The sequence below is a fragment of the Aristolochia californica genome, unplaced genomic scaffold (genome assembly GCF_029961685.1).
Source record: "Aristolochia californica isolate CCGP_79_NKW_82.1479 unplaced genomic scaffold, dmAriCali1.0.hap1 SCAF_11, whole genome shotgun sequence".
Taxonomy (NCBI): domain Eukaryota; kingdom Viridiplantae; phylum Streptophyta; class Magnoliopsida; order Piperales; family Aristolochiaceae; genus Aristolochia; species Aristolochia californica.
The window spans coordinates 1,679,889-1,957,705 of record NW_027181782.1 but is presented as its reverse complement, the minus strand read 5'-3'; the positions used below and the strand labels follow the sequence as shown (position 1 = coordinate 1,957,705).

The 277,817-nt window shown below is 36.8% G+C and overlaps 30 protein-coding genes, 2 long non-coding RNA genes, 1 other non-coding gene and 1 pseudogene across 48 annotated transcripts; 18 read left to right on the top strand and 16 right to left on the bottom strand.

Annotated features, from left to right (window-relative positions):
- The first annotated feature begins 3,538 nt into the window (after positions 1-3,538).
- On the top strand, positions 3,539-5,482 carry LOC137944280 (BTB/POZ domain-containing protein At5g41330-like). Its single transcript, XM_068789917.1, has one exon. The coding sequence runs from the start codon at positions 3,934-3,936 to the stop codon at positions 5,332-5,334; it is 1,401 nt and encodes a 466-aa protein (XP_068646018.1). The 5' UTR covers positions 3,539-3,933; the 3' UTR covers positions 5,335-5,482.
- Positions 5,483-12,037: 6,555 nt separating this feature from the next.
- On the top strand, positions 12,038-14,773 carry LOC137944553 (aspartic proteinase Asp1-like). 2 transcript variants are annotated; one of them, XM_068790236.1, is made up of 8 exons: positions 12,038-12,320; positions 12,445-12,562; positions 12,646-12,878; positions 12,970-13,200; positions 13,291-13,423; positions 13,511-13,696; positions 14,287-14,359; positions 14,434-14,773. In XM_068790236.1, the coding sequence occupies exons 1-8, from the start codon at positions 12,160-12,162 to the stop codon at positions 14,559-14,561; spliced, it is 1,263 nt and encodes a 420-aa protein (XP_068646337.1). In that variant the 5' UTR covers positions 12,038-12,159; the 3' UTR covers positions 14,562-14,773. The 2 variants fall into 2 exon arrangements, with proteins under 2 accessions (XP_068646337.1, XP_068646336.1); XM_068790235.1 differs by having other exon boundaries at positions 12,039-12,320; positions 13,285-13,423.
- Positions 14,774-18,699: 3,926 nt separating this feature from the next.
- On the bottom strand, positions 18,700-21,064 carry LOC137944189 (uncharacterized). The gene is made up of 2 exons (XM_068789764.1): positions 20,672-21,064; positions 18,700-20,244 (listed from the first exon to the last, which is right to left on the bottom strand). Exons 1-2 carry the CDS (start codon positions 20,762-20,764, stop codon positions 19,006-19,008), a joined length of 1,332 nt encoding a protein of 443 aa, XP_068645865.1. The 5' UTR covers positions 20,765-21,064; the 3' UTR covers positions 18,700-19,005.
- Positions 21,065-26,345: 5,281 nt separating this feature from the next.
- Positions 26,346-33,857, top strand: LOC137944588 (sec-independent protein translocase protein TATB, chloroplastic-like). Of its 3 annotated transcripts, none has more exons than XM_068790275.1 (7): positions 26,346-26,606; positions 27,057-27,178; positions 29,594-29,653; positions 30,553-30,694; positions 32,520-32,738; positions 33,369-33,449; positions 33,665-33,857. In XM_068790275.1, exons 1-6 carry the CDS (start codon positions 26,396-26,398, stop codon positions 33,425-33,427), a joined length of 813 nt encoding a protein of 270 aa, XP_068646376.1. In that variant the 5' UTR covers positions 26,346-26,395; the 3' UTR covers positions 33,428-33,449; positions 33,665-33,857. The 3 variants fall into 3 exon arrangements, with proteins under 3 accessions (XP_068646376.1, XP_068646375.1, XP_068646374.1); XM_068790274.1 differs by having other exon boundaries at positions 33,658-33,857; XM_068790273.1 differs by lacking the exon at positions 33,665-33,857 and having other exon boundaries at positions 33,369-33,651.
- Positions 33,858-34,205: 348 nt separating this feature from the next.
- On the bottom strand, positions 34,206-39,983 carry LOC137944194 (N6-adenosine-methyltransferase non-catalytic subunit MTB-like). Its single transcript, XM_068789769.1, has 7 exons — positions 39,838-39,983; positions 36,040-38,794; positions 35,875-35,958; positions 35,617-35,727; positions 35,406-35,514; positions 35,031-35,182; positions 34,206-34,754 (listed from the first exon to the last, which is right to left on the bottom strand). The coding sequence occupies exons 2-7, from the start codon at positions 38,782-38,784 to the stop codon at positions 34,302-34,304; spliced, it is 3,654 nt and encodes a 1,217-aa protein (XP_068645870.1). The 5' UTR covers positions 38,785-38,794; positions 39,838-39,983; the 3' UTR covers positions 34,206-34,301.
- A 1,132-nt stretch (positions 39,984-41,115) lies between these two features.
- LOC137944297 (ATG8-interacting protein 1-like) lies at positions 41,116-44,631 on the bottom strand. Its single transcript, XM_068789940.1, has 3 exons — positions 44,471-44,631; positions 42,008-42,852; positions 41,116-41,457 (listed from the first exon to the last, which is right to left on the bottom strand). Exons 2-3 carry the CDS (start codon positions 42,830-42,832, stop codon positions 41,353-41,355), a joined length of 930 nt encoding a protein of 309 aa, XP_068646041.1. The 5' UTR covers positions 42,833-42,852; positions 44,471-44,631; the 3' UTR covers positions 41,116-41,352.
- Positions 44,632-45,485: 854 nt separating this feature from the next.
- LOC137944538 (SKP1-like protein 11) lies at positions 45,486-46,000 on the bottom strand. The gene is made up of 2 exons (XM_068790221.1): positions 45,817-46,000; positions 45,486-45,724 (listed from the first exon to the last, which is right to left on the bottom strand). The coding sequence occupies exons 1-2, from the start codon at positions 45,998-46,000 to the stop codon at positions 45,486-45,488; spliced, it is 423 nt and encodes a 140-aa protein (XP_068646322.1).
- A 7,872-nt stretch (positions 46,001-53,872) lies between these two features.
- On the bottom strand, positions 53,873-54,928 carry LOC137943876 (SKP1-like protein 11). Its single transcript, XM_068789300.1, has 2 exons — positions 54,849-54,928; positions 53,873-54,480 (listed from the first exon to the last, which is right to left on the bottom strand). Exon 2 carries the CDS (start codon positions 54,472-54,474, stop codon positions 53,962-53,964), a length of 513 nt encoding a protein of 170 aa, XP_068645401.1. The 5' UTR covers positions 54,475-54,480; positions 54,849-54,928; the 3' UTR covers positions 53,873-53,961.
- Positions 54,929-77,923: 22,995 nt separating this feature from the next.
- On the top strand, positions 77,924-84,421 carry LOC137944059 (SKP1-like protein 21). Of its 3 annotated transcripts, none has more exons than XM_068789566.1 (10): positions 77,924-78,037; positions 78,969-79,294; positions 80,449-80,673; positions 81,655-81,846; positions 81,933-82,043; positions 82,177-82,255; positions 82,819-82,922; positions 83,033-83,181; positions 83,255-83,322; positions 84,017-84,421. In XM_068789566.1, exons 2-10 carry the CDS (start codon positions 79,259-79,261, stop codon positions 84,031-84,033), a joined length of 981 nt encoding a protein of 326 aa, XP_068645667.1. In that variant the 5' UTR covers positions 77,924-78,037; positions 78,969-79,258; the 3' UTR covers positions 84,034-84,421. The 3 variants fall into 3 exon arrangements, with proteins under 3 accessions (XP_068645667.1, XP_068645666.1, XP_068645665.1); XM_068789565.1 differs by having other exon boundaries at positions 83,255-83,385; positions 84,017-84,419; XM_068789564.1 differs by lacking the exon at positions 84,017-84,421 and having other exon boundaries at positions 78,969-79,089; positions 79,184-79,294; positions 83,255-83,591.
- Positions 84,422-84,503: 82 nt separating this feature from the next.
- On the bottom strand, positions 84,504-93,524 carry LOC137944060 (signal peptide peptidase-like 4). The gene is made up of 15 exons (XM_068789567.1): positions 93,304-93,524; positions 92,037-92,195; positions 91,816-91,927; positions 90,945-91,064; positions 90,413-90,564; positions 90,110-90,292; positions 89,981-90,015; positions 88,433-88,589; positions 86,878-86,931; positions 86,244-86,336; positions 85,962-86,102; positions 85,769-85,841; positions 85,311-85,394; positions 85,110-85,214; positions 84,504-84,964 (listed from the first exon to the last, which is right to left on the bottom strand). The coding sequence occupies exons 1-15, from the start codon at positions 93,436-93,438 to the stop codon at positions 84,900-84,902; spliced, it is 1,668 nt and encodes a 555-aa protein (XP_068645668.1). The 5' UTR covers positions 93,439-93,524; the 3' UTR covers positions 84,504-84,899.
- A 4,380-nt stretch (positions 93,525-97,904) lies between these two features.
- Positions 97,905-99,292, top strand: LOC137944057 (uncharacterized). The gene has a single exon (XM_068789562.1). It carries the CDS (start codon positions 98,315-98,317, stop codon positions 99,020-99,022), a length of 708 nt encoding a protein of 235 aa, XP_068645663.1. The 5' UTR covers positions 97,905-98,314; the 3' UTR covers positions 99,023-99,292.
- Positions 99,293-99,353: 61 nt separating this feature from the next.
- On the bottom strand, positions 99,354-111,975 carry LOC137944056 (vicilin-like seed storage protein At2g18540). Its single transcript, XM_068789561.1, has 12 exons — positions 111,624-111,975; positions 111,215-111,362; positions 110,497-110,592; positions 110,139-110,215; positions 108,733-108,812; positions 107,415-107,475; positions 101,113-101,180; positions 100,915-100,996; positions 100,268-100,351; positions 100,088-100,165; positions 99,881-100,000; positions 99,354-99,695 (listed from the first exon to the last, which is right to left on the bottom strand). The coding sequence occupies exons 1-12, from the start codon at positions 111,789-111,791 to the stop codon at positions 99,519-99,521; spliced, it is 1,239 nt and encodes a 412-aa protein (XP_068645662.1). The 5' UTR covers positions 111,792-111,975; the 3' UTR covers positions 99,354-99,518.
- Positions 111,976-114,123: 2,148 nt separating this feature from the next.
- On the bottom strand, positions 114,124-118,755 carry LOC137943887 (pectin acetylesterase 9-like; annotated as a pseudogene).
- A 2,697-nt stretch (positions 118,756-121,452) lies between these two features.
- Positions 121,453-126,030, bottom strand: LOC137943877 (pectin acetylesterase 9-like). The gene is made up of 11 exons (XM_068789302.1): positions 125,913-126,030; positions 124,682-124,761; positions 124,312-124,398; positions 123,900-124,024; positions 123,572-123,632; positions 123,391-123,447; positions 123,234-123,311; positions 123,035-123,140; positions 122,326-122,471; positions 122,078-122,188; positions 121,453-121,744 (listed from the first exon to the last, which is right to left on the bottom strand). The coding sequence occupies exons 1-10, from the start codon at positions 125,968-125,970 to the stop codon at positions 122,084-122,086; spliced, it is 903 nt and encodes a 300-aa protein (XP_068645403.1). The 5' UTR covers positions 125,971-126,030; the 3' UTR covers positions 121,453-121,744; positions 122,078-122,083.
- Positions 126,031-129,175: 3,145 nt separating this feature from the next.
- LOC137943948 (uncharacterized) lies at positions 129,176-137,729 on the bottom strand. Of its 6 annotated transcripts, none has more exons than XM_068789395.1 (10): positions 137,541-137,729; positions 133,612-134,067; positions 133,357-133,493; positions 132,727-132,771; positions 132,587-132,640; positions 132,347-132,451; positions 132,034-132,240; positions 131,646-131,731; positions 130,374-131,284; positions 129,176-129,806 (listed from the first exon to the last, which is right to left on the bottom strand). In XM_068789395.1, exons 2-10 carry the CDS (start codon positions 134,057-134,059, stop codon positions 129,517-129,519), a joined length of 2,283 nt encoding a protein of 760 aa, XP_068645496.1. In that variant the 5' UTR covers positions 134,060-134,067; positions 137,541-137,729; the 3' UTR covers positions 129,176-129,516. The 6 variants fall into 6 exon arrangements, with proteins under 6 accessions (XP_068645496.1, XP_068645495.1, XP_068645497.1 ...); XM_068789394.1 differs by having other exon boundaries at positions 133,612-134,059; XM_068789396.1 differs by having other exon boundaries at positions 133,612-134,052.
- Positions 137,730-138,925: 1,196 nt separating this feature from the next.
- On the bottom strand, positions 138,926-144,128 carry LOC137943920 (UDP-N-acetylmuramoyl-L-alanyl-D-glutamate--2,6-diaminopimelate ligase MurE homolog, chloroplastic). Its single transcript, XM_068789362.1, has 5 exons — positions 142,165-144,128; positions 141,415-141,531; positions 141,094-141,269; positions 140,001-140,146; positions 138,926-139,548 (listed from the first exon to the last, which is right to left on the bottom strand). The coding sequence occupies exons 1-5, from the start codon at positions 144,035-144,037 to the stop codon at positions 139,530-139,532; spliced, it is 2,331 nt and encodes a 776-aa protein (XP_068645463.1). The 5' UTR covers positions 144,038-144,128; the 3' UTR covers positions 138,926-139,529.
- Positions 144,129-147,905: 3,777 nt separating this feature from the next.
- On the top strand, positions 147,906-151,411 carry LOC137944773 (uncharacterized protein At3g49055-like). The gene is made up of 5 exons (XM_068790518.1): positions 147,906-148,970; positions 149,483-149,559; positions 149,678-149,789; positions 149,881-149,997; positions 150,803-151,411. Exons 1-5 carry the CDS (start codon positions 148,017-148,019, stop codon positions 151,151-151,153), a joined length of 1,611 nt encoding a protein of 536 aa, XP_068646619.1. The 5' UTR covers positions 147,906-148,016; the 3' UTR covers positions 151,154-151,411.
- A 311-nt stretch (positions 151,412-151,722) lies between these two features.
- On the top strand, positions 151,723-151,793 carry TRNAG-CCC (transfer RNA glycine (anticodon CCC)). Its single transcript has one exon. It is a non-coding gene; the product is annotated as a tRNA-Gly (tRNA).
- Positions 151,794-152,128: 335 nt separating this feature from the next.
- Positions 152,129-158,492, top strand: LOC137945062 (putative recombination initiation defects 3). The gene is made up of 11 exons (XM_068790933.1): positions 152,129-152,193; positions 152,284-152,440; positions 153,636-153,789; positions 154,105-154,239; positions 155,231-155,283; positions 155,367-155,558; positions 155,744-155,809; positions 155,898-155,953; positions 157,045-157,186; positions 157,863-157,944; positions 158,205-158,492. Exons 1-11 carry the CDS (start codon positions 152,129-152,131, stop codon positions 158,315-158,317), a joined length of 1,215 nt encoding a protein of 404 aa, XP_068647034.1. The 3' UTR covers positions 158,318-158,492.
- Positions 158,493-164,448: 5,956 nt separating this feature from the next.
- Positions 164,449-170,942, top strand: LOC137944161 (uncharacterized). Of its 2 annotated transcripts, none has more exons than XM_068789720.1 (8): positions 164,449-165,565; positions 166,472-166,670; positions 167,519-167,607; positions 167,684-169,112; positions 169,202-169,341; positions 169,557-169,746; positions 169,845-170,511; positions 170,652-170,942. In XM_068789720.1, the coding sequence occupies exons 2-7, from the start codon at positions 166,517-166,519 to the stop codon at positions 170,426-170,428; spliced, it is 2,586 nt and encodes an 861-aa protein (XP_068645821.1). In that variant the 5' UTR covers positions 164,449-165,565; positions 166,472-166,516; the 3' UTR covers positions 170,429-170,511; positions 170,652-170,942. The 2 variants fall into 2 exon arrangements, with proteins under 2 accessions (XP_068645821.1, XP_068645820.1); XM_068789719.1 differs by having other exon boundaries at positions 167,516-167,607.
- Positions 170,943-171,211: 269 nt separating this feature from the next.
- Positions 171,212-172,883, bottom strand: LOC137944162 (uncharacterized). 2 transcript variants are annotated; one of them, XR_011110793.1, is made up of 4 exons: positions 172,786-172,883; positions 172,435-172,514; positions 172,137-172,356; positions 171,212-171,510 (listed from the first exon to the last, which is right to left on the bottom strand). It is a non-coding gene; the product is annotated as an uncharacterized lncRNA (long non-coding RNA). The 2 variants fall into 2 exon arrangements; XR_011110792.1 differs by having other exon boundaries at positions 172,137-172,514.
- Positions 172,884-175,860: 2,977 nt separating this feature from the next.
- On the top strand, positions 175,861-194,799 carry LOC137944052 (mediator of RNA polymerase II transcription subunit 12-like). 3 transcript variants are annotated; one of them, XM_068789555.1, is made up of 14 exons: positions 175,861-175,955; positions 176,884-176,985; positions 177,169-177,337; positions 178,796-178,855; positions 179,092-179,197; positions 179,701-179,769; positions 182,918-182,971; positions 183,108-183,215; positions 183,400-183,549; positions 183,701-184,048; positions 184,899-187,204; positions 189,272-191,884; positions 191,964-192,312; positions 193,414-194,799. In XM_068789555.1, the coding sequence occupies exons 3-14, from the start codon at positions 177,210-177,212 to the stop codon at positions 193,870-193,872; spliced, it is 6,750 nt and encodes a 2,249-aa protein (XP_068645656.1). In that variant the 5' UTR covers positions 175,861-175,955; positions 176,884-176,985; positions 177,169-177,209; the 3' UTR covers positions 193,873-194,799. The 3 variants fall into 3 exon arrangements, with proteins under 3 accessions (XP_068645656.1, XP_068645655.1, XP_068645657.1); XM_068789554.1 differs by having other exon boundaries at positions 177,109-177,337; XM_068789556.1 differs by lacking the exons at positions 175,861-175,955; positions 176,884-176,985; positions 177,169-177,337; ... (5 more) ...; positions 183,400-183,549; positions 183,701-184,048 and adding an exon at positions 184,073-184,454.
- A 1,185-nt stretch (positions 194,800-195,984) lies between these two features.
- Positions 195,985-208,214, top strand: LOC137944053 (callose synthase 5). The gene is made up of 42 exons (XM_068789557.1): positions 195,985-196,168; positions 196,438-196,538; positions 196,651-196,772; positions 196,862-196,958; positions 197,052-197,162; positions 197,253-197,381; positions 197,498-197,590; positions 198,409-198,500; positions 198,588-198,714; positions 198,796-198,933; positions 199,006-199,082; positions 199,246-199,324; positions 199,423-199,551; positions 199,971-200,085; positions 200,283-200,617; positions 200,900-200,952; positions 201,048-201,108; positions 201,209-201,290; positions 201,379-201,428; positions 201,518-201,604; positions 201,841-201,960; positions 202,050-202,141; positions 202,233-202,320; positions 202,400-202,560; positions 202,649-202,772; positions 202,936-203,030; positions 203,127-203,250; positions 203,396-203,547; positions 203,904-204,013; positions 204,189-204,320; positions 204,400-204,468; positions 204,558-204,747; positions 204,899-205,010; positions 205,097-205,216; positions 205,300-205,415; positions 205,497-205,580; positions 205,874-205,986; positions 206,119-206,348; positions 206,426-207,223; positions 207,321-207,371; positions 207,631-207,816; positions 207,984-208,214. The coding sequence occupies exons 1-42, from the start codon at positions 195,985-195,987 to the stop codon at positions 208,212-208,214; spliced, it is 5,760 nt and encodes a 1,919-aa protein (XP_068645658.1).
- A 1,253-nt stretch (positions 208,215-209,467) lies between these two features.
- On the top strand, positions 209,468-213,151 carry LOC137944122 (rop guanine nucleotide exchange factor 3-like). Its single transcript, XM_068789655.1, has 8 exons — positions 209,468-209,761; positions 210,133-210,474; positions 210,569-210,685; positions 210,823-210,977; positions 211,062-211,136; positions 211,260-211,556; positions 211,831-212,166; positions 212,698-213,151. Exons 2-8 carry the CDS (start codon positions 210,168-210,170, stop codon positions 212,830-212,832), a joined length of 1,422 nt encoding a protein of 473 aa, XP_068645756.1. The 5' UTR covers positions 209,468-209,761; positions 210,133-210,167; the 3' UTR covers positions 212,833-213,151.
- A 2,514-nt stretch (positions 213,152-215,665) lies between these two features.
- On the top strand, positions 215,666-216,509 carry LOC137944537 (protein neprosin-like). Its single transcript, XM_068790220.1, has 2 exons — positions 215,666-215,800; positions 216,105-216,509. The coding sequence occupies exons 1-2, from the start codon at positions 215,666-215,668 to the stop codon at positions 216,507-216,509; spliced, it is 540 nt and encodes a 179-aa protein (XP_068646321.1).
- A 1,954-nt stretch (positions 216,510-218,463) lies between these two features.
- LOC137944822 (protein neprosin-like) lies at positions 218,464-221,045 on the top strand. The gene is made up of 7 exons (XM_068790583.1): positions 218,464-218,657; positions 218,790-218,876; positions 218,955-219,164; positions 219,528-219,677; positions 220,276-220,329; positions 220,416-220,562; positions 220,626-221,045. Exons 1-7 carry the CDS (start codon positions 218,502-218,504, stop codon positions 220,995-220,997), a joined length of 1,176 nt encoding a protein of 391 aa, XP_068646684.1. The 5' UTR covers positions 218,464-218,501; the 3' UTR covers positions 220,998-221,045.
- Positions 221,046-228,129: 7,084 nt separating this feature from the next.
- Positions 228,130-229,842, top strand: LOC137944535 (protein neprosin-like). Its single transcript, XM_068790219.1, has 5 exons — positions 228,130-228,276; positions 228,390-228,539; positions 229,108-229,161; positions 229,248-229,394; positions 229,465-229,842. The coding sequence occupies exons 1-5, from the start codon at positions 228,130-228,132 to the stop codon at positions 229,834-229,836; spliced, it is 870 nt and encodes a 289-aa protein (XP_068646320.1). The 3' UTR covers positions 229,837-229,842.
- Positions 229,843-230,778: 936 nt separating this feature from the next.
- LOC137944338 (protein neprosin-like) lies at positions 230,779-233,487 on the bottom strand. The gene is made up of 7 exons (XM_068789997.1): positions 233,215-233,487; positions 232,944-233,030; positions 232,641-232,850; positions 232,151-232,300; positions 232,000-232,053; positions 231,772-231,918; positions 230,779-231,146 (listed from the first exon to the last, which is right to left on the bottom strand). Exons 1-7 carry the CDS (start codon positions 233,368-233,370, stop codon positions 230,784-230,786), a joined length of 1,167 nt encoding a protein of 388 aa, XP_068646098.1. The 5' UTR covers positions 233,371-233,487; the 3' UTR covers positions 230,779-230,783.
- A 474-nt stretch (positions 233,488-233,961) lies between these two features.
- LOC137944340 (uncharacterized) lies at positions 233,962-238,409 on the bottom strand. The gene is made up of 6 exons (XM_068789999.1): positions 238,314-238,409; positions 237,502-237,690; positions 237,325-237,422; positions 236,665-236,764; positions 234,515-234,697; positions 233,962-234,315 (listed from the first exon to the last, which is right to left on the bottom strand). Exons 2-6 carry the CDS (start codon positions 237,556-237,558, stop codon positions 234,193-234,195), a joined length of 561 nt encoding a protein of 186 aa, XP_068646100.1. The 5' UTR covers positions 237,559-237,690; positions 238,314-238,409; the 3' UTR covers positions 233,962-234,192.
- An 834-nt stretch (positions 238,410-239,243) lies between these two features.
- Positions 239,244-241,553, top strand: LOC137944339 (protein neprosin-like). The gene is made up of 7 exons (XM_068789998.1): positions 239,244-239,410; positions 239,497-239,580; positions 239,687-239,878; positions 240,081-240,230; positions 240,402-240,455; positions 240,711-240,854; positions 241,014-241,553. The coding sequence occupies exons 1-7, from the start codon at positions 239,273-239,275 to the stop codon at positions 241,383-241,385; spliced, it is 1,134 nt and encodes a 377-aa protein (XP_068646099.1). The 5' UTR covers positions 239,244-239,272; the 3' UTR covers positions 241,386-241,553.
- Positions 241,554-244,421: 2,868 nt separating this feature from the next.
- LOC137944075 (signal peptide peptidase-like 1) lies at positions 244,422-248,399 on the top strand. Its single transcript, XM_068789588.1, has 5 exons — positions 244,422-244,728; positions 245,104-245,169; positions 245,312-246,108; positions 246,986-247,195; positions 247,958-248,399. The coding sequence occupies exons 3-5, from the start codon at positions 245,314-245,316 to the stop codon at positions 248,297-248,299; spliced, it is 1,347 nt and encodes a 448-aa protein (XP_068645689.1). The 5' UTR covers positions 244,422-244,728; positions 245,104-245,169; positions 245,312-245,313; the 3' UTR covers positions 248,300-248,399.
- Positions 248,400-249,127: 728 nt separating this feature from the next.
- LOC137944708 (uncharacterized) lies at positions 249,128-252,820 on the top strand. The gene is made up of 3 exons (XR_011110840.1): positions 249,128-249,244; positions 251,717-251,764; positions 252,789-252,820. It is a non-coding gene; the product is annotated as an uncharacterized lncRNA (long non-coding RNA).
- A 1,009-nt stretch (positions 252,821-253,829) lies between these two features.
- On the bottom strand, positions 253,830-265,771 carry LOC137944599 (serine/threonine-protein kinase 12-like). The gene is made up of 12 exons (XM_068790288.1): positions 265,295-265,771; positions 264,294-264,530; positions 262,541-262,615; positions 261,905-261,985; positions 261,543-261,637; positions 260,952-261,072; positions 260,778-260,857; positions 260,420-260,482; positions 259,987-260,099; positions 258,792-258,877; positions 258,237-258,355; positions 253,830-254,026 (listed from the first exon to the last, which is right to left on the bottom strand). The coding sequence occupies exons 1-12, from the start codon at positions 265,334-265,336 to the stop codon at positions 253,888-253,890; spliced, it is 1,251 nt and encodes a 416-aa protein (XP_068646389.1). The 5' UTR covers positions 265,337-265,771; the 3' UTR covers positions 253,830-253,887.
- Positions 265,772-270,611: 4,840 nt separating this feature from the next.
- On the bottom strand, positions 270,612-272,815 carry LOC137944605 (F-box protein At2g26160-like). Of its 2 annotated transcripts, none has more exons than XM_068790293.1 (2): positions 272,616-272,815; positions 270,612-271,976 (listed from the first exon to the last, which is right to left on the bottom strand). In XM_068790293.1, exon 2 carries the CDS (start codon positions 271,962-271,964, stop codon positions 270,774-270,776), a length of 1,191 nt encoding a protein of 396 aa, XP_068646394.1. In that variant the 5' UTR covers positions 271,965-271,976; positions 272,616-272,815; the 3' UTR covers positions 270,612-270,773. The 2 variants fall into 2 exon arrangements, with proteins under 2 accessions (XP_068646394.1, XP_068646395.1); XM_068790294.1 differs by having other exon boundaries at positions 270,612-271,973.
- Between the last annotated feature and the right edge of the window lie 5,002 nt (positions 272,816-277,817).

The following is a 277,817-nucleotide window of genomic DNA, read 5'->3' as shown; positions in this document are numbered from 1 at the left end:
AGTTATTGATTCTTATTTAATTTTTCAGTGCATGAAAACGTTCATTTGTTATAATGCAGTTTCTCCATTACCGCCCTGTCGTCGGAGAAAGTTTTTTGGGTCGTCTGGTTTTTGAGTTCTTTCTGTTGTTCGATTAGTTTGATGTGGATTATTCAATTTTCTTCCCTTGTTCTTCGTTTGGGCTTATAATGAGTGGGCACCTCATTAGTTGGAAATGTTTTTTGAAACTTTGGCGGTCTACATATCCATGTCTGAGATTTCTTTTCCAAGTGTGGTCGATGCATGCGGAATGATCTATTGAATACCGGAAAGAGTTTTTGGGTCGTTTGGTTTCTGAGTTCTTTCTGTTGTTCGATTTGTTTGATGTGGATCATTCAGTTTTCTTTCCTTGTTCTTCATTTGATGCATGCAGAATGATCGACTGAATAACCTTTTTGTTTTGGCTGTGTTCTTAGTCTCTGTTCTATTCACTTCCACGCACTGTATCTTTGAGTTGTTTTGTTTCTTGGGGCTCCATGATCGTTTAGCTGGATTTCAACGCGAGCAAAATGCCATTCTACCAGTTTTTGAACCAAGCTCTGCGTAAATTTCCTCTGAGCTTCTCCCTGTCTTTCCCCACTTGACATAACTAAACATGGCCATGGTTAAATGCTAACATTCAAGAGCAGAGGTGACAAAGACTTACTCTGTCAGATATGTTTGATTTAGGCCATATCAAGTGCCCTTATTTACCAATGATAATACCTAGAATTTATTTGGATTTGACAATTTATGGTGGATGACCTAAAAGGTATTATTATACATGAGTCGAACTCATGTGTTAGCTGAAACTTGGTGGTCAGTTCGTAATTATGTACAAGTGTGTAAACATATTCTATCGTGGTGACACCTTGAAGCAATATTTCACGCCTAAGGTTGTCATTGAGGCCCTTTCGAAATCGACTCTAAGTGATGACTTCATCCTTGAAGATAGAACAATGTATCTAACTCATCAAATTGAGTGATGTACTTAGCGACTGACTTATTCCCCTGCCTAAGATTATGCCATTAATCTAAAAGAGTGCTTCTAATAGAAGGAAATGTATTTTGTTTGTGATTTGAGTTTCTTTTCCTCCCAATAGTAGGGAGATATCTTTCTCCATTCCGGTGTCTCTTACTCCATGTGCACTTCCTATTTCATTTTTCGTCTCTTCCTCCGTCACCAAGCCCTTCCTCTGGGGTGAGTCGTCATCTCTTCCTCCGTCGCCAAGCCCTTCCTCTGGGGTGAGTCGTCGTCCCGGTCCTCTCGGGCGAGTTTGCTACTTTCTCAACCCTTTCTTCGTCTTGAATGAGAGGGAAAGAGGGGGAATCTGCCTTCACCGTTGATCAAAATTGAATAGTCAAGGTTCCTATTTCGTATTTTTCATACGAAAATGGGTTTTGTATCCCTATATATATGTGTGTGTGAAAAATCAATACCATGTTACAAGGAATTTTAAGATAACCACCACCACAAGAAAAAAAAGCTTCCCCATGACCCATCTCATGCCAATTATTTCAAAGTCATTGATTGAAGATATGTTTGTGGAAGGGATTTTTCAAATCACATAAGCAATCACCTAGAAAGTCGACATGAAAAGTGGATGAGAAACATTTAAGTTTCCGGTCCAGCCCATTTGACATTTCTTTTGATTCACACGGAACTGGAATTTATATTAAAATAATAATTATCTGTTTACTTTCCAATTTGAGCTGAAATTTTCTTTGATTTTACTCATTTGCTTTATAATTCTTAAATGATATATTTTGTGTAATTTTTAAATTTTTCCTCAAAATTTCATGTAAAAACTTTTGGGTCTTACCCAAACTTTTTATATAAATTTTTAATTTTAAAATTAATTTAGATTTTTCTTTGATTTTTATTTATTAAGCGCACAATTCATGTAAACTTTAATTTTTCTTTTCAATATGTCGTGTTTGGAACCCTTAGAAAAGAAAATTTTTAAAAATGAGAATTTTATTATTATTATTTTAAAAAATAGTTAGTGAAAATAAGATAATGACCAAATTTTCTTATTCATAAACTATTTTTTAGAATAATAATGGTCAAATTCTTATTTTCCATGGGGTTTAAACATATCCTTATAGCTTATAAAGCCTACTTTTAGAAAATAAATTAAATAAATTAGTATTTTTATTTTAATGATTTCTATAATTCAATAAGACTCTCAATCCATAATACTTCTATTTTCAAAAAAAAAATACTTGTAAAATTTATTAAATAATTAAAAGGATTTTAAAAGCTAGTGAAAAAAAACATTTTACTTGATTAAGCACAACTTTAGATTGCATTTTTTCTATAAAAAAAATCTAGAAAATTAGTGGGGCCTACATGACATGCATGTGACATAAACATTTGGTGTTACTTTGGTCTCTAAAAATTACTAATTTTAATCAAATGAATCATGATTACTCCACATCAAAAGTCCAAGTTGGCTCCCCAATGGTGGAAACCACTATTCTTGTCTCCCAAAATGGAGCCCACTAGCCCACCCACAACAAAGCACAAGGTCACATCGTTATGGATAGGGCTTAAAGGAGTAGTTATGATCTATTTTGGTCCCACAAGTGTCTTTTTTGGTGGACCTAAATAGTGGTTTTAGTGAAAGTGGTAGTTCTTGTCAATTGCACCTAATAAGCACTTTCAAATTTGAGTCATCTTTTGGATCATTCAAGATTCATTTCTTTTCACCCAAGCAAAATAAATAAATAAATAAATAAAATAATAAAAATATACAAGAACAATATTTTTTAAATAAAAATATATTTTTACTATTTTCCCTCGTGTAAACTTACATTAAATTTCTTAGTCGCACAATTTTTCTTTTTTACTTTTCCTCCTTCATCGAGCATGTCTTCTCGTTGTCCTAGTCTGACCTTTAATCCTTCCTATGTCTCTTCCTCTCGAAATTATTTTTTTTCATATTAAAGTAAAAGTAATTTTAATTTTAAAATTTGGTAATTATTATAAATATTTAATAAAAATCTCTTTCAACCCATAAATTAATTTCTGAAATTAAAAAATTTAAATTAGAAGAGATGTTTTTTTTGAGAGAGAGCCCTTTCCTTTTTGCAGAGGCATTAGAGGGGAGAATGCTCCCATGAAATTGGTTTAAAAAATTATATCGCAATTTAACATGTTTTTCTTAATAAACATAAAATAACATTCCGATCCACTGGTCTTTTACAAAAAAAAATTATATTTTCGCATGTTCCAACACTTTAGCTATCCTTATATCCAACAATGAGCATCTGGTCATGGTCATCTGGTGTTCTCCTGCCCCACGGGAGTTCTCCTTTGGCGTCTCTGTAATTTCCGCGATGCTTTACATTTTATTTTTTTTAATTGGGGTGGAGAGATGCAGAGTGCAACAATGAATTCATTGTTGTTGGTTTCCATTTACATTTCATCCTCGCCTGGTTGACCATGACTTTTGACCCTCTAGAAGGCTTGAAACGGCTGCCTTTGCCTTAAATAGTCATTCAGACGTTGCAGTGATTCGTCCTTGTTCATCTCCTCAACCACTGCCTACTTGGCAGGCAGCGGCTCTCCTGCCTGTTCTAGGGTTTGCAAAGCCATCGAATCTGCAGCAATAAAGGGTCGTTTGCTGCTGAACGGGATATTGGGTGCTTTGTTTTTTCTTTCGGTCATGCTTTCAAGGATACTGTTTTGAGATTTGAAGTGGGTTTTTTTCTCTGAAACTCTTTTGTGAAGGGGAAGAGAGCAGTTTTTTTTTTTTTTTTTGGTTGTTTGGAGCCGTTGGGTGTGTCGGTTTGATTTCTTCGAAGGGAGGTTAGGGATTTCAAGGGAAAAATCGGGAGAGGATTGAAGGGTTGTGTTTTTGGTGAGTTAGAGTTTCTATCGGCAATTAGGTGTACCATTTTCCCCTGGATATGCCTCCTTTTGCTGAAGTTGGTGCTGTCACACAGGGCATTTCCAAGAAGAAATCCCAGACGAACGTCGTCTCTCTCAATGTTGGAGGCCTGATCTTTCAAACAAGCCCGCAAACCCTCAGCTTAGCTGGTCCGAGTTCTCTCCTTTCCTCGTTTTCGAACGTCTCTTCGGTCCTGTCTGATGACCATTTCATAGACAGGGACCCTGATCTCTTTGCCGTTCTTTTGTCCCTGCTTCGAACCGGGAATCTTCCATCCAAAGCCAAATCTTTTGATATACAAGACCTAATCTCTGAAGCTGATTTCTACGGTCTCCAATCTCATCTCGTTTCATCTTTATCAAACCCCTCTCAGTTCGATGCGTTCAGCCTCGAAAAATCTCTGATTTTGCCAACAAATGGCCGGGATTCGCCTTCTGCCATATCCTCCACGCCTTACGGGTCTATCCATGTTGCCCATGGTAGCAAAATTACTTCCTTCGATTGGTCGTTGCATAAGAAATCAACAGTTTTAACCCAGTTTTCTGCTGTGGACTCCCTTCTGTCCATTTCTCCTTCTATTGCTGCCGCCGGCGCCACAGACTTCTCTGGTCTCCAAATTCTGGACCTAGAAGAAGGGTGTGTAAGGGAAACCATATATTGGGAGAATGAAACCAAGTCCAGTTCAACAGTCCAAGCTATTGGTTCCTCACCCGAGTACCTATTCACCAGCTTTGAATCAGGTCGACGGAATTCGAATTCCATCATGGTTTATGATCTCTCTGGGAGCTTCCGACCCGTCATGGAGATTGCCCGGCAGGAAATTTATGGTGCAGAGATTGATTCCGCCCTCCCTGCCACAAAATTGGAGTGGATATCGAGTTATAATCTGCTCTTAGCATCTGGTACACACGGAGGACCATTTGGGTTGTTGGGCAACATCAAATTGTGGGACTTGAGGTCTTCCACTCCATCTTTTGAGTTGAAAGAAAAGGTAGACTGCTTCTCTGATGTTACTGTATCCAATAGCCTCTCTGCTATCTTTAAGGTTGGAGTGAACTCTGGAGAAGTTTTCATGGCTGATCTGAGGAAGCTCAGCCTAGATGATCCGTGGGTATGTCTCGGCGAAGGAAGGAGGGTCAATGCGAAGAAAGAGGGAGCTGGCTGCAAAATTCAAAGCCATGGGAATCAAATCTTTTGCAGCAAGGGTGGGGATGTTGAATTGTGGTCAGAAGTGTTGATGGGTTCTTCCAAAAGTAACGAAGATGGATTGAGAGACAGGGTATTCAGGAAGAATTCAATGGGTAGAGCAAAGGATATGGGTGGATGTAGGATTACAAACATGTGCTTTGGTGGGAACAAGATGTTCTTGACAAGGAAGGATCAACAATCTATTGAAGTGTGGCAGTGTCCTAGATTATGATGACTAAGATAATTTGTGTAAATTATTTCTTTCTTTGATTCTTTTTGTAAACGGGTCATTCTTGTAAATGGGTGCTTTCTGTTCATCCAAAAACTAGAAAAAAAACGACTCATGTAAGAAAACAAATTGATGTAATTCCTGTATCAGATACTCTAATCTTCTGTCTATGACTTTGCTATCAACTCATTTGTTATTCTCTTTTGAAATCTTTAGAACTCACCAGCACTAAATCAGTTTGGGCAAAATTGTTTGCACTTGGGAGAACAATTAAGAACCGCTTCAGATGAGCATGGAACATCCAATTTGTTGTTTCAGATAACAGTGAGAAAGCTTAGCTCTTACAAGAGGTTAACTTCATGTTAATTGTTGATCTCTTTTTACAGAGCTTATTATAGTATGAGTTGGACTGAATAGAAATTAAACAACTGAGATCTAGGAATATTTGTTTGATCTCAGAAGTAAAAGTTAACCCATTTGGACTGAATGAGGAATTCAGGGCTTCCTTCCTGATGGCTGATGCTTGGTCGGGCTTTTTCTGATCTTTGACAAGCTTGTTTCAGAATCTTTTGGTGAAGAAACGTACCAACTTAAATGAGTGATCGAGTAATGATCTCTGCACATGCTGTTTCTGGTACTCCTTGATATCCGCCGAAGGATCAACTGGCCAGGCGATTTCTCTCAGATGCCAATAAGGAACAAGCTGGCTTCTGGCAATTATCAATTCATATTCGTTGGAGGGAGCAGGTGGTGGACAACTTCATGGTTTCCAGAAAAAGAAAAAACCAAACAATTATTGACATGAATCGTGACCTGCAGCCACAAGATCTTTTTGTATTGTTTCTTTTTGGCATTCTCAACCTGAAGTTCTTAGGTCACATAAAATCTGGAAAATTGGCCACGGATATCAGAAGGTAAGAAATCTCTTGCAGTGACTGAGCTAAACAAAAACTAGTTCTTCCTTTACTGAATTTTAACAATGGAGTTAAATATGTTCTGGTTTTGCAGGTAGGGGAAGAAACCGTCCACTTAATTGCGTTTTATGATATTGCCATTTTCAGTAGATGAGAGTGTCCTACTTCTTGTTAAAAGAATAACCGCTCAATGCTTCTTCAATCAATGTTATGCGTTCAATCAATTTTTGTAAGTGGGCAAAAGGTATGAACAACCTAACTGGAATTGGTTTAAAGTCATCGTCTGAAACTGATATCTGGTTCTTGAGTTAATGGGCTTAGGAATCGTTTTTATGAGCTCGTGCTTTGTCTGTGCTCTTTCTACTCTCGTTGGAATCTTGGGTCGTCTGGTAGTTTCTGAAACTAAGAGAGATGGCGGTCGTGCACAGTTGCAGGCATATTTCCTTCCTGCAAGCTTCCCACAGAGGTTCATGATGGAAAAACACAGGCTCGACGTCTGGTTCTCACTGTAGCTTTTCCATAAAAATCATCACAATCTATGAAATCTGATTGCAAGTTTACAAAAAATTTCATGAATTTTAAAGTAAAGTAAAAATTAGCTTCTTCTCTTTCCCACCTCTTCCGTTCCTAATTTTTTCTCTCTCACGTCATGACTCTTGTCACCTCATCTCCTTCCTCTTGGGTTTTGGTAACTTCAATAACAGCTCTCATCTCTGTTCAGCTTTAAAAAGGTCAAATGAAAAAATAGTAGGAGAAAGAAATATGAGGAAAAGGAAAACATAAATTAATTTATAAAATATTTAAAAAATAAAATAACATTTTAATTAATAAGGTTATTTTTAATTTTAGTGTATAAAATTTTAATTTAAATATTAAATCTAAATTATAAATCTTAAGTAAAGAAATATATCTACCGTAGAGACTATTTATTTTTCTCATTATTAATTTCATATCAAATAAGTAATTTATTTTGAAAATAAATTTTATACAAATAAAATTGAACAAGTTTAAGTAAATAAAATGAATTATTCAATTTAATAATGTACACAATCTTATATGTTTGTGATATATTTTCTTAATTATATACATCGACTAATTGTTAAATGAATAACTTAATTTATTCTTCCTAGTTTTCTTATTATCCATCTAAGAGCAATTACTTTATATTAATTTATATTTTCTAATCATAATTCCCCTTTTTAATTTCATGTAAAAAATTAGATCCTAAAATTAAATTATGATTAAGCATTATATCAGTTATAAACATTATTAAAGTTAAATATTATAAATAATATAAAAGACAAATATCTAATAATATGAAATCTAAACATGAATTAGACACTGAAACTAAATTATGATTATGCATTTCATAAGTTAGTTAAGAATTATAAATAAATATAAACACATAAATCTCGAATTAATTATGTTCACTTCATAATTTCATTTTGGTAACTTTGCTAGTAATATTCTTGATATAAAATCAATGTGTATCTTAGTTATTAATTTAATTTATTATTTTTATTTTTAGTCAAATATAACAAATTAATTAATTTTATCAAACTGATTATTATGCAAATATAATTAATTTAATTTAATATTTAAAATATCTCATTAAATTTATTTACATTAATAGATTTTACTTTTTTAAACCAAGGAAATTTTGTTATAAATTTATTTTAAATTAACACTTTTTGTAGTGAATTTCTTAATTCATTGGTAAGAAGTACCTTTATCCCATCAATTTAAACATTTCCTAGAAAAAGTATTTTAGAATATTTTTTAATCGATTGATTTGTGGCACCGAATTTTTTATTCACTAGGGAAGGTATTATTTTTCCCAGTGAATTCAGAAATTTCTTGGGATAATTATTTCCACCACCGAATTATTTATTTACAAAAATCGATTTTCTTGTAGTGCTTGGTCCTATCCCATTCCCCATAAATACACGAGTTATATATTATGGAGTATTCATCTTTCGATATATAATTATTAAATAACATGCATTCAATATCATTAAATTTTTCCTTATATTTTTTTTTTTTTTTATCATGCATCACATAGTAGATATAAAAAGTGAAGAGAGTTTTAACTACACCGAGTCAATAAAAGGTGGTCATTGTTCAAACTCTTTTGAAAAGGGAAACTAAAGGCTTTAACCCCTTGTCTTCTACCTTCCTTGGCAAGTAAAGTTCTTCAATTTGAGGTTCTTCATAACTTTTGATCCCATCAATAGCATTATCAAAGTGGTACAATAAAACATCTAAGTGTCCAAAAGCTTCATGATAAAATTGATGAATGTTTTTCTTATCATTTATTTTTCCACTAGTGGTGAGTGTATCAACATTACGTTTTAAGTACGATATATACTCTGATTCGTCTTGAAATTAAGGCGTAAAATTACGTTACCCGTTTAAACTTAATCACCTATAAGGGTTTTTTTTCTTATGTTTTTTAAGATAGAGATAATTCATAACGTAAAATTACGTTACCTCATTTTAGACTTAAAATAGTGTAATAATTTTGATTCTTTTCAATGAGATTTTCCTTAAGATAAAATAATTTTAATAAGTCAAGTTAGAGAGTATTTGTGCCTATTGAGCTAAGAGTTATTTTTATACTTCAAAAAAAATTTCCAATTTGAAAATTTCAATGTTCTTGATTAACTTCACAAAATCTTTTAAGGTATAAAATGCAAGAAAAAAAATCATGAGTCATTGCTATTGGTTGTTAACCAATGAAGATATAATACTTTTAGACCCAAAATCCTCCTTCTCATGTTTTTTCCTTAAATATATCTCATAGAAGATCATAAACACTCTCCATGTTTTTATTTAGATAGAGGTCACAATGGCAAAACCACTATAAATTTCTTTTAAGTGTTTGTATTTTATAGGTTTAATTGTTCGATAGGAAACTCATTTTCCTATTTTCATTTACATTTTGTATGACAAGCAAACTTACAGTAAAAAAAAAATTATCCACTAAAACTTACTTAAACACCTAAAAATTTGGTTTTTCATCTATTATAATCAACTCATTTAAGAAGTTATAAAAAGGTAGGCAACAATTATTTAAACCACTTTCAAAAAGAAAAAGATAGACTTGAGATAGTCTTTAACCACTTCATCCTTTATTTCTTGCCAAACAAGTAAGTTTGTTCGACCAAGTTACAAATCTAGGGTTTGTTGTTCCAAACAAAGTACCGGGTTGTACTTTTATTGATTAAATAAGATAGAATATGAATAAGACTTATTCACGTGCAAAATATTAGTTCTATTCACCTTTAATTAGGGTTGTCGAGTCTCATCTCAGTTTGAGATAGATTTTTGTATAACATATCAATTTCAATATGAGATGGAATGTTTATTCATGTGGATTGCACACAAATAAAGGAAGTTAGTTTACAATCCCATGTTAAGCCAAATCTCAAGAAACTTTGTAGTTCTACCCTCTTCTTTGATACAAGAATTATTAGAAATTTTTTATCAACTAAAACTAACTTAAACACCTAAAAATTTGATCAACTAATTTTTTTATTTTTTAGTTTTACATGTTTTCTATGGATACACAGGCACAAGTGCACCATAATGCTTTCATCTACTATAATCCATTCATTTAAGAATTTATAAAAAGCTAGGCGACAATATTTAAACCACTTTTAAAAAGAAAAAGATAGACCAGAGATGGTCTTTAACCACTTGGTCCTTTATTTCTTGCCAAACAAGTAAGTTTGTTCGACCAAAGTTGGGGTTTGTTGTTCCAAACAAAGTACCAGGTTGTACTGTTACCGATTAAATAAGATAGAACATGAATAAGACTTATTCATGTGCAAAATATTGGTTCTACTCACCTTTAATTAGGGGTTTTGAGTTTCATCTCAATCTTAGATAAATGTTTGTATAACATATCAATTTCAATATGAGGTAGAATGTTTATTCATGTTGATTTCTCACAAATAAAGGAAGTTAGTTTACAATCCCATGCTAAGACAAATCTCAAGAAAGTTTATAGTTCTACCCTCTACTTTGATTTAAGAATTATTAGAAATTTTTTATCCAATAAAACTGACTTAAACACCTAAAAATTTGATCAATTTTTTTTTTTTTTTTTTACATTTTTCTAGGGATTCATAGTGGCACAAGTGCACCCTACTATAATGCTTTCATCTATTATAATCTACTCATTTAAGAAGTTATAAACATCTAGGCAACAATTATTTAAACCACTTTCAAAAAGAAAAAGATAGACTGGAGATAGTCTTTAACGACTTCATCCTTTATTTCTTGCCAAACAAGTAAGTTTGTTCGACCAAGTTACAAAGCTAGGATTTGTTGTCCCAAACAAACTACCAGATCGTACTTTTATCGATTAAATAAGATAGAATATGAATAAGACTTATTCACGTGCAAAATATTAGTTCTATTCACCTTTAATTAGGGTTGTCGAGTCTCATCTCAGTCTAAGATAGATTTTTGTATAACATATCAATTTCAATATAAGATGGAATGTTTATTCATGTGGATTGCACATAAATAAAGGAAGTTAGTTTACAATCCCATGTTAAGCCAAATCTCAAGAAACTTTATAGTTCTACCCGCTATGTTTATACAAGAATTATTAGAATTTTTTTATCCACTAAAACTAACTTAAACACCTAAAAATTTGATCAACTAATTTTTTTATTTTTTATTTTTACATGTTTTCTATGGATGCACAGTGGCACAAGTGCACCCTACTATAATGCTTTCATCTGTTATAATCCATTCATTTAAGAATTTATAAAAAGCTAGGCGACAATATTTAAACCACTTTTAAAAAGAAAAAGATAGACCGGAGATAGTCTTTAACTACTTCGTCCTTTATTTCTTGCCAAACAAGTAAGTTTGTTCGACCAAAGTTGGGGTTTGTTGTTCCAAACAAAGTACCAGGTTGTACTTTTACCGATTAAATAAGATAGAACATGAATAAGACTTATTCACGTGCAAAATATTGGTTCTACTCACTTTTAATTAGGGGTTTTGAGTCTCATCTCAATCTTAGATAAGTGTTTGTATAACATATCAATTTCAATATGAGGTGGAATGTTTGTTCATGTTGATTTCTCACAAATAAAGGAAGTTAGTTTACAATCCCATGCTAAGACAAATCTCAAGAAACTTTATAGTTCTACCCTCTGCTTTGATTCAAGAATTATTAGAAATTTTTTATCCAATAAAACTGACTTAAACACCTAAAAATTTGATCAACTTTTTTTTTTTTTTTTCATTTTTCTAGGGATTCATAGTGGCACAAGTGCACCCTACTATAATGCTTTCATCTATTATAATCTACTCATTTAAGAAGTTATCAAAAAGCTAGGCAATAATTATTTAAACCACTTTCAAAAAGAAAAAGAGAGACCAGAGATAGTCTTTAACCACTTCATCCTTTCTTTCTTGCCAAACAAGTAAGTTTGTTCTACAAGTTAAGAAGCTGGGATTTGCTATTCCAAACAAAGTATCAAGTTGTACTCTTATCGATTCAATAAGATAGAATATGAATAAGACTTATTCACGTGCAAAATAATAGTTTTACTCACCTGTATAAGAGGGAACAATTGAAAACCATTTCAAAACATAAAGAAATCTACCTCTCTCTCTCTCTCACTTTCCTGGAAATTTCTGAAACGGCAAAGGGCCAAAGCCATGTCTATTGGGGATCCTTGCTCAGAAATTTTCATCTTTCTTGCTGTTCGACGTACCTTCAGGCCAATCAAGAAAAAAGGTAGAAGATGCATAGACTTGGGTAGACCCCTTTTGAGGAACCAGATAAGACGATTCACACCGAGAGTTTCTGAGACCCTAATTCCTCCTTTCGTAGGTACATTTATACGTGAAACAAGAGAAGAAAGAAACGCCTGCGAGCAATGCGACGATGACTCTGAGTTTGGTGCTCCCCCTGGTGCTTTCCTTCTCGCTCAGTCTCGTCTTTGTTGCTTCCAGGGAGCTGCATCTGCTTGATATGAAGAGGAAGCCGTCCAACCCATGTTCTTCGACAGCCATCTTTGAACTCCACGGAAATGTGTACCCAGAAGGGTATGTTTACTTCTATTTCTCGAACCAGAATTTCAGTTGATTTCTGTTGCAATTCAAGCTCGGGTTCTTTCTTAATTTCTTCTGCAATTCAACCTATGTAATGGAGTCGATCTACGGAATGCAGATTTTACTATGTTACAGTTGAAATCGGCAATCCCCCGAAACCTTACTTCCTCGACATTGACAGTGGCAGTGATCTCACCTGGCTCCAATGCGATGCACCCTGCGTCAGCTGCTCCCCGGTCTCTTGATCTTCTTCTTCTTCTTCTTCTCCTTCTTCTTCTTTCTCTTTCTCCTCGACTCATCGTTCTAATATTTTCCACAGAACCTTCCCCATCCCCTCTACAAACCCAAGAAGCAGAACATCGTGAAGAGGGACGACGCAGACTGTCTGAACCTGCAATTCCCCCGCCGTTACAGACGCAAAAACCCAGAAGACCAGTGCGATTACCACATTGTCTACGCAGACGGGGACTCCTCCCTGGGGGTCCTTGTCCATGACTCTTTCTCTCTCTTTCTCTCCAACGGAAGCAAACTCCGACCTGATCTTGCAATCGGGTAAACAAAAGCGCTGCTTTCATTAATCGAATCGTGAATTAAACAATTACTAAATCATCTGTTCCTTGGTCCTCTCCATTTCTGTCTGCAGGTGCGGATACGACCAAAGAGGAGATTTTCTTAGTACGCTACCGAAGGGAGACGGAGTTCTCGGTATGGGTGGCGGCAAAATCAGCATTCCCTCGCAGCTCCGTAATCTGAGATTAACTACCAACCTCATAGGCCACTGCTTTGGCGGAAACGGTGGAGGATACATCTTCTTCGGAGATGAAATAATTCCCGGAGGAGTCACCTGGGCGCCATTAACACAAGCTCTTCCCTTGTAAGCGCTCTTCAGTATCTTTGAAACTAACACGACAGACCTATCTTTCTAAGTAACTGGGTTTCTCACTACTCTTTCCGTTAGCGGCAGCTACTCCCCGGGACCTGCAAATCTCACCGCCGGAAAGTCATCACCGACGGTGGACGGGCTAACCGTGGTTTTTGACAGCGGAAGCACCTACACTTACTTCAGTGGGAGAGCTTACGAGGCAGTTCTAGCAAGTGTGAGTGAATCGGATTAATGTTGAAAGTTTTCGCAGACATCTCTCACATGGCTGATCAGAACTGTGTTTTTTATCTGATTGTTTCAGGTGGAAATCGATATAACCGGAAAATTTACGCTATCCGAAGACGATGACACGCTTCCACTGTGTATGAAGGGCTCCAGACCGTTCAAAAACGTTGCTGAAGTCGAGAATTACTTCAGCTCCTTTGAGCTGAGTTTTGGGAAGGAGACGCAGCTGACAATACCCCCTGAAGGTTATCTTATCATCTCGGTATGAACAAATTTTAGGTTAACTCTCTACATAATCTTAAAATATCAAATAGACACTAAGATCCTTCCTAGTTCCCTGTTTTCTATTAATATTGATCTTTTGAGATGTCTGGTTCAAAAAAAAAAAAAAAAAAGACTAGAACTAGTAGATGACATATAAGTTTCTATGCTTCATGATGCATATGTTATATATAGAAACTTGAATATAACCGAGCGAAAAATCGCTATATAGGTGATAGTATTTGCCATGAATGAGACCACACGAGTCTTTTTCGGTCTTTTTTGTGACTTACACTCATAGGATACACATCATGTACAAAGAATGTGAGGATATCATACTATTTCATTTGGGACACATTTGCAAGTGATTGTATCATTCATTCATGCAAGAGTTTTTTTTTTTTTTAACATTTTTATGTCACAATATAGGAAATTAATGGAATCTAATAACAAGAGTTTGTGATTATTTGACTGATATTACATGGGTATTTAATTATTAATATGAAACCTAGATGTATGGGGTATTTATGTCATATTTTAATGATTTTTAGCTAAACAAGTATATTCTAATTCATGTGATTTGTTTATTAGTCACAAGGCAACGTGTGCTTGGGAGTCCTCAATGGCACTGAATTTGGGCTAACTGATCACAACATTTTTGGAGGTAAAACCTTCCCATTTTGTAATATCTATAGTTATTTTGATATGACACTCAAATAACAAATCTTACTTGTTCAGATGTATCGATGCAAAATCTGATGGTGATTTATGACAATGAAAAGCAGCGAATTGGATGGATTCCTTCAGAGTGTAACAAGATTTCAAGTCTACCATGCTCGTCTTTAGAAGTTGAGCATCTTACTTAATTAAGTCATTAATATGATCATCCTTTGAAGTTAAAACGAGGTCAATCTTCTAATGTAGTATGAAAGGGTAGATAATTGTCTGCATTAATTTCATAATATTTTGATGTTTTGAAAGCTAGATCATTTATATATGCATTATGTCCTTGTTATCAATCCCTTTGTGCTAAATGTTTGAGAGAAAATAGACTAGCATATTGACAATAGTTCAAATTTAAAGGGCAATATAGAGGGATCAACTTGGGAAATACCACATTTATAAAACTCAGCCTAATCATTGGTTAAATGCAGGTCAACTAAGTTCAATCACTGATCAAATACAATGATATCATATTACAATACTCGATAGTTATTTTTAAAAAATAATTTTTTAAAAGAAAGAAAACTAAAAACCCAACCATAGAATTATAAAAAAAAAAAGGTCAAATAAGATACTCGTCAAAACTCCCCCATAAGCTAGAGCATCGATGTCATGAGTGCCTAGAACAAATCAATTTAAAGTGGCTCCGGCCCAAAGCTTTAGTGAAGATATCTGCCAACTGATTCTGGGACTTAACATATGGAATAGATATCTCCTTACCTACAACCTTTTCTTTCACTTTGTAACAAACAAGCAACGGCCCACTTGGCCATACCAATTAAAAGCTCTGCAAGGATTTGAAAGTGTTTTTTGTTGTTTTCTGGTCTAGAGTTCTAACGAGTTTTGTAAACTTTCTATCTTTCAATCTAGTCACTAGTTGTTTTGGCAGAGTTTGATCCTCAACTAGAAATCTTCCAATAAATGTCCTCTTCCAAAAACTCCCATTTCCTGGAGTACTATCGGCCTCTATTTATAGGCAAGGGGTGGATGGTTTAGCCATCCTTGGTTTCCTCATCACTACTTTAGTCTAACTGTATGGGAGTGTACCAAGTGACATTTTCTCTTGTTTTGATGTTCATTGAAGAAATGGAAATAGAAAAAGGAGAAACGTCATCACATGCACTATTGGAGGTTATAAATTGTTGAAAAATATCATAACCTAAGTGGGTAAGAGGGAGAGGAAGAAAGAAGACGACGAAGAGGGGGACAAAGAGGGGAGCCTGATAAAAGTTTCTCTCTTCTTTATCTCTCTTTTATTTTTTCCTTGAATCCCTTGATTTTGGAAAGAAAATCCCACAACTAGGAGAGAAATGAGCTTTCTCTCCATTTTTTCTTTCTTAGAATTTTATCCTTCCAAACAATGGAAAATCCCTTTCTCCCCTTCTTTCTTTTCTCTCCCATTGATCCTATCTATCTTTGTTAATAGGAAAAGAAAACATGAAGTTCTTAAGATTACAAAGATTACAGTTAGCTTTGGATTAAATGCAACAAACTTAGATTGAGTAAATGGTTAGGAGTCCTCGTAGCAAAGCCAAAAAAAATTAGAAAGGGGGTAGACTACTCAAGGAAGGGATTACATAAATAAGAATTTTCATATATATTCTCCCATTTATATTAGGGCGATCGAGTGAAGTAAGCAATATACATCTAAGCACTAAAAGTACATTATATTATAACCATAAATAGCTTGTCTTTTTTCTCAACTACCACACTCTTGTGCATACCCCTTGATTAGTGTGAGAGCAAATTGAAATTTGATGGTTGTTTTAGTCTTGCATGGTATTTTGTAGGTTCAATGGGTACCCAGACTCCATTTCCAATGAACTTTAGTCTAGCATTATGGTTTGCACATCTACTATGATTTTCTACCCTTTTTATGGTTGAGGGTGACTCAAAATCAATTATGATAGTGAATGCATCAATATGGTGAAGCTTCCTTAGAGGCACTAGAATTTTTTTATTTTTTATTTTAGATTTGTGACTTATTTAGTTTTAGATCATGGGTCGAGTTTCCTCCATTGAGAGATGACAATCATATATAGATAGATATATTTGTTCCATATACATTGAGGACTAAATCCCATTTAACACTCTAAAGTGATTGTAGGACTAGCCATTGCAGCCATAATAAATATATTTGTTTATTAGTGTTCCAAATTCCAATTACTCCCAACCCTTATTTAACCTGTTATTGTTAGGACCCATTTGAAAAACTTGTTGATGCCTCATCAAAGCCTTGCATGAGGAAGACATAAGCCATGAATATTGACTTGAAAGCCAAAGGAAAAAGTGATGTTGCATTAGATACATTATTCTAAAATGTGGTGTTCTTGATAAAATGGTTCAAAAATGTTGGAGAACTGAAGCTCCAAAAAGACACGATCAATGATGTACTTTTGTAATTTAATTGGATTAAGATTCTATCAACAATAGAAAGCAAATTAACAAAGAACATTGGCAAACATATTTGTTTTTATGTTTAAAATTTTAGTTTGTGACTTCAAATAACATTATGTATGGAATACACCTCCTAACTTTGTATCTTTCCTCTTCATCTATGACAAAATCTTTCCTACTTTTGTCTATATGTTGTTAGGAGCCCTCCATTAGAAGCAAGGTTTAGTCGATCCTAGCTACATTACATCGTAACAACATACATCAGGGTATAACCTATGTACACAATATCTAAATCGTAGCTTCATCATCGATGTATAATATAACGGTAAATTAGTTGATTGTATCTTTAAATTCTATGATTACATCTATAATTTTTGGTTTCTAGTTATCCCCTTCCATGATATGGTAGTTGAAAGTTCATTTTTCAAGTTATTGTAATATTATATCATGAAGTACTTGAGTTTTATGGATGTCCTTACTCATGTTGTTTCTACTATAAAATATATTAAAAAATAATTTATATGTGTAAATTATCCGGTGTTGAATGACATACTTTCTAATGACAGCTAATACTAGTTAATTAATTGGTAATTAATACATTTACTATTTGAATAATTACTAATCAAGTAAGCAATGATTTATGCTAATTAACCGGCCAATTGACCTATTTAATGTAAAAAATAATCAATTATTTAACAGAACAAGTAGTAGTTACTAAATTATATAATTAATTAATTTTATTAATATGATTAATGGAGTCAGTGTAGACAACTAGAATAACATACTATTTGACTGCGACTAATACTAGTTAAATAATTGATAATTAATACATTTATTGGTTGAATAATTATTGATTAATTAAAATAATAATAAATTACAGGATGATTTATGCTTATTAGCCGATCAATTGACCTATTTAATGAAATGACTAATCAATATTTTAATTGAACATGAGTAATTACTTAATTATCTAATTACTTAGTAACATTAATTATATTTTTCCTTTTTGTTTCAAATTTTTATATTTTAATAATTAATTGTTTTATTTTCCTTTGTTTTTCTTATTTCCTTAGCAAAGAGGGAGGAGATTGGTTGTCTCCTCCCACTCTCTTTTATGAACATATAAATAATTAGATTATATTTATACAGTCGAATTTTTTATAATTATTCTGACTTTAGTCCCACATTGCTAGGGTTGTTCCTTCCTCCCACGATAACTTAGTTCTTAAGCCCTCCCGACCACCACTCGAGTGGTTTGCATCACTCCTATGTTCACCAGAATAATCTCATCATGAATCATATGACAGGTAACTTTCTCCTTAGCCCACCGATGCTCAGTTGTCAAATTTGAACTCCTTGGGAAGTTTTAATGGATTCAGGTGTTATTCAGGTGAAGAAGAGAGGTTGTGACCCCCCTCATTATTGGTGTCATCAATGGAGGAGTCCCAACCTTGTCATTGTTGATGGCAAAGAAGGTAGAGGCTCCACCCCTAGAGAATTCCTCTGTATTGACGAAAGACATGGTTGATCAGGTTTTTCAATTAGTTTACCAGCTGAATTTTAACTTACTTTTGGGTCTCATAATGTGTTAACCAAAAACGAGGACCAAGTCCAATTGATCAATTTAGGCTCGACCGACCAATCTGGTCTGGGTTTAATAGCATCATAAAGGATCTTATGAGGCACTGTATTCCACTTAGAATGTGTCGTCACCTAAGAAATAATCAAGAAAAATTCATTTTCATTACCCCCCACCCTAAAAATAAATAAAAATTCTTGACCACGGCGGACCGATCGAATACATAGATCATATTCAGCTTAATTTTCTGTTCTTAGAGAGATCTACCAACAATTGTATATATCGTCATGTACAGCCCATACAGATGTAGTAAAATTGACCGCATTACCACCCATATATGTAAAGAGAAAGAGAACAAGCATTCTTTCAAAGTAATGCTAATAGAGGGAACTGGGAGAAACACATACGGAGGCAAGAAATATTTATGCTGGCCTCATTCAAGGGAGCTTCAGGTGAGGAGGATGAGCTACAAAAACTCCACCGGTTTCTTGGCTACCTCCGAGCTGTGTTGTAGCTTGTGAGCTTCATTGGCCTGAGCTGGATTGATGTGTAGACACTGCTGATGAATTCATCTCATCATGAGTCATAGGAAGCAGGATTGCATCAACCCCTCAGCTGACACCAGGTTGAATCATTGGGAAGAAGGACCAGTTGGCCCCTTTTTCTGGTTGTGTGCTTATAACTTTCTCGTTAGCCCACCAATCTGACCCAACTGATGGCTCCACGGATGCTCCATCTGAGTTGTCAAAGTTGAACTCTTTAGAAGTTCCAAACGATGGTTGTTGGCCCCGGGCTTTTACATGTGCTGATGCTCCCTCCTCTGTTGTCTTTGAGGACCCACAAGTCTGGTCGCACTCTGTAGCATTCTTTGCATCTGTGGATGGATCATCTCCTTCTGCTTCGACATCTACAGGAACTGACTTCAGTTCAGATATGGACTCCTCTCCACTGTCTTCCTTTTTTGCTGAACAGCTAGCAATCGCATCGCCACTCAACTCGAATGAGACCCTGTGGCTTATAATGAGTTCTTCATTTTGGGCTCCATTCTCTGAATTGGCAAGAGATGCAATTGCAGATATTTGATCTTCTAAGCTCTCAGGGCCTACAGGTTTGGCATTATCTTTGTGAATGGACTTGCGCAACGAGAGTCCCTCAATGCTGAGAAGTTTGGGTGGACCACCCGAGGAGAAAGTAGGAAAAGAACAACTGCTGGACTGGAACTCGACATCAGGGAAGGGAGATGAAGTGCCTGAACCAGAAATTGCAGAGCTAGGGGAAATGAGGTGGCCAACAGGACTCCCTGGGTACAACTGGTAAGATTGGAACTCATACTGCGACGAAAGAAACTGTCTACAAACTTCACGAGACTTCTGTTTGGATTCCAGTGAGGTCAGAAGATGAGCAAAAGGAACTTCAGGGGATGAGGGAGTGGTGAGATGGACTGGCTCAGGTGGAGGAGTTAGTGGGGCTGTGGAGGGTTCAGTAGTGAAGGTTGAGAATACAGGAGGTGAGACAAGCTGAGTTTCATGGGCATAGGGACCAATAGCAAATATAGACTGAGGTCCACGGGGAGAATAGACACTGGCAGATAGAGATGTGAAAGATAGTAATCCTGCAGGGGACTGGGTGGCAGATGGAAGCTCAGATTGGAGGAAAGAAGCAGGGGAAGAAGGAGGAGCAATGAAGGGCAAGACAAGAGATGACTGGTGAGGTAAACTATCAGAAGCAGCAGGTCCTGCAGGCCCAGGTAAATTTGATTCAGGAACTAGAACAGCATGGCCAATACGCTTTGTATGCCTCTGGGATCCAAAACACCAGTATATACTCCAACAACCACCCCATCTTCTCTTCTGCAACAAATCCAAAGATTTTCAGAAACCCAGACCCAGTTGAGCAAACAATAATGAAATAATTTCCCAAAACAGGAAGATAATGGATCATCACAAAGCATAAACATTCTGTTTTACGACCATCAACAGCAAACTCTCATAAGCTCACGCAACCAGATCTCGTTTCGCCACTATCTAGCCCCAAAAATCAAAATTTCAGACAAAAACTCAACTCCAACAACTAAAATCACACCGATCTCGAACTTCCTAGCCAAACTTCAATCAATCACTCGAAAAAACATGTTAAATTCGATTCTACTGCCAAATCAAATTACCAAATTTTCCGCAAACAGAACACAAACACTAGAAAATACTGAAACGATCCCATCCAAATCTTTAAACAGAAACACCCAAAAAACGAAAAGAAAAATCCGATCTACCAACTCACCTGAGCCGTATCCGGTTGGACTCGACTCTCCGCAGTGATGATCGCAGTCGCAGCAGCATTTATCGTCTCAACACTGTTATTCACTCCCCTCATCGTTTCTCACCTCAGAAACACCCCAAAAGACTCAAGAATTCTGCTCCAGCTCCAATCAAGTTCAGGAATCCAAGCACAGGCGACAGAAACCGCAAAACGACGGCCGAATTCGAGACACAATTGCAATGAATCCGTCGTCTTGGCTGTGAAACTTCGATCGGAGAAACCGAAGAGGAAGTGAGCAGAAGAAAGAAACGACTTATAGTCCTTTTTTTCTGGTTTTTGTTGGAGAATTTTCACTTTCGGTTTCGTGAAAAGGAATCAAATGAAACGGATGAAAAATGAGAGAAGAGTTGGAGGTCAAACACGGCAATAACTTGACCTACAAAAGGGTTTGGTGCGTAGGATTAATCTCTTTCCGATGACTCTTTATGATATCCCGATATTACCCCTAAGATTAATTGTCTACGTGCGCACGTTTACGCCCTCCACTTTCCGAAGTCGGTGTCCGCCCACGGCGCATCCCCCTCGTGCGCCCTCCATGGGCCCCACCCACTTTCCCTACGCGACTCCATAAAAAACTACTTTCCCAGTCACTTTTTCCGCCGTTTTACAATCATTTCCTAATGTTTACACTAACGTCCCGAAAAGTAAATCCCTCTGGAAACCGCTTTTCACCTTTTTTAACTTTTTTTTTCCGTTCCATTGATTACATTTCACCTGGGGAATGAGTGGAAAGACTTTTCTGGAGTTTTTGTGGTTTTGCGATTTTTCCAATTTCTACCAACCGGGTCTTAGGGCGTTACGCGGCGACTTTAAGCGTGGGCCGGGGAGAGGGGGAATGGATAATGCAGGCCAACTGGGGAGGGGGTTGGACATGCAAAGGGGGCCTACATGTTGTGTGTATTTCCTAGCATCTCACATGGTTGCTAGTGGGAGTTTTGTTCTTTGTGAAAAATTTGTATATAATATTGAACTGTTCAACCTTGCTTTTAATTTCTCATTGTTTTTATATGTTTAGTACAAAAGCCCCTTATTAGGGGTGGGTGTCCTAAAAAATTGAGACACAACTCCCCTAGGTCTATCAGAAACATCTACCTTGACACACTACCAATACATGAAATGTGTTTATATGCTTAGTGAAGAAACCTCTTATTAGGGGTGGGTATCCTAAAAATTTGAGACACAACTCCCCTAGGTCTCTCTAAAACATCTACCTTGACACACAACCGATATATGAAATGTGTTTATATATGTTTGGTAAAGAAACCTCTTATTAGGGGTGGGTGTCTTAAAAAATTTAGACACGACTCCCCTAGGTCTCTTGGAAACATCTACCTTGACACACAACTGATACATGAAATGTGTTTATATGCTTAGTGAAGAAACCTCTTATTAGGGGTGGGTGTCATAAAAAATTGAGACACGACTCCCCTAGGTCTCTTTGAAACATCTACCTTGACACAACCGATACATGAAATGTTTTTATATGTTTAGTGCAGAAACCTCTTATTAGGGGTGGGTGTCTTAAAAAATTGAGACATGACTCCCCTAGGTCTCTCTGAAACATCTACCTTGACACACAATCGATACATGAAATGTGTTCATATGTCTAGTGAAGAAACTTCTTATTAGGGGTGGGTGTCTTAAAAAATTGAGACACGACTCCCCTAGCTCTCTCTGAAATATCTACCTTGACACACAACCCATACATGAAATGTGTTTATATGCTTAGTGAAGAAACTTCTTATTAGGGGTGGGTGTCCTAAAAATTTGAGACACGACTCCCCTAGGTCTCTCTGAAACATCTACCTTGACACACAACCGATACATGAAATGTTTTTATATGTTTAGTGCAGAAACTTCTTATTAGGGTGGGTGTCTTAAAAAATTGAGACATGACTCCCCTAGGTCTCTCGGAAACATCTACCTTGACACACAATTGATTCATGAAATATTTTTATATGTTTAGTGCAAAAACCTCTTATTAGGGGTGGGTGTCCTAAAATTTTGGAAAACGACTCCCCTAGGTTTCTCTAAAACATCTACTTTGACACACAATCGATACCTGAAATATTTTTATATGCTTAGTGAAGAAACCTCTTATTAGGGGTGGGTGTCTTAAAAATTTGAGACATGACTCCCTTAGGTCTCTCTAAAACATCTACTTTGACACACAATCGATACCTGAAATATTTTTATATGCTTAGTGAAGAAACCTCTTATTAGGGGTGGGTGTCTTAAAAATTTGAGACATGACTCCCTTAGGTCTCTTTGAAACATCTACTTTGACACACAATCGATACATGAAATGTTTTTATATGTTTAGTGCATAAACCTCTTATTAGGGGTGGGTGTCTTAAAAATTTGAGACACGACTCCCCTAGGTCTCTCTGAAACATCTACCTCGACACACAATCAATACATGAAATGTGTTTATATGTCTAGTGAAGAAACTTCTTATTAGGGGTGGGTGTCTTAAAAAATTGAGACACGACTCCCCTAGGTCTCTCGAAAATATCTACCTTGACACACAACCGATACATGAATGTGTTTTATGTGTTTAGTGCAGAAACCTCTTATTAAGGGTGGGTGTCTTAAAAAATTGAGACACGATTCCCCTAGGTCTCTCTGAAACATCTGACTTGACACATAACCGATACATGAAATGTGTTTATTTGTTTAGTGAAGAAACCTCTTATTAGGGGGTGAGTGTCTTAAAAAATTGAGACGCGACTCTCTTAGGTCTCTCTGAAACATCTACCTTGACACACAACCAATACGGTTACACCAAACACTAATGTGAGCCAATAGACCAGTTTTTTATTCCAAATACTTGCTTTTAATAATTTAAGTATGCGAACAAAAATATCTCTAATCTTCAATAGGTTTTAAATCATTACAATGAGGGGAATTGGGTGCATTTAAGTCTGGACCACGAGTCTAAGAACAATGTCCCCATGGTTGTCTCCTTCCACTTTGGCGTGACGCGTTACAAAATAAGACTTGCTTTTGTCACGCCTAAGGTTGATTGATGCGTGATAGATGTAGACTTCGGACTAACACGCGCACGTGTTGATGCGTCAGCTCGAGTGCGGAAACCAGATATGTTCATGTATCAAATCTGGCTCTAATTAATTATTCCTTAATCACTAGTTTAATTATTCCTTAATCACTAGTTTAAGGAGTTTAGTCATGCTTAGATTCCAAGGCTAAGATAACCATGGGCCCACAACAAACTTCAAAGGTTACTTGTCTACCTACCCTCTAAATATGGTATAATTATTGGATTTTTTTTCATATTTATTAGTAAAATATTATTTATTTTAAATAACTAAAAATTTTAAACTCCAACTAAGAAGGAATAATTCTAGTTTTAAATATAATTTTAAAAATAATATGAATAAAATCAACTATAAAATAGTTATTTATAATATTATTTACAGGAATTTAAATATCTAAAAAATATTTTTAATTATAATTAATAACTTTCAAATTTTATCGGTTTCTCTTAAATTATAATTTTGCTCTTGGGATGAGTTTTTATTTAAAATAAACTTCAAGAAAAATATTAACCAAATAAAAAATAATTTAATAATAATATTTACATACCTATGTAAATAGTTAATATCCATCAATTAAGTTTAAATTATTGCGTGAAAAAATATATAGATATTTTAAATATTTGATCCGGTATTGATCTAGGGCATGGAGGTGAAAGGTTGAACTCATCCTTACTTGATGTAGGTTGGGTCGGAAAAATTTAGGGCTTTCAGGCCATGCTTTGAAAATATATCTAACGGGTCGTTACTTGAATATTTAAAAAGAATGATCACCGATTTTCAATTTGTTCTTTACTTAACGAGGGAAATAAGAATGGCCAGCCCTTAATCAGTTTTATTTGACAGATACCATGTATAATAATTAATGCCAATATGTGACACATATCAATATGTCATGTTAGAGTTTGGTTAAGTGGGATGTCACCATTAATTTGGTAAATGGAGGTTCTACATTTGGTGAAAACTTGCTCTTAATGGCCTAAATAATGGGCTTAGAAGCCAAGGTGATATTGGCAGCTATGTGAGGGGTGCTTTCTATTATTGGTTCTAATGGGTTACATTATTGAAAAGTTAATTATTATGTGGAGGTAGCTCACTTGAATTTTTATTTAATTGGATTTAAGCTTGTCAATGAGTTGGTTGCATGAAGCAAAGAGGCTCATCTTCATAATTGATATTGAATGAATGAAAAAATAATTTTAAAAGGGTTTTTTTTTTTGTGAAATGAATGGCGGATGGAATAGTCAAAATGGGTATTGTTAAAATTTTATAAGTTGAATATTTTTATTATTTTTATTTAAATATATTTTATTATTTTTTATTATTTTCATTTGTTAATTTTATGCTAAGGAGGAACAAATATTAACTCCATATAAACTGATGAGAAAAGAAACATCTTGTGATATTTTTTAAAAGGGACTTTTACCCAAATATTAGGTTTAAATTTTTTATTTACCTAAATAACAACCTTTTAAACTTATTTCTAAAATTGCAGGACTTCAACCTTTGAATCCAAGCGCGATCGGCCAACTTCCGACATTAGCAAAGTTTGTCCACGTCGTGCTACATCACCCTGTCCATTAAGGAAACGGAAAAAAATGGGAAAAGGAAGAATTTTAGGTTTTAAGGCACAAGATTCATTAACATCCTGTGTAGTTTGGAAAATAAGTTTGAAAAGTCAAAAAAAATAAAATTTAAATCTAGTATTTGGGTAAAGTTTCTTTAAAAAAAATTAAATATATATAATATTTGTATTATCAATTAAATTATAAAATATTTATTAGATCTTCTATTTACCAATTCATTTACCTATTTATCGATTAAACCACTAGGTATATAAATGTTTCTCACTCATTTTGAAAGAAACAAGTAATAGAACAATTACCCGATATTCGAAACAAGTAATGGAACAATTACCCTTACCTTACCCTAGATTAGAAGACAGTTTAATTGCACAACAAGTTGAGTAATAAGATAAGTTGAACCAAAGAATAAAATATATTAACCTAAAGTGTATACAAATAAAAATTATAATATTTAAAATTGGAACACATTATTGCTTAGTGTAAATGGATAAGTTGGTAATTTGAACTCTTAATTCAATCTACATGAACGAGCTTTATTGATCCTAAAATTGAACTAATTACCAGATTTGAGTCTCTTACATCCCGTAACAGTTTGAGCTTGTTGGTTGTTATGTGACCTATGATGAGGGAACTTCTATCTCATCAAGTATTTGAGGAATTTGATTTTTCCGTTTCGATCAAATCCCTTCAGACTTGCCTTGAGTCTAATCACTAAACTAGCAAGTCTCGATTTGATTCGATCAATCCGACTTGATTGATCCGACTTACTCTATCTGTCCTTAATTAACAGTTCTCAAAATCAAACTGTACAAAATGGAGTCAATTCTTTGTAAGCCGCCTTTTAAATTTTCTACCGTGATAAATGGAGATTTTCTGCTTCCTCTAGCTGTAAATGAAATGGCAAAAATACCCTTAACAGTCGCCCTGCTCGAGCTGTTCCTCTCTGGTCAGTAATCGGAAGTCACTGTATTCTGCTTACATCTATTGGTCGGAAATCAAAGGCGAAGAGGAGACCACATCTCTTCACTAAGTTGGCTGAAGTCATGGCCTCTGCAACTCCCTTTCCCACCTTGACATGTTCAAATAATAGAAGAATTAGCAGTTTTGCTTTCTCTGCTACTCCTCTTTTATACCCCAAAAACGCGAAATCTCTCTTTTCCACTTCAAGTCCCAAATGGGGTTTGGCTTTGTTCTCGCCATGGAATGGGTTGAAGCATCTGGGCATCTCCGTCAGGCAGAGACCAGCTAAATATGGTACTTGTGCGATTTCCTTTGTTCTTCTGTTTGGACTATATTCTTTCCAGTGTTTGAGTCGATAGTTTTTTATTGGGCTTTGTTTTATGTAACCGATTTGGGTGCGATGGTCGCTAACTAGCTATTAGTAACGCTTGCCTGCGGCTGCTCTGTCCTTTGTATCCTTGCCCTATTTCTTTTCTCTCTGTGCATTATTTTTGTTTTTGTTTCTTCGTATTTGGGTTTCTTAGGTTCTCTTAGTTTTTAATTTATGATTCTTTTTCGACTGGCTAACTATTTGTACGCTTTATAGACAGGAGTTGGCCCTTTTTCTCCTGTTCTTTCCCAATTCTTTTTCGTGTCATTTCTTCAATATTTATTTGTGGGCAGCCTTACTATTCCCATTACTTGATTTATGTCTTTAATGCATGTAAAATACGTATTTCACTCATTCTCATTTGGTGCTTGTAGAAAAGAAGGGGAAATGCCGAGGTATGGTTGTTTATGCTTCCTTGTTTGGAGTTGGAGCTCCGGAGGCTCTTGTAATTGGAGTGGTAGCTCTGTTGGTTTTTGGTCCCAAAGGCCTTGCAGAGGTCATCTTTTCTTCAGCATTTCTCTCTCTATACTTTTTCTTTTCATTGGTTTTTATTTTCCCAAGTAATCGTGGTTTTAGCTCATGTAGCCTCATTTACATTTAAGCAACTATGATGTAGTAGTAATGGATATCTATTTTTTTGCTTATTGTAAAATATATTGTAATGTTTTTTTTTAAAAAAAAAGTTGTAATCTGCATGGCTTCTTTCTTCTAAGAACTCTGTCCTTGTGTGTCCAGTTGAGGGGGAAGAGGATTATAACGCCTTCCTAGCATGACCAACTAAGATAAGAATTACCATACCAGCTGGATTTGGTATATTTGTGAATGACACACTAGCAATATCTGCATTTATTGCTTGACTTTCAGTTTCTTACCGTAGCATTGTCTGATTTCTTGTACCCTATTCGACCCATATAACCTTGAAAATGTTGAGGTTTTTCCCAATTGAAAATTTTGATAAATAGTGAACTCCATGACAGAATTAGATTCCGAACTAGGATTTAAATCTTTCATACGTTGTATTCACCTTATATATTCTTAGATAGTTGTCTAGTTACTGTTAAACTGATTGTAGGTCAAGGCTTCATTTTGTAGAGAGTGAAATCAGGGAGGGAAAGGTTCATGAAGAAGGAGAGAATTAAGATGAGTTTCTTCTTTTTTAGGACAAGAATTAAGATGATTTCAGGAAGTTTAGAAGAAAACGATAAGTGAATTGGACCTTGGCTCAATGGCCACGTCGGGGAGTTTCTAGTATAAGATCTTGGGTTCGATACTCACCAGGTAATGGTTCCGGATTCAAAAAAATAACCATGAAAATAGAGAGAAAGAGACAAATCAAGAGCATAGAGGGAGAGGTTTCTGTCAAGCAGATTTGGTTTGAGCTGCAACAATTTTTTTTTTATGTTGTGTTATTAATATCCTGATCTCATAAATACACATTACAAGGTGAGTTCTTTTTTTTTTTTTTTGGAAATGGTAAGTGGCTTTAGTTGAAGTATCAAATCAAGTTTAGAGTACAACATATAGGACAACTTAGGATACAATCAAGACCCAATTTAACTAGAGGATTAGAGAAGGTCCAAAGCAAAGGGAAGTTTTGGCTGCACCAGATTTAGCAAAGAGATCAGCAGCTGTGTTGGCTGATCTGGTTACTTTACTCCAGGCAATATGCCATTTGGAACTGAGATTTGAGACTTCATCAAATATGTGCCTGAGATTCCACAGGGTAGATGTCTTCTTACTTGTCCAGCCAATAACCAAGGCTGAATCACATTTTACTATTAACTGCCCTTTGAAGTTCTGTTTGAATAATTTAATTCCAGCCAAAAGGACTTTTGATTCTGCCTCATTTGAACTGCAATGCCCCAGCTGGACCTGAGAAGGCAAGAAGCACCTTCCCTGCATTATTTGGAAAATCAGAGCCATATTTTGCATCTATCACCTTTCTCCATAACGAGTCTTTGTCTGAAGCATATCTCCATGCCCATTTGGTGAGGGCTGAGTTCATGTCCTTGTTTTTTCTGATTCCAAAACCTCCATCCTCCTTTGGCTTGCATACTTGACCCCACTTGACTAGGGGATACTTAGAACTGATTAGAACTACCTCACCAAAGAAATTTGTGCTTAAGGGCTTCCAATTTTGTTGCTTTACTTGCTGGACATGTCATTAAGGACAAGAAATAATTCAGAATTCCTTTTAAGGTGGCTGTAATTAGCGTGGTTACCTGCCTCAGATAGAAGTTGCCCTTTCCAAGAGTCCATCCTTCTTTGACATCTTTCTATAACCAGCTGCTGTAGGTGTTTTGTTACCCTCCCAAAAAATAGTGGTAAAACCAGGTAGGATGTTGGGAATCCTAATGACTTATAGCCAAGTATTTAAGCCCTCTAATTCTCCATGGTATCTCTTAGATTAATTCCCATCAAGCCTTGACTTGCCCCAATTGATGCTTTGGCCAGATATGATTTCATACAAATTCAGCAAAGCTTTTTAAGTTCAGGATTCCTTCATGCTGTCCTTCACATGACAGCAATGTATCATCTGCAAACTGTAAACTTGGTACCTAAAGCTGCGGGTCACTGATGCTTAGCCCTGCAATCCATCCTCTATGCTACCCAGTGTAAATTAGGTAGCATATGGTCTCATTAACTATATTAAAAATAATAAAATAAGGTAACCTTATTCTAACACAATAAGTCCTTCAAATGGTAATTCATTACAGGACATGTCCTTACACTCTGAACAATTCTTTTTTTCAAAAAAAAAAAAAATTCTGAATCCTTTCATATTTCTCTTTCATTGTTCTACTACATTCTATTTGTAACCTGGGGGATGGAATCCCCTACTTACATATTATATGTTTCATACAGTAAATGTGTTTTTCAATTATCTTAAAGTGAGAATATCTACATACAGGTTGCTAGGAATTTGGGCAAGACTTTGCGTGCTTTCAAACCTACTATTCAAGAGCTTCAGGTACATAATTTTCGAATTATTAATCATTGGGCATTGCTCATGTACCCCTTTAGAGATGGACCATGAATTTTTTTTAAGATGTTGTTACTTCATTTGAGTGTACTTTTAAGGCTTCAGTTGATTCAGCAAATAACGTTGAAGGAAGATATTGAGGAACCGGGCAAAATAAACTAGCAAGTGAGAAGATTAGAAGAAACAAAGGAAGAAGAAGTTGTGATGCTAAAATTGAGAGCTGTCAACGTTTTTTTGTTGTTTGAAAGCTCTAGTTTGTTTTTTTAAATGGAAAAGCTCTATTTTGTTATTAAGATGACTCAGGTAGTGAAACAAAAAAAAACAAAAACAAAGACCAAAAAGTGCCCATTGGGCTAATAGATACATCAAACATAAAACAAGATTTTGACAAATGCGCCTATACCAATTTGTGTAACACTTCCCATCAAGTTGCGGATAAATGTCTTGAAGGCCTAGATTTGAGATGAAAATGAATAATACCTGTCGAACTGAGTGTGCCTAAGTGCCTTGAGCTATTGAACTCATAAAACATAATTGAATGGTGAGAAAATATGCCTTTATGCTGTCAATACATGTGACAGATTTGAAACCGAACACAATCTTGCTGGTTAGAGGTTACCCTGTAGTTCGTTGTCTTTTGTTTCTTCTGTGTTGTTGATTTTCGTTGAACAACCTTTTCTTTTCTTTTACTGCAAATCCCATATTCTTCTCCTTTTAAGTACATTTATGATGATTCCAAAAGAATAAATTAAGCCAGGTATAAGAGGGATTTCTAATGTCAAAGAAATCATAGACTTGGTAAAATTCAATTGAAATCCTGATATTCTTCAAAATTGTTATCAGTTGCAAACGTTTCAAGTGCTACAGTAATATTGCCTATGCTGCAGGAAGTCTCAAGGGAATTTAAGACCACACTTGAGCGTGAAATAGGTTTGGATGAAGTTCCACCACCTATGAATAATGCCCCTGCCTCCCCTGCCTCCTCAGATTCAACTGTTAAGGAGAATCCACTAACAAGTGTTGATCCAGGCGAGTATTTTACGCTTTAACAACTTATCTAGGTGATGAAATTTTTTTTCTGTTTTTTTTCTCTTGTTCACTGTAAAATAAACATTAAACAAACAAACTTTCAAAAGAAACTTTTAAAAAAAAAATGTTCCCAGAGCTGTTCATAGCCGCTTACAGTGTACTTCCTGGATGTAGTAGGGGTTGGTGAGATTGGAGTTGTTTTAATCCTTGAAACTTTGGTTTTATTGAGCCTACTTACTTGTGGCACGAAACGGGATATGGATGAAGTAAAAGTTAAATAGTAATTGCAAATGGAAGATCTATAATTTTCTGCCATATGGACTGGAGTTTTTTTTGGTAGGATCTGAGAATGAAATGGGAAAATTACATTATTCTATAGTGCCAAAAGGAGTTTTTCTTGATCTGGTGAAGCCTTGCAACTTCTTAATTTCCAATTTTCAAGTAAAAGTGTATTTTCAAAATAATTTTCAAGTTAAATGTAATTTTCAAATAATTTCTTTTGGTTACTGTGTTAGTATGATTTTCAGAATATTTGTGTAAAAGTGGTAATAAAGTGTACTAAGCTATAATCCCGTGGCTTTCAAAAAAAGAAGAAAGAAGAAAAATGGAACAACTTTGTTCATGAATTTCTATCCATCCGTATAATCATTAAGCATTTTGTTAGTGAGACTGCTTTCAGAGCACATGAAATCGATAGCTAGCTTGTATGAACCAGAATTTAAGGTAATAGATGAGGGACACCCCCCCCTCCCCCCCCCCAAAAAAAAAAGACAAAAAGGCAGAAGCACTACCTGAATCGGATGGCTTGTTCTGCCTAGTTATTCTGCAGCAATCATTGGTTTATTTTACCAATTGAGCTTGAACTGTTCCCACTATTCATGAGGTATGAATAGTGCTCCAAATGGCTTAACTGAACACTCAACAACAATACTTCGCACAAGCCAAAGAAGAATCTGGAGCTCTAAAACTTAAAACTTCAGGGAAAGAATTACCAGTCAAGCCCTAAAGACACTCATTTGTATTCCCTATAAAAGTGTAAAATTAAGAAGAGAGAGAGAGAGAGAGAAGAAGGCACACTGGCACTCATTAGGAGGTCTGAAATCAATCTTTCTTCTATTAAATAGTTACTTAAGTGATAATAGGACAAAGGTACATAAATGCCCCTCTTCCTAAACTCTCTACAAATTGAAATAACCTAAAAAAGCCATACAGCTCCCCTAGAAAGACGACCTTAATCCTACTCCTACTCTAGAGGAACAATTTGATAAGGGTGAAAATAACCATCCCTACCCATATAGATGAGACTTCCAAAATAGTTCTAAAATGTAAATGTCAAATTAACCTGTAATGCACCACAAATATAACACAGTGCAATGTTTCAAATTAACCTATTGGTTTGAAGCTTTGGTTTGCGTTGGGATTTACTGACCCTCTGGAATTGTTTTAATTCCACCCTCTGAATTAATGTTATTGATACAAAAGTGCTTCTTTTGCTTCTTATCATGATGTAAAGACTTAAAAAGGTGTCTACTAGTTCTTTTTCTATGGTTTAGTGGTCAATCATTTTGTTTCTGCTTTTTGTGTAGTATACTTTCTTTTTGTACATCTAAGGGACTTGTGAAGTTCTAACCGGTAACTTGGACTGCTCGTGATTGGGCTTAACGTAGTGATTTAGTGATTAGGAGTATGTCTACATGCTGCCATAATGAACTAAAAAATAAAGACCTATCAATAGAGATGTTGGGGGTGCTTTTTCCATACCCAAAATGTCTCTTTGATCTCAAGGATGCTAAATAACAGGTACATATTGTCTTTCATATTGCAGATGGGAACCCAGAATCTGTACAATCTACTGATGATTTACTCAAGTTTTGGGCAGAAGCATCTGCTAAATCTAGCACAACCACCAACCAAGAAACAGAAACTTCAGAGGCCAAAGCTTATCCAAATGAACAATTAGTAAAGGTAACAGAGGAGCAGCTTGCTGCAGCTGCTGTACAACAAGAAACAGAGAAACCGGCAGCCCCTCAAGAACAATCTCAAGGTTTGTGATCTTCACCTCTTTACCACTGTTTGAGCCTGAGATAGGATTTTATGGTTACAGCTCAATTGTGTATTTGCTATGGCTAAATCTGTTGATCTTTAGGCTGCAATTAGACTGCATGAGGAATTTGTTGCCTGCCCTATTGTCAGTTGCTTTCATGTTAACATACAAAACCTTCGGAAATTCCTTAATGCAGGATTTGATTTTGGTGTGCTTTGTTGTAATCCATTAGATATTAAGCTGTCCAACTGCCAATTTTTTTATTAATTGGTGCTCCAAGAGCTATCGTGATTACTTTTTTGCTATTTCTTATGGATAATGCTATTGAGAAGCATGTAGCTCAGAAGCCATTATGGGGGGTTTCTAGTGTAAGGTCTTAGGTTTGGGGGTCACCAGGGATACGAGTTTCAATAGATAAATATTTATATACACACCAGGCAGGCTTGAATTTCTCCTTTGAGAAAGATTTGAAAACTTTGATTTGTTCAGCTAGAAGCTTATGGTGATCCAAGTCGGTGTATCTCGATTCAATAAACAAAGCTTTGAGTTTTCAAATGTTCTGATGGCTGGTTCCCTTTCTCAATCTTATATACTTCTTATTTCTCTTTTTGGAATATGTTTTCTTGATAGCTCCTCCTGAGGTTGCTGTTGGAATACCTCCATCTGAAAAGCTGGAGAGCGAGAGATGAACATCCCAGCTGGTTAGACTTGGTAATATTAGCAGGATTTTTTTTTCTTTTTTCTGGTGGTTTAAAAGAGGTCACTGAGACCTTTTGAACCTCCATAATTTGCAGCGGCCCTCTTTGTGAGATATTTTTTGTATTATAGTGCAACAATGTAAAATCTAATTTCTTACCCCGAGTAATTCCTAATGTATTCTGATACGGTTTACTTGCATGATTTTCCTATTTTGTGTTAGAGGTCAGTTCCCACAAGACGATGGAGATATTAAAGCGACATTCAAAGTATTGTACTCTCTTTGACGAAGTATCTGGCACTATTAGGATATCTTCTTGGAGATTTTGGATATTACGTTCCATTTTTCTTATATTTAGTCTCACATTTCGAGATCCAACTGGTGTATTTACCAAACAAGGAACAACTTTCCGATCCTTTGTTGTTAGGGGTTTATTCCACTGATTTTGTTCTGGTTTCATCTTTTTTGTTAATATATACATCATTTTCTAAAAAAAATAAAATTAAATCAAAATATTGGAGAATGAGTTAAAAGTATGAAAAAATGATATAAAATATTAAAATTCTTTTAGTATTTCTAAGTCATGCTTGGTACTTCTTATTTCCACTTCTCTGTTCTGAACTTCACTCAGAGAGTTGCGAATGATATGTTGTTCTTGTGGAAGTGCAGTTAGTACTACATCTTCCGCTCCCACTTTTCCTCTTTAATTTCATTTTTTTTTAACCAGAAAATTTTACAACAAACATGAGGCAATGAGGCGAAGGAAAAAAAAGATACAAATTGCCTGCTTGCATTTATAATAATAAAGAACAAGAAAAGGAAAAAGAATTACAAAAGCTCTGCCGGCGCATTGCGCTGAACATCAATCACAACAAATTAACGGAATTGCGATGAGGATCAAAATCTAGGTGATCCGTACCTGATTGACCACAAGAAGGATTGAAGCCATAACCATCAAAAAATTTATCGTCGGCACCTCCCGCGTCTAGTGCCCCACCTTTCAAACCCCCCATTGGAGAAGCCCATGGAACAGGGGTTGCAGGCGTGGAACCAGAAGCTTCTTGGTTCAAACCGAGCTGGCCAATTGAGTTAGGGTTCTGAGGCGAGTGGACAGCAGGTCTTTTGTTAGAGGAGTTGGCAGTTGTTTGAATGGATGTGGATTGCTGCTGCTGCTGACTTTTTGCTGGCGGTGATTTGGGTCTGAGACTCTCAATTTCAGGGGTAGTCAGCACGAGATGAGGTGCATCAGGTGGTGGGTTTCGCCCACCACCACCTTGCCAAACCTTTGCATCCTTGTCAGCAAAATGTCTCACATATGCCTGCAAATAAGACATTGTCAGTTGAAGACAAACTGCTCATGAGTCTCAATACACAACCAACTTTTTCTTTTCAGTTGTCCAATGAGCCGTAAGTTTGCAAATTTGGGAGGAACCAACAAGTGATCTTTTTCACTTGAAAGCATATCCAATCATCTGGATAGTCTCCCCTCCATCCATGGAAAAGAAACTGGAACTAAACCTTGACCAGTAATTAGAATTGGCATGTCAAATTTCACTCCAATAACTACAAGATGCAGAATTTGGTGGTTATCATACCTCAGCATTGAAATTTGTTGAAGATAATCCTTTCCCTACAGTTAGCCAACCTGAACGAATGTTATGATCCTCGCCAAATAATTCAAGACGCCTTCGGCCTAGAGAGAAGTGCTCGATTATCCGGTACAAGTCTTCTGGTTTATTAGTAGCACCTGGTATTAAATGATCCAGAGGATTTAGAAGCGCCTCTTGAACAGCTAGAAAGTTTTCAACAGAACTATCTAGCCTCTTGAAATGAAGAAAATGAGGTGAATAAAGCCAAAAATTTCGAATAAAACTTTTTTTATTTTTGCAGTTTTCAACCAGCTAATATAGAAAAGTGAAAACTTTTCACTCAAAGAAGAGAGAGAGAGAGAGAGAGAGAGAGAGACAAACCATTAAGAGGTTCTTCACCAATAATAATGTCTGTGTCTATGTTGGCATGAATAATGTGGCCATCAGTGCTCCGACGTACAGTTCCTTTTATCCCCATCAAGCAATGTTCCTGTTCCGTATAACCAGGACCAATATTAGGACCACGTAAACCAGGACACCAATTTTAAAGCATGAAACACAGTTGATCACATAGAGCATTTTTATGTCCAACCTTTGAATGCTGAAACAATGTATGAGAATCATGCCGTAAACCTGAAGTTGAATTGGTTTTGGTTTTATTTGTCTTTACCCAACAAATGTCCTCGCACCGCCGAAATCCCCACTAGATACCAAGTGCATAACAGCACATTGAAAACAAGAAATAAGTTCTCATAAAGATAATAACTTTTCAAATTCAGCAAGCAGATGTACAGGTTGGTTAATAGAAGTACCTTCACAGCAGGCTCAAAACCAAGTTAGTAATTCTTACCTTCTTCAAGCATGCACGTCCCTGCTCAAGTCCCAGCCCGTCACCAACCCAAAGGAAGATAAAAGAAGGTGTATCGGCAATTGCCTGAAACAACAGATATAACTATTTTAAAAACGAAAAAATGAATAAAAATCTGGAAGAGAGTAAAAGAAGTCAATTCAGTACCTCAATCTTAAGATTCAGTATTTCTTCAAATGTCCAGTAGTCCATATGATCTGCACCACCAGGACATCGATGAACATATTCCTCCCATGGGGGGTCAACAAGAATGACATCAAATTTGGTGCCAAAGAACTCGGGGGACAACACAAATTCACGCAAATCACACTTGAAATACATGGGTGGTGTTGCAGATTTAGCCACAATTTCATCTTTCTTTTGGATAAGTTCCCTAAGCTTGGGGTAATCCTCCACAGTGCTTGTGAGCTCCAGCTCCCGGATGAAATTCTGGGGCCGCATACCAGTGTCAACAAAATTCTGCGAGTAGTCATTTTGCTCCCCTCTTGAAGGAGCTTTACCGGGTGGTCCACTAGTTCTGGGTGGCACCCAACCTCCTGCAGCTTTATCATGAGGGCTTCCACGGCCCATTGGCCCCATAGTATTAAATCCAGGAGAAACTCCCCTTCCAGGGACAGGCTGATTAAAGTACATTGCAGGACTTGGCCCACTACCCATATTAGGGGGGAAACGAGGTCCTGATGATCCTGGAGAAGGAACGGGTGCTAAACCAGGAGGTGCAGACAACAAATTCATATCAACACCACGAGCTCCAGGCCACATGAGATGCCCAGGAAATGGTTGAATAAATACACCTGGGCTGATTGGTGGACCAGGAGCTGGTGACATGTTTGGACCAATTGGCTGCATATGTCCTGGGGGCAAGCCCATGGGACCAATAGGAGGTCCCATCATAGGCAAAGGGAGTCCAATCCGTTGTGGGTCTCTCCCAGTTATTCTTCCACGTCCTCCTCTAATAATCCTCCCACCAACTTTAACAGTCTGCTGCCCATTTCTATTAAAAGACCCAAATCCTTGGTTGTTCCCAAATGGAGGCTGGGAGCCACTACTTGAGGTCTGACCAGCACCGGAGCGAGTAGAACTAACAGCCCCTTTCTGTCCTCTCCCTTTCTCTCCTTGCCCGTCAAAACTGTTCCTCCCGGAACCCATTACACCCTGGTCAAGCATAACAGATTCATCATCAAGATATCTATCCTGTTTATCATCATTAGGCCCATATATATCAGACAATCTTGATCTCTCATCGCGCTTGTACCCCCATTCATCATCGCTCCCACCACCAGCAAAATCATGATGAAGCCCTGATTCAGTTCTTCTTACTACAAAAGCAGACTCATCTCTTCCATACTCGAGAGATTTTGTTCTGATCTCTATTGAATCAGAGTTCTCATTCATGTTACCAAAACTTGACATCTTTGCAGTGTCAGGTGGCCGGCTTCTTTCTCTTCGATATCCAGGCTGTCCATGAAGCTTCTCATTCTCCATCCTCTCTCGTTCACGCTTCTGTGAATCCCACTCCCTCTCATAATCAAAATCACTATACCCATCTTTTAATTCTTTATCGTGCCGGCTCTGCTGCCTTTTTTTCCACCCATCTTTAGAACTTTCCCAATCTCTACCTCTTTCAGACCACATATTGCTATCTCTACCTTTGGATCTATCATCCCTGTGGCCTTCTTTCTCCCTTTCCCTCCCCCTGTGGGTTCCACTCCTTTCATTGTCAGACTCAGAGAAGCCTCGTTCAGCATCATCTGAATCTTGCCTTCGCCTCCCAGTCCTCTCCGGACTACGAGATCTATTAGAGACTCTCCGCAGTTCCCTTCCACTTCTATCCCTCAACCTTCCACGGCCATCCTCATCAGCATAGTCAGACTTCTCCCGACTTTCTCTATCGTCACGGCTCCCATGTGTGCTGTCTCGTTGTGACCTCTGTTTCTCACTTTTCTCCTCATGAACCCTGGAGCTCAGCCTGTAGGCACTAGAGTCAACATCTTCCCAGACCCTCCTCTGCTTATCATCTTTACCACCTTGAGTTCTTTCATCACGGGTGGAAAGCCTATTATCTTCTTCATGAGCTTCAGACCTGTTTCTGCCTTTAGTGTCTCCATCAACTCTTCGTTCGTCTCTGTTGCTTGATCTGCCTCCCTTCTCAGAGTTTGAATCTAGGACCCTGTTTTTGGCTTCAGAAATTTCAATTTTTCCATCAAGGTTTCTCTCTCTAGAGGCCCCTTGCTTATGATCTGAGCCTTTTCCACTCTTTAAATCAGCTTTATCTGGATACCCACTATCTTCAAGCTTTCTGGCTGAGTCAGGCTCATCCCATCTTCTTCTTGGATTCCTGTCCTGTTCAGGCAGACCATGACCTTTCTCCCTTCCACTTTCCTTCTTCTCTAAGTATTTAGAGTCTCTATCTAGCATCTTATCAACCTCCCCATCCATTAAAGCATCTGCCTTGCTTCTAGGTCTTCCCTGGGAGTTTTCATGAGAGGAAGTTTTTGTACTTGCTTTCTTGGATGAGTTTCTATCAATTTCATCAGGTCTAGATTTTCTACTGTTATCCAACTCTCTTTCAGGACCTGTACTGCCAGATTTCTTCTCAATATGATCCTCTTGACTTCTCTTTGCAGCTTTACTTCGAGACTCCTTCCTCACATCATAATCATCATCGTCACCACTGTCTGCTCTACTCGATCCTCCACCAGTTCTCTTCCTACCTTCTCTGTCAGAACCCTTTCTTTTGCCACTACTATCTCTTTCTTCAGCCTCTTCTGTGCCGCTATACTTGCGGGACTTGCTAGATCGGTACTTCCTCTTCTCAGCATCCTCCCAATCTTCCTCATCGTCAATCTTATCACTCTTCATGTCTGAATTCTTCTCAAAATCTCGTCTCATGTAATTCCAACTGGATTCACAAGCAACATTGGAAGTAATGTTCTTCATTAGATCATTTCTCGTTTTCTTTCCGATCTTAATACAAGTTCAAAACCAGACCAAGAAGAAATATGGAGAAGGCAACAAATTGTCTAACTCCAAAAAAAAAAAACACTATAGGATGATGAAATATAAGATACCTTGATAAGGTCAACCCTCCCAAACCAAACCAAAACTACTAAAAAAAAAGGTATAACAAAAGTTAAAAGTAAAGGAGAACTAAATGAAGAGTATGCTCAACTTGACACCTATCTTAAAACATTTGACAGGATTTGTGAACCATAGTGATGAAGATAAGAGGTAACTAAATACATCTGTAAAAGTTCTGAAACAAAAAAATAACAAACAGAGGTACTTCAATTCCACCTGCAGAGCTAACTTTATCATAACCAACGGTTAGCTGTGCAATCTTTGTTATCATGCAACTCAGAAGTTGTTTCGGCACGGTGAAGAAAATGAAATAGATGTGCTATCGGGAGGTAGATTCTATAGGGAGCTCCCATCAACATCTATAACAGCAAAAAATCGCACTCTATAGTTGTTTCTTCTCTAAAAATCCAGACCTAAATTTTTTGGGCAGTCGAAACAAAACAACCACTGAACAAAAACTAACCTAAATATGCATAAATTAAAAGCTAATCATATTCTAGCAATAGTAAAATACAACACGTAGCAGAAGCAGCGTATCACAATCCAATTTTTTTTCTAGTAAAAAACTGCACAAATTCCCACAAGACTGTATCTAAGCGAGTATAACCAGAAACTCCTCACCAGAAAAAAACCCATAATCTCCCATAAAAAAATCGATTCAACTCCAACGACGCTCAAAAGCCACTCAACCACAGCCCTAACACCAAAATTACCACAACCAGTACTACCCTCTCAAACCGAAACCCTAAGCAAAGCGAAAACCCGAACTTCCGTGTGAGAAGAAACCACACAGATTCAAATCCGCCAGAGCTCAGAATAAACCCTAGAACAAGTGAAGGCAGGTGCTAATGAAGGCAGACTAACCTCAGATTGAAAACTCAGGATCGAGGAAAACCCCGACAAAACTTCACAAGCCGGACGCTGCTGTTATCGCTACGCAGTTCTGAGACGTCTGTGGGGGACGAGCGAGAGAGATGTAGAAAGAGGAGAAGAGACCCCGAAGAGAGTCCTCCCACTGTCCAGGCAGAAGAAAAATGTATGCTCTTCGGGCGAGAGAACGTAGAAATTAGAAGGGCGTCGCCCCGCTTCGGTATCGAGTGCCGGAACACGTGTGGCGTGGTGGGTCCGGGGCAACAAGGCTGGACATGCCTCTGGGCGGTTAGATTTAAGTAGGGTCCCACTGGATATTGATATAGAACTCCTGATTAAAACTATAAATATCTATATAAAAATAAATTTTTATAATTTAAAAAAAATAAAAATTTATTAAAAGTCAATAATCTAAAAAATTAAACATGATTTTAGTTCATTATATATATATATATATACACGTGGCCTAATTTTCATAGATATTTCATTAATTTCCAAATTATAAGTATCAAAACTTGTTCAATTTCCAAGCTAAGTTTTAATAGACAACAAAAAAAATTACTAAGTTTTAAGTTCTGTAAGGTCTAACTTCCAATTTGATCATTTGATTCAATCTCCATGAATTTGGTCCGAATCTTGCTTAATCCAATAGATGTACTACAACTTTATTTGGTTGACTACTCTAGATTCTTAACTAGTTTTTACTCCTTTTCTGTCCCCTATATTCTCCTTCTCCCTTTGATTATATAGACATGCAAGGATAAAAACGATATATAACAAGACTAATTTTTCTTCCCATGTGATAACTCATCTTATCCATTTTCACCTCCTTTCCTTAGGTAAAACTGTCACTTATCACTTACGTGTCCAATCGTAATTAACACCTATCTCAATCATCCAATCATGTTTAATACCAAATAATTTTTCGTATTATACCAAATAATTTTTCATATTGGATAACCCTCTTGATAAAACTTTTCGTATAATTTGTGCTACCTTCAACGTTGGTTTAAGAGAAAAAAGCACAAGATACAAGGTGTGGCATCAATTTCCAAGCTTCTCACTACGATTTTACGTACATCGTTTTATTAAAAATTTAACAATTGTAAGTAAGATCTGACCTCATTCTGAAATACGACACTACAATCCCTCCGCTCTGGGCTAACGAAACAAACATGTCAGCACCCTCTGCCCCACAATCACTGCCCCACTATCATCATCATATATTTGCGGTCATTCGGTGAATTAAGCAAGCACGGAATTGAACAATCATCAGCAAACATGAAATTCATGCTCCCTAGAATACCAGACAAGTATGAAAATGCAGGTTGTGTAGTGTTTGATAAAATGATAAAAGAACCTGTATAGTACACATTTAAGAGAAGCTTTTCTTGCTATCCTTTTGCCTCTCTCTCTCTTTCTCTGTGTCTAACCTGTAGTTTCGTCATCATCTCTATACTCGCAACGCTCACCCAGCCCACGGACCAGATGCCTTTTTAAATCATCACCTCAACGCTCAGCTGAAACACTGCCACGGGGAACTGGATTGCGCCGCTGGCCACCGACAAGAACATCCTTGAACCTTGACATAGGGCTCAGAAGTCGGTTCATTTTCTAACCATGGCAATCAATAACTTATCAATATCATTGCTACCCATTTATGTTATTGCAAACAGGAAAAGAATGAGGGAATAAAGATATAATTTTCCACTGCTAGCAACTGATGGTATCAGGTGCTAAATCAACTAGTAGTAATGCCTGCAACAGCCATTCTGGACAAAGGGAAAGAAAAAGAGAAATTCTTCCAGAAACCCTTTCTAACGATTTTAAAAGTTCAAAGACCTTTTGCATTTTCTTTTCTTACCTTCAGCTACACTCTTTTTCTTTTTTAAGTATCAATGTTAAGACTCCAACACAGCAACTCAAAATACTACCGACTCGTCCTACACAATCGTTCCAATCATGAGCTCTCGCAACACGAGACCATCAGAAAAACAGAAAAGCTGCATTAAAGCAATAGAGGGAAAAGAATATAAAAAAAGATCGAGTCCAAACTGATCCAATTTTGAGCCTACCAAACGACCACCATGAAAGGAAAAAACAAGCAGCAAAATCAATATAAAATGCTCTATAAAAAGAATATGGAGATAGTGGATGCATGTACCTCATCATGAACTTGCCAACTAAGCTGCTGAAGCTGCCATCTTTCCTGCTGCCACCTGTGTCCAAGAATTACAAGCCCCATTAAAGCAGCAGCAACGACAACAGACCAGAGTGCATTGGTCTCCTTAGCGTGAGAATACAATGTTGTAATATGCCTCTTCCACCATGCTTGACATGGGAGGTCAGGCTCTCCACCTTCATTTTCCTTTGTTGATTTGGGAGACTTTGACAACGGAGTAAGGGAATCTATATTCTGCTGAGACTGTTCATCAGGATCTGACATGACACTGCTCTCTGCTTCACCATGAAAAGGCCGGAATTGAGCCGCACTGTACATACTCCCCTCTTCAGCAACTAAACTAAGCCCTTGTAGGACCTTTCCTTCCTCAAAATCTGTGCCCTGTGTAGGTACACTCTTACACTTGTCATCAAAGAACTGAACTCCATGAACTTCACCCGTTTCTGTCAATCCCTTAATGTTCCAATCTTCATCACCTTTTGCAGGTCTACCCCCCTCCATGTGTGGCTCCACACCACAGGATTGAGTGGGGCATGTGCTTCCTTCACCAGCAGGTTCATTGTGAATCTCACCAATATCAGGTTCCATTGGTAGGTTCTCATGCTCATTAGGAGGAAATAAAAAATGTCCTGACAAGAACAAGGCACGAGCCGAATCCTCAGCTTCATTGAGCTCCTTATCAGCCGGCTCGGGTTCAATCTCCCTAGCGCCAGGAGCAGCAGCATATGTAGATGCTGTCAGTGACACAACTTCCCACTCATTTCCACGAGTAGAACTTTCCTCTCTATCCTTCTCTTCATCTGCCATTTGCACAGATCAAGTGTCGCCTATAAATGAATATGAAAAAAAAGGTCAACAACACAGTAGTAAGAAGAGTGTAAATCCATAATTGAAGATCAAACACAAGCACATCAAATGGGGAACAATGAAATACTTCATCAATGTATCCTCCTCAAACAATGAAATTTCAGGGGCTTTCAAGACATCATTAATGTCAACAGAATCACTTCTGCTACCTGACAACCACTAATTTGTTTTCATTCTCTATAATTAGCAAAATGTTATTGAAAGCAGGTAGAGACAAACAGAACAGCAAGGTCCAAATGAGAATATTTGCATTGAAAAAGGAAAAAGGAAAAAAAAGTTGAGGCACCAAAAGCACATTCTTTTGGATAAGGCCCTTAAAATTCTAATCAAAATCAGATAGAAAAAACTAATATACAAATAAAATAATAAATCTTATCTTTCAAATTCAAGAAATCGAATGTTTCTAAAGATCAGAAAAACCTAGCAGTATTATCACAGAATCAGGTGAGTCATCTTGGGTTTTGGACTGCCTTACGACAAATCCCTGCCAATGTCAGTTTAGCATATGTTTCCCATGGTAATCTAAAATTAGGGGCAATACACATGCTCTGATGCAGTACAAAAGAAGTTAACTGACTACTCCAGACACAATAGTACACGAAGACTTCAAAATTCATGGAAGAAAAAACTACTCCAGACAATAGATCACTTTAGACTGTTATTGCATGTAAAAAAACAGAGACTTTCTCTTGTTCCAATGAGTTCTCCTCACTCAATTAGAGAGAGAGAGAGAGAGAGAGAGAGAGAGAGAGAGAGAGAGAGAGAGAGAGAGAGAGAGAGAGAGAGAGAGAGAGAGAGAGAGAGACGTCAAAATTAGGAATACCAGGACATCCAGTTTTATGTGAAAGTTCAGTCAGTACAAGCAGTCTGGGCTAACACATGTGGCGTATCATTAGAATCTTCACTAAATCTGTGAAAGAATTAAATCCTTAACAAACAAAGGCAGGAAGAGGAATGTACTTCTACACGAAGCTCTGCTATCAATTCTGAAGCATTTCAAAGTTTTTGAAAAAAAAAAAAACCGCAAGCACGTAGTAATTAAGCATAAAAACCACAACACTTGATTACAAACTACTGCCACCAGAGAACTTCAAGCACTTCGATGAAAATGGAGAAAAGTCATTTAGCACAATGGAACACAGTCAAAATTCTCAAAAATTAGATACATGTGAATATGTTAATAGCATCATAACAACCAGAGCACCTGAATTTGACACCATATACCTCATAATTTCATCCACAACAACAAACAAACATCAACATGATAAAGTCATCGATTCCTTACTCACGTCGAAACTGATCATACAACAAGGAAAAAGAGAAAGCCAAGAACCAAAACCCTAAAATTCATAATAAATGCCAAACAAATCCACAATCCACCGACTCCGTGTCATCCAATACCCCGATCCCCAAACCTCTCTTACACACATGACCAATCACGAAAACCACGATCGTCCACAAATACAGCATATAATCCACAAAAATAAAGTCCGCTTGCGCAAATCCCACAGATCAATCCAATAACGTGATCCGGTGATAAAAAAGCTATATCAGCCGCGTTATCTAGAACAAAATTACCTTCAAAAGACTGCCGCAGTTATCTCCAGTGAGAGAGAAAGGCAATCAGGCAATCAGAGCTCTCCAGTGAAGTCTCCGGCGCTTCCCCGGCGAGATGGACAATAATGGGAAACGCAACAGCTTGACGGACGAATTTATGTGCAAATCCTCTGCATAGGAGAGTAGCTCGATCAGACGACTGGATCGACAAGTTGCACGCACTGCAATCAGTTAGTAGCACCGGCTGTAGCCGGTCTACCACGTCTCTGGCCTCCTTAAATATCTCCTTTAAGTAATCATTATAGTGCAGGATAAGCTTCAAGGACTTTGGGCCCCCATCGATCTATGATATGAGATGGCCCACAATGTGGATCGTCTAAGGCAGTTATTTTTTGCTGTTCAGATTGCAATATAAGAAAGCGGGTCCCACAACACAATCACCGTTGGATTTTTTAACCAAATTTATAATCAATTGTTTGATCGAGCTCCAATAGAAGTGCACAAATCATTTTTCTAAATTCTTTTTTTAATCAAATAAGAGAATCAAAGATTCTGATTCATGTGATGGGCCCGTATAAAGTTTTGGTGGGCCCGTATAAAGCTTTCATTTATGGTCTTTTGGCATAGATTTAGCTCACGGAGAAAAAGAAAGAGACACCTGCTGAAAGAAAATATGAGGAATAAGAGGTTATCCACTTATGTCCTAACCCTTCCCTAAGTTTAATTTATAGATTAATCAAATTATAATATTATAATAATACCCCTAGAATTTAACCTAATTACATCAATGTCATTTATACTAGATAACTCTTTATTTATCATTCTGCCATCATTATAGGAACTTGTGGACCTTCTCCTTGGTCTATGAGCCTTGAACCCATCCTGCCACCACTGTGAAATAATTTTTTATTTACCATCCTGCCACCACTATGTACCGGTATTCTCCATGATCTATAAACTTTGAAGATGTGTGTGTCTTCGTTGATATTGTGAGAGAAAATCATGAACGCCATTATGTCATCCAACATTTATCACTCTAATTATCCAAGAACGGCCACGGATTCTCCTTCTTTGCTTCTTCTTCTTCCTCCCAGCTGTAATCGTTCTGTATGTTGAACACCTGCCTTATCTCCGCCACAGACTTCCCCTCCATTGTGTCGGCTACCTTTTGGCTAGCCATTTCCATCAGTTCCTTCAAAGCCAGACGACTAGCCACTTCCACCAGATCCTTCAACCTAGAAACTGTGCTGCCTCGATGAGGTCGATCAGGGTGTTCTGATCCACCCCAAGAAACTCCGTTTCCCAGGTTTTCAATTCTTCCCTGCCAGCTACATCGCCTTCTTCAATCCGTCTCGTGAAGTGCTGACGCTTTTCAATGAACTCCATCGTCATCTTCAGGACGCTGCTCTTCACGTTGGGCACTTGAACTCGGTTCTCGCCAGCGGCGTTGTTTTGGATCATGTTCTTTATTGTAGGCGACTGGAAGGCCAAGGCCTGCACTACTTCGACGGACTGCCCGTTGCTGGTATGCAGAGTCACGACGGCCGCCATTGTTTGCTGTAGGTGAAGAAGAAGAACAATAAGATATGGTGTTTGTGGAGAGGCTGAATCTGAATGGGTGCAAGCAAAAACATGCATCCAGTGATTTTCTATTAAAAGAAAAATTTTCCCAGAGGATCAACAGCAACTGCTTGATCAAACTAAAACTGAAATATACCACCAAAATAAAGCAGTTGATTTTACCTTGATAAAAAGGCACCATCAATTCTTGTCTTAGCGAATTGGGATTGAACACCTGACCTTGAAATTCACCCTCAAGAACTACACCTAGGTGCTTATTTTTCCATGCTAGAATCATGATAAAATTAGCTGCTTTGAGACCCTTCATTGAAAGGAGAGAAAGAAGAAACTAAGTAAAAAAGAGAGGAAAAAAAAAAAAAAACCTACAAGAGGGAGAAGCTTGTTTACTTTGCTATGTTGCTATACCTTATTTATAGAGCTTTCTAAGGGGACTTATGTAAAAACAACCTGTCACAATGTCCATGTAAAGCCATTAAAAATATTTTTTTATAAAATCTTTCCATAAATGATTATGTGAAAATTCTCCCTTAATAGTTTCCTTATCATGAGAGTAATAGGGAGATTTTGTATTAAAGGCATACCATGTAAAACTCCAAGACATATTTCCCCAGAATAATTACCATATGTAAACAAAAGGAAATCATATCGGTTAATTAACATATAGGTGAAACATTTTTGTTATTCTAATGAAATTTTTAATCTATATATGTAACCTTGCTCACATACACATCTTTATTTTGATTTGAATTACCTATTTAGTGTAGGTATATATGTTTGGCTTGTGATCTAGGCCTTCTTGCATAATAAAGAGGGTTATTTGATTAGGCAATAACACTATAACCATTCTTACTCATTGGGAATGAAATCTTCTTGTGCTTTGTGATTTTATAACGATATTTTATGTATCGTAGCATGTTCAATACTTGGCCTTTGAAGGAAACTATGGTATTCAATGTCGTAGCATGTTTGTAATGAACACCACTAAGGCCGAAGCAGATGTCGATTCTCTTCCTTTTTTAGTGGGTCCATTTGCCCCAGAGTATTGCCCTCTCCCCCCTTTAGAATTGCCTACTCAACTTATTTAAGTTAGAGTCTTTGGATTTATTCATCTAAGTACTCTAATTTCAATGATAACAAACCTTGAAATTTATTCATGGTATTCTTTTTTTTAGAAAATAAAAACAATTCAATTATTTGGACACAAAGAGTTGACCCCAAAATAGCTAACCCTTTCTACAGAAAAAGCTGAAGAAATTAGAGTACAAAGGCTTAAAGGAGTCAAACCCTTCACTAGGCGTCGAGCACACTAATCAAGAGAAATAAGAAAAAAGGAGCCAACACATCAAAAAAATCAAGAAATGAATCGAAGAGGGTTTTGAATGAAAAAAAAGAGTCGAATCCCTTTAGCAAAGTTATGGAAGCATGGAGTCAACCAAATATGAAAAAGTCGACTCTCCCTCTAGCAAAGTTATTGAAGAATGGAGTCAACTAGATATGAAAGAGTTGACCCTATTTAGCTTGTATTGTTGAATTGGTAGTAGATTCACCATAAAATTGTTATTGTAATATTTACTTATTAAGAAGTATGATTATGCCTAAATTGAAATTTAATTAATGCTCGCAATTTGTAAACCAATCAAAACTTGGATAAACTGATTAATAGTAATTAAAAAAATCCCTTTATAAGGTCTAGACAAGTGTACCTATTAGTCATTAAAACTTGATATATACCTATTTACGACCCTCCCCCTTCTCTCGCTTTCTCTAGGTTTATCCTTGTAAGACCTAACAAACGTATATAATATATTGGACCTAGTTTATTATATGAGCTAAAAAACTTGAGGTCCATTTGGTCATGAGATCGACTAATCCCCATTTGTTTGAGAAAATGAAATATGCCAAAGAGAGATGAGGTTATATTTTCGACCCCGTAACAAGTTTTCGTGCGGATGAGTTATTTCTCATGTTATTTAATTTCCTATGTAAAAAATTCAAATTTGAGTTGAATTCATGAAGTGCAAAACTACATAAATATTGAGATCGATTACAAGCAGTCTCTAAATTAGAGAGTTTACAGAATTTATAGAGATGTTTCTAAGGTTGAAGAGCTGAGAAGATTTCATTGAGCGTTGGCTTCCTTGCTGGGTTTCTTGGTGAGAGAGATGTTGCTTGCTTGCTGTTGGAGAGAGGAGAAGTTGCTTCCTTCTTGTTGTTGGAGAGAGGAGAAGTTGCTTGCTTGCTTGCTGTTGGAGAGAGGAGATGTTGCTTGCTTGCTTTTGGAGAGAGGAGAAGTTGCATGCTTGCTTGCTGTTGGAGAGAGGAGAAGTTGCTTGCTTGCTTGCTGTTGGAGAGAGGAGATGTTGCTTTCTTGCTTGCTGTTGGAGAGAGGAGAAGTTGCTGAATATGAAGGAAGGATTCAGTTACTGACTTTGCCATTGAAGGAGAGAGTTCTGTTCAATGATAAAGCCTAACGAGTTGTCTCCTTCCCCTTGATAAAAAAAATAGGGTTTTATCAAGGCTTCTTCTCTGGTAAAATGGGATTGAACACCTGACCTCGACATTCCACACCCTCCAACTACATCTGGGGACATCCCTGAAATCTTAAAAACAAAGACCGGAGTCCGATTAAACGGGGAAGAAAGAGAAAAATAAAACTTACAACTTTCTTGTCGGAGAAACCCTTACACTCTCCACTCTTTTGATGCATTATTTATAAAGCCTTCTATGAGGCTATTCACTCGTGACACATAAGGAAAAATGTACAACCTGTCATAGTGTCCATGTTGAGACATTAAATTGATTTTTTAAACATACTTCTATAAATGATTATATGAAAAGGTATCTACTTAATGGTTTCCTTTTCTCACTATGTGGAAGAGTTTTCTCTTAAAGAGATACCATGCATAACTACAAGAGATATTTTTACTAATTGTTTTCCATATCTAAGCAAAAGGGAAAGCATATTAGTTAACTAACATATGGGTGAACATTTTTTTGAAATGCTTTCCTTGTTTTATTCTTGATGGTACTTCAAATCATAGTCGAAAAATTTAGTGAGTTATTACATGTCCCAACTGCGTAAATTAACTCGACTCAATTAGAAAAAAAATTGAGTTTTTTTTGCAAACAGTCGAGTTCGACTCGACTAAATAAAAGACACCTCATCCCTCCTATTATTTTTTATTTACTATCATAAGTAATTATTATTCGATACACATCCCTTTATAAGCCTTAATAAGATAATACACATTGTATCGACTAAGGAAAATCCGATACATATCGGTTGATATGTCCATCCCTAATTTTACGATCATGTCGTTAATCACTAATTCACATCACACAATTTATTTATTTTTATAAATTTATTCACAACAAACCATATGTAAAGCATTTTATTGCTTTTAGATTTTAGTCCTATGTATGATGTAATTCAATTTTAAGTTATCATGCACTTGATGTAGTTCAAGTTCAATCTCCCTAAGCTTAGAGATATATAATTGGTATGAACATGTTATAGTAGACACACCGAGAATAAAATATATTTATCCAATTATCCTGTTTACCAAATGGTAACAAAATCTAGCTATTTAGAAACTAAAGGAAGAGTAATTAAAATATTTTTGGTGTTTTACTGAGACTACAACTTGTCTCTTTGATGAGGATTCAGATTTTTTTCAAATGGAATATTGCATATGAAAAATGGAGAGAAAATTGACCAAAACTGAAATGCGAAAGAAAAAAACCCAAAGAAACGTGCATAAAATTGCAAGGCTAAAACACAAAAAAAAAAAAAAAATGGAGTTTCTAGCCAAAAGGTAAACAAAAGACAAAAAATAAAAATTTATTTTATCTAACATTCTAAAATATTTTCCTCCACCTTCTCACCTTATTTCATTCGGTGTTGATGAGGCGAGATGACGTGTCACCACATAAGTGATCAAAACTTACGTATCGCCTTGAATTATACATGTGTGCAGTTGATTGGTCAAAGTTAGGAATTTTTTATATTAAGTTTTGAAGTTGGTTAATTTTGCTAATATTTGTTAAAAAATAGGTAATTTATTAAAATTCCCTACAGAAAAACTATAACACATCCTCAAGCTCCGGGTCAGCACTCTACATAAGCATGCCTTTTTTTCTCCCATTTCCCTTTTATTATTTATTTATCTTAATTTTTAATTTTTTTAAACATTAATTTATGGTTTTAAAAATCTTACTCGTTTCATAAAAATATGAATTTTTATTAATTATTTAAAAAATACTTTTCTAATGTAATTAATACCTTATATTGGGGGCTTAGTCAACTTGAAGATGAAGATGAAAATCAGTCGCATTACGTCGTTCATCTCGTGACGTCGTTAGTGGAGCGCTAGACTTCATGTCATCTGGACGTTGGAGATGAAGCGGAATATCATCTCCACGTTATAAAAAATAGAATCTGGTTTCCGACCGTTTTTCCCAATTATCCGGATGAAGGAAACGCGGGGGTTCGAACCCTCGACGTCTCCCTAGGCCCCCGACGTCTCTGCTCCCTCTCTTCTCTCGGACTCTCTTCTCCGGCCTCCGTCTATCGGTCTTCTCTCGGTCTCGTCCTCTCTCCCACACCCCCTCTCTTGTCTTCGTGCCTCCTTCTATTCTCTCGGACTCGCTCTCCGTTTTTTTCTCGCTTCTCCCTCTCTCTTATCCCTCTCGGCCTCCCTTTCTTCTCTCTCTTCTCCCTCTCTTCTCCCTTTCAGCCTCCCACTCCCTTCTATCTCTCTCGCTATTCTCTTTTCCCCCAAAATATCTTTCGATTTCGTTCGATTTCCCACATTTTGATTTCAATTTTCTTCAATTTTGACATTTGGGCATCGATTGCTTAATTTCTACTTCGATTAGGCATCGATTTTCTCATTCGGCTTCGATTTCACCCTTCGGCTTCGGTTTTCCCAAAATTTCAGAAGGTATGACTAAACCCTAATTTTTTTTCCATTAAATTAGTGTTTTATTTTATTTAATTTTAGTTTTAGTGCCTAATTGGGGGTTATTTGTGCATAATTGTGGGATTTAGGATTACGATTTAAGGTCTAAATTCTTGATTTGGGTTAGGGTTTATTTTTAGGGTTTGGTGCTCAGTATTTAAGGGACCTGGAATTAGGGTTTAGGGTTTATGGTTAAGGATTTATGGTATTTTTAGGGATTAGGGTTTTTAAGGTTTAGGGGGTTTAGGGTTTTTAAGGTTTTGGGGGTTTTGTGTTTTTAAGGTCTAGGGTTTTTTGGGTTAGGGTCTGGAATTAGGGTCTAGGGTTTAGGGTTTAGGGCTTTTAAGGTTTAGGGGGTCTAGGGTTTAGGGTATTAAGTTATGGAATTAGTGTTTAGGGTTTAGAGTTTAGTAGGTTTAGGGTTTAGGGAGTTTAGGGTTTGATGGTTTGGGGTTTAGGTTTTATTAGGGGGTTTTTAGTCCAATTCAAACAAGGTTGAGTTGCCTACACGGGCGTCCATTAACCAACAAAACCCTACCCCCATCACTGACGAGGTACAGTTCATAGTGACTGCGAAGTTATACGGGGCTCTACCAGGGGTGTTCGGTGAATTTGGACTTGATGTGTGTGTTTTCTCATTGTTTAGTGCATATGCAGTAGTGATAATAGTTTGATTAACTTTGAAATGTTTTAGAATGTTGTTGAGAATTTTTGAAGTGCTATGGAATATTTTTGCCATGTGGTGAGGAGATTCGGGTTTTATACATATCCACCACATGGTATTCTATTTTTTATGGTTTGTGTTTCCGTGACGGGTAAAGGTTGTCTGATAAAGTTTTTTTCCATGAGGACCATCTCGGATTTAGATTATACATGGTTGTAAGAAGACTACCAACTGCTCGACCATATAACATTTGGACCTTCGAAGATGACAGCAAAATGCTCGATCTCTTGGTCGAGCAAGTCAATATAGGGAACAAGTTGCCTAATGGGGTTTGGAAGCATGATGTATATATGGACTGTGTTAATAAGTTCAATGAAGATGCAGTAAAAAAAAAACTGTTGAGCAGGTGAAGAATCGAACAAGATCATAGAAGAAAACATACTAAACAATAACAAGTTGTATCAACACTAGTGGGTTCGGTTGGGATGCAACCACACAACGAGTTACTGCATGTAATTTTGTATGGCTTGACTACATAAAGGTCAGTAAATCATGATGTACTATAAAATAATTTTTATTTTTTCCGCGTTAATATAACTCTATTCCAAGACGTCTAAAGGATGTTTTATTCTTGTAGGAGCATAAAGATGCTGAGAAGTACAGACGTGAAGGCTACCCCCTGTACAACAAATTAGTTGTGGTGGTGGGAAACACAATAGCCATGGGGTTAAGAGGTGTAACCTTTGTAGACCAAGGTGGTGAACTCATCCGTGAGTCGAAACATGTCCCGATAAATGAGCCCGAAGATGTTGATATAGTTAGGGATACTCCATCGCCATTATTAAGCGTGAATGAGTCGACAACTAATCAATCTCAAAGAAGTAAGTGGTCATGGTCAAGTCGTCATAGAAAGAGAACCGAAATGTCTGGTGATGACACTAGTAGATTCATTGATGCAATGGATCAAATAGCTTAGACATTTAAGGATATCATGAAGCCTAAAGAGGGTGATATTGAAAGAGATTGGGTCAAAGCCCTCAAGGAAATCCCAGACCTATCTGCAGAGTTTAAGTTTCGCGCTCCTGTATGGTTGGATACGCCAAGTAAGAAGGTCATATTTACGGAGATGACAGTGGAAGAACGGCTTGAGTGGCTTAAATATTGTGCAACAAACTATTTGTAATGTGTTTTAAATACAATATCTTCTTTTGGAATATTGTTATGTATTAGGTATGATATTTGAATTATGACATTTCAAGACTTATTAGTATGGTTAATATATTTATTTTATATGATTGTATATTTTTATTTTATATGATTGTTGTGTTAATATATTGCATGGAAGAATATGGTGGATGAGTATGGATATGGACAATTAAATGGATATGGTTGCGTAGGGATGTGATTGAAGGTAGGATGTGGGAATGTGGAAGAATATGGTTGTGTATAGGTGTGATTGCAAATAGGTTATGATTGAATATTGATGTTTATTTGTGTTTATGACTTTTAGGCGATTGAATTTGTAGATTTCGATGGACATTATGACAGACGAAGAAAATATTGCAACTATGATCGGGCCTCATTAAATATCTTAAGTAATCATCATAGTGCAGGATAAGCTTCAAGGACTTTGGGCCCCCATCGATCTATGATATGAGATGGCCCACAATGTGGATCGTCTAAGGCAGTTATTTTTTGCTGTTCAGATTGCAATATAAGAAAGCGGGTCCCACAACACAATCACCGTTGGATTTTTTAACCAAATTTATAATCAATGGTTTGATCGAGCTCCAATAGAAGTGCCCAAATCATTTTTCTAAATTCTTTTTTTTTAATCAAATAAGAGAATCAAAGATTCTGATTCATGTGGTGGGCCCGTATAAAGCTTTCATTTCTGGTACTTTTGGGATTTCACTTTGGAGTAAAAACACGAGGAATAAGAGGTTATCCACTTATGTCCTAACCTTTCCCTAAGTTCAATTTATAGATTAATTAAACTATAATATTATAATAATACCCCTAAAACTTAATTTAATTACATCAATATCATTTCTACAGGATGACTCTTTATTTATCATTCTGTCATCTTTATAGGAATCTGTGGGCATTCTCCTTGGTCTATGGGCCTTGAACCCATCTTCCGTATATTTGTGAAATGATTTTTTATTTACCATCCTGCCACCACTATGTGCGCTTATGGTTATGGGTATTCTCCTTGATCATAAACTTTGAAGATGTGTGTGTTTTCGTTGATATTGTGAGAGAAAATCAAGAACGCCATTATGTCATCCAACATATAACACTAATTATCCAAGAACGGCCACGGATTCTCCTTCTTTGCTTCTTCTTTCTTCCTCCCGGCTGTAATCGTTCTGTATGTTGAACGGCTGCCTTATCTCCGCCACAGACTTCCCCTCCATAGTGTCGGCCACCTTCTGGCTAGCCATTTCCATCAGTTCCTTCAAACCCAGACGACTAGTCACTTCCACCAGTTCCTTCAAGCCCAGAAAGTGAGCTGCCTCGATGAGGTCGATCAGGGTGTTCTGATCCACCCCAAGAAACTCCGTTTCCCAGGTTTTCAATTCTTCCCTGCCAGCTACATCGCCTTCTTCAATCCGTCTCGTGAAGTGCTGACGCTTTTCAATGAACTCCATCGTCATCTTCAGGACGCTGCTCTTCACGTAGGGCACTTGAACTCGGTTCTCGCCAGCGGCGTTGTTTTGGATCATGTTCTTTAACGTAGGCGACTGGAAGGCCAAGGCCTGCACTACTTCGACGGACTGCCCGTCGCTGGTTACAAGAGTCACGACAGCCGCCATTGTTTGCTGTAGGTGAAGAAGAAGAACAATGAGATATGGTGTTTGTGGAGAGGCTGAATCTGAATGGGTGCAAGCAAAAACATGCATCCAGTGATTTTCTATTAAAAGAAAAAATTTCCCAGAGGATCAACAGCAACTGCTTGATCAAACTAAAACTGAAGGAATCCAGTAAAATTTTCTTAAAAAATAAAAAAAAATTAATTGTGAGAAAGAAGAAATTACTGAAAAGAAGCAAGATTCCCATGAAGAATCGAAGTTCAAACCGTAACAAAAAATATCGTATGTTTCATATGTCAGTCGAGTTTGACAAAAATATCGTATGTTCAAAGACAAAAGTATGAAATATACCACCAAAATAAAGCAGTTGATTTTACCTTGATAAAAAGACACCATCAATTCTTGTCATGGCAAATTGGGATTGAACACCTGACCTTGAAATTCACCCTCAAGAGCTACACCTAGGGGCTTATTTTTCCATGCTAGAATCATGATAAAATTAGCTGCTTTGAGACCCTTCATTGAAAGGAGAGAAAGAAGAAACTAAGTAAAAAAGAGAGAAAAAAAAAAAAAAACCTACAAGAGGGAGAAGCTTGTTTACTTTGCTATGTTGCTATACCTTATTTATAGAGCTTTCTAAGGGGACTTATGTAAAAACAACTTGTCACAATGTCCATGTAAAGCCATTAAAAATATTTTTTATAAAATCTTTCCATAAATGATTATGTAAAAATTCTCCCTTAATAGTTTCCTTATCATGAGAGTAATAGGGAGATTTTGTATTAAAGGCATACCATGTAAAACTCCAAGACATATTTCCCCAGAATAATTACCATATGTAAACAAAAGGAAATCATATCGGTTAATTAACATATAGGTGAAACATTTTTGTTATTCTAATGAAAGTTTTAATCTATATATGTAACCTTGCTCACATACACATCTTTCTTTTGAATTGAATTACCTATTTAGTGTAGGTATATATGTTTGGCTTGTGATCTAGGCCTTCTTGCATAATAAAGAGGGTTATTTGATTAGGCAATAACACTATAACCATTCTTACTCAATGGGAATGAAATCTTCTTGTGCTTTGTGATTTTATAACGATATTTTATGTATCGTAGCATGTTCAATACTTGGCCATTGATGGAAACTACGGTACTCAATGTCGTAGCATGTTTGTAATGAACACCACTAAGGCCGAAGCAGATGTCGATTCTCTTTCTTTTTTAGTGGACCCTTTTGCCCCAGAGTATTGCCCTCTCCCTCCTTTAGAATTGCCTACTCAACTTATTTAAGTTAGAGTCTTTGGATTTATTCATCTAAGTACTCTAATTTCAATGATAACAAACCTTGAAATTTATTCATGGTATTAATTTTTTTAGAAAATAAAAACAATTCAATTATTTGGACACAAAGAGTTGACCCCATGCAAGGGAATTAACTACATAAAAACGGAATTAATGAATCAAGACCAAAAATAGCTAACACTTTCTACAGAAAAAGCTGAAGAAATTAGAGTACAAAGGCTTAAAGGAGTTAAACCCTTCACTAGGCGTCGAGCACACTAATCAAGAGAAATAAGAAAAAAGGAGCCAACACCTCAAAAAAATCAAGAAATGAATCGAAGAGGGTTTTGAATGAAAAAAAAGAGTCGATCCCTCTAACAAAGTTATTGAAGAATGGAGTCAACTAGATATGAAAGAGTCGAACCTCCCTCTAGCAAAGTTATTGAAGAATGGAGTCAACTAGATATGAAAGAGTCAACCCTATTTAGCTTGTATTGTTAAATTGGTAGTAGATTCACCATAAAATTGTTATTGTAATATTTACTTATTAAGAAGTATGATTATGCCTAAATTGAAATTTAATTAATGCTCGCAATTTGTAAACCAATCAAAACTTGGATAAACTGATTAGTAGTAATTAAAAAAATCCCTTTATAAGGTCTAGACAAGTGTACCTATTGGTCATTAAAACTTGATATATACCTATTTACGACCCTCCCCCTTCTCTCGTTTTCTCTAGGTTTATCCTTGTAAGACCTAACAAACGTATATAATATATTTTACCTAGTTTATTATATGAGCTAAAAAACTTGAGGTCCATTTGGTCATGAGATCGACTAATCCCCATTTTTTTGAGAAAAAGAAATATGCCAAAGAGATATGAGGTTATATTTTCGACCCCGTAACAAGTTTTCGTGCGGATGAGTTATTTCTCATGTTATTTAATTTCCTATGTAAAAAATTCAAATTTGAGTTGAATTCATGAAGTGCAAAACTACATAAATATTGAGATCGATTACAAGCAGTCTCTAAAGTAGAGAGTTTACAGAATTTATAGAGATGTTTCTAAGGTTGAAGAGCTGAGAAGATTTCATTGAGTGTTGGCTTCCTTGCTGGGTTTCTTTGTGAGAGAGAGATGTTGCTTGCTTGCTGTTGGAGAGAGGAGAAGTTGCTTCCTTCTTGTTGTTGGAGAGAGGAGAAGTTGCTTTCTTGCTTGCTGTTGGAGAGAGGAGATGTTGCTTGCTTGCTGTTGGAGAGAGGAGAAGTTGCTTGCTTGCTTGCTTGCTGTTGGAGAGAGGAGAAGTTACTTGCTTGCTTGCTGTTGGAGAGAAGAGAAGTTGCTTGCTTGCTAGCTGTTGGAGAGAGGAGATGTTGCTTTCTTGCTTGCTGTTGGAGAGAGGAGATGTTGCTTTCTTGCTTGCTGTTGGAGAGAGGAGAAGTTGCTGAATATGAAGGAAGGATTCAGTTACTGACTTTGCCATTGAAGGAGAGAGTTCTGTTCAATGATAAAGCCTAACGAGTTGTCTCCTTCCCCTTGATAAAAAAAATAGGGTTTTATCAAGGCTTCTTCTCTGGTAAAATGGGATTGAACACCTGACCTCGACATTCCACACCCTCCAACTACATCTGGGGACATCCCTGAAATCTTAAAAACAAAGACCCGGGTCCGAAGAAACGGGGAAGAAAGAGAAAAATAAAACTTACAACTTTCTTGTCGGAGAAACCCTTACACTCTCCACTCTTGTGATGCATTATTTATAAAGCCTTCTACGAGGCTATTCACTTATGATACATAAGGAAAAATGTACAACCTGTCATAGTGTCCATGTTGAGACATTAAATTGATTTTTTAAACATACTTCTATAAATGATTATATGAAAAGGTATCTACTTAATGGTTTCCTTTTCTCACTATGTGGAAGAGTTTTCTCTTAAAGAGATACCATGCATAACTACAAGAGATATTTTTACTAATTGTTTTCCATATCTAAGCAAAAGGGAAAGCATCTTAGTTAACTAACATATGGGTGAACATTTTTTTGAAATGCTTTCCTTGTTTATTCTTGGTGGTACTTCAAATCATAGTTGAAAAATTTAGTGAGTTACTACATGTCCCAACTGAGTAAATTAACTCGACTCAATTAGAAAAAAAATTGAGTTTTTTTTGTAAACAGTCGAGCTCGACTCGACTAAATAAAAGACACCTCATCCCTCCTATTATTTTTTATTTACTATCATAAGTAATTATTATTCGATACACATCCCTTTATAAGCCTTAATAAGATAATACACATTGTATCGACTAAGGAAAATCCGATACATATCGGTTGATATGTCCATCCCTAATTGTACGATCATGTCGTTAATCACTTATTCACATCACACAATTTATTTATTTTTATAAATTTATTCACAACAAACCATATGTAAAGCATTTTATTGCTTTTAGATTTTAGTCCTATGTATGATGTAATTCAATTTTAAGTTATCATGCACTTGATGTAGTTCAAGTTCAATCTCCCTAAGCTTAGAGATATATAATTGGTATGAACATGTTATAGTAGACACACCAAGAATAAAATATATTTATCCAATTATCCTATTTACAAAATGGTAACAAAATCTAGCTATTTAGAAACTAAAGGAAGAGTAATTGAAATATTTTTGGTGTTTTGCTGAGACTACAACTTGTCTCTTTGATGAGGATTCAGATTTTTTTCAAATGGAATATTGCATATGAAAAATGGAGAGAAAATTGACCAAAACTGAAATGCGAAAGAAAAAAACCCAAAGAAATGTGTATAAAATTGCAAGGCTAAAACACACAAAAAAAAAAAATGGAGTTTCTAGCCAAAAGGTAAAACAAAAAACAAAAAATAAAAATTTATTTTATCTAACATACTAAAATATTTTTCTCCACCTTCTCACCTTATTTCATTCGGTGTTGATGTGGCGAGATGACGTGTCACCACATAAGTGATCAAAACTTATGTGTCGCCTTGAATTATACATGTGTACAGTTGATTGGTCAAAGTTAGGAATTTTTTATATTAAGTTTTGAAGTTGGTTAATTTTGCTAATATTTGTTAAAAAATAACTAATTTATTAAAATTCCCTATAGAAAAACTATAACACATCCTCAAGCACCGGGTCAACACTCTACATAAGCATGCCTTTTTTTCTCCCATTTCCCTTTTATTATTTATTTAACTTAATTTTTAATTTTTTTAAACATTAATTTATGGTTTTAAAAATCTTACTCGTTTCATAAAAATATGAATTTTTATTAATTATTTAAAAAATTATTTTCTAATGTAATTAATACCATATGTTGGGGGGGTTAGTCAACTTGAAGATGAAGATGAAGATCAGTCACATTACGTCGTTCATCTCGTGACGTCGTTAGTGGAGCGCCAGACTTCATGTTATCTGGATGTTGGAGATGAAGCGGAATATCATCTCCACGTTATAAAAAATGGAATCTGGTTTCCGATCGTTTTTGCCAATTATCCAAATGAAGGAAACGCGGGGGTTCGAACCCTCGACGTCTCCCTGCGCCCCCGACGTCTCTGCTCCCTCTCTTCTTTCGGACTCTCTTCTCCGGCCTCCGTCTCTCGGTCTTCTCTCGGTCTTGCCCTCTCTCCCGCACCCCCTCTCTCGTCTCCATGCCTCCTTCTCTTCTCTCGGACTCGCTCTCCGTTTTTCTCTCGCTTCTCCCTCTCTCTTATCCCTCTCGGCCTCCCTTCTTCTCTCTCATCTCCCTCTCTTCTCCCTTTCAGCCTCCCACTCCCTTCTCTCTCTCGCTATTCTCTTTTTCCCCAAAATATCTTTCGATTTCGTTCGATTTCCCATATTTTGATTTCAATTTTCTTCAATTTTGACATTTGGGCATCGATTGCTTAATTTCTACTTCGATTCGGCTTCGATTTCACCCTTCGGCTTTGGTTTTCCCAAAATTTCAGAAGGTATGACTAAACCCTAATTTTTTTCCATTAAATTAGTGTTTTATTTTATTTAATTTTAGTTGTAGTGCCTAATTGGGGGGTTATTTGTGCCTAATTGTGGGATTTAGGATTACGGTTTAGGGTCTAAATTCTTGATTCGGGTTAGGGTTTATTTTTAGGGTTTGGTGCTCAGTATTTAAGGGACCTGGAATTAGGGTTTAGGGTTTATGGTTAAGGATTTATGGTATTTTTAGGGATTAGGGTTTTTAAGGTTTAGGGGGTTTAGTGTTTTTAAGGTCTAGGGTTTTTTGGGTTAGGGTCTGGAATTAGGGTCTAGGGTGTAGGGTATTAAGTTATGGAATTAGTGTTTAGGGTTTAGAGTTTAGTAGGTTTATGGTTTAGGGACTTTAGGGTTTGATGGTTTGGGGTTTAGGTTTTATTAAGGGGTTTTTAGTCCAATTCAAACAAGGTTGAGTTGCCTACACGGGCATCCAATAACCAACAAAACCCTACCCCCATCACTGACGAGGTACAGTTCATAGTGACTGCGAAGTTATACGGGGCTCTACCAGGGGTGTTCGGTGAATTTGGACTTGATGTGTGTGTTTTCTCATTGTTTAGTGCATATGCAGTAGTGAAAATAGTTTGATTAACTTTGAAATGTTTTAGAATGTTGTTGAGAATTTTTGAAGTGCTATGGAATATTTTTGCCATGTGGTGAGGAGATTCGGGTTTTATACATATCCACCACTTGGTATTCTATTTTTTATGGTTTGTGTTTCCGTGACAGGTAAAGGTTGTCTGATAAAGTTTTTTTCCATGAGGACCATCTCGGATTTAGATTATACATGGTTGTAAGAAGACAACCAACTGCTCGACCATATGACATTTGGACCTTCGAAGATGACAGCAAAATGCTCGATCTCTTGGTCGAGCAAGTCAATATAGGGAACAAGTTGCCTAATGGGGTTTGGAAGCATGATGCATATATGGACTGTGTTAATAAGTTCAATGAAGACGCAGCAAAAAAAAAAAATTGTTGAGCAGGTGAAGAATTGAACAAGATCATAGAAGAAAACATACCAAACAGTAACAAGCTGTATCAACACTAGTGGGTTCGGTTGGGATGCAACCACACAACGAGTTATTGCATGTAATTCTGTATGGCTTGACTATATAAAGGTCAGTAAATCATGATGTACTATAAAATAATTTTTATGTTTTTCGCGTTAGTATAACTCTATTCCAAGACGTCTAAAGGATGTTTTATTCTAGTAGGAGCATAAAGATGCTGAGAAGTACAGACGTGAAGGCTACCCCTTGTACGACAAATTAGTTGTGGTGGTGGAAAACACAATAGCCATGGGGTTAAGAGGTGTAACCTTTGTAGACCAAGGCGGTGAACTCATCCGTGAGTCGGAACATGTCCCGATAAATGAGCCCGAGGATGTTGATATAGTTAGGGATACTCCATCGCCATTATTAAGCGTGAATGAGTCGACAACTAATCAATCTCAAAGAAGTAAGTGGTCATGTTCAAGTCGTCGTAGAAAGAGAACCGAAATGTCTGGTGATGACACTAGTAGATTCATTGATGCAATGGATCGAATAGCTTAGACATTTAAGGATATCATGAAGCCTAAAGAGGGTGATATTGAAAGAGATTGGGTCAAAGCCCTCAAGGAAATCCCGGACCTGTCTGCAGACTTGAAGTTTCGCGCTCCTGTATGGTTGGATACGCCAAGTAAGAAGGTCATATTTACGGAGATGACAGTAGAAGAGCAGGTTGAGTAGCTTAAATATTGTGCAATAAACTATTTGTAATGCGTTTTAAATACACTATCTTCTTTTGGAATATTGTTATGTATTAGGTATGATGTTTGAATTATGACGTTTCAAGACTTATTAGTATAGTTAATATTTTTATTTTATATGATTGTTGTGTTAATATATTGCATGGAAGAATATGGTGGATGAGTATGGATATGGACAATTAAATGGAAATGGTTGTGTATAGGTGTGATTGCAAATAGGTTATGATTGAATATTGATGTTTATTTGTGTTTATGACTTTTAGGCGATTGAATTTGTAGATTTCGATGGACACTATGACAGAGGAAGAAAAGATTGCAACTATGATTGCATTCACAACTTTATTTATCGCCATTCATATGTACTAAACTTGCAACTTGATGATTTTAATATTAAAGGCATGAACTCATTATTTGAATAATCTTTCTTTTAGGTTATTAATAAAATTGTATATGTATTTATTTAATATTTTCTTTAAATTTTATTACTACATTAAACCTGATATTTAAGTCTCTGGTAAATAAAATATAGTTAAAGCATTTGATTAATTAATTATTTTTTATTTTTTCAAAATATATTATTAATTAATACCATTAAAAATCCATCTTATGTTATTAATATAATACTTTTTTATTTATTAATCATATTTATTTTTTATTTACTCTATTGTATTAGTGATTTAATAGTTGTAATTAAAATATTGTTAACTTAAGCACTTGGTTTAATTAACTCATTTTTATCATTAATAAAATAAAGGTTTTAAATTTAATGAAAAAATATTATTAATTAATAATATAGTGTGTTAAAGTTAGCATTTGATAGATTTTTCTTGTTTAATCATGACTTTTTTATGTTCAAGAATACTATATATTATCAATAAATTAATAACAAAATGTATTATATTCGTTTATGTTATTTTTAACGTTATTTATTTTTTTTTATGATTAATCATGTGCACAATTAATTGGCTCATATAATTATTGTATTAATGTATAGTAAACAGTAATCATTAACTAATATAATATATAATTAAATTAATTAGTATATTAATATATTTAAGTTATACATTAAATTAGTTATTCATGTAGTAATAATGTTCATTGTACCTAATTTAATGTTTAAGTATAATATTTTAATTAAGTACACTATTACAAGTCACTAATTCTCTTATTTTCTGCAGTTTTCTCATTTGGGGGCACTAAGAATAGAAACTGTTTTCCAGTAGACATGAACTCGTCCACACTAACACCCATTTCGAATATGAAGTTCATGTACACGATTCAAATGAAGATAAAGATGAAGATGAACTTCAAATTTTATGTTTGTTGACTAACCCCCCATATGCAAGAGGAAGACCGTTGCCTAATATTTGTGCAATCGTGGTACATGGCTGTGGTGGTAGAAGTAGGGTACTTTCTGCTATTGTAACAAACTCAGTCAGTGGCTTATTTAAGAGGCATCCCCCTCTGTGCTTTCCTTTCCCCTATCGCCTTGATCTTCCTTTCCTTTGTCGTTCCTCACCTGATAACTAAACATGGCTAGTGCTGTTGAAGTTGTTTTTGGCTCAATTGTATTTGCAATCTTTTGGGTCTCGGCCATTTTTCCTCCAGTCGCACGCAGAAACAAAGGTTCGTCGGCATTCCTTAGAGTCATCGACGCCGGCAAACCTATCGGAATGGTTGCCAGCGTCAGCGCTGCGTCTCCGACGCTTTACGGCAACGCAAGACCCGCCGACAGTTGCGCACAGAGAGAGGGCAGGTATGGCATGCCTTCTAAGATTATCATGTGTTTGGAGCTAAAAAAAAAGCTTATATGCAGAAAAAGAGGAGGGTTGAGAACAATCCCAATGTCGGATTTACTCTTATCATTAAAAAAGATCATCCTGATTACATTCTGCTAGAAGCTGGGTATTTTCTGATGTTGTAACAAATTCATCAGTCGGCACTAACATCGTGCAACAGAATAACAAACAAACCTTTCTGATTTACTCTTATCATTAAAAAAAACCTATATGTAAGAGGAAGATTGTTGCCTACTATTTGTGCTATTGTGGTCTGTGGTCGTGGTGGTGGAAGCAGGATACTTTCTGTTGTTGTAACAAACTCAGTCAGATGCGTATTTAAAAGGCATCCCGCTCTGTGCTTTCCTTTCCCCTGTCGCGGTTATCTTTCTTTTCCATGTCGTTCCTCACCCGATAACTAAACATGGCTAGTGTTGTTGAAGTTGTTTTAGGCTCAATTGCATTTGCAATCTTTTGGGTCTCGGTTGTTTTTTCCTCCAGCTGCACGCATAAACTAAGGTTCGCTGGCGTTCCTTAAAGTCGTCGACGCCGGCAAACCTGTCGGAATGGTCGCCGACGTCAGCGTTGCGTCTCCGACGCTAGAACCGCAGAGAGAGGGCAGGTATGGCATGCCTTCCAAAATTATCATGTGTTTGGAGCTACAAAAAGAGACTATATGAAAAAAAAAAAAAAACGTTGAAAATAGTCCCAATGTCAGATTTCCCCTTATCATTAGAAAAGATCGTCCTGACTACTTTCTGTTGGAAGCTAGATACTTTATGCTGTTGTAACAAACTCATCAGTCGGCACTAGTATTGTGCAACAGAATAACAAACAAACCTTTCTAATTTACTCTTATTATTAAAAAAGTGTATATATGCAAGAGGAAGATTGTTGCCTAATATTTGTGCAATCGTGGTACGTGGCCGTGGTGGTGGAAGTAGGGTACTTTCTGTTGATGTAACAAACTCAGTCAATGGCTTATTTAAGAGGCATCCCCCTCTGTGGTTTCCTTTCCCTTGTCGCGTTGATCTTCCTTTCCCCTGTCGTTCCTCACCCGATAACTAAACATGGCTAGTGTTGTTGAAGTTGTTTTTGACTCAATTGCATTTAGAATATTTTGGGTCTCGGCTATTTTTCCTTTAGTCACGCGCAAAAACTAAGGTTCGTCAACGTTCCTTAAAGTCACTGACGCCGACAAACCCGTCGAAATGGTCGCCGACGTCAATGTTGCGTCTCCGAAGCTTACGCTAGAGCCGCCAACAGTCGCGGACAGAGAGAGGGTAGGTATGACATGCCTTCCAAAATTATCATGTGTTTGGAGCTACAAAAAAAACCTATATGCAAAAAAAGAAAAGGGTTGAGAACAATCCCAAAGTCAGATTTACTCTTATCATTAAAAAAAATCGTCCTGATTACTTTCTGTTGGAAGTTGGGTACTTTAAGCTATTGTAACAAACTCATCAGTCGACACTAACATCGTGCAACAGAACAACAAACAAACCTTTCTGATTTACACTTATCTTTAAAAAAGAGCCTACATGGAAGAGGAAGATTGTTGCCTAATATTTGTGCAATCGTGGTATGTAGCCGTGGTGGTGGAAGCAGTGTACTTTCTGTTGTTCTAACAAACTCAGTCAGTGGTTTATTTAAGAGGCCTCCCCCTCTGTGCTTTCCTTTCCCCTTTTGCATTGATCTTCCTTTTCCCTGTCGTTTCTCACCAAATAACTAAACATGGCTAGTGCTTTTGTAGTTGCTTTTGACTCAATTGCATTTGCAATCTTTTAGGTATTGACTGTTTTTCCTCCAGTCGCACACAGAAACTAAGGTTCGCCAGAGTTCCTCAAAGTCGTCAACGTCGGCAAACCTGTCGGAACGGTCGCCAGCGTCGGTGCTGCGTCTCCGATGCTTTTACGACGACGCTAGAGCAGGCGACAGTCGCGCACAGAGAGATGGCAGGTATGGCATGCCTTCCAAAATTATCATGTGTTTGGAGCTACATAAAAAACCTATATGCAAAAAAAGAAGAGGGATGAGAACAATCCCAAAGTCAGATTTACTCTTATCATTCAAACAAATCGTCTTGATTACTTTCTGCTGGAAGCTGGGTACTTTCTGTAGTTGAACAAACTCATCAGTTGTCAATAACATCGTGCAGAAGAATAACAAACAAATCTTTCTGATTTACTCTTATCTTTTAAAAAGAGCCTATATGCAAGAGGAAGAATATTGCCTAATATTTGTGCAATCGTGGTACGTGGCCATCGTAGTGGAAGAATGGTACTTTATGTTGTTGTAACAAACTCAATTAGTGGTTTATTTAAGAGGCATCCCCCTCTATGCTTTCCTTTCCCCTGTCACATTGATATTCCTTTCCTCTATCGTTCCTCACCCAATAACTAAACATGGCTAGTGTTGTTGAAATTGTTTTTGGCTCAATTGTATTTGCAATCTTTTGGGTCTCGGCTATTTTTCCTCCAGCCGCACGCAGAAACTAAGGTTCGTCGGCGTTCCTTAAAGCTGTCGACTCCGACAAACCTGTCGGAATGGTCACCGGCGTCGGTGTTGCGTCTCCTACACTTTACGGCAATGCTAGTGCTACTAATAGCCGCGCACAGAGAGAGGGCTGGAATGACATGCCTTCCAAAATTATCATGTGTTTAGAGCTTCAAAAAGAGCCTATATGCAAAAAAAGAAGAGGGTTGAGAACAAACCCAATGTCTGATTTACTCTTATCATTAAAAAAGATCGTTCTGATTACATTCTGCTAGAAGCTGGGTATTTTCTGATGTTGTAACAAATTCATCAGTCGGCACTAACATCGTGCAGCAAAATAACAAACAAACCTTTCTGATTACTCTTATCATTAAAACAAAACCTATATGTAAGAGGAAGATTGTTGCCTACTATTTGTGCAATTGTGGTATGTGGTCGTGGTGGTGGAAGCAGGGTACTTTCTGTTGTTGTAACAAACTCAGTCTATGGCGTATTTAAAAGGCATCCCGCTTTGTGCTTTCCTTTCCCCTGTCGCGGTTATCTTTCTTTCCCCTGTCGTTCCTCACCCGATAACTAAACATGGCTAGTGTTGTTGAAGTTGTTTTAGGCTCAATTGTATTTGCAATCTTTTGGGTCTCGGTTGTTTTTTCCTCCAGCTGCACGCATAAACTAAGGTTCGTTGGCGTTCCTTAAAGTCGTCGACGCTGGCAAACCAGTCGGAATGGTCGTCGACGTCAGCGCTGCATCTCCGACGTTTTACGATGACGCTAGAATCGTCGATAGTCGCGCATAGAGAGAGGGCAGGTATGGCATGCCTTCCAAAATTATCATGTGTTTGGAGCTACAAAAAAAACCTATATGAAAAAAAAAAGAGTTGAAAATCGTCCCAATGTCAGATTTCCTCTTATCATTAGAAAAGATCGTCCTGACTACTTTCCGTTGGAAGCTGGATACTTTCTGCTGTTGTAACAAACTCATCAGTCGGCACTAGTATCGTGCAACAGAATAACAAACAAACCTTTCTGATTTACTCTTATCATTAAAAAAGAGTATATATGCAAGAGGAAGACTGTTGCCTAATATTTGTGCAATCCTGGTACGTGGCCGTGGTGGTGGAAGCAGGGTACTTCCTGTTGTTGTAACAAACTCAGTCAATGGCTTATTTAAGAGGCATCCCCCTCTGTGGTTTCCTTTCCCTTATCGCGTTGATCTTCCTTTCCCCTGTTGTTCCTCACCCGATAACTAAACATGGCTAGTGTTGTTGAGATTGTTTTTGACTCAATTGCATTTAGAATATTTTGGGTCTCGGCTATTTTTCCTTTAGCCGCGCGCAAAAACTAAGGTTCATCGACGTTCCTTAAAGTCGTCGACGCCGACAAACCCATTGGAATGGTCGCCGGCATCAGTGCTGCATCTCCGACGCTTACGCTAGAGCCGCCGACAGTCACGGACAGAGAGAGGGTAGGTATGGCTTGCCTTCCAAAATTATCATGTGTTTGGAGCTACAAAAAAAAACTATATGCAAAAAAAGAAAAGGGTTGAGAACAATCCCAAAGTCAGATTTACTCTTATCATTAAAAAAGATCGTCTTGATTACTTTCTGTTGGAAGTTGGGTACTTTAAGCTGTTGTAACAAACTCATCAGTCGACACTAACATCGTGCAACAGAATAACAAACAAACCTTTCTGATTTACACTTATCTTTAAAAAAGAGCCTATATGGAAGAGGAAGATTGTTGCCTAATATTTGTGCAATCGTGGTACGTGGCCGTGGTGGTGGAACCAGTGTACTTTCTGCTGTTCTAACAAACTCAATTAGTGGCTTATTTAAGAGGTCTCCCCCTCTGTGCTTTCCTTTCCCCTTTTGCATTGATCTTCCTTTTTCCTGTCGTTTCTCACTCGATAACTAAACGTGGCTAGTGCTATTGTAGTTGTTTTTGGCCCAATTGCATTTGCAATCTTTTGGGTATTGACTGTTTTTCCTCCAGCCGCACACAGAAACTAAGGTTCACCAGAGTTCCTCAAAGTCGTCGACGTCGACAAACCTGTCGGAACGATCGCCGGCGTCGGTGCTGCGTCTCCGATGCTTTTACGACGACGCTAGAGCAGGCGATAGTCGCGCACAGAGAGAGGGCAGGTATGGCATGCCTTCCAAAATTATCATGTGTTTGGAGCTACATAAAAAACCTATATGCAAAAAAAGAAGAGGGATGAGAACAGTCCCAAAGTCAGATTTACTCTTTTCATTCAAACAAATTGTCTTGATTACTTTCTACTGGAAGCTGGGTACTTTCTGTAGTTGAACAAACTCATCAGTCGTCAATAACATCATGCAGAAGAATAACAAACAAACCTTTCTGATTTACTCTTATATTTTAAAAAGAGCCTATATGCAAGAGGAAGACTATGGCCTATTATTTGTGCAATCGTGGTAAGTGCTCGTAGTAACAAACTCAATTAGTGGTTTATTTAAGAGGCATCCCCCTTTGTGCTTTCCTTTCCTCTGTCACATTGATATTCCTTTCCTCTATCGTTCTTCACCCAATAACTAAACATGGCTAGTGTTGTTGAAGTTGTTTTTGGCTCAATTGCATTTGCAATCTTTTGGGTCTCGGCTATTTTTCCTCCAACCGCACGCAGAAACTAAGGTTTGTCAGCGTTCCTTAAAGTTGTCGACTCCGCCAAACCTGTCAGAATGGTCGCCGGCGTCGGTGTTGTGTCTCCTACACTTTACGGCGACGCTAGTGCCAATAATAGTCGTGCACAGAGAGGGCTAGAATGACATGCCTTCCAAAATTATCATGTGTTTGGAGCTACAAAAAGAACCTATCTGCAAAAAAAGAAGAGGGTTGAGAACAGTCCCAATGTCTGATTTACTCTTATCATTAAAAAAGATCGTCTTCATTACTTTCTACAGGAAGCTGGGTATTTTTTGTTCTTGTAACAAACTCATTAGTTGGTACTAACATCGTGCAGCAGAATAACAAACAAACCTTTCTAATTTACTCTTATCATTAAAAAAAAAGCCTATATGCAAAAGGAAGAATGTTTCTGAATATTTGTGCAATCGTGATACAAGGTTGTGGTGGTGGAAACAGGTACTTTCTGCTGTTGGAACAAACTCAGTCAGTGGCTTATTTAAGAGGCATCCCCCTTTGTGTTTTCCTTTCCCCTGTCATTCCTCACCCGTTAACTAAACATGTTAAGTACTATTAAAGTTATTTTTGGCTCAATTGCATTTGCAATCTTTTGGGTCTCGACTGTTTTTCCTCCCACTACACGCAGAAACTAAGGTTCGTCGGCATTCCTTAAAGTCGTCGACGTCGAAAAACCTGTCGAAATGGTCGTCGGCATCAGCATTGTGTCTCCTATGCTTTACGGCGACGCTAGAACCGCCGACAATTGCGCACAAAGAGACAATAGGTATGACTTGCCTTCCAAAATTATCATGTGTTTGGAGCTACAAAATGAGCCTATATGCAAAAAAAAAAAAAAGAGGGTTGAGAACCATCCCAATGTTAGATTTACTCTTATCATTAAAAAAGATCGTCTTGATTACTTTCTGCTCGAAGCTGGGTACTCTCTGCTGTTGTAACAAACTCATTAGTCGGCACAAACATCGTGCAACAGAATAACAAACAAACCTTTCTGATTTACTCTTTTCATTAAAAAAGAGCCTATATGCGAGAGGAAGACTGTTGCCTAATATTTGTGCAATCGTGGTATGTGGTCGTGGTGGTGGAAGCAGAGTACTTTCTGCTGTTATAAAAAACTCAGTCAATGGCTTATTTAAGAGGCATCCCCCTCTGTGCTTTCCTTTCCCCTGTCGCGTTGATCATCCTTTCCCCTGTTGTTCCTCACCCGATAACTAAACATGGCTAGAGCTGTTGAAGTTGTTTTTGGCTCAATTGCATTTGCAATCTTTTGGGTCTCGGCTGTTTTTCCTCCAGCCGCGCGTAGAAATTAAGGTTCGTTGGTGTTCCTTAAAGTCGTCGATGCCGGCAAACCCATCAGAATGGTCACCGGTGTCGGCGCTGCGTCTCTGATGCTTTATGGTGACACTAGAGCCACTGATAGTCGTGCACAGAGAGAGGGCAGGTATGACATGCCTTCCAAAATTATCATGTGTTTGGAGTTACAAAAAGAACATATATGAAAAAAAAGAAGAGGGTTGAGAACAGTCACAATGTCAAATTTAATCTTATCATTAAAAAAGGTAGTACCGATTAATTTCTGTTGGAAGTTGGGTACTTTTTGCTATTGTAACAAACTCATCAGTCGACATTAACATCGTACAACAAAATAACAAACAAACCTTTCTGATTTACTCTTATCATTAAAAAAAAACCTATATGCAAGAGGATGATTGTTGCCTAATATTTGTGCAATCGTGGTATGTGGTCGTGGTGGTGGAAGCAGTGTACCCTCTGCTGTTGTAACAAACTCAGTCAGTGGTTTATTTAAGAGGCATCCCCCTCTGTGCTTTTCTTTCCCCTTTCGCGTTGATCTTCCTTTCCCCTGTTGTTCCTTACCCGATAACAAAACATGGCTAGTGTTGTTGAAGTTATTTTTGGTTCAATTGCATTTGCAATCTTTTGGGTCTCGGTTGTTTTTCCTCCAATCGCACGCATAAACTAAGGTTCGCCGGCGTTTCTTAAAGTCATTTACACCCGCAAACCTGTAGGAATGGTCGTCGGCGTCGGCACTGCATCTGTGACGCTAGAGCCACAGACAGTCACACACAAAGAGAGGGCAGGTATGGCATGCCTTCCAAAATTATCATATATTTGGAGCTACAAAAAGAGCCTATGTGCAAAAAATGATGAGGATTGAGACTAGTCCCAATGTCAGATTTACTCTTATCATTAAAAAATATCGTCGTAATTACTTTCTGCTGAAAGCTGGGTACTTTCTATTGTTGTAACAAACTCGGTCAGTGGCTTATTTAAGAGGGATCCCCCTCGGTGCTTTCCTTTCCCTTTTCACGTTGATCTTCCTTTCCCATGTCGTTCCTCACCCGATAACTAAACATGGCTAGTGTTGTTGAAGTTATTTTATGCTCAATTGCATTTGCAATCTTTTGGGTCATGGTTGTTTTTCCTCCAATCGCGTGCAGAAACTAAGGTTCGTCGGCATTCCTTAAAGTCGTCGACACCGGCAAACCTATCGGAATGGTTGCTGGCGTCGACGCTGCATCTCCTACACTTTACGACGATGCTAGAGCCGCCGACATTCGCGCACAGAGAGAGGGCAAGTATGGCATGTCTTCCCAAATTATCATGTGTTTGGAGTTACAAAAAGAACCTATCTGCAAAAAAAAAGAGGATTGAGAACAGTCCCAATGTTAGATTTGTTTTTATCATTAAAAACAATCGTTTTGCTTATTTTCTGCTGGAAGCTGGGTACTTTTTGCTGTTGTAACAAACTCATCAGTTGGTACTAACATCGTGCAGTAGAATAACAAACAAACATTTCTATTTTACTCTTATCATTAAAAAAGAACCTATATGCAAAAGGAAAATTGTTTCTTAATATTTGTGCAATTGTAGTACGTGGTTGTGGTAGTGGAAATAGGGTACTTTCTGTTGTTGTAACAAACTTAGTCAATGGCTTATTTAAGAGGCATCCCCCTCTGTGTTTTCCTTTCCCCTGTCGCGTTGATCTTCCTTTCCCCTGTCGTTCCTCACCCAATAACTATATATGGGTAGTGTTTTTGAATTTGTTTTTGGCTCAATTGCATTTGCAATCTTTTGGATCTCGACTGTTTTTCCTCCCGCCGCGCACAGAAATTAAGGTTCACCAGCGTTCCTTAAAGTCGTTTACACCCGCAAACCTGTAGGAATGGTCACCGGCGTCGGCGCTACGTCTCCGACGCTAGAGCCGTCGACAGTCGCGCATAGAGAGAGGGAAGGTATGGCATGCCTTCCAAAATTATCATGTGTTTGGAGCTACAAAAAGAGCCGATATGCAAAAAAAGAAGAGGGTTGAGAACATTCCCAATGTCAGATTTACTCTTGTCATTAAAAAAGATTGTCTTGATTACTTTCTGCAGGAAGCTGGGTACTTTTTGCTATTATAACAAACTCATCAGTCAGCAATAACATCGTGAGCATAAACAAACAAACCTTTCTAATTTACTCTTATCATTAAAAAAGAGCCTATATGCAAGAGGAAGATTGTTGCCTAATATTTGTGCAATCGTGATATATGGTCGTGGAGGTGGAAGCAGTGTACTTTTTGTTGTTGTAACAAACTCAGTCAGTGGGTTATTTAAAAGGCATCCCCCTCTGTGCTTTCCTTTCCCCTTTCGCGTTGATCTTCCTTTCCACTGTCGTTCCTTACCCGATAACTAAACATGGCTAGTGCTGTTGAAGTTGTTTTTGGCTCAATTGCATTTGCAATCTTTTCGGTCTCGGTTGTTTTTCCTCCAGCTGCACGCAGAAACTAAGGTTCGTCAGCGTTCCATAAAGTTGTCGACGCCGATAAACCTGTCGGAATAGTTGCCGACGTCGGCATTACGTCTCCGACGCTAGAGTCGCCGATAGTCACGCACAAAGATAGGCCAGGTATGACATGCCTTCCAAAATTATCATGTGTCTGGAGTTACAAAAAGAGCCTATATGCAAAAAAAGAAGAGGGTAGAGAACAGTCCCAATGTTAGATTTACTCTTATCATTAAAAAAGATCATCTTGATTACTTTCTGTTGAAAGCTGGGTACATTCTGTTGTTATAACAAACTCATCAGTCAGCAATAACATCGTGCAGCAGAATAACAAACAAACCTTTCTGATTTACTCTTATCATTAAAAAAGAGCTTATATGCAAGAGGAAGATTATTCCCTAATATTTGTGCAATCGTGGTACGTGGGCTTGGTGGTGGAAGCAGGGTACTTTATGCTATTGTAACAAACTCAGTCAATGGCTTATTTAAGAGGCATCCCCCTCTGTGCTTTCCTTTCCCCTTTCGTGTTGATCTTCCTTTTCCCCTATCGTTCCTCACCCGATAACTAAACATGGCTAGTGTTGTTGAAGTTGTTTTATGCTCAATTGCATTTGCAATATTTTGGGTCTTGGCTGTTTTTCCTCCAGCAGCGTGCTAAAACTAAGGTTCTCCAACGTTCCTTAAAGTCGTCGATGCCGGCAAACCTATCTGAATGGTCGCCGGCGTCGGCGCTGCGTCTCCTACACTTTACAGCAACACTATCGCCGCCGACAGTCGCGCACAGAGAGAGGGCAAGTATGGCATGCCTTCCAAAATTATCATGTGTTTGGAGCTACAAAAAGAGCTTATTTGTAAAAAAAAAAAAAAGGTTGAGAACAGTCCCAATGTTTGATTTACTCTTATCATTAAAAACGATCGTCTTGATTATTTTCTGTTGGAAGCTGGGTACTTTTTGCTTTTGTAACAAACTCATCAATCGGTACTAACATCGTGCAGCAAAATAACAAACAAACTTTTTTAATTTACTCTTATCATTAAAAAAGAGTCTATATGCAAGAGGAAGATTGTTTCTTAATATTTGTACAATCGTGGTATGTGGTTGTGGTGGTAGAAGTAGAGTACTTTCTGCTGTTGTAACAAACTCAGTCAGTGGCTTATTTAAGAGGTATCCCCCTCTATGCTTTCCTTTCCCCTGTTGCGTTGATCTTCCTTTCCCCTATCGTTCCTCACCCGATAACTAAACAAGGTTAGTACTGTTGAAGTTGCTTTTGGCTCAATTGCATTTACAATCTTTTGGGTCTCAACTGTTTTTCCTCCTGTCGCACGCAGAAACTAAGGTTCTTCGGTGTTCCTTAAAGTTGCTTACACCCACAAACCTGTAGGAATGGTCGCCGGTGTCGGCGTTGCGTCTGCGATGCTTTACGCCGACGCTAGAGCCGTCGATAGTTACGCATAGAGAGTGGGCAGGTATGGCATGCCTTCCAAAATTATCATGTATTTGGAGCTACAAAAAGAGCTTATATGCAAAAAAAAAAAGAAGAGGGTTGAGAACAGTCCCAATGTCAGATTTACTCTTATCATTAAAAAAAGATTGTCTTGATTACTTTCTGCAGGAAGTTGGGTACTTTCTGCTGTTGTAACAAACTCATTAGTCAGCAATAACATCGTGCAGCAGAATAACAAACAAACCTTTCTGATTTACTCTTATCATTAAAAAAGAGCCTATATGCAAGAGGAAGATTGTTGCCTAATATTTGTGCAATCGTGGTATGTGGCCGTGGTGGTGGAAGCAGTGTACTTTCTACTGTTGAAACAAACTCAGTCAGTGGCTTATTTAAGAGGCATCCCCCTCTGTGTTTTCCTTTCCCCTTTCGCGTTGATCTTCCTTTCCCCAGTCGTTCCTCACCCGATAACTAAACATGGCTAGTGTTGTTGAAGTTGTTTTTGGCTCAATTGCATTTACAATCTTTTCTGCCTCGGTTGTTTTTCCTCCTGAGACACGTAAAAACTAAGGTTCACCGAAGTTCTTTAAAGTCATCGATGCCAGCAAACCTATTGGAATGGTTGGTGGCGTCACCGTCGACAGTCATGCACAAAGAGAGGGCAGGTATGGCATGCCTTCCAAAATTATCATGTGTTTGGAGCTACAAAAAGAGCCTATATGCAAACAAAGAAGAGGGTTGAGAACAGTCCCAATGTCAGATTTACTCTTATCATTAAAAAGATCGTCTTGATTACTTTTTGTTGAAAGTTGGGTACTTTCTGTTATTGTAACAAACTCATCAGTCAGCAATAACATCGTGCAGCAGAATAACAAACAAACCATTCTGATTTACTCTTATCATTAAAAAAGAGCCTATATGCAAGAGGAAGATTGTTGCCTAATATTTGTGCAATCGTGGTACGTGGCCTTGGTGGTAGAAACAGGGTACTTTCTGTTGTTGTAACAAACTCAGTCAGTGGCTTATTTAAAAAGCATCCCCCTCTGTGCATTCCTTTCCCCTTTCGCGTTGATCTACCTTTCCCCTGTCGTTCCTCACCCGATAACTAAACATGGCTAGTGATGTTGAAGTTGTTTTATGCTCAATTGCATTTGCAATCTTTTGGGTCTTGGCTGTTTTTCCTCCAGCCACACGCAAAAACTAAGGTTCGTCGGCGTTCCTTAAAGTCGTCGACACCGGCAAACCTTTCGGAATGGTCGCTAGTGTTGGCACTGTCTCCTACGCTTTACGACGACGCTAGAGCCGCCGACAGTCGCGCACAGAGAGAGGGTGGGTATGTCATGCCTTCCAAAATTATCATGTGTTTGGAGCTACACAAAGAGCCTATTTGCAAAAAAAGAAGAGGGTTGAGAACAGTCCCAATGTCTGATTTACTCTTATCATTAAAAATGATCGTTTTGGTTATTTTCTGCTGGAAGCTGAGTACTTTTTGCTATTGTAACAAATTCATCAGTTGGTACGAACATCGTACAATAGAATAACAAACAAACCTTTCTAATTTACTCTTATCATTAAAAAAGAGCCTATATACAAGTGGAAGATTGTTTCTTAATATTTGTGCAATTGTGGTACGTGGCTATGGTGGTGGAAGCAGGGTACTTTCTGCTGTTGTAACAAACTCAGTTAGTGGTTTATTTAAGAGGCATCCCCCTCTGTCCTTTCCTTTCCCCTCTCGCGTTGATCTTCTTTTCCCCTGTCGTCCCTCACCTGATAACTAAACATGGCTAGTGTTGTTGAACTTGTTTTTGGCTCAATTACATTTGCAATCTTTTGGGTCTCGGCTATTTTTCCTCTCGCCGTGCGCAGAAACTAAGGTTCGTCGACTTTCCTCAAAGTCGTTTACACCCGCAAACCTGTAGGAATGGTCGTCGGCGTCGGTGTTGTGTCTGCGACGCTTTACGCCAACACTAGAGCCGCCGATAGTCGCGCACAAAGAGTGGGCAGGTATGACATGCCTTCCGAAATTATCATCTGTTTGGAGCTACAAAAAGAGCCTATGTGCAAAAAAAGAAAAGGGTTGAGAACAATCCCAATGTCAGATTTACTCTTATCATTAAAAAAGATTGTTTTGATTACTTTCTGCTGGAAGTTGGGTACTTTTTGTTGTTGTAACAAACTCATCAGTCAGTAATAATATCGTGCAACAAAATAACAAACAAACCTTTCTGATTTATTCTTATCATTAAAAAAAACCTATATGCTAGAGGAAGATTGTTGCCTAATATTTGTGCAATTGCGGTACGTGGGCGTGGTGGTGGAAGCAGGGTACTTTCGGCTGTTCTAACAAACTCAGTCAGTGGCTTATTTAAGAGGCATCCCCCTCTGTGCTTTCCTTTCCCCTTTTGCGTTGATCTTCCTTTCCCCCTGTCATTCCTCACCCGATAATTAAACATGGCTAGTGTTGTTGAAGTTGTTTTATGCTCAACTGCATTTGCAATCTTTTGGGTCTTAGCTGTTTTTCCTCCAACCGCGCATAGAAACTAAGGTTCGCCGACTTTCCTTAAAGTCGTTGACGCCGGCAAACCTGTCGGAATGGTCGCCGACGTCAACGCTGCGTCTCCTACACTTTATGACGACGCTAGAGTCGCCGACAATCGCGCATAGAGAGAGGGCAGGTATGGCATGCCTTCCAAAATTATCATGTGTTTGGAGTTACAAAAAGAGGCTATCTGCAAAAAAAAAAAGAGGGTTAAGAACACTCCCATGTCAGATTTACTCTTCTCATTCAAAAAAATCGTCTTTATTACTTTTTGCTAGAAACTAGGTACTTTCTACTGTTGTAACAAATTTATCAGTCGACACTAACATCGTGCAGCAGAATAACAAACAAACCTTTCTAATTTACTCTTATAATTAAAAAAAACTTTTCAATTTAAGATATTATTTAATTTAATACAATATTTTTTAAAATTGAATTGTTTTAAAATCATATTTGTTGGTACATATTTTATTACTTTCTTTTTATAATAAAAATAATAATTTTGTATAATAATTAATTTAAAACCATATTTAATATGTTTAACACATTTCATTATTGATTTAAGATATTTAAAAATTTTATTTTTTTTGAAAAATAAATTGTTTTAAAAATAAATTTTGTTGGTACGTGTTTTATTACCTTCTATATATTGAAATAAAATATACGTTTTATATTAATTAGAAAAATAACTTATTTTAATTTGATTAACACATTGATAGAAGATATTTTATAACTAAAAAATTATTTTACTATTTAAAATTTGTCGTTTCATTTCCTTTTATTTATTTTAATAAAATATTATATTTGTGTATTAATTATTTTAAAAAATTATAATGTAATTAACACATTTTATTATCTATTTAAGATATTTTATAATTGAGAAACTTATTATAAAAATTATTTTATTTTTCAAAAAAAATTCTGGTACTCTTTTTTTTACCTTCTATTTATAATAATAATATATAAATTAGTATATTAATTAATTAATTAAAAAATATTTATTTTTATGTTTTATTATTGTAAATATAAGGTAATAAAACGTGTCTTGACAAATAAGATTTTTGGAACTTTTTCTCACTTCTATGTTTACTTACACTTTACTATATATTTATTTATTTATTTTCCTTTCATGTTAATAGATTTTGTTTTAGTATATATACTAATTAAAAAAATTTAATCAATACAAATCTATTTTTTTTATCAATTTGATTGCTTATGTTCAAATGTAAAAATCCAACTCATGTGTCATTGCATCACACATGTTAGATAGTTCCCATTACTCAATATATGGTGACCGTCTCCTTTCCTTTAGCAAGTACAAGGTGGACATTTTCAATTCTAAATGAACTGAACCGATAGAACTTAGACTCAACTTGTTTTGACTAACAAAGTCAAGGTCGAGTCTAGAGCTTGAGTGAGAAGTGAGTCGAGTCTGAGTTGACTTGTTTTAGTGTGACCCCTAATCAAGTGTCTCAATCCAGATGTGTGGATTTTGGAAGAGAGTTAATAATGTGCTCCCTATAATGTTCCTCTCTTAATAAAACTTCTAATTATATTACGTGTAACCTTTCAACACACTCATAGCTCGAACCACTCGGAGCACTGGTGCACCCTCGGTGGAAAATGGACCGTATAGGGTTCACCCGGACGGCACTCCCTTTCTCTCTCTACCCATCCGTTCGTCCTCTCTCCCCCCGTTTAGTTATCCGTTTTTTCGCTCCTCATTTCCTCACTCCCGTCGACAAAAACCGCCAAAACCCTAACATTCAAAGCTTCTTCTCTCTCATCGCTCTGCCAACAGCATTTCACCGGCTCTTTCAGGTGTGTGCAGCTCTTACCCGCTACCTCCATGCTTCCATCTCTGTGTCTCCGGTTTCGTTTTTCCTCGCGCCTGGTACTCGTTATCTGTTGCTTGTTTGATATGTATCGAAACGGGTATTGATTCCAATGGAGCTCGGAGGGCGCATTTTCTTGATCTCGCTGTTGCATCTTGGTTGTGTTTTTAGTTACGGGACTTGTTTGATTGTCAGATATGGCCTCGGTCGTGGAATTTGGTTGAGGGTTTTCGTGAAAAATGGTTGACGGAGCTGCCGTATTGGTTTTTGAGCTAGTGCATTTATTTGTCTGTGAGGTTTTTGTTGGGATTCTTGGGGTTTGAATTGAAAAGAATTTTCTTTTAATTGGGCTTTGTGTACAGTGGTGATCGGAATGTCTTGAGAGGTTTCTGATGGATTAAGCTATTGGCTTTGCATGAGGCCAATACGGATACTAAAGATCTTTTAAAAATGTTTAAGTATGTGGTGGGAGCGTCAGCTTCTGAAACTGGGTTTAGATCGCTTTTGAGCTCGCTTTGTTATTTGAGGAGAAGGGTGTTAAATGACCGTTGTGGTAGTTTTTTTTTTTTTTTTTTTTAATATATTATTCTGGTTTGACTGCATGCTTACTTTTTGAAGTTCTTTCAGGAGTACCATATTGGTTTTGGATTTGTGTTCAATTTTAGCTGATATTTTTTTGAATGGTATTTTAGCTAATAATATTGTGAAAGCCGGTTCTCTTTTTCTGTTCTACAATTTTCTTGAAAGTAATCTGTTTCGCCTCTATGGAACTGTGCTTCAATGATGTAATAGTTCGTAGATTTAGAGTCTGTTCTCATTTCTTGATGGAGTTATTTGATCTGCTTCTAGATAATTTTTCAGTCTGCATCTTATTTCCTCAATCATGTATTTATTTAATTACTTAATGTTCTTGATAGGCATCTGGCACATAGCCACGGACAAGCAAGTTACCTACGATAGAGCTCTGAGGACCTCAATAAGTTTAGCAGTGGAGAAAAGATGTTACTCTTGTGTCCTGGGGTCAAAGATATGTTCTGGGTAACATCAGTAAATGGCCTCTATGTGCTTAATGGGCATTACTTTTTGAGAGGAGAAAACTGTTTAATGATTGACCACTTTTGAGACTTTGTAGTTGGTAGTAGAGCACCTTTTTCCTGTGTAGCTTTTGAAGTCACATTTTTAAACCTATTGGCGGCTGTTTTGTTAAATGTCAGAGAGTGATATGGCGATTATCAAACCAGAGGTACACAGTCAATCCCTGTACAAACTTAGTTTTGTTGCTACAGTCAGTATACATTTGTTTCTAAGTTTATCTCTGTCAAAAAATTTAGATCTGTAACATATTTTATTTCATTGAAGCAGCTATCTTCTAATCTTACTCTGCCCATACACATACTCTGAACTATCTATTTTGAGGTATGAACTGTCATGTGTCAATGAGAATAATGTGGCTCAAGGACATCCTGAAAAATTGGGAATTACTCCATTTAAATAGTTATGTGACTTTGTTTTCTTTTTGAGCCTGATCTAGATCAGGCGACATCTGGGTATTTAGAATCTTAGGCATTCCTAATATGCAGATACAGGATTCGTCCAGAACAGTTAAAGAAGGTTTTTCTTCAATTTAATTTAGAAAAGCGAATGTGAATATTATTGAAATCCATGTTTCTTTTAAATCTGCACTCAACAATTACTTTCACAACTTTGTTTACTCGATGAGGTAGGGCTTGTTACCCGTTTGTGAAGGTCTGCACAGAACTCTCTACATATCTGAGATCAAAAAGAAAGAAAATAACTTGTCACTCTATAGTTTATCATGTTAACATGTTTTTTTGTAAAACTAAAGCTTAATTTCTCTTAAATCAAGACTCGTCAGGAAGAAAACTAACTGGTCAGGTAGAATTTGGTCTTCTTTGATTTATCTCACAATTTTCAATCTAATTATCTGTTTGTACAGATATTCTAGGTTGAAAAAATCTTTTTCCTTTCTTTTTTATTTTTGTGACAAAGAAAAACAGATAAGAGTTGAGAGCATGTATTCATGTGACAACCAATCAGAGAGGGCATGGTCTTGACAACTTCAGGATATTTGATTTAAATGGACACATTAAACTATAAGCAAACTTCTTTACATATTTTATTAGAGTTCTGCATGCATTAGAACTTTTGATATAGATATGTGAGAGTCTGGCTTTACAGAAGCAAAGATAAATAAGCAAAAACTGTCAAGTTCAGCCGCCAGTTACAAACCCTAGTCTCCACTGTTTCTTTTTCGAGAATACTGATGGTCAATGTTCATGGATGCCTTCTTGAAATCAGAATGACTAAGCAAATGTGACGAATAGAATGGTTGTTAATTGCGATGTTTAAGGAAATGACTTCAGAATGCTTTCATAGGTTATGAAATCTTACATCTGGCTCCAAACTGCTGATGGTTCAATTCAGCAAGTGGAAGAAGAAGTTGCCATGTACTGTCCAATGATCTGTCGAGAAATAATTCAGACAGGCATGGGATCTTCAAAGAATTTCGCAATTTCACTGCCACAGCGAGTTACTCCTGCAATGTTGAGCTTAATACTTGATTATTGCAGGTTCCATCAAGTGCCTGGACGCTCCAATAAGGTCTTTCTCTCTCTCTCTCTCTATGTCAATATTTTGCCATGCATTTGCATTTTTTTAGAATACTTCCAATACAGTTATGTTTGGCTGAATTCCTTTATGGCTTTCAACCTGCCATATTTTCATACATGTACTTCTAATAGAAGTTTGGTGAATAAATTTCACATTGTCGTGCCTCTACTGTATCTTATTAAAAATTCACTATAATCCAAAGTTTATTAAGTTTGACTTTACCTTTTATAAAAATTTTAATTTTTTGAAGAGAAGGAACCTCCTGTTAGCAGCTTTGCTATTAGCACCTTTCCCTTGCTCTTTTCTGTTTTAGCATGGTAGTGTATTATTTTGTACTTGTTGCTTTAGTTTGAATCCTCTTAATGAATTCTTCTTATATCATTTCAAAAAAAAAAAATTTCTTCTCATTACTCTTGAAAAAAAGTGGGGTTTGCCCTTGAGCTCCTACTCGTTCCTTCTCCTGGCAAGCAGAGAAAGAAGAGGTCCCTCTGAAGAGGGAGAGGTCCTCTCAAGTAATTGGATTTTATTAGGATTTCACTAGCTGTATTTGATTTTTTTTGAAAATATTAGGTGGTACCAGCAAATATGGCAAACTTAAGGCTGTATTTGAAAATTAATCTTATTTTTTTATTCCAATAGCCATCGGGGAACTAACCTTTCAAAAAAAACTGTGACGAGTAGTAAATGTATTTAACCTTGTCTACTAAATGGAAAAATGTTATTATATTTATTTGACCTATAAAGATATTGCTATCATTTATGAAAATTTCAAAATAAATATCAAACAATATTATATTATCCATACATTAGATGGATAGCTGTTTGTTCTAGTTAAGGGAAGAGTGTGAATTTCTTGAGGCTCTCTCATTATGTGGGAGTACCGGGTCCCCATACTGCTTAGACTCCTGTATGCTCTCTCACAAAAGTTTGGCTCCATGGGTCTCATGTTCTTTGCCCCTTTTCTTTTTACAGGAAAAGAAATCATTTAATGAGAAATTTATCCGGACAGATACAAAACAGTTATGCGAGTTGACATCTGCAGCTGATAGCCTCCTATTGAAGCCATTGGTTGACCTGACAAGCCATGCCCTTGCTCGGATGATAGAAGGGAAAACACCAGAAGAAATTCGTGAGACATTCCATTTACCTGATGATCTTACTGAGGTGTTTGGATTGGAAGTCTATGAATTTTCGTTTTCTCCTTTATTTTTTATTACTTAGTATATCTGTATATGTGATTTGGTTACCAGGAGGAAAAATTGGAACCCCTGAGAAATACATCAGATGATCCAAGGATTCGGCTATTAAATCGGTTATATGCAAGGAAACGAAAAGAGCTAAAAGAAAAAGAGAAATTGAAGGTGATCAGTTTTTTTTTTTTTAAGCTCTTGAGGATAACCTATCATGCAATTGTATTTATGCAAGTGTGTTGTCATTCCATTTCCTCACTGCTATTGGAATTCAAAGCCAAAATCATACTCATCTGCTTGCCAGAATGTCGAAGTTGAAGAGGAGAGAGTGGATGAGCGCTCAGTTGATGACCTCCTGTCATTTATTAATGGAGGAGATGGAGGTATTTATTATGTTACTTTCTGCATCCACTTGCTTTATGTGTTTTTCTGACTACTGAGCCCTTAGTTTGGTTTGTGTTTTCTCATCCATAATAACTTTAGTTGAGGTATAATTATGAAATCTTGTTCACTGGTTAGTATTTGATTAATTATTTTACCTAATTGTATCTTTTGGCCTATTCCCACTTTCTTTTTCACTTGTGGACGCAATTGGGACGGAGTTACTTCCATCCGTAACCGCTTTTACCTTTTTAAAGATCATCCATTGATCTCGTAAAAAAGCAGGAGGGTGCAAAGTTATATTCAGTATAGAACTAAAAAGAAGGCATCAATCTCTATTATTTTGAAAATTAACTTAATTTAGCTTAAGTTTGAATTCTGCACCGTGCATGATACACATTCCCTGCTCTGAGGGGAGTTTTCTGGAGGCATTTCATTTCTGTGAATTGCAAGAGATTCTCTTATTTTATTGTTATAATTATTGTTTGATAACATGATTTTATCTCTTCCGTGGAGATGAAAGGTGATAAAACCTTGCTCTTATTGTGTCTTTTTGCTTTTTTAGGGACAAAAGGGGCTAAAACAGCTAAGCAGAAGAAAAAGAATAGGAGAAGAAAAGGTCAAACAAACGATGCTACTGCTAACAATGTAAACCAGAAACATAGCAAGGTTAAATTCGTTGCATTGTGCATAAAAAATCATCATATTTTCTCTAATTTACTCCCACTCTCCATAGCGAGGTTTGAGTTGTCTTAATCTCACTTGATATTTTGTTTCAGGAGTTGGGCCCTACTGATGCTGTGAATTACGCAAGTAAGGATTCAAAATCACAAAATCCTCGAGTTGATACATTCCCTGCAAAGGCTGAATTTGAAGATGTGGATATCGATGATGAACTGGACCCTGCAATGAAAGAACAACTTGACAGGTATTTTATGCAATTCAACTCTCTCTTACTATTTTCATCTTCTTTCATGCTTACCAAATGTCGATTTGTGCAGGGAAGTTGAGGATTTTGCGAGGAGATTGAATTCTGATTGGCCAGAGAGGATGCAACAAATTCTCTCAGGTCAGGAAAGAAGGCCTCTTTCAATATCCATGAATGTGAATGGTTGTTTGCACAGACATTCAAGTATGTGTGCTCTCATAGTCTTTTAAGGGTTGTCTGTTTATCGTTGGAAAAGACCTTGGTTGAGCAAGTAGTGATAGATTTCTTTTCCAGATTACTGGAATTAGGAAAAATTACTGTTCTCACTATCTTTATCAACATGTCATTTTCTTTAGAAATTCTTCAATCATTGTAAGAGCAGTTGCCACTAGCATCTCCTTCCCTCTATTTTTTTCCCTCAAGCTAGAAATGGTTGGGCTTTTACTGCTTAGCTTTTGAATTGGGTGAATCGATTTGTTTTCAAGTGGACACATCTTAGTTGCTACCAAATGCTTTATGAAATTCTTTCTCGATTTTAGTTTTATAAGTTAATGTGAACCCTAGATCATATTGTTCAACACTTATCCATGATTGAATTTACTCTTCCTCATGCCAAATGGATAATTATTTTCTACAAGCTGTGCTTTTGTATGGGTTTTGACTGAAAACTGGACTCATTTATATATTGCATTGATGACAAAATTAAGATTCCTAGTACGTGGGGAGAGTAGACGTCAGCTCACTTGATGTGTAAATAAAATAAAATAAAATAAAATAATTCTCAGATTGCTTCATTTAGCCTAGTACTAATGTAATTTGTCTTGTGCATGACCAGGGTTGGACCGGAGATGAATCTGTTTGTAAACCTGTACTAATACAGACGAGAGAAAAATAGAGCTCTGATCTCCCTTCTTCTACACTCTTGTGTAAGTTTTTGTGCCTATTTAGATGGAAGAGATGCAATTTTGGTTCAGGGGAATTTGTAATTCAGAAAGAAAGTGCAAGTGTTTATCTAAAGCCGTTAGAGCCAAATTTTTGTCACCTTTGCCACTGTAATTTGTCGTGGCTGTCATCGGACTCTGATATTCGTTTTGCTTTCTTTCTTGAGAGCTGCCTCTGCCCACAAAAAAAGGTGGGTTTTTTCAGGTCAGCTAATACATGTAATCAACTTTGTTTTTTGTCTAATATCAGATCATTTTGATATTATAACTTACTGCTCATAACGTAGAATAACTGGACACTTTTCTGGGCTTGTATTACTGGTTTGTACTCTCAACAATGTTGATCTATATAACTGAATGTCCAGCCTACCAGTCACAAAAATTTCTGGAAGTAGTTAAAAATGTTTCATGCTGCCTTTGGGAGAATGTATGATAGGAATGACATAATTGTTAAATTTATTTACTAATTAGTAATTGAAGGTTGATCCAATACGAAAAACTATTTAGTGCTAAACATACGAAACATTATCCCAACTATCTGATAATGATCAACGGCTATCTTGAGATAACCATTTTACATGTTTCGCACCAAATAGTTTTTCATATTAGATCAACCGTGTTAGTAGTTACAATAATGATTTGAGGACACCGATATGCTACACAGATGTCCAATGTTAGTTGCTGGGTGAACCCACAACTTGGCCGGTCAATCTGGATGAAACAGAAGCTGAAGAACTCCTGTCTTTTGGTTTGAGAGTTACATGCAACTTCAATCATTCAGCACAGTAGTGATTCTCTTGCTGGTATAAAGCATTGACATTCTACATACAAAATGCTTAAGACTGCAAGATAAGATAATGTCATGACCTTATAATGTCGAAATAGAGTTCAATCTTGCAAGACAAATGCATGCAAGAGAGGTCATGGCAACTACCTCACTACAACAAGTGCCTTGTGGATATGCAGTGTAGTTTTAGTTAGCTATACCTTCCTCTTGAGTGAGTCGGACATGCGGACACACTCGTTCTGGTTCTCCTTTTCTCCACAGATTTCTGAGATCTCCTCTTTTCTTTCCCATTGCCAAAAAAGTGCCTAAACCAAGAATTCATACAGAATTATCACATTTAAAAGTGCCTTTTCTTTCCCATTGTTAGTTTCTATGTGAGCTATGGCTGTTATTTAACTCACCGAGCGTGAAAGGTACAATGTAAAGAAGGGCTGGCTGGCCATGTCCATCCATCAAATTCAGAGACACATAAGTGATAAGAAGACTTGCAGATCAACAAACAGAGCGCTTAATTGAGCTATTTCTTTTTCTTTTTTACTTGCTGAAGGCAGTTTTCATAAAGAGAGGTTCAAAATCCTATAATCTTCATGTAGAAAGTATGAAACTATCTAATAATTAGCTTAAGCCAGCCTCCAACATTTCACTGCCGGGAATTACTGCCTGCTGTCCAATAACCCCAAGAATAATCATATGATGATAATTTCCCCTTCAATATAGCAAGCCAGCCGTAACCCTTTTTTGTTTTTAACATCTGGAAAAGGTAATTCTTCTTCTTTTCTTCTTTCTAGATTTTCCCACTTCTGAAATATTTAGAAACAATGAGGCTAAGAGGTAACCACAAAAGTATGATCACTTTTACCTGTACCATAAGCTGTCATAGACCAGATGAAGTATCCAGAACGTAAATTTTTTTTTGCAGCCCAATCATACCTAAATCATCCAGTTTTGTTAAAAACAGTCAAGGATATGTTGAAGAACCTTGTGAAATAGATAATATACGAAGTGATGATTCATAAAAAAACCTAAAAGACATCGGTATAGTGTTTGAAGCTTAACACAAATGCAATTACCAATCCTGGCAGTAGGATGTCACCAAATCCTATTATGCTGTAACCACCCCATGGGTCGAACATTCGTGGGATCTTCAACAACATTGGAATACCATCTTCTCCACTTCTATCTCCACGAGCTACCTATAGAAGTGAAAGATAACAGACTATTCGACCAAAATAGAAAAAATATGCAGCAGTAAAAACAGTAACATTTCACACGAACTCATCATTATGGTCTTTAAATATAAAAAAAAGAAAGTCAAAACTAAGAGAAATACTAACCACAATCATGACACTTTCATGGAACCACCTCTTTGAGACAAACACCCAAAAAATGTCATACAAGAAAGCACAACTGAGAAGCACAGTTCCCACCTAGTTTCAGAGTGAAATAAATGATACGATTTGGGTCAGCACACTCTCGGCAAAGTTCACTGGATATGAAAAGTAAGAGCTAAATTAATGACAAATAACTCGATTCCACAGGAAAAGTACGAGCTAAATTAATGACAAATAGAAAAAAAAAAATTGTATGCCATAGATCAAAGGGTAATTGTAACTACACTTGCATGGATGTAAAAATAGTGTGTCAGCACCTGGTCGGGTGCGGAGCACTGCAGGAAGTGGAGATAGTTAAAAGGACACAGGAAATAAAAGACGACAGAAATAAAACCCAATCAAATGCTAGCACACTATCCAGCTAATGAATTTTACTTGTTTCGGCATGAGAAGAACAAGTTGTATAGTAGTGTACAGAATGCCTCATGAGGGTTTAGTCCAGAATGCGACACTCTACCTTTCACATTCCAGCCGCTGTTCATTCTGAATTTAAAAGGGCTACTAAAATCAAATGTAGAACTCTTAATAAGGTGTCTGCTGCAGTTTTTATGCTAATGAAAGCACATCGAAACTTTACCTTGAGATTAGGCACCCGAACAATTTGAAGAACAGTAATAATCAGAGCAATACCCTGATAGTCAAATCCATCATTAGCGCAATTTGAAAAGATATGCTTCATTGAGGGGAAACAAGTAAACCAATAAATAGAGAGTGACATTACAAAGTGATAAAGCCCAAGGAGATGCTTTAAAAAGTATAAAAGCATTCAGACACAAGTAAAGGGAAGTTCATATTCAATGACTTATACATCAAAAAGGAACAAGGACAAGGGATTAGCTACTTTCATACCACAAGACAACATTTAAGGGGTCACACATCACCTGAGTAGATTTTGTAGGAAAACCAAACACAAAACCTGTTGCAAGTTGTTGGTAAAATATTCAATGATTTTTTTCCTATTTATTTATTTATCATAATGAGAGAGAGATTACATCAATAGAAGCAGGAGTTATACAGATTTCAAACAAGAAAAGCAGGGCCAACACTAATGAGATTTACTATCGAACTCTTTTTTAACAAAGATAATTGCTTCCAAGTAAAATACAGAACCCTCTCCACTCTAAAAGCATTCAGACACAAGTAAAGGGAAGTTCATATTCAATGACTTGTACATCAAAAAGGAACAAGGACAAGGGATTAGCTACTTTCATACCACAAGACAACATTTAAGGGGTCACACATCACCTGAGTAGATTTTGTAGGAAAACCAAACACAAAACCTGTTGCAAGTTGTTGGTAAAATATTCCATAATTTTTTTCCTATTTATTTATTTATCATAATGAAAGAGAGATTACATCAATAGAAGCAGGAGTTATACAGATTTCAAACAAGAAAAGCAGGGCCAACACTAATGAGATTTACTGTCGAACTCTTTTTTAACAAAGATAATTGCTTCCAAATAAAATACAGAACCCTCTCCACTCTAATCAGATATTTATGTAATTAAATTTACAAATGTAAAGCTAATCCGTAATCAAAAGCACCAAAATATCATTTAAGATATTCAACTCTCGACTAGAGCACAAACTTGAACTTTCGAGTCATTCAGAAAATAACTTCTTAACTGTCACAACTTGTAAAGAAATGAAAACAATTAGAAGAGAACAGAGGAAGTAGTTTTTTCAATGTGTATCATTAGCAAGATTATATAGTCATAGATTACTTCCAAGACCCCTCTCATAAGGAAATTCATAAGATACTATAGACTCCGTTCAACATTGTAAACATAATAAATCCTTATAAACAATGTTAACCGAGATTACAGAGATGACCATAAAATAAATTTCTTACTGGGATGAGGATATCCAATAAAAAAGAAAATACAAAAATATCAGACATTGCCTCATTGGACATGTTATATTTGTTGTCATATTACTATTATTATTATTGTTATTGTTATTTGAGAAAGATAGTGGTTGTTCTAAAAGCAGAAATATTATCAAATATGTAACACCTTGTGACCATCTCATGTTCCATGCTACTACAAATTGGATACACATTAGAACTTCTATCAAGCAATAAGAGAAGTCAAAGAAAATAAGAAACAAAAAAGAAGAGGTAACATACTTACAAGTATGTCCTGCCCAATCCAGGCAAACGAAATACGGCGGTAAACTGCCCAAACCACAGCAAAGGCTATGCAGAATGGTGTTACAGCCAATGTGAGATAAGAAACAGCTCCAAAAAATGGAACTTTAATAAATGACTCTCCAGCACGTTTGAACCACCTGATCGTCAAGTGCTAAGTCATTCAACAAGTTTCATACTTCCAATTCAAACTCATCATGCATATGGATAAATGTTCATTTAGTCAAAACAGATCTTTCTTTCTTTCTTTTTTCTTTTTCTTTTTTTGAAAATTGGTGATATTTTTTCATTCAAATCAGGAAATAGTACACATGATGCAAGGAGAAAAGTTTCCCGAGATTAAATGGGAAGGAGTTTCCAATAACATGATGCTTTTGGGTAACTCCCTCTTTAGAGAGACTATTGGCTGAAGGAGGCATCAAATGTAGCATTAGTCTCCATGGTGGTTTGGGTTTCCTGACTGCCTAGTTGATTAGGTTTCCTGAGTCCCCTTCTATGATAAGGGAATCCGCGGGGTCATGTGCTGCTATTTTTACTCCATTGAGCAAAGCATTGGCTTTAGCCTCTGTAGAATCACATATTCCAAGGGGTCCTAAATATAGAAGGAGAGTAGAACCACCATGACCCTTTAGACTGCCTCTAAAATCTGCTGGTCCTGGATTTCCAAGTATCAAAGTTTGCCAATAACAGGGCATAGGATTGGGAAAACCTGACGAAGATAAAGTGGTATAGCCACAAATCTTCTCCATGCACAGACTATATCTTTCAAAATTTGCACAGTTTCCTACATTTTTTACCTTTTCTCTCCTTTTGGTATTTTGACATGAGATATGGAAAACAAACTGTGAGATTTATATGCTTTAAATTTGCCTAGCTCCTAGTCAGTATCATGGTGACTGCAATTTTTTTTCCTTTTCTCTTTTCATGATATTTTAACACAAAAACATGAATAACTCACTCCATGAATTTGGCCATACCAAATTATGCAAAATAACTTTTTTGTCTAGTCTTCCTGTTGCATCATTGTTACTACACGTTAATTTCCACACTAAATCACAAGCTGGCAAATTTTGGCCAAGGAAAGGTCCAAACTTGCACTCCTGTAGTTAAATCTAGCCCATAATTGGATCCAGGAACTCAAAAAAAGCTTTGAAGGGACCAGTGGTAACAAAATAAGTACATTATTGTCCTTTCCACAATGAAATGTGCTGCAAATTCTCAAATCTGGAAGGCTCATGGATGATGTTCAACAAACATGTCAAGAATTTATCAACATTATATAACCAAGTGTCTCAGCTTATTTTTTCTCATTTAGTGAAGCAGATGTCATTTGCAGAACCATATTTATTGTACACTAGAAGGGTAAAACCGATTCAACTTAAGCAAGTTCAATTCACTGAAGAATGCTTAGAAAATTGATTTGTTCAGATTCGTTAAGAAAATGATAGCAGCTTCCTTCTTTGTTGATTCTATCTAATGACATAAAGAAGAAAAAGCAAGCTTATATAGGTAATCATAGGGGAAAAAATACCTTGATAACAACGCCACCAAGCATGTTTGTAAGCCCTGGTATGATAGAGATACTATCAGAAATTGATATCATTGTTCCAAGTATGAAGTCATTTACAAACTGTAAAATGTTTTTGTATTTATTATGTACCTCAACTCCTCCAATGCAAAACAGAACCACCAAAAGCTCGACAAACCAGAAAGACATAAGCTTGTAAAGTAGGATCAAGAAACATGATGCTATAACAACAAAAAGAACAGCTGAAGTTGTGTTAATATCTACTACACCACTGGAACCTGTCTCTTCCACATTGAGAACCTCATCTGGAGCATCCTATAAAAAACAAAAAATAACCATGTTGGTTATGATGACCAGAAAGTGCTTTTATTTTCCTTGTAGGATCTCTTAAACTTTTTAAGTAAATAAATCAGTTCAAACTGAAGATAGAAAAACCTTTAGTAGTTTCTCATGCTCAATTGCTGCTTCCCTGGATGTCCATGCAGACCAATAAGATGCACATAAGATGGTGCCCACAGCCATAAGCCACAAAAACACTTCTGCTGTGTCCACTAATGGACGTTCAGGAGAGTATAACTGTACTGCAACTGGAAATAACATAACAAACCTCAGATATAAAAAATAGCCTTGGTTTTGTACTTGATAACAATTTTGAGTTTCATCCATCTACGTATAGAAGTACCACTCAGAAAATATGCAACTACTTTTAAAATAATTGGACGAGGTTGCTGAAAAACAAAATCACCAATCTTTTTATTTTATTGAAGACTTTACAAGATTCCAGGAGAGAAGCATGCAACCACTTTAAAATAACTTCAAAGCCATGCCAGACAAGAAATAAAGATTTTTCAGTGCAAGAAAATTAAGCCAAGAGACAAGGCACTAGACACACCAAGGATGATGCCAAATATTAGTTGTTTGACTCTCTCTTTTTTTCAGTACAGAGTGCATGAATAGATAAACTTACCTTTAGCCCCACTACGGATACTCTTTTCCAAGCTTCCGCCTGCATCCTGTGGAAGCATAACTGCCGGTATGCTTATGTTGGGGTTTGGCTCACTTTTGTCGCAGACCATCTTGTACAGTTCTGAATAGAATGGAGAAACAAAAATAGTAATTAAAAGATAGGTTGTAAATGCATTCCAGTACGGTAATTGATGGAACAGGTCCATGGTCGGATAGAACTGGTACTATAGGTGGTCCATCTGCCCAAAATGATGAAAATTTTATAAAGCCCAAATGATGACAGATAATCTCCAACCATAAAATTGCGGGCTGTATTTGAACAGAAGTGTTGTTATATGCTCCTCACTCCAGCATTGACATAGCATCTGGCTCAGCTGCTACATTTTGAGTGGTCCCAAACCAAATAATAATGAACAGCAACCTAGCTTAGGCAAAGTTTAAACAAGAAACTGATGCAAAATATAAGAAATTGCGAATATACAACTATTTAACAAAATAAAACAAACTGTGAAGCACTAAATAGGAGCTCAGACCTGAAGCCAATGTAGACTAACAGTGTTCAAACTCTTAAGCTCAGTGGCCTTCTAATTAATCAACAATGAATATAGAACATATCTTATTGGTAGATGGATTCAGATCTGTCCCCTTAAGATAACAAGATAATACTACTTAAACACAATTCATAATCACCTAGTGTTTACAGAAAAAGGAATAAATAGAGAAGTATAATTAAAACTTCACCCCTTTGGATATAATATGATTATATTTAGATTTTTAGGATCAGTTAAAGTGAATCATGCTCACTGACAATCTAAGATATGAACAAAATGAATGTCTGTATGTGTGTGTGTAAACATATAGGCGAGACATACCTTTGTGATAGTTTATAACAAGCATCGCCTCAGCGCCAGCATACTGTGCGACACTAGCTTTCTTTGTAAATTTGCAGTTTCCACGGTGCACCAAAACAACATCTCCCTTAAGCTACACAATATCAAAGCCTTACTTGTTATGAGTGATGAAAATAAATAAGCATTTACGTACTTTACGTAATCCATCTAGAGAATTATAAAAAATAAACAAGTAAAGAAACCTTATTCTTGGGTTCAGTGCAAAAGTCTGATGGTTCTGCCAGGGAGAGGTTAGTTCGGGTGGCATGTTTCTCCTTTGACTGCATTAGAGTTCCAAAACGGGCCCCAACACCAACAAACTCACTGCCTGGTTGGTCATTAATCCAAGTCTGGACTTTAACCTGGTTCAAATAAAGGAAGAGTAAAGGTACTTTGATTTTTTTGGACCATATGAACAAATAAAAAATAAAAATAATCCAAGAATTGCTGGAAATCTTTCCAGTTAAATGGAAAACTTTAGCATGCCTTCATCTTATTGAAGCTTTAGGAACAAAATAGAGAAGCATTCTAGAGAACATAAGCGGAAGAACATATAATTATGAAGAACATGAAGAGCATCCAACCCCGGACAAACCTCTGGAGCTGCCCTCAGTCCTCACAATTTCAAAGGTTCAAAAATTCAAACTTGAAACCAGAAAAAAAAGAAGAAAAAAAGCATAAGCATAAGGGAAGTCCTCTACACACTCTTCAATTGGTCAATTATTTAGAAACAAATCAAAACATTCAAAAATTAGCATTGAGTCGAATTTAAAAACTTAAAAAATCAGAAGCTAATGAAGGACAACAGAGATAAGGACAAGGTGCTGACTAGGTGTATGTAAGAGTGGCATCTTTCCACCTCCTAAAATCATCGTAGTAATTGATCAAAGCAGGTTTTATATTCCACCATCAACTACACTCCTAGGAACAAAATATGCAATTTGAGCAATGCTCGGAAGCAGGAAGGAAGAAACAAAAGGTCAAAAGGTATTGCATAACAGAGCCATCTTCTGGTAATAAAATCCACTTGAAAATTATAGACGGAAGCCCGCTTTTACCAGAAACCTAAAGCAAAACTCCATAAAGCAGAACTTCCAACTGCCCATAGAAGTAACGAACTAAGCATTCACGAACTAAGAGTAGACAACTAAAATACAGCAAAACCCAACTCCCAAGCTTGTCAAAATAGAGATTATGGGTCCGATTCCAACTAGATAAATGAAATTTGAAACAGTACCAACTCAAAACCTTATAAGGCGAAACACCGGGCAAAACACCTAAAAAAGGACTGCGTTTGACAGCGGGAGCTATAAACTAATTTAGAAGTCCACTTAACTTCAACCAAACATTTTACCATCAAAATAACCTTCCCAGGCATATTCTCTCATTTGCCCAAAACAAGTGTTAGACCAATTCATGAAACAGAAACCCCCCCCCCCCCCCCCCCCCAAAACAACAGGAAAACCTTACCAAAACAAAGACGTTCTCGCATCCAGGCTGCTTTGGTGCTAAATCATCGTCGTGAGCAATATCACCACCCAAAACAGAGCAAGGAACTGAAAGAAACAGCAGCAACCCAACCCACAACTTCCTTCGTCGATCCATGAATTTCCCCCGATTTCGTTTAGCTTGAACAGCACGAAAGAGTCATAGCAGAACAGAGGCTCGATAACGAAGGACGAAGAAAGAGGTTGACGCAACACAGTTCGAGTTAACAGAGAGAAAGAGAGAGCCGTACGGTTAAAGTTCAGAACCCAGTGCCATGGCTGTGCAAATTTTTTAATCCGGCGACCGGCTATTGCCCGTAAATGTCGGCGCATCGACGTGAAGTGAGATTGTCGGCTAGTACCGTGCAATGGCCGGTACCAGTCACCTCCAGTGTAATCGTCGTTGCACAGTTAATTTTACTCTTCTTCGACAAATATCAATCAAATTACCAAAATGCCACTCTCTAAGTTCTTTTGACTCCCTCTTTATATGTAAAAAAACAATATCTTAAGATTTTATTTAATTTAAGGTTTAATGCAATAAGCAAGAGAAAAATAAGAAGGATAGAAAAATAAAAAATTTAAAATATATGAAATTGATTATTGAGAAATAAATAAATATCAAATAAAGAAGAATACACATTACCGACTATTACTTGACCCATGTTTTTCCTCTCATTCGAGAAAACCTGTGTGGGTCAAGTTAAGGACGGGTTTAACCTAAATTTTTTGACTCAACCCAACTTAATGGTAATGTAGATCACATATGTTACTTTTTTTTCTTATGATCTTAAAATTAAAAAAAAAAGGAATAAAAAAAGAATATTTTAGAAAAGAGAAATTGCACCTTAAATTTATTTTCATCCCCATAATTTTTAAAAAAATGATAGAGAAAGACAATGTAAGTTAGTGGGGATAGGGCAAGGTGCAAAGGTATAAAATTGTGGGGCATGGACAAGTTGTCTAACTCTAATAAGGAACGGGTTGGTGGAACATCATGTTTCTAGGAACTTATCTTAAGATTTGTCGCCATCTCTAGACACAGTTGATCTTCGCATATACACAATTGAAGGCTGAGGAACCCAAGGTTTGGAGGATGAGAAATAGAGATGAAAATACTATACTCCAAGAAGCCTTGAAGGGAAGGGCATGAGAGTTGGACTTCAGCTATAAGATGCAAAACATGGTCAAACATGATTCCAAATAAAGTACGAAGATTGTGTTGTATATGGTTGCATAAAAAGGCCTAGATAATTTTTCTATGAGGGAATGAGAGTTTGTTGATGAGCCTAGGAAGGCAAGATGGTTGCACACCTCTCCATGCTGCTGTCATCGGTTGGAAGCTTGGTATATTTAGTTTATATTATTTGCTTTATAGAAGAAGAGTTACCAATTTATAGGCAAAAGTTCATTGATTATTTTGTTTTGCATAATGTGGTAGAATTTGATGTTTATTTATTTTTGTCGATTCAAGTTTTGATTATGTTTCTATTTCCTATTAAAATACCCCAACTGAAGAAATTAATCTAAAAGCAAACGTTGGGTATCATCAAAATACTGATTGCAAGATTTTGGGGTCTCGTGAAACGAGCAGGAAGTGAAAGCTACACTATATAGAGTTTGATAAAATCAATGATGTTCTTCTATCAAAATCTTTCCTTTGGTTATGTCCCTCAAGAAAGAACTATCTCCCTTTTTTAGTATATCTACCAAACTTCATGTTCTTGTTGTTGACAAAATAATATCATATTACACAAATTGTCATATTTATGTTTACATCAAAGGGGGAAAATGTCATACATCATGTTAAACAATTATTTGCGGTAGAATATTACATGGACAAACTTAAATTTGGAAGTCTCATAAATGAAGTTAATAACAAAGGAAACACTTTTCTTCATGATGTCAACTAAAAATAGTGAACAAGCATAAATTTAAATATTGTCCATAAATAAGACTTTGTAAGAGCTATCCACTAAAAAATCTATAGGTAAAATTAATATTTATGAAAATTTGAGATATAAATATCAATCAAATGATATGATAATAACTCGTTTGCCTTAATTTCAGATTCATGACTACAATTAACACCCTCTCATTTGTTTCGATACTAATTTTCACCGTGGCCTTCACGATAACCTTCATAATGTCATGCAAATTTAAAACTGATAGACCCAACTAAGGGAACACAATTGTAGGAAAAACAAAGAGTTGTTAGGTTTTCTAGTCTCAAATGCCATTGTTGTGCACTTATTGGTTGCATAAATAGCCCTTTCATTGGTTTTCATACTCATTTTCACCATAACCTTCACAACAACCTTCATAATGCCATGTAGATTTAGAATTGATGGACCCAACTAAGGAAACAGAATTGTAGGAAAAACAAGGGGTTGTCAAGTTTTTCTAGTTTCAAATACCACAATTGTGCTCTTATTAGTTACATCAATAGCTTTCTCATTGGTTTCCATACTCATTTTCTCCATAACCTTTATGACAACCTTCATAATGTTATGCAGATTTAGAACTGATGGACCCAACTAAGGGAACACAATTGTAGAAAAAACAAGGGGTTGTCAGGCTTTTCTAGTCTCATATGCCATTGTTGTGCTCTTATTGGTTGGATCAATAACCCTCTCATTGGTTTTCATACTCATTTTCACCTTAACCTTCACAACAACCTTCATAATGCCATGCAGATTTAGAACTGTTGGATCCAACTAAAGGGACATAATTGTAGGAAAAACAAGGGGTTACCAGGTTTTTCTAGTCTCAGATGTCATTGTTATGCACTTATTGGTTGCATCAATAGTTGAGCTTCTTATGTATTAGGTGTTTCTTTACTGTGGACGTTTTTCGTTGTTGTCTTTCATTCAACTTATAGAGACAAAATGCCCTATACCTTGTTGTCACCAATAATCAATTGTTATGGAAAAACCAAAATTTTGAAGTCTCTTCAAAAAATTATTAATAAAGGAAACACTTACCTTCATTACAGTGCTCAAATGAATGATAACTCTTACAGTGCTCAAATGAATGATAACTCAAAAAGGGTAATTTTTTTCATCCAACTCATTCACTATGCAGTTATAAATCTAAACATCATCTACAAGCAAGGTATTGGTGATCACGTTCTTGGTTTGAAACATTTGAACTAATAATAGAGAAATTGCAATTAAAACTAATTTTTTTTATCAATACCAATGATAAGAATCTTCCAAAATCAATATTGTGCTCTTCTCCTTTTCCCCTCCTCCAGAGTCCCAACTTCTACCATGCATATCTTTAGTGTTTTTTTTCTTTTTATAGGGTTTTTAGTTAACTTTTTTAGTATAACACTATTTTTATCTAGAATTAAGTGTTTTGTATGACAAAAGAGTTGAGTTGCTTTTGAACAAGGATTTAGGGTTTAGTTTTCTTTATTAGTTTGCTGTTAAGATATTTATGTTATTTTAGAGGTAAGTTACAAACAAAGGTGTTGTAGCAAGTCTGAGTAGTAAGATAAAGCAGTAAAAGTATGTTAATCTTGTAGACTATGTGGATAATTGTTTCGAATCCTTTGATAAATTACAAGAACACCAACCTTGAACCCTTGATTTTTTTTTTCAAAAGGTTATTTAATCTCTTTTTTTCATGACTTCCCCCTCCCCAAAATTTTGAAATAAGTCTTTTTAATCCTTTTTTCCCCATTTAAAAAAATGATACTATGCATATGAATAATTTTTGCTCATATTCTTTAGTTGATTGACTAAACATATACCTTCTTAGTCTATAAATAAAATTATAATTTATTAATTCACATAAATCAAAATCCTAACTTAAAGATAGAAAAAGTGTAAATATAGTAATTTTACTCAGAATAAAAGGGGGGTATTCGTGATATGTTAGGGGAGGAAGGGGAGAGAGAAATCCCAAAATGCCAAACCCAACTCCGACCCAATCACTATCCTTGTAACCCCATCCCCGCCCCAAACACTGTCCTTATAACTCGCTCCCTCCTCCGTTCCCATAAACCCAACTTAAATACGACTTATTCTCCCCTTGTTCTCGTAAACTTGACCTATCTCAACTCTAGTTTATATTTCTATCTCGTTTGTGGGTCAAATTTGGGTTGGGTTTAGGAAAATCCAACCCCTAATGGTTTTTTTCTTCACCTCGTCCCCGACCTCTTGGGGGAGAAATCATAAACCGAACCTAGGTTTTTCGGGTTTCCCATACAACCAACCTGATGCCCAGTCCTAGTGATGTCTCCAATTTTAGATATTTTAAAATATATACGATATAATATTTTTATTTTATTATCAAATTCTAAAAAATCCAATTAGGTGAAGAGCTATTCGTCCGCTTAAATTTTTACTGCAGTGTTAACTAAATTAACTTCTCTGGCTAAAAACAGAAAAAACTAAATTAACTGCTCACTTCCCGCCTCGCCACGTCTCAAATTCCGCTTTCTCCCAGGAATCCACTCTGACACGTGTCCTCGTACTGTTCCACGAAATCGTCCTCCACCGTCTCCTCCACCATGAAATCAGAAAACTCATTCGCCTTTACCGATTCACCGTTAAAATCTTCTTTTTTCCCCTTTCTTTGAAAAGTTCAGGGTTTGATTTTATGGGTTGTTTTCTTCTTCTTAACTGTGTCTTTCTGTATGATGATCCGTCATTTTCTGCTCGAAAACCAGACGACCCAATCTGAAAATCCTGTTTTTGTTTACTTGTTCTCTTCATTTCTGTTTTAGCTCTCTTGCGTAAGTTTCTCTGCTGCAAAGGGGTAAAGGTTTTATTTTACTGGGTTCAGTTTTTTTTCTTGTTTGTCGATCCGTGTTCAAGTTTTTTCTGCTTATTCCATAATCCCTCCTTGTCTGCTTTGAAGGCCAGAAGACGCATTCGAAAATCCTGTTTTTTTTTTTATTTGTTCAATTCGAAAAGCTCCTGAGATTCGTGTTCATAAAGGGAAAGGGGAGAAATCCAGTTCTGTTTTCGATTTGGAGCAGAACAATGTCAGGCGGTGTAGGACCCTCTTCTGACATCAAGCTTCCGAAGGAGGAAGAGCCGGGAAGCCTCAGCCACATCCAGGAAACCATCAAACCAGTACCCAATTGCCATTTCCTCACCTTCCGCCAACTGAACGCCATCGTGATCACCATCGTCTTTGCCGCCAGCGGGATGGTCAGCCTCGAAGATTTCACCTTCACCTTCTTCTCTCTCTTCTACGTCTTCTTCCTCTCCAAAGTCGCCTTCCCTGCTTCGTCTCTCCACACCGAACAGGTATTCGGCAACAGCAAATTGTTGCCTCTGTACGTATGGATCGGAGCCTTCGTCGGATTACTTTTCCCTCTTGTCTACATATTCGAGGGAATTCTCGAAGGGGACACGGAGGGGATCAAGGCCGCCGCGCCTCACGTCTTCCTCTTGTCATCCCAAATCTTCATGGAAGGTGTGACGTTCTCAAGACAATTTTCACTCCCCACCAGGGTGTTCGTTCCGGTCTTCTTCAACACCAAGCGACTGTTCACACTGTCCGAATGGTTGAGAGCCGAGATTGCGAAGGTCGAAGGCGAGCACGGGTCGAGCAGGAGGCTGCTCGTCGGCCGGGGCCTTGCCGTCGCAAATCTGGTGTTCTGGTCTTTCAATCTGTTTGGGTTCTTGTTACCCGTTTACCTCCCCCGGGCGTTCAAGAGGTACTACGGGAAGGTTAAGGATTGACATCCGGGGATGTTTCCATCGATGGGTTTGCTCTTTATCTGGTTTTAATGGCGGATGGTTGGGCCGAATTCACAGACTAGTAATGTTGCAATATCTTGTTTCATTTTTGCTGGCGGAAAATAATAGAATCTGTCTTACATCGATCATGTAATGGGGTTCCTTCTTGTCCCACTCTTGTTCATGAAATTTTGGGCAGTTATGATTGAACAACAATAGCTTCAACAAGCATCGCCTCCTAGTTCACTCTGGGTGGCTCTGTTTTTCACATTGATGCCAATGAATACCTGCTTTACTGAAACTTGAAATATAGTTCTAATAGAATCAGCCAAGCATGTTAACTCTTAAACTGCAAGAACACCAAATCAACCCAATAGATTAAGCAAATGTAAGTACAAATTCTGTGAAGGTCTTCTGTAACATTTGATTCTCTACAGTTTCTCTCAATTCCATGACAAATGTATATGTCGGTTCTTAGAAGGGCTGTTCTCTATAACATTTAGAGAACGCCAAAAAAGGGATTGACAATGGCAGAATTGAGTTCTGCCCCAGCTGTGTTCAGTACCGGAACGTCGACCTTGTCCCTGGGCAGAAACAAGAACTCCCCGCCTTCAATTTTTTCAAATCCACAAATCTCAAGAAACTCTATGCCTCCTTTTAAGCTGCCAACTCTATCCTGCCATTTATATATCACAAAACATTTCAGAAAAGCTGAAAGATCCTATTGATGAAAGAGTTCTGCCATTGATCTCCTAACAAATCTCACTTCTGACCTGATCAAATTCTAGCTATATCCAGTCAGTGTGGCAGTAGATGATTCATGAGAGAGTAAGAGAGAGTGAAAGAGAGAAATATGCATACATGAAATGTAGGGTTGTTGAGCCGAATCTTCCTGAACTTCTCCTCACCAGGATTCTTTACAACATTCCCTGCATATGTAAGTAGTGTTTGGAATGCTCTCTTCACTTTAGCATCTTCATCCTGCACAAATAAATCAACGACAATACAAAAGATGAGAGCCACGTCAAGTTCACAGCTAATTGATGAAATGACATCCACAGTCTTGACCTTGTGATTTTGCTTTAGAGACCTCAAACAGTCTCTCATGCGTTCTGCTTTTGATGCAGGCTTGACAGGCAAAGGACTCTGCAAACATGCAAATCATAGGAAAGCCTTCATACTGGTAGGCACAGAACCTGAAGATTTTTTGTGAACGGGAAAGACAAAAAAAAAAAAAAAATCAGTAACCTTCTTCTCCTCTACAACAGGGGCGGCAGCCTTTACAGTTGCTGGTTCTTCTGGAGGCAATCCAAGCTTTCTTCTTCTCTCCGCCTATAACAAATGCACCAGTTAAAAGATGATAACCGCCAAAAGAAAGAGATGGAAGAGAAGCTAAATTTTAATGTTCATCTAGTTCGAAAGCTTCACCAAATGACTTTAACTTGACGCCCTGCAAAACTTTATCATGCCATATGTTTTTATAAATTTGCTCTAGGCTATCACTTTTTTAATCCAGGAAAAAGGCAACTACGCATATCTGATCATATTACTTCATCTAATTAATTTTCTGCTTCTGTAAGGCAGAACACCAGAAGTCTCCCAAATGTCACAATAGGGTCAATTGCGTGGTCTACCAGATATATTGTAGTTGGGATTGGACAATGGTTTCAAATGAACTAATTGATAAACATAGACCATGTTGTGCTCACAACCTGACATCACGAAAGACATCGAACATAATTTTTGTAATACTAAATACGGAAGTAATTTTTAGCAAGGAGATACTAATGTATGGAAGTAATGTTTGGCGATGAGATCTAATTCGTTTACTTATTTCATAGTGGTCATATGTATTTATCAAAGCAGAAATTTTTTGGACTAGTTCAAATTAAGACCTTATCTTCTTCCAGCCGCTGACGAATTTTCTCTCTAGCTCTTTTCTCCTCTTCTTTCTCTGCTTTCCGAAAGGCTATCATACTGCAACAGAAAAGAGCACTCCAACCAATAAGTATTGCATATGTACTTGTTGGTGCATGTACTTAAATCCAACAGAGGTACGAGTTTAAACAAAAAAAGAACAGAATTAGCCAAACCGTTTTCTTTCATTTTCTTCCTCAGTTCTCTTTGCTTCCAAGAGTTCTTTGCTAACCCGGATTCGCTCCTTGAATAAATATCAATACCAGCAAATGTAAAAAACCATAATATTATTGACTAAAAGCCTTAATAACAATTAACCAAATCAAATGTAAGACAAGTATGTTGCGCATAAATCAATGGAAACAATACACATCATAAAAGATTCACATTACCAACCCTTAGAGCCCAAAATATTCCTTTCTCCACAACAAGTGTCTGTATTTTCTTTCCAAACAAGCGCTCCACCAAAAATCACGAGAAATTAAAAGGAATTGTAAAAAAGTACTTCCTAAGCTATAATAATTCATGTCTACCTGTTGAATATGTCCAGATTCATTGTTTGTTGAAATATGTCCAAATTCATTCTCTTATTCTTAGAATCATTGTATGTTGAAATATATCCAGATTCATTTTATGTTGAAATATGTCTAGGTTCATTCTCCTATGTTGTATATATTGTAGTCATTGGAGTTGATATTAAATGAAAATTGAAAAATAAGTTTTTATTTTTCACTTTTTTCATGGTATCAAAGCCTAGGCTCTAAATTCTTCTTATCACCAGCCTTCATTGTTGTCAGTCACCATTCTTTCTTGTCTTCATCACTGGAAAGTTTTTTCACCTCTTTACCGACCTCTATTTACCAAAATCCTTTCATCAGCCTTCATCGTTGGACTTGTTTGTGTGGAAAGGTGCAATGATGAGTTTCCTATCAAGCTTCTCTACCACCATGTTTGAAACTTCCGGGTCCTCAAATGTTACAGACTACTATGACAAATTGTGAGGGTTGTTTACAAAGATAGATATGTATCAGCATGTGGAAAAGGAATTTGCTGCAAACGTGAAAAAAATAAAAGACATGTTGGGGAGGGAGAGAGTGACTATGTTCGTGACCAGGTATGTGACTGTGTTCTTGGTAAAGAACCCTTTCCTAATCTTACTAAAGTTTTTACTCTTATTTGAGGGACTAAATATTAGACAGATAAAAGGTGGTATGGCTATTGGAATAAGCCCAGGCATACCAAGGAATAATGCTGAAAGTTTCATGGCAAACCCCCCAACTGGAAGAACAAAAATGGTAGAGGTATGAGGGCAGCAAAACAAAGTCAGAGAGCAGTTCATCCCAGTAGTTCAAAGACACCTTTATTCAATAAGGAACAGTTAGAGCATCTGTATGGTCTATTGAATCACTCCAAATCTAATCCCAATACCTTTGCTACTAGTTCACTTGCTCAAAAAGGTAATTCTCCTGTTGTACTTAATTTCTTTTTTTATCACACACAGTGCAAGTGATCATATGACCAATGACGCTGCAATCTGTCTTACATGTTCCTAACATGTCTTGTAATCTTTTATCCATCAGCAAACTCACTAAATATTCAAATTGTGTTGCTAGGTTCACTCAATCTCGATGTGAATTTCAGGATATGTGTTCAGGGAAGATGATTGGCAGTTCTAGAGAGGTTGATAAACTCTACTACTTTGACGAAAGTGCATCCATGGTTAGACAAGCTCAAATTTCAGGTTGTTTATTTTCTCTTTCTATTAAAGATGAAATAATATTAACTATCACTTGGTAAAATGGGAAGAGGTCTATAAGCCAAAATCCCAAGGCGGACTGGGTATCTGAGACACTACCACTACAAATTCTGCTCGTCTCCTTAAATGGATCTAGAAATTCAATCTTTTTTCCTGATCTAATTTGGAAAGCCCTAGTTGCTGCCAAACCCAGCAAGGTTTTGGGATGGTGGACTAAGGGGGGAAGATACTACCATTTGTCGCCAGCCTAGAAAAAAATATCCTTGCTACTGCCAGATTTTAAGAAAATTGTTAATTGCTACGTTGGCAATGGGACCACCACAAAATTTTGGTTCGATTGGTGGACTGGCCAATCCAACCTCAACATTAACTATGAGTCTATCTCTGTCCTGGCTAGAAATATTGATGCCTCTATCTCAGATCTCTAGTCTGAAAAAGGGGGCTGGAATCTGAACCTCCGGAGAGACCTCTCGGACTCTGAAGCCCTCTTGGCATCCAATCTCCTTTCGAGCATCTCCAGAGCCAAACCCAGATTCAATCCTGATACTCTGATCTGGACACCTTGTACAAAAGGCACTTTCTCAACTGCTTCAGCCTACAATTTCCTCAGTAACCCCACCTCGTGCAAAATTCTTTATCTAGAGCGCCTGCAAAAATAAAATCCTCACATCAGACTCCCTAATCACATACTTTTGTCTTGCCACTATGCCCATTCTGTTAGGACCGACCTTTTAAATAAAATTGGGTTCTAATATTGAGTTGCACAAAATCTCCCATCCACTATCCTCGTGCTAGTCTCCCAAAGCTTGGAAAAATGTCTCTCATGCTCCATTGGGCACATTATAGGAAAGGAAGAAACAGGAGAAAATTCGAATTTAAATCTTCCCCCGCTGAAATCTTGTCTGATAACATTACAGGCCAAGTTTCTATCTGGCTCCTAACCCAAAAAGAATTCAGAAACCTCAGCAGCTATAACCTCAGAGGAAATTGGCAGGTGGTCGTTGGGCTGTCTTAGCCTTCCCGCCCACCGATCATGGCTACCTGGGCTCCTCCTCCAACGGGCCATTTCAAGCTAAACTTTGATGGAAGCGCCCGGCCCTGCAAGTTATGGAGGGGTCATTCACGATACAAATGGTTATCTCCTTTTCTCCTTTGCGGGCCCTCTTGGCATCTCCATCTCTACAACTGCAGAACTCTCTGAATTGCTGAACGGAATCAAAGTATTCACTAGCCGGCTCGAGAGCCCCCTTTGTATCGAAGGGGACTCAAACACTATCATTAACTGGTGTGCAAAATCTATCAGACCTCCGCGGCGTCATTGGGATATGTATTCAGAAATTTGTAATTTCATTTCTTCTTTAAATTGTAAATGGAAGCACATTCCTTGTTCTGCCAATCATTTGGCAAACATTCAGGCTAAGACGGGTATTTCACTTCAACACCTTGTTGTGGAGGAAGGCCCTCCTAGATAGGTTTGTTTGTTCTTTTCCCTTTCTTTTATAGTATATACACCTCATTTCAAAAAAAAAGATGAAATAATATTATGGCACTAGACTAGGCAATCCAAATTTCTTGTATTTGAGTAAGTTGTTTCCTTCACTTTTCAAAAATAAAATTATTTCTCTTTTCCAATGTGAAATTTATCAACTTGCCAACATCATCGTACCACTTTTCCTTCCAAGCCTTACAAACAATCCCGACCTTTTTTTCTCATACATAGTGAAATTTGGGGGCCATTGGGAATGAAAGATATAATGGGGACATGGTGGTTCATTACATTCATAGATGATCACACTCAGATTTATACTATGATTGAAACCAATTCTATACCAAAATTCAAATCCTAAAGAATGGATAATGGCAAAGAGTACTTCAGTTCCATTCTTGGCCAATTTCTCATGGAAAGGGGTATTGAACACCAAACAACTTGTGTCGACACACTTCAACGAAATGGTATTGTTGAAAGCAAGAACAAACTCCTTTTAGAAGTAGCTTGGGCAATTAAGTTTACCACTAGGATTCCTAAACACATCTAGGGAGAAGTCGTTCTTACTGCATCCTACCTCATCAATCAAATGTCGTCCTGGGTATGTCAGTTTCAAAACCCTCTCAACATCTTGTTGGAGACCTACCCTCTTGTGCAATTCTTCAAGGCTCTATCTCCCAAGGTATTGGTGGTGTTGTGTTTGTTGATGTTCACAGTCATACTCATAGTAAACTTGACTAGAGAGCTCGTAATGTGTTTTTCTTGGATACTCATCAACTCAAAAGGGATATAAGTGTTTTGATCCTTCAACCTGGTCTATGTGAGTATGGAGTTACTTTCTATGAATTTTTTCCCCAAACTTTTCTTCAGGGGGAGAATCTTTAATTGGATGCATAAGTGACAATATCAAAAATTAGTTAGAAAATTGATTTAATTATCTCATTTTTTGACCTGGCATTGCTTTTGTAGTGAGTTTTGTGAGCTAATTCATGCACTCCCCTCGTTTGGAGCCCTTAAACCCAATTTATAGAATTCTCAGATATCTTAAACGGACTCCAGGCAAGGGATTATTGTTCGAGAAGAGTGATAATGTATGTGTTGAAGCATTATGTGATGCTAACTGGGTTGGAAGCATAAATGTTAGGAGGTCTACATCTGAATATTGCACCTTTATAAGAAAAAATCTAGTGACTTGAAGAAGCAAAAAGCGGAATGTGGTGGCTAGAAAGTGTGAAGTTGAGTTTCGGGTCCTCAAGTGTTATAGACTACTATAAAAAATTGTGAGGGGTTGTTTACAAAGATAGATATGTATCAACATGTGGAAATGAAAACTACTGCAGACACGAAAAAAATAAAAGACATGTTGAAGAGGGAGAGAGTGTTCCAATTCTTGTCGGGACTCAATCCTGAATTCAACCAAATATGTGTGTTCTTGGTAAAGAATCCATTCCTGATTTGAAGCTTTTACTCTTGTTTGAGTGGTTGAAAGTCAGAAAGAGCTATGGGGTGACAAAGAACCTGATCATCAAAAGTCGATTGTGGAAAGCTCGGCATTGGTGCGAACTAAGTTCGGTTCCAATGGTGGTGATAACACGAAAGGGGTTGAAAAAGATAAAAAGTGGTGTTATTATTGCAATAAGCCCAAACGCACCACAAAATCTGCTAGAAGTTACATAGCAAACCTCCCACCTGGAAGAACAAAGATAGTAAAGGTATGCAGACAACTACACAAAGTCAGGAAGCCGTTCATCCCAATAGTTCTGAGACACCTTTATTCAATAAGGAACAGTCAGAGAATCTGTTTGGACCATAGAATCAGTCAAAATCTAATCCAAATACCTCTACTACTAGTTCACTTGCTCAAAAAGGTAGTTCTCCTATCGCCCTTAACTCTTCTTCTTATCACACACTATGGATAGTTGATTCAGGTGCTAGTGATCATATGACCAATCTTTCTCATTTGTTCTCGTCTTATACTCCTTATCATGGTAATCTTAAAGTACATATTGCAAATGGGTCTTTATTTTCAGTTGCAGTGAAAAGTTTTATTACTCTTTCTAAGAATCTATGCAATCTGTCTTACATGTTCCTACCTTGTCTTGTAATCTTTTGTCCATCAGTAAACTCACTAAAAATTCAAATTGTGTTGCTTAATTCACTCAATCTCGATATAAATTTCAGGATATACGCTCGAGGAAGATAATTGGCAGTGCTAGAGAGGTTGATCAACTCTAATACTTTGACGGAAGTGCATCCTTGATTAGACAACCTCAAATTTCAGGGAATTTATTTTCTCTTTCTATTAAAAATGAAAATTGGAAAAGAAGTTTTTATTCTTCATTTTCTTTAAGGGATCAGAGCCTAGGCTCTAAATTCTTCATTTTCACCTGTGTTCATTGTCGACAATCACCATTGTTTTCAGCCGTCATTACCGGGGAAATTTTTTTTTCAACTTTTTACTGGCCTCTAATTGCCACAATCCATTCACCAGCCTTCATTACCAGACTTGTCCGTGTGGAACTTTTTCCTATCAAACTTCAAATAACGCTACATTCTCCAGTGAGAGTTCCAAGGGTCAACTTGAATGCTAACTGTAGCTTGCTGGCATTATTAGCAAATTCTGGTAAGTCTGTATTTATCTTTAATATTGTTTTCTGCAACCTTTCATTGTTTAGGAATACAGAATATGAAGGATTGCCATCAGTTGATCATGGATTGCTTCAGAGATATAGAAATTGCAATACCACTTCTACATTTATCAGCATCACATACATATGGAATGTGCATTGTGGTCATGGTTGCTGATCTGATAGAACAAAACATGGGAGGACCAGAACCAAAACTCACAGCACCAAGGCAATTGGTCTATGCTTCCAAATTGTAAAACTATTAACAGGCAATTTTTTAGAAAGTTGATATTACTCACAGGCAATGAACAACCATTTTCGACATATCTTACAGTATTTCATCAGTTAGGCGACCATTAGGAAAAGAGTGGGGGCAAGAGAGCATTGAGGACCACCAGATCCTTAGCGCTATGTATATCATCAGCAAGATGGCAAAACAATAATATGTACTTTATCTGTTTGTAAAAATTATTATCATTTCAATTCAGCAAACCTTACATGCTCCAACAATCACGAATAACCATATGCATCAGCTTCTGCAAACTCCAATTACAGATTAAATCTCTAACAAATAGAGAGGGTTTTGAAGTAATTTAGTGATGTTTGTACCTTCTCTCTTTCTCTTTCCATTCTCTTCTCCTCCTCTTCCTTCTTTTTACGAGCTCTCTCCCTTCAATTAAAAAAATGGCAGGAAAAAAGTAAGGAACAGAGGAAATTATATTTTTCTTAGCAACAACAGATTTCCAGTTTGTCACATGCTATCAATTTAATTCAATAATGGTAATTTATAAATAAATAAACAAATAAATAGCTTCTTCAAAAAAAGATATAAAATAAGTAGTTTCTTTCACAACCGAAAAAATATCAATAGGACACCACAAATCGATTATAATCTTCATATATGGTCCCAGTCTTTTTTAACTTCCTCATGCGGAGCATGTACAATAAATTTAACCATATTTCAATGGTACCTACCAACCACAAAATGATAGTCAAACTAAAGTTGTTAGTAGCAGCCCTCGGAATTCGCCAGGGGGGTCGATTTGGATAAGCCCAAGAAATGGCATTAAAGGTCACCTTCTGTTGAATTTACTCAAATTCCTCAAATTAATTGACACTGTTAACTCCTTTTGAATAGTGATAGACACGAATCCGCAATCTACTTTGATCTCTCTAAACCACTAGATATCAAGCTAATATCAAGGCTGCAGATATGGTTTGTCATCTTTCAAAAATACAAAATCGTTTGGAAGCTAGAAACATCAGTTTGAAGTGTAAAGAGCTCATTGACAATCACTGGAGGTCATTCCAATCAAGGAAGACTTTCTTCCAATCTGAGGAGATTGATGCAGAGCGTTTAGAACATAAATATATGGGGAACATATATACAAGGAAAAGGAAGATAAGAACTGAGAACTCTTTTTTAGTCTAACTAGCTTTTGAAAGTCAGCAACTATCTCCTTTATCTGTTGCTTATTCTTAAAAGTCAGCAGTCCTAGGAAATTTTTATCTTAGTAATGTTACATAATTTAGCAAGTGCATGAATGAGATTTGATGGGAAGCTCAGTTCTATGAGGTTACTAATACAAGAAGGAAGTGACTTGTGGCTTGGTGATCACATGGGGTGGGGGGATTCTAGTGCAAGGTCTTGGGTTCAAGTCTCACCAGGGGTTTCTTCTTCAAACTGAAAACTCCTTTATCAGTTGTTTATTTTTAAAAAAGAGGGAGTTGAAGAAGAAGAAGAAGAAGAAGAAAAGAAGGGGGTTGTTGAAACTTTTGATCAGATTGATTTAGGTTAAACTTCAAGGTGCATTCAGATTTCATCTCCATTTTTGTTTTCTCCTTAGTTTCTGTTTGCTGTACGCATTTCCAACTGTAGCTTCTTAATTGTGATCAATTTCCATTAAGGTGGCAATAGAGGACACACCTCAGTTCTTGTGCTTTAAACTTTACTTGCTCTGGAGTCAAAGATGGCCTTCCGGACTCTACTTTGATTTCAACTGGTACCTGTAATAAATAAACACCCAAGAGCATGAAGAGTTAGAATTGTACTTGTTTCGGATATGCCTTGGACCCAACTTCACACTAGCAATGCATTTCCTGTAATTATCTCTAATTTTGACAAGTTGATCTGGATAATCTGAAATGTCTGATTGTATCTTATAACCATTTCATATAAATGAACCTCACTAAATACAGTGGAATTGTGCTGATACATCCATTCAAAGCAAAAAAGAATTAGAAAAAATCACAGAAGCCTGTCTAAAACAGTCAGAGACCACTAGGGCAGAAAAGAGGTGACAATAAAGGCATAGAATCTACAAAAAAAAGTGCAGAATGTCTTTTCTCCTCAAACTGATTGAAATGAAGAAAAACAGTTCCCAACATAACTACTTTACTAGCTGAAGGGACAAGACAAGTTCTCATTCATTGGACTAAGAGCATGTCTCTGAGTGAAGAACTCTGGTGTACCAAAGAAGAGCAAGCACAGTGGATCTGCAACTTTATCCCTCAAAACCATAGTTTCCAACCAGTAACACCTAATCCTCAAACATGTTATAGGTTCAAGAACCTTCGTTCAGCTAACAAAGTGAAGGTGCTTTATATAGACGGAGAAAGGCCATCTTGGGTTAACTTCATGTTATATTTTACATAGAAATCTGTACTTAGCACAAACAAGAGCAGTTTTTAAGCAGGTGTATATAGCTTAGAGAATTGTGAGAGTTGATAGGGAGTGAGTTAATTCACTTCAATTTTCTAGTTTTCCTTCCAGGATTATTTTCCCCCTTCTTGCCTAAGTTCTAAGGTAAAACTTAAAACAGCTGCATGTGCCACCTTCTATACAACAGCAAGATCATGCCAGACAGACAGAAAAATACAAGACTGCCTGAAAATGACTCAGAGAACGTTAAAATGTCCTCACATCTTATTTGCACTCTAAGAACTCCAATGCAAGGAGGAAATTAAGATTGGATATAAAATTGCAGTATGTGAGAGACAGTTTGCTCCAAATATGAATTGAATGAATCTAGATGACCACCTTTACATAGACCTCATCTACTTTGTTATCAGAATAGACACACAATCCAATATCGCATTTCCACTAAAACATATTGAAAAGGTTGTTAAATCAAACCACCGATACATGTAGACAAACTGGACATTTTACTCCACCAAAAACAAACAAGATTTTTCCATCATACTTCTTCCAAAAAAAAAAAAAAAAAAATTCCATCACATACCAAAAAAAGATATTTCTTCATGTAATATATCTATACATATAAATCTTTGATAAAAAAAATTAGGAACCATTATCACAGACTAAAATCATACCCTTGGCATTTCATCAATGTCTGGATCATGCTCATGGTCCACAAGCCAATTTACAGCAGCTTCGACACCAGAATTACCTGCATAATAAGAACGAAAATTATGATAACGATTGTAATAATAATAATAATAATCATATTATTATTATTATTATTATTAATAAAACAACATTAAAATGATAATAATATAACAACAACAAGAGTTCCAAACATTCAATATGCATATCCAAGATTTAGAGCATCAAACGACATATTCAAAGTCTTACCAAAAGACATAATAAATGGTGTGTACACTACAAGAGAAGCACAAAAAAGGAAAGCAGAAACATGACAGAAGAGACTGTTCCTATTGATGACCTCACCAGAATAATGAAGTGCCCGTGTTGCCTTTGCTGTAGAGAATTCCATTGATTCAAGTTCTTCAAGCAGTTTTTTATCAACTTCAGGAACAACCATTTCTACAAGAAAAATTTTGAACCATAGTTCATTATATGCAGTTAAGGCCAGGAAGATAAGCACATAAAAAAATTTCTATCACCAATGATCCTGAGAAATTCACATAAAATTTTTAACGACTTCTGAAATTCTCAATGTAAATGTCTATGATTCAAAATCGAAAACATGAAAAAAATGATTCTTGTAGTCTAATGAAGACTCAAATTTAATCTTCGAGTTGACGATTGGCTAACCAAGCTCAGCATGATACAATAATCACTAAACCCTAAATGAAAACTTGAATAGTCCACATATTAAACCCAAAGGCAATAATGCATTATAAGTATGATGTGAATGCTCAATAGAAAAATGTCCTGATTGAACATCCCAAATCACTGCCTTTCTATACATCACACAACTTTGTACGAGATATAATGTTCATTTTTTTATTTTCTATTTTTTTAATGAAATAGTACAGGCTATAAGTTGATCAATCTACCTACCCTAAAAAACCTACTAAATGACCGATTATGCACAAAAGTATTCCCAAATCCACACTCAAGATTTAGATTAGGAGTAACGAAGGATCCAATTATAGCTTTAATATTTGAATTCAAATTTAGCCTTCAAAAGCACACCAATCACCTTGGCCTGGCTCGCTATCAGCGCTCTTGTTCCCCTCTTCTGACTCAGGCAGCACTTTCGGAGCTTCTAATTCAATGGGTTTCGCTGCCTCAGAGGTTTTATCAACAAAATCAGCATGACCAGTTCTTTTTGTATGCAAATCGGTTTCCTTAACAACCAGAAACACAGCCTCCATCAATTGAAAAATTCAATATTTCATAATAAACATAAAACAAAGAGAGTTAGCAAACAAAATACGCAGAAAAACTGAAGGCAGAGTATTAAAAGGTATCATCTGACATGAGCAGAAACACCAAGCATCTCAGTTCAATAAATAATTACCCAATATTCAAAACTAATCAAACAATCTACAGAAACGAAATCAATATCGAAATGAAGTGTCAATTCAAAAGTAGGAGAAAAAGCAGACAGTTTTCGATCGGCAGGGTTTGCTGCAAGTAGTGCAAACGAGATTGAGCACAGCTTCAGTGGATTCAGAAAAATTGGAGTGTGAAGTGAGTTCGGCGTGTTCCTGAGCCTCTTCCACAGTCTTGAGGAAGGCCCCACAATCACCGCATTTCAGAGACAAGCCCGCCATTTGAAGGAGAAATCGGAATTGATTCCGAGAACAGCAGCGCTTTTTCTGTTCTGATGTACTTCGCTTCTAATTCCTCCGCCGCATCGGGGCTATTCTTCGGATTCGGGTACTATGTACCTTTCTTCCCCTACAAGGAAAACTTCTCTTCTCTGGAGAGAGGTGAGGTGAATCCAGGTTGGGCCGTGTGAATTATGAATTTGGAGACCTTTCACGGTTCACTGGATTCGATCTCACTCTCTCGTTTTACTGAGTCGACTCACTCTTATATGACTCAGGAGAATCTGATTAAAAAGATCAATTGGTAATTACTCTTCACAGTCTGAAAATATCAAACTACTCTCATCCACTAAGGAGAGAAGGCCCCTTCTTTAGGAGTGTCAATTTTATCCGTCTACCTAATTTTTTATTTATCGATTATTCAAAAATGTGCTAGTAAGTGAACAAACATGTGAATTCTTCGAATAATTTATGACATTACTTAATTGACTATTTATTAAATGGAATGGAAACGAATAAATGTCATATGTACTAATTACCCGATTATGTATAAGAGTATTTCGATAAGTTTGATAAAATTTTATTTGAGTGAATATATTTTTTAGATAATTATGATTCAAGTACATTTTTTAAGGATTTTTAATAATTTTTTAAAGATTTTGTTATATATTAGAATAATATATCAAAGTGGTTTCATCCACTTTTGTAGGCGGTAGCTTTTTGGACCTAACAGATCGGTCTTTTAGGTGTATTGGTTAGCCGCTGTCATGGTAATAGAGCTGGACACGCAACGTCCCCCGTTCGAATCCCGTGAGAGGCGATCAAGAATAGGCGGGGTGGGTGTAAGAGTGGTTTCGTCCACTCTTATAGGCGGTAGCTTTCCGCACCTAACAGATCGGTCTTTTGGGTGTATTGGCTAGCCGCTTTCATGGTATCAGAGCTGGACACGCCACGTCCCACGTTCAAATCCCGTGAGAGGCAGTCAACAATGGGTGGGGTGGGTGTCAGGCGGTAGCTTTCCGCACCTAACAAATCGATCTTTTGGGTTGTATTGGCTAGCCGTTGTTATAATATTGATTCATATTATTAGGCTTATATGTATATGATATTGTGATTTTTTTACTTTTTATAGTTTTATAAACTTTTAATTAAATTTTATTTATTATAATTTTTTAAAGTCATAATAAATAATCTAAAAGAGTCTTATGTAACACGTATTTGTAAGCTTCATGGACTATAAGGTGAATCTCATGAAAGATAAGTCTCACTGTATTCTATTTATAAAATTGTCTATAAAGAGAGAATGACACAAGAAATCACATGTTTTCTCCTTTGTTTCTCTCCATTCAACTTGAATTGTTTTTCCTTCTCTCTTTTCTCCCTCACTCCACCTTATTAAATTTAACACTATTTATTTACATGATTACCCATTTTACCATTCGATAAATAGGTAAATAAATGATATATAAAATAATTTATTCTATATACGAGAATAAAATACAAAATATATCATATGTAAATGAAATTTTTTGTTATGTTTAAAATTTATTTTCTAGAGTTTTCATAGTGAGTAGGAGTGTCAATTTTACTCGTTTATCATCTATTAAATGAAATACAAATAGAACAAATATCTTTATCTGATTAGGTATTCAAGTAATTGTACCCAGTTACTTACTTATCGTTTATTAAATAGAACAAAAATATGATAATATATTTTTATGATTTTTTATCTTATAAAAAATATATTTTTATAATTATTCCATTTATTTACCTGATTACTCATTCTACCATTCGATAAATAGACAAATACCCGTATATCAAATAACTTAGTACTATACACCAATCATATTGTATATTGATATACCATATAAAATTGGAAATGTTCTTTCTTTAGCTTTCTTTCTCTACATGCACCTATCATGAGCTAATGATGTGATCTAGGGATAATTTTCATCCAAACCTGACTTCATTCTCAACCTTTTAAAAAATTAAATCTTATTGGAAAATTTTATAAAGAACTAGATCTTAACGGAAGAAATTTTGCACGAAGAAACTCAGTAGAAAATATTAAGAACCCATTTTAAGGGTGAAAATTTAAAAGTCTTGTTAACTGAGATCAGGGATTTTGATTTGGGTTTGGGACCTGACTTGAACGCATGAAAATTCGAGTGGATCAACTGAACTAGAATGACACTTGCCAGTATGGTGACTAGACATTGAGCGAGTCGATAGGGATTCAGTTGGAACAGAAGAGTCGAGTCCCTTCCTATAACTCAACTTGTTCAATTTAAAATCCGATCCAACTCGTCCTAATCACAATTCGATTCAACAAGTTGGAAAATAATAAGTTGACAAGTATTGGAAGGCTTTGTCATCTTAATTCTTATAATTAACCCTTTTCATTATGGATTTGTCAACTTAATACAAGCATTATTACAAGGATATTGACAATCAACTTCCTTGTAGACATTCCTACCAAAGTACCAATCACCCACAACTTCTGCAATTGTCTGCATGTCAATTAACAAAGAATTAGTTTCTTAAACATTCTTATTTTTAATAAAGACTCAAATGTTTGTATTTTATACTCAATAAAACCTTTTTTTATAAAAATGTATATTTTTGGACAAAATGTGGTATTTAGTATTCCCATTTGAGTATAGGATTACATATGTGTCAATTGTAGGCATATCGAATTCTTGATATCATTTATTTTATCTTGACCTTTTAAATTCGATACAAATCAATTAATTCGATTATGTATGGGGCCATATCGGTCTATCAAGTTTAAAAATAACTAATAAAAAATAGAATATCAACATGGTTATGTCGATACTTTTCAAAATCAAAGACATACATAAGATTGTAAACAATATAGAAACATAATGGAATGAACTATTCTATATACCATTCTATTTATATATAATTTGATATAACGGTATACAATATTATCAGTATATTGAAATAAGTTATTTCATATACCGCTTATTTATTTATTGATCAAAGGGTAGAACAAATAATCAGGTAAATAAAAGTAATAACAATAAAAATGACTTATAAATTTACAAAATAAAAAAAAAGTATAACATCAAATATGATTTATACATGAGCTTAAGAATTAAGTCATTGAATCACATTGTATCTAACACATATATTTACTCTTTTCTTATATATAGTCGTTAATCGATTGATCAAATACGGAATAACCCTAACCCATTTATATTTCATTTAATATACAACAATTGATAATCGGGTAAAACTATCCAAATGCCTAATTCAATATGAATTTATATTATTTTTTCATTCCATTTAATAAACAATATAAACTAAAAATCGGGTAAATCGATCAAATAAACAACCCTATATATCTCGGGCAATACGTTTTCTATTGATGCTATGTATTTTAAGGAGTATAGAGATTAAAAAAAAAAAAAAACTAAAATTCATGGATATGATCAAAGCCTAAAAGGTCCATGAGAATTCATTTGTTACCTTATTATTCAACCTTGGAGAAAAAGGTGCAAACCATGCATCCTGCAATTCACTTTGACCATGTGTAGAACATGAGTTTATAAACAACCATCCATCATTTGAGCCTCTAAGTGGTTGTAGAGCTGCAAGCATTTTAACTCTAAACACTGAAGAAAAATAAAGCTAACTTTAGTTAATGAAATATCATAACTTTCTTCCCATTTTTTGGTGCTCAAAAGGAACTAAGAAATTTTGTTTGTCACTTGATTGTAATCAAACAAGTTGTTGAGTAAGAAATAAGTTCAATTCGACAACCAAAACAAAAAAACTTGTGATGAATGTGAATGATTTGGAGGAGACAAACCTTGTAATTCATCTAGCTGTTCTTTAGTGCATTTGGTTAGGTTTCTCTTGCAATGTAACCATTGTCCTCGTGGATCAGTGGATGGTGGAACAAATATATGATTAAACTGTAAGCAAGAAATAAAAAATAAACATTTTATTCTGAAGCAAGAAAGAAATTCAATTATTAGAGAGTAAACTGTAGAAACCATTACCTGATATGTATCATAAGCAGAGTTCAAAATGAAATAAGGAGTTTGAATATATTGCAAAGCATACTGAGGGAAGAAGCACTGAAAATGAAGAAGACAGAGAAGAAGAAGCTTAAGAGAAGTATTTCTAAACTGTAATTGATTCAAATAAAGAAAATCTGTTAGAGGTTTCATACCAGTGATGGGTTTTGGAGAGAACCAGTGCATCTTCTGTCCAGATTTTTCTCCACCCACTATAAACATTTATCAAAGGTGGCCATGAGAAAGGAAAACAGAAATAGTCCCTTTCAAGAAGAGTGGGGGAGATGAAAGAGCTACCTGCAGATCAACTAAACTTTTGAAAAATGGCCTTATTGTGTTGCTGCCTGAGACATCTTCGCTGGACAGAAATATCAATATGTAAAGCCAGTAGAGCTCAACACAGTGTGATCTAAATAGCTTGATAAATATTTGATCAGTTTTTTATGGGAGGATGAAGATTACACATCAAGAAAAAATCCTGCATCACTTAAGCATTTGACAGTGGCAGTCTTTGGAAGCAGACTTGTGAATTTGTCACAGTGCAAGAAGGTTGCTAGGCCACCTGCTGAGCTTCCTGAAAGTAAAGCCTGTGGAAATGTGTAAGGTCTTTTTGAACTTTTTCAAAGAGTGTGTGAAGATGATCACCTTTTGTGCAAGATCTAGTCCCTAGGGAAGGAGATCAAGCATGAAAGCTTCCCAGATTCTTTCCCCTCTGAAGTATAGTGTTGTTGTCTGGTTGATGATCATATAATAGAGTTAAATTGAGCCTCAGCCAGAAAATAAAATTTAAAAGTAAGAGTTATTTTACAACTAATTATCATGAAATCATTTATTTAATTTTTAAATAAAAAGTATTTTTTTATTTTTAATTTAGATAAGTAACAATAAATGAATGATTTTTATTTTAAAAACTAAAATATGACTTTCAAAAGTCATGCCAATAAATTTTTACTTAACAAATAAATTGTGGAATTTTCCTAAACAAAAGCAGGGGTATTAACAATTTTACCTGATTACTTGTTCTATCATTTTACATATATATTCAAAAAAGGATATACAATAAAAACCTTTACCTATATAAAATTTACACATTTTATTTCATATTTTTTATTTAATGAAACAAATGGTAAAGAGTATTCTATATATATATTTTATGATATTTTATATTATTCATGGATTTTTATAAATAAATTTATAATTTTAAAGGTTTTATTTAGCCATTGATTTACAAATTTATTAGATTACATGTGATTTCATGTATTAAATAGAAAAAAATATTAACCCATTTACTTGTTACCACTCCCTATCCAAAAATTGGATTTGGTTTTGTCATTGCTAGAAAGCTAAACACTTGATAGTATGTGATTGGCCTCCCTCCTGATTCAACGGGTCTAGTCTCGATCATATTTTGTGATTGTGATTAGTAAACTACCATTTGGTATAGCAATCCAAACTTCCTACCGAGAAGAGAAAAAAAAAAAAACAACTGACCACATTATGAAATTCGGAGTCCCCCGCAAACGATGCCCCATCACAATACCGAAGCTTCACTCGATTCCAATTGAAGAAAACTATCCAAGAAAAAGAATTGGAAATATTATTAGTTGTGATAAGTCTATTTTAACTTTGTTCTAAGTTATTTTTGCCAAAATAAACTATCAAAATATTAAAATTAAAAAAGATTTAGACCTTCCCACTCAACAAGAACCTTTTTTATCCTTTAACTAGATATGATATGTAATTTTAATTTTAATTTTACATATTAAAAAAATAAATTTTAATTAATTTTATGAGATAAGTTGGGAACCTCATGTAGGATGAATTTTTAAACAAAATAATATTTTTAAAAATTTTAAAAATTTAAAAATCCAAGAAAAATTAAAGCCATCAATTTGAGAGAAACATCCCCTTTTTCCCCATTTGAGTCAATTTTGTACCATTTTATTATATTTTTCTCATTTTTAAAATAATTTTTTGTTTAGAAAATTAAATTTATATTTCAGAAAACGACAAGTCCAAAAGTTTTTTCCTCTTCATTACTTCAATAATTCAGTCCAAGTCTTCTTCTTTAGAAATGGGATATTTGGACCGGTTGGTTCAACAAAGAACCATCATTGAACCGGACCCATCACGAGGTAGACCACTTGAAAGATCAGGTACTAGAATTTATTAAACTAATGAATCTAGAAAACCAGAACTGATCTTACTTTTACTAATAAGGGATCCATTGGACCGATTGGTTCAGCAAATGACAAATCAATGAATTTGTTGAACCAACCCATCCAACAAATCTGGATCAATTCCACTTTACACGAAACAAACTGAATTAGTTGTATAATATTATGAATCATACCTGGATTTTCAGATTTTTTGTTGCTTAAGATACCAGAGAAGACTGCCCATTTATTCTTATAAGTGGTGGATCCTCTGTAAGTGCCTGCTCTTTCTAAGCAAGATTTTACATCATTGCACCATCCTCCACCCTTTCAGAAAAAAAATTTGTGAATGGTTAGATCTGTTTATTCTGTGAATTCCGTAATGGTTTCAGTCTCAATAGCTCTGTAACTATTTAAGCTTTTCTTAATTACCTCAAATTGAAGAAGCCAGTTATCAACTCCAGCTCCAAAGCCTCTGTCCAGATGATACCCTGGCAGGCTCCCATCCAAACAAACTGCCAGAACATAAGAACTAAATTCGATATTAGAAGAGATACAGATAGATTAGAAACAGAAACGGAAACAAAGTTGAGAAAGAAGAGAAAAAATAAACAAAATTAGAAAGAATGCTTGCCTGCTTCCTTCTTTGTGGCTCCGGCGACGAGCGTCATCTTCACCATATGCTGCTCCGACCGAACCCCGGCGAGACCGCCGGCTAGTGACACCATAACCAGGCAAACCAATGTGAAGTATCTTCTTGTTTGAGAAAACTCCATCATCATATACCCACCGAAGAAGAGAGAAAAGAAGAATGGATGAAACAGACTCAGAGAGATGTCCATTTAAACCAAAGGATATCGCAAAAGGATTGAAAGGATCTGCATTAAATTTCTTGAAATTGAACTGACGTGTGCGGAAAATATTTCCCTGCAGAGATGTTAGCATTTGATATGATTCCTCGGCGTTGAAAATATTTCCACGTAGAGACATTAGCATTTGATGTGAGTCTGTAAAACGCCTATCAACTTTCCAATCACCTATCTTAGAATTATTTTTACCCAAACTGGCTTAATTAACCAATATAACCCTAAAATATTAGCCGTTTAAGGTGCGGAAAGCAAGTATTTAACCCATCAATGGACCAGGGGCGGACAAAAAAGGTAGACCGGAACCACCTAGCTCTGACAAAATCGTCACAATTGTTTCTTACATCCACCACATAAACATCAAACAGAATATTAAGAATTAAACTCCCTAATATAATACTAACGAGAGTAATAATAATTACATCATCAAGAAAAATAATCAAACACAAAAAACACAAAGATTTATACCAGTTCGCTTCACCTGTCTTCAACCGCGTACCGAATCAACATAAGGCGTTAATTAGGCTCCACAATTTAACACAGAACAATTCTATCCTCCTATAGTTGATCAAAACAAGATGCATAAAAAAATGACAGCAATGTAAAGAATGAAAGTACATAAAACATGGCTTAATCGAAGCAAACCAAACCTTTTCCTAATTTTATTGACTTAAAGAGAGGTTCAGTTTGGTGAAGGAAAGAGATGGTTCTCCAGTCAAGTAAACGAATATAATTTATTTAAGAGTCGTTGATGAGTAGCAATCAAGAGTACTGCATGAACATTACTTCATTTTTTGTTCTACCAGTCCTTAATACTGTAATTAGAAAGCCATGCGAAGTGGCTACCGACCCTTCAAAAATGAAAACTTGACTTTGGTGATTAGGGTAGTCCAACCCTCTGATAGGGACTCAATCGGGTAGTGGGTCCATCGAGGAAGAGTTGTTCTATGTGAACCTCTCCAAGAAGGCCGACTCGGATTCTTCGTAAGATTTTTCGATTGATCTGAGTTAACACGAAGAGTAGGTGAGTTGTGACCGAGATTTAAAATCAAGACCTGGTCAATATATCAAGGTATAAACACTATTTGTATATGATATATGATTAAGAGTAAAAAAAAGATATAATCACGTATCTAATTGTTAATGATCCATTTTTAACAATTCATGGCAAGAATTTGGTAACCACATGAATAATACCATTTAAGTAAAAAATATTTCTTGGATTAGCGAACTTGTATTAAAATTGATCAGTTTATCTACTCAAAACTCACTTGAACGAGTTGACTTGAACGAGTTCTCAATAGGGCGGACCCACTATGCACTTTTGAAGGATTTTTTGAGAGTCATCTCAACAGATTCAAGTGAGACCCACATCAATAGTGTTCCAGATTCTATTTTTTTAAACTCTAGGGTCTGTTTGGAACCCTAGAAAAGAAAAGAAAATGAGATTTTAATCATTATTATTATAAAAAATAATTAATAAAAACGAGATAATTATCAAAAAAAAAAAAAAATCTTTTCCATGAGGTTCCAAATAGACCCAGATGTTATTAAAAAAAACACCCAAAACCCACTTCAGGCAATTCTAAGTTCAAACAAGTCAGTGGGTTAATCACTTCATCTTGTTCAGAACGGACAGATTAGAGCAGCGATAAAGCTGAAATAAAAGTTGAAACTGATTTCATTATGAAAAACACTTGGTTTTACAACTGAAGAAACCGTTCTAACAAGTCATAGCTATCAATAGATAAAAGCTCAGGGAGAGAATTCTTCTACGCAAATTGGAAAACCCATTAATAATTTCAAGCTTATATGCTGTTTTGATGGAAACTTTTAATATCCAAACAGTTGATGGGGGGTTACTTGAGCTTTCATTGACTCAAGCAGTTTTCAATTTTCATTGAAGATGTGAGCTTATTGCAATATCAAGGATGATATTCCATCTGAAACCAACAAATTGATCTTCTTTTTTAACCTAAAGGTGTTTCTTAAGGATTGTCACTTAGGACCTATCTGGATTTAGCATGGTTTTGTGACTCATTAATTTGACTAAAGACTGAATCGACCTTGGTTTGACAGACTTGTAACAAATCCGAAGGGGGTGAATCAGTGTGTGCTGGTCAGTTTAGTTTAATCTCACAAACATGAAGGCTGATCCAATACGAAAAATTTTTTGGTACAAAGTATGTGAAATGACTATCTCAGCCGTCAAACCATGATCGGACGGATGAGATAACCGTTTCACATGTTTCGCACCAAATGGTTTTTCGTATCGAATCAGCCGTGCACAAACATAGTTTTTTTGTCAAAAAAAATTAAGAAACTCATTTTCAAATTGATATCCCCAAGGCAGCCTCACTTCATTCAATGCAATACTTTCCTTAATGGATTGAAAATGGAACTATGTTTCAAATAAGATAGTACCTGCTAGCTCATGTCACTTACCACCATAGCACGCTGAAGGTTTGTAGGTTTCTGTCTTTCTCATTGATGTTAAATCCTTCCAAAATTTTCAGAAAGAGGAAAGCATCATGATATAGCTCTAGCAAATGGAATGCATTCTACTAAAAAGATATTCATTTAACAATGTCTTACATCGGAATACATGATGATGAAGATACAAGATTTCTTTTCTAATTTTCCATTGGTACTTAATTCTGCCTATGTGCCCATAATACAAGGAAAAAAATGATCAATCAGTAAATTGATGTCTACTGTAGTGAACAGCCTCTGCAATGCCCTTGTTTCTTTACTTACCCTGCAATTGACTCCAACAGCTACACTTTTGTAACTTCTGTTGGGAAAGAATGGCTAGTCTTCTAATATGTAATATACTTCCACATAGGAAGGTTGATGTCCTCTATATTCAATTTAATCTTCTCCATCAACTGCATTAATCGACAATTATAAATTCTAATTAACACCAGAAGAAAAGATGAGAACATATAAGGTGTGTCTCTACCAGTGAGTAACCAAAAGAAGAGTGCAAATAAAAAAAAAATTTATCAAATTTTTTTAGCACTTACACTGCTTGTAGAGGAGTAAATTTTTCACTCCAATTATTCGAATACCACAAAAAGTGAAAGAGGATAAAAATGAATTTCTTATTTGTCCAGTAGGAAATGATGGAAAAAATAGACTCAGAGAAAAATACAAGAAAACTAGTGAAAGGAAATTCATTTTTTAATAAGCCAAGAATAAGGGATAAGACAGCACAATACCTCAATCTAAGGAATCAAATTGTGGCAAGTTTTGTCACAAGGAAATGGGCAGTCAATTTCCTTGGTAACCCGCCTGCTGAGGTACCAATCACCAACAGCCATTGCAATTGTCTTCAGAACAACAATACCAAAGTCAAGTAGCGCATTTCTAGAGTGAAACATAAACTATCCAAGGAGTTGAATTAGAAGGAGAGCATGATTTCAAGGGATTGAAGAAAACCGACCGTGTAGTTTATTTTTTGTTTTACCTTATTGTGCATTATTGGAGAATCGGGTGCAAACCATGTATCTTGCAGCTCACTCTGGCAGTGAGCAAAGCAAGAGTTTATGTATAGACCCCCAGTACTTGAGCCCCTTTGGATTGTCAAAGCCACAAGCATTTTGTATCTCAAAACTGTGGGAAGAGAGAAACAATTACTTAGAATGTGAAATCAAAATTATTATGGACAAATCCTTTGAAGTTATAGCCAATTACCTATTTACCTCAATACATAATATCGCAAAAGGATAAAAAAAAATTACACCCCTAATAATAATGTTATGATTCTATGCATGTGAGTAAGTTTATACAACTGATGTAAACTTAAATCAACTTAATCCCGTATTAATCACGAGCCCCTGTTGAATAACATTTTGACCCAGCTTTTAACAGAGTTATACTATCACATTTGGGATTATTTGTTTTCCATGACAAAGTTAGGTTTAGTAAGGTAGTATAGGTGATATTAGAGACATATATATGTCAAGAGGCTGGCCAATATAACCTAAAAGACTAATCGTTTAAGTGTGGAAAACCAAACTAATCAAGAGAGGTGGACCGGAACCACCTCTGACAATATACACATTAATTTGAAAGCCAAATTATATTTCAAAGGCATATAAATAACGAACCATACAATGGGAATCAGAATCAGAAAACGGAGTTTTTTGTAAAATGCATGTAGGGAGGCGTAGAACCTTGCAAGATGGCCAACTGAAATGGAGTGCAAGCTGCAGGATCCAACTTGCAATGATTCCAGTATCCGCGTGGATCCGCCGAAGGTGGAACAAATATGTGATGAAACTGCTTGAAATGGATCTTTATCAACTCAACCGGACATGGTCGTCATCATTCAATATGGAATTCATAATTCAAATTCAGAGAAGAACTGATTACCTGGAACACATCGTATGCAGAATTTAAGATGAAGTATGGAGCTCTGATAAATGGCAAAGCGTATTGAGGAAAGAAGCACTGCTTGCAAAATCAAAAACTTCAGTACAATGACTCAGGAATCAGAAGATCGAATAAACATAAAGTACAGATTCCGAACCAGATATGGTTGGATGAGAGCTCTTGTGCAGTTCGTATTCAGATTCTGCTTTATTTCCTGCATCATTAAATCACAGTTCAATAGAGAAATCCATGTTTTTCTTCGTAAGAAAGTAATACTTCCTATGCTTAGAGAAGAGTGAGAAAAAAATGAGAGCAGAAATATACAATAAATGTTGAACCTGTAGAGCTACTAGGCTTTCGAAGAAAGACCTCATGGTATTGTTTCCAGATACATCTCGTCTGCAAACAAGTTACAGTAGATTTTTCAAGAAAAAATAAAAATGATCACAAGCATGATTCCTAGACAATTAACTTGGTTCACGGAACATAGTTTCATTGTGTAATTTTTATTAAAGTTAAGAAACTTCCACCCAAATATTAAACATAATGTGGATCAACATGAGACTATTCTTAACAGTTCTTGTAGCACTATTCTCTACTATGGAACTATTATGTAGAACTGGATGATGGTAATCAACCATGAGGTTGAAAAGGATGCGAGCTTACATGTCAAGAAAAAATCCAGCATCACTCAGACATTTCAAAGTTGCATTTTTAGGAAGAAAAGTTTTCAAGTTATCACAGTGATGAAAGGTTGCCAGTCCCCCAGCCGAGCAACCTGAAAGCAGAGCCTAAACAAGAATAAGATGAATTAAACACTCACCGTTGCTGGAAAACAGAAAAAAGAAAAAAGATATAATCTTGGTATATCCGAAACACAGTGGATATAAGAAAAATCCGAGCAGAAACCCCATGTATTTGTTTGATTGACATAGGAAAAATGCCATTTAACTTTGGCCAAATTTTAGAGATTAATAAATTAAAAAAAGTTTAAAAGTAACTTCCAAAAGACAATTAAAAGTGAACATTTAGTTCATGAAATTATTAAAAGATGGAAAATAATAGTCCTAACTCCCACCTTTCGTGTAGTGTTTAATCCTTTTGAAAGTAGATCAAGGATAATGGCATACCAAATTCTCTGCCCCCTGAAGTAGAGAGTTGTTGTCTGGTCAAGAGAATGGCAAGAAAAAAAAATTAATTAAAAGATTAAAATTCTAGATATAACCAAATAAATAATGCTTTGGTAATTTGGTTGGGAAAAACGTATACTGTGTGGAGTCCATAACGAATTGAAGAAATCGCACTGTACATCTAAACCAACCTCATCTAAGAACTTTCAATACTTATTATTCAATAAATATTATGACATCAATGGGTTTCTACTTATGATGAATAAGAAACAGTTTTTAAAATAAATCATGCAATGAATACTATGTTGAAAAGCTTACTCCGTTGTGGAATTGGGAATTCCCTGTAAAGGAGCCACCATCACAATACCGAAGCTTTACGCGATTCCAATTGTAAAAATCTGTTGAATATAAATAACACTGTCTATCAGTTTTGTGCACTCGAAAAGTGTATTAACCTATCGGAGGGATCAATATGAGATTTTGATCCCAGTTTCCATCTCACACCAAGTCGTGGCTTATAAAACAGTAAAACCTTGAAGAACTATTACGAGGTAGCAGACATAATAAATGTCTTGTTGAGACTCTCATGTATTTGCTGAGATGACTTCGAGACTTCCACTAACCTGAACCATCATCCAAGTTCCTTAACAAAAAGTAAAAGAAAGCAGATTTACTCGGAGGTTGCTGTCATCCCATTAATGAATCTTCTCTCCAGAGAACAATTTTGCTCGCTGGATGCTTAACTTACTTTTATGGGCAGTGGAAAGATTGGAAGTCATAAAATCATTAGAAGTACGCTATTTAATATAAGCATTAATGGAATGCTAGTGATTTCAAACAATTTTCTTATGCCATAAATGTTCCCATTTAATACCCCTGAAGTGCCCTCAAGAATGTCAGGCTCAGAACCGTTATGTAGAATGTTAAAAGACATAAATACCTTCACTACACGGATCTACAGATCTTCTGTTGCTTGTACAGCAACTATGCTTACTCATGAACTGTATAATGGGAACTTTCTTATAGTTCTATTAAGACTCTTTTATTAGTGAGTCTTATATGTGATATCACTCCTTTTACACTATGTAAAAGAGTATCATTTCATGTTAATATATTTTCACATAATAAATCTAAATGATAAAGTAAACAAGTAAATATAATATGATCTTGATGGTTTTTCTTTGACACTGGTCGAGTTTGGGAGTCCAGAAGCTCGGAGACAACGGTCTCAACACCAGAGACACAGAAGGTTCTTCCGCACCAGCTATAAGCCTGCTGGCTTATTTGGGTATGCCCTACCACATTAACAACTTTGCCCCCGGATAAACACCCAAGAATTTGGTAATTGGAGGGTTACTTTAGTCTTTAAACGATCATCTCGAGACCCGACAAAAGCACGAGTCGTACTGGTCAACAAATCATAATCTCTGTCATCGGGAGACCGGTTGCCCAGACGCCAGTGTTTCTGGCTTTCGTATTACGTAAACGCAACAAATGGGTCCCGCATGGTGTGTACGCAGAAGATAGAGAGAAAGAGAGAGAAACTTACCGGGATTTTCAGATTTGTTGCTGCTCAAGATGCCGGAGAAGGCCTCCAGCTTGCGCATGTGAAGGGTGGACCCCCGCTGCGTTTTCGCTCTCTCCGTACATGATTTGATATCGTTGCACCATCCTCCTACACCAAGCGATCAAATGCTAAATCAGAACCGTCCATTTCCATGGATACTTGTCATGTGATGATAAATAATGACAGAGATCAGGGACACACTCAGTAAGTCACCATAAAAATCAACCATTCCAGTTCAGCTTAATTAGTTCATAGGGTTCTCGAAACGGGAAGGACGAAATAAATAAGAGTAAAATTTAAAAAAATTAAAACAACATTGAGTAAGTTTAATTCAATTTAATTAGTTCAATTCGGTTGATAAAGATGATACCATAAATAAAATTAAAAAAATAAAATAAAAACCCAAAAAAACTAATTCTGTCAAATGGCTAACCAATACAAACCAAAAGACCGATCTATAAGTAGTATTTTATAATTCATTAGAATATATATTCATTGAGATAGCTAACTTCAAGACCACGCTAAGAACTGTATATGCAAAATATTTATTTTTACTAAATAGTATTTATAATTTATTTTTATATTCACATCACTATAAATATTTTAAAAAAAATCCAGCTGGTATCATACTAGCAATTGCATTATTGTAACTTAATTAAACCCCACATAATGAATGGTCGATTTGGTTTGGTTGACATCTTGGTGTGTGAGTGTACCAACGTCAAATGATTAGATTCTCAACGGAAAGGACAAAGCAACCAAATGAGAGATGTAGACCCCACAGAAGCAATAATCTTATGCCCAAGGTCCATGGTGGGCCCCGCAGAAGCACAAGTACAGACACAGATACCGAACTTTCATGACTAGAAAATCGACCAATAAATACACTACACAAGAGGTCATCGCTCCTCCATCATTCTAGTGCTTGTGGGCCCATCTCAAAAGCTGCCAACCTTTTTGTGGGCCCAAATTAAATGCAGTCCCCACTGGGATGTAATTTTTTTTTTACCTATTTACCTTTTCTATGGGTCTACCCGTTAATTTACAAAATGGACCCAATGTGGGTCGAGAGATGGGTCTCTTTACCTGGGCCTACGTGTGGGTCCCACGAATTCCCGCCGCAAACACCAACGAGCCGCTTTTCTTAAAATTTTAAAAAGAAAAAGAACGAAAAAGATAGGAACTTTTTTTTTTTTTTTTTTCAAGTTTTGTCTTGTACTTGCCTTTGATCCTTACCTCAAACTGCAGAAGCCAGTTGTGCGCTCCAGATCCAAAACCTCTGTCCAGATGATACGCAGGCAAGCTTCCGTCCAAACACACTGCAACAACGATCAAAAAACAGGCACAAACGTCAATAACCACAAAACAAAATTGAGGCTTTTTGAAGATCTCGTCCGTCATTTAGCGATCTTGCCTGCTCCCATCTTGTCAGCTCCGGCAACGTGAGTCATGCCGATAAGACGCAGCTCGGAAGAAACGCCGGCTATAAGCCTGAAGGCTAACAGGACCGTCACGGAAACCGCCGCTAAATCTCTTCGCACAGGTAAATTTATCTTCATTTGAAGTGGAATTTAATTGGTTTGAGAAGCAAAAAAAGAGCGCTAGGAAGGAGTCGCTCTTTACTATCTCGATCTGGATGACGTTTTCTTGCTTCCTTTGTGCGTGGAGAGATTTGAAATAGCGGAGGAAGAGAGAGCGCTCTGCCTGCGCTCTTCTTATATTTTCCGTCCTAGGGAGAATCGAGAACGACTAGACGCCCAGAGAGGATTAGACTATAAAGACACGAGAAACGGAAAAGCACTTGTTTGAGGCGATAATTTCAGAATCTGCCATTGGATGTCTTGGATTCCGGAGTCTCATTTCTTACGCCAAAAGAAATGAATTCTGAGGATGGATGTTCGGTTTCTGCCTGGAGAACCGAAACGTATCGGATAGTCTCAGACGATACACGTTACATATTGTCGAGATACATCTCTATAATATCGCAATATTAACATTACAATAAAAGGAATATGACAGAGGCCAAATCTCAACTTCTATAGGATTTTTCTCTATCATACTCCCGCAATACGAAGCTCTGAGAGAAAAATCTAATCTTGGTTTTCAAGAAGAGGAAGTGTATTTGTGAAAACGGTTTGGTGTGAGTATATGATAACTGATAACCTGTGAAAACATGAGTCACTGGAAGAGCACTATTCTGAACTTGCTCTTGAATATGGTGGTAATATGTTTCATGTGTAAGCTAAAGACCAGATTGGAAGAGCAGATCCAACGGTCTTGTATCAGCATATTAAATCCCTGGTACAGGTCGCAATACATTGGTTGAAAATCACTGTCCCCGCTTTGGGTTATAATGCAACGGGGTATCGATGTATACGTTCTTTAAAGCGAGGGAAAAAAAGTAGGACGTTTAATCTGTGGTTTACTGCTCTAAGCATGGAAGACGGACGATGCAGATATATTACCTAACATTGTACAGATGGCAATATGATTAAAGGGTGTCGTAGGTCTGGTGAAGTGCTGATATCAATATCGGGTATCAATAAAACCGATACAGGATACCAATAGAAATTGCATACCGGACATTATTGGGTTTTCGCAAGGATACAAAGCTGGCCTACCGAACATGTCGCAACTAGCCATGTTCATTAATTATAATACAAGCGAGTTGCATTACGATATTGTCACAATCTAATTGTTGTTGAAGGTGATTTTCAGCTCTTATAGCATTGCGTTGCAATGGCACTGCGACGCTTCTCGTGAGTTGGAGCAATCAATTGTGAGAGAATGTCGGCTATCACGTACCATTATTGCATTGCGTTGCAATGGCACTGCGACGCTTCTGGTGAGTGGGAGCATCAATTGTGAGAGAATGTCGGCTATCACGGACCATCACATGAAAGAGTCTGGTTTGTGGGTTTATAAATAAGATGACTGTGTGCTGATTTATGGCTTACACCTCATAGTTGAACTTATAGAGAGCTACACAGAGGGCTGATCTAATAAGAAAAATCATTTAATGCAAAACATACAAAATGGTTATTTTAACCTCAGTTATCCAATCAAACAACAGTCTTTAACCATTCCATCAATAACTATCTCGAACACCCGATATTGAAATAACCATTTTACATGCTTCATACCAAATGACTTATCATATTGATCAACCGTGAGAGTTAAACAAGTGCAATAAGATGTATAACAGAACATAAAACCAGTTCAGTCCGTCGTGACCAGAAAAAGGATTGAAGGCTTAAATAGTTCCTGGAGATTTGCCTGCCAAAGGGAAAAAAACGCAGCTCGCGATACAACTAACAACCAGGTTATTACAGAGAAAAAAAAAAATACCAATAGACGGACTGACAAATATCAGCCAGTCAGAAACTCAAAATATTCAAAGCTGCCTATGGCTGTGGCTTCTTCAACCTGATTACAACTTTGCTCACTCTCTCTCACTCTTCCCTTCTCTGTTAAGCACAGAAGACCTCTGATAAAACTGGAACCTCTGCTAAGAAGAACATATGGCCATCCGAACTGCGCTGCACATTTTGTATAACAAAAAGAAAAGACCTACCTCGAAACTTTTTTAACTCTCATACACATTGTTTCTCTGCTTAGGTATGTATTTTAGCCTGCACCCTTTTTCACCCTTCGCTCTGAACTTGGGCTTATTAGACCCTCCCGCACCACCTGCTGTTTCAATTGGCCTCACGGTGCTCAGCTGATGGGCAGCACTGGGATTATCTTGTCCAACAACAGGACTGGTTGGCTGTTGCACATCTCCCGTAGTGGATGCTCTATCTTGACTATCTGACCATTCTGTTTCTGGAGGAAGGACTAGTTTCACGTGGTCTGCTGCAATAGCTTCCTTCCATCCTGTAGCAAACATATGTTAAGATTTTTCTTTTGCACGGCTTATCCAGTACGAAAAGTCATTTGGTGCAAAACATACGAAACGGCCATCTCAGTTGTCCGATCATGATCGGACGGCTGAAATAGCAGTTGATCATGATCAAACGGCTGAGATAACCGTTGATCATGATCAGACGGTTGAAATAACTGTTGATCATGATCGGACAGCTGAGATAGTGTTTTGCATGTTTCGCAACAAATGGCCTTTCCTATTGGATCAGCCCTCTTTTCTTTTGAATAGCAAATTTAGTCTGATAGATATCCCTTAACAAAACAAAACAAACCTAAAAAAGATTTTTAAGACACACAAAAATTAAATGAGAACATTTATAGTAATGCAACTACGGTCTACAGAAAAATGTTAAAACAACAGACTAATACATCACATATCAAGTGTAAGCCCTAGCAAATGCACAATTTGACTAGCACACATGAGCATGAAACTGTTCTTTCTGAACCAAAAGATGATTGGTTAATGAGTCTATGACATTAAATGCAGAAGGTACCATAACTAGGTAAGGGGATTCTTACGCTGAGCTAGAAAAGCCTCTGCTGCACGGTAGGAGAACAACCTTGGACCCATATGACCTACAACATCTGTTACCATAGCTGAAATCTTTGCTAACACAACGCCACCTTCAATTTCTCTTTTATTACTTGAGGCAGGGTTAGAAACTCCAACTTCCTGCCGCCCAACTGGTCTCCAAAACTTTCCAACCGATCGGCCTCCAATATTTGGGACACCATCCAGTTTGGCATGTTTTTCTTGGCTATTGTTGTGCCTTTGAGGATGATCCTCAGTGGCATTCCCATCCTTAATTGCAACAGAGATAGAACCGATTAACACCTCGCATTTATCGTTTTGATCCAGCTGCTCTCTAACAGTATGTTGTAGGCTGTGGCTTGAATTTTCCCCTTCTGTTTCCATTTTGGTCTTTCGAGTCCACACCTTGTGGCTATTCGATGAAGAGGCAGGCCTCTTCTGTGACATTGAAGGTCTGGGAACCAGGCTCTGGCCTGAATGGTACCCAGTTGATGCATTTCTCAAGGGTTTCAAAGCTCGTCTAGCAACACCTAAGTGTCTTTTGCCAATTACTTGAGTCTGGTCTGGTGCACCCAGAGGAGGTCCAGTGTTTCCACAAAGAACATCTAAGTTGGTATCAACAGATCCTGCAAAGGGACCAGTGTTCAGTCCCACATCTGATTTCATAGGGTCAACAAACGTTTCCATCTGACTTGATGAAGCTTCAGGTGGATTGGACTCAGAACCAGAAGTGACACGTGGGCTAGATGATTCAGGAGAGAAAGATGTGCCAGCAACAGACTCAAGGGAACCCTCATTGAAAACTTCTGTAGCCTGTGTCTCATTCATTTGCTCTTTTGCTTTCTGCTCTTTCTGCCTTAGTTTCTTCAATCGCTTCCGCTCCAAGAGCTCAGCTTGCCTATATCAAAGAAAACCAAATTAAAACAAAGAATAAGTTGTTGGCTCCAAATTTTAGCCAAGTTATGCACAAGAAAAGATTTTAAGTGCAGATTAGACACAGAAGAAAACAACAGAAACTCTTAAAAAGTATTAGATTGCAGGCGAACAAAAACAACTGTTTATTTCATAGGACCTAAGCCAAGCAGTTAAGAAATCCTATTAACAGAATAGAAGTGCAGCAGAATAACCTATTATCTTCTATCCAATTACTAAAACATTCAAGTTTAGGTAAATCTGCAAGAACATTACCACGCTTTGGTAAACTTAAGCCCCCCTTGTAAGATAAGCACAAGCATTCTCAAGATACTGCAGAACTTTACCTTTTCTGAGCAGCTTCCTCTTCCTCCACAAGCAATTTCTGGCACCTTAAAGCTTCTGCATCTTTATCTGCAACCCATGCTTTAACCTGTAGCATAACCAGGATGAGAATTTGAATAAATTCAAAACAGCAACCATACTAGCATGTCCCCTTTCAATTCTTGCTCAAAGAAAGCATGCTTGAAATGGAGGCTTGCTGTTTCCAATAAGAGGAAGACAATTTTCAAAGAAACTCAAGACTGATCAACTCCCTCTTTAATAAATATTCTTGTTTGGCCTTTAAAGAAAAAAAAACTAACAGCTCGACATGCCAACTTTTCAACCCTTGAAGCAAAATACTAGTGGCCAAAAAGTTATTCATAATTTTTCCTAAAATGATGTTACTCATACCAGCTTCTGTTCAACCAAAAAACTGGTGGAGGCAATTAAATTTTTCATCTCCAAAGCAATTTTTCCAGCTTCCCCATCAAAAACGAATTTTTGCAAAGATAGTGCTGTGCCTGAACACATGAAAGTCTTCTCACTGGCATCATCCAGTATGCTGAAAAGTTCCAGCGAGGATATTGGGAACCTGGACGGCTTAGCTTGGATAACATCCTACACATAAATAAAAATGAGTCAGGACCTAAGGAAAACTGTCTAAAAGTTTTGACATTCAAAATTGGGAACTCAAATGGGAAAAAAAGAATGGCATAAGCCTCACCAATAGAGCTACCCCAGCCTTCACATATGTTTGTGGCAAAGAAGAAAACCCTGGTTTTCGTACAAATGATGATAGTGCCCGGATAATTGATGATCCAGCAACCTCCTGTAAATGCCTTGTCTATTAGGAACAACTTAATTAGGAAAGACATAATCCTTGTTTCATGTATAACATCGACTTGTTAAAAAATTAAGCATGAGTTCAGCAATAACTGCCACTGCAGGCAAAATTCATCGTCACCTCAAGTGTCACATTCTTGAATGATACAAGCTCCTTTGCCTCATCCAAAGATAGCTGGTAAAAGCAAATTAAAGATACTTTAACTAAAGATCGTCAAGAAATTTAACAAAGACAGAAAAGCAGCAAAGGAAAATTAGTACCTTGTCCCAGAAAGCACCCAAAAAATCCCTATTCTTACATGAGTCCTACAAAAAAATAAGAATTTAAAGGTAAGGGGGACAAATGACTAAAAAGTATCGAGAAGGAAATAACTAAAATTAAACATGTCAGAAACACTTGTATAAGAATCTACATCTTTGACAAGTACCAAAAACAGAGAAGTACATTTATAAGAAATTGTCTCTCCTTAGTTTCAACACCCACCCCTCCACAAAAAAAATATTATTATTAATGATAATAATAAGAATAATAATAATAAAATGATAATAATTTCTTCTGGGTGAACAATATTATTAATAATAGATTCATGAAGTGGAACTGGAACCACTACTCCATAGAATCCTTGGCAGCAAGCATACACTGAAGATGCATTAAGTGTACACGTGGAGTCAGGAAGTTATATAATTGACTGATCACCCTCTTCTAACACTCCCTTACAAAGCACTCTCCAGGACTAATTGGAGTGTTGCAAACTAATGGTCCTCACAGATGGAGATCAAAATAGCAAGTCATTCAAAAAAGTGTCATGCCAACACCTTAAAAAATGTGTCCATAATAAAAGTCATGTTTGTCAAGCACAATCCAAAGGAAAAATGAGAGAATGTTAGAACCTTATCAATGTTCAAAGATCGCCGATGAACACGTATATGTCGGCGGTAGTTAATGGGTGAACAAAATTCCCTGGAACATTTATCACACTTTTGTAGCTGCACCTTAGGAGGGGATAACAAGGGCCACCCTGATAGATCTGCCAGCACAAACCAAAAAGCAGAGAAGACTATCAGCTCATCTTAAATTTTCTAACATGAAGCAAAACCTAGGGCTACCTACAACCTCAAATACCTGCTTTATGACACTTGACATACATTTTTCAGGCTCACCATTCGCCTTGGCAGCAGCCTGTGCAAAAGCGACAACAGCCTCAGGAATTTTGAGACTTTGCATGTGATCAGAGGGGCTTTTGGTACCCTTTAATGGGAGTCCACCACTCATTATTGCAGGGACTGGTTCCTTAAATCCATTCATTTCTGGCGAGAAAGAAGTCATACCATTGTAATGTTCTAACGGAGTCCGTTCTTTTGCTTCTATTGAACCATCGAGTTTTGGACCTTTAGAAAGCTTATTTGTTCCCTGCTGATCCAAAGCATGAAGTAGCTGAATCCACTGAACAGGGCTCTCACCAGTCCTTGAGAAAGAAAGAAAGGGCTCTTTTCCAATTGCTTGTCTGATGAAAGTGTCAAGGGAGTCTTGTCCTTCCTTCTGCTCAGGCTTCATTGCATCTGGACCTTTACAACTTATTTTTGCAGCTGGCATCTGCAAGACTAAAAACAACAGTCAACAAGGATTCATAGGGTGCCACCCAACAAACAATATCAGCATACAAAACAAAACAGAACATAAAAACACACACACTTGCAAACTCCAAAAGTAAATTTATTTTAGGATGCCATATTTGTTGCTTTTTTTGGTCCTAAACTGAAAAAATTTCAGGCTACAGGAAAAGAATTTTCTGTTTATATTAAAAAATATAACAGTAATAAGTGCAGTAGTATTATTTACGGTCACTAATAAAAAATAGTAATCTTAGTAACTAATAGCAATCAGAAGGCAATTTATAGTAAATACATCCAACTAGTCTAGAAGATAAACATTAATAAATCGATACTTCATATGTTCTCTCAAAGTACATGAAGGACAAATCAAAGATTTTGGGAACATGTTTTGCCTTTTGGTCCAGCAGCCATAAATAGATATTTCTCTGTTTTAGACAGTGCATAAGATATGTGTTTCCATAGATCATGAGAAATCAGAATGGAAGTGAGATTGATGAAACAATAGTTTTCAAAAACCAAGGTAACTAACAAGCTTCTCACCAAGCGATTGAGAGCTTAGAAAAGAATCCAGAAGATTTTCTAAGAAAAGCACACACTAGTTAACTAACTGATGATCACCACTTAGGAGCTACCTACCAATGCTACTAGATATATCCAGTTCAAACCATAATAATTCACCCACCATATCTAATAGCAGCAGATGCAGTAGCCAATACTGCCACTGGTACACTGAAAATTTTGTTATTTGTTTCCAACTGAACTCACAAACTTAGTTGAACCTAAATAAGATTGCATGACCATATGTGACTACTTTGGTTGAACTTTGCTGGGAGTTTCTTCATATGGAAGAGACCAACAAACCGAACAAAATTTTAGAACTGGTGACATATTTTACCAACATAAGTACTATTCACATAGATATTGTTAAAATACAACTTCGGGGGTATTTTGGTCATTTCCTATATTTTGCATATTACCTTTCTCTTATAGTATGGCTATTAGATAGAGAATGTCTTATTTTATCTCTAATTAAATTTTCATTCAATTTTGACTTGTATTTTAAGAGATATGTAATTTTGAGTACTGACGGATATTTTTGTCATGTTGTAAATTTTCACTTAAACCCTGATTATAAAGAAGTAAGAAGGGCCTTTCTGGCTCGGATTCCAAGGCAGCAAACCTACCCTTCTTCCAGAACACTTTTTCCTCTTCTATTTTCTCTCCGAATCACATATTTTTCATGGTATCAGAGCAGGTACTCATATGTGGGCCTACACGTAAATTATCTACTTGTATAGCACAAAAGAGGGCCTACACGTGAGGAGGAGTGTTAAAGAATAGTCCCACATGGATTAGTGAGTACAAAAATCTTGAGTTTATTAGTTGGGAAAGAGGTTTCCTAAGTTGGCTAGTTATTTTGGGATGGGTCTTGGACCCAACTTCACATATATGCTTTAATCCTTATACATGTATGCCCACAATTTTGATTTTTTATTAGTTGATATATAATAAAGCAACAAAAGGCATGACGTCAGATCAACCTCGCCTGACGCTTTCAGGGGTTCTTTCTCGTCTCTTCTTTTTTTTGTTGCATTCTCTTGCCTGACTCCTCATTAACCTCTCTCAAGCCTCAATAACTTACCAGCATATTTTTCTGCTATATTTTCGGAGACTTAGATTCAGTTCTTTTGGTACACTCCACCTTTTTCTAAGAAGTTTCACATAAAGAGAAATTACTTATTGGGTATTCTTCTGGCCTAAGACTTAAACAGAAGATACTAGTTTAAGAGACGCACCATGTGGACACTGAGCAAAAGTTTCATTCTAAAATGTTCATAAAACTATCAAAAGTCATGAACTAAGGTGGATCTTCATAAATAACATTGTTCAAAAGTTTTGCCCTTCCTTGTCACATAATGCAGTTCATAAAATCATGTGTTAGAAGAACAAGCAGGTCTAAGAGCTCCTTGCAGACCATATTGAACTAAGTGTAATTTCTTTGACCTCCTAATGGTGTACATTTTGACAGAAATATAGTCTTTTAAAAGAAAAATAAGAAGATGATTATAAGTACTGATCAAGGGAATGACTCTTTGATATAAAAAGTAAAATTTCAAATTTAATTTTTAAAAAACTTCTGCAGCCACAGAAAAGTTTGACCTTTTGATTGTCCTTGAAAGGGCCAAAGAACTTAACAGCACAAAAGGCCAACCTGAAAAAATATTGCAGTAAAAAAATAGATCTTAACTTTAAAAAAAAAAAATAGATAAAAGAGAGGATGTTTGTGCTCAGACAGCCAAGGGAACTTACTAACTTAATATCCTAAAAAGTACTTGCAAAGTGAAATTGATTCACTGAACATAAACAAACTGTTGCAGAAAAATTCTATTTGCAGGGGTACTTCTCTGTAGCAAGCTATTAAACAAATACCAACCATCTCTCCACCACAATCTAGTAATTTGCAGGCATCCCACATACTAAGCCTCTTTTTAATCTCCAGACATAGTTGGTGGGTGTTGGATCAACTATTTATGGCATAGACGGTGGTAGTGAGTTTTTTCTTGCAATGATTTTAACACCTACTCAAACGGGAAATAGCTTTTAACACCTAGGTCAACAACTTATAGTACCAACCGAGTAAAAAAAAAAAAAAAAAAACTTCAGTCGGGAACTAACACAGTATAACTAGTGCACAATCCAACTCGTATGTATCATCTCAGTGGTCCATTAGCAACATAAATATTCCGCAAGCCCCTTCAAGAAAAAGGACCGGCTGTTTTTCATTCACGGGAACCAGAATTGAGTTATGTCAGTTTTAAGAACTGCAATGCAAAACGGAAACCAATCACTGAAATTGAAACTATCCAAAATTCAGGATACGAACCCAAAAACGTTCTAAGCAAGGGAAATAAGGTTGAACGACACTGAACAAGTCTAACCCCATAGAACATATTTAATAATCATAACGCACTTCAAACCCTAGATCCACAAAAATAGGAGAAGTAAAGAGCATTAAAAAGAAGAAAAAAAACAATCGAGGTCTCATCAGAAACAAAATGTCTATCAGGACTAATAAAGGTTATCCATAAAAAATCTCTGCTTCTCCAAAACTAAAAAAAATGAACAAGAAAAACCTACATAAGTTAGCTTAAAAACTTTCCCAATCAAAAGCATATTAACTACAGAGTAACCTCAAAGAAACCAAACTTTTAAAACCAAATGAACAAATAAAGATTAAACGCATATGAGCAGACTAAGGGAAAAGGATCAAACAACAATTAATACTAACAAAAATGCGATGAGATCGAGAAATGATTCGGCAATAAACCCCCGCAACCGAAGGCGCAAAACAGGCCCAAACGAATGGCAGAAAGCAGTTCTAACGCTCTCTAACGAGCGATCCACGATAACGAAAAAAAATATAACTAGAAAATGATTAAGTCAAGTAGCATTCGACTTACCAGTTGTGGAGAGTGAGATCGGCCCGAAAGAAGATCGCACAAAGTCGCAACGATTGAAGAGATTTGACAAAGGCAGAGTAAGATACCCCGATTCGAGAAGAAAAGCCCGATATCAGATTGTAAGAAAGGGATCGGCGAGTGTCCGTCGAAAAGACAAGGCTAACAGGGAAAGCAGGAAGCCGAATGAGGGAAATATATATGGGCAAGAGAAAGAAACCGAAAACAGGGCAAGGGGCTTCTAGAGAAACGTCGTATACGTCGCTGCCGTCTAACTGGGGTGAATGTTTATGTTGTCGTGACCGGGTCAGACATCAAACCGAAAGGGTAATGGGTTCCGGTTCAATTGGTTTTAGTCCGGTTCAATAATTTTTTTATTTTATTTAATCTTTATTACGATAGGTTTTCTCCCTGCCTAAACAGACTGCAAGTCAATAACTCCATATAGAAAATGCCCCATGAGTGTCTCAAATTGTAGCCCAAAAACTCGAGTTAAACAAACAGTTACTTAACTCACCGAGTCAACTCGTGACTACTTAGATCAAATTTTGGATTGTGTGAGTCTAGTCGTGGAGGGAAACTCAGATTCTTCTGTTTCAATCAAATCCCTTCCGACTCACCCTAAATCTGATTACCTAACTAGTAAGTCCTGATCTAATTGATCCGACTCGAATTTTCATGTGTCTAAGTTGGGTCCCAAAGTCTTGAAAAACCTTAGCATTGAGGTAGTTTGGCTCATGTGAGAGGACTATATAATGTTTGTCCAAGGAGTCTATGCGGTACTAAACTCTAATGGCAGGATTTTGCACTGCTTAATATGGTTTTTTTATTCAAAGAATCAGCTCATGTGTTAATCAAATTGGCTCAATAATCCACTATAAAGATGAAATAGTTTAAACCCCTCCCCCCCCCCCCCCCAATTTTATAAAAAAAAAAAACTAAGGCAATCGTTTTACAAAAGTAAAATTCCCAAATTACTCTTATTGAACAAGGGCTAATATATCGTGAACATGTTGGGGACTCCCCGCCCCACTTACAACCCCAACGACGACCTTATCGCAAAGATCAATCCATGTACTTACCCAACGTAATGCATTGATTAGGCTTCACAACTTAACATTTTTAAGATGTAATTTAGGTTTAGAAGCCAAACTCGCCAATTATATTTTGGGGCAAGTCCCTCCTATTGAATAGCAAAAGATTAAAAAAAATTAACATAAAAGTCAGGTTTAGGTAGGAAGAAATGTATTATATAGTAATATACAGATAAATTAAATAAATTATCCTTTAAATATCAATTTTTAAAAAAAAAATTATATGAATTTATAGGAAATAGGATTACAAAACACATAAAATCTTGATAAAACAATTTCAAGACCTGCCTCTCAAAAAATGCAATTCTAAACAACAGCCAGCTTCATTCAGCCATAAGCTTTCAAGTCATCCATGCATAGATAAATGAAAAAAAAAACAGTGGAATGAAAAAACAGGTTTCATTATTTACTCATAATCATGTCACTGAACATGGTGAAGTAACAAAAGCCATGACAGGATCTACCCCTGTTTTATCTTCTAAAGCTACCTGAGTTTTGGGAATCATCCAGATATCCTTCCCTGCTTTCAGAAAGTAACAGCCCATTCATGGTGGCCAAAAAAAAAGCCGTCATGCGACGCAAAAATACCACAAATTGGATCGCCGTATCCTGAAAAATGACCGGAAGACTGTAACATGTTAACATGTGAGACTAGGGAGTTCTGACCGATCATAGTTCACCCAAAGAACCCTTAAACCAAACTGTTAGGATGGATCTCTACAGAGCCAAATGGAGAGTGATAATCCAAAGCTTTCTCAGGGAATTTATTCTTCCAGATGAAAGGAAGAAGATCAGAAAATCAGAAAAGCAGTCCTTATAGCACTACTGGGACCTGATGGTGCAAAAAGCCAGATGCCTGGTTGGTCCATGGATTTGGACTCCAATTTTCTCACTAACATTAATGACTCTCTGGCAACCTGCAGTTCATATAGAGTGAGATTATGTGAGAAAAGCATCCCTTAACACTCACTAGGATCATCTGTCAAAACTCAGAAGTGCATAATGTTAAAGTAAATAGGAATAATGGACGATGAAATGTTTGAATTACAAGTCTGCAAGTTTTTAACCTGTCAAAGGCAGAGAAAATTAACAAGCATAAACGAAACTGGAACTCAAGACTGTACCATGACCACAAAAGTAACATGAGGCATCATAAGAAGTTCAATAATATTCTCATTGTAAAGGCAGTGGACCCTGACCAGAGTAAAAACAACAAAAAATTCAACATGTACGCCCTTCCTAGGTAGAACAAGTGCAAGTTCACTTAGCTTTCCACCTGAAAGCTGGAATAGCCAACAACAAACACATGCCATAGACAGAATTTAATGATCAAAAGCAGATGATCACAGACAGAATGAACTTGTCTTACCGCCATGGAAATTCACTTGTGTCTATTCCAGCTTGATGAAGCTCATCAACATACTGCAGTGCTTCTCGGCACTCCTCCCTATCATCAAAGAACTCTTTCTTGTCACCTTCTATTTGATATGTTTCATGTCCTTTACCTGCTATGACCTGCAGAATGTTGAAGATGAGCATGGAAGTCAAGTTAACATATAGTATAGTCAGATTTAGACATTGTATACAATCAAACACATGAATAACAAAAGGAATATATGACTAATTAACTGATTTCTCATCCTTTCTCATTTATATTTTTCAATTTCTTAAGTCTACCAAAAGAAAGAAAGAAAGAAAAAAGAGTCAAGTAACAGAAGTATGTCCTTTAGATAGAAAAAAGAGTCAAGTAACAGAAGTATGTCCTTTAGATAAACACTGACGCATCATTCACTGAATAAAATTTATTGAGATGGTTAGCAAAATAAAAGATGAACCAATGGCCAATTGGTAGAGGTCCAATCACCTCATAAATGAAATGGTGCACTGCTCGAAAAGGACAGATGAATTATAAAAAGGTCCCTTGAGAAGTTTCTTATGACACACTGAAGCTGTCACCTAGTCATCTACAATGAAATTCCTTAAAAGATAACCTTCAATTTAAAGCAATATTAAGTTTAACACAAGCCTTGTAGATGATTTTATCACATAATTTCTTCAATTAAACAATAGAAGTGTGGGCTTTCTCATAGTCAACACCAAGCAGACTCAGGATTAATAGTGTTCTACATATTTTTATTTTTTGTATACTATTGAGCATGTGAACCACCATATTAGGTAGACATCGCACTAGGATGGAACCACCAATTCAAAACGACAAGGAAAAAGATGGTCTAGCCATTTTTAGATCACCAAACAAATGAGTCCATGCTTTTATTGAAGATGTTGGTTTGACTTCAAACTATTTAAAAGTTTAAGTGGCTTTAATAGAGGAAAGAAAAAAGAAATTGCATGTAAGGGCCGAAGTTTCCTTTCTGTAATGATTTGGTTCTTCGTCTTATGTAAGCACAAAACTCTGAAAAAAGAATGGGAAAAGGATAACTAGAGAGTTGGCATATACTTACAACAATATCACCCTCTTCACCCATAGCAACAGCAGCCCTGACAGCTACTCGCCTGATGTCATGTAAGAAAAGCCTATGGCCATTTGGAAGGGGTGGGTAGTAATCATTTTCACCATGTTTTAAGTAGTCTTGCATAGTCAATCCAATTCCAGCCAACATGTCATCCAAAATGTCCACTAATGTGATTCATGAAGTCAGAGAAACCAAAAGTTAGTTGCAGCACTTTCTTCTAAGTTCCTATTGAACTCGACAACAACATTCACACGACTCTTTCTATTGCAACATAATCAAATTAAAATAATTTTACGCCAATAACCATACATGGGTCTTCAGTCCTCGGATTGTCTGAAGTCAAGATCACCACATCACTTTTGTCTGTTGCAATTTTGGCCATCATGGGTCTTTTCCCTCTGTCACGATCACCACCACATCCAAATACTTCATACAAGAAAAAAAAGTTAGATAAGATAAAATCCAACATATTTTTTCTTTTTTGGGGATAAAAAGTCCATCATTTTATTGATCACCACATAGAGTTAAGTTAGAAAATTACTGCATTTGAAGATAAAACATTTAATATTACTTAATAAAGTGTTTCATCACTTTTTTTTTTGGGTGTAAATGAACAAACGACATGTGAAGGCATGGTTGACACACCACCGCCAAATTGACCACTCTCATGGGCCACAAGTAGTGACAGAAAACTAACCTATTTGACCAGAGGATGGCTATCTCATTCTTTCACTCAAGTCAGATAATACAATAATCAAATCTCCAATCAACTTTTACCAGTGTCAAATATTGAGTAAAATTCATTTGTAGAACACTAATCGAACGGTGAAGAAAAAAAAAAAGTATCACATTTGGCCTCGTCAAGTCATAATGTGGTGGAGGACAGCAAGGATTGCAGTGCAAGAATATAACATTGCCTGTCTCGTTCTCTCAAACACAACATGCAGGTAAGAACTCACAAGAAAAGATTACTTTGTTTTTTTCCGCTTACTGCTACAGTCTACTAATTTAGCAAAACAGTAATAGAGAAGATAAAATAGAAGCTTTATACATTCATACCTGTTATAATTCTTCGAGGTTTCAGTTCCCTTAGGGTGTCTAGAAGCCTAGATAAAGCATCAGGAGTATGAGCATAATCCACAATGACTGCAAAAGCCTGCTCCTCGTCAATCAATTCACTCCTTCCTGGGACCCCATCCACCTCTTCAATCCCTCGAACAATATCCTCCAAGGGAGCACCCACTGCAATTCCAACAGACACTGCAGCAAGAATGTTGTAAATGTTATGCCTCCCAAGCAGCCCTGATGAAATTTCCAATACCCCTTTCGGAGTCTTAACCAATACTTGAGTCTCAAACAATGAAAGCTCGAACTTTAATGGGTATACATCAGCACTTTTATTCTCAATAGCATATGTCACCACAGGCACATCAGGGTTACCCTGTGCCAAAAAGAAGGGTGCATGCGGATCATCAAGGTTTGCAATCTTTCGGTGCCTCTCAGGATCCACCATTCTAGCAAACAGCTTCGCCTTTGAATCTCTATAGTCCTCAACAGTTTTATGAAAATCTAAGTGGTCGCGTGTTAAATTTGTAAAAACTGCAATGTCAAAATCAATTGCATCACATCTGCCAAGTGCAAGACCTTGAGAAGTTGCCTCCATCACAACTGCTTCAGTTCCATTATGCAACATTTTGGCCAACAATTTTTGGATCATAACTGCATCAGGAGTGGTCTGTGGTGCATCAGACACAGTCTGCGGTGCTGTGTCTAGTTGGTTGTCACCGTGGATGTACGAAGTCACAGTACTTAACATTCCAGTCCTCAAAGCCATTGCTTCATACATACTTCTCACCAGATAAGAGGTAGTGGTCTTCCCATTTGTGCCCGTGACCCCAATTACAGACATATTTCTAGATGGGTGCTGATAAAAAGTAGCAGCTAAAATCGAAAGCACCGAATTGGTGTCTTCTACTATAACCAAAGCTTTACATCCTAAGGTTTCATCTATATTTATCTCCTTGCTTGCCACGACTGCAACTGCCCCACGCTTATCAGCTTCACTCAAATACATATGCCCATCAGTTCTCAACCCAATGCAACACACAAAGAGATCCCCAGAAGTAACCTCTCTGGAATCATGTTGAATTCCAGTAATCGTAACATCTATATTACCATAAACAGAAACAGGCACAACCCGGCTCTCGTCCAAAAGCTCTGCTATAGTCATATTAAATTTGGGTTCCACAATCCTCACCTTCGGTTTCCCGTAAGGATCAAAATCAACATCAAATGCAGACGACGAGCCAGAATTCGCACTCGAGTCACCTACCTCTTCATCAGAAAATTTAACCCGGGCATCTTCCCCGTCCGCTTCCTCCGACACCAGAGTAAGACCCTGAAGCTCATCAATCTCCTCCAAGTCCACGACTTCCTCCGGCGAAAGCTCCTCAATCCCTTCAGGAAGCTCCGGCTCCTTCTTTGGGTTCGGCTCCAACAAACCCTGCTTGACAAATTCCAGACGTTTGAGCGAGATGGCTTTATCAATCTCCCCAAAAAGATCATCCCCACTAGACGACTCATCAGCCGCGGAACTTGGATCCTCGGAGGCGTCCTTTTCAGAGGCAATCGCAGAGAGAAAGATAGACTGATCCTTCTTGTACTGCTCTTCTTGGAGCTTCCGCGCACGAGCAGCCCGACGCTTGATTTGGTTGAACTTGGAGACGCCATGGTCAGAATCCTCAGGAGCTTCAGGTGGGTCGTCATCAGCAGGTGAGGTATAGAACTTCCCGTCGGGACCGATAGCTGTGGGCACGAAAAGAGGCCGCAGGCGAAGTGGAGGTATGAAGTTGGGCCCGGAGACTCGGGATTTGAGGGGTACCGGAAGAAATGGGGAAGCTGGGAGCTGGCAATAGAGTAAGGGGAATGCCATCGAAGAGAGAGAGAGGTCAAAGCAGAGAGGAATTTGCAGAGGGATTCGGATAGTGGGACTGAGGAAGTAGCAGCGTTGGTGCCTCAGTGACAACCGGAGACCGGAATTCGGATTGGAAAGGCTAACGCAATTGGCGGCAATTATATCGGGTCTGCCAAATGGGACCCAGTCGGCTGTATTCGGACCTTGGGTTCGGAACCTTGTAGAGAGACATAGCAAATAGACCATCCGTGTTGTCAAAGGAAAACAAAAAATGGAAAAAATCATTTTTCCTTCAACTATTTTCATTGAAATTTTTTATTGGAAAAAAAATTATTTCAATCAATTTTCTTGCATTTGTGTTGTCATAAGAAACAACAGGCAAATTAATTATGGTGTTTGAGTTTAGAGTAAAAATAAATATTTTATTAATATTTTATTAATAAAAAAAATAAGGTTGATGTAAAATTTAAGAAATTAAAAACCAATATAGTATTTTTTTAATTATTTTTCTCCTTATTAGTTATTAAAAAATAGAAAATTCATTCTTCTATCCTTTTTAATTTCTTGTCGGCAAGAGGAATCAAGAAAAATCAAGTGAATTTTTTTTTGCTCTAAAAAATAACACAAAATCTAGAAAAAAAATTTCCATGACATTTTTTAATACACTTTCATATTAGCACAAACGTTTGAAACTCGATATTTTACCAAAGTTTTATCTTTGGGTTCATTAATAATGTATTTAATATGTACAAATATTATATGAAATATTAAATAAATTATAACTTAACTTATATCTTTACATAGCTTAAATCATAAATTATAATATAATTACTTTTCATATTTAAAAAAAAAATTAGCTAAGTGAATCGATCAAGTCCAACCCAATCAACTAGTCTAAATTGGGCCCAGAGACTAGACTCACCTTATTTGACTCAAAGAACCCGAGTTGGTTCGAGTCCAATCATTGGACTACGGTTATAACTTTTCCTTTGAATTGAGTCGAACCAAAAGAATTAATCTAGAAACTTTCATCCAGAGTTTGGAAGATTCATTGATGCCAAAAAAATTGCTTTCAAATACAATTTAAAAAAAAAACTACTTTTTTGTTGTTAAAATAACCTTGTCAACCTATTTTATTACTTATTTCTAAATCTATTGTCAAATGGAGTAACCAAAGCAATAACACATATCTATTCTTCTCCTCATTGAGGCTTTTTATAATATATTTACAACCTAATTAAGATCCAATTTAGATCTTAAAATCAGGAACAAATCAAGGAAACAAATCGTTTCCTATAATTACAGTACCAAATTACATAATTTACAACTCATTTCAACACTCCTCCTCAAGTTGGTGCATAGATGTCGATCATGCCCAGCTTGTCAATTATACCATGAAATACTTTCCGTGATACTCCTTTTGTGAGCATATCAGCCAACTGACTCTCGGATGGAATAAAAGGATATTGTATAATCTTTGCATCAAGGTTTTCCTTGATGAAATGGCGATCAACTTCAACATATTTAATGCGATCATGTTGAACCGAATTTTTTGTAATTTCGATGGTTGCCTTATTATCACAGTGGAGATTCATAGATTCAGCATATTCAATCCCTAAGTCCGTCATGATATTCCTTATCCATAACAATTCGCATACACCATGAGCCATGCCTCGAAATTCAGCTTCAGCACTTGATCTTGATAGTACCTTCTGTTTTTTGTTTTTCCACGTGACAAGATTACCTTCCACAAAAGTAAAGTAACCAGATGTGGATCTTCTGGTTGTCTGATCTCCTGCCCAATCAGAATTTGTGTATCCTTCAATGTTAGAGACACTATTTTTTTTCGAATAACAAACTTTTTCCTAGAGCACTCTTTAAGTATCTCAAGATCCGATAGATTGCTTCCATATGTTCTTCACTTGGTGCATGCATGAATTGACTCAAAACGCTCACTGCATATGCTACGTCTGGACTTGTGTGTGATAGGTAGATTAATCTTCCAACTAATGGCTGATAACGCCCTTTGTCTATTGGGATTTAATTTGGGAGAATTCCGAGTTTATGATTCATTTCTATGGGTGTCTCTACTGGTTTACAATCAAGCATTCCGGTTTCGGCTAGAAGATCCAACATATATTTTCGCTGTGAAAGGAAAACTCCATGTTTCGATCTTCCCACCTTAATTCCCAAAAAATATTTAAGTTGTCTGAGATCTTTCATTTCGAATTTAGTGGCTAAATACTCCTGTAAAACTTGCATTTCACATGGGTCATCTCCTGTCAAGACCATATCATCAACATACACAATTAAAGTCGTTACTTTTCCTTCTTTGCGTTTTATAAACAAACTATGATATGAGTTACTTTGCTTATAGCCAAACTTCTTCAATGTAACCGAGAATCCTCCAAACCATGGTCTAGGTGATTGTTTCAACACGTACAATAACTTCTTCAATTTGCAGACTTTACCTTGACATAAAGATCTACTTTTAACTCTGGGTGGTAGCTCCATGTAGACTTCTTCTTCTAAGTCTTAATTGAGAAATGCATTTTTAACATAAAATTGTTGCAAAGGCCAGTCTCGATTTGCTGGTATAGATATAAGAATGTGAATTGTATTGATTTTAGCTACCGATGCAAAAGTATCCTGATAGTTTATCTCATACCTTTGCGTATATCCCTTTGCAACTAGTCGAGTTTTATATCTTTCAATACTTCCATCCGATTTGAGTTTCACCATGAACACCCATCGACATCCAATTGTCTTCACTCCTTTAGGCTGTTAAACAAGTTCCCAAGTGGCATTCTTTTGTAGAGCCTCCATCTTTTCGTTCATCGCTTTTTTCCATTTCGGATCAGCCAATGCATCCTGCACATTACTAGGAATAGAAACCTTGGATAATTGATCAACAGTAAATGTATACGATTTAGTCAACCTATGAGAGGACACATAGTTGTTGATTGAGTATTTTGTCTTGGCTTCAAGATCAGGTTCATACTGTTTCTTTGGAATTCCCCTATTCAATCTATGTGGATATCTAGAAGATATATTTTCTGTAGGAACATATGTTTCAATAGATTCATCAAACACAAGATTCGTATTTACATGAGGAGGAACATTCTGGGTTGATTTTTCAGTTGATGGTGCAGACGAAGGCAACTTTGAGGATTCTTCAGGAGAAATTAATGATTCACTCTCGACTTCATGGTTGGGAGCACAGTCTTGTTATACATCATGACGACCTAGTTGGTTAAGAAATTCATTCACCGCTTCTAACTTAGTAATGCGGGGGGAATTCATTCCACTTCATTGTGGACTAACCCCCCCCCCCCCCCCCCCCCCCCCCCCCCCCCCTTAGTAAACTCAGCCCCTCTGCTATTCTCTTGTTGAACATTTTTTTCACTTAAGCTCTCCCCCTGAAGAAAATTCTGAGAGACTCCCTCTGAGTAATAAGGTTGTAATTCATGAAACGAGTCATCTAGAGTTACACGGAGCTTTCAGCTTTGTGGATCATAGCATTGATATGCTTTTTAAAAATCATAATAACCAACAAAAACACCTCGTTTATTAAACTTACCGGAATATTTATTAATTTTTGAAACTCAGAATATGCTTAATTGAGTCACTTGGCATTGGTATATTTATTATGAGCACTGAAAAATTCAGGACATATTAAATGCCAATAAAATCTTCAAACGAAAATTTAGGGCTAATCCCCAATTAACATAGGCTTGAGAGTCCAAGTAAAACTTACCTCCTCTTCAGACTCTTACAAGCTTCTCACAGTATTGTCTGTGAGCATATCTCCGCCGTGTTATCATCTCCTATCGACCGTTACCTTCCCGCGGAACATTGGTTTCCTTCCTCCCCCTGTCACCTCGTTTTGAGTTTTGACTGGTAGCTGGGTATCTTTTCTTCTTCCCCTTGTTTAATTTTTTTTGTTTTCCTCTTTCTTCTTCATATCTGAAACTTTACCAATGAATGAATCGAAAGCATGGAGGATGCTGCAGATGCATCCGTTTATCCGGTAAATAGTAACGATCTCCCGTCCGACGACGTCCCTTCTGATGATCTTCACGCTTCTGATGAAAACAGTCGTATTTTGGCTGAATCCAAGGCACTTGAGATCTCGTACCAAGATGTCGAGTCGAAATGCAAGGCTCAGGAGGAAGCTCTAGTCGTTCTCCAGTATGAAAAAGATGAAGCCCAGAAGCAGAATCTTCATCTCGTTCAAGCACTTGAAGAGATATCGAATGAGAGAGATAATCTGCTTTTGAATCTTGGCGTGGGTAAGGAAAGAGAGGATGAGTTGATCAAACAGAAGGATGATGCAATTAACGATAAATTACATCTGGAAGGTGAGCTTCAAGTTGCAAAAGAGAGGATTTTGGAGTTAAACCAACAAAATATTCAGAAATTGGGGGTTCTATCTCTGGGCTATGATTCAATCAAATTGGTGAAAGATTACTTGGCGCGAATTGCAGAAAAAATTGACGAGAAGTCAGAAAATTTTGCTACTGAAAATGGAGCAGATGAGTATCTGAGTGTGGATGATGAAGCGGATAAGCTTCTAGCGGAAATTAGGGTTGTTCATGAACTCTCAAAGGAAGCAGAGGAGCGAATATATGAGTATGAAGAAAAGAAAACTAAGGAGATGAAGCAGCTTGAGAACAGTATAGTGAGCTTGACAGAGGAGAACAGAGACATAAGTAGCTTGCTTAGAATTGCCCTAGTAGAAAAAGATAAGTTGGAAAAACACTTGAATAGATTAAAAGGAGGAGGTGAGCAGAAAAGAGTGGCATTATTACAGTTCGCAGAGAAGGGATTGCAGAAGGTGGGCTTTGGGTTCATGGTGGGTGCTGCAACTGGTGATTCACCTGGCATTTCAAGCTCAAGTGCAGGGCCAAGATCAGATAGCAGTGAATGTGAGGAGGAAGTTGTTAGCCTGGTATTTGCTTCCTGCACTTTTTGTTTTTCTGCTTGATTTCACTACTGCAAGCATGATGATGCACCAAATGGAGGCTTTGAAATCACTTTTTCAGCCCCAGAAGGTGGGATGGCATCTTCTTCTCCTTGTTAGATGAGATGGACCAGGACAGGTTTTCCATTTAACTTGCCTGGTTTCCATCCTTCTGTTTTGTTTCTACATTAAATCCTCAAAAATGGCCAAAATCATTGGAGATGCAGAATGAAAGTAAAAAAGAGTCGTCTGAATTTGCAGAAATGAGACTTGCCTTAAAATCTCTGCCAGTCAATTGAGCAGTTCATGCTAGAAGATCTGCTACATTTGCAATAAGAAATCATTTTACCACATAGCCTCATTTTTTCACAATCATAGGCAGCTTTGCTAAATGAAGAACCATCACGTCAAGTTTGATGGATTTTTTCCAACTTAAGTTACTGTATCTTCATCATAAATCTTTGTCTGAACTTTGAGATTTCCTGTGTCCGTGATGCCAGGCTTCAACTGTGGAGAAGATCATGAAGAACCTGCGGCTTGAGATTTCCCAATTAAAGCAATCTTTGGAGGATTCTGGGTATTTTTTTTGTTATCTCCAGGTTACTATCAGTTCAATAGAGGAGATAGTAATCACAACAACATCCCCCCTATCAGCCACAGAGTTACTGTTTCTCTAATTTCAAACCCCATTTCAGGTCTGAAAACGTTCGCCTGCAGAGTCTTACAGAGAAGCAGGCTCATAAAATTGCAGAAAACGCGCTTTACATAAGAGATTTAGAAGAAAGGGAGATTCAGCTTACCCAAAATGTGAGTTTACTCTGTGTTAGTGAAGACAACTCAAAGGCTTCTTTAAGATTTAACAACTCTAATCTCTGCCATACATTTCTGTGTTTTTAAGGTTGAAGAGCTGATGACAGAGTTAACAGAAGCAGAGGAAGATGTCACAAGGTGGAAGGAAGCTTGTGAGCTAGAGGTGGAAGCTGGTAAGACAGCCATTGAAGGCCGTGAAAAAGAGGTATATTTCCCAGCTCATTTCTCTATCTGACTTTTGCATAAGGTCAGGCTCTTTGTAATAAATATCTGCTTAGATATTGTTGAGTGTAAGAATTCCGATATTGAGAAGTGTTAAGAAAAATAATTAAGTTAAGAAAACTCAAATTGAGAATTGGTTCGTAAAAAAATGGACTTACATATCCTTATTTGGATATATAATTCTCTATATAAAGTCTCGTTCTTGATATCATAAAACGGCTCAAAAGTTGAAGTTTTTCGTTGTTGTTTGAACCTTTCTTGCAGTTGGACCTTTGCTGTTTCAAATATTGATTTATCTTTCTAGAAAACTCAGATTGCCAAAATTTGTTTTGATTTGGAAAGTAGACTTGAAGATATTTTTGTCAATATATAATTTTCAATATAAAAAGCTTAGTATAAAGGTACAAACCCTAAGAAAACAACAGGTACATGAACTAGAAAGAGAAAAAAAAAGATAGAATATGAACTTAGACTACTAGAGATGATAGATCAGAAAATGATCACATTATCTATGTCAGTTAACCAACTTAACTCACAGAACATGCTTTGATACCATGTTGAGCAATAAGCTTCCTCAGTGACATGATCCAATAATTGTGGAAACCCAATGTATGTATCCCTGAATTATTTGTGTATTATGAGCTCCATGAGGTGAGGGTTGAGTTGTTTGTGTGTTGTGAATACGTTGTAGGCTCGTTACATCTAAACTTATACATGAAAAAACCTATTGAGTCAAGCTTTGAGTCATTCACAAATCAGAGTTATTCACTCGATTTCTCTCAAAGCAGGTTGCAGCCCTCCAGCAAGAGTTGGACAAGGCAAGATCTTCCTTTAAATCGCTGACCAACAAGCTGAAGCTAAAGGAAGAGCTAGCATCTGCTGCGGTGGCAGCTCAAGAGGCCGCCGAGAGATCTCTCCGGCTTGTTGACAGCAGATGTGCGGGCTTCCGAGATCGCGTAGAGGAGCTAACGAGACAACTGGAGGAAGCCGAGAGCAAGGGCGAGCGCAGCGGTCGCCGGACAGTAAGGCATGTCTGCTGGCCATGGCGAGCCTTGCGTCTCAGTCCGGCTGCCAGGCGTAGTTTACGTGCAACTAGACGTGGACCAGAGATGGAAGCCCTGCTCCATTTCAATGCTTGAAGTATGAATTCAAACTTACCTTTTCTTTTCTCCAATTTCCAGTTCCTGGTTTCATGACCAAGCTGGATTTCGTTGTTCAACTGGCAAATGATTAAGCCTAGGTAGTGGGATCAGGGTTAGATAAGCTTCTCAAAGAAACAGGGGAGATGGCGATCTTCCCCCTCCCTTCAGCAGCAACAGGGGCTCCTGCTACGGCAACATTAAAATTTAATCAGCAGTTAAACAGAGTTGATAGTGGGTTGGTTTTTACGACATTGATCAAATGGATTTTATTTTATTTATTTGAACCAGGGAAGTTTTTTTCTCGAAGTTCAAAATTTTCTCCCAGAACAGGAAAATTTTAAATTTACTTCTTCTTGATTTTAATAATTAAAATATATTATATTTTTATAAATAGGTGACATTTTAATTAAAGTAGATTTAGTTATTTAGACAATTAATTAAACTGAATTAGCTACAGATAATTCTTACATAATTAAAAAAATTAATTTATTTAAATTAAAATAATCATTAATTTATTATATTATAAAAGTTGTAATCATTAAAATACTACACATTGAGCAATAACAGCGCATCTGGTGTAGTGGTATCATAGTACCCTCCCACGGTACTGACCAGGGTTCGATTCCCTGGATGCGCAGTTTTTAATTAGTCTACTCTTTTTAACTCTCATAGACCATAGCCACTTTATGTATTGAAACTACCACGTGTACGGCAGAGATGAATAGGACAAATGAGTCATTTGTTTCTATCTTTGGTACCAAACCGGAAGCACAGGTGAATTTTGAAGCTTGAAATAACTCTTCCGTTATAATCTCCAAACTACCGCCATTTCTCATTCATTTCCGAATTCCGGTCGTTTTTCAGCGACAGCTTTTCGCTCTGCGGAAGCAAGGCTCAGCTGTTATAGATCTGTTGATGATTTTGGCAAGTTAACGGCGTATAGAAATTTCTCTGTTTCTTCGGATAGGAGTAATGAAGCTAAAAATCAACAAGGCCTGCGATTTGAGCTCGATTTCTGTTCTTCCTCCACACTCGAGGTCGATAGCTGTGCGAATCATGTCTTTTTTTAGTTGAACGCGCGGTGTTTGTCTTCGTTAGTGGTTAAGAATTACCGTTTCTGTTGGCAGGCGGGGGAACACGAATACTTCGAGAGCGGACGGTTCTGGTTTAGGCCGAAGTCAGGCTTCTCAGCTCCGATCGATGTCTCAGCAATCGTTTTCTCAAGGAGTGTCACTATCGCAGCTCTCTCAGAACTCAATTGAGGAGAACCTCACAAACGAGCCGGTAAGGAAGTTATGTTTTGGTTCAATATGATTTTGGTTGTTCGGAAGTACAATGAATGCACTGGTGTGAAGATATCTTTTTGAGTCGATGCTGACATTGCTTGTCATGCAAAAGCGTCACAGGACCTTAATTCGTTACAAGCACTCAGCCTTGCTTGGTTTAGTTTGAAATTCTTGTTTTTTTTTTTGTTAGATTTTGAATAATTAACTTGTTGATTTGAATCCTACAGTCTTCTTTTGTTAGATCAAATCTATGATAAACTCATGGAAGTTAGAATTCTATATTTCGTTTTTCGAATAATAAAATGTTGGTGATGGACGACTTACTTTCCTTTATTTTTCTGCTGTTAGAAAGCATGTAATGGTTTATACTTTATAGATTTGTCTTGGTTTCTTATGTCTCATCTGTTACTAGTCATTTCGCTGTACTAGGTGATGGTATGAATGTGGAAAGTTGCAGGTTTTGTCTAATGTTCTGGTTTCCAAGTGAATTTTAGAAATAGAGCGTGATGTGGGCTAGGAGGTGGCGCGTTCGTATTGAAGGAATAACTCTTAATAATTTATGCTTCGTATTTAAATTTCGCCAAATATTTCTGGTTTAAATGCCTGTAGTTTCAGTTACGGAGCTTAGCGACTTCTTTCGCACATATCTTCATAACTGTCAGTCATTTAAAATGTTCTAGAGAGAGAGAGAGAGAGAGTTATTTTCAATTTAACCTTTCACAGTTTCACGAACTTTAAGATCTTGACTTTCTGTCTATTATCAGGCTCACAATCGCCATTTTTCCTGAAGAAAATTATTCATTGTTTAACAGGCAACTCTGCATCATTTTCGCCATTATAATTTTTTAGTTATTATTTCTTTCAAAGAGATTATGATGACATTTTATTTTTAAGTTTTCCTACTATGTCCAGAAAGAGTTTCTGACGCTTTGCTGTCATAAAGGTTTCCTCGTGACCTTCATTCTGGTGACTTGTGGCACTACGAATGGTTCTAATATTTTCTGATCTATAGCGTAGAGTTGGAATCTGTGTATTAATTTCATAAAAATGGCATGTTTCCAAAAAAAAAAAAAAATCAATCTCTTGCACGTGTCTTCCTTATTAGTATCTCTTCTCAGGCTGAGGTTATTTTTATATCTTTGATGAATGCCTAACTTGTCACCCTTGTGTAAACTTGGAGACTGTTAATGCAGAGATTGGGATCTCAAGAGAGAGATAACTCAATGAAGAGATTTTCTTCGTTGGTACCAAGCATTTACATGCGAGAAGACTCTCAGGTTCCTGTTTCAAAATCATGCAACAGTGTCACACGCCGATGGAGTTCAGCTCCTCTTCCAGAATATAAATGTAATGGTTCTGCTTAGTTGCAAGAATGCTAGAGGAGCAGTTACAGCTCAACTCTATATCCCTAGTTTTATCTTTTTCATCTTTGGTGAAATAAATGTTGATAATGTCTAGTCATGATTATAGAGAACTAACATATGGCGATTTATTGCATTGAGAAACAAAAACTTACTCCCCTCAGGTGGTGCTTAATGGATCCTTTGTAATAAATCAAATACAGATGGCATGCTTATCATGATTTAGCAATTAGTTCACCTTTTGGTACTTGTTATTCAGGACACTAGCTTTCGGGGAGTTAAGTTCTGGCTCCTGTAACAGGTCAGGTTACTGAAGAACTTGACCGTAGAATTGGATTGGTGGAAACTTCAGTAAGCAGGTTGGCCATGATCCTAGATTCTATTCAGAGCGATGTAATGCAAGTCAACAAGTCTGTAAAAGAAGTACTATTGGGAAGTAAGTATATGATTAGGAGAACTAAGTGTAATATGTCCAAAGTCTAAAGCTTCTTTAATGTTTTGACTGCATCCAATTGTACCGGTACAAGAAATGCCCTTTTGTACTGCCAGTCCCTATCAACGACATTGTTACACTTAAGTTGGATATTCTGTTTCATCTGAAACCCCTAAGGTGACTGTGAAAAACCTGCCATCTTGATAGTTTATGCAGAATATTATTGTAAATTTCTATAATTTTCAAGAAATTTCAAAGACAAAATAGATCAGTGCTTAAAGGTTACTTAAGGCTGTGTTTGGAACACAGAAAGTGGAGAGAAAAGAAAAGGAAGAGAAAAGAAAGAGAAATAAAAGAAAATAAAAAATGTTTATTTTCTCTTGTTTGGATGCCCATGGAAAATGAGAGAGAAAATGGAAGAGAAATATAGTTTCTCTTGTTCGGATACACATGGAAAAAGAAAAAGAAAAGACAATTAGCAATATTTTAAAACTTTGATGATTTAGATTTTCTCTCAAGTTTCTATTTCTTTTCTTTTCTCTCTAAATTCCATCATTTTGTGAGAGAAAATTTATTAATTTTTCTTTTCTCACAATGATTCTCTGATGCCAAACAACAGAAAATAACTTTCTTTCCCCTTTTCTTGTCTTTTCTTTTCTTTTCTTTGGGTTCCAAACAGGCCTTAAAAGTATGATAAATTAGTTTAATTAGGTTTATATTTTATGATAATTCAAATTCGTGAGAGATTTGAGACATTTTGTGTCATAGCTTTTCTTATGTGAAAGTGATAGTGAGCCTTGACATTAAGTATTGAGATTTCTGTGTCTTAAACAGGTGCTCTCGCCAATATCTAACTGCATAGTTCACTTGTCTCAATTAAGTACATTGCATAATTTTTTTCATATGATTCCACTTTGATTTTTAATGCATGTTGAGATATGTTACCTGAAATCTTTCATTTTGAAAATGTTATAAATTTGGGGTTTGTCTTCAGCGGAAGGCTTAAGGCAGAAGATGGTTCTTCAAGAAAACACATTGCAGCTCATAGTAAGAACATCATACTCTTGACCTGCTTGTTTCCTTTGCATTTCTATTTACCTTATATTAGACTTAACAAATGGAGCAACCAGACTAAGGGAGAGGAAGACATCAGGTTCAGTCTTGAGAAAAGCTTGGAATCCATTCTTGATCAATTAAGAATGGAATCAGATCACAACAAAATGAAGGAGATTGAATCAACACTTTCAGCTCTACCACAACAGATTCGAGCTCATTTGTTAAGGCTCCAGAGCGAACTCTCTCAGAACTTGACAAAAGAAATTGTATGTTAATTTTGCAAATGCTTGTTAGATCTTTATTCTTTAAAAGAGTAGCACCCCGGGAAGAATCTTTTTTCCTTTTATTTTTTAATTTTTTTAATTTTCTCTATGTTGTTCTTGTCTTTAGATGAAAGTTTTCTATAATGTTTCTCCTTGATTGGTGTTTACTTGTAACGTTTTTCTTCCAGGAAAAAATGAATAGCCCGAACCGTCAAAGCCAGTACCAACAGTTACCTGTCACTCAACCACCTAAAGTGAGGTTTCTTCACCTATTAATATATTTCTTACGTCAATTATTTTTCTTTAGACACCCCTCTTTACTGTGGTTGTTTATATTTCTAGAGGACAACTCGCACTGCCACCTGGTCTGAAAAAAAAAAGCCAGTCACAGTTGAAATGTATGTTTCACATACTCTTTTCTCTTTTTCCCCCCTCCATCTTTCCTGTACAGTGTTACATAATATATGTAAGCACCATTCCATTTTTTTGAATATGGTTGTAGTTGATGAATAAAGCTCCTAATTTAACTCAAGGGACCTGATCAGCAGAAACCAGACCATTATTTCTTGCATTTCTAAAATTTATGGTTCAAAATTCAATGGATTAACTCACCATATAAAAAAAAATTAAGGATTGAAAAAAAGATGTAAACTTCGAATTTTTCTGAAGAGCTCAAATTCTGTCACTCATTCTGGCAAATAGGGTAAAATCATGAAAGATTTTTTTTTTTTATGATATAATCCATTAATTGAAAAAAAAAAACCTGGTTACTAAACCAGACAAGTAGTTCAAAACAAAATCTTGGGATATTTGTGATTCTTTTAATAGAGTATATTAGTTATTTTCCAAATTAAAATCTCCAAGTAGGGTGACATGTCATTTCTGACTGATGTCTCTTTCTAACTCCAACGCAACATTCAACAGGACCCTTGTTTGACTAAGAAATTGATAACGTAATGCAGTTTTTGAAAATTCTTAAGGTTAGACCCTATTGGACTATGGCACTTGAACGCTGATATGGAAACACCTTTTTTTTTTTCTTTTCTTTTTTATTGAAAGAAGACAAACAGTTGGATCTACTTGAATTTACTGAATTAATGTTTATTTTACAGCATACTGATATGATTTTGGAAATAGTAAATTCTGTTTTTTGTTACATTAATCAATTTTTCTTTTTTTTCTTATTTTCATTCTAAAGAGTATCATCAACTTTGCTTCCGGTTAATTAACCAAATTTGATATACTCTGGGGACATCGAGTCTAGAAGTTAATGCTGCTAAATTTTACTTTGGGCATAAAGCATTATTAGGGGAAACTGAAGAAGCTAGGAGTTATTAGATTGTCCTCATTTGCTGGGACCTTTGTATCCTCCGGATAAGTGTCACTCTCAGTTTGCTTTATCATACAGACTGTTTCAGATCCACGTTCATTGGGTTTTGCTTGTCATTTTCTTTCGTTAACTTATTTTCCTGGCTTTTGTGGGTTTTAGTCCAGATGCTCCTCCAAATGGTCAAACAAAGGTTAGGAAAAGAAGTACAGGAAAGACAAAGTCAAGGAATCAAACAACAGCTACTTCTGCCAGTAAAATGCTTTCAAAGCATACAAAGCGAGTGACTCCTGTTAAAAAACAGGTAAGAAAGATTCTTTCTTAGCGAGTTTTACAATCTGGATGGATGCATGTATTCCTCTTTATAAGAGACCTGGTTGTCCCTTTGATATCTTTGGGCATAAAAGCTAAGTTATTGGTGTGTGTGTTTGAGGACCATACTCTGGTTCTTATGCATTTTTTAAGGTCACATGGATCAGATATTACACCAATCACAAATGGGAAATGTGCATCATATAGAAGAAGGTTGTCTCTTTTTCTTAACAACTGGTTTGGAAAAAAAAAGAGTTGGACTCAAATCATCTGTCAATTTGGCAAAAGTCTATGTTCCTACTATGCCACCGCCCTTGGTCTATAGTAGCAAGTTCCTTGCAACTAAAAGGAAACCCATTTTCCTACTCAAATTTCTAGAAACAAATGCAACAGTGGGAGTTAGCTATGAACGATTCTCTGCGTGTCCACTAATCCATTTCACATGGTGTTTTCTGGAACCTCTGCCATTATGGTGTTCAATAATATCGTAAAATGACTCTGGTCCAAACTTCACAAGAATAGAGTAGGAAAAGGAATAAATCTACATGGTGATACGGCTTGTGCAACCCAAAGTGGTTATTTCCTTGAAAGTTCCATTTGTTTTGAATTAAGCTCAGACATTTTGAGGAAAATTTTGGGATGGATGACTGATCAAAACCTGTGTGCAGGAAAGAGACTGGAGAATAATTATCGACTCAGATGAGGAAAGTGAAGGTGTATTTTCCTTTTTGCTTGAAGAGAAGGAAATGGGTACCTGCTTCTTATCTATCATGGATCATTTTTATATTTATGAGATCATAAATAAACATTCCAAAAAATAATTCAATTGGACAATATGCTTATCTTCCAATTCAAGCAGGAGGCTCCCATTTTCTCTTTTTTTTGTTTTCTTTGTTACGTTTATCCATTTTATCATGTTGTCTTACACTAGTAGAATAGCATTGAGGATAATTTCCACATATAGTCAACCACTAACATCTGAACTGAACCCGTATTTGAAATGGTTGCAGGTACTCAGAAACGATTGATAGAGGAAGTGAAAGTGGAGACGGAGCGGATCCTTAGACAAGCCAGGAGAAATAAAAGAAAATGTAGTAGCTCGATAATTTTACTTTCAGAATAAGATAATAATAGACGCACTTTGAGGGCCTTTATTGGAGCTGAATTAATCACCCAGCTTGCTCATCTAGAGGAATAACCATACACATGTCCCAGTTGTACACCGAGTCGCTCAAGATCAATCCTTAGGGAACCTTAATTTCCATAGAGCACTACCTAATTACAGTGTTCTACTCAAATGTTCCGGGAATTCGATTAACCAACTAAGTGTTTCACAAGAGAAGATTGATGATCACAAGAGATCTTAGGTCAGTTTATGTCCATCAAAAAGATCAGATCTGGATCAATTTTGCCCATCGGACTGATGAGTTAAATCTCTTTGAGGAATCCAAGTAGAGGGAACAATCATGATGCTGGGTTGAAGTACTGTTAATGGATACGCCTTTTTATTGAACTACAAAAGAGTCATAAGCAATAACTAACAATCCACTTCTGTGCAGCTTATTCTGATCCAGTTCTGATGTTGGGTTCTCCCCGTACTCGGTGGTAGTAATCGTTGCTGGTGCTCCTACATTGAAACTGGATTATCTTTCACTCAGCTTTTCAACAATCCTGCTGTGTGGAGTGCCATTGTGCAACACAATGATGAACCGCTAAGTTTCCTCCACTCAGCTTTATCCCACGCTCCTTTACAACTAACTCACAGCAATCTTCCATGTTCTTTTCTGCAAAAGTCTGGCAATCCTCCTCCCCCACAGGCGCCTTTGGTGTACTCCAATGGAGGAATGTGATTCCAGAAATGCTACCCATGGACTGTGAGTGAGATTTCCTGGGCGGCCAGCCTGGCAAGTATGAACCAAATTTAATTGAATTATTTAAAAATTATTTCATATTGATTTATTATCCTATACATTAATGCTATTTTTAGATTTTTATTATTCTTATTATTATTCCTAATAAAGAAAAAGTTAGGTGCAACCAAACGTAACTAAACTGCTGTCCAACCTCAAATATCTCAACAAATATAGAAAAATCAAATCCTGAATTAAATAAAAATTTAATAAAAAATCAATTTCCTCTACATAGTCTATTCTAGTTCTTGTCCTCACACCTGATTCCCCTTTGGATTAGTCCAAAGTACAGGCTTGAGGACCCTTTAGTCCATCTCATTTTATGATGGCCACGTGTCAACAACCCATTACCCCTATTTTATCATCTTCCTCAAGTGGTAATAAAAGGCAACTATCATCTTCGAAGTTGCTGTGATGACAAAATCACTACTAAATAAAGTGAAATTATCACCCATTGAATTATTTAATTAGAGGGGCTTGTTTAGTGATCTAAATCTTATCCTAATAGAATCCCATATAGAGGATTTGTCATAAGCTTATAAAATCAGATCTTATATGATTGGTAGATCTGATCTTAGTTTATATCGATTTTGGTTTTGGAATCAAAGGATCATTGTCAAATGAAATGTGGTTGAGAGTGTGGGGACACCCTTCATTTGAATTTATTGAAATAGTAATTATTGGCCTAACTGATTCAATCTTAAATATTCATTAACTTTGAGTAATTTTAAACATAGAGGCTTGGGCTTGACCAACTTTAAAAACTAGATTTATGTTTTTTGTTTGTTTTGATGTCACATTCTTTTGTTACATTTATTACACAAAAAACCCCTCAATTTAGCACAAATGAGACATTTAAGGACTATCTGTGTGTCATCATAGGAAAACAAAACGATGGAAAAATAATATTTTCTTTCTAATTTTCTCAATGAAAAATTTTCTTACGATTATATTGTTATAGGAAACAACGGAAAAATTAGTTAGAGTTTATATTTATACTATAAATAAATTATTATTTTTAAATAATAAAAATAAGGTTAAAAGTAAGAGATAAGTGATAAAAAATCACATTAGTACTTCTTGATTTATTTCTCCTATAGTTTCTTATTAGAGCGATAGGAAACACCGTTAGATTTCTCAAGTGAGGAAAATTAGCCTTACCATACTTAAAACATGATTAATTTTTAGATAGGCGAATTGCGACAATTTTAACCGAAAATCGTCAATCTAAATATGCAACCAACTCAAGATTCCACTAGCCTTAAGTCATCCCAAGCCATCATTAATCTTCTTTATGCATAGTCTCATGAGATAGGCCTTATTTCCTTTTTTGTTTGTAATTCAAGAGGTAGAAAGTGGTCCAGGCACTTGATTTTAAGAGTGTAGAAGAGCCCAAAAAGGGGGAGAATCCAAAGTTTCAAATGAGAAAGAGAGATATTCAAAAGAAAACAGAGTTGCTCTCCCCATCACTTGAAAGTCTTCTCAATTAGCCACCCACCGTCAGTTTTAGTCAAATGTTCAATAAAAGATAACCCACTACGTTAGGTTTTGCTTTTGTCACATTTCTCATGATCTTTCTCTTTCAGACTTGCATCCATTTCGATGAGACGCAGGTGAGAGAGTGGTCCAACAATGAAAACTTTGGGATTATTATAACCGACCCGGGCCCGAGTAGCTGTAAATTTGGTCTGGACCGTTTCTATTTTTTTCAAAAAAAATAAAATCATGGTCCTATTTTTAAAATTATTCAAAGTAGATTTCAACTTATTTGCTCAAACGACAGGTTTTGTAGGGTCCTAAGTTGGAAATCAATATTAGTTGAACCCAATTTATTATTAAATTTACTGAACTCTGAACCGGGTTTGCCAAAAAATTATATGTAAAATCCAACAATGATGCTAGGGTTGAATAAATAAATATTGGGTGCCCATTTAAAATTGAATTTTAATCAATATGAAGAGCCAATTTCATGTTTCATGGCTTTTGATTACATGAAATCCCAATTCTTAGGCAGATTTGAGTTTGAGTGAGGAGTGGAGGCAGCATGGAACATAACTAATTGAGTAGACCTCACTCACTTTAGACTTTTTTGAATGGGACCTCTCCACTAGAGCATGTCTCTTGCATCATGCAAAAAAATTAATTAAATAATAAAATATACTTTAATCATGTTTTACACTTAGTTTTATAATAGAACTCAGGTTTATATCTAATACTAAATTAAAGGTACAAAAAATTGACTAACACTTGAAAAAAAAATTAAAAAAAAGGTTTGATGATAAGGAACATCATCTTCTACAATTTTAGGTAATTTTCTTTACCCGAGTCATGGTCGATAGGGCGATATCGACATTGAGAACCATACACTCTAACCACCATAACTCATGAACAACAATTTTTATAACCACCACCCCTCTTCATTTAGCAAAACTAGCTTAGATATCCAATCTTTCACCAAACAAATAACTAATCTAAATTTCATAAGGGAAATTAGGTGAGATGTTTGGCATTGAATTGACTTAGAGACCAACTAGGGAACCAAATGGGGGAAAGTGATGTTTTCAAAGGAGTTATGAGGTAAGCAAATTGGAATGAGTGCTCCCACTCTCTCTGTGTTTTTCTAAAGACCGAAAAAATGATAGAGATAACGGGTAACAATTATCCGACATGAATTACAAGTATTTATAAGTTACAAATGGATACGATTTACAGAATAATTGTCATCGTTAGATTACACGACAAGTATTATCTTTGAGAATTTCTTTTCCTTGGTGAACTGCCCTAAAACTGTTCTACCTTACAACTTGTATGAAAAACCAACAGTGTCCAATGAACAAATAAATCCCTTTCTTTACTGATTTGTGACTCCCAACTAAAGTTGGTCATTAGGTGAAAATAACCCACCAAAAAAGATACTTCCACCTTCAATTGGTTAAAACTCACAAGAATTGGCTAGGGTTTCAGGATCAAAACAGCTACAATGGCCCCCCTGAGTACCCTTCAAAACTAAGTTTCCAGGTGATCCAGAGATTGAAGATAAGAAATATAGGTCGAGTTTGGTAATCTAATCATGCAAACTACCTCAATATGTACCTAATGACAGTGATGGAAGACTTTGAAGATGGTGATACCTTGCCAACAGGATTCATCACTTTCTCTATGTCATTTGCTCCTCTCCTGCATGTCACAACTAAGCTTTGTAGAAGAAGACAAGTAGAGGCACTTCTAGAGTGGTTGGTGATTGTCATGTTTTTATATTAACCCCTCTTAGATGGATTAGTTTGTATAAGATAATGACATCGACAGGACCGGCCTTCGTAATTGTGATTCTTTAATCGAGGATTATCCTCGGGCTTTCATTTTCTTAAACTTTTTTATATCATTTCAAGAAGGAGGCTACAAGGACCACAAAATCTGTCACCATATCTCTCTCTTCATCTACCTAAAGTAGGACACCCTCAATGCTTTAGCAGGTGAAATAGGACCCTTATGCTGCCAACAAACGACGAGTCTGATGGAAGGGGTGGGAAGGTCTTAAACTACTTCAACTCACAATAGGGACACCCACCCTAATTCATTCTTTCAAGTCCTTAAACCTTCTTACCGAATCCCCACTTTGAAGTCATAACCCACAAACCTCCATGAATTGATGTAGAATCCAAAGGGAGAGATTGAGAGCATCCAAAGCCATTCTCCAAATATGTAATCTTTGTCTCAAGCTTGTTAAGAGACCTTTGCTTATTCATTAAGCTTGTTTTCATCAAATCTATACTTAGCTCATATAAAGCACTCAAGATTTGGGTTGATTTTGACCATCCACCACCCCAAATTTGTAAAATCAGACTCGTATGAGTGATTGCCAGCCCTTAATCCCTTGGAGCCCATCAGTTAACCGATCTTTCGGTGTGTAATTAATCCTAATGATTGTTTGGGTCCACAACAAATACTGGTAGAACCCAATAAATGGTTGGAGTTTCTCTATTTTCTTCATCTTTTTTGAAATGGGTCTGGCCGGAAGAGTGTAAAGACTGATGGGACCCACTTGGCAATCTCATCCTTCAAGCAATCTTGACGGTTCAACGAATGGTCCCACTCATTAAAGGAGTATAAAAAATGGGTCTGGGTCCAGTTGGGTTTTGCTGAGACCAGACCAAGACTGAACCCGGTTTGTCTGGTGCAATAATGGGACTTGAATTTTCATGATTAATTACTTCTAATCTTAATTAACACAAAAGATTATGTTTCCAAAAGACAAGCATTAAGATTGGTCAAACACTCAAATTCACCCATCCCTTCAAATACAAGCTAGCTTTTATGAATAGAATTTATCATAAGATAAGATAATATATGAGATTAAGAAATGAAAAAAGAATTGATTAGTGATTAATGTTTACAGTGAAAATTGATTGAAATTTGTTGACCCAACTCACTATGAGAGAGTCAATTTAAACCTTTTAAGTGGCTATCAATTCAATTGTCACAAGAAAATAAATGATAGAAAAAAAAATTATTGTAAGTAATTTTTAATTAAAAATGGTGATTTTTGTGTCTTTTTTTTTCTCAAAATAAGTGGAAACTCATTTTTCTATCATTTTAAACATTTTATTGGATAAAATGAATTGAAGTGAATATTTTTTATCTTTTAAATTGGTAAATTATTGAATATTTTGTCAAAACATTTTCACTTTTTTCTATAATTTTCTATTTCACAAACACACCCACGATCGTAGAAAAAAATTTATCCTCCGATTAATAATGTAATATTAGCTAAATTATATTGGGTTTTATTAGATTAATTTTTTAATTTTTTATATACTTCAAGCTCATAATATTCTATAGAAAATAATTCATTGATTATGTGTTTAATATGTCTCGACTATGAAAGTAATGAAGTACTCTACTGACTTGTGTTACCCTTTAAAAATAAAAATAAAAATTTAGGCTTCAACCCATAAATTATAAAAAGAACAAATTATAAAACTATAGTCTTATAAATATAAAAAAATTATTAAACGGAAAAATTAATTGTAATTATTCATGAAAATTACACACAAAAAAATGTAGTTTACTTGGTAAAAGCATTTAAAGAAATATTGTTCTTTCACTACAATAATCCTACTTTATGCTTAATTAGTGTATTAATAATTTTCTTTACCTAGAAAAAGGGAAGCTTTTTCCTTTTATTAGTAATTAATAAGCATTACACACAAGAAGACCCAAACCGGTCCAAGATGCATCTGAACCCGGTTCGTTGAAGAATTCTACAAGGCTGCCATGACTCGCCTTCTCTTCTCTTGTGTGTAAATATACGAAAAAGAGGAGCAGAAAAACGAAGCGCCCACCACCTGGCGTCGGTCGAATTGCAGAGGGAGAAAAAGAAGACGAAGAAGAAAAAATAATGGAAATTCCCCAAACTTTCCTTCTACCGAAAGCGTCTTATCAGTGGGACCTTCGATTATTCCCCCTTCTGCCATCGCTCCCACGCCAAAAAGCATACGGAATTCCCCCGTTCCATTCTTTTGCTTTTGTCCCAAACCTTCCCTCCTTCATCTTCCTTTCCCTCTCTTCCCTAGTCTTTAATGGCAGCCGCTCCGTTTCTGTAGACACGGTTTCCGGCTTTTTGAATTCTGGATCGACTCTGAAGAGGCGCCGGAGTTTGGGAGGGTTATTGCGGTTGTGAATTGTGATCAACTGTAGCTAGAATTTGATTTTGATCGATTTTCGCTGTTCTGGATTCTCTTTGTTTGTTTGTTTGTTTTTTTCTTTTTCTGGTAGGGAGACGTAACAATTTCTGGGTTTTGTTTTATGTGAGACCATAGGATTTCTCCTCTTTTTTTCTCTCTTCCATCCTTTCTCCTGTTCTGAGTCTCTTACTCCGAACAGTTGCCCTACTTCCATGAAACCTATCACAGTGGAGGATTCTTATTGAAGTAGTCATTCAGAGTTTCTGCGTTTCTGCATGCGCCGAAGTTGGATCCTGTTTCCGAGATTTTGATTGCAGCTAGAGGTTGAGTTGGAAGAATCGGCGAAGGAAGAGAGAGATTCGTCTATTGGTTCTCTGTTCGTTACTGCCGCAGTAACGATATCTCCCAATAATTTTCGGCTTCTAAGGAATTACCTACCACCGAGTATATTTAGAACTGTGGTCCACCGGAGTTTTACAGTCTGAACGAATTGAAGGCAATAAAATTTACCCAGAAAGCTTCGAGCCTCAACGATTTGAAAGTAGAAAAAAAGGATGTAAAAGAGCTGGTTTGAATTGATTCAAAACTCAAAAGAGCCGATTCCTTCTCCGAAAAAGAAAAACAAAAGAATCACGGCTCCTTTACTTTTCTCCCACTTCGGAAAACTTGTTCGCATAAGAGAGGAATCTTCTGCTCCTCGTCTCTCCTCTCTCCTGCTTCAAAGATTTCTGAGAAACGACATACTTGTTTGATGATTGAAGAGAATAACAATCTCAGGTACGAATACCTTCTACTTTTTTTCTTTCATTAATTTCTTGTCTCATTTTTTTTCTGTCTGGTTCTTCGATACCCGCAGTGTTGCTTCTTCTTCGTTTTTCTACTTCTTCTTCTTCGTCGTCGTCGTCGTCGTCGTCGTGAATTCATCCGGGAACAAACTCGGTGACTCAGTCTCTTGATCCAAGTAAATGCCTCAAAATGCCGCGAAATCGATTGATATATTCATTCCGGTAGTTTTTGTACTTCTACCGGATAAACTCGGTTTGCCCGTTCGGAATTCGGATCGACTCGCCGGAATTCCGAAAGCGAGAACGTGCCGAGTGTGGATTAGAGCCCACTGGACATGCTTGACGGGCGAGAAGAAGCCACTTGCACGAGTGGTATATACTGGGCCCATCTGCCAACCATATTGATCTCGTACCTCTCATTGTGATTTCCTCCAATAATCAATGGGCTGGGCGCACTAGATACATTTAGTGGGCCCGATCAATCAATATTGTCCTGAGAGGTGGCCTATTCAACTCGACTTTCAAAATCCAGGTCAGAAGACTGGACTCTGTTTTTCTGAGTCCAGAGGTTGGATTCAGAGATGGTTAAGAGGGACTTGCAGAAAACTGAAAAGACGAGTCAAGACTCTGTTTTTTTCTGTATAGGCATGATTCTCTCTCAACATTCTAGGATTGTTTTCACTTCTGTATAACTGTAAAAGGATTCTAAGACTATGCTGTACTTGTGACATTTGCAATTGCATTTCATATGTAGAGAAGATCATGAACAGCATTCTGTATAGATAGAGAGAAGAAAAGGACTATGAGACTCTACACTTTTCTGTACTTGTACTGTCTTTTCAATTTCATAAGATGATTTAAGCCATACCTCAACATTTCAGCTGATGTGTCCAAACAGGGGAAAACCAATCTGAAAAACACTCAGGAAGCTCATTTGATTACAATGGCAAAAAGAAGCCACAAACGCCTTCTGCGGAGCGAGAGAGACCACTTGGGCTGCATATCAGGCTTGATTAGTATATTCGACTTTCGTCAGGGTCGCTCTACCAGAAGACTCATTTCTGATCGTCGGCGTGGGAATGGCAAACCACCTCTTGGTGAGTGTTCTTTCCTGAAAAGAAGAACATATTGAGAATGGAAGATATATAGATAGCTTTTATAATCTAGCTAATAGCAAAAGAAAAACTCATTTTAAGAAACATGACAACACAGAGTAATTTCATTCAGTTATTTGTAAGATCAAAATTTCTTCTCTTCTTTTATCTGATTTGAGCACGAAACAATCATATGAAACATGTTAACATGGGGTGACCTTGTTGGATGAATGAACAGAAGGGTTTTTCTAGCAAGTTTGAGCAAGGTGATGACATTTTCTTTCTCATCTGCTAGTGGATCCTTAAAAACTAAGAGCGCTTAACTATCACAAACAAATGAAACAAAGCTTGTCAACAAAATTAAATAGATAAGTAAAAAGAAGAAACAGGACAAAGAAGTGATACTATAATGGCCTTATGGTATGCATTCAAAACAAAAACATGGCAATCACATATATAACATTCATGGAGACAAGTTTCAGCACATCATATCCGCCAAATAAAACAACTTAATAATCAGTTCTTACAAGACTTTGAAAATTGAAAAAGGTAAGTCTCACCCAGTGGTTAATGGACCAAAACAATCACGCAATGGAGCACAAGGACTGAGGAAGGAAGGCTCAATTCCTGAAAGGATGATGAAAAGAGCGCTGTTTGAAATTTCAAATGACAAATAAGTTAACTGCACAAAAAATTAAATATGATGCATTTATCCAAATCTAATGATAATAAATGCAACCATGATTCGAGTATTTTCTAGTCTGATATACCACATGCTTGTTTGTTCTTATGCTAAAATAGCTCTCTACTACTGATTGATGCTTTTGTTCTTTTTCTTTCCCCTCAAGTAGGTATTGCTCAGCCAAGGGGTACACCCGATTGCCCAATGAGCTGTGATCAACACCATGCAGAAGAAGATACATGCGCACATACCTTGATGGTAAGCCCAATAAATGAAAATATCCAGTTTCGTTCTTCCCCATTCGTAAAATGACAATGAAAACTACTCGTCACAGGACGGTAATGAGAGTAGAAGAACAAATATGGAGTTGGGCAAGACAAGTGTCAAGACCCTCATGGATGAAGAATTGACCAAAGTGCAGAAATCAAAGAAAAGGATGCCTAATCCAGTACTTGAGCAAATAAGGCAGGACCTGGAAAAGCAAGGCAGCCTTGAGAACAACCCTAGGCAGGCTAACTGTACTCCGAGATTGGATTCTCATACAAGTAAGATTGAGATTTTCCCATTAGTTGAAGAATTGTGCGGCCACAATCCCAATGGTTTAGACATTGCAACTTACCAAAAGATAAAGCAACTAGGTCACAAGCATTCTGCACTCGAAGAAAAATTCGGTGAAGCCTTGGAGACTTTCCTAAACCAGAAATTTGTTGAAGCAAAACAGCACAACAAGGATGGGGTCTGTAGATCAGATGACCTGAAGGATGCATTAGACATATTAAATTCAAACAAAGAACTGTTTGTAAAACTCTTACAGGATCCCAATTCCCCTCTAATGAAACATATTGAGGAATTGCGGACTGCTCAGTTGGAGAAGCTGTCAAAGATTGAATCCTGTAAAGCATTTGCAGGATCTCAGTTCACAGATAAAGAGTGTCATTCAAGCGAAAACCAAGTGCTTGAAAGACAAGATCAGCCTCAGAATCAAGGTAGGCATCAGAGGTTCTTCAGAAGAAAAGATAAATCAAGAGATAAAACTCCACCAAAAACAAGTGATGTCAATGGGGATACTTCTAACACAATAGTTATCTTGAAGCCCTGCCAAAGCCCTCAACAGTCCCACTTTTCTCTGGGAGATATTAAAAGGAAGTTACAAAGCACAATTGGAGAAAGCAGAAAGGAGAGGCATTGGATATTTAAGGACAGGATGCCACGCAAGTGTCAAACTTCAACAACCTCAAGTGAAACTTCTAGTCGAACTGAAACAACTTCTGAAATTTCTAAAGGCTCCGGAACAGGAGAAAAGAGAGGAAAGACAAAAGAATTTCTATCACAGCAAAAAGAACCCTCAATCTACAAAGAGGCTAAAAAACACCTTCAGGATATGCTCAGTTTGGTGGATGAAGCTGAGGACTTCTCAGTTAGACAGGTACCCAAACCCTTGGAGAGAATCCTCAGTTCAGCAGAATACTACATTTCATCCCCAAGATTCAGTCCAGGAAGGAGCAACAGGCCTAGTCCCATACCTGAACAGGCAAGTTCATCCCTGAAAGATAACTCTATGTGCACCACAGTACACATCAGTCCAGTCAAGAAAGAGCATCCTGCCAACCATTCAAATCCACCACGGCAGGATGTAGAAGACAGTCATAAGCCTGAAACAGAATTGGAAGAACCTAACCCAATCTCAGAATTTGAAGGTTTCATCATGGTTGATGACTCGATAGGACAGCATGAAAGTATGAAAAAGCACTTCATTCCAGAAGGTATTATTTTCTGTGTGGTTTTATGTTCTAAGAAGAAGCAATGGCATTTCTCAGTTCAACTAGTTTCTTACATTGCCACATTTTTGTAGACAACATGAAGGTCGAACAAAGTACAGAGGAAATGATCATGGAAGAGAATAAACTTTTAGATGCACCCGGAAAACTTCACAGCTTTGAGGAAATAGAACTAGAATCTTGTGAAGAGAACTCTACAGGAGATTCAACACAGGTATTTTTACTGTTTTTTTCTTATAAATAGAGGTACTTTACTATTACTAGTCGTAGAATTGACCTAACTGTAGCGATTGCAATTGCATTGCTATGGAAACTAAAACTAGATTTTGACCCCCTCCCTCACCCCCCCCCACAAAAAAAAAAAAAAAAAAAACTAACTACAACTAGATTGATTTATTGTATGAGACCATTTACTCATATTCTATGCAGACTGATTCTGAAGAGAAGTCACATCTGTTATCTGTACCTGAGTCCTTCTCAGCAAGCTCAGTTATCATCTACAACAATCAAACTGCAGATAACATCTATGAAAAACCAGACCGGCCAAGTCCAGTTTCTGTTCTTGAGCCGCATTTCACAGATGATGATGTCAGTCCACCTGGCATAATAGCCCAACATGGTGAGTTTCTCACTTAGTAGTGAAAACATCTATCTGTTGGTTTTTTCTTCCATAGTTCTATATTGGAAACAAACGGATAATATTATGGGCCTCCACAGGTGAATCATCAATTCAACCAAGAAGAATCCATTTTGAAGAAAATGAAGATTCTGCAGTGACTGGTTTAGACCGAGAAATATGTCTAAGAACCAGTGGAAGGAACAATGATTCCAACTTCGAATATATTAAAAAGGTTATAGAAGCCTCAGGTCTAAGTTGTGATGAGTTAAAAGGGAAATGCCCTTATTCAGATCCACCACTAAATCCATCCTTGTTTGATGAAGTTGAAGCCCCCAACAGACTATTTTCTGAAGACCAGAAGCTTCTCTTTGACTGTATCAATGAAGTTCTCACTGAGATTTATGAAAGATTTTTTGGTCAATCACCCTGGGTTTCATTTGTTAAAACAGAAACTCGGCCAATTCCTCAGGGAAAAAATATTCTGCAGGAGGTCCTGAATGGTATTGATCAGTATCTTCTTACACCTGGACCACGTACATTAGATCAAATTGTAGGGAAGGATATGGCAAAAGATAGGACATGGATGGATGTTCGACTACATGCAGAAGAGATTGGTTTTGAGATGGGAGATGCCATTTTTGACAGAATAATGGAAGAGACAATACTCGAGCTATGGGATTAATTCGGATGCTAGACACACTCTTTACTCAATCTTACTACAATCAGCAAAACTGAGACTTCAAACTAAGGAAATTGTATAACAGGGTAAGTTATTGCTTTCGTGATTTTATTTTTCATTATTTACTGTATCCTTGATATTCTTTTCCATTACTCTTCCCACTTTATGTCAATGAGAAAAGATAAAGGCGTCCAGCTGACATTGTTTTTGACTGTGTTATGAACAGGTGTTCATCAAATACATAACCAGTTACAGAAATATGGTGATTGATTCTAATTTCTTTTAACAATAGAAATTCATTCCACACTGGAGCTCGATTCTTGAAGTTTCGCTAGTCGAGCTCAGCGACCTAAGGCCATTTGTCCAGCACTTCTGTTGCTTGATCTTACCTTCTCTTTCACTCTATGGTGTTGATTTAAACTAGGGATTGATGAATTGTATATTGGTTTGCCGTGTATAAATAAGTTGATAAGAAAAAAAAGAGATGCAGTTTGTTTTTCACATATCAAGTACCTCTTTATCAAGTCCACATTAACTAGTTTTGCTTCAGTGAATAACCTTATCTGTTTAAAATGAAGAAATTGAATACTCCTGACATGCAATTCCATTAGATACGGATTACTAGTTCGTATTTCCTCAATGGATCTTTACCAAAGTTCGTGGACCATCTATAATCAGAATAATTAATCTGGTATATGAAGAACCAAGGGAAATTAAGATAGCTGAAATCTATCATTAAGAAATCAAATACCTACTGATAGCAATCAGTATGAACTCTTCCTTTTATTGCATGCAATTATATAGATGAGACTTAGGATCTTCTCCCTAACTCCTTATTTCTCTCCACGAACAAAAAAGATTGCAGACCAAAACGCCATGTGATGTAGATATATAACCAATATAGGCGCCATGAACCAGCATTTACACATTTAGAACTATGAAAGAGTTAAGAAAATCTCTAGTTTCTAAAACAGCAGGCATTCGATTGACAAACAGCACTGGAATTTAGTTCCCACCCCAAAAAAAAGCACTCCTGGCAAAGGGGAAGCTCAGCAGAAGATTTAAGCCAGCTTATACAGAAGTGTCTGTTTCAGGAAAACCAATTAAAAACATGAGGGCCAGAATGCAAAAGATGATCAGACCTTTATTTTCACAAACAGTTAGTAGGCAAGCTAAAATAGAGAAGAAGAAAAATTGAGTAGTCAGTGAAGCAAAACAAAATCACACGATGTTATACACCTTCATCATTAAACTTGCACTATCCAAGTTGACTTCGGGTAATCTCAACAATCAAGCACTTAAGTTGAAACCTTTTATGCTTTTCTTAGGGCATTCCAAGCATAGTTTTATGCATGAAGAGCTTGACATCAATCTGGTTAACAAAAACTGCTTCAAAATTTGTGAGTTTTCACTTGAAATAACAATTTAACAAGCTTCCATTGGGTCAGTTTGCCCTATTGCTACTTTGCCCCAATGGAGATTGCATCAAATGTCACTGGGTTTTTTTATCAAGTTATTATGAAAAAAAAAAAATTGTTTCCTTGCTCAAACTTGTTTTATTGCACAACAATTGAAACTTCTGCACATGACAACTGACTGAAACAAATTTTCACCGGTAGCCAAAAACCAAATTTAGTCGAATAGTAATATATATACATGACTAGAACATATCAGTGAACTTTTACAAAAGAAGACACGGAAGAAGACACACCTCAGCAAAGCATGCAAAGATGTAAGTGGAGGATTGCTCTGTTTTTTGGTGAAGGATTTGGTTCTACTCTCTGGTTAATCTTCTTCACCGCCTCCATGTTTTTCCTCCACTGGATTGGATTCTCGCTTTTTTTGGCGTCAACTTTGGCAATTTCTTTCCAACGGGATCTACAGAAGATGGTACCTTCGACTGAGGCACAAATTCTACCCCCAGTCTCAGCCTGGACATGCAGGTTAAACTATGCATCAGAAGATTGTAATCAGATTTTAACAGATTAACGCCAAAGGGAGGACAAAACCTAGCAGGACGACTCTCAAATTCTACTTCATTCGGCTCATCTGTAGTTGATCTACTCCTATTATTCACCCATGAATCAGCCTGCAAAGACACTGCAAGCCTTAGATACATTCAACTGTTAATCATTAGATTCTACCTCTGATCAACTAGGGTTTCCCCCATGTTAGCCTCCATCTGAATTCAGGCTACGTAATTTAATGAAGAACTCTGGGGTTTTCATGTGTTTCCTTAAAACCTCGGTCTTGCTTTCCCAGATACAGTCATTTCTATTTTTTCTTGCACATCTTCTTGATGGTTTTCTTTCTAGTACAGGTAGTACTCCTGCAACTGAATTTTGTTGAGAAGACCTTACCTGTATCCTCATATGACTCAGAAAAAAGCTTGGCTGCAGCGGGTAACTCTTGAAATTTATCTCATACGGACAGTGAATTTTCCTTGTTCTCCCGTGATTCTTGTCTTGTCGATGTTATTACATTGAGAAATACCTCTGGTCCGGTACAGCGCTTAAGAAAGGCAACTGGGGCAGTGACCAAGCTGTGGCTGGCATTCTTTGCTAATCCTGTGGATTCGTGGGATAATAGAATGAACAAAGTAATGTCTTCTTCTTAATTTTAACTTTTACATTGATCTGACAGCTGCTGTATGTTGCAATTCCTCGGTTTCATAATGTTTGAGTTCAATTCATCAGGAAGAAAGCATCAGGTAATAGAAATATGGAATTTCAACTGGCTGATTCATAAACCAGTGCATGGAGTGGTAGTCAAATATTTACTAGGTAAATAATTTATTATAGGCAAATATTTCATTAGATTATCTATCAAATTGGAAAACCAAGATTAATTTTTTTTTAATGATAAAAAATGTTACATTTGTTTTTCTTTAGATAAAAAGTGTTGAATTTATGGAAAAGATAAATATTTTATTAACTTATTATAATCAGAGTACATGAACATCTATTTATAATAGAGGAAGATAGTAGAGGCTAATTACAATTAAACTAACTTTGTCCTAATTACACTCAAACTTTAATACTTAAAGATAAGTGTTAGTGTAATTAAATAACTCAATATAAATAAAAGACAAACATAACTCAAAATATAACTCTTCCATGACGTGATTATAAGATAAAAATGCCTTTGTGAGTCATTTTTTGTCTTGCAACTAGCTTTTTTTGTGAATCCTTCTTGATCTTCAACTTACGTGATAAGGATGTTAGCTCGTGGTAATTATGGTGGGTCCTACTTTTTATGTATTTGGGGCCATCTTGTGGGTCTTACTTGGTCATGTGACCCATCTTATAATACTCTTAGATAAGTGAGTCTTCCTTGGTCGTATGGGCTAGAGCCCATTTTCCAACAAAAAGATTAATCTACCAAAATTGACTCTAAATCACCTAAAAATCTCATAATCTTGCTCTAGATTATGACTAACTTTTTTTTTTCCCGTTTCCCCTATTAATTTTGGATTCAAATTCAGCCTTTTCGGAAATAAATCCAACACCATTAATTATAAGAAATAATGTTTTTTTTTCATTAAAAAGAACAAAAAAAATGTCTTTTTTCATATAAAATCACTCTCCCATTTCATGCCTCGTTTGCTGTAATAAATACATTGTCTCCTCTTTCGAGTGGGACCTACCATATCCATGACTGACGTCATCGGTCCAAGAGTAGAAATGGACTTCTGTGGGGCCCGCCAGGGGAATGCCCAAATGGGGTTGTTCGAACTTCGATGTGCATGGCCTCGTGCCGCCGGGCAGCGGGCGTTACGAGCGTTACGTGCGTTACGAGCAAAGAGGTTTTTTCGATTCCGGAAATACCCTTAGTTTTTTTGCCTAACTATGAAATTAACCTCGATGAAACTTGAAAGAGTTTTTTAACATTTTTTTTCAACTCGGTGAGTCCACTCGCATTTGGAAGTTACTGAGTCGGGCTGGAGGGTGGAATTACCGGTTTTGGATCAAATAAGTAAATTCTTGAATTGGCAAACCCGGTTTTGGAAGTACGAGTTTGAGCCGGTTGTGAGTCAAAACCCGGGTAACTAGGCCGGGTTTGCCAATTCAAGAAATAAAAGGAGTCACTTTACGTATAGGGAAGTTCTCCCCAAAGAACAATAGATGCAGGGTGTGGAGTGAATTCTCTCTCTTTCTCTCTTTCAACACCGGCAAAGAAGAACTCCTTCCATCCTTCAAGGAGAAGCCACTATCACACGACACAGGCCCTCATTAGTAGAAGAATCGAGAAATTGACATCATGTTAATAGCATCATCCAATTCAATAAATAATCAAATCGGTTTACCATCATCATATTCAATAGATAATCCAACCGGTTGACCCAAGTCCATCCGTCCCAACCGCCTCTTCAAGTCTAGTTTGATTTTTTATAACATTAGTACATATTTGTTGTTCTATTGTTATAGTTCCCCATCTTTGATGACACATTTTAGTCACCATTTGTTTTGTGTAATCAATGGGATAAAAAAATTGGATATTTATTGCTAAAGAAAATTAAAAATATCTATTATTTAAATTAAGATATTTCAAATAAGAGTATGCTAAAATAGAGTCCAAATTTGATATTTTAAATATCTCATTAGGATATTTTCTTGTTAGAAATTTAATATATTTAAATTATTATTTTCCAAAGAAACCCAAGAGCACGAAGAAAACCTTTTAGTATAAGGGCAAATGGAACAAGACAATGCAACTCGACCTACTTCTAAAATCAGATGAAATAAAGGTGATTGAGTTCGATCAGATAGGGTTCAATTGTCAGAACACGTAGGGTTTAGGGTTTAGGAATATTCAAACCCAGATGAGGATTAGATGAAATTGAATCAAGTTTAACTAAGCTAGTCTAGTTAAAGTTTTATATATAAAAAATACTCAATTTAGAGTTTACACCATTTAATTGTAAGGAATAGGAATATTTTTTAATCATTATTAATCCAAAAATTTATATGAAAACCTACTTAAGTTGATTATTATTAATTATGAGATTAATTGGATAATCCAAGAAATGATTGTTCTTAATCAACATTGACCATTTTAATCACTAATTATAGGTAATCAGATAATGAATATAAAACAATTATCAAGCAATCAGATCCTTCATTTATCCATTGCATCTGAGAGATCTATCGACAAACTTCCGATCAACGGTCGAAAATCAGTGGACCCACCTTCGCTGATCATGACCTCACACCCTCTTGTGCACTTACCACCTGCCTTGAATCCTTCTAACGTCCCAACTGAAAAAAAACCCCCAAACAATGGCATTTTGGTACCTTTCCTTCTCCGATCCCCTTCGTTTCCGAAGATTCCATTTTAATCTGAAAATCCAAACTAGGGGTAGTTTAGTAAATATCTATTTATATATTTGTAGTTGCTCCCACCTTCTCTCTGTTCTTTCGTTGCGGAATCTAACTCAAGGGGCATAATATCATCACCAAGCAAGCGTCAATGCTCGTTCTCTTGCTCTCTCTCTCTCGGCGACTCGGTTGCTTTATCTCTCGTTTCTGAGGTATGGATATCTGCTGCCTCGGTGTATTAGCTCTCTAATCCGTACTTAGGGTTTCTTGATTCCTCCCTGGTTGTTAAACCCTAGTTGGTGTTGATTCTTGGGTAGTTATAACCCAGCCGAAACCCTAGTTTTTCATCGCGGAAGGGGAGGGGTGAGGTTATAGCTGGGTTTTCTGGGGTTGCTTATACTGGGAGTGGGGGTATTTCTGGAATTGGATTTCTTCAGTGAGAATTATGGGCGTTGGAGTGTAGATTTGATGGAGAATCGATTCTGGAGCTGTGTGTGTTTTGATTTTGGCGGTTTCGAGCAGTCTTCGTGGTTTGATTCGGTGGTGGACGTGGAGTTGAGTTCGAATATTCTGCTTGTCGTTTTTGGAAAGTTAGTGGCCTTTTTTTGATTTGGGTGCCTTTTTTCGGCCACCAGCCGGATCGCAGAAGTAGGATTGCGCTTATTTGATTAATTTTGATTGAGAATGGTTGGTTTTGTTGAAGGAGTTGAAAAATGATCTTCGGTTGCTGTCCAAGATTTTTCACTTTCTTTCTTTCATGTATTTGAAGCGTTTCTATCCATTTTCTAGTTACACTTTTACATTGCCTGTGTATTATTTTTTGTGCTTGGCTTGATCATGAGGTGATCCAATGTCAAATTTTTCGTTTGTTGTGATTACGGGCCATGATACTTGGTTACCAAGGATTGTGGTTTGCATTGTTCGTGTCATACTTCATAGCAGTTTTAGTTGGTATTACTGTTATTTTTTGAACGATTATTTTATGACTTTCTTTTTGTTCTAGAGCATACTGTTAAGTAACATTTGGTAATTTACCTGAATTTTTAAGAACAGCATTTTGGATGCTTGAGTACTGAAGATTATGAATGGTTCAAGGGATGTCGACAACTTGGTCTGATCACACCAATTCTTTCATTTCAGGTCTGGCATAAGTAATTGGTCAGCTCGTCCAGTTAACTTTTGCCACTGAATCCGATTCCAGTGTTCGTGACTTTCTGTGGTGAAGGATCATCATCTATTAAGGTTCGGAAAACAGTGTAGCTGCTCTTCTGTGATGGAAGGCAGAATACATATTTTTGGATATAGGTTTCATGTTTTTACATTGTAACATTGACGTTTTTTATCACTGTGGGGGGACCATTCCAGTTGCATGGTCATCAACAGTGTCATTCTGCAATGAGGTACAATTTGTATTTCCTCTGGTAGTGTTGATGCTGAGGGCAGTATGCCGCTAATTGTGTGGAGAAATGCAAAGGTATTCTGCTGCCAGCTGCGGTGGTGGAGTTAGTAATAGTGCAGTTGGTGGGCCATCTGCTAGGGATACTGCTAGATCTGACTCTTCTTTTCCCTCATCAAATTTCTCTTTGAACTCAAGGTAACACCTCTCTTTTCTTGTTAGAATATGCTTTATTTCTGTATTTTTACTTCTTTCCAATTTCAAAATTTGGTTTTTCTTTAATCCACATCTTCTTCCTTTTCAAATTGGAAGTAAGTGGTGGATTTGTTAATGATGCTACCTAATAAATTTATGGAATGCTTGTAGTAAAAAGGTCCCTATGGTACATTTTTCTCTTTTTTTGCAAAGGTAATTGGGCTTTGTCATGATTTCAGAGTTACATATTTTTAATTTTATGTTTTTTTCTCAGTAAAATTTTCTCTATCATGCTTCTTCCTCTGCATGGAAAAGACAGGTGCTGGTGTGAGTCTGCTAAAAACTTTTGAATTATGTATGAGTACATGCCATTATGATCGAGGATGCTCCTTCTTGAGATTTGGAGATAACTTCTGTTGTCACTGGAATTCTATAATTGCTTTGTAACTTGACTTATGGGGCATTAATTATCAGTTTCGACAGCATGTTGGTGGATATTGAAAATATATATGTCATCAAATTTGGAATTCGAATGAAAAATAAAAATGGTTTATTGGAAGAATAAGTTAGACAGTATCTGTTGTTTATATCTCTAGTGCAATTACATATTATTTGTTCATTATCTGTTGGGAGTTTAATTTTGTACATTTCACTGCCAAATATTACTGGACACAAAGACATGGTCTAAGTAGAGTTAGATCATAGTCTGAGTTATATTGGATCAACTCTTTGACTTTTAAGGAAAAAAAAGTTGGATGGTCTTGGTCTATCCTGACGAAAAGCTCAGAGTGAAACTTGCAGGTAGGCAGTTGGAGAGCAATTTTCTGGTTAACCGGAAACCTATTGATACCAACTACATAAAAAGGGACATTATAGTCTTTTTGTGTATTATTGCTGTTAATAATTTTGAAGTCATTATTATTATTATTTTTTAACACAAAAAAGTTTAGCATTATTTGATTTATCTGGAAGAGGGGAAGTTATCCAAAAGGAATTCCTACTTTTTACATACCATAACTCTCACAACAGCTTTTTCTTGCTCAACCTGACAAGATCTTGAAATATAATCTTTAAAAAAACAAAAAAAAATCTTGAAAGATTATCCTTCTATTTTTTACTGTGTATTTCTCATATCTTTAAAGATAAATTTTTGTGGGTTGCTTGCTGGATTTATATGAGCATCGGTATTTAAGGTGTTTTATTCCTATTTCTGTAACAATGCCTACTTTTTCCTTGTGACAAGTAGAAAATTTTTGGTTGTATTGCAAATGTATTGTAACTCTTTATCATTTCATCTGACTAGTTGAAATTTTGAATGAAGATAAAATAATTCGTTATGGATTGCTACTCCTATAGATGTATTTCTTTGTGAAAAGTTTAGTTTCAGTTGGATTTTTTGAGTCCGTCCAAGATGTATTTTCCTTTTAGATACTAATTTGAGGATTATTTTGTGTTTTGCAGGCGTCAATTGCAGCTGATACCATATAAGCTCAAGTGTGATAAAGATCCTCTAAATTCTAGGTTAGTTATGTTTTTGGTAGTTTCATAATTGATGGCTTTCCAGAATAGGGAAAGAACTGGGAGTAAGAAATGCTATTTCTTGATTCTCTTTACTGCACTTATTGCTGTTTTCTTCTAGTCTTAATCATGAGATGAATATAAAAACTGTTGAGCTGTTCATAGTTGATGCTTTTATTCATGTTTACTGTCTTCTGGTGGTATTAACCGTTATTTATGTTTAATTTTTGTTTCATTAGATTGGGACCTCCTGACTTCTATCCACAAACTCCTAACTGTCTCGAGGAGACATTAACCAGGGAATATCTGCAAACTGGATACAGGGAGACTGTTGAGGGAATCGAGGTCTTCTTTTTACTTTTGTCTTCACTTATATTTTGGTGTCTTTCTCCGAAAAAGGGTGCCAGTCTCTTTTTGAGTTAGTGTTATTTAAGGCAGAGAGTTTAGTAGATCTTGTTTGAATCATTTGGGCATCATTTGCCCTTGAAGCTAAGACATTTTATATCTCTTGAATGCTTTCTGAAAGTATGTGGTTGGGGTCTAAGGGGATTTTAATCAATTGTTTGGGATGCAAGAGAATTTTATCAATTTATTGAGAGAGTTAGCATCTTTGAATTTTGCAAGCTTTATTTGGGATACAATTTTGACAGTGAAACTTGTACTATTTTTTAGAATCAATTTACTATATTTTTGGAGTTAAACTACTTTCCTCTTAATCCAAAAGTTATTTTCCTCTCACTCTCCTCAGTATGAAATTGTTTTTCGACATGTTGGGAATTGTTTTCTTTTATTATGCTCTTTACTTGCAACTTTTTTCTTCTGATCGTTGTTTCCGTTTTGAGTCATAGGAATCTAGGGAGATTGTACTGTCCCAGACTTCATACATTACTAAGCCAGTTATCCTAAAATGCCGAGAGGTAATGTTTTTTAACATGTTGTGATGATTCCTTCTGGAATGTATTTTAGATGGTGTATTTATCTAATTTCCTGTATATTTGTATTTATTTTGTCTGTATTGGTTGACTATGTTTCTCCAGTCTCTATTGAAACTCTATTATGTTCTTGTTGTTCTATCGCTATGTCACCTGGCTTTAAAAATTTTCTTTTCTTAATTGAGTTGAAATTGTGTTGCAGTGCAACTTCCCATCCATGCTTAGTTTTTATCTTCTGCTACTTTTTAGCATCTTGCAACTGTGCTTGTCTTTTTTCCCAGTAATGGCCTTGAAGGTATTTAGATCTTATACACTCGGAATTGCATGTGGATAGAGATTCTGCCAGATCTACAAGTTGGTTCTAGAAAGGATTTCCATTTCCTTAGAGGCTAGTAATAGGAAAGTTGACATTGTAGTTGTTGGTTTATCAAAGTCAGAGATGGTATTCATTAGAATATAATAGAAAAGGAGAGATGGTTAAGCTTGGAAGTAGGGGTGGCACCAAGCCAAACCGGCTCGCAAACAGTTCAAGCTCGGCTCAGTTTAGTTTTTACTTGAGCTCGGCTCAAGCTCAAACTTGAAATAAAGCTCGTTAAGTATAACAAACTAAGTTCAAGAATTTTCAAGCTCGGCTAGTTAGCTCGTGAGCCGATTCATTAGCATATTTTTTTTTTAAGAAAATACCCTTTACTCGAATCTCGAGCTCAAACTTGAAATAAGGTTCGTTAAGTATAACAAGCCAAGTTCAAGATTTTCCAAGCTTGACTTGTTAGCTCTAGGTTCCCAAACAATTGAGGTGTGGGTGAGACGGGCCGAGATAAGAATCTTATCAAATGCTGGGATCTGGACTCCAGCGTCCAGGTTGCACAACTCCTCTAGTTTGCCAGGAATATAGAGAGTTAAACCAGTCTTCATGAAGAATTGAGTCCATTCCTGCCAAGAGAGCACAGTGGAGCAAGAGGTGGTGAAGGCTATCTTCCTTAGAGCCACAAAAAACAGCATAGCAGGTTAGGAAGAGTCATACCACGTCGCATGAGGTTGTTTGTTGCCAGGATTTTATTTCTGATGGCGCTCTAGAGAAAACAATTTCCATCTTCGACTATCCAGTGAGTCTCTAGGCAATGTTCACGACATGAGGCTGGATGTCTCTTGCATGAATCAAGCTGCTATAGGCTGACAAGACCGTGCCAGCACCCTTGTCAGCAACTAACCAAATCATCTTGTCCTCAATGAGAGGCTCGAGTGTCATCCCAATCAGGTAAGAGAGGAGGGCACTGACACTTCATCCGATTCATCATCTCTGAGGCCCTACGAAGGTGGACATTCCAACTGCATTGTTTCCCTAATGAGCAAATGGTATCCTGAACAGCCGGCTTAGTGTGCATGAGTGGCCCATCAAACAGCTGGTTTTCGTTTTTGGATTGGATTGTCATGCTTAGGAGACACCTTTTTTGTTAATCTACATGATTGAGTTTCATCTCTAAGTTTGGGAAGAAGATGGACATTTATGTTTACTAAAACCTAGGTTAGAAACAGGTTGGCCAGGAATCTGTGCAGGACCAGATTTTCTTTTCATCAGATGTTGGGAAAAATATAAAATTATTCAAGCGCAAGGTGCAGACTCAATGCAATTGTGAATTTAGAAATTTGTTTTTTTTTTTTTTTTTTGGTGGGGGTTTTGGGGGGGGGGATTATCCTGGTTTTCACAGAGTGGCTTTGAGTAAGTAAGATGCGGAGATAAAGAGTCAAGTGACTATGTTGTCAAAAAAAGGGAGATAATATGGGTCCTGATGTGAGTAAGAAGATCTGATCGCAAAGTTAATCCCAGTTCGTGGAGAAAGATTTTCTCATCATCGAGGCCAGAGGATTGTTGATGTGACATGAATCAGTGAGAAAGTCGATAGCTTATTGCGATGGGTTTGTTCTCATCAACGGATGTACTGAACTGTATGTGTTTTATATATAGGCCTTGATATAGAAAAAAACTGGAAAGTGATTGGAGTGCATCTGTAGCTATCTTATTTCCTTGTCTGAAGAAGATTTACCAGAGACCTGGCCTTTCCATATTTGGTAAGCATATGATTGATGGTGAGCTTTGTTTAGAGGGTACGTGTCAACATTCATAGGAAGGAAAATCCTGTTGAGCTTGGTTTTATTTTCTGTATATATGGCGAATAATATGGGTCAGGTTAATCTTATGGTCATGAGAAAGGAGGGTGGCCTTTTCTATTCTAGTTTTTACAATGGATTATTTTTGAGATTTATGATGGGCCTTTTTGGTGTTGGTAGAGAAGGTGGTGGGAGAATGATTCTGGTTTATTCTGTCCTTTTATGGGCATGCGAACTTGATGGAAGCTGAGTTCTGGGCTTTTCTCCAAGTTGTCATGCTTATGTTTGGAATTCACTATCCAGTTTGCTGATGATGGAGAGTGACTCATCTGTGGTCATGAGCTGGGCAGCTAGTCATGTGTTTTCCCCATGGTGTGTCCATTAGCTTTTTCAGTATTATCCATGTTTGATTGGGTCCAAGGCCCTATCCCAAAATGACTAGCCAACTTAGGAAACCTCTTTACCAACTAATAAACTCAAGATCTTTGTACTCACTAATCTATGTGGGACTATTCCTTAACAATCCAGAATATTTCCTGATTGTGCTCGACTTGGGGCCAATCATTTGGTGATTCTTAGGGAGTTGGGTCTTCCAGCTCGATCTTGTTGTTGGAGATTATTTTCATTCCCTTTTGCTGCATACTTTCTTCTTCCTAGATTGGATTTTACCTGTTGTTGCATCCTTCCTATTTTTTCTTTTATTATAACCATCGTTCATTGTTTGGAAAAAGCTAGAATTTCTCCTTTGAAACTTTCTCTTCATGATGGAATGCAAAGCACTATTAAACACTTGCTATATTGGATGATCGCTCTTCAAGTTTTGTTTTTTTTGTTTTTTTTAAATTTTGAAAGAAAAAGCTGTTTGCTGCTTATAGATATTCATGCTAATGTGTAGGCATTTCAATGATATTATTTGTGGTTTCGATATATTAGGTTCAGGACAATATTACAAATCCTTTGTTATTTTGTAAGTCAAGTTAATACTTAAATAGCACTGCTTTATTTTTCAATTTGTGCATTTTAGGCAATTCGGAAACGTCACAGGGCTATCAGCGAATCTCGCGTGCAAAAGCGCAAGGTATTACAACTGATTTTTTGCTTTCCACTATGGTGTTAGTTTTCGTAGTTCATCCGGCAACATCTTCGTCTTCCCACTTACTTGGGCTAAAACGTCTTTTGATGGTGGAAGCTAAACCTTTAATTTCGTGTTATAGGCTGGGCAAGTATACGGAGTGCCACTTTCTGGACAGCTACTACTCAAACCTGGTATCTTCCCTGAACAAAGGCCATGCAGTGAAGATTTTAGGAAGAAATGGATAGAGGTCAGTCCTTGAGCCTATTTCCTTTCTCTTCATATAGTCTCTGGAAAGGCCTTCTAAAGTTTCTCATCTGTTATACTATTTTTTAGTCCTTTTCCAGCTAATGTGTGTGTCTTTGTTCATGATTTGTATGATTTTGTTTGCTCATCTGTTGTCTCAATCTGATTTGTTTGTAAATTTTGACCAGGGTCTCTCACAACAACATAAGCGTCTGCGATCATTGGCAGACCATGTCCCTCATGGATATCGGAGGAAATCTCTATTTGAAGTTCTTATTAGGCATAATGTCCCATTGCTGAGAGCAACTTGGTTTATCAAAATCACTTATCTCAATCAGGTTAGTCTCTTCAAGAAACAACTGGCTGGTTCTGTTGTTGTTGTTATTGTTGTGATATCATTATTATGCATTTGTATATGTGTTTTTTACTAGTGGGTTCATCAATGTAGTTTCGATTATATTCTTCTTTTTGCTTTTAATCCTTTTGTAGGTCCGGCCTGTGTCTTCTGGTGTGTCATCAGGGTCTCCAGATAAAACACAACTAGCCCGCACCGAGCTTTGGACAAAAGATGTTATTGAGTACCTGCAGATTCTATGGGATGAATTATTTTCTAAAGATGTTTCTCATTTGATTCTACATGGTAGGGATCGTTCACCTCAAACATTACTGGCTAGTTCAGTACAACACAAAGGTGATTTGATGCCAACAACACCTGATGGTGAGGAGCCTGCTCTGCAGTTCAAATGGTGGTATATGGTGCGCATTGTACAATGGCACCATGCTGAAAGGCTTGTTCTTTCTTCTGCTATCATTGAGTGGGTCCTTAATCAACTGCAGGTTAACGATTTTCTGTGACGCCCTTAGTTTCTTTCTTTCTTTTTCTTACTTTCTTTCTATTCCAGTCAGTATGATGCACATTAGTGGGCAATGGTAGGTGAGCGCAGGGGGCATCTAAGCAATTGGAAATATGATGTTTACTTTCGAATGCCTTTTAAGTGACAAGATTATGCATATGGAAGTTATATCTGTGGACAAGCCTGTGGCAGACACTACCATTGTTTGGAGAAATTACTCTTAATTGATTGTTTTTCAGTAATTTTTTTGGTTCTTCAAAAACAATGAGAAATGTATTTATTGACAGAGAAAATAGCTACAATGTAAAGACCCCTCTAAGCCAGGGTTTGGCCCAAAGAAGATGTACCCAACAATGGCTTTACACCACAATTGAGCCAACTGCAACAAGGTTACTCTATAAGATTATGTATTGCTGTTTGCTTTATGGGAATTTCCAGAGATTGCATGGTGGACCCCTACTGGTGGTTTTTTGAGCCCTTATAGGTTCCATGTGGACAGAAGTTTTGAATGGATAACAATTGTTTATGTATAACTAGTTTAGAGCCCGTTATTTAGAGAATTGAGATTTTTTTAGCTGCGCATATTTTGGACAGTTATCCACCCATGGTGTTGCTACTCTTGTGATTAGTTGGTACAAGAGAACCAGGCATGCTCTATAGCTGGCACTTGTGATGTTGTTCATGTCAGTCAAACTTGATTATTCCCCTTTGGAACAAAAATCTGCAGTACATGGAACCTATGTTGCCTTAGTATGTATGCATCATTCATAGTTAGGTATATGATTTGTGAGAGTTGTTTATAGGGTCTTAATTTGTCCAGTGTGTGCTTTCAGGACAAGGAGTCACAAGAGGCTTTCCAGTTGCTTTTGCCGACTGTATTGGACATGATAGAGAGCATCTCTCTATCTCAGACCTATGTTCGGATGCTTGTTGATGTTGCTGTTCGTTTCATACGTGATTTATCTCCACCTGGATCAGAGCTACCTGATAATCTTTCTAGACACTACATTTTGTCTTCCTTGAGCGAGATGATCCGGTATTTGATGTTAGCTGTCCCCGATGCTTTTGTTGCCTTGGACTGCTTCCCTCTCCCATCCTGTATATTTATTGATGCACCTAGAAATAATATAGCAAAGGATGTAAATAGGGTTCAGTATACATTCATAGAACCCATTAATAACCACCAGTCGTGTTTTAACTATGTTGCATCCTCTGTTCAGAAGCGTGCTTCTAACCTTGCCATGGCTGTGAGTCCAGGCCTTCATGGGTGTGGTGTGGCTAAAGTTGTACAGACCTTAGATAAGGCATTGATTCAAGGAGATGTTCGAGGTGCTTATAACTGTCTTTTTGAGAGTTTTTGTGATGGAGGAATTGAAGAGTGTTGGATTGCAGAGGTCAGCCCATGTCTTAGATCATCTTTGAAGTGGATAGGTGCTGTCAACCATTCAGTGATATGTTCTGTCTTTGTACTTTGTGAGTGGGCTACTTGCGATTTCAGGGATTGCCGTGGTCCCCTTTCTCATGATGTGAAATTTACTGGCAGAAAGGACTTTTCTGAAGTGTATGTAGCAGTTCTGCTTATGAAGCTGAAAATGGAAGACATGCAGGCCTTACAGCACAACAAAGGCAGTTCTGTGGTAGGACCCTGTGATACTGTGAAGGGTGCATCACCAAATGATAGTTTCTCTGGTGGGACTTCTGTGGAAAATGTTTCATCTGTTGCTAAAAATAATATGAAAGGTTCCGATGAAAGCATGGACTTGTCGGATGTTCTTCAGAGCCCAGGACCACTGCATGATATAGTGGTTTGTTGGCTGGATCAGCACGAAGTATCAAAGGGTCAAGGCTTTAAGCGTCTTCAGATGCTTGTTATGGAGCTTATTCGTTTTGGCATATTTTATCCTCAGGCCTATGTGAGGCAGCTGATTATTAGTGGCATTATGGACAGAAATGAAACTCCGACAGATTTGAAAAGACGGAAAAGACACCATCGGATTCTTAAACAGCTGCCTGGCTCCTATTTGCATGATGCTTTGAAAGAATCAAAGCTTATTGAAGGTTCTCTATTGGATGATGCAATCCGTGTTTATTCAAGTGAAAGGCAGCTTGTGCTTCATGGGCTTCTTACTGGTAAATCAGATCATTTAAGAAGCAACAATAGCAGTTTCACTATAGTGAAACAAAAGGATTTTCCCTTGTCTGGTAAACATGGTAAAGCAAAAGTCCAAGTGTCTGAGCTTAAGACAGCTATTTCGGTGCTATTGCAATTTCCAAATGCGTCTTCAGTAGTGATAGATTCACAACTTGATGCATCTCAAGGGAATGCAGTGAAGAGGTCTATTGGATCTGCTGGTATGCTGGAAGGAACACCTGGCTGTGAAGAATGTAAAAGAGCAAAGAGACAAAAATCAAGTGATGAGAAGAGCTCTCTCTTGCAATCATTTTCCCCAAATATGTCTGATGATGAAGATACTTGGTGGGTGAGGAAGGGCCCTTCTAAGATTTTGGACTCATCGTTGAAGGTGGACCAGCCAAAGTCAACCAAACATCCATCAAGGGGAAGACAAAAAATTGTGCGCAAGACTCAAAGTCTGGCTCAGTTAGCGGCTGCCAGGATTGAGGGTAGCCAAGGGGCTTCTACAAGCCATGTATGTGATAACAAAATAAGTTGTCCTCATCATAGATCTGGCATGGAAGGAGATGTTTCTAAGTTAATGGATGGGACCAGAATGACCCATGATGCTGTTTCAATTGGAAGAGCTTTAAAAAAACTGCGATTGCTTGAAAAGAGGTCGATTATGCTTTGGTTAATAACTTCAATTAAACAACTAGTAGATGGAGGTGAAAAAGCATCTTTTAAGGTTGGGCACTGTGGCGGGCCTTTTTCTCCACCACTTGAAGAGAAAAGTAGTGAACGGTGGAAACTTGGTGAAGATGAATTAACTTCAATATTGTATTTGTTGGATGTTTCTTCTGACTTATTGTCTGCAGTAAAGTTTCTTTTATGGCTTTTGCCAAAGACTCTGATCAGTCACAGTTCCACAGTCCATACTGGGAGGAATCTTTTATTGTTGCCTAAGAGTACAGAAGGTTACCTCTGTGAAGTGGGGGAATCATTTTTGCTGTCATCTATTCGAAGGTAATCTACTCTCTTTCATGAATTTACATTGCTAATGCTGTCTCTTTAATTTTCATCTCTTCAGTTGTATGTATTCCTTGCTCAACAGATGATTCTTGCTCAAGGTATCTTTCAGTTTTATGTTTCGTTTCTTTGTTGACTGTCTGGTGGTTGACGTATTTTCTTTTGGCCATTTGTTTGTTGGAAAATCTATATAAGAACTAACCTTTGGACAGAGGTTATCCTTATATTGTTGGCTCTTTAAACACGGCAATGATCAAACTCTTTTGTGGATTCTCTAGATAATGAGGGAATTGAAGCCTTTACCAGTATTCATTTGAACCACTTTAGTGAATTCTCTGTTGTTTATAATGTTTCTCCTTTTCTTCTATGTTTGTTTGTTTCTTTTTGTTTCTTGCTTTTCTTGTAAGAAGGAAAGCTCTACCAAAAGCAAAACAAAGAATATTAGAGAGGGCTTACTTGATCAGCTGGCAGTTAGAGAATGAACAATATTAATGGGAAGTGGGAACATTTAAAAAAAAAAATTAATGGGAAGTGGGAGGACCATGTAAATCAAGTAGTTGGAACTCAACCTCTTTCCTAGCTAACCTGTCAGCTAAATAATTGGCTTAGTGGGAGTATGAGGCCTGTGTACTGGCATACATTTAGCAATATCTTGAATGTCTTCCAAATGTGCACTAAAGATTTAACTTGTATTTGCTCCAGTGTGCCACAATATGGATACACCTTCAATCTCTGATGGAGCAGAGAGCATCCCCTTGGAAATTCTCCCTCGAATTAAGTAGGGCTTCAAGTTCAGCTTAGTATCGTGGCTTTATGGTGCTTGCACCATTGAGTATGAATGGTTAACCCACTTAGTCCAGTTTGTCAACGTAATGAAAGTTATATTCAACCCTCGAGTTGTTCAGAATATGGTTAACTTATCCGCATGAGGTTTCTTTAGCCTTGTCAGATACTGCTTTTGTGTTTTCTTGATTATTGTTGAGAGTGAAAAGCTTAATTGATATGCCTTTTAGATCTGTTGCAATTAAGGGTACTTTATAAATAAAGTTTTATTTCCCTCGGTAAATCCATTTTCTGTCATCTTAATGAGTGTTCTTGCACAAGTGTAGACTGCAGATCAAGAGGTCACCGGTTCTTTTCCCATAAGAGAAGAAGAAAAGGCGTACACTGAAGTGTATGATAGATGTTGAATGTGGATAGTGATAATGCTGTGTGTCTATGGCTTAATTAATCTATTTTCATAAGATCTGTTGCAATTAAGGGTGCTGTATTTGTGTAAATAAATTTTTATTTGCTTCTGTAAATCGTTTTCTGTCATCTTAGATAAGTGTCGTTGCACTAGTGTAGACTGCAGATCAAGGTCATATATTCTTTTTCCGACAAAAGAAAAAGAAAAGGTGTATACAGAATTGTATGGTAGATGTTGAATTTGGATAGTGATAATGCTGTATGTCTATGGCTTAATTAATCTACCTTTTTAAGATCTATTGCAATTAAGGGTACTTTATCTGTATAAATAAAATTTTATTTGCTTCTGTAAATTCGTTTTCTGTTATCTTAGATGACTGTCCTTGCACTAGTGTAGTCTGCAGATCAAATCTACTTCCCCTCAAAAGCAAACTCCAAAAAGACAAGGTGTATACTAAAGTGTATGGTAGATGTTGAATGTGGACAATGATAATGCTGATATGTCTATGCCTGCTTGGTTGTTTGTCTATATTCTGAAATTGATCTCTGAGGTTGTCTTAAAGTGAACAATTTAAAGGTGGCCCGGATGCTGTCAGAATTGCAATGAAATATTTTATATTCCAGTTATTGTCACCATCACTCGTTTTCTTGCTTTTCTACTTGTACTTCCTCTTTTGAATCTATAAAGTCATTATTGCCATTCTTGGGGTAACAAAGAAACCACTCAGTCCAGGGTAATTTCTTTCCAATGCCACCTGCCACTTGCCACAATGCAGTTGTTTGCCTATTGTTGATCATTTGTTTATTATCTATGCTGGAACTTAGTAGAAGTATGTCTCAGCATATCTTATTCTTCTAACAACCAGTCTGCTTCAGGTACGAGAATATACTTGTAGCTGCTGATCTTCTTCCAGAAGCACTTTCTGCAGTGATGCACAGAGCTGAGGCAGTTATGGCATCAAGTGGAAGGGCTTCTAATTCTGCAGCCTTTATTTATGCTAGATATTTATTAAAGAAATATGGCAGCGTGGCTAGTGTAATCAAATGGGAGAAGAGTTTTAAAGTTACTTGTGATCAGAGACTTCTTGCTGAACTTGAGCTTGGGCGGCCCCTTGATAATGAGTTAGGGTTTTCACCAATAAGCATCCCAACTGGAGTGGAAGATGTGGATGAATATTTCCGTCAAAAGATAAATAGCAGAATATCAAGAGCTGGGCCTACCATGAAAGAAATTGTTCAGAGACACATTGAGGAAGCTGTTCACTATTTTTATGGCAAGGAGAGGAAATTTTTTGCAGCACCTGCTCCTGCAAAAGGCACTGCAATGGACAAGTCTGATGATGGATATCAAATTGCCCAGCAAATTGTGTTAAATTTAGTTGATTGCATCCGGCAGAATGGTGGTGCTGCTCAAGAACCAGATCCCTCAGTTGTAGCTGCTGCGATCTCTGCGGTCGTGGGTAATGTGGGACCTGCGATTGCTAAAATGCCAGATTTCACTGGAACCTCAAACTACCCATCAAGTTTCTCTTCTAGTGCAACCTCATTGAATTGTGTCAGGCGAATTATACATATCCACATAACCTGCCTGCTTTTGCTGAAAGAAGCTCTTGGGGGACGCCTAAGTCGTATATTTGAGATAGCTGTTGCTGGAGAGGCATTCTCCAGCATATCAGCTGCATTTGCCCCTGGAAAGTCTCAAGCTCGTGCCCAGTTTCAACTCTCCCCTGAAACTCATGACTCAAGTTCGGGTCTCTCAAATGAAATTTTGAACAATTCTACCAAAAATTTTCTTTCTAGGGCAACAAAAGCTGCTGCTGCCGTATCAGCACTTGTAGTTGGTGTTATTGTTCATGGTGTCATAAGCTTGGAAAGAATGGTTACTTGCTTTAAATTAAAGGAAGGCTTGGATGTTTTACAGTTCATAAGGGGCGCCAGGTCCACCTCTAATGGGGTCTCTCGTTCTATGGGGGCTTATAAGGTGGACAATGGAGTTGAGGTTTATCTTCATTGGTTTAGGCTCCTACTTGGGAACACGAGAATGGTCTTGGAGGGTTTAGTGGTGGAGCTCCTTGGTGAGCCTTATGCTTTGGCTCTCTCTAGGATGCAGAGAATGCTCCCGCTTAATTTAGTCTTACCGCCTGCATATTCTATATTTGGTATGGTGATTTGGCGGCCCTACATTCCTAATAGTAATATTGCTCCTCGTGAAGACATTCAAATCCATCAGTCTCTCTTAATGGCCATAAATGAAGGCATCAGACACCAACCATTTCGTGACCTTCTCTTACGAGACACTCGTGCTTTCTATGAAATTCTTGCTACAGATGTGTCTGATTCAGAGTTTGCAGCAATGTTAGAATTACATAGTTCTGACAAACACTCAAAAACAATGGCATTTGTCCCTTTGCGGGCACGGTTGTTCTTAAATGCTATATTGGACTGTAGAATGCCCCAATCTGTGCTCACACAAGATGGGTCTTGGATTAGTGGCCACGGTGATACAAAGACTTATCCTGAAAACGAGACAAAGCTTTTGGACCAACTAGTACAAGTTCTGGATACATTGCAGCCAGCTAAATTTCATTGGCAGTGGGTTGAACTGAGGCTACTCTTGAATGAGCAAGTACTAATGGAAAAAATTGAGACTCATAGTATGTCTTCAGTGGAAGCCATACGATCATTATCCCCTAGTGCAGACAACTTTACCCTTTCTGAGAATGAGAACAAGTTCACTGAAATTGTTCTCACAAGGTTACTTGTTAGACCTGATGCAGCCCCACTATACTCAGAAATTGTTCATTTACTTGGGAGGTCAATGGAGGAATCGTTGTTATTGCATGCTAAGTGGTTCTTGGCTGGAAATGATGTTCTATTGGGAAGAAAGTCTATCAGGCAAAGACTTGTTAATGTTGCTCAGTTGAGAAGTCTTTCAACTAGAGCACAGTTTTGGAAGCCATGGGGATGGTCCAGTTCTAGTTTGGACCTTATGGCAAATAGAAGCGAAAAGAAGAAGTTGGAAGCCAGTTCTCTTGAAGAGGGGGAAGTTGTTGAAGAGGGAATTGACCTGAAGAGGCCTGGAAGATCCCCTCAGCTTCTAGATTTTGAGGGATTCAACTCCAGTGAGCAGTTTGTTACTGAGAGGGCTCTTGCACAATTGGTTCTTCCTTGCATAGATCGAAGCTCAAGTGACTCTCGAAGTACCTTTGCTGGTGATCTGATTAAACAAATGAACACTATTGAGCAACAAATAAATGGGCTTACTAGGGGTGCAACTAAGCAAGGTGGTTCGGTTTCTTCTGGTGCTGAAGGTGGCTCAAACAAAGGGACCTCAAGGAAAGGTGGTTTGCGTGGGGGAAGTCCAGGATTGGGTAGGCGACCCACAGGAGTGGTTGATTCAGCGCCACCCTCTGCAGCAGCATTGCGAGCTTCCATGTGGTTGAGGCTGCAGTTCTTATTGAGATTGCTTCCTGTCATCTGTGCCGATAGGTAAAACCACATTCTAATGTTGGCCAAAATGATTTATTCTTTCTGCTGGAATGGAATTCATCTGACTTGAGTTTTTCAGGGAACCATCTATTCGTAATATGAGGCACATGCTTGCCTCTGTTTTACTTCGTCTTCTTGGAAGCAGAGTGGTGTATGAAGATACCGATCTATCTTTCTTGCCTATACCTAGACAAAACAATCCATTTAAGAGGGAGAAAGAAGCAGATTCACCAATTGAATTGTCGGGTCCTTCATCAGTTGACCTCACTGGTGACAGCCTTTTTGACAGGTTATTATGTGTCTTGCATGGATTACTAAGCACGTGCAAGCCAAGTTGGCTGAAGCCCTGCTGGTCTGCCTCCAGATTAACTGTGAAATCTCCCCGAGATTTTTCTGCATTTGATCGTGAGGCAGCGGAAAACCTACAGGTGAGATCTATTACGTATATGTCCCTCATCGTATTTATGAGGAAAGTCTGTCAATCTTCGTGGCTAAATTAAGAAGGGAAAATCTGGTTATCTTTTTTTTTTTTTCCTTTTTTGTGACTGGCAAAATAAATTATAGATACAATATGAATACATACTTGGTTGTCAGTATGTGCACAGCATCATGGAATTCAGCTTGTTTTTAACTTTCTTCTGTGTCTTATTTTTTCCTGCTTTGTTTATGTATGGCCTCTCAGCCATACTATTATAAACATGTAATGATCTTACAATTTACCGAGTTTTGCTTTGATCTGCAACTGTTGTTTTCCTTTCAATTCAAAAAATAGAGGGTGGAAAGTTCTAGTTTTGCTTGTCTAAAAAAGAAAAATACAAATTTGCTGCAATTATTCTTTGGCAGATGAAATACGTTGTTTGATGTCTGGATAATTTCAGTTTGCTAGTTCTTTCTACTACTGGCTAGTTCGATTGTTCCTTGGTTGCGTCATCTGCTATTGTTTTTTAAGCTCCTGGTTTATGAGCTGACATGCTATGTATCATAAACATTCCAGAGAGCAGTTCGTTCTCTTTAAGTATGTTGCCTTCTTCTGCAGAATTTGTTTGCATTGCAGAAGTCTGACCTCTGAAATCGTTTTCTTGGCAGATGTAATGAATCATGTTGTACTATTCGTGATGGGTGTTTTTGTTTTTTATTTTCTTGATTGCTCTATGGCGTTTTACTCTCATATTGTGCTTCTCTCTCTTTAATGAAGTCTCATCTTATCATTATTAAAGCAATGTTCTTCAGTGGTCGATTGAGTAGTTAGAATGGCCCGAATGGTGAACTTGTCAAGGTTATACTTATGCATGCTCTTCCAGCAGCTTGTATGTGGACTTCTTAATTGTTGAACTAATTAATTCTGTCCTACTCCATTGGAACTTAAAATGTGGAGGCTGGATTTCCCTTAAAGCTGAACACCTGCAAAGGTGTGACTTATTTGTGTGATACTGACATTTTTCCAATTGGATTTATCCAGGAATTTTTATTGGTGTTTCTGTAGATTGGCAAAAAGCTGCATCGTGATCTTCCTTTTTATGTTTGTGCAGGCTGATTTGGATCGGATGCAAGTGCCTCCAGCAGTTCGGCGGCGGCTTCAGGCTGCTATGCCTATGCTTCCCTCGTCTGTGCCTTTATCCATTTCCTGTCAACCACCAACAGTGTCAACTGCGGCCCTAATCCCGCTACAGTCTGCTGTTATGCTAACTGGGGCCCATCAAGGTGGCTCAAGCCTGACTCATAGAAGCTTATCTCTCCCTTCCTCTCGGCTTCTTGCTAATATATCATCTGCCAAAGGCAAGCCAATTGCTCCTCAGGACCCAGACTTGGAGGTTGACCCATGGCTACTGTTAGAAGATGGGACAGGGTGTGGGCCTATGTCTGGTAACAGCAGTATTGGGGTCAGTGGAGACCACATGAATCTCAAGGCTAACAGCTGGCTTAGAGGGGCTGTTAGGGTGAGAAGAACAGATTTGACATATATTGGGCCTGTAGATGACGATAGTTGAAATATTTTTTGACCATCCGCATTTTATTATTTAGCCATGGTGGTTCCCTCGACAGGTATGGAATGGTTCTTGTTGTAATATTGGCTGTCATGTTAAGTTCCACTGTACTGTTGGGGCATTTTCCAGATGGGCGAGTTTTGTTTCAAGGGAGCGAAAATGTGTCTCTCCCTAAGTTTATTCTAAGCCCTTCTGGAACTGGCCAGCAGTGGGATCTGGCTAGCAACTAACCCCTCAGCCGGCTGCCCTTTAGCGGGTAGATGCGGTTCAGAGGCTGTTGTAAATATAGAGATAATTGTTTAATTCTTGTCCAGTTGAGATGAGTAAAAAATGTCTCAAGAATGGTCTGTAGCACTGCATTGTTCCCGTCCTTCTTTCATAGTTTTAACTGCTCTCTCTCTCTCTCTCTCTCTCTCAAACTTTAGTTGGATTAGTCTAGTTGTCTGTGCTCTCTTTGGTTTGGAGTTGTAACTATAATCCTTTTTTTCTTCAAGGATGGTATGTACAATGAAGTGAGGAGCAGAAATCCAGAGGGACAGTCAGTCATGTGTACAAGGAAGCCAAAAAAAAAAAAAAAAATCCCTGAAGTGGGCATATATCACTGTCACTTTAAAACTATAAAATGCAACTCATAGACCGTTGGTTTACTGTGCCGAAACCCTTCGCCGGACATTGTTGTGAGATACACTCAGAAGTCCAGAATTTTGACACAGAGATCACTCACAGTTGATAAACTAGATGAAAAGAGCCTCGGCTGCTTTCTGCATCATTCTGTTCAACTGCAAAAGTGGGAAGAAAAATCAGTAAGGGGAATTCCTGTTGCTCATCTGCCAACAAAAAATGGAATTAATACATAAAGAAAAAGGTGAGAAGTAGAGAGGTAATGAGTACAAGTTAGAATCTGAACAATAGCAGTAAGCTACTACCTCTTTCATGGAGAGGCCAACTTCTTTCAAATCCTCAAGCTGTTAATACAAAATCAACAGACTCTAGTTATATATATTAGAGTCCAAGTTTAGCTGTTAAATAGTAGTTAACAATTGAAGAAGATAGTAATCGAATTCTGAAAGCTTACATTTTTGAATGGTTAAGGTGATTCTTCTCTCCTATTCCCTGCATATAAGAATCAAAACTGAAGTTCCAAAATATGAGATGCAAAGTTTGATCAAATATCTGTCAAGAAGAAAATCACTGACCTTTAATGCTTTAACGTCAGAGATAAGCACATACATTGACCTTTAATAGTGCATCAATGAATCGATTATGACAAGCTTACCCGCTAACTGCTTTGGGACACGGCAAAGGCGCTTTTTCCCTTTTTTTGTCGTTTTCATTCTCGATCCCTTCTGTACACTCCCGCAATTCAGGTTCAACCAACCGCCAAAAACCGCCGAACGCCACTTGTCAGGCTTATTTTAAAAAGGGAGTTCCTCTTCTCCCGCCTTACACCTCTCTCCGAAACAGGCCTTAATTCTTCTCTCCCTCCTCCCCCTGGATATTCCCACCTCGAGCTGACAGAGCTTTTTGATCGGAACATCAGCCGGGGCGGCGTTGCAGCCACCCCACGGTGAGTTCTCACCATTGATGCTTGAGCTAATTCTTGACTGCTGTGCTTGCTTTTGATGATTTGACGAAAGGATGTTTTGATAATGAAGCTTGCTAATTACGACCTTGTAGCTATGTTTTCCTGTTTGAGAGTTTTTTCTACGGATCTAAGCAGATTGAGGTGTTCTGTTTGGGGTTTGTTATTGATAAATTGAGCTCTGTTTTTTTATTCTTTTTTGTTTTGGATTTAGGTAGATCGTGCTGGCGTGATTGAGCTTCGTCTGTGAAGTTTGTCGTTCTTGTATTTGTTTTCCGCTTCGATCCTTCTTTTTTGTTTCTGGATAAGAGTTTTGAGATGATTTTGCTTCAATCTTTTGATGTTTTATCCTATTTCACCCGTTGCATGAGAAAGCACTAACATTTTTGAGTTCACCGTTCTTGGAAGCTTCTGGCGTTTTTTCGAACTTAATAGATAGATTATGCGTGTAAATTCTGCTTGTACGCTGGATCAGCTGAATTTTTGTTTATCTTACAGATAAAATTGGTTAGAGGTCCGACTCAGTTTCGGCCATGGCGAACATTGAGTCGGGCCCCCAGGGCCTAACGAGACGATCGTCGAGGAGCGCGGCGACGACGACCTTCTCCTATGAGGTCTTCGACAATGAAGTCGCGCCTTCTTCGCTCGGAAGCATCGCTCCCATTCTACGTGTGGCCGCTGAACTCGAAAACGAACGTCCCAGGGTCTCTTATCTTTGTATGTACAGCCATATCTGAAATTTGAAAGCCATGAGAAAGCAGTGTTTATCTTCTCTTTTCTATATGATTCTTTGATTTCAGAAATGCGGGAGAACTGGTAAATTTGATGCTAAAGAAGAAAAAACTCTTGTTTTTAGAGAAAATCTTCTCTTTTGAAACACACTTCAGTTTTGATTTTCACATACACAGCCCTCTTGGCCTTTACTCTGTAATCTGTACTGGCACATGGGTTATGAGACGTTTTCACGAATTTTGGTCACTTCCAAGGTCGGTTTTACGCATTCGAGAAAGCGCATCGGCTGGACCCTAACTCGACTGGACGAGGCGTTCGCCAGTTCAAAACAGCATTGTTGCAGCGGTTGGAAAGAGTACGAGTTTAAAGTTTCCTGATATTCTGCTTCAAGAGATGCTCAGGCGTTCGACAGTTAAACCCTGAAAGAAGAATTTTATGTCCTCTCTAGTAATGTATATTAATGGCAGGATAATACGCCCAGTCTTGCTGCTCGGGTGAAGAAAAGCGATGCAAGGGAAATTGAGAGTTTTTATCAACAATACTATGAACACTATGTCAGAGCTCTCGACAAAGGCGAGCAGGGTGACAGGTAGCTTTCTTCCGTTAGATGTATTTCTTTTTGTAAACCTTACTGCTCTACCTATCATTTGCTTGATTTCTTTCGTTGAATCTCGATAGGGCGCAGATTGGAAAAGCATATCAAACAGCTGGAGTGCTCTTCGAAGTGCTCTGTGCGGTTAATAAGACCGAAAAAGTGGATGAAGTTGCCCCTGAGGTTAGTTTTCGATGTGAGAATCATTCAGGAATAGTAAATGAATTCTTCGTCAATACCTGATTCCTTACAGCTCACCCATTACTCTTGCTGCAGATCATTGCTGCTGCTAGAGATGTCCAAGAAAAGAAAGAAATATATACACCATATAACATTCTTCCCTTGGATGCGGCTGGAGCTTCCCAGTGCATCATGCAACTTGATGAGGTATATGTTTGATTACATATGTTAGACTAATTAGTGAATGCGATCATGATCATCACTGACTCTTTTTTGTTTTTTTTTTTGTTTTAATAGATCAAGGCGGCCGTGGCTGCTCTTTCAAACACTAAAGGCCTAAACTGGCCCTCATCGTTTGAGCAGAACAGGCATAGAACTGGGGATCTGGATGTTCTTGATTGGCTCAAAGCAATGTTTGGGTTTCAGGTTTATTTATTTATTTATATTATTTAGGCAAATAGCATATTTTCAAGCATATATGGCATACCGTAAGATATAATTCAGCTGCGTTAATTTGATTTCTGCACTCTTGACTATCTCAGAGGGACAACGTGAGAAACCAAAGAGAACACTTGATTCTGCTGCTTGCTAATGTCCATATAAGACTGGTGCCCAAGCCCGAGCCTCTTAACAAGGTTTGTCTACTTCGATGAACTTGATATCGTGACAAGTAATATAGCAGCCTTGATCGGAAAGATTAACTTCCTGATTGGAGACAAAGGGCTGAAGTATTTGGTTGGGACTTGAGATTATAGCAAAGAAACATTGTGACATAGTACAAAAGAATTGTGACAACAAATTTTGCATGTCATAGCACTTGCATTCGGAGCTTGGAATATCAAAATGATCTGCTTCTAATAATTATCAAACTTCGAACCATAAGACCTTTTAGATATTATATGTCAAATTTGTGAAAAACTTAGCCAATACAACCCAAAAGACCGGTTTGATAGGTGCGGAAAACAAAGTACTTAACCCAAGACCACAAACTCTGACACCCACCGTTCCCCCTGGTCGACATCCACGACGGCCCACTCTAGCGGCTCACACTAATCTGGAAACTAAGTTGCTCCCTCTAGGTTGCTCCTTTCGGGATTCGAACTCGGAACGTGGTGCCCAACTTTGATACCAAGTCAAACGCCTAGCCAATATAACCCAAAAGACCGGTCTGTTAGGTGTAGAAAACAAAGTATTAACCCAGGACCACAAACTTTGACAAAATTTACAGTATTTTTAGGTTAATAATTTTATATGTGCAACATTTTCCAAGTTCTACTTAGCACGCTTTGCAATTTGGTTTAGTTGGATAAAGAGACCTTGATTACAGGGCAGTCTATCAAATGTCAAGATAAAGAGGCCTTGATTACTATTATTATTATTATACGAATGAGAATTTAGTTTAGTTAGAACCAACAGATGTTCTTATTAAAAAATCTATTTGATTTCATTTCAGTTGGATGACCGAGCTGTGGATTCGGTTATGAGTAAAATTTTTAAGAACTACAAAACATGGTGTAAGTTTTTGGGCCGGAAGCACAGCTTAAGGTGAGATTACTTCCATTTTTGCTTACTTTACATTTCCTGTCTACGTACTTTACTGTCGCTGAAAATACATGCATCTCATTACTTCAGACTCCCGCAAGGGCAACAAGAAGTACAACAGAGAAAGATCCTTTATATGGGTCTCCATCTGCTAATCTGGGGGGAGGCAGCGAACTTACGATTTATGCCAGAATGCTTATGCTACATATTCCATAATGTAAGTGATATTGCCAGTAAAATGATTTTGACTACGCCCTACGAATTGATTTGGACTGCAACTCAATTCATGCATGTTTAGATGGCATATGAACTTCACGGACTGTTAGCTGGGAATGTCAGTGTCGTAACTGGAGAGAATATTAAACCATCGTATGGGGGAGATGATGAGGCTTTCTTGAAGAAGGTTACAACCCCTGTCTATCGCGTCATTGAGAAGGTACGCGTCATTAAACACTGTACTCTTGGGTTTTTCACATCTAGGTCTATCGATACCTCATTCACATTTCAGGAAGCGAAGAAGAGCAAAAATGGGAAGGCGCCTCATTCGTCTTGGTGCAACTATGATGATCTAAACGAATACTTCTGGTCCGTACCAAATCTAAATACCTTAATATTTCGCTAGGTTACATAAATTATAGAGAACTAGTTAGAGGGCGTAGAATTCTATGATAGATTTTATCTTGATATCTTAGTGAAGGATATCAAAATTTGATCAGCTGAGCCTAAGTTCAGCTGCAATTCTGTTCAGGTCTGTTGATTGCTTCTCTTTGGGTTGGCCCATGCGTGATGATGGTGACTTCTTCAAGTCAGTCCGTGACTCTCGGCCAGTAACACAGGTTTGCAGCTTATCATCTAGTACAGATCTAAGTATTTCAAAAGCGATAATAGAGATTGTTGTAAGATGCCGTGTTTATCTGCTGTGCAGGGGGCAAAGTTATCTCGACCAAGGCCTGAGAAAAGCACAGGAAAAAGCAATTTTGTGGAGACCAGAACATTTTGGCACATCTTCCGTAGTTTTGATCGCATGTGGACATTCTATATACTGGCACTGCAGGTATTCCCTGAATGACTCAAGAAGTGTATCTTTCGGCCTATCTTTTGGAACCTTTTGTTCACACTGGTTAGCGATGAAGAGTTTCTTGGGAAGACCGTGGACTGGAGGAATAATTAGCTCAGATAAGATAGGTTGACAAGATCATGTTCTAATTTCTCACAGATCAACAAAAAGTGCTATAGCTTAGGACTAGAAAACTAATCAAGTTTGGTCGATATAACTAATCCTTCATTTTCTGAGTTTTGTCGGTATAACCATGCATCATCATCTTCTGGATGTGCATGACAAGATTCTTGAGTAAGTGCAGCAGCCTATGGAGAATGAGCAAGAAGAGGAAACAATTCTGTCCTGTTAATATTCCTCTTACGACATTTATGTGGGAGAAAACCAGTAAATTTTACATTCTTCGAAAAATGCAGGCAATGGTTATTGTTGCATGGAACGGTACGTCGGTACTGGATATTTTTAGGATGGACATTCTTTATGCTGTTTCGAGCATTTTCATCACAGCGGCCTTGCTTCGTCTGCTACAAAGTACGTGACTATTGCCATATGTAAATGATCGTCATTTCGTCCCATTAACTATTAATGTCTGTACCAGATATAGAGTAGGAGAGTTTTTATCTTTATCCTATAGAATGTTTTTTTAAGTTTAATACATTTGACGTAACGTTTTTGTTTGCAAAGCAGATCATCCTTATGTCTTTCGTCTCTCTCTTTGTCTGTGATAGGTATTTTGGAGTTCGTTTTGAATTTCCCTGGATATCACAGGTGGAAATTTACTGATGTGCTCAGAAACATTTTCAAGATAGTTTTGAGTCTTGCTTGGGTCATTATTCTTCCGCTGTGTTACATGCAATCCTCGAACATACTTCCTCGAGAATTTAAAGTTTTAACGAAGTGGCTTCGTCAAGTAAAGGGTATACCACCCTTGTATATCATGGCTGTGGGTTTATACTTGCTGCCCAATATACTGGCAACAGTACTGTTTATTTTTCCAATGCTTCGCCGATGGATAGAAAATTCTGACTGGCATTTAACAAGGCTTCTTCTATGGTGGTCACAGGTATTCCTCTCTTTCTATTTCCTTTTCATAAGGAAGACAATCTCTATCAGCCAATACATGGTTCTGTGTTTATTTCTTCATAATTCGAAGTGTTATGTTTTTTTACTAGCTACTGAGAATGTAAATATTCCTATTATGAATTAATTATCACGGCTTAATCTGTATATTCTATCAATCTGTAGTTGCATCTTACTGATTCGCCTATTTTTCTTCCTATTCGTATGTTCGAATCTGATCTAGTTTAGATAAATTACTGATGTATTAATTTTATACTGGTTCCAGCCAAGTGTTTACGTTGGTAGAGGAATGCATGAAAGTCAATTTTCACTACTCAAGTGAGTTCAAGGAGCATTCAAATTATTCTTTGGAGCATCATTTTGTTTTTTAACATTTAAATTGATCCATCACTTCTGTGCTGAATCCTTCCCAGGTATACCCTTTTCTGGGTGTTACTGCTTTGCTCAAAGTTTGCATTCAGCTATTTTATCCAAGTAAGTTTCTTATGCAGGCATCATAGCACAGCGAAAACATAATAACGACGGTATCTATCGATTTTTACTGATGTTGATCATAAGCTTTCCTTTTTGCCAGATAAAACCATTGGTCATGCCTACGAAAGATATAATGAACGTTCGCCGTGTAAAATATGTTTGGCATGAGTTTTTTCCGGATGGTATTTATCAAATTTCTATTTACCATTTGTCTTCCTGTACCTTCATTTCACTTTAGAAGCTTAATACTTCTTGTTCTTGTTGTTTTAGCTGAGCACAACATAGGTGCTGTCGTTACACTCTGGCTTCCTGTTGTTCTGGTAAATTCGAATCAAATTTCTTTGTTTCATTTCAGGCATTTATCTCCTGTGATGGTGGAAGTTCATGCATTTATACATACTGTTTACAGATTTATTTTATGGACACCCAAATATGGTATGCAATTTTTTCGACAATCTCTGGTGGTCTTACAGGCGCTTTTGATCGTCTTGGGGAGGTAAAAAAGTTGTTCGGATCCATTTGCATGGAATCACAAAAATTGAGTTTCTTCATGTAGATTAATCAACTTGATTTATTGATATAATTGCTGCATGTTGCAGCAGTGAACGTACAAAAGTTTTGCCGTAAAAAAAAAAAATCGATTAGTCAAGTCATGAGATTCTTGAACATTCATAAATAACTGATTATTGTTGAGATTACTAATTTGTATTATAACCTATCCATGCTCCTCAGATTCGTACGTTGAGTATGTTGCGATCGCGATTTCAATCTTTACCCGGTGCATTCAACACATGTTTGGTACCATCTGAAAAGCGTAGAAAGGGATTTGCTTTCAGGAGACGTTTTACTGAGGTTCGTCGTAGAAGCGTTTACATCGTCACGAATGATGAGCTGATCTTCTTACCCTTTTGCGTTCTTAACTTTCCACTTCCAACTATCAGATTACTCCCAGCAGGAGAGCGGAAGCTGCGAAGTTTGCTCAGTTGTGGAATGAAGTGATTTGTAGCTTTCGAGAAGAAGACCTCATTAGTGACAGGAAAGACCTTGAATCGAATTCTCTCTCTCTCTCCCCCCTTATCATGATGCTATATTGTCTTGTGTAATAAAGCTGGTACCACCGTGTGCAGGGAAATGGATCTATTAATACTCCCTTATTCATCAGATCTTAGTCTGAAACTTATACAGTGGCCACCCTTTTTGCTTGCAAGCAAGGTCTTTATCATTGCAATTAAGCACTTTTCATTTTATTATTCAAATATTTGTCTATTGACATTTAAATTTTCTGTGATAGGTCCCAGTTGCATTAGATATGGCTGCCCAATTTCGGAACAGAGATTCTGATCTCTGGAAGCGCATCTGTTATGACGAGTATATGAGATGTGCTGTGATTGAATGCTATGAATCTCTTAAGCAAATCCTGAACCTTTTAGTGGTCGGGGAGAATGAGAAAAGGTTATTCTATATGCACTCTGAACACATTTCTTTACTGTCACGTTTTGATCTTAGACCATTTGGCATTTACTCCTTTGGTATGTAACAGGATCATTGGTATTATCATTAAAGAAGTTGAAAGTCACATTGAGAAAAATACACTTCTTGCCAACTTCAGAATGGGTCCACTCCCTACCCTATGTAAGAAATTCGTAGAGCTTGTGGAAATCTTGGTGAGTAATCTGTCTTTTCAATCTTTTTTGTTTCATTCTCTCTTTCTCTCTGGAACTTTTATATATCAATGGGTCAGGCTAGAAGAGAAAGCCTTTTGGGCTTGGTCATCTTTGATACGCGTCTGACTGCTCCCTCTTATGAGTATCTCTTTGTCTATCTCAGCAAGAAGGAGACCCTGCAAAACGTGATACTGTTGTGTTGCTGTTGCAAGATATGCTGGAAGTAGTTACTCGCGATATGATGGTGAATGAAAATCGGTTGGTGAATAACTAATTGATCATTGTTCAATCGTTTATTTGTTAAATGTCGTAGGACTCGTTTAATGTTTCTTCCTCATCATGTGAATCTCGCAGAGAACTGGCAGAGCTTGGTCATGGGAACAAGGATACAATCCCTGGAAGGCTGCTATTTGCTAGTACAGATCAAAAACCTGCCATTACCTTTCCTCCTGTTGTAACCGCAAACTGGGAAGAACAGGTAATTTTAAGCATCGGCTTTGGCCTCCAATCTGAGCTAACCCATCCCCTTGAAGAAGCATTTAGATGGATAACTCTGGAGCCTTTTTTGTTGATGTCATTGGTTAAATTCAGATCACTAATGTACTCTTACCAATTGCTTGTAGATAAAACGCCTATACCTTCTTTTAACAGTCAAAGAATCTGCCATTGATGTCCCCACAAACCTTGAAGCACGTAGAAGGATAGCATTTTTCACGAATTCTTTGTTTATGGACATGCCACGTGCTCCTCGCGTGCGTAAGATGCTCTCATTCAGGTAAATTTTAGTCTCCTTATCACCACGGCTGATCTAATAGGAAAACCCATTTGGTGCGAAATATACCGAGATAACCATTGATCGGACGGTTGCGATAACCGCTGTTTTTCGTTGAAAGACACATTACTGTTTGGTAGAAAGTGAGATGCAATGTGGGTTGGCATGGCTGCCTCTGTTGATATTTGTTGCAACATGGCAGCTTTTTATGTGTCAGCTCCATCCCATCAAGGATCATGCAGATTACGAAACAGGGAAATACTTCAGGGGAAGTTTTTATTTTTCTTAAAAATGTGAGCAGGTTGATCTTGTTTTGCGTAAGGAGGTACATTTAGCTGTCTTAATGGGGTTTTGTGCAGCGTTATGACACCTTATTACAGTGAGGAGACAGTCTTTTCGAAAGGTGACCTCGAGCTGGAGAATGAAGACGGTGTATCAATCATATTCTACCTGCAAAAAATTTTCCCAGGTTTTACAGTGTTCTGTTGGTTGTTTATGTGGCAGATATTACTGTCTATACCATTACCAGCTTTCTCACTCTCTCACTCTCTCTCTCTCTCTCTCTCTCTCTCTCTCTCTCTCTCTCTCTCTCTCTCTCTCTCTCTCTCTCTCTCTCTCTCTTTCTTCTATTAAATTACTGTTAGATGAATGGAGCAACTTCATGGAGCGACTTAATTGTAAAGGAGATTCCATGAGTGAAATTCTCGAGAATGAAGAAAATGTGTTGCTCCTTCGTCACTGGGCCTCCCTCAGGGGACAGACGCTATTCAGAACAGGTCAGATGAGTCTTGCATTTCTTTGTTAGCTTCATATATTCACTATTTACCTTTCGCTGTAACAAGTTTGCTGCTGCAGTCAGAGGGATGATGTACTATAGGAGGGCTTTGAAGCTGCAATCCTTCCTGGACATGGGTTCTGAAAGTGGTAAAGCCAAATTTTCAACATTTAAGTGACTTTTTGTAGGAGTGCAATCGCTCTTTGATTGTCGTTGTTGTGTCTTGGACATTTTACAGAAATATTACAAGGTTATAAGGCAGTCACAGACCAAGAAGAGGAGGAGAGGAAAAGCCAAAGATCTTTATCTGCTCAACTTGAGGCTGTTGCAGAAATGAAATTTACATATGTTGCGACCTGTCAAAATTATGGAAATCAGAAGCAGAGTGGTGATCGTCATGCAACTGATATTTTGAATTTGATGGTTAAGTAAGTTCGTTAGACTTGATATCTTTTCTAAAATCTAAAATGAAAACGATCTTTTGCGAGCTCAATCCAATGTAAATAAAGTTCAATCCATATGAAAGTTGGTATGACAAGGGACTTGGGGTGCATGCTGACAATTGTTATCCATGGGCAGTTATCCCTCTCTCCGCGTTGCATATATTGATGAGGTTGAGGAAAGAGAAGGCGGTGTTGCAAAGAAGGTCTATTATTCTGTACTGGTTAAAGCTGTTGATAATCTTGATCAGGTGATTACGGTCTTGACACTTTGTTGACATAATACTACATCTAGAACTAAATGACGTTTAAAAGTTACCCTTCTTTACTTCTCTAGGAAATTTACCGTATAAAACTTCCGGGGGCAGCAAAAGTTGGTGAAGGAAAGCCAGAAAATCAGAACCATGCTATAATTTTCACTAGAGGAGAAGCGCTTCAGACTATTGACATGAACCAGGTAATCTAACTGAAGTTTTGAAGGTTATTATCGCGATTAAGTTGAGGATAAGTCATTGATATTTTTCTGCACTTCTCTGTTAGGACAATTACTTAGAAGAAGCTTTTAAAATGCGTAACCTACTTGAAGAATTTAATGAAGACCACGGAATACGACCACCAACAATTCTGGGTGTTCGTGAACATATTTTTACGGGAAGGTGAAAATAATACCACTTTGATTAAGTTTTCTTCTCTGTTGAGGATCTATCACATTAACATGTCATGCAACTGCGTTGCAGTGTCTCATCCTTGGCTTGGTTTATGTCGATGCAAGAAACTAGTTTTGTAACAATTGGTCAAAGAGTTCTGGCAAATCCTCTAAAGTAAGTATGGTTCCCAGAAAGACGAGATCTCAATAGTTTGAATTTTGATGTCCACATACTGAATTCGTTATTGCTTCTGAATTTATAGAGTTAGTTCTAAAATATCCATTCTATTCCTAACTGTTCTGAAATCTCCATGAATTTTTTGAACATGTTCTCGATCTTCCTTCCAACTTTTACCTCATTAATATCTGAATAGCAATGTCGTACCTTTTAATTCTTTAGAGACTAAATGCAGCTAAACTTCCTGGAATATGAGATCATAAGATTCAATCCTCTGTGAATGGATACAGGGTTCGTTTCCACTACGGTCATCCGGATGTTTTTGATAGGATCTTCCACATTACTAGAGGAGGTATCAGCAAGGCTTCTCGGGGAATCAATTTAAGTGAAGACATTTTTGCAGGTAAGTTTTATTCGTTTTAGAATTAACAGGGGCTTTGGGGAAGAATGAGCCTTGATAGAACAAATTCTTTCTCAAATATCTGATGTCCTTTTAGAATTATCTTGGCCTTTAAAATGTCTTCTCATTAATTAGGTTTCAACTCCACACTACGGCGTGGAAATGTGACCCACCATGAGTATATCCAAGTAGGAAAAGGACGAGACGTAGGGCTCAATCAAATCTCACTCTTCGAAGCAAAGGTAGCCTGTGGTAACGGCGAGCAGATTCTGAGCAGAGATATTTACAGATTGGGACATAGGTTTGATATGTTCCGCATGATGTCCTGTTATTTCACAACAGTTGGGTTTTACGTCAGCTCAATGGTAAGTCTTTATCTCTTTCAGATGATTGATGAATTCCCGATCAAATATTTGACTCTGCTTTTACTTGTAATACGCAGATGATTGTCCTTACGGTATATGGCTTTTTATATGGAAGGCTGTACCTGTCGTTAAGTGGGTTGGAGACGGCAATTGTGAAGTTTGCTCGCTCAAAAGGAGATGAGCCCCTTGTGGCCGCTATGGCATCCCAGTCTCTCGTTCAGATTGGCTTACTGATGGCTCTCCCAATGATTATGGAGTTAGGTTTAGAAAGAGGCTTTCGTAATGCTTTAAGTGATTTGATTGTTATGCAGCTTCAGCTATCTCCTGTCTTCTTCACCTTCTCTCTCGGGACAAGGATGCATTATTTTGGTCGCACGGTCCTGCATGGTGGAGCCAAGTACCGAGCCACTGGGCGAGGGTTTGTAGTCCGCCATGAAAAGTTTGCAGAGAACTACCGGATGTACTCGAGGAGCCATTTTGTGAAAGGATTGGAGTTGATGATACTCTTGATTGCGTATCACATGTACGGTACAATATCAAAGGATGCAACTGCTTACATGCTTCTCTCAGCATCTATGTGGTTCTTGGTTGGTTCTTGGTTGTTTGCACCTTTCCTTTTCAACCCATCAGGATTTGAGTGGCAGAAGATAGTGGAAGACTGGGAGGATTGGACTAAGTGGATTAGCAGTCGAGGAGGGATTGGGGTTCCTGCAAACAAGAGCTGGGAATCTTGGTGGGAAGAAGAACAAGAGCACCTGCAATACACTGGGTTCTTAGGACGATTCTGGGAGATTGTTCTATCTCTTCGTTTCTTCATCTTCCAGTACGGGATCGTCTATCACCTGAGCGTAGCAAATAACAACACAAGTATCATCGTAAGTAATTTCATTTCTTTTCCATATCATAAAGTACTGTCAAGGACTTGACATTAAAGCGTAGAGAAAAGCTGCTGATCTTCTTCTAAATGAACAGGTTTACGGGTTGTCGTGGCTTGTGATTGTGGCAGCAATGGTTATTTTGAAGGTCAGTTAACTGTGAAATGTGTAGTAGGATAAAATGTCTCTAAATTAAACTAATTGACTCTACCACTGACAAATGGCTGATACAATACGGAAAACCATTTAGTACAAAATATATGAAACACTATCTCAGTATTTCGGTCATGATCAACTGCTATCTCATCCATTTGAGATAGTCGTTTTATATATTTTAAACCGAATGATTTTTTGTATTGGATCAGACACAACATATTCGTTTATGCTGAATAAATCATTTACTTCAGGTGGTATCAATGGGAAGGAAAACGTTCAGCGCAGATTTCCAGTTGATGTTCCGACTTCTTAAGCTCGTCTTATTCCTTGGAACCATTGCCACAGTCAGCATGATGTTTGTATTCCTCAATCTCAAAGTTGGTGATATCTTTGCCAGCCTTTTAGCCTTCATCCCAACCGGTTGGGCTCTGTTGCAGGTAAATTTCAGATTATTTTTTTTCTTCTGTCGTGATCGTTAATGCTTTCATTTTGGTCAGGAAATAGTATAACACATGCCGTTATGGCGTTACATTTCTAGAAAGACGTACTAACTAGTAAATTGTAAAGAAATTGATTTGTTCTGTTAATGACTGTCCGAGAGCAGATAGCCCAAGCATGCAAGCCAGTGGTAAAGGCACTAGGAATGTGGTGTTCTGTGAAAGCACTTGCGAGGGGGTACGAGTACCTGATGGGTCTGGTGATTTTGACTCCAGTCGCCGTTTTGGCTTGGTTCCCGTTCGTCTCAGAGTTCCAGACAAGGCTCCTCTTCAACCAGGCATTCAGTCGAGGGCTTCAGATCTCTCGTATTCTTGCCGGAGGGAAGAAACAGAACTGAAACTTTATGTGAAACTCGTTAATTTTAGTTCCCTAGAACAATATTACCAAACCATAATAAGCATTCGGCTGCTTTTCTTTGTTTCCTCCGAAGTGTCATGGATCCCATCCCAACAACCCAGTAGAAAAAAAATGAAAAGACAGAGTGGCTCTGCACCAGTCCACCCTCAAACTCCTCTCACCAATTCTATACTTAGAATTGAAAAAACCTCCCAAAGTCTCTGCCCTTATGCATGAACTCCAAATAACAAATGGTCTCAGCATTATGTCAAACAGTTGATGGACAGAAGATGGAAAGCACGACTACCTCACTATCCTTCGGAAGGGGCAGCCGTCCTCCTCTCTCTGTGTATATAATAAACGTTTTGATGAGGGAAAAAATATTAATTTGATGGGTTTGCATTCCTGCTCTGTATAAATCATTTTGGATGAATTATTTGGGACAACCCACTTCAACCAACCGCCTCAATAATGCAAGTTCTCTATCCAGGCACGTTTCATTCTTCATTCCTGGGTTGGTTCAGGTGGTTTGAACCGGGGATGCATTATAACCCTATTATGTCAATATCTGAAATGCATCATTGAAAGGTCACTATTTGGGTATTTGGATGTGATTTTTTTTTGTCCGGTTCAGTCTGGTTCACACGGCTCAAAATCACCAATTTTTTTGCACAGCTGAAATCTCACAAAAATATGAATCCCGTTACCGCCCGTTCTCCCTCCATCCGTATTCTTTAATCTGGTTTTTTTTAAAAAAAACAAGTGGGTCCCGAAATTTTTTGCTTAAAATCTTCCAGAAATCTTGAGATTTTCTCTCTACTGCAAGTCAATCTTCCATGTCCGCAATCCCCATGAAGCATTTGTTTCCTTCATCTGGATGCCTCTGTTTTCAGTTCATGCTCTCGGAACGGCCTGATTTCCCGGCATTTAATTCAAAACCGAGAAGTCCGACGAGGAGGATTTCAGCTTGTTGATGGCTGTCGAATGGAATTGTTTGCCGAAAGCTTTTTGAGAAAAAGTTGCAGTGGAGAAAAAGAGTGTGCTGGGAGGGAACTGTTTCAAACGTTCCTTTGTGTCTAAGAGCTTCGAATTTCAAAACAGCAGAGAAAGGTAAAGATTGAGAATGACGAGACCATATTGCTTTTCCACAACGGTTGGAAATTTCAAACATGAGTTCTTCACAATTTCCACTTAAAAGCGATTTCCTCCTGCAAAGATCTGTAAACGAAGTGTAAGGCGATAGATACTGCCGAGATGGAAGAATCGAAGTAGTAGCCTTTGGCTTGCAAAGAGCTTTTTTCTGCTCCTGCTTTACTTTTTCCAACTTTTGAATTTAGGCATGACTGCGTTTGAGTTTTTAATTTTTTACTTTTGGTTGTTCGGTCGCAATCTTTTTTGGAAAAGGGTCTGGTTTTTAAAGAGGATGATCCGAATGGTTTTGTTGAGCTTGCAGTCTCCTCCTCTGTCATCTTGTCTATTCTGTTTTTCATACTCCGTGACCCATGATTCAGTAGCTCCTTTCTTCTCCTCCTGTAACTCACATTTGAGGTTGGTTTAAGATTTTTAGTAAACAAAAATAGAATTTTTGGGTCTGGGTATATCTCGTTTTGTCTCAAATCCTTTTAGTTCCTGTGTTTTACTCGTAATTACTTGAATGTCCGACTTGTTGTACAAATGTATTGATCAAAGCCATTCGTTAGAATTCTTTATAATTACTAGATTTTTAGATCTCAACAACAATTAAGTTAGAATTATTTGAAAGATCTACTGCTTGTATTAATTTATCTACGAATGTCATTAACTAGAGATTTTTTCAGCAATTCTTCCATTCCGTGCAATGTGCTTTTGTATATACAGGAATTGAAGGTTTTATCACTGAAAATTTGATGGCTGAAATTTCTGGTTCTGGTCAATGACAGGCATTATCAGAGCTACGAGTTAGACAACGTTTCAGATGGACAATTTGTTGAATTCGGATGAAACTTATGATCTAGAGTCCCGTCCTTCTGAGGAACGGATTGACAGGTCTAACACAGATACTGGCTGCTCTACACAAAGCGGAGATTTGTACCGATACAGTCGAACAAACTCTGAAACCTCGGCTTACTCTGAGACCACGGACGAAAATAACGGGTCCTCCCCTTTCTGGGCTGTGACTAAACCAAAGTCCAAGAGCCAAGCTGTTCTTACTAGAATGGCCATGAAACAGCCTACCCATGTTGCTGCTGAGAAACCTGACAGTCAAGAAGTAATTGACTTGGGTCAGTTCATTCATCCATTTACTTTGTTCTCTGTTTCAGTTCGGTTTTTGCAAACTTCACATTGCTTACCACCTTCCTGGTTTGGGCATTTCAGAATTGGAGATGATGAAAGAAAGATTTTCAAAGCTGTTACTGGGTGAAGATATGTCAGGAAGTGGAAAAGGGGTCTGCACTGCTGTTGCTATCTCAAATGCCATTACAAATCTCTATGGTAAGGATTAAGGAAACCTTCCTACAGTAATGCGAACAAGAGCAAAGTAACTGGCAATTAATTTAGACAACTCCGTTCATCTTCAACATGATCGAGTATATTCAGTTTCTGAATTGTAGTCCCTTTTGTTTCTGCAGCTACGGTGTTTGGCCAGTGTTACAGATTAGAACCTCTTTCCCAAGAAAAGAAATCCATGTGGGCAAGGGAGATGGATTGTCTTCTGTCTGTCTGTGACTACATACTCGAATTCATCCCTTCTAGCCAAAATTTCAAAGATGGAACCACCCTAGAAGTGAGAACCTTATAATGTCAGCTTCTTCTCTCCATTTTTTTTTGGTTACCGTTTCCAAGTTCTGATGAATGTATGCATCTTCAGGTTATGTCAAGCAGACCCAGGTCAGATATTTACATAAATCTTCCTGCTCTTCAAAAGTTAGATAATATGTTGCTGGTAAGAATTCATTTCACTTCTTGAAAAGTTTATGAATGTACAAATTCTTCCAACAAAAGAGAAAAGAGGAAGAGCTACAAACAATCTAAGACCGGGTGACTAATCTTTAGTTTCATCTTGCAGGATGTCTTGGACAGCTTTGAAAAAACTGAATTTTGGTATGCAGACGAGAGAAATCTTGCTTCAAATTCCTATACCAGTTCCAGTGGATCGTTTAGGAGGGTTATTCAGAGAAAGGAGGAGAAATGGTGGTTGCCTGTGCCTGGTGTTCCCCCGGGTGGCCTTTCCGAGAAATCCAAGAAACAGTTGCAGCACAAACGGGAATGTGCAAATCAAATTCTTAAAGCAGCCATGGCCATTAATGGTAGCATTCTTGCTGAGATGGAAGTTCCTGAAACATACCTGATATCTCTTCCAAAGGTAAGAAATGTTTGAAGAATGAGTTTTCTATTTTAAAAGAATTATGCTCTGAGAAAACACGATATCCCTAAAAAATGACACCCTTGAAATTGTCATGAACCCACTCAAACGTCTTGCATATCACTGCTTTCAATCTTTCTATTTCCCTGAACTTGGGCATCAATTTGCTGCAACATAGAAAAGAATGTTAAGTGTCTGAGCCTTCATCTTCTTTCCTTGAGCAACTCAAGAATTTTCATTTGATGTCTAAAAAAAACTTCCTTTGTTCTTCCAGAGTGGAAGAGTCAGTCTTGGAGATACAATCTACAAATACATGTGCACCCCAGAACGCTTCTCCCCAGACAATCTGCTCGATTGTCTTAATATAACATCTGAGCATGAAGCACTAGAAATTGCAGACCGTGTTGAGGCTTCAATGTATGTATGGCGACGAAAAGCATGCATTAACCATTCAAAATCCTCTTGGGATATGGTTAAAGATTTCATGGCTGATGGAGACAAAAATGCAACTCTTGCAACCAGAGCTGAGAGTTCGTTGCTCTGCTTGAAGCAAAGATATCCTGAATTGTCACAGACGACCCTGGACACAAGCAAAATACAATATAACAAGGTAAATCTACCTTTCATTCGATGGTTTACTCTAGAGAAGCTTAACAGTATCAGTTACTGCAATTCTGAAACTATCATTACATTTTTATTCCTTCATCTGCTTCAATCTTCATAAGACAAAGCCTATTCGTACATTTTCATGAAATTGCTATATTTTACTAAAATGCTGAGTTCCTGTCAATTCCAATAGAAACTTCTTCATATTCTTTAATCACATTATAAAGTTTTTACTCAAATATGAGTTTCCACTTCTAAAAGAAACCTCTTTATATTTTTCTAAGAAATTTTAGAGTTTTTTATTCAAATCTGGGATTCTTGCTTCTGATAGAGTTAAAAATCTAAGTACACTTTATGTTTCACTCAACATTTCTGCAAAATAAATGTAGAACACTTCTTCAGATTGGTGAATGTACTCAAAATTATGAAGAAGGATATATGTACTGTTTATACCCATATGGTTACACCCATAATAAGTGCATGCCCCATATCTACACTAGTATGCATGTGTTATAACATTCATATTTTCTTGCAGGATGTTGGGCAGGCAATCTTGGAGAGTTACTCAAGAGTGCTGGAAAGTTTGGCGTTTAATATAGTTGCCTGGATTGATGATGTGTTGTACGTGGATAACTCCATTAAACCACCAAATCAGATGAAAAAGGCTTAACGAGCTTCCAAGTTCCAAATGGATTCCAAGGCTTAACGAGCTTCCAAGTTCCAAATGGATTCCAAGCAGCTTATCAACCTCCACTCTAACAAACTTAGCCTACTAACTTCAGTAAAAGGTCAATCTATAAGAGCTTGACTTATCTGTAAGCCACTGGAAAGAGATTATATTTTGTTCTTCATTATTTTAGTGTAAACCAAAACCTATATCTAGGTAAGTAAAGATGGAAAGGTGTTCTCAATCATCCAGACTCAGGTACTTATTGCAAGCTTTGTATCATCTTATGTATTAGTCATCTATACAATTGCTTGATTTTGTTCATCTTTCTGTTCATTGTGGTTGTTACTTAACTGACAAAGAGCAGGTAGATAAACAACAAACAGAATGTATTTTGTATAAATATGTATGGCCTTATGCAGATTTCAGGATGTATTGTATTTCAGAATCTAATGTGTATAACATTGTAAGTATGGCCTTGAGACAATTTCAGGATGTTTTAAATAATATAAATGGTAATGAAAGTACTGATGCATACAAACTTTTGAGAAAAAAGAGCTCTGCCCTATATTATTCCTTGACAGAAAACAAAACAGTGTACTCTGCTACATTGAAAACTGATGCCAAAATCTGAAAAAAGAGATTCCTCTGAAGAAGGCACATGTAGCAAACATGTTTACTAGAGCTTTGGAGAGGTTTCAGAAGATGATGATGGTTTCTTTGAAGAACAAGAGGATTTGAATGCTTCAATCTGGGATTGACATTTCACGTAGTCCCCCTTGTGTTCCTCTAAGCACCTCTTTAGTGCTTCCACATCACATGGAGACATTCTTTTTGTACTACTGTCAACCTTAGCATCCATATTAAGAACAGCAGCAAAGGTGTTTTGAAGTTTTGGGTGTGTTCTACATCAAACCAGAAACTTCGTAAGCTTCCAAACTGGATAAAATTCCAAATATACTGTGAAAGAAAGGCAACTTGTGCAACAGGGAGCTGAAAATATGAAGCTGGCAGCCGGCAGGTTGGTCATGTCTACTTAACTCTGAACATCCCAAGTAACTTTATAGTTTCGTCAAAGTAAGAAACTAAAGAAAAACAAAACTTGGTTGGATAGAGTTTTCTTGTGAGTATGCATAGCATATTACGCCATGGATCAGCATGCAATAACAGTATCAAACAGGTGAAGAAAAAACCTTTTTTTTTTTGTTTTTGTTTTGAGAAACAAAAATGTATCTATTTTGTAAATTCTCAGCATAAGTTGAGCATGGACCTAAGAACAAGCAGCGTTACAGAAACCTTGTTATTTACAGAACTATTCACATAATTACTAACTTCATACGCACAATTACTAACAGAACAATTCAAGTAATTTACAGCTTATGCTTTAAGCATAAAACTTATTTCTCTCACTAGCAGAGGCCTACATGTTAACAAGAATTTCTAGTAAACATATTTTACTAGTCATTCTCACAGTTCACACAGAATTCCCTCCAATCTAGTTGGTCCCAAGAAACCATTAATTATCAAAATCACCAAAAGCTTTCTATTTGGGAGTAAATTCAAAGTTACATCTTAGCCAAATCATATGCTTAACCCCCCAGCTCCCAAATCACAATATATGAACACACCCACCAGCATATTCGCGGAACTAAGCACCCAGTCCGACTACGAAGTCCAACAGTACATAAGAGAGCAAACAAAAATCGAAGAATTTCGTTCTTTGGAACAGAGAAAACTAAACCGGCAAAAAAAACCTCAATTAGTATAAACTAAAAGCTCAGCAGAAGAAGGAATACAGAAGACTGCCGCAGTTTCGACACCTTGTATCTCGTCTATGCAGATCGGCCTTCAGTTACGTGAAAATGAATGGCTCTCACCTATTGTTATATCGGGAAGGAGAACGGAGAACTCCGCGCAGATCTACAGAACCTCAAGGAATGTAGAAAGAGGTAAAAAATCGGGTAAGCAGGCCTCGCAATGAAGACGAGGTACGTCGTGGGTGCTGGTCTGGGTCATTTTTATCTAATATTTTATCCCAATTATGGGGAACCAACCGAGTTGGGCCGATTTTCCGGAGTCCAGGACTGGGAGCGAGTTAGAGGACTCGCTAAGAACAAGAGAAAAAAGAAACCAGGTCCAAAGAGCACAAAGATAACACCAGAACCCAGATAAAGGTTTTGCTCCTCAGCAAAAGAAGAAGACAGAATCCAGTCATCCATGGCTTTAGGGGACATGAAGTTGTTGGTGGTTTTCTTTGTTTCCTTACTTTAAGAAGCAGTGGAGTAACAGGAAGAAAGAAGTATGTAGGATAAATCTGGAGCTGGAGAGGCAGCTAAAGATTCTTAATAAACCTGCAGTAAAGACCATAAAAATGAGTTAAAGTGATTCCAGTAGAAGCGTTTAAGGTTTTTAGGAGTTCAAAAGAAAATTTCCAGTAGAATCTGTAATGGGTTTTTCTTGGTTTCAAATTCTAATGGTGGATTCAGACTGAAACGGGAACTTCTTTGACTGTGTTTGATACACACGAGCTGCCTGCTTTTGATTATCCATTGGTCAGGAACCATAGGTCACTCGCTCCCCTTTTTCTCTGAGATTAATCAATACAGCAGTGTGTTCTGCTTCTTACAATGAGAGTACCTGATTTCAGATGAAGCCAAGTTTTGTTTCAGAAAGAACTGTAAGTCGTGCTCCAACTGTTGCTAAGTCTTTTTGGCGATTCTCGAACTAGATTATTTGTTGGCTGGACTGTAAGTGGATTATTTTCACTTTGTTTCGGAGTAGTTATTATCCCTCTAATAGATGTATTATCCTGTGCAATAAGCAGGCAGATTGCTACATGAAGACAGGATGCATCAACACAGTTTGCTCTGGTTTTGTTCAAACTGACAGTCAAATAGCTCTTGGTAGTATTATTGAACCTGCCTCAAAATATGAAGGGCCCCAATATGAGATACAACTAGATGTCTTCAAGGTATGAAAATTTTCTAAATTAATCATATCTTTACTTTCTTAAATGAAATTATTCATAGCTTAAGGACTATATAATTAAGTTATCCTTGTGTAGATTGATAACAAAAATGAGTTGATAATCATGTTTACATAGATTTCCTCCTATAATCTCTCAGAGGATAACCATGACGGATTTCCTCCTCTGATTTCTCGGAAGACAACTCATGCCAACATGAGTTACATCTGCCTAGCTCTTGTTCTTATTTGTGAAAAGCTATCTTCTTTATTATTTAACATTTTTTTTAAGAATGTCATTGTTATGATAGGATTTGAGCAGTGGGGGAACCTGGTGGTTGGTCTTTGGAAGGGACAAGCCTGTGGGGTATTGGCCTGAGGAATTGTTCACTAATTTATCGAGTCATGCAGAGAATATGGCATGGGGAGGATATGCCTATGGCCCTAAAGACAGACCCAGCCCTCCAATGGGTAGTAGCTATTTCCCCTTCAAAGGCTTTGGGAGGGCTTGTTACTTCAGGAAGATTCAGCTAATGGACATGTATAGGGCATTCTATGATCCCCAGCGTGAAGATCTCTCTTTTGGTTCTGAAAGTCCATGCTATGGTATTGTAGCTGGGTTTCTAGATGAGAACTGGAGATGTTCTTTGCTCTTTGGAGGGCCTGGTTGTCTTCTTCATGACAAAGACACCATTGGAGCAGCTCAAAATCCTTGACTGGGTTCATAAGATTGAGTTATCTTTTGTTTTGAAGAATTGAGTTTAAAAATTTATAACTGAGGTTATTTAGACCATATCTTTTGACTGCTTGAATGAATTGTATTCATGTTGAAGTAATAATAAAGAGGACAATTTTCAAATAAAAAAATAAAATAAAATAAAAGAAATTGATTTGTGTGAGATTAGAAGGGCTGCAATCTCGGTTTTTTAATTACTCTGATTTCATATTCATAACCGATTTTGTAATCTTTCAATTGGATTAATGGTGTAAACTGGATCTCCTTAGGGTTTGTTTGGAACCCCATGGAAAAGAAAAGAAAACGAAAATTTGATCATTATTATCCCTGAAATACTTAGTGAAAATAAGAATTTGATTATTATCTAATTTTTACTAACTATTTTTAGGAATAATAATAGTCAAATTCTCATTTTATTTTCTAGGGTTCCAAACAAACCCTTAATGGATTATTAAGGATTTCTTGTCCAATTCACTATGAGCAGCCTTAATAAGAAAAGTAGAAGAAAATGACTAAGGAAGTAGATGCCTCTCATTAGCCATTAGCAAGTGAACCAAAGCCTGGTCAATAGAAATAGATACAAATAGTTTGAGTGAAATTTGTACCAATTCTAGTTAGCTTTTTGGTCTCATATATTTCCATGTTGATGTTAAAATTTGAACTCAATCATGTGGGATTATGCTCAGGATTGCCTTTTCTAGATTCAATATCGTTTATATGTACTTGTATGGAGTTGCATATGGGGTTCATCCCTCACTCAAATTCAGACAAGTTCAAACTACTAAGCACTACAGCCTTAAAATAATTCTTTTTATTGCACGAAAAATATAAGATATTATGAGGATGAGTGGCCTCTTCTCTCTCTTTTTATTTTTAAAAATTATTTTTATTTTCCTCCCACTAGAATTCATTTAAATTCTTGGAGAATTTGGGGCCTTTTAGAAAGCTCTCCATACTCTAAAAGAGATACTCTGACTCTAAATTATGATTGATCTAGAATTGATGCCCAATCCTAGAGTAAGTTCAATCTAGCCCCTCCCAAATCTTCAGGGCTAATTTTCTAATTTTTGAGATCATTAACCGCTAATTAGGGGTGGCACCGAGTTGAGCCAAGCTTGAACCTTCATATGTTCAAACTCAAGCTTAGCCTCGAGCCTAAAATTGGAATCGGGATCGAATTCAAAATTTTTAACCAAGTTTGAGCTCAAGCTCATGCCGGTTTGAGCTTTAACCTATATTTAAAATTATAATAAATAATAAATAAATATTGTGATGGGCTTAATACCATTGAACTGCAAATTGTCGTAGAGAATTCAAAGACTTTGCAATGGAACATGCGAATGTATAATAAATAACTTAATAGACATAAAAGAAGGATAAAACACCTCTATTAATAGTGTTTATTTCATTGACAAACAACAACATTAGATGTTGAGGGACCCAAAAGGGCTGAACTATCGATCATCTTTGAGGTTTGAGGTAAATAAGAGCAACTATTGACCAATTTAAGAGGAAATTGACTAAAACAATTAGAGTAAAAGATATTTTCATAAAAAATAAATCTATACAAACAAATTGGCTCATGAGCTAACAAGCCGAGCTTGAAAAATCTCAAGTTTGACTTGTTATATTTAACTAGATTTATTTCAAGTTTGAGGTCGAGCTAAGCTCAAGTAAAAACTGAGTTGAGCCAAACTTTTTTCGAGCCAAGCTCAAACGGTTTGTGAGCTAATTTGGCTCGGTGCTACCCCTACAGCTAATGGGGTGGCATTATCATTAATTTATTCTGTAACGCAAACATGGGGCATTTATTACATTTCACCAAGGAAAGCTACACCAATGAGAAAGCAGTTTTAGCATTGGAGAAATCGTAAAGTTCAACGTTTTTATTTCTGAACGAAAAAAAACTACTCAGTTGAACAGTATAATAGCTTTCTCTTGGTATGAGCAGCAGAGAAAAGGACTGAGATTCATGGGTCTGAAGGATTCCGTAGTTGTATTTTCTCTTCTAGTACTTGCTCTGATTGTCGATAGTGATGGAGGTCAAGAGAAGTTATCTAGAGAAGAAGATTTGGAGTTGGAGAAGCAGCTGAAGATCCTTAACAAGCCAGCAGTGAAGACGATTAAGGTAGGATATGTTCTTCATGAAGAGCTTTGCATTTCTTTACAGTTTCAGACCTCACAAACCACATCCATAGGCTTACGTTTTCCTGGTTAGGTTTAAAAGAATAATGTTGTGTTGATTTTGTGATTGCTGCAGACTGAAAATGGAGACATATTTGACTGTGTTGATATCTACAAACAGCCAGCTTTTGATCATCCCTTGCTCAAGAATCACAAACTTCGGGTCTCTCTTTCTCTCCCTCTCTCTCTCTTACTCACTCTCTCGTTCCTGTTACTGATTCTAATTCTTATCTGCGTGCAGAAGAGGCCTTCTTTCATGCCAAAGGAACCAGAAGAAGAAGCTGCATCGATGGTCAAATCTGCAACGATAGGGTTGCCTGATGGTGGTTGCCCTGAAGGATATATTCCAATAAGGAGAACCACGAAGAACGAACTGCTGAAAGCCAGAATAGTTTTCAACCACAACAGAGAAGTCATCACGCCAACTGCAAAACCGCTTTATACTAACGATGTACGTCCAGATTTTATTTTCTCTAGGGTTCGTCCATGGAAAAAGAAAACAAAAAAAAAAATCATTTCATTAACTATTTTTTAGAATAATAATGATCAAATTCTCATTTTATTTTATTTTCTAGTGTTCCAAACAGACCCCTAACGTCTGAAATCAAAGGAATATATAGTACAATTACTTGTTAACGAAATATAATTAAGCTTCTACTTATTTTAAGCAAAAATTATCTGTGTTCTTTCTCTTCTACTTCAAGGGGGAGGGAGGAGAGGAACTTAGCTGGAATAAATGATGGGGGGATCGAGCTCCCTCCTCCTTTGTAATATTTGAAAATTACCCGTCTAAAAATTTTAGTTATCTTTTCAGATTGCAGTTTTAAAATGGCAAGGGAAGGATAATGCATATGGAACAAGGTTTGCTCTCAATGTATGGGGGCTACAAGTTGACAAAGGACAATTCAGTGCTTCAAATGTTTGGATTCGACGTGGTTGTGACATTATTAATGCCGGATGGATGGTAACTTTCTCTCTCTCTTACACACATTTACTATTTCTAAGTTAGGTTTTGCTTATGCAATTATAAGAAAAAAATGATAGAAAAATTAATTTTCTTTTATAACTGATTTTGTATTGAAAAATATTTTCATTTGGTAGATAAATTCTTTTCTAATAATTTTATTTTTTTGGTATATTTTTTATTGATTCATGATGTATAATCATAATAGAAGAGGATTAAGGGGTGAGAAGAAGAAGAAGAGTTGAGGAGAGATGGTTTTAGGAGGAGAAGAGGAAAAATGACGAATTCGGATAAAAGAGGAGGAAGAATAGAGTTATGGACATAGTCCAAACTCTCCCCCTTAAGTTGTATTTATATATATCAAAAGTATTAATATTAAGAGAATACCCTTTCACCTTAGTAAGAGTGAATAAAAGACAGAAAACGTAAATTAATTGCATCAATAACATTTATTACATCATATCTTCTAACATTTTTTATATTATTTTAAATTCGAACAATAAAAAACTCATCTTTGTACACTTGTATTTTTCTTTTAACTACAGTGATCTTGTTATATATTTCGTTCTTGCTTATCGAAATTTGTTTCAAAATTTAGGTAAATCCTGATCTTTTTGGCGATAATAAAAGTCGATTATTCATCAATTGGACTGTAAGTTCCAAACTGAACTTATTTCTTGTTGTGTTTTACTATTATCTATACAAATAACGTTTAAAATCCCTAATGACACTACACAGGTAGATTGCTATGAAAATACTGGATGCGTCAACATGTTGTGCCCCGGTTTTGTGCAAATTGACACTGAATTCCCTCTTGGTATGGATATAGGACCCCTTTCTGTACACAAGGGACCTCAATACGAAGTAAAACTTGATGTCTTCAAGGTAAGAAGCTATTTCTATCTTACTTCTATTTCAAAATGTGTCCTCATGGTGCAATGCTTTTAGGATTTGAGTAGTGGAGGCGATTGGTGGCTGGTCTATGGAGGAGACAAGCCAATTGGATATTGGCCAAGTGAACTATTAACCAATTTATCAAGTTATTCAGAAGCAATGGCATGGGGAGGATACGTCTATGGTCCAACAGATAGACCCAGCCCTGCAATGGGGAGTGGCCATTTCCCATATGATGGCTATGGGGAGGGCTGCTTCTTTAGAGGGATTAAGTTAATGGACATGTATAGGGCATTCTACACTCCTCCAGTCAAATATCTCTCTCTTGTTCGTACTCGTTGCTATGGTCTTAAGCCTGGATCTATAGGAAATAAAGATTGGGGACTTTTTGTTTACTTTGGAGGGCCTACTTGTCGTCCTCTTTGACTTACTTTGTAAAATAATGTTTCATACAATGAGGAATAAATTGCTCAAAAATTGGATTCTCACAACATTGTTTTTTGCAGAACTTAGTTTACGAGTTATCATAATTATCGTCGATTGACATTGTTAGTTGTTACCATTTTCTTAGCTTGCTTAGACTAATTCTACTATGAATTATTATGTTGAAGCATTTATCTAAGCATTTGTGAATTTCTCTAAATCTTACCTTTTTTATTTTGTTAATTAGGAATGATGTGTTGTTCTAACATTATTGAGTCTTGGAGTTTTGCGTTCAAATTTGGTTTAAGTCAGTAATTGTGAATAATTCGGTAATTTACATAAACCTTACCTATATTAAGTTACCACATATAAAGTAAATATTGGGGCCTTGTATTTTGATTTGATAATGAAATAGACTAATAAAAAAATACCTCTCTAGTTTCAACCAATTATGAGGAGGAACCTAGAAGTAGTGTTGAACAATAGGACAATAATTTTGTGAACATTTTCTTAGAATGTATATGAAAGCCTAACTCGCTTTCTTCTAGTAGGGAGGGCAAAAAAATGACTTATCCCCTCTTATCCAATGCTAAAAGATACCCACATGTGTAGAGTGACATTATAGTAATGGAACAACCCCAATAAGAAGTTCCATGCCTTGTAATTATAGAAACTGGCGTAAGTCCTTTAATGTTTTTTTTCTTGCCTACGAGTTGGGTTTCTCCCTTCTTCTCTTTCCTCTCTTGTCTTCTTTCTCTCCTATTTATCCAAACCCTTTATAAACATTATGAGAAGGCCTTAGAAATCTATATGGTATCAGAGTGAGTTAAGTTTTAACATTAAAAAAGAGAAGAAGATGGAGAAGAAAGAGTGTAAGAAGAAGAATATAAACAAATAGAAGAAAAGAGAAGTTTTACTTTTTTCACTTTAGTAAATATTCTTAGCTGAACTTTTACTAGAGGTATCAGTTTGAAATGAGAGCTCCTAAGACAGATCGTAGCTGTGGGAAAGTCATCTCCTCGAGATGGTTTATTGGATCAGGTTTTCACGGTATCATTGACAAAATAAAGAAAGAAATGTCCAATGGCAATCCTAAAAGATTTTTTTTTGATCTTTTCAAAGGAAAAAGGAGAATAACGTTTCATACATTGTCACAAAATTTGCATATGATGAAGAGCAGACATATCTGGGAAGTAATTGAAGCTCAAATAAACCTTAAAGATAATATAACTGCAGTTATAACAGCAAATGACTCTCTGGACAAAAGGCTATTTGATTCAAATGAAGACGACATCATCGCCATGGATGGTGTATATTTCTAGCTTGTGCATGCAAAGATTTCAGGACATGGAAGTTGCATTAAGTTGAAAGCTGACAGAAATCTGAAGTTACTACCGGGACACTAATCCAAGCTAATTAACTTATGTACTCTTTTTTAAAACAAAAAATAATTATATGTATTTAAAAGTAAAAAGAGAAAATTCTTTAATTTTAGGAGGTTATTATTATTCTTTATTTATATAATACATATTTTTTAATTTTTTTTATAAAATTAAATGAATGGTAAAAAGGACTATGGACCAAAGTAGGGATTGCAAGGTTGCAGACATGGAGATCGGATAAGGTTTTTGATAGGGGTTTGGGGTTGAGGTTCAAGGTCAAGTTCAGGTTTTCAAAAACCCAACCTCAATCCAACCTGTGCCCACGTCCCTAGGGACTTATACTTCCCCACCTAAAACTACATAATGAAGGAGATTTGCTTATGCTTAGTTCGTAAAACTTGATATAGGTCTCTAGACAAAATGATTTGGTGAAGATATCACAATTTGATATTCAAAAAGGAAATGTCGGACTAATTATATCCTACGAAAACTAAATCACGAACAAAATAATAGTCAATATTCACATGACCCTAAGTACAGACCACACCCCAAACTTGCACCTTCACATGACCCTGACCAGCCATAACATTTGCTATTAGAACCATAACGAAGATTGCCCTCTTGGGGGTTATAGAATGCCCTGAAGTTGTCCATCAACTGAATATTTTTGAAGAAACAGGCCCTCCCATAACCAAAATTTGCAAAGTAGTCGCTGCCCATGGGAGGGCTGGGTTTGGCTTTGGGTTCATACACGAATCCTCCCCATGCCATGGTCTCTGCATGATCGTGTAAATTGGAGAAGAGCTCCATTGGCCAGTACCCCACAGACCTGATTCCATTATAGACCAGCCACCAGGTTCCCCTACTACTCAGATCCTACCTCGAGAATGAATAAATACTGAAGTTAAAAGGTGGAGTATTGCTTTCATAAACCAGATTAGCTAATCTTCATTAGCTAATTTAGATTTTTTTTTTTTTTTTTGTAAACAACACTAATAATGGCTGTAGTCTTGTCTATATCTTTGGTATATATCAAGTATTAGATGGTAGGTGTAGAGTTTGAGGCATAAAGGATTGTAAAGTATTATACGATACGATTAACTAGAATTTAAATAAAATTGATATTTTCCCTCCTAAACAAGTAACAAATACCCTAAAATATGGCATCAATGCCTTTGCAACCTTGTATTAAAATTACAATCTAAGTACCCTTCTATCTATTTTAATAAAATTTTATGTATAAAGAGATATATTTGTATCCTTGGAAAATTGATTTTATATTAAAGAGGGTCTATGTGTGGTGGGATCAATGTTAGGGTACACAAAAGGGCTCCCTCTCCCCCCTACCTTCTTGCATTGTCACAGGAGAAGAAGAGGTTTTTGGAAGTTTATTGTCATATAAAACATGTTCTTAATCTCAAAGCAAAATGTATAGAATTTGTATTGTTTTGCTTTCTACAAGAACTAAAACAAAAAGAGAAAAGAGTGACTTTATTTTTAACTCTTTTATGCTAGCAGTTCCCTATTTTTAGTTTGATCTATTATTCCCTTAGATGTAAGGATAGTGTTCCGCTGTAACAACTCCTTTTTTTTATAGGAAAAGAGGGGTTTATGAAATACAGATCTGGTTTAGCAATGATAGTTTGCTCTCCATTGAGGAACTTCTGAATAGACGAGACGCTCTTTTGTAACTTTTGGAATTTGAGTCCCATGACTAGAGGTAAAGTTTCATGATTCCATTTACATTCTGATTATGAATTTCATGATGTATGATAGAAATTCATTTTATTAAATTTTATGCATGAGATTTCCTATGTCATAAAAAAATGTACTTACATAGGTTGCACCAGGCTGGTTTGCAGTCGGCATGGTGGCTTCATTGTTGTAGTTGAAAAACATTCTGGCATTTTTCAGCTCTTGCTTTTGGGTTCTCCTTATTGGGACAAATCATTGAGGTTAGGGATGGCATCGAATCGAGCCGAGCCTGAACCTGCTTATGTTCGAGTTGGGTTTGATTTAAATATTTCGAACTTGAGCTCGAGCCGAGCCTAACCTTGAGCCTAAAATTATAATAGAGCTTGATCCCAATAATTTTTACTGAGTTCGAGCTCCAAACTACATTTAAAAATTTACATAAAATACATGTCAAATAAACTGTATATAAAATTATATATCCATTTTACCTAAAATTGGGTATAACCTTTGTACATTAACCCTGCATAAAATTATTCACAAAAACTGCATAATTATGTATAAAACTTATTATTGTCTAGTAGCATTATCTCCACAATACATTGTTGGACCTTCACAAGACACCAAACCAGCCTTTCGCAACTCAAGATCAGAAACTGAAAAAAAGGAAATTCATAACAGATGCCTCACTATGATCAGAGGAGCTTTTGTTCGGTAATGAAAATATGTTTCGGTGAAGAGAACAATAATTCAGTCCTTCGGAAAAAAAAACATAGCAGTACAACTATAGTACAAAAAAAACTCATAACATAAGGTGTAAAATTTTTTTTTGAATACGTGAGAACGATTGAGAAAAAAATTAAGAGTCCAAAAAGAATGCAACATCAATAAGGCCCGCAAACGAAAGTTTTCACTTACCTGATCGAAACAAGTTGCAGTGTTCAGAAAAAGAATGAAGCAGGTACTAAACCTGAAAAAAGAATAATGGAATTCATAGCAGAAATCTCACTACGAATAGAGGAGCTTTTGTTTGGTAATGAAAATATGTTATGGTGAAAAAAAAAACTATAATTCAATCCCTCGGAAGAAGCTTCAAATGTCATCAACAAAAGACAAATGAATATAAAATCGAGTTTTATACCTTGTTTGAGAAAAAAAAATTCTCTGCCCAGTTCACCCCTATTTCCTTATCTTGATTCTCTTTTACCTTCTACTTGATGGAATCCACTTCCAAATTTGTCAACAGTACGGTGAGAGCCATTAACTCCGAGAATAGGAAGAAGCTCTTGAAACAGAAGATAAACAGTTATCATGAAAAAAAATCACTATTTATTTGACAATAAAAAAAAATAGAAGATAAAGAATAAAAGAACATACCTCTGTTCCATCACTTCCATCAACGAGGAAGAAGATCAGAAGAAGAAATTGAAGAGGAAGAATGAAGAATAAGAAGATGAAATTAAATAAAAAACCAAAACTTACCTAAAGGAGCAAATTGCATTCCGATTTTTCTCGCTAGCAATTGATTTCCTTCCAATCTTTCCAAGCCCCAAATCCCCATTTTCACTCGCTCGTGAACTACTACTGAATCCCGACTATCCTGCTTCCCCGGTTCCGAATAATGAAACAGATGCAGATTTGAAGTCGCTCGGGCCCTCATTAAGTTAACGAGCCGGATCGCGAGCTTCTGAACCGAACCATGGTTCACTTGAGCTCGGCTCGTTAACTTAAATGAGCTTGATTTAGATCTCGAACTCGATTCGAGATCTAGATAAATCGAATTGAACCGAGCAGGAACCGAGCTGAGCTGGAGCCACTCGAGAATTGGCTCGGTTGGATGCCACCCCTAGTTGAGGACAACCTCCATCAGGTAGCCCTATCATTGCAGTTGTAGCCTTTGATGGAGTTCCCTATTTTGGTGCTTCTGGGATGAAAGAAGGGATCATTTGTATGGATAGAGAACAATAACAGATCAATGAAGTTTTCTCTATAAGAGAGAGAGAGAGAGAGAGAGAGAGAGAGAGAGAGAGAGAGAGATCAGTCTGTGACAATCACAAAACACTACAGTCAACAACGAAGGAAAAATCTCAATTTCAAATTTCATCAAGAAAAGTAAACTTCTTCATGGAGGACTCTACCTGAATGGTCTTGACGGCTAGCTTATTGAGAATCTTCATCTACCTCTCCAACACCAAATCTTCCTCTCTAGACAACTTCTCTTAAGCTCCATTGCTCATGACAATCAGAGCAGAAGATACTAGAGAAAACACAACTATTGTGCCCATCAGAGCCATGGATTTGAGTCTTTCACTAATCATCTAGACCCCAGAGAAATATTTACATAACTCAACTCTTTTTCTGTTAAACGAAAGAAGGTGGTTGAGCTCAGCCTGAGTTCTACGCTTAGTCCAAAACAGAAAGTTCAGCCCAATCTTCTCTCTTTTTTATTTTTAAAAATTATTTTTATTTTATTCCTAGTATAATTCATTTAAATTCGTGGAGAATTTGGGGCCTTTTAGAAAGCTCTTTATACCCTAAAAGAAATACTCTAACTCTAAATTATGATTGATTTGGAATTGATGCCCAATCCTAGAGTATGTTCAGCCCCGCCCCTCCCAAATCTTATGTGCTAATTTTCTCATTTTGAGGTCATTAACCACTAATTAGGGGTGGCATCGAGCCGAGCCAAGCCGAGCCAAGCTCAAACCTTCATATGTTCGAGCTCGAGTTTAAAATTGGAATTGATCTCAAGTCCAAAATTTTTAACTGAGTTTGAGCTCGAGTACGTGTCGGTTCGATCTTTAACCTACATTTAAAATTATAAAAATTAAAAAAAAAATATTGTGATGAACTTAGTACCATTGAATTGCAAGTTGTCATAGAGAAGTTAAAGATTTTGTAATGGAACATATTAATGTATAATAACTTAATAGACCTAAAATAAAAAATAAATACCTCCATCAATAGTGTTTATTTCATTGACAGACAACAACATCAGATGTTGAGGAATCTAAAAGGGCTGAACTATTGATCGTCTTTAAGGTAAATAAGAGCAACAATCAACCAACTAAAGAAGAAATTGAAGAGAATAATTAGAGTAAAAGATATTTTTGTAAAAAAATCTATACTAACAAATCGGTTCACGAGCTAACAAGCTGAACTTGGAAAATCTCGAGTTTGGCTTGTTATACTTAATGAGCCTTATTTCAAGTTTGAGCTCGAACCGAGCTCAATTAAAAATTGAACTGAGCCAAACTTTTTTCGAACGGAGTTCAAACGGTTTGCGAGCCAGTTTGGCTCGGTGCCACCCCTACCGCTAATGAGGTGGCATTATCATTAATTTATTCTGTAACGAAAACCTGGGGCATTTATTACACTTCACCAAGGAAAGCTACACTTAGAATAGTTAATTGTCCAAGTGTACAAGAGAAAACAGTTATAGCATTGGAGAAAGCGTAAAGTTCAACTCTTTTATTTCTGAATGAAAGAAAACCACCCAGTTGAACAGTATAATAGCTTTCTCTTGATATGAGCAGCAGAGAAAAGGACTGAGATTCATGGGTCTGAAGGATTCTGTAGTTGTATTTTCTCTTCTAGTACTGGCTCTGATTGTCGATAGTAATGGAGGTCAAGAGAAGTTATCTAGAGAAGAAGATTTGGAGTTGGAGAAGCAGCTGAAGATCCTTAACAAGCCATCAGTGAAGACGATTAAGGTAGGATATGTTCTTCATGAAGAGCTTTGCGTTTCTTAACAGTTTCATACCTCATCCATAGGCTTTCGTTTTCCTGGTTAGGTTTAAAAGAATATGGTGTTGATTTTGTGATTGCTGCAGACTGAAAATGGAGACATATTTGATTGTGTTGATATCTACAAACAGCCAGCTTTTGATCATCCCTTGCTCAAGAATCACAAACTTCGGGTCTCTCTTTCTCTCCCTCTCTCTCTCTTACTCACTCTCTCTTTCCTGTTACTGATTCTAATTCTTATCTACGTGCAGAAGAGACCTTCTTTCATGCCAAAGAAACCAGAAGAAGAAGCAGCATCGATGGCCAAATCTGCAATGATAGGGTTGCCTGATGGTGGTTGCCCTGAAGGATATATTCCAATAAGGAGAACCACGAAGAACGAACTGGTGAAAGCCAAAATATTTTTCAACTACAACAGAGAAGTCATCACGCCCACTGCAAAACCGCCTTATGCTGGCAATGTACGTTCAGATTTTTATCTTCTTTGGGGTCTGTTTGGAATAACTGATGGGAGATCGAGGCTCCTCCCCCTTTGTCATATTTGAAAATTACCTTTCTTTAATTAAGTTTTCAGGTTGCAATTTTAAAATGGCGTGGGAAGGAGAAGGCATATGGAACAAGGTTTGCTCTCAATGTATGGGGGCTACAGGTTGACAAAGGACAGTTCAGTGCTTCAAATGTTTGGATTCTACATGGTTGTGACTTTATTAATGCCGGATGGATTGTAACTTTCTCTCTCCCTTACACACATTTACTATTTCTAAGTTAGGGATTATTTATGCGATTATAAGAAAACAATTATAGAAAAAATTAATTTTCTTTTATAATTAATTTTGTATTAAAAATATTTTCATTTTTCAAATAATTTTATTTTTTTCGTTTATTTTTTGTATATTTTTTTGTTGAAATTTGGGATTTCATGATTTATAATCACGGTAAAAGAGGATTAAGAGGAGAAGGTTTTAGGAGGAGAAGAGGAAGAGTGACGAATTTGAAGAAAAGATGAGGAATAATAGGGTTATCGAAGATGTATTTATAGATATCAAAAGTACTAATATTATAACAATACCTTTCACCTTAGTAAGAGTGAATAAGAGACAGAAAACGTAAACTGATTACATCAATGACACTATAATTACCTCATATCTTCTAATATTTTTTATATTATTTTCAATTGGAACAATAAAAAACTCATCTTCATAAGCTATTTAACTTTTATTTTTCTTTTAACTGTCGCGATCCTTGTTATATATTTAGATCTTGCTTATCTAAATTTTTGTTTCACAATTCAGGTAAACCCTGATCTTTTTGGTGATAGTAAAAGTCGATTATTCATCAATTGGACCGTAAGTTCCCAACTGAAGTTATTTCTTGTTGTATTTTACTATTATCTATTCAAATAATGTTTAGAATCCCTAATGACACTAAACAGGTAGATTGCTATAAAAAGACTGGATGCTTCAACATGTTTTGCCCCGGTTTTGTGCAAATTGACACTGAATTCCCTCTTGGTACGGAGCTAAGACCTCTTTCTGTACACAATGGACCCCAATATAAAGTAAAACTTGATCTCTTCAAGGTAAGAAGGTGTTTCTATCTTACTCCTATTTCAAACATCTCAATGTGTCCTCATGGTGTAATGGTTTTAGGATTTGAGCAGTGGGGGCGATTGGTGGCTAGTCCATGGAGGAGACAAACCAATTGGGTATTGGCCAAGTGAACTATTAACCAATTTATCAAGTTATTCAGAAGCAATGGCATGGGGAGGATACGTTTATGGTCCTACTGATAGACCCAGCCCTGCAATGGGTAGTGGCTATTTCCCATATGAAGGCTATGGGGTGGGTTGCTTCTTTAGAGGGATTAAATTAATGGACATGTATAGGGCATTCTACACTCCTCGAGACAAATATCTCTCTCATGCTCATACTCGTTGCTATGGTCTTGAGACAGGCTCTATAGGAAATAAAGATTGGGGGCTTTTTGTTTACTTTGGAGGGCCTACTTGTCGTCCTCTTTGACTTAGTTTGGCAAATAAGGTTTCATACAATGAGGAATAAATTGCTCAAAAATTGGATTCTCTAAACATTGTTTTTTACAAAACTTAGTTTACGAGTTATGATAATTATCGTCGATTGACATTGTTAGTTGTTACCGTTTTCTTAGCTTGCTTAGACTAATTCTACTATGATTTATTATGTTGAAGCATTTATCTAAGCATTTGTGAATTTCTCTAAATCTTACCTTTTTATTGTGTTAATTAGGAATGATGTGTTGTTTTAACATTATCGAGTCTTGGAGTTTTGTGCTCAAATTTGGTTAAGTCAATAACAATGAATAATTCGGGTAATTTACATAAACCTTAGTTATATTAGGTTACCACATATAAAGAAAATTTTGGGGCCTTCCTTGTATTTCGATTTGATAACGAAATAGACTAATCAAAAGATGCCTCTTTAGGTTCACCCAGTTCTGAGGAGGAAATTAGAAGTAGTGTTGAACAATAGGACAATAATTTTGTGAACGTTTTCTTAGAATGTATATGAAAGCCTAATTCGCTTTCTTCTGGTAGGGAGGACAAACAAATGACTTATCCCCTCTTATCGAATGTTAAAAAACACCTACATGTGTAGAGTGACATTATGGTAAATGAAACTAACTCCAATAAGAGGTACCATGCCTTTTGTAATTGTAGAAATTGGTGTATGCCCTTTAATGGTTTTTTTCTTCTTAAGAGGTGTAGCTCAAAGGGTATTATTGATATTGTAATCTTCACATTTCAACTATAAATAGAGGCATGAGGGCTTGGTTTAGAGCATTAAGCTCTAATGAAGCTCTAATGTTACAATAAAAATCGAAAAAGCCGGTCCAATCAAAGAATTAAAAAAATAAATTTCACTCAATTTGGAAGATAAACCACAAGTGTTCAAATAATGGATAAGTTTTCTCTTCATTATATTAAATTTCTTTAACAGCCAGGGCCCCCAAAGTACAAACCACACCCCCAACTTCCATCTTCACATGAACCTGACCAGTCATAACATTGGCTATTAGAACCATAACGAAGATTGCCCTCTTGGGGGTCATAGAATGCCCTGAAATTGTCCATCAACTGAATATTTCTGAAGAAACAAGCCCTCCCATAGCCAAAATGTGCAAAGTAGCCGCTGCCCATGGGAGGGCTGGGTCTGGCTTTGGGTCCATACACGTATCCTCCCCATGCCATGGTCTCTGCATGATCTGGTAATTTGGAGAAGAGCTCCATTGGCCAGTACCCCACAGGCCTGATTCCATTATAGACCAGCCACCAAGTTCCATCACTACTCAGATCCTACCACAAGAATGAACAAACACTGAAGTTAAACGGTGGAATATTGCTTTGATAAACCAGATTAGCTAATCTACATTAGCTAATTTAGATTTTTTTTTGTTGTAAACAACATAAATAATGGCTATAGTATTGTCTATATCCTTAGTATATATCGAGTATTAGGTGGTAGGTGTAGAATTTTGAGGCGTAATGGATTATCAAGTATTATACAATACGATTAACCAGAATGTATTAGGGCTCCCCCTTCCCCCTACCTTCTTGCATTGTCATAGGAGAAACCTCCCCACCCCACAATAATAGGGACTACAGGTGGCCCTTAGTAGTGAATTCCAAGGGAGGGACCTACTTCAATCTGAAGTCGGTTTTTTTCTTTTTTAAATGGTTGAGATCATGTCTTTCCACATAATCAGTATAGTAAAATAGAGTGTATGCATGAATATCAAGGGTACGTGAATAAGTATAAATGAAAAGAAAAGAAAACGAGAATTTGACTATTATTATTTCCAAAATAGTTAGTAAAAATGTGATAATAATCAAATTCTCATTTTATTTTCTTTTCCATGGGGTTCCGAACAGACCTCAAGGGTCTGTTCCAAACTAGTTAATGTGGAAATTCTTTGGTTACCTTGAATACATCTAGTTGGATATCAAACTGGGAACCCTCGTAGTTAGAGAGAGGGCGTATAAAAGCACCAAGAGGCATTTCAGTGTCAATCTGCACAAATCCAGGGCAAAATGTATTGTAGCATCCAGTCTTTTTGTAGCAATCCGCCTGTTTAATTGCAGGAGGGAAAACTCAGTTTCATAACAAAAGCCTTAAGACAACACTAAACAAGATTGTTTAGGAACTTACAGTCCAATAGATGAACAACCGAGTTCGACTATCGCCAAAAAGATTTGGACTTACCTGAGTTTTGATACATAATCTCAAATTAATAAATGCAAAATATACATATGAAAGTCTTAAACTTGTTTTTAATGTACTAAGGCTGAGAGAAAGTTACCATCCATCCAGCGTTAATGCTATCACATCCATTTTGTACCCAAGTACATGCAGAACTGCATTGGTCTTCCTTAAGCTGGTGCCCCCATACGTTGGAAAGAAACCTAGTACCATACAGCTTCTCATTCCCACGCCATCTTACAGTTGAACTCTGAAAAAATTAATGAAATTTACTTAAATCCTTCATTTAAAGTTGAATGCAAGAAGAAGAGATTTTTAGATGTCGGGATAATAGGCAGTTGTAACCACTCGAGGGGTTTATGAAATACGAATCTAGTTTAGTAGCGGCAGTCTATGACTTCTCCATCGAGGAGCTTATGAATAGACGAGATGCTCTTCTGCAACTTCTGGAATTTGATCGTCATGGGTAAAAGTAAGGTTTCATTCTTCCATTTACATTCTGATTATGAATTTCATGATATATGATAGAAATTCATTTTATTAAATTTTATGCGTGAGATTTCCTATGTCATAAAAAAAAATGTACTTACATAGGCTGCACCAGGGTGGTTTGCAGTCGGCATGGTGGCTTCATTGCTGTAATTGAAAAACATTCTGGCGTTTTTCAGCTCTTGCTTTTGGATTCTCCTTATTGGGACAGATCCTTGAGGACAACCTCCATCAGGTAGCCCTATCATTGCAGTTGTAGCCATTGATGGAGCTCCCTGTTTTCGTGCTTCTGGGATGAAAGAAGGGCTCGTCTGTATGGAGAGAACAGTAACAGATCAATGACGTATAGCAACAAATAGATCAAGAACAGGGAAAAAACTGGAGAGAGAGAGAGAGAGAGAGACCTGAAGTTTGTGATTCTTGAGCAAGGGATGATCAAAAGCTGGCTGCTTGTGGATATCAACGCAGTCAAATATATCTCCATATTCAGTCTGCCGCAATCACAAAACACACATTCAACAACAACGGAAAAATCTCACTTTCATCCCCAACTAGGAAAATGAAAACTATAGAGGTGATTTGTGAGGTCAGAATACTGAAAACACTAAACATCACCTAATGCAAATACTCTCAAATTTCATCAAGAAAATCAAACTTCTTCATGGAGGACCCTACCTTAATGGTCTTGACGGCTGGTTTATTGAGAATCTTCATCTGCCTCTCCAACTCCAAATCTTCCTCTACAGACAACTTCTCTTGAGCTCCATTGCTCGTGACAATCATAGCAGAAGCTACTAGAGAAAACACAACGATTGTGCCCATCAGAGCCATGGATTTTAGTCATCTAGACCCCAGAGAGATATTTATACAGCTCAAACTTTTTTTCTGTTAAACAAAAGGTGGTTGTGCTCAGGTTGAGTTCTACAAGTAGCTTCCTTCTGCAGTGTAATAAATTCCTCAAAGTCTTACGTTACTGAAGAATTAAATGATACTGCCTAGTGCCACCTCATTTTGTATTTAAATGATTCTCTTAAACAGCTTGGTGTAAATATAAAGCTTAACCTTTTTATCCAAATAATAGAAAACGACTAAATCACAAACGCTTCTGCTCTGGTGAGAGGCCTGCTACATGATTTTGAATATGAATCAAGGTACTTCAATTAACAGAAACATCAGCAAAATGAAAGCTGAAGTTCAGTTGATCGTTCATGTCGATCTTCTTCAAAGACCCTTCACTCTTTACTTTTTTTTTGTTTCAGTAAATCCGATCCCCTCAAGAACGATGTAATTGGCCAATAATTGAATAGGTAAACCTGTCTGAGGTGGAATGCCATCTTTGAATCGTGCAAACTAGTTAGTCTCTCCATCACCGATAACAGATTGGAAGGGGCTAGTAAACCTACCTCTCTCCACAACCATGCAGATCTACCAAGCACTCGTTCATTTCAGTTCTATATCTATCACACTGACACCATAACCGGTTCAACCGGTAATTTTTGGGGGTTGAACTAGGTAACCAGGTTCATGGCCGGGTCCAAGTCGAGGACTCAAATAACTGGAAAAGACTAACCAATGCGTTGTGACAATAAGCATTTCTTTTGGTAAAGTTAACATATTAACTGTATAAACAGTCTCATCTTCTGTACCACCAAATTACTCATCATCTTTGTAAGGGTATTCCTCGGGAACTTGCTTCAGTAGTTTAACTCGCAGTTCGTAAGCATCATCCCCACGCAGCATATCTCGGATCCAAGTAACTTCGGTTTTCATCGACACCTTTCAAGTATATCAATGTGTGAGATGCATCAAAAGAGAAAGCAAACGAATAGAAAATAGAAGAGACTCGCATGTAATTGAGCTGCAGATATCTCTACTACCAAGCATTTGGTATGACTCAACTATGTAGTGAACAACTTCGGACGATAATACTAAATGGGAGGCAAATAATATTCCTGGTACAAGAGAGATCACTCACCATCTCAAGGGCCCCTCTGATTACTCCACTCAAAATGTTGCAATAGTACAGACCCTGACATGTATCTGGAAGTTCAACAAAGTCCACAAGAGGATTATCTTCCAAAACCAGGCTGCAACTTGTTCCATCAGCATCCCAATTGGTCACAGATGCTGTGACACCTAGAAACATTTTGAAACCAACCTGTTTTAAAGGTTCCAATAGAGCCAAACATCAATACCGAGTAACAATCATATGTGCTGCAAGGTCAACTGAACTGCTCCCTGCAAGGATTGAGCTAGTTCCATCACTTGCAGTACAGCACTCACTTTGTAAGGTAGAAAATACAGCCATTTTTATGAATCCACAATTTTTTTCACTGAGGGAGATACTAAAGAACAAAACTACCATGATTCTGAGACACCAATCAAGGACTTACTTTATTAACTAATTATCAGGTTCAGACAAACAAACAAAAGAGCATATTTACGTTTTTAATCTCTCGACATCAATAATATAAAGTCAACCAACCATCACATGCCAAACTTTGACAATAGTAAGCTCAGTTCTCAAAGCACAATCATGCTTCACAAAGTAGCTAAAAGCCCACAGAGTATCTAATGGGAGATTTTTTTACTCCTTTCTAGTATGCTACTTTTTAAAGTTTTTTTATAGACTTGAATCAATTGAGAATAAAAAAAAAATGTATTACATGCACCAAATGCTAATACATAGCAGAAACTAACTAGATTCTTCGCAGGTGTTTCATCCCTATACTGGACACAAATCCAGTCAAAGCACTCATTTAGAGAAAAATCTTGCACAAAAAGGACAAAGCACTTTAGGTTAGACAGAATTTTGCACAGTAAGAAAGAAGCACTTCAAGTTAGACAAGGTTTACAAGGCGCACACATGTCATGTGAAGTGATTCTTCCTTACATTTCCTTTTTGAAAAAAGAAAAGAAAAAGAAACAAGGATTTCAAACGAAGTGTGCATCCTATATACCTTTCCGCGGTGCAGGTTATAAATAAGAGTTTTTCTTGGGGCTTTCTCTAGAAAGACTGCATAGACATTCCATCAGCAAATATGCATAAAATGAAGAGCAGGCATTTTTGGGGAAATAATACACTAACTAGTTTGTTTCAAACTGACATAAAACCAGAAGACAACATGGCCGCAGTTTTGACAGCAATAGTTGTCAAATCTGTGGCCAGAAGGCTGAACAATTCAATTGAAGATCACAGCACCTCAAGGATCGTCTGTATTTCCAGCTTGTGCATAAAAGAATTTAAGATGTGGAAGTTGCATAAGTTGAAAGCTGACAGGAATTCTGTAGGTACTACCCCTGTTCCCCCACCCACCTCCCAACCCTGTCCCTCTCTAGGACTAAACTGCAGAAGAATATGAATATACAGGTACTATCCATCGAGATTGACCCATTTGTGACAATCAAGGACTGATGCCAAACTCGTTGAGTCAATGTCATGTCTTTAAAAAATCAAACTCAATTAAGAGGAGCCAATTCCAATATTTCTGAAAAAAAAATTCCTAAACTCACATTTCTCCCTTGCTTAATCCAATACACCAATTGGATAATCCTTGGGCAGTTTTATTTCGTGTTCTCCATATCAAAGAGCTGAAGTAGATTTAACCCACATGGAGGCCATCTACATTATCAGCAGTGGGAAAGTAAAAGAACATAAAATTACTCACAACAGCAATCCCCAAATAGTGATCTTCCAAAATTATTTGTAACAACCACTGTAGTATCCTATTCATTGGCTTGATGAAATCAATCAAATAATGTATCTGTAATTATCTTATTACATTTCTGAAACCTACAGATATTTCTCATATGCTTTAAAATACATTCTCAGATAAAATGGTCAACGCTCTGCAGGCAAGCATTTTCAGAGACATGACGCAAATACAAATTTCTAATCATAAGAACTGAAAGAATAGCTGATATAGTTTCAGGTAGAGAAAAAAGAGAAAAAAATAACAAAAATTGGAAGTGGATGGAAGATAAGTTTGATGAAGTTCTTCCCGTAGAGCTTGATGTAGAAAGCTATAAAATAAGGCCAGTAAACTAAGTAACATGCCAAGAATTAGTTCAACAATCAAGACTCCAATTAAAAAATAAAATAAAATGAAAGTGATTCAAACAGACCTTTGCGATAACTTCAGCTGTCTCTTTGAAGTCAACACATCTAGTGACATTGGACTTTGCCAGAAACTCATCAATTAGTCGAATTCCAATGTTATATCCCCTGCAAGTAAAGTACTGATGTTAACTGCCTGGTCAGAGCAGTCAATGCCCTCAACAGTTACTGTTTCTCTTTATTGTCAGTTTTTTTTTAATTGAATTTCTCTTTATTGTAAGTTGATCCAGCAAATTATCTAAGTGACAAGCAGAAGGTACTAATCCAGGAGAAACCAATTCAAGAGAAGATCAATCTTGGCATGGTACAAGGAATAAGTGTCTCAAACAGTGTAGATGCAAATAAGTCCAAGTAGGGAGGTTTCTACATAGTAAACTTCTTAAAAATTCAAACATCACCAATAATAGATAATACAAGTAATTTAATGCCCAGGACCACCAGTTCCAGAAAAAAAACACATACAAATAGCATAATAAAAAATAAAACAAGCTGCTAAATCATTATGATTGTACAAACAACAAACTCATTAGAATGCAATTCCAGAAAAAAACGCATACAAATAGCATGATAAATGATAAAAAAAGCTGCTAAGTCATCAAGAACATACAAACAACAAACTCATTGGAAGAAAATGAATCCAAAGCAGAAGCAGTTGTATAAATCATTACATTTGATCGAGTTGCTTATTGACTTCCTCCACCTCCTCTAAATCTGTTAGAAGCTGCCGCACTATTGCTCCATATGTAAGCGTAAAGAGCTCAGCATTCTGCATAGTTATTAAAAAATTAGAGAGGTAAAATCAACAACAAGGAATTCTATCAATGAAATAAAGTTTTTCCCATTACCACTCGCTCGACATTGGCAAAAACTGCATCTCCAGATCTTGGAGCTATAGGAGCCATGGCAACCGCAGAACTCTAGATCTCAGCAATTCAATTAAGGATAAAGAGCAAGATCCCAATGGCAGTCTACCGCAAAACTAAAATTTGCACGTAGTACTCAAGCTAGCTAATCGCATTGAAATGGTACTCAAGCTACAGAGAAAGAAAAAAAGATTTATTTATAGAAATCTTCATATAATAAAATACAAACAAAAAGATGTATCAGTGAATGCCCATCGGACTCATAAAAAGACAAGAAAAATTGTAAAAACGACATCACCATATGGAAATCTGAAACGACAATTCCATACCAATCAATGAGAGTAAGCAACAGAAGTCATAGTATGATAGAAGCCAAATCCGAAACAACGAAACAAGTAGATTCCACGAATTCCATTGCCTCGTGAATCAGAACCAGATAACAATAACGACTTTCACATAGATAAAGTGTCTCTACGGAATTTTAAGTAGCAGTCCAAAATTTGAAGTACACGTAGTTTCGAATCACCACATGTCGTGTCTCTTAAGGTAAAACCCTAGGCCAAAAATTATAACGGGACATAAAACACAACGCAGGAAAACAAGATGACGCCACGCATTGATCATCTACCAGTACCTCAATGCATTCAGTCAAGAGAAAGAGGGGAACAAAAAACGAATATTTCCAAAGCTCCGATTGCAGAATAATGGACTCGAAATTCAAGCATCCGCAGGAACCAATTAAGATCTCCGATGAAAAATCAAAATGTTCTAGGTAAGAAGTGAAGAGAATTAACCATGTCAGTGCTGGGCAATCGGATCCGAGTTCCTGCCAAGTCGAATTGAAAGTAGAGAAATGAAGCGCCGAGGCATCAACGATCAAACTATCGAGTCCCAACTCTGCATACCAAAAGACGCTACGATTTCAGAGGACATAAAAACGAACGATTGAAGGCTTAAACTGAAGTTACCAACATGCCCTTCACTCTACCATAAAATTACGTCGTGCCATGGCCATCCTTCGGAGTATATGGACTTGAGATGAGATGGTCTGTTCATTTTTTTTTTCTTGTAATTAATCTAATTTTCTCTTTTACTAGTTTTTAATTGTTATAATTTCTCTAAATAAGGAAACATATTTATCATTTTTCAATTAAAAAAATTTAGAAATAAAATATTTATCATTTAAAAGATTTTTAATGACGATGGGAATTCACATTGGTATGATATTGTCGACTTAAGGCCTTTAACCCTTATGGATTTGTTCTTAGGTTTTACCCAAAAGGTTTCATACCAATGGAGATAATATCCACACTTATAAATCCAAGATCATCACCACAACTAATATGAGACTTTGGTTAGTATACCCAACAGTGTATCGGTTTTCCAAAAGCTTCTATGAATTCAAAGGACCAAGATTTCAAGTTCTTCTTTCCCAAATATTTCCTTTCCCGAACTGTGGAATGAACTGAAAAGCATTGGTAGGACTTGCCAAATATTTGCCATGAATTCATTAATCTTTCAGTTTCAAATGTTAAGAAAATCGGCTGGCATTTGGCTGTTCAAAACGCAAATTTTAATGATTATATCATCAGATTCTTCAGTTCTCTCAGAAAATTGAATTTAAACTCCGTTGCATTCATTAAGAGACAGCAAATAATAAGCTCATCTTGCTCTATAAATAGCTGACTGCTTGGTGCTGAACTTCATCGAGCAAAAAAAAGAAAGACTGGTAGCCAAGGATTTGCAGAAGATTATGCTGCAAAATCTGTTAGTACTTTCTCTGCTTCTCTTCTGCAACTATGGAGTGGAAGGAAAAAAGGCGACTAAAGAAGATTTGGAGTTGGAGAGACAGCTGAAGCTTCTCAACAAACCTGCAATCAAGACCATCCAGGTACTAAACACTGTATATACATGCGTTGCTGGATCCCAGTTAAGAGTTACAGGTTTTTTATATTAATATCTGCATGTTTCTTGTAGACTGAGCATGGAGTCTACGACTGTGTGGATATCAACAAACAGCCAGCCTTTGATAACCCACTACTCAAGAATCACAAAGTTCAGGTTTGCCACTTCTCTCTCTCTCTCTCTCTCTCTCTCTCTCTCTCTCTCTCTCTCTCTCTCTCTCGCTTTCTCTCTCTCTCCATCTACTGAAAATTTCCTCCTGTAGATGCAACCCACTTCCCTTCAGTTACAAGCTGCAGACAAAGATTCCTCAGGACTGAGATCAGAAGATATAGAGCTCAAAGATGGAGGGTGCCCCATGGGAACAGTCCCCATTAGAAGGACCACCAAGGAAGACCTTATCAAGTCAAAACAATTCTTTGGCAATGGCGTTTCAGTACCACCAAGCAGCAGCCAGGTAAGCATTGAGACATTGAGAATAAAGATTCTACTTGACTAATTCTTCTGGGATGACTTTAACCCAACTTTAAGACTAAATCACAGTAGGAACTGTCTATCTTTCTGTTCTGTTTAGTTTTGTACCTGAACTATATCAATGATTGATCTAATAAACATTCTAAGTAGTTTTTCTGAACATGATTTGGATCACATTGATGCAGATAGCAGCAGTGGGTGTTTCTGGAGGTGAAGCTTATTATGGGACTGATTTTAGCCTCAACATATGGAATCCACCAGTTAAAACCCAGTCATATAGTAGTATGGCTGCTGTGATTCAATATGCCAGTGAGATTGTACAAGCAGGATGGTTGGTAAGTGTTGTTTCATCACTCAAATTTGCTGCCAGAAGACATGGATTTTATAAAGCTTAATTATTCCAGTTCATCCTGCAGCAAATTTGTGCCCTTGGCCTCTGCGTCTTCTTCCTTTGTCTCAAATATATATTCATTCTTGTTGAACTTCTCTTCTTAAATTCTTTTCAGGTTCATCCGGGTCTTTTTGGTGACAATCAGACTCATTTACATACATTCTGGGCAGTAAGCTTTTCTCTATTTTCTCATTTACATCCTAATATGAAACTACTGGAAAAATTACTTAGAAAATATCGAAAATCGTCAAACCGATTCCTCTTGCTTCACAAAATTTTAAATGAGATAAAAGTGTTAAATTTGTTTTCCTTAAAAAGCGAAGGCATGAACACAAGAGTGTGATCAATTGGCTTTTTTATAATAAAAACTTCAACAACAATGGCAAAGTTTTAATATGTGTTCCTCATCTTGGTGTTCAAACAGGCAGGTACTCGAGGCCCTGGCTGCTTCAATGTCCAATGCCCAGGATTTGTTCAGGTCAATCCAGCAATTCCACTCGGTGGCCTCCTTACTCCTTATTCTACTTACCTTGGACCGCAATATGAAGCAAAAGTCAGGCTTGCTATGGTAAGGTTTCATCTCGGCCAAGGCAACTTTGGTTTTTTGGACGTCTAAAACCTTCTCTCACGCATCTATGTTTAATCATGGTGGACATCTTCTTCATTTATTAGCAAACAGTTCAGATCATTAGCGAAGAGAATCACTTTTCACTTGTTCATGTTACAGGATCTAACCACCGGAGACTGGTGGTTGTTCGTAGGGGCGGACAACAAAAACGTCGGGTATTGGCCAAAATCTCTCTTCTGTCACTTATCCGGCGGGGCCTCTCAGGTCTCATGGACAGGGGTGGCAGCGGCAAGGCCGGGCCTGAAATTTCCGCCAATGGGAAGCGGTTATTTCGCAGAGGAAGGCACCGGCCGGTCATGTTATTTCAGGAAGGTGTTGGTCATGGATAGGATCGGCATCTTCAGAGAAATGGATCAGCGTTTGATGTACAGTGGAGCAGATAGTGAACACTACACCGTTAAGTACACACACCAGGGAGGAGGCTGGGGATGGACGATGTATATCGGAGGACCTGGTGGCTGGGTTGGATAGATTAACAGTGCCTGAAACAAGATTTTTGACAAAGAATAAGACCATTTAATGAAACTCTATTCGAAGTTGTTAGCGATGATCAAGTCTGTAGAACGCCTATCTTTTACTGCTACTGCTTGTATTTGTCATTAGATGAAAAAATTCCCCAAAGAGCCAAAGAGAATTACATTGCAGCAATATTTGCAGGAACTCTAGCAGTCTTCATTTCTCATTTCTCTGATCAAACCTCTAATCAAAGAAGTGTAAGATTCACCCATTGGACTCTAAGATTTTAGTTCATTAATATTTACAGAGGAACGTTTTGCACATAGAAGAGACAAAAAAAGTTTTTCCATGGCTTGATTGTGTTCTCCCTCAAATTTCTACTTTCGCTTTGCAACTCTTTATTAATTGTTCAAGGAAGCTAAAAATGGAGAGCTTAAAACTTATTTTTCTCTTCAAAGTAACTTTTAAAGGTCATTTGAAACAATTATCAATCTGTCAGAGGAATGTTTTCCTTCCAGGAGTGCATCAAGATTTGTGTCTTCATATAATCCTGTGTGTCAGAGGTAGGTGGTTCCGTCCACCACTGATGGATTAGGTACTTGGCTTTCCGCACTTAACAGACCGGTCTTTTGGGTTGTATTGGCTAGGTGTTTGACATGGCATTAGAGTTGGGCACCACGTTCCGTGTGTGAATCCCTGGCGGAAGCGGTAGGGAACGGGAACGGTGGGTGTCAGAGTTAGGTGGTTTCGTCCACCACTGATGGGTTAGGTACTTGGCTTTCCTTAGCATTGAGGTTAACAAGAGTAAATCAAGTATATCTTTTGTCGAAATGAAAATATGCTGACTGATTTTTTACATTTGGATGTTAAACCTAGGGATACCCTTATTGAGATATGTGGAGATTTGTGCAAAATTCAAATTTTTTACTTTCAAGCCAATGGACATGGCTTGTGAGACAACTATTCCTATAGCTAAGAATCCTATATTTCATGAAAGAACAAACTAAGATTCATGTATTTCATAAAAGAACAAAATATCTAGAAGTGAATTATTACTTCATTTGAGAAGTGGTGCAAAAGGAGTGGATTTCTACATGTTCGATTTGAGCTCAATTCGGAGATTTCTTCACCAATGCACTTTCTAAAAGACAGTTTAATATTTTTTGTAACAAGTTGGGCATGTATGATTCATATGTTCCAATTTTAGGGGGGAGTATGAGAAAATAGGAAAGTTTCACATGGTAAAGGCTTTCTATGTGAGGAGTTGATCATTTCACTCATGAGTCTAATACATTTCAATAAACTTCTCTTCAATTCTCTTTCCTTTTTCTTCCATTCCCTCTTTGATAACAACTTTTGTATATCTTTTTACCATGAAGATGGTCACAACTAAGAGAATAAAAAAAATGGGTTCAAGAAAGTCGATGAGATTTCTTATCACCTCCTTTGTAGCAAAAGAAGATAGAAAATCAATCTTTACCTAATTTCGGTTAAGATAAATGTTTCATAGATTTAGTTTTTACTGCATAAAATTACTTTAAAAACTCATTATGACAAGTAAAAGGAGGAATAAATGCTAAAGTTTATTATTTCATTCTATGATCTAGCAATGAGAGATGCCCAAATTATTTGAAAAACAAGAACAACAACAATAACAGTGAAACTTAACTTAGTTTTGATGTTTGAGATGACTTTTAAGTAGAAAACTTTCTGTTGTAAAATGTTTACTACATTTTTATGTCAAAAACTTTCTTCTTTGTTTTTTTACAATTATGAAGAAGAAGAAGGAAAAACATTGAAAGAAAAAAGTGAACATAAGGAGAAGATGGTTTGTTTGATTGCTATGAAGGTAAGTTCATAAAGATCATACAACATTGAAAGAAAAAAATTGAACATAAGGGGATCATTTATTTTTTTTGGTTTAAGATATTATTTTATGTTAGTTTGATCTTGTAAAAATGCAGTAATATAATACCTTTAGATAAAACATATACTTGTTGGACCTTTAATCCTAACATGAGTTTAGAAATATTATGGTACTAAAGTTTTATATGTTATAATTCTTGGCTTTAGGATTCAAAAATTATAGAACCAAAATATTTTATATATCCTTTTTAATTATTTTATTTTGGTTTTTTCGTAGACACGTTCTTTAGTCTTATATAACCATGTATTACAATCTTATGGTAACTCTAAACTTATACAACTGTGAGAATGTAAATTTTTTAACATTAGAAACGTTAAAAGAGTTCTACTTTTAATGTGTTATATTGAATTTGTATAAACTTGTAGAGAGTGCAATGACATGTAGAAGGCCGCTTAATATTATAATTAAATGTCAGATTGTGAAATAATATCATTTCATCTCATTGCACTTCAACTTCCTTAACGAAAAAGAAATAAAGTTCATTAGTTTGTGGGTGACTTTGTCGGTCTTATAATGGCCTAAAACGAGAGAGTATATTATCACATATGAAATCAATTCACCCCCACTTTCCATTTGCACTTCAATTTCCTTGAAGAAAAAGAAACAAAGTTCATTAATTTCTCGACGATGAGAAAAGTAAACCAAGATAGCATAAATACAAGAAAACCAATTAAAAGAATTTATTTTTTAGTTGATATACCTAAGAAAAAGTTATAAGGCACAAGAAATGAGTTTCCTATTTCTCCATGATGGGAAAAGTAAACCAAGATAGCACAAACACAAGAAAACCAGGTAAAAGAATTTATTTTTTAATGATTTTTAATAAAACTAATCAAAAGAAAATTAAATTTTCAATTACCACTATGTATTTGGTTTTGAAAAATGAAGGAGGAAAAAAAAAGGGAAGTAAAAGAAATGACAAATTGATGATGTTACATGATGAAACACCATATCAACTACTAAATTTACATAGATGATTAAGCAGATTATACCATCATTAACATCAAGCTATGGACAACAAAATTATACAAAATTTAGTAGGTGATATGAACATTTTTCTTCTTCATTCTTTCTGTCCTACAGGTTTAGCTATTGAAAGTTGAAACATTCAATACAGAATTACTCGGGGAGTTCCCGAAAGAGAGAACAATGGTGCATGCAGTAGAGGGTTTGCAGACAAGTAATGGAAAGAGGGGCAGTGCAGTAATTTCCAGGTGCAGTGAACTGGCCATGTAGCAGCCCAGCCTTCAACAACCCACCGTCCTCTTTTGTGAGTTTTTTTCCGGGGGAGGAAGAGAGAGAAAAGTTTCTCCTTTGAGTCCAAAACAGTCGTATCCAAGCCCTACATTTCTCAAACAAACGCTTAAGGTTCTCTGTCTTTTCTCCCCGATTTCGAACATTTTGCAATCGATACATGGCGGATAGATCGAGGTACCCGTCTTTCCCTAGTTCAAAAGGAGAATACGGCTTCCCATACCGTCTGTGCTTGAGCAGTTCAGTGAAGGAGCGCTCTTGGTCTCCTTCTGGTTCTGGGTTTTTCTTTACTTATTGTTTGTTCATTCGTGCTATTTCAAGTTTGTTGTTGTAATTTGGAATCAGTAGACTGTTAGGGAATGGTTGAGTTTTTTTAGGAAGAATTACACTGTTTTCTCTTACATGTTGATAGTATGGAACTTCTAAATGTTCTTTCTTGTTGTGGATTATGAAATTTCTAAATGTTTTTTTTTGTGTGCTCTCTCGTTGTGGATATCGTGGCCATTGATGAAGAATAATGCAAAACTGAATTGGGTTTCATTTTCTTTTCAGGTTGTTGTTGTTGTTTTTGTCCGAACAGTTTGTTCTTCTCACACTCCAAGATTAGCGACTGAAACGGTGAATTTTAGCGTTTCTAGTCCTCTATAGTTTTGCATGTTGAGTTTTTAAGTAATTCTATGCAATAGAACCAAATTTATAGAGCATTTACTTTAAAAGGAGATAAAGAAAAAGATTGTTTTTCAATCATTTTTTTTTGCAGTAATGGAGCCCGCTGGGAATCTCCTGTTCTTGCTTGAACCTGTTTCCTTGGCTCTCATGATCACGGCCATCTTTGTGACCTGTTTTTCGGCCTTCAGGTCGCTTAACTATGCAAAAAATAAGGGAAGAAGCCTAAAATTGCCCGTAGCAACATTTACTATTGACCGCTCTCATGCCGTGTTGCTCCCTATTAGTAGTTCATGTGTCCTTCTGATCATGTTCTATCTGTTCACATCCTTCTCCGCACTGGTTACAGCCATTGTTACTTTCACTGCTATGTACTCTCTCTATTTCTGCCTCTCCCCTTACGTCACCTACATGAATTCCCAATTTGGATTGGCTGATCCTATTGTGTCGCGTTGTTGTCCTAAATCTTTCACCCGAACTCGCGGAATGCTGGTTTTATTTAGTGTGGCAACTGTTTTGGCGTGGCTTGTGTCGGGTCATTGGATACTGAATAACTTATTGGTTATTGCCATTTGCGTATCATACGTGTGTCACGTGAGGCTTCCGAATATTAAGATTTGTACGTTGCTACTGGTTTGTCTGTTTCTTTATGATATCTTTTGGGTCTACTATTCGGAGAACTTTTTCGGGGCAAATGTTATGGTTTCAGTTGCCACTCAGCAAGCTTCAAATCCTGTTCACACACTTGCTACAAGTTTGAGGCTCCCAGGACAGAAGATGATTACAAAGCAGCTGGATATGCCAGTCAAACTTATGTTTCCAAGGAACTTATTTGGCGGATTTGCTTCTAAAACTGGTTCCAAGTATATGATGCTTGGACTTGGTGATATGGTATGAGTTTCTTCTGTTATTAATTGTTAATGTATCGCTCATTTTTCTTGCCTTTAATGATAGCTGATGAAAGCATTGGATATTTCTCATTCTGTTGATTTGTTTGTGATGTACTTTATTTTTTTTCTTAGGCTATTAAATGGTTAATATTGAATAGAAACATGAAATTGAATTTGGTTGATGATCAGGTTGACTTAGTAAATATTCGATAGTTGCATCGGTCTTTACTACTTGCCAATTTTGATGATTTTGAGCACATAGATGCTGTTTTTTTTTTGGACAGTGGAAACAATGATTGTTAAGTGTCAAATGCAATGCAACTGTGACATGTCTAATGACGCCTTCAGTATGCTCTCTATTTTAAAAATGTCATCGTCAATGCTGCGCCCTACATTGTTTCCTCTTTCTTTCCTGTGGTCCTTATCTCAAAATATCTGGGATAGGCAAGGCGAATAATTCTCTTCTCTTGTGTTCTGTCATTTCTTAGCTCTATTGCTAGTTTAACCTTCTTCAAATCTTTCAATATTCTTGTATTTCTCTAAGTCTATTTTTCCTCAGCCTAGTTCAACTAGCTGTCCTAACTGGTCCATTACAAGTTCGAACCATCTCAGAATGATTCTCTCTTATTTTCTTGTATATGAATGCTACTTGTAACTGTTCCCCTAATATGTTTCTAATTTTGTTTCTTAGTTTTTCGGCGTTCACCCCAATCTTCTTATCCATCCTCAGATGTTCCCTATGATTTTAGTCCATAAAGAGTGGTTGTTTCAACAGTTGTTTTATGGGTGGTGTATTTTGTTTCATGATGACATTTTAATGAATTTTTTTGTGTGAAAGGATGTTGGTGTTTGTCGTAATTTTGTTTTTGGATTCGCAGGCCATGCCAAGCATGCTTCTTGCTGTTGTCCTTTATTACGATAATCGAAAGAGTCGAGAATTGGCAATTTTAACAGACTCGTCTGCCAAAAGAGGGTGCAAGTTGTGCAAGTATATATGGTTTGCAGTCACTGGATATGCAGTGGGACTAGTTGCTACTTTTGTAACTGGGTTATTGACTCATCATCCTCAACCTGCTCTTCTTTTCTTGGTATGCTTTGAACCACATAAGAGTTTCTAAAATTTATCTTCCACAGCATTTATGTTTGCTTGCAAGTGCATGTTGTAGAAGTTTATTTGGAAAATATTTATGTGCTTGATGAACTTCAATATTTACCCTTTTAAGATTTTTCTTTTAAGTTGGATAGTCTTACTCATCTTGTTCTTATGCAAAATTATCCTTCATGAAAGATCATTAGGTTCGCTCATCCGTAGCCATTATCTAGCTAGAACTAATGTGATAGTAGTTCTGTCATTGCATAGCACCTGCATATTAGTAAGCTATACCTGTATCAGTAAAGGGGTGACCATCTAGGAACTAGGACTTATATTAGGACTAAAAATGAGAACTTAATGGATTATCTTGTCTGCGTTAGACAGGACAAGGCATTCATGTGATGAGCAGAATGCCTGTGTATGAAAAAGTAATGACAATGAAAGAGGAAATAAAACCAAAGGGTATCCCTGATCAAAATTCACAACGTTCTTGCAATGTTAATATATGGAAGTTTGTACAGAATGGTTCATCTTAGTTCAGTTTTGTTTGGTTACTCATGAATCTCAGTCTCTACATGTAGATTAAACCTGTCATGAGTCTTCCATCTTCAAGCAGGCTTCAAATATCTGTTACTGCATTGTTTTATCTTGATGAACTCTTGTCCTAATATGTGATCGAGTAAAGGGTGGTACCTTCTTCTCATTGAGTATATGTACATATAATATCATAATCATATGAACTTTATTATGAATGCAGGTGCCCTCAACTCTAGGACCTGTCATCATCGTGTCCTTGATAAGAAAAGAATTCACAGAGCTGTGGAATGGACCTCCTCCAAGTATCAGTCAGAAACTTGAGAGGCTTCTTGAGTTGCGGCGTCACATAAGGGTTGTCGGAGGGGCTCGTGAGGTGGGGGCTCGTGGAGGAGCTCGTGAGGTGGGGGCTAACGAGATAAGGCCTCCGGAGATGGGACCTCTCGAAATGGAGCCTCTCATAATGGGGCCTCCTGAGATGGGTTCTCTTGAGATGGTATCCCCTGAGATGGGGCATGGCGATGCAGGTCCCTCTGAGATGGGAACTCCAGAGATGAAGGTTTGAACTGTTGGCCATGTAAATTCTCCGCTCCTTAAAACGAAGTGTTCAACTTCGGCATCGTCAAAGATGCAGCAAAGTAAATAAAATGATAGTTACAGGTGTATATGGCTTCTCATGTTCAGTCAAGATGGAATATTTCAAACAGTAGAGCACAAATTTAAAAAGAAAAAGAAAAAAACCCATTAACCTAGGCAGGAAAACCCTAGGTGATGGTTGCACTAGATATTAACCAAAGCATAAATCTTGTATCTCAACAATGGAGTATGGAGGCCACGTTGGATTGTTCAAGAGTATCCTAAAGAAACTCCAAGTTTCGATCGAGCTAGCAATAATAAGTAATAAGAAAGACACAAGTTTTATACAGGTTTGTTGGTGAGATTACGTTATATCTTTTACCGCTGTAGTAATCACTATAAAAATGAAATAGTTTATAAGAGAAAATGCATACACGTATTTTTTTGTAACTTCTCTCAGTCGCAATTGATGGTCTTACCTGGATGATTAAACCCTAACTATAACGTCACCAGATATAGAGAGAAAATTAAGGCAACCAGGTTGATAAGAAAGGAGAAGAAGGGGAACAAGAGAAAAAGAAGCAGGTGGATAAGAAAGGAGAGGAAGGGGAACAAGAGAAAAGAAGCAGTTATATCGGTTCGGTTCAGCAATAAGAGGATCGAATCTACCAGCCGTTTAAAAAAAACCGGGTCAGACAAGAGGGTAATGGAAATTCAAATAACTAATTGAGGGTATTATAGTAATCTAACATTCTCTCTTCTTCCACCTATATGAACCAGTCAGTACCTACTAACAATCTCAAAGCCCCACGGTTGTCGCAAGCTAGCTGTTTCTCTGATCTAAGAGGTTTCGATTCGGCAATTTGCGGCCACCCGGTCGAGACATTTCGTCGCAGCAATGACGTTCTGGGGGACGACTGTGATTTTCGTCTTGGTAGGTCTTCTTGCTGCGGTGGTGGTTAGATTGAGCTACAACAAAGGCGCTCATGTGAATCTGTACGTCGTAATCTTCAATTCACGCTCTCTTGATTTAGTTAATGCCTTCATCATTAAGAGAATTTATATGACGATAGATTCTGGAAAATTGGCTTGGTAAATGTGGTTGTCGGGCGTGGTAGGTGCGATTGGATCCGTCAACTGGATGAATAGTCATAATCCTGTTTAATTTCTTGTGTAATCTTTGTGTTGAGATATGGTTTTCTCCTTGTTTTCAATTGGTTTAATGGGTCTTGACGAGTCCTGTAGAATGTCTCGTCATGATGTAATTTAACCATGGGGAATATCTCTTTTTAGTTCCTTGATTTAGTCAACTGTGTTTCCAAATAAAATTACTACATTTCATGGACGGAACACTCTAGTGTAAAGGTGAAGGTAGACAACTCTGTTCTGGTCGCCTCTTACATTCTCTTGTATGCCCCCCGAAAAGATGTTTGTGTGAGAATGACTTGCCATAAGCAGTTTTAGTGTGGTCATTGTACAAAAGTTTGTACATGTTAGTAATCGAGGTTTTCTGCCAGAGGTAATCAACTTATGATATGTACAGCTGATGTCAACTGGTTCTGGCTAATTAAATCTTGGAGTCCAGTGAAACCTGGTCAACAAGATCTCTACTAATGGAAGCTGCTATAGTTGAACTCCTCCTAACAAAAGAGTTGGGTTGGATGGGGAAAGATGTGGTTCAAAGAGAGGAGAATCATGAAGATTTTCCCTGATGCAACCTACAGAACTAGTAACTTTGTAGAGATTTCTCTTCTTGTCATTGCTTGTAAGCTAGAGTTAGATATGTACCAACAAGAGAGAGTGGCAAATCTCAAGTTAAGAAGAGGATAAAAGTTGTTAGGAAGATAGGTCAGTGAAGACTCCATTCTGTCTCTAAATCAAGAAATTCTGGGTACATTTGTAATATCTGAGCAATACGATACAAAGAAGAAAGTTGAGTTTTTTTTTACGCAGGTTTTGTAATTTGTTCCCTTTTATACACTCCATGATTTACTAAATCACTGGTCACTATTTCCTCTGTTGTTTGGGTTTTTCTTGTTTGCCCTATTTAGCCTGTGGCTAGTTACTTAAGCAGGAGTTCTTGTCTAATTTTTTATTTCAAATAATATGAAGCTTGAAATCATGTTTCCAGGATGTGTTATGACAGCTTGTTAAGAAATCTTGCACAAGTAAAATAAATGTGGAATCAACAGCAAAGACCTTTAGTCCACTTATTGTCAGGACCTCTTTGAAATCTAAGCAAGAGATGGAATTGAGAAAACTAAACTAGAAGCGTCAACAAACACTAATGCATATCAATTAAAGTAGGAATTGGCACAGAAAAAAGGTGAAAGGAGCTCTTTTATGCCTTACTTTGCATATAAATGTAAACCCTTGAAAAGTTCCCTATCAAGGCTCTTATGAAGAAAGTACAAGTAATTCTATGCTTAAGACTCAATCTGGAAACAAAAAACAAACTTCTTTACTACATCAACTGCAATATGAGTCATGTATGGTACATGATTCAGCAAGTAATATGTACTTCAAATGATGACATCAGCAATCACCACTTTCTATATTTTGACATTTTTGGGAATTTTTCAAACTCCACCCCTCTCTCTGTCCTCTTAGCTCATAATTGCGAATAAAAGTTTTTGACCTAAGGTCGCTGAAGAAATAACTCTCCTAGTTCTAAAATGGATCTGTTAAGCATATCAATATGACATTTTAGTGTAGATTTTACATTCTACTGGTTTGTTGCCGTTCCTTTTGGGAGTGCATGTCCATCATTTATGCATGTTGTAAATTCACTTGCTATGGAGGTGTTCAGCACTTCCTGTTTTGTGTTCAGCACAGATCAGAAGACCATTTTGGTTTTTCCTGTTGCTCCTGTTCTCTTGGTGGATTTTATGGTTACGACTATCTCTACAGGCAGAGAATAATGCTAAAAATTGATTGGCAATATAATTATGAACAGTACTCGTAAAATTATTATCACTGCATGATAAAATGGAAGTTCATAACTTTGATTTTGATCTTAAAAATATTATCCTCATGGTCCAAGTTTTCATCAAAAATATATATTTTTGCCTAATTGAATATTAGATCATCTCTTATCTTTTGTTTTGAGTTTATTTTTTGTGCTTTGAAGGACTCTATCGTCCTTAATGTAATTAGAAACTTGCTTGCTCAAAAAAAAAAAAAAAAAAAGAAGAAGAAGAAGAAAATAAAAATATAGTAACTAGAGTTTGAATTTAAGCTGCCACCATAGGTTTTCTGTTCCATACTTTAGTATTACTGTTAGTCCTCATCATTTTAGCGTCTCTTCATGCATATTGCAGCCTGCTCATGTACTTCACATGTAATTTTTCTGTTTCATGTCTTTCTGTTCTCTGTTCTTACAATGGTTTCAAATTTCCAAATGCAGGTTGAACCTCACTTTGGTTATTACAACAACAGTGTGTTGTTGGATGATGTAAGTTCTAATAGTTAGTTGGTAATTTCTTCTCTGCCAAAAAGAAAGTTAGCAATGTTATTTTAGTTTTTTTTAATTTGAATTATATGAAGAAATTTCTGATGCTGACCCAGGGTTAAAAAGTTTTTGTACCTATTACTTGGGAACAAGTCTCTTGACTTTATCTAGCCAATTTGGGATAGACCTAGACACAACTTTAACTTAGAGAGTCATAAAGAAGGTCCACATGTGAGGAAGAGTGTGAAGAAAAATCCTCCATTGATCAAGAACTCAAAAGTTTTTTGCAAACATCAACTCTAAAATTTTCATTTTGTTGTGATCATTTTGTTTACGAGAAAAGTGGGACAAGATTGAATTTGCAAAAAACTGGAACATCCAAAATGAAAACGCAAAAATGTAATAATTCCAAAAAGTGTCTATTATTTTGATAGATAGGCAAAAAGTGGGTTGTTTGGCTCTGGTAAATATCCAACCACACGTAAACTTGAGAATTTAATTTTTTCTACTCCTTCAAATTTTTTAATCATTAGGTCATTTGCATCTTCAACATGTTTCTGAATTGCATACCCACCACATTTAAAACATGTTAGGATCAATTAGAAGGTCATAAAGACCTAGACACAACTTTAACTTAGAGAGTCATAAAGAAGGTCCACATGTGAGGAAGAGTGTGAAGAAAAATCCTCCATTGATCAAGAACTCAAAAAGTTTTTGTACTTATTTCTTGGGAAAACGCCTCCCGTCTCCGAATAGTCATATAGCATGGACTTAAACCCGACTAACAGATTATATGACTCAACTGCATTGTTTCTGGATAACAAATGAGCATGCATATTTTCTGGAGCATAATATGCATGGTAAAATATTTACATACCTCAATTATGGCTTACTCAGTATATTTTCTATGTAGGATTCCTTTCCCTCCTTTTGTATCTGCACTGAGTTTTTGCTTAATTAATTTCTAACCATTCAAAAAAAAAAAAAATTTATGGCTTACTCATTATCTTTACAAATTTTTGAATAGGTGGGCAATTGTTTATCTTGCACAACTCAATCCACTGATTGTTCCAATCCCGAGTGAAGAACATTGAAGCATTATTTGGAGACTCGTATCTTTCAGTTGGTTTTTATGTAATGTGAATTATGTAACTACAGCTGTTAGTATTTGTCAGGTGCGAACCACCCTGCGAAATTGTGTCGTAGAGTATAGATCCTTCTTGTTGCAAAAAAGGTTGTCTCTCGTCACTGATTATAAAGTCTGGTGTGTAGGCCAAGTTTCATCCTGGAGTTTGCTTTTTTTTTCCATGGAGGTCATAGCTACTTGCTTTACAAGCCTCTGCAATGGTAAAATTGTGAAGACGGTATGCTGGGTGCTTTAGAACTTTTGTTTCTGCAAGGGAATCAAAGAATGGGAGAAAAATCATTTTTTTTATTACTTTGTGGAATAAAGAAATAGATCTTTTGTGCTAGATCCAACGCATAAATTTTATGTACATAACTTATTATTCTTAGTTTCAGAATTTATCAAAAAATTGTAAAATTTTCAAAGTTAGAAATAAATTTAATCTATCTATATTGTATGTTTTAGAGTTAGTTTTATCAAACCACATACCTGATTGTCTGGTTGAATTGATTTGAACCCTTCAAAACCCAAGGGAGGATAAAATTTGGTTGATTAGTTCAGTTTTTACAATTTGACTAACAAACCCCAAAAAATTAGTCCAGGAGATGACAAGGGAGAAGCTCAAACTAGGGATATTGGCAAGGATATAACCAACAGAAATCGTGTTCTGGCCAATACACATTAGATTTTGGAGAAAATCACTACGGCCACAGCAGCTTGTACATAAGAGTTTCAGGTGGACGTTTAACATTTAAACAAGATAAAAATGAAAAAGGAAACGGAAAGAGCACTACACAATGAAAAAAGAAAAAATCAAACACACTCTTAAGGCAAAAGTTTCTGTAACATGATCTTGAAAGGCAAAAGTTGATCTAACAAACTTGAGAAACATGCTTTTGACAGATGAAATAACACTGAACAAAATATAAGGATACAAGAAAAGGAAAACCAACACTATATTTAGTGGGAAAAAAAAGTAAATAAACCCATTAGCTGATGGTTATAAGATAACACAATTACAGCATGGTGCCACAGTTTTCTTCTGTGCTAGATACTCTTGGATATTCTCCAGCTTCGGTATTATCTCTTCAAACGCTGGCCGAAACTCTGGATTCTTGTGCCAGCATTCTCTAAGAAGCCTGAAGAACATATATGCAGAATTTCATTGGCAAAATATAATCATTTTGTAGTTGCGTAGATGCAACTAAAGTATTCTAAGGGTCTGTTTGGAACCACTAGAAAAGAAAATGAGAATTTGACCATTATTATTTCCAAAAATAGATAGTGAAAATGAGATAATGATCAAATTCTCCTACTATTTTTGGGAAAAATAATGGTCAAATTCTCATTTTCTTTTCTTTTCTTTTCTTTTCCATTGGGTTCCAAACAAACCCTAAATGCATGTCTGAACTCTGCTGCACTAATATTAGAAACAGGATTGATTGTTAGGGTATTTGCCCAAATGTGAAAGAGAAAGGGGAGAAATGGGCGCCGAACAAATAAAATTCACAGAAATTTTCTAAGAAAAAGGAATCAGGGTTGTAAATGGATCCGGATTTTATCTAGGGTTTGACCCAGATTCAGATCTTAAACGCCGGATAATATTCAAAATGTTGATCATTCTGATCCTATACAGATGTCTGGATCTGAAATAAAAGATTTCAAACCCAAAGTTGAAATAAAAAGGTTCGAATCCAAAACCCAACCGCCGCTCTCAACCTCGTAATCATCGCCACCTTACTCCAGTCACTCTCCCAAACGTCTTTTAATCTTACTGTTTCACTTCAACAGACATTACCAAACGGGTTTCCAGAAACCTGAGCATTTTCTTATTCTTTATGACGTTACAAAGATCAACCCTTCCTGCATGTAACCAAAAAGAAGTTCCACCTTCCGCCATCAAACATTTATTTCCCACCAAGATCCCAAAAATCCTGATTTTTAAATCTTTCTATCTAGGTTATCTGAAGTCCAGCTTTTCATATTGCTACCATTGTTGTTTTTATTTAATATTAATTTTTCAGATTTTTCAAATATTTTATTGTTTCGTAATTTTGTTACAGATTTTTTTCATTTTAGTAAGTTTTCAAATGTTTTATTTCATATATTATAGTTTTTTATTCGGATTCGGATATCCAAATGGATTGGATTTGGATATCTGAACTGATTTGATTCAGATATCCAGTTTAAGTTAATTTCCCGGATATTCAAATTTCAGATATTCGAATATCTTGAAACGGCTACGATACATCCATAAAAGCAAATGCACAACTCTGTTTTTATTCCATTCAATCTATCTGAAAACAAAATCACATACAACATATTTATAGACTAGTGTCTTACACAAATTAGAATTAAAAACTCTAGTTTAAAGTCACTTATGCTTTCCTAAAACAAAATTTATAATTTACCATGACTTGACTCTCGGGATCATCCACGATCTCTAGGACACTTGCATTTGGTAAATGGTTAGTTTAATTAGGATTTAATAGCTTCCCTTAAACTAAGCTTACCATAAAATCAACTTGACCTAAACTGACAAACCTACTTAGAGCATGGTTTCCACTAGCCTCCCTCAACCTAAGCCCCCTAAATTAGACTAAGACAAACATCACTTAATTGGACTAAGACTCCTTTTAATATGAGCTTCCTAATTAGACTAAGAGACACATCTCCTAATTAGACAGAGATATAGTTCTTCTAAATTCTGGCAATTCTGCTTAGTTTATAACTCTAATAGTCTCCTGTAAACTTAGCATGTCCTTCAAGTCTATATAGCAAAGTTTGCTCGAAGTCATTTCTTTGTCATTGGATACAGCGAATTCTTCATGTTGTTTAGAAGCTTCGCTTCTGTCTCAGACACTGGGACTTGTACTAGCTGTACTGCTTGCACTTGAAGCACCAGATGTGGGACATGTCCTTCCCTTATCTTTCTTCCATATGTGTGCCTATTTGCCCATTAGAATGTGATCAAGGGCTTCTTTTGTTGTTTGGGTGGAGGAATCTTTTCTAAAATCAAGGGCTTATATTAAAAGCATTGAAGAAAAAGCTTGAAGAGTCCATAGTGGTCCCCTTAGATAGCGAACTGATGACAATTCAAAACCACTTCACCTTTTTTCTTTTGATTTTTTCATTTATAGTTATAGAAAATAAAATGATTTTAAAAATCACTACAGCTTATATAATGTAGTGCAGTCATTTGTTGACCTTCTTTTGATTCTCCCACACGATCTTCCACTCAGTGGAGGTAGAGAGGATATGTCTTCCACATCTGGAAAACCTTGTTTTGATAATTTCACGAACCTTTTGATATCGAAAAAAGCACCTCCATCTAGATCTTCCAATGGTAAAAAATTACCTTTACCTTAATAATTGGGATGGTTGAGGCAAGCAATTTGTATCGTTGCTGAACACCATAGAACCTTCTATTTGTTGTGGAATTGGTTTTAGAAGACGTTGTGAAGGAGACTCTTATCGTTCTAAGGAAGAAATCGGACATCTAGATGAAAAATCCAGTCGAACTGAGATGTCAAAGGCACAATCTGGAACTTTGGCCTGACCTAGAGTCGAGTTGGGATCAAGTTGCCTCCAATTGTTTTGTCGGACCTGAAGTCCGCTCGAGTCTATATCCGGTCAACTCAAACTATCAAATGGCAAACTTCTGATTTCTTGGGCAATAACATGTCAGAAAATCCGAAATAGTGAATCCAAAGACAAAACAGTGAGTTCTGTGCTACTCTAGCCGATGCCACTTTATTTCGTAGATCATTGGAAGGTCCTCCCAGTTTTCAATTCTATACACCTAGATCTATCTCTCAAGGGCACTCAAATTCCAACATTGGTGGAGGACCTTGGTTCTGCCCAGGGTCAGAGTTTGCTAAATCCTCCACCTCCTTGTACTGAATTTCAGATGAAGCACTGAAGGTGTGAATCATCTGATGGTGTACCTGGGTGTCAAATTTCATAGAGGATGCCTGCAAATATCAAGTTTATGAACAGGAGATGATTTCTTGAACGTAGAGTGGAGACTCCAAATTCAGGGTAAGGCTGCAAGGGTAAATCAGAATAGGATTTCGGACCATAAAAGCCCCTCATGCTCCATTTAAAAGTCAAAACTCTTGCCAAATCTCGCACACAGGAGGTCCACACATCCCGACACTTTCGATCGCCACAAATGTGCAACTATCCACTCGATGTGGCTCCACATCAGACATTTTCCATTTCTGTAGGTGGATCAAGTCAACTCAACCCTCGAGCTCCCAATGTTAAGTCGACTCAACGTCGCTCTTCCTCGTGCGAATTCTATGAAAAACCCTATTTTCCAACGACAAATCTCCTCTTTCAAACTTCTTGCTTCTCTTGTTCAGACCTTTGAACCTTTGCTTTAATACCAGACGTTAGAAACAGGATCAATTGCTAGGGTGTTTGCATGAACGTGAAAGAGAGAGAAGAAATAGGTGTTGGAAAAATAGAATTCGCAGATAAAAATTCTGGGACAAAGGGATGCACAATTGTGTCTTTTATTCCATTCAACCTATCTGAAAATGCCTTACATGAATTTAACTCAAATTAGAATAAAAAACTCCTAGTTTAAAGCCACTTATGCTTTCTTAAAACAGAAATCATAATACTGCCATGACTCGACTCTCCCGATCATCCACGGTCTCTGGGAGACCCATATCTAGCAACTTCTTAGTTTAACTAGGATTCTAACAACTAATAATAGTAAAATGGAAGAGAAGATAGTAGTTGAAACTTTTAGATAAGCATCCATGTCATGTGGATTTCCAGTAACACCATTGCCAGTGGGTAAGAGGTGCTTTCTCATTCACATAGAATCCGGTTAATTTAGGTCATATGTGCTTAAAAAGCGTCAGCTCTAATGCACTAGGGCTGGCAAGATAAAATAAAAATTCAAAAAAAATATGTGCTTCCTACTTTCCTGAAGGATTTTAATAGAGTGGACATGACCTTGATGTTACACCAAAATCAACAGATTGGATCTGACAATCTACTGATGTTGGTGTAACTGCACCTGGATTAAGAAAATCATCTTATTTGCCACTCTTAGCTTTCTACGAGTCTTGTATCTATAACTCGGTTGTCTATGTAGATGTGCTCTACCGCTCTCACCAACAGAGCAGTCATGATGCTTCCATATATTGTACTAACTCAGTTAAAACCTAACTGAGTCCAATGAGACTACTGCATCACCATTTCCCTACTCATTCTAAATTCTAACTATCATTTACCACATGATCCTGAATAATTTTTTTTTTCCACTTTTCAAGGCTGCAAAATAATATAGATGAACAGAAATGTAGAAGAATAACTACAGTAAGTACTTACAACTTGATTGGTTCAGGGTAGACAAATGATGAAAGAGATGGACGTGAATCTTCATAAGCTCTCCTGTCTGCTATTGCTTCTGCATTTTCTGTCCTATTAGATGGTCCCCCTTGAAACATCTACAAGAGCAAAGCACTCACACACAATCACTTCAAGTAACAAATCCACTAATTCATGGTGTAAAGTTGGTAGCTAATCCCCTTGAGACATGGGTTGGAGCCACGTGCGGAATCTTTCTATAGTGGATTACTCTATCTGTCCATTTGATGAACAACATAGTGGATATTTAAAGTGAAAGAGCCTACAGGGCTCAGTGAACTACTGACATAGCATTCAACAGTTCATTGGCAAGGGTTTCACGCTATATATGGGCCTGTATCTTAATCATGCAAGAAAAATGGGATATGGTCCTGTAAAAGAGTGAAGGATAAAGAAGAAATTAGGTGTGACACGATCACTGGAGAAGTGACATATTTGTGGGAGATTAACAGTAGTATTTTAGAGGTCATGATTTGGCTCCACCAAATCTACGACTCATGGTTTAGTTCTTCATACCTCATGCACAATTAATGCAAATGAGAAGACATCAACACTCTTCCCATATGATTCACGACGATAAACCTCTGGAGCCATGTAACGATCTGCCACAAGGAACCACCACAAAAACATTCAAACAATTACAATTTAAGCAAAATGTTGAAGCAGATCGAGAATCAGTGATGCAGCAATAGGTGGTTAAGAGAAGAGCATCTTGATCCAGCATAGGAAGAAGAAAATCCGATTGAAATGAGTCAAAAACTCATGAAAAACAACTCAAAAGATAGCAGAAAAGTAACTGGCATAGAAAGCATACTTGTTATAATCCTTAGAGCTTCCTAATTTAGTTTCTTTTAATTTAGTAGTCCCTAGATTATAAACTTTGTCTTTTATTACTTCAGTATCTTTTCCAAGAACTTTCTTTCTACAGCTGACATTCTATTCTTTTCACTTTCAGAGTTTCTTACGTCACATAGTTTCTCTCTATTGGAACTTCCTATTCTGCATAGTTTCTTTTGTTAGGTGTTTCCCAACTTTGTTAGGTGATTAGGAGATTCTTATTTTAGATTATTAGTTTCTGAAAGAGTTGTACATGTCTAATTAGGTAAATAGAGTTCTTAGGCAAGCTACTATTTACTTTAAGATGTTTTTTTGTAAGATTTCTGAAGGAGAAGGCTATAAATAGCCCTCTCCAGCCCTTGGGCAGAACTACTTACTTTGCTTTGCAATCAATTAATCTTTTTGTTTCTTTTTTATTGCAAGTATCTTTTTTTTTAGAGAAGGCAATTGTATTAAAAATCCCAAAGGCAAACAAAACAAGAAACATCAAACACAGGGATCAGAGATTGAGGAGAGATCCCCTCTTTAGCAAGAGAATCAGTTAAACTATTAGCTGATCTAGGAATATGGCTTCCATTACAAAAAGGACCAGAAAGGTCCTGAATTTTACAGCAACAACTCCAAGGACTCCAAGGGGGAGCTTTTATTGCAAGTAACCTTGTAAGTGATTTTTCAAAGCTGATCTAAGGTCAAGTTATAAATCTAGTGCAAATAGTTCTAAGTCCAAGGTTATTCTTCCCACAGGCTGCACCAATTAGTTGTTGTTGTTACTTATTACCCACACAAACCTTTTATGAGGAACACCACCACAAAAATTTTCAACCAGATAAAGTAAGTAACATGTTCAAACAGATTGAGGACACCTGTGACTTACATGAACCAGTTCCTCCAGTCATTTTATAACCATGCAAATCCTTTTCTTGTGCAATCTTGCTCAAACCAAAATCTGTAACCTTCAGTCGACCTGATTCATCTTGCAAGACATTCCTTTTTTTCAAAGGAAAAAAGGAGAAAAACCATAAAAAAATGGTAGAAAAGGAAAAAAAACTCTTAAAACCCGGTGTAGTAAATGAACGTTCTCTTCAGACATAACAGTAGAATACGAGGCCTTGTGAGAGAGTCCATATGGGATTGGACAGCGCTGACAACATGGTATTGTCAATCCATCTTAAATCAGAAAAGTTACATGACACCTCCTGTGAGCCTCTTCTTGGAGACAGTTTCTTTCAGTCACTATCTTTTGGCCACATACATTCATGCCTGATTCATGGTAATATCATACAGTGGGGTTTCTCCATCAAGTTTACCTTGGTGTTAAGTCCCTGTGTATGATAGCATGTGGCTTATGATGATGAAGGTAATTCATTCCTCTGAGATTTGAAATGAAACAAAAAAATGAGTAGCAGGTAAAATTTCAGTAAGCACAAAAAGTGGATGTCTATAAACTGAAAAGCTTAAATTTTATCCATCAGGGTCGAGTTCTCTGTTATATCTGAAACCCATTTGATGCACAACTGGGCAAGGACTTGCACCTAAATGATTAGACGTAACAGGATACATTTCAAGATTCTTCAAAAAATTTCATGTTTTAAAATTTTCAAGACGTGTTTATCAAGTTTATAGATCATGGAATAAATGAGCTGTCTCAAGTGGCAAACTTCTTACCTTGCAATATCCAAAGCATAAGAAACAGCTGTTAGAGGATCAAGTCTTCCTCTCTTATTTAGAATATCAAACAAACTCCCCTGTTGCCAGTGACATAAGTGTTACAAATTTTTGAAGGAAAAAAAATTAGAGAAAAATTATCTTCAAGTTAAAGAAAGGTATCATGACAGTCACATTGCTCAGATACTCAGTGAGGAAGATCAATCTATCCGGGTGCTTTAATACACCAAGAAACTGCACTATATTAGGGTGCCGCAACCTTTGCCACATTTCAAGTTCCTTCATGAATGACTTCCTGAAAATCCAAAATGATTCATTAGAGTGAGTAAAGCAGACTGCAGGGGAGTTGAAAGGTTAAAAAACTCTGAACTTAATTTAATAATGAAGCTAAAATATCCAGCTAAACATTTACTGATTGTGTCAGAAAGAGCCAGAATCTTGACTTGGTTCTCGCAGCATACATGTTTTAGCAGGCATACTTCGTTAAGTACCTCTGAAAACAAATACAATGGTACTAACAGGAATTCCACTCTAAAATGAACAAAATTTCTTCTGATGACTAGTATCAGTATTTGCATTATATTCTGTTTTGACTGATTTCCCCTATACTCATTGTTAAAACACAGTTCAGTTGCACTAAGGTATGGATGTAACTTTTAACTCCCAAAATAAAGCAAACAGGAGCCAAGATCGACAACTTAAGTTGTTCCCCTAAATATGAAATAAATATTTATATGATATTAAATAACTGGAAAAAGAACTCACTTCACTCTATCATTTGATGCTATCGAAGAACGAATGGTTTTTGCCGCAACCTCTGTGCCTCGCCATTTCACTAAATAAACTTCACCGAATGAACCCTGTCCAAATTTTATCTAATTAATAAGTCACTATCTTGTGGGAATTTAACCTGATGATATATGAAATGGTATATCACATGTGGTTATAAGCTATGAACTAGTTTTCTTGATGAGTATAATTATTGGAGCACCCAACATTATGAAAGGATGCTCATTCTATTTTTTGTGATGTATCAGAAATTTCTCTTTCTTTGTCAATATGGAAATAAAATAACATAATAAGAAACAATTAAAAATCATTTCCATGAGATTTTGAAGAGTGATTACTTCACCGATAAGAGCTGCCTCTTTCATATTGACCTCAAAGTGATCAATCTCACAGCATGGATTATGAAATTCGAGCTCCACCTATCGCAAACTCACAAGAGATTAAGAAATACATAATACTCAGTTTGCAAATCAATAAAAAAAAAAGAATTTTTGACACTTCTGCTTAATAAAATGCATCTGGTTAGACTCTTCATTTAAAAAGCTTCAGTAGAAAAGGAGCTAAATATTCAAAAACAGGAACTCAATAGGACTAATTACGTTAACTGGCATTGACTTTCCGAAAATTAGATTGAAGGTAAAACTGACTTAAAAGTTGGTTTTCAGCTTGAAGCTGTCCCAGATAGAAGACCTACCAACTATCAAACTTTACGACTTCTACACAAACTTACAAAATATAATTTTCTTAGTAAAGACTAGGATTTCTAACTGAATTACCACTTGCACCTCAGTGATGAATAGTTTGGGTTCTACTAACTTGATACGGTATCCAACAAAAAATCACTTATGAAGACTTAGCTGTAAGTGATCTACAGACTAGGATGTTCAAGACAAGACTATATTTCCAACAGATGACCTTTCATGAAGTAAAGACTAAAAAGATTTCAACAGTTTGTCCTAGAAGAAATAGAATACCGTATCTTTTCCACCTCTTGCCTCTAATATCCTGCAAATGTCCCTATGACCAAAGCTGCGGGCATCTGATAACGGCTGCCAACAGATATGAAAGTAGATACTTAATGAGCAGTTTACTACTAATTAGTCTATAAATATCAGATCATATGGTGACTTGTTGAGACAAAAAGATGCAATAGGCTTTTTAAAATTGCACAGCAGTTCAGAGACAGCTACACATTTGTCAAGATATTCAAATTACTAGGCAAATTTATGGTCAAACAGGACTTCGGTCCGGTACAAAATATGAAAATAAGAAGAAATAGAGGAGAAGGATAAACAAGAAGAAAAGATAGCAGAGAAGAAGTTAAGAAGGTTGCTTTGAATAGAGCAGCAGCCGTCAGTGTCTGCAAAACGACCCTGAAATCACTTATATACTCCTTTAAAAAAGATGTACAAAATGAGACAAATACCCCTCTACATATAAACACTTATATCTCCCTAATTATATCTCAGAATAAAACAAAAAAATTTAACCATATAACTCTAGCATAAATATAAGCCAATTTTTATCCTATGAAGGACATACAACAATGGTAAATGACCAAAATACCCTTTTACAGATATTTTCAACAGGTCCCATTGCAGCTAAAGCTTATATGTGTTTACTTTGGTTTCAGTTGGGAATTTTAAGGACAATAACCTGAACATGTACTGTTTTCAATGCATAATTAGAGATTCAACCCCACAGATAAGAAAAGTACTTCAACCATACATGGAGCAAGAATCCAATCCATTGCCAGTAGTTGTTTTCTCCTTGCCTTGCTTTACTCTCCTTTCTTATAATAGTTCCTAGAAGTTGGGTTGTCAGCAAAGAAATTTTTGGAGGATAATAAAGAAATAGGATGTTGTAGTGCCAATTTTGATCCAAAATCCTCAAAGATCTAAAGCACACTATCTGCCCGACATTTAGGTTAAATTACTTATACATTTGAGAATATTTAGCTTATTTCATACTGGCATAGAGACCCACTCTGGTCAAGTATGCCAGGATTTTTTTAAGTTGTAGGACTAAACACTTCATCATCATCATCACTGTCCTCATCATTATGGCTTCATCCTGACTTTATTGGGTTCAGGTACATGGATCCTCCTCCATTCTGGTCCATCAGTAGCTAGAACTGGTAGTAACTTATTCAAATTCTTACCACGGTCGTTTCCAGTTTCCTTCCATATCTTATGGGTCCCACAACCAACAACAAGAAGACTTTCCCTTATTGATGAGCTATTATCCTCAGCCCAGTCATCTCAAACAACTCTCTTATTTTCTCTTCCGTTCATGCTACTTGTAAGTGCTTGACGGAAAAATGAAAAGGAAGAACATGACACATAGGATCAGTATTTACATGAACAAAATGTGAAAAAAGGAAATATTCAGAGTTATTATCTTAAAAGATCAAAATTAGTGAAGTAAAACTATTGGTTTTGAGTGTGTGTGCTCCATGGCAATACAATCAACCGATTCAACCAAGTTGCAAAATCTCAACAATTGAACAACTGTAGAAACTCACTAAGGTATCCAATAAAAGTTCAATCACCATTTCAATTTATAGAACATGGAGATCCTGACTGTTCTACAGTTTCGTGGACCATTCATTTAGTAAGTCCTTATTGGCAGATCAATGTTTTACCAAATAAAGGTTGATTGAAGAAAAAGATAGAGAGCACTCGCCGAAACCTCGTCATTGAAAAGAAAAATGAAAAAAGAACATACAGTGCGGCCCCACCGGTCTATGGAGTTCACTTCAGCCCCTTTCTCAAGAAGCAAACGTACTATTTCAGTGCAGCCTTCACAAGAGGCCAAGTGAAGAGCTGTTCTTTTATCATAATCTGCTAGATTTGGTGATACCCCTTTCTCTATTTCTTGAAGTACACCATCCTTATCACCCTTGCTTGAACAATGAAGTAGACGGTAGGGACCATTTACATCAATTATTTGAGACTGTGTTCTCTGCAACAGTAGAAGCTAGTGAGACACCTTTAAAATGTTATTGAAAGACATAGGTGATCCAAAATTTAGAAAGTGGAAAGAATATAAACTCCAAAAAAAAAAAAATCAACTAATGAATGTCATATTTTTTGTATTTCCGAAAATCAAAAACATATATGAATAGATTAGAAGTATCTGACTAATGTCAGATTTTTCATATTTCAGAAAAGTAAAAACATATACGAATAGATTACAAGTATAATATATTTCAGAAGAGAAATTTGAGAACAAGATTCAGCTTGTAGAGAAAAGTGAAGTTGGTTAAAGTGCTTTTAGATCTTGGAGATTTACGATCAGGTCATCATACTTAATCAAGCACTAATTCGGGTTGCTAATGGAGAAGCAATGGACAAACAGGTAAAATATGCCGAATAACAAAAAATATCATCAAAGGATGTCCTCCAAGTACATCGTGTGCCTGTCCCCCTGCCAGGTTGGATTATCTGTGTGACCATAACTGTTAAGGAGAGGTAGCTTCTTTATAAGTTCATTTCGTGGCCAACTGCTGAGCGTATACAGGAAAAACAAAATGATCCACCCGCTATGAAAATTTGATCACCGATTTGGGCTTGCAACCAATAGCATCCACTTGTAATACAGATATAAATATAAATACAAATATAAATAAACCCATTGAAACACAACATAAAACCCCAAAAAAATTTCGACCCGAAAAAACAATCCATCTCACAGAAATGAGGAACACAGTTCACAAAAAATTTCACCTTGGATGGCAGTGAAGTTGAAGTACTGGATTCACGTGTCATCTATCCCCTCCCAATATCTCCACAACGAGTAAAAAGGCAACTGAAAACCCGAATCCCCAAAGACAAAATAGATATATCGAGTCAAAATGATGGAAAGAGTGGACTACGAACATCCCGAAATTTATACCGATGAAAATCGGATGTGAAAGAAAAGGAGAAACGTCCAATAGGGGCGTCGTCATCAAATGAGGCTTCCGGAAGGAACAAGATTGCGAGCTTTGGTGCTTCGCTATTGTCGCTCTGAGGAAAGAGACGCAGAAGGTTTTGGGAATTTTGAGGTTGTAGTTTTGGGCTCGCTCTGGTTAAGGAATAACGAAACAATTGGACACTGGGCTGGTTTTTGAATATTTAAACGTATCTAACTGCTTAAACTGGTTTAACTTTAACGGTCGGACAGGCCAAACTCCACGCTGCCTTACAGACACGTACAGTGCGTTTCCGAGGGAACTGAAATCCGAGAATCCATTCGTTTTCCATCAAAACACCCAATTCAGCAACAAAACAAAAGTGACGGATAAAAAATAAAAATAAAACCCGTTGAATGGACAATTGGATCCCAATCGCACAAGTACAGACAGATATCATAAAAATAGATGTGAGAGGATTGTCGGAGACGTGGATGTTCCGATCCCTGTAATGGAATTTCTACATCAAATTCACAGCATCGGCACCTTTACAGGATTGACCCTTCTTCTTGATCTTCAGATGTTCTTTCACCTTCTCCGCTTCCGTTGGATATTTGTTTAAACACTTCTTGCAAACGAAGTGCAGTGATTTTTCGTTGTGAGATTTCATTCCCTTGAAAGTGAACTGTGCATGGCATATTCTGCACAGGTAGTCCATGATAAACAGACTCCAAGCGACAGGCTTCAACGGAAGTGGAGGAGAGGACTTCGAAGATTCGTGTTGAACTCCCAAAGCCGGTTTCATAATTTATGCTGAAAAAGAGGCGCGATCAGTAAGCTCCACGCTGAATTCATGGTTTACCTACTTTCAGTAACGCGGGATGTATTTTTGTTTCAGGTAAGTGTTTCCTGTACAGTTGGCTGATTATTTTGGGGTCCTCTTGGATTTACCTAAGGTTACCGTAATCCTCTGTACACTAATAAAACCTACATTCGCCATGTCTGAATGAACAATTTAAAGACAACAAGATACTAGGTTCAATGAACCTCAATTTGATCATTGTGAAACAGTTCCTATAAAAGAAGCCAGGTTACTCTGTATTATCTGTCAGAATTTAGTCAGTCAGTTCATAAAATAGCAGGATTCAGTTGAATAATTTGCCAAAAAGAGTTGTTTCTAGAATATGTTCAATGCTTCCTTCTTGTTGTCTAAGTGGTTCTTGTAAATACTGTAACTCAGTGTTGAGGTCATATTTGAAGTTGATAAGGATTGGGTTGTGTTAACCTTGTATATTATTTAGTTGACTCGGTGCCTGCTTTTCTTGCTTGATTAACCGATGGTGTTGCATGTAATTCAACTTGTACTTGCATTTTACCCTTTATGTTCCTTTTCCCATGCAGCTGGTATGTGGGGTACTTGCTGGATCCACTGCAGCATTGTTTAATTTGAATCTGATGTTGGACTATTGTGGAAAATAATTCCATTATTATTTATTTTTATTTCCTAACTAGTTAATTTCTCTTTGACCTTGAAAAATCATACATTTACCTCATTAAGAGATAGTAGCACCTATTTATGACATTTTCTGTAGCTTTATCTGTGTCAGTGGCATATTAATATGCTGTTCTAACAGAGAGGGTTGGATTTCTTCAGTAAATTTGTTAAGTCCTTATTTGTTTCATGTTACTTTTACTACTACAGGAGTGGCTTGGTAGGAATTCTAGAGAAGGGTGGACTCTCTTCTCTTTATGCTGATTGGGGTGCTGTTCTCTGCAGAAATATTCCACGTTCTATAATCAAGGTCGAATTTTTATGTGCTTCTTTTATGATAGTCTCCTTCTCTATTGACTAAGAGAGCCTTTAAAATTTTCACTTGTTCTTTTAATGCAGTTCTACACCTATGAAAGTCTAAAGCAATTCATAATGCCATCATCACAGCCTAATGCTTATACAAACCCTGTACAGACGGTTGGCTTCGTTGTCCTTTTCTTAATACTTAGTTTGCAGATGTGGTTTTGTTAGAATAAGTAGCCTTCAAAGTCGATGTTTTGCATATCCATCTGTAGACATATCATGTGAGTTACATGTGGACATTATACTAGGGAAAAATTTGAGATGCTGTTTTTTATAATGCGTCTTTACTCTGATGGAGGCAAATCTGCTTGGTGCTTGATGAATAATTAGGCTTATGATATGCTTTGAACGCGGGACATGTCTTGTCAAATTCAACTCTCACATTGCATACTATCTTGAGTTTAGAAATTGGCTAGGCATCTAAAGTAGGATATCTATGTCCTATATTTCCTTCATGTTGTCTAAGTGGTTCTTGTAAATACTGTAACTCAGTGTTGAGGTCATATTTGAAGTTGATAAGGATTGGGTTATGCTAACCTTGTATATTATTTAGTTGACTTGGTGCCTGCTTTTTCTTGCTTGATTACCCGATGGTGTTGCTACTGTAATTCAACTTGTACTTGCATTTTAACATTTATGTTGCTTTATCCATGCAGCTGGTATGTGGGGGACTTGCTGGATCCACTGCAGCATTGTTTACTACCCCATTTGATGTGGTGAAGACAAGATTGCAGACGCAGTTTGGTCATGATAATAGGTTTGCCTTTTTCTGATTTTTTAACCATCTTGATTGAAAGGGATGTTTGCTTCCCTTGTGACCTGTCATTGCATCCCATTAATTGTGATGCTATAAGTTGCTGTAGTTTATATTACGTGTTTTAAGTGTTTGTTGCTAATTAGATTCCAGGATCAGTGAGACAATATGAAGGTGTTTTTCATTTACTTTTATTATCAAGAAATAGCATAACTCATTTTTGAAATGTTGGTATGCTTTCTTGTTTGATATAATATTAACAGGGAGGGGAGCAACCCTCAAATTAAAATAGAAAAACAGAGCTTACAACTAGAGATATCAGAGCTTTAATAGCTTGTCTCCAGCAATTTGAGAAATAATATAGATTGGATCAATATCTGATACCGAATTGTTTGATTGACAGAAGCTGGGGAAGTGATCAGTATGTTTATGTGTGGGGATGTAATTGGTTTTCATTGGCCCAATTTTCCATTAAGTTTATTCCATTATCTACTGAAGAAGGAAAAGCTTTGCATGGTTTTTTTTAAAAAGTGTTGGGAATAGAGTAGTTTTCTGTTCTATACAAAATAATTGTGTAGCACTGTGGGTTCTAATTTCAATGTCCTTGTATTCATTTGTTTTGATCAGGGGATTAACTCCTAGGTGGTGGGTTATGTACATGACGCAAGGAGCACTAGTCTTTGCATCTTATGAATTCTTCAAGTCTGTGTTCTTTCTGGAAAGGTCACTCCTATTTGAACGTGATAATGAGTCCAGACAAAATTCTGAAGATTGTTCTTCACCAGTGAGGATTGAGAGAGTTCGAACGGGCGACTCGGCCTGCTCTAGGGTAACTGGAATGAGCGAGTTGGAACGGGCGAGTGACACCGAGTCAACCCTTACGATCCGACTCAGAAATTAAATCTGGTTACCACTTACCATTTGCTGTCGAAATTTTTTATTTTTTTTTATTTTTGCGCGCTAGAGGTTGTCTTTAACCTCCAACCACACGCAGAGAGGGAGTGCCTCGATGGCGTTTTTTAAATGGCTGCAAGGTCAAGAAAATGAGAAAATAAAGCCATGAAGTTTCGACACAAAATGCACTGTTTCAGGTATTTGAAGCCCATATCTGCATTTGAAATCTATTCCTAAACTTCCTATTTTTGCATGCAACAATTAGGCCATACCTTTGATCATTGGATCAGTTTATTTTGCTATGGGCCTATTTTCTCACTCTTTCTCTGTTATGGTCTTGTCCCCAACGTCTTTCTTAGTGGCTACTAGGTTTTGATGATTGACAAAAAGAGTAGGATTTAGTTTGTATAGTTTTCTGTTTTTGCTTTTTCTAAGTCGGCTGGTCATGCTGAGAATACAAAATTCACATAGGGAGGATCACATTTTGAGGATTTTATTCTGTAAATGGGTTTTCCTGAATGAGAAAATGAACTTTCAAAGAAGAAAATAAATAAGAAAACATGAGATAAGTCTTATCCTTCAGCAATAGTTTGTTCTCAGCATTGTGAAATAGAGTTTGGGAAGAAGCAATTACACTACAGTCTCTCTTTATCAATAGCATTACTGTTTGGTTCATTTGACCGTGCCTTGTAAAATTTGACTTTTTCTATGTTCTGACACACTGCATGCATGGCCATGAGAAAATTCGGTAATAGAGACCTTATCTTGTGCAATCACCTCGCTAAGTCTGATCCAAGGTGGTTTTCTCCTATGACACGGTATTTGACGCCTGAAGAACAGGTACTCAACTATTATGCAGCAAAAAGGCTTCTGAAAATTCAAATGAAGATGAAGTTTTCTTTGGTAATGCGCCCCCAATTCATTTGAACTTTATTTGTTTCAACTTTCCTATTGTTATGTGCTTTAAAAGTGACCTTTGATATTTCTGTATTTCAGATCTGTTTCAATTTGTAATTCAGCATATTTTATTTTACAGGTAACACTTTTTCTATCTATTTTTCTTATCTGCAACTGAGCATTTGTGTGATTTTCTCTCCTCATTCAAGACTGGAATAAGAATTGGCTCTTTTGAAACCAGAGGATTGTCACCATGACAATAAAGGAGGATGGTCTCAATATACTAATAGTAAATATCTTCAAAATCCTGTGAGTATTTATATTTACACTTTCAAAAAAACTGTCTTGGTCATTCATTTTTGTCTTTACACATAGTGTAACTGAAAAATCCATCGCAGCTTCTCCTTTTACCTTTTGTAATCAGTTAGAAAAAATAGAAGTTTTTCTTATGTTTTAAAAATAAAAAATCGTTTCATGCAAGTAACTTCTATAACTCATCAAAACCAGCTCTTCAGTTATTGAAGGTTGATTCCTAGTATAATTCAACTTATGAACCACGAATTCTAATCCTCATCAAACAAGAGAGCTCTCAGCCAATCCTTTTTTAAACCAATAAATTATTTCATTCTTCTGATGTAAGTTTAGGTCACAAATAAATCATAATATCCAAACAAGTCCTGCTAATCTAAATCAGTTTTGGATCCCAAAGAGATTCAACTAAGACCTTTTAAATTACGAATACAAGAAATATAAATTGTATAACATAAATTTACTCAATTAAAGACATTCTGAATCTACACATTCTTCTACTTTGGTATGAAGATAATTGTTCTTTGAAGACTGAACCAGATGGTTGAGGGCTTTGTAATAAATAACAAGTGAAAAGAAGAAGAGACAAATGAGAGAGATCCACTAAAGACCTGGTGTGAACCATATAGGAGGAGAGTAGTGTGAGGAAGATGTGCCTTGATAATGAAGTTGAAAACTTTGATCCTCTAGGTTGTACACTCCTTGATCATGAGCTTGAATTTCGTTGGGCTTCCGAGTCCCAAAGTCTTCGAAACAATCATCTGTGAAATAGATGCAATTTCTTCTCCACCAAGCACCGGCCTGTGATGCCTTAACTGAAAAGGAAGTGTTTTTCCCCACGAACAAGGAATAGTCACCCAAGTCTTTCAGTTCAACCCACTCTACTTCTGGTTGCAGTTGATATAATTTATAAATCTTGAAGTATACTGTTTTATATCGGATTACAACCTCTGGTACTGTAAAATCTTCATCATCATCAATGAGAATATCGCTGTCAAAAACATTGTATACTCTCCTTACTATTACCAAGAGATCCCCAGATAATTCAACTAAATACTTCTTATGTCTATCCCAATAATTCCATTTATCATCAACATTGATGGGCAAAGGAGGCAAGCTTCCCAATTTAATGGTCTTTGGCTCTGAACTGAAATCAAACATTCCGAACCCCCCATGTATGTCAATGGCATAAATGTTACCCATATAATGTATGTAGTCTTGGAACAATCTCCAGTCCTTGGTACCCCCTAAGGTGGTCCAAACTTCATCTCCTGGTCGAGCAATAGCCGCAACGTCATAGTCATTGTAAACAGCCAAGGCCATGCAATCCCCTTTAGAGGGGCTGGAAAATAAGACCACCTTCTTAAGAAAATAATCTCGCACATCTGATGGACTCCATGAACTTGTGTCATATCCAAAATTAGTTTGCGGGGGTAGCTTTATTTGCACTCTCGTCAATGGGTTATATAGATGAATCTCTAGGTCTTCACCAATTGTGACCACCCACCCGTGGGCTGATCCTACAATTTTCTTTTGCCACAGCTCTGGTAAGGGGATATCATAAACCTCCGACGTGGAAGGATTGAAGAGGCCACGGATATCAGAGTCTTCCCTCTCTGCAAGCATCAACCAGGGGACGCAATCCTGACTTAAGGGGGAGTAGTTTTCTAGGCTGAAAACAGATTGCCACTCCCGACATACAGCTCGAGCACGAGCAAAATCCATGATATTGATCACATGTTTAGCAATTAAGGCCATGAGATCTAGAGGCAGATCCAAAATATTGGTAGCCATATTAACAGTCTTCTGCAGATGAGAGATGGATATCAGCTCAAACAACACAAGTTGTTAGTAATAAAAAAGAGAAGATTTATTCCACATTCAGATTAACTTGGTTCTTGTGCGAGCAATAAAAAGGAAGAAGCAACAAGTAAAACCAAAAGATGTGGGAACTTTGTAGTTTGAAAAAAAAAAAAAATTAATTTCTTATGTTTTGACTCAGTTGATTAAAAAATAATGTCGAAAAGCTGATTCATAGAATGCAAGAATGCTTACATTGGACAAAGCATATGACAAGCCCCATAGGAAAATACCGTTAATTAACAGTGTTAAAAGTATAGAAATAAATCCAACCCATCCACTACTGACCAAACACAAGTGAAGTAGAAAACTTGAACTGCTTTTGCCATTGATTTGTCTTCATAACAGCTAGGAAACCCCAAACAGCGAAATGCATACAAAGAGAAAGGATCGGAAGAACCCTCGACTGAGAGAGGGAGTGAGGACTGAAAGGGGAAGAGAACGGGAGAGCAAGAGTTCGTCCCTGCCCCTTACAAATTCAACGATTTTAAAGAAAATTAGGGGAAAACCCTATCAAAACAGAAAAAAGAACAATGGAACCCCATCACGCAGAAGATAAATAAAAACAGTTGAGGAGGATCTTACCTGTTTTTGGGCTTCGAGAGAGAAGTTTGAGCGCCAGCGGTGAGTGGGTTATTGGAGGGTTGGAGGGAATATATATAGAGAGGAGAATGATGGAGTCAGACGTGGATTAGGATTAGTGAAAGTGCGAAGTGGGTAAGAGGCGGACTTAGCATGGACGAAGAAGAGAGGAAGGGGTTGGGGGTAGGGAGTTGGGAGTTGGGACGGAGTATCCAAAACGGGGAAGTCGATCGAGAAGAGGAAAACACGGATAAAAGGGTGGGAAAAAAGAAAACGGAAAATAAAAAAGGAAAAAAGAGAAAAATAAAGATAAATAAAAAGGCAAAAGAAAAATAGAAAAATGAAAAGAATAAAACTAAAAATAAAAATAAAATATTAAATGAATGATAGAAAATATAAAAAATAAATTAAAATATTAAATGAAAAATAAATTTTAAAATTAAAGAATAGGGGAAATAAAAAGGAAAATGATAAATTAAAAAAAGGAAAATATAATAATAGAAAAATAAAAATACACAAAAAATTGGACACAAAGAAAAGTAAAGGGAAATAATGTAATTAATTACTGAAAATATTAAAAATAAAAAATGTAATATATAATGCTTATAAAATTAATTGGATCAATTAATTAGTTAATTATATAATTAGAATATATTTAATTAACTAATTACTACATGTTTGATTAAAATATTGATTATTTATTTCATTAAAGAGGTTAATTGACAAATTAATTTGCATAAATCGTCACGTAATTTATTATTGTCTTACCTAATCAATAGTTATTCAATTAGTAAATATATTAATTGATAATTAATTAACTACAATCAAATAGTATATCATTTTGGTAGCTCGCATCCACTACTATAATCTTACTTCAATTAGTTAGTTAATTTTATAATTAGAATGTGTTTAAGAAATTAGTAATTGTTCTGTTAAATAATTGATTAGTTATTCCATTAAATAGGTCAAATTGTCGATTAATTAATACAAATCATTGTTTGATTGATCAGTTCATTACTTAATTATTAATTATTTATTTATTAAATAAATTAATTGCCAATTGATTAACCAGTATTAGCGGCCATTATGGATATATAGGTTTGGTGTATAATATTAACATTATGGGCGAAGCAATAACCACTTATGGGTGAGACTAGCAATTTGATTTACCAAACCTAGTAATACAATAATGGACGTCACATCAAATCACGTTGTTGTTTGAGTTTGACTTGATCTGAATACTTTAAACTTTAGCTCGAGCTTGATCCTTAAATTGGACTCAAACTCGAGCTTAAGCATAAACTTTGCATAAAATATATATTAAATAAACTACATATAAACTCTACATAAAATTGTTCATAAACTATGCTAATAATCAAATAGCAGTATCAAATTTATGATCACCTAATTTGAATAAAATTGAGCATAAAGTTATGCATAAACTCCACATAAAATTAAATCATAAAAATATAAAAATGTAAAAAATAAATTAAAACTATCAAGTGGAAAAGGGAAAAAATAAAATAAAAATAGGGAAAATAGAATATAAAAAATACAAAAAAATTGGAAACAAAGAAAAACAAGAGAAATAATGTAATTAATTACTAAAAATAAAAAATAAAAATATAATTGAATCAATTAATTAGTTAATTATATAATTAGAATTGATTCAATTAATTATATAATTAAGTAATTACTACATGTTTGATTAAGATATTGATTATTTAATTCATTAAATATGTTAATCGACAAATTAATTAGCATAAATCATCAAGTAATTAATTATTGTCTTACCTAATCAGTAGTTATTCAATTAGTAAATTCGTTAATTACTAATTGATTAACTAGTATTAGCTACAAACAAATAGTATGTCATTGTGGGCTTTCGCAACCACTACTTTAATTTTACTTCAATTAATTAGTTAATTATATAATTAGAATGTCGTTAATTAATTAAATAGTTAAGTAATTAGTACGTGTTTTGTTAAATAATTGATTAATCATTACATTAAATAGGTCAATTGGTCGGTTAATTAACACAAATCATCGCTTAATTGATTAGTTCCTTACTTAATTATTAATTAATTATTTACTTAATTATTAATTATTTATTTCGGAGCAGGACTCTAGCTTCGATTTCATGATTTACCTACTATGCATCCGTTATTGATTTTGTTTTGAAGTGAGTTACTAATCGAATTAGCCTTTAAATTTTGATAAATATTTTCACCCACTTCCTCTTTTTTCTAGGTTTAATGTTTTAAGATCTAACAAATTTGGGTTCCATAACAGTTAGACTACTATTATATTTGATTATTCTCTGTACACTTAACTGGATTAATGATAACAAATATGTTGAGTTTATTAGTTTATTAGTTGGAAAGAGGTGACACCTTTTCAATCTGTATTTTTTATGTACAACTGAGCATTTGTGTGACTTTCTCTCCCCGTTCAGACTGGAATATGTATTAGCTCTTTTGAATCCAGAGGATTGTCACCGTGACAATGAAGGAGGATGATCTCTTGCACAGAGATCTCTGCGTCGTCTCGGCAGAAAACCAGAGTGAGAGTCAACGACAGAGAAATAATTTCGCTCTTCGAGACCTAAGTTGCAAGAAATAATTTTTGTCCCCTCTCCCCACGATTTCGCACGGGTGCGATCTAACCGACAATTTCGCACGCGTGAGATCTACATCGACTATTTCTCACACGTGAGATCATAAACAAGTAAAAATAAAAAACTCTTTTGTCCCTTCCTCATGGCTCTTTAAGAAATTGAAAAAAAATATTTTAGTAGAAATACGTTTCTAGAGATTATTAGTGGTTTTTTCAATAAATGTTGAAAAGACATTTTTAGTAGAAATATAGGGACCATTAGTGCCTCATGTTTTTTAGAAACATTTTTCTAATTAGAAATTTTTATTAAAAAATTATATAATTTTCTAAGCAAGATTTTCTTGCCAAGATGGGCTAGAAAACCGTATAGAAAAATTTTGAATAAGTATTTGACTGTTGATGCTATAATACTTTTAGTATGAGGCAATTTTCATAGCAATTTTGTGTTTGACATTTTATTTGATTAAAAAATTATCAATAAGTATAGTAATATATTAGATTGATTATTAATGTTTATTTATTTCCCTAAAAGTGGCAATAAGAGGTCCATTTAACTTTCCTAAGAAAATTTTAAAATATTTCTAGTAATTTTCTAGTAAGTCTCTAATAGTAATATGATTTTATTTAAAGGTTTTTTTTTGGAAATGTGTATCCTAAGAAAAACATTTCTAGTTTTTCCTAGAATATAAATTTTCAATCAGGGCACCAAGGAGGCCATAGTAAATTTATAGCCAGATTCAAAAATTACAAAATAAGTTAAACAACATTTGGGGTAAAAAATATTAATATTGGTAGTTTCTAATCTATTATCGAGATTCAATCCCGAACCTCCCCTATCATTCTTTTTAAAAAAATGTTTGCATAATTTTATAAATAATTTATTTGACATATAATTTATGTAGAGTATTAAATGTAGGTTAACCTCGAACTAGGTTAGAGTTTGAGCTCAAACTCGAACTCGGTTAAAATTATTAGGCTCGAGCTCGATTACAATTTTATTGTTTGTAAATTTATAATGGATTTATTGTTTTTATTTGGATGATTAAATATTGATAGTGATATTTCATTTAATTTTTTTGTGTTTGATCATTGTATGGAGTTTATTCATAATGTTATGCAGTGTATGAAGTGTTTAGACTATTTTATGGAATGTATGGAGTGTATAAACAATTTCATGGAGTGCTTATGGAATGTATAGACAATTTTATGGAGTGTTTATGGAGTGTTTATGCAGGTATTATGTAATAAATTATGCCCAATTTTAAGTAGATATCATGCCGAATTTTATACAAGTATTAAATATATAGATTATGCTCAATTTTAAGTAGAGGTCATGTCCAATCTTATACATGTATTATATATATAGGTTATGCCCAATTTTATGTAAAATGTATGCATAATTTTATATACAATTTATTTGATATATATTTTTTGAAAAGTTTTAAATGTATGTTGAAGCTCGAGCTCGGCTCGAACTCAGTTAAAATTTTTGGGCTCGAACACGATAACAATTTTAGGCTCGAGAAGAGGCTCGGCTCGAAGCTCAACTCGAAATATTTAAATCAAGCACGGCTCGAACATAGGTAGGTTCGGGCTCAGCTCGGCTCAATGTCACCCCTAATTCTAATTATATAATTAACTAATTAACTGATTCAATTAATTTTATAAGCATTATATATTATATTTTTTATTTTTATTTTATTTTAAATATTTTTAGTAATTAATTACATTATTTCCCTTTACTTTTCTTTGTTTCCAAATTTTTGTGTATTTTTATTTTTCTATTATTATAGTTTCCGTTTTTATAATTTGTCATTTTCCTTATATTTCCTTTTTATTTCCTTTATTTTTAAATTTTAAACTTTCCTTTTTCATTTAATATTTTAATTTATTTTTTTATTTTTTATTATTCATTTAAAATTTAAATTTAAATTTTATTTTTAGTTTTATTCTTTTCAGTTTTCTAATCCTAATCCTAATCCACGTCTGACTCCATCATTCTCCCCATATAATTCCCTCCAACCCTCCAAAAACCCACTCACCGCGGACGCTCGAACTTCTCTCTCGAAGCCCAACGCTCACTCTGATTGTAAAACAGGTAAGATCGTCCTCAACTTTGCTATAATCCTGTTTTTATTTATCTTCTGCGTGAAATCTTCACGTTGGTCAAGGTGGAACGACCGCAATTGTGTATTATCTTAGGGATTCTTTGTGTTACTGGTTGAAGCTGCATGAATCATGCATTGTTCGTTTTCTGTTTTGATGGAGTTGGATTCTTTGACGTTTTCTGTTCTGATGGGGTTGGATTGTTCTTTTTTTCTGTTTTGATGGGGTTTTCCCCTAATTTTCTTCAAAATCGTTGAATTTGAAAAGGCCATGGACGAACTCTCGCTCTCCCCTTCTCTTCCCCTTTCAGTCCTCACTCCCTCTCTCAGTTGAGGGCTCTTCCGATCGTTTCTCTTTGTATGCATTTCGCTGTTTGGGGTTTCCTACCTGTTATGAGGACAAATCAATGGCAAAAGCAGTTCAAGTTTTCTACTTCACTTGTGTTTGGTCAGTAGTGGATGGGTTGGATTTATTTCTATACTT

What these genes read in the sequence shown, in the direction of transcription:
- LOC137943948 (XM_068789395.1), bottom strand. Translation starts at nt 134,059, where the DNA reads ATGCCAGCTGCAAAAATAAGTTGTAAAGGTCCAGATGCAATGAAGCCT. An exon ending in TCAAGAATGTGACACTTGAG is followed by an intron (nt 132,452 to 132,586) that starts GTGACGATGAAT and finishes AGGCATTTACAG; the next exon opens with GAGGTTGCTGGATCATCAAT. An exon ending in GAGGAAGCTGCTCAGAAAAG is followed by an intron (nt 131,285 to 131,645) that starts GTAAAGTTCTGC and finishes TCTTTGATATAG; the next exon opens with GCAAGCTGAGCTCTTGGAGC.
- LOC137944052 (XM_068789555.1), top strand. Translation starts at nt 177,210, where the DNA reads ATGCAAAGGTATTCTGCTGCCAGCTGCGGTGGTGGAGTTAGTAATAGT. An exon ending in TTGCTGTCATCTATTCGAAG is followed by an intron (nt 187,205 to 189,271) that starts GTAATCTACTCT and finishes AGTCTGCTTCAG; the next exon opens with GTACGAGAATATACTTGTAG. An exon ending in AGGCAGCGGAAAACCTACAG is followed by an intron (nt 192,313 to 193,413) that starts GTGAGATCTATT and finishes ATGTTTGTGCAG; the next exon opens with GCTGATTTGGATCGGATGCA.
- LOC137944599 (XM_068790288.1), bottom strand. Translation starts at nt 265,336, where the DNA reads ATGACACGTGAATCCAGTACTTCAACTTCACTGCCATCCAAG. An exon ending in TCACTGAGTATCTGAGCAAT is followed by an intron (nt 260,858 to 260,951) that starts GTGACTGTCATG and finishes CACTGGCAACAG; the next exon opens with GGGAGTTTGTTTGATATTCT. An exon ending in TACCCTGAACCAATCAAGTT is followed by an intron (nt 254,027 to 258,236) that starts GTAAGTACTTAC and finishes TATGTTCTTCAG; the next exon opens with GCTTCTTAGAGAATGCTGGC.
- LOC137944553 (XM_068790235.1), top strand. Translation starts at nt 12,160, where the DNA reads ATGACTCTGAGTTTGGTGCTCCCCCTGGTGCTTTCCTTCTCGCTCAGT. An exon ending in CCTGCGTCAGCTGCTCCCCG is followed by an intron (nt 12,563 to 12,645) that starts GTCTCTTGATCT and finishes TATTTTCCACAG; the next exon opens with AACCTTCCCCATCCCCTCTA. An exon ending in CGACCTGATCTTGCAATCGG is followed by an intron (nt 12,879 to 12,969) that starts GTAAACAAAAGC and finishes TTCTGTCTGCAG; the next exon opens with GTGCGGATACGACCAAAGAG.
- LOC137944588 (XM_068790275.1), top strand. Translation starts at nt 26,396, where the DNA reads ATGGCCTCTGCAACTCCCTTTCCCACCTTGACATGTTCAAATAATAGA. An exon ending in CTACTATTCAAGAGCTTCAG is followed by an intron (nt 29,654 to 30,552) that starts GTACATAATTTT and finishes CCTATGCTGCAG; the next exon opens with GAAGTCTCAAGGGAATTTAA. An exon ending in ACTAACAAGTGTTGATCCAG is followed by an intron (nt 30,695 to 32,519) that starts GCGAGTATTTTA and finishes TTCATATTGCAG; the next exon opens with ATGGGAACCCAGAATCTGTA.
- LOC137944057 (XM_068789562.1), top strand. Translation starts at nt 98,315, where the DNA reads ATGTCAGGCGGTGTAGGACCCTCTTCTGACATCAAGCTTCCGAAGGAG.
- LOC137944537 (XM_068790220.1), top strand. Translation starts at nt 215,666, where the DNA reads ATGAAGACAGGATGCATCAACACAGTTTGCTCTGGTTTTGTTCAAACT. An exon ending in TACAACTAGATGTCTTCAAG is followed by an intron (nt 215,801 to 216,104) that starts GTATGAAAATTT and finishes TTGTTATGATAG; the next exon opens with GATTTGAGCAGTGGGGGAAC.
- LOC137944535 (XM_068790219.1), top strand. Translation starts at nt 228,130, where the DNA reads ATGATAGGGTTGCCTGATGGTGGTTGCCCTGAAGGATATATTCCAATA. An exon ending in TTATTAATGCCGGATGGATT is followed by an intron (nt 228,540 to 229,107) that starts GTAACTTTCTCT and finishes TTCACAATTCAG; the next exon opens with GTAAACCCTGATCTTTTTGG. An exon ending in TAAAACTTGATCTCTTCAAG is followed by an intron (nt 229,395 to 229,464) that starts GTAAGAAGGTGT and finishes TAATGGTTTTAG; the next exon opens with GATTTGAGCAGTGGGGGCGA.
- LOC137944773 (XM_068790518.1), top strand. Translation starts at nt 148,017, where the DNA reads ATGGAGGATGCTGCAGATGCATCCGTTTATCCGGTAAATAGTAACGAT. An exon ending in AGATTCAGCTTACCCAAAAT is followed by an intron (nt 149,790 to 149,880) that starts GTGAGTTTACTC and finishes TGTGTTTTTAAG; the next exon opens with GTTGAAGAGCTGATGACAGA. An exon ending in TTGAAGGCCGTGAAAAAGAG is followed by an intron (nt 149,998 to 150,802) that starts GTATATTTCCCA and finishes CTCTCAAAGCAG; the next exon opens with GTTGCAGCCCTCCAGCAAGA.
- LOC137943876 (XM_068789300.1), bottom strand. Translation starts at nt 54,474, where the DNA reads ATGGCGGCTGTCGTGACTCTTGTAACCAGCGACGGGCAGTCCGTCGAA.
- LOC137944339 (XM_068789998.1), top strand. Translation starts at nt 239,273, where the DNA reads ATGCTGCAAAATCTGTTAGTACTTTCTCTGCTTCTCTTCTGCAACTAT. An exon ending in TTGTACAAGCAGGATGGTTG is followed by an intron (nt 240,231 to 240,401) that starts GTAAGTGTTGTT and finishes AATTCTTTTCAG; the next exon opens with GTTCATCCGGGTCTTTTTGG. An exon ending in ATTTACATACATTCTGGGCA is followed by an intron (nt 240,456 to 240,710) that starts GTAAGCTTTTCT and finishes GTGTTCAAACAG; the next exon opens with GCAGGTACTCGAGGCCCTGG.
- LOC137944161 (XM_068789719.1), top strand. Translation starts at nt 166,517, where the DNA reads ATGGCAAAAAGAAGCCACAAACGCCTTCTGCGGAGCGAGAGAGACCAC. An exon ending in AAAGCACTTCATTCCAGAAG is followed by an intron (nt 169,113 to 169,201) that starts GTATTATTTTCT and finishes ACATTTTTGTAG; the next exon opens with ACAACATGAAGGTCGAACAA. An exon ending in TGGCATAATAGCCCAACATG is followed by an intron (nt 169,747 to 169,844) that starts GTGAGTTTCTCA and finishes GGGCCTCCACAG; the next exon opens with GTGAATCATCAATTCAACCA.
- LOC137944059 (XM_068789564.1), top strand. Translation starts at nt 79,259, where the DNA reads ATGTCAGAGAGTGATATGGCGATTATCAAACCAGAG. An exon ending in TAAACCAGAAACATAGCAAG is followed by an intron (nt 82,923 to 83,032) that starts GTTAAATTCGTT and finishes ATTTTGTTTCAG; the next exon opens with GAGTTGGGCCCTACTGATGC. An exon ending in ATGAAAGAACAACTTGACAG is followed by an intron (nt 83,182 to 83,254) that starts GTATTTTATGCA and finishes CGATTTGTGCAG; the next exon opens with GGAAGTTGAGGATTTTGCGA.
- LOC137944297 (XM_068789940.1), bottom strand. Translation starts at nt 42,832, where the DNA reads ATGGCAGATGAAGAGAAGGATAGAGAGGAAAGTTCTACTCGTGGAAAT. An exon ending in GTTGGCAAGTTCATGATGAG is followed by an intron (nt 41,458 to 42,007) that starts GTACATGCATCC and finishes TGCCATGGTTAG; the next exon opens with AAAATGAACCGACTTCTGAG.
- LOC137944280 (XM_068789917.1), top strand. Translation starts at nt 3,934, where the DNA reads ATGCCTCCTTTTGCTGAAGTTGGTGCTGTCACACAGGGCATTTCCAAG.
- LOC137944822 (XM_068790583.1), top strand. Translation starts at nt 218,502, where the DNA reads ATGGGTCTGAAGGATTCCGTAGTTGTATTTTCTCTTCTAGTACTTGCT. An exon ending in TCAAGAATCACAAACTTCGG is followed by an intron (nt 218,877 to 218,954) that starts GTCTCTCTTTCT and finishes ATCTGCGTGCAG; the next exon opens with AAGAGGCCTTCTTTCATGCC. An exon ending in TTATTAATGCCGGATGGATG is followed by an intron (nt 219,678 to 220,275) that starts GTAACTTTCTCT and finishes TTCAAAATTTAG; the next exon opens with GTAAATCCTGATCTTTTTGG.
- LOC137943877 (XM_068789302.1), bottom strand. Translation starts at nt 125,970, where the DNA reads ATGCGCAAGCTGGAGGCCTTCTCCGGCATCTTGAGCAGCAACAAATCT. An exon ending in GCTGGATTTTTTCTTGACAT is followed by an intron (nt 123,633 to 123,899) that starts GTAAGCTCGCAT and finishes ACTTGTTTGCAG; the next exon opens with ACGAGATGTATCTGGAAACA. An exon ending in CTCCAATAATGCACAATAAG is followed by an intron (nt 122,189 to 122,325) that starts GTAAAACAAAAA and finishes GTTGTTCTGAAG; the next exon opens with ACAATTGCAATGGCTGTTGG.
- LOC137944194 (XM_068789769.1), bottom strand. Translation starts at nt 38,784, where the DNA reads ATGAGACGAGATTTTGAGAAGAATTCAGACATGAAGAGTGATAAGATT. An exon ending in TACTGAATCTTAAGATTGAG is followed by an intron (nt 35,959 to 36,039) that starts GTACTGAATTGA and finishes CTGTTGTTTCAG; the next exon opens with GCAATTGCCGATACACCTTC. An exon ending in CAACAAATTTCAATGCTGAG is followed by an intron (nt 34,755 to 35,030) that starts GTATGATAACCA and finishes TCTTATTTGCAG; the next exon opens with GCATATGTGAGACATTTTGC.
- LOC137944340 (XM_068789999.1), bottom strand. Translation starts at nt 237,558, where the DNA reads ATGGCTCCTATAGCTCCAAGATCTGGAGATGCAGTTTTTGCCAATGTC. An exon ending in AATAAGCAACTCGATCAAAT is followed by an intron (nt 236,765 to 237,324) that starts GTAATGATTTAT and finishes CTTTACTTGCAG; the next exon opens with GGGATATAACATTGGAATTC. An exon ending in TCAGAGGGGCCCTTGAGATG is followed by an intron (nt 234,316 to 234,514) that starts GTGAGTGATCTC and finishes TATACTTGAAAG; the next exon opens with GTGTCGATGAAAACCGAAGT.
- LOC137943920 (XM_068789362.1), bottom strand. Translation starts at nt 144,037, where the DNA reads ATGGCATTCCCCTTACTCTATTGCCAGCTCCCAGCTTCCCCATTTCTT. An exon ending in TCCGAGGACTGAAGACCCAT is followed by an intron (nt 141,270 to 141,414) that starts GTATGGTTATTG and finishes GAATCACATTAG; the next exon opens with TGGACATTTTGGATGACATG. An exon ending in GTGAAGAGGGTGATATTGTT is followed by an intron (nt 140,147 to 141,093) that starts GTAAGTATATGC and finishes AACATTCTGCAG; the next exon opens with GTCATAGCAGGTAAAGGACA.
- LOC137944189 (XM_068789764.1), bottom strand. Translation starts at nt 20,764, where the DNA reads ATGAGGGGAGTGAATAACAGTGTTGAGACGATAAATGCTGCTGCGACT. An exon ending in TCCAACCGGATACGGCTCAG is followed by an intron (nt 20,245 to 20,671) that starts GTGAGTTGGTAG and finishes GATTTGTTGCAG; the next exon opens with AAGAGAAGATGGGGTGGTTG.
- LOC137944538 (XM_068790221.1), bottom strand. Translation starts at nt 46,000, where the DNA reads ATGGCGGCCGTCGTGACTCTGCATACCAGCAACGGGCAGTCCGTCGAA. An exon ending in GATGGAGTTCATTGAAAAGC is followed by an intron (nt 45,725 to 45,816) that starts GTCAGCACTTCA and finishes GGGGTGGATCAG; the next exon opens with AACACCCTGATCGACCTCAT.
- LOC137945062 (XM_068790933.1), top strand. Translation starts at nt 152,129, where the DNA reads ATGAAGCTAAAAATCAACAAGGCCTGCGATTTGAGCTCGATTTCTGTT. An exon ending in GTTCTTCCTCCACACTCGAG is followed by an intron (nt 152,194 to 152,283) that starts GTCGATAGCTGT and finishes TTCTGTTGGCAG; the next exon opens with GCGGGGGAACACGAATACTT. An exon ending in AAGCCAGTCACAGTTGAAAT is followed by an intron (nt 155,954 to 157,044) that starts GTATGTTTCACA and finishes TGTGGGTTTTAG; the next exon opens with TCCAGATGCTCCTCCAAATG.
- LOC137944075 (XM_068789588.1), top strand. Translation starts at nt 245,314, where the DNA reads ATGGAGCCCGCTGGGAATCTCCTGTTCTTGCTTGAACCTGTTTCCTTG. An exon ending in TGCTTGGACTTGGTGATATG is followed by an intron (nt 246,109 to 246,985) that starts GTATGAGTTTCT and finishes TTGGATTCGCAG; the next exon opens with GCCATGCCAAGCATGCTTCT. An exon ending in AACCTGCTCTTCTTTTCTTG is followed by an intron (nt 247,196 to 247,957) that starts GTATGCTTTGAA and finishes TTATGAATGCAG; the next exon opens with GTGCCCTCAACTCTAGGACC.
- LOC137944053 (XM_068789557.1), top strand. Translation starts at nt 195,985, where the DNA reads ATGGCGAACATTGAGTCGGGCCCCCAGGGCCTAACGAGACGATCGTCG. An exon ending in AGCCCGAGCCTCTTAACAAG is followed by an intron (nt 197,591 to 198,408) that starts GTTTGTCTACTT and finishes ATTTCATTTCAG; the next exon opens with TTGGATGACCGAGCTGTGGA. An exon ending in TCTATATACTGGCACTGCAG is followed by an intron (nt 199,552 to 199,970) that starts GTATTCCCTGAA and finishes CGAAAAATGCAG; the next exon opens with GCAATGGTTATTGTTGCATG.
- LOC137944338 (XM_068789997.1), bottom strand. Translation starts at nt 233,370, where the DNA reads ATGGCTCTGATGGGCACAATCGTTGTGTTTTCTCTAGTAGCTTCTGCT. An exon ending in CAGCCGTCAAGACCATTAAG is followed by an intron (nt 233,031 to 233,214) that starts GTAGGGTCCTCC and finishes TGATTGCGGCAG; the next exon opens with ACTGAATATGGAGATATATT. An exon ending in ACCACCCTGGTGCAGCCTAT is followed by an intron (nt 232,301 to 232,640) that starts GTAAGTACATTT and finishes TAATTTTTTCAG; the next exon opens with AGTTCAACTGTAAGATGGCG.
- LOC137944605 (XM_068790293.1), bottom strand. Translation starts at nt 271,964, where the DNA reads ATGGCTACCAATATTTTGGATCTGCCTCTAGATCTCATGGCCTTAATT.
- LOC137944056 (XM_068789561.1), bottom strand. Translation starts at nt 111,791, where the DNA reads ATGGCGGGCTTGTCTCTGAAATGCGGTGATTGTGGGGCCTTCCTCAAG. An exon ending in ACATTGATGAAATGCCAAGG is followed by an intron (nt 108,813 to 110,138) that starts GTATGATTTTAG and finishes TATTTATTACAG; the next exon opens with GTACCAGTTGAAATCAAAGT. An exon ending in AGCGGCTGGAAGAAGATAAG is followed by an intron (nt 100,352 to 100,914) that starts GTCTTAATTTGA and finishes CATTTGTTATAG; the next exon opens with GCGGAGAGAAGAAGAAAGCT.
- LOC137944060 (XM_068789567.1), bottom strand. Translation starts at nt 93,438, where the DNA reads ATGGATCGACGAAGGAAGTTGTGGGTTGGGTTGCTGCTGTTTCTTTCA. An exon ending in TATGACAGCTTATGGTACAG is followed by an intron (nt 85,395 to 85,768) that starts GTAAAAGTGATC and finishes GTTGATCTGCAA; the next exon opens with GTCTTCTTATCACTTATGTG. An exon ending in CCGACTCACTCAAGAGGAAG is followed by an intron (nt 84,965 to 85,109) that starts GTATAGCTAACT and finishes CTTATCTTGCAG; the next exon opens with TCTTAAGCATTTTGTATGTA.
- LOC137944122 (XM_068789655.1), top strand. Translation starts at nt 210,168, where the DNA reads ATGGACAATTTGTTGAATTCGGATGAAACTTATGATCTAGAGTCCCGT. An exon ending in TGCCATTACAAATCTCTATG is followed by an intron (nt 210,686 to 210,822) that starts GTAAGGATTAAG and finishes TTGTTTCTGCAG; the next exon opens with CTACGGTGTTTGGCCAGTGT. An exon ending in AAGATGGAACCACCCTAGAA is followed by an intron (nt 210,978 to 211,061) that starts GTGAGAACCTTA and finishes ATGCATCTTCAG; the next exon opens with GTTATGTCAAGCAGACCCAG.